General features: G+C 46.4%; 15 protein-coding genes, 2 long non-coding RNA genes and 1 other non-coding gene across 29 annotated transcripts; 8 read left to right on the top strand and 10 right to left on the bottom strand.

The window, feature by feature from the left end:
- The first annotated feature begins 11673 nt into the window (after positions 1-11673).
- LOC115311762 (terminal uridylyltransferase 7) lies at positions 11674-48610 on the top strand. 2 transcript variants are annotated; one of them, XM_029970575.4, is made up of 28 exons: positions 11674-11782; positions 13093-13703; positions 14533-14633; positions 15518-15634; positions 16152-16326; positions 17450-17593; positions 18684-18880; positions 19166-19279; positions 20472-20519; positions 20830-21001; positions 23892-24109; positions 24795-24968; positions 28228-28437; positions 29622-29672; positions 30644-30740; positions 31488-31574; positions 31870-31970; positions 32600-32761; positions 33114-33203; positions 33659-33772; positions 34203-34283; positions 36150-36327; positions 36550-36597; positions 36777-36868; positions 38325-38575; positions 39432-39568; positions 46149-46444; positions 47207-48610. In XM_029970575.4, exons 2-28 carry the CDS (start codon positions 13100-13102, stop codon positions 47564-47566), a joined length of 4419 nt encoding a protein of 1472 aa, XP_029826435.2. In that variant the 5' UTR covers positions 11674-11782; positions 13093-13099; the 3' UTR covers positions 47567-48610. The 2 variants fall into 2 exon arrangements, with proteins under 2 accessions (XP_029826435.2, XP_029826437.2); XM_029970577.4 differs by having other exon boundaries at positions 11695-11782; positions 36153-36327.
- LOC115311763 (mutS protein homolog 5) lies at positions 47789-70957 on the bottom strand. The gene is made up of 28 exons (XM_040501385.2): positions 70860-70957; positions 66191-66317; positions 65282-65362; positions 65112-65192; positions 64288-64409; positions 64025-64131; positions 63732-63767; positions 63538-63620; positions 62529-62574; positions 61813-61951; positions 60565-60627; positions 60391-60471; positions 60255-60311; positions 59766-59838; positions 59587-59696; positions 59344-59412; positions 58987-59032; positions 58876-58917; positions 57912-58008; positions 57196-57285; positions 55967-56093; positions 55094-55243; positions 50628-50702; positions 50238-50375; positions 49342-49479; positions 48957-49030; positions 48784-48885; positions 47789-47907 (listed from the first exon to the last, which is right to left on the bottom strand). The coding sequence occupies exons 1-28, from the start codon at positions 70953-70955 to the stop codon at positions 47826-47828; spliced, it is 2532 nt and encodes an 843-aa protein (XP_040357319.1). The 5' UTR covers positions 70956-70957; the 3' UTR covers positions 47789-47825.
- On the top strand, positions 51821-54153 carry LOC115311764. The gene has a single exon (XM_029970584.3). The coding sequence runs from the start codon at positions 52129-52131 to the stop codon at positions 53509-53511; it is 1383 nt and encodes a 460-aa protein (XP_029826444.2). The 5' UTR covers positions 51821-52128; the 3' UTR covers positions 53512-54153.
- A 150-nt stretch (positions 70958-71107) lies between the features above and the next one.
- LOC115323587 (DNA polymerase epsilon subunit 4) lies at positions 71108-72036 on the bottom strand. The gene is made up of 4 exons (XM_029983970.3): positions 71796-72036; positions 71629-71713; positions 71509-71550; positions 71108-71416 (listed from the first exon to the last, which is right to left on the bottom strand). Exons 1-4 carry the CDS (start codon positions 71943-71945, stop codon positions 71403-71405), a joined length of 291 nt encoding a protein of 96 aa, XP_029839830.1. The 5' UTR covers positions 71946-72036; the 3' UTR covers positions 71108-71402.
- A 169-nt stretch (positions 72037-72205) lies between these two features.
- Positions 72206-74065, top strand: LOC8053165 (SOSS complex subunit C homolog). Its single transcript, XM_029970549.4, has 4 exons — positions 72206-72315; positions 72396-72474; positions 72566-72587; positions 73810-74065. Exons 1-4 carry the CDS (start codon positions 72243-72245, stop codon positions 73963-73965), a joined length of 330 nt encoding a protein of 109 aa, XP_029826409.1. The 5' UTR covers positions 72206-72242; the 3' UTR covers positions 73966-74065.
- On the bottom strand, positions 74016-103295 carry LOC115311758 (protein Hook homolog 3). 2 transcript variants are annotated; one of them, XM_040211585.3, is made up of 22 exons: positions 103097-103295; positions 102739-102824; positions 102587-102659; positions 102432-102482; positions 99315-99447; positions 96539-96606; positions 96191-96334; positions 94163-94257; positions 93377-93456; positions 92954-93018; positions 90953-91036; positions 90469-90511; positions 90318-90403; positions 89578-89742; positions 88244-88313; positions 85818-85905; positions 83746-83886; positions 82214-82404; positions 81190-81290; positions 80362-80538; positions 79384-79508; positions 74016-74940 (listed from the first exon to the last, which is right to left on the bottom strand). In XM_040211585.3, exons 1-22 carry the CDS (start codon positions 103127-103129, stop codon positions 74922-74924), a joined length of 2118 nt encoding a protein of 705 aa, XP_040067519.1. In that variant the 5' UTR covers positions 103130-103295; the 3' UTR covers positions 74016-74921. The 2 variants fall into 2 exon arrangements, with proteins under 2 accessions (XP_040067519.1, XP_040067520.1); XM_040211586.3 differs by lacking the exon at positions 74016-74940 and adding an exon at positions 75607-76929 and having other exon boundaries at positions 103097-103245.
- Positions 103296-107064: 3769 nt separating this feature from the next.
- LOC8053167 (nuclear autoantigenic sperm protein) lies at positions 107065-141961 on the bottom strand. 4 transcript variants are annotated; one of them, XM_040211582.3, is made up of 12 exons: positions 141557-141961; positions 137454-137698; positions 135272-135352; positions 131745-131909; positions 129882-130033; positions 129101-129168; positions 128013-128297; positions 125653-125854; positions 123954-123989; positions 123090-123137; positions 122912-123019; positions 107065-107311 (listed from the first exon to the last, which is right to left on the bottom strand). In XM_040211582.3, the coding sequence occupies exons 1-12, from the start codon at positions 141589-141591 to the stop codon at positions 107252-107254; spliced, it is 1485 nt and encodes a 494-aa protein (XP_040067516.1). In that variant the 5' UTR covers positions 141592-141961; the 3' UTR covers positions 107065-107251. The 4 variants fall into 4 exon arrangements, with proteins under 4 accessions (XP_040067516.1, XP_040067517.1, XP_040067518.1 ...); XM_040211583.2 differs by lacking the exon at positions 122912-123019 and having other exon boundaries at positions 141557-141743; XM_040211584.3 differs by lacking the exon at positions 131745-131909 and having other exon boundaries at positions 141557-141741.
- Positions 141962-142135: 174 nt separating this feature from the next.
- Positions 142136-146153, top strand: LOC8053168 (transcription factor BTF3 homolog 4). The gene is made up of 6 exons (XM_029970591.3): positions 142136-142242; positions 142682-142737; positions 143473-143586; positions 143928-144036; positions 144754-144846; positions 145748-146153. Exons 2-6 carry the CDS (start codon positions 142684-142686, stop codon positions 145861-145863), a joined length of 486 nt encoding a protein of 161 aa, XP_029826451.1. The 5' UTR covers positions 142136-142242; positions 142682-142683; the 3' UTR covers positions 145864-146153.
- A 6287-nt stretch (positions 146154-152440) lies between these two features.
- LOC120840839 lies at positions 152441-159969 on the top strand. Of its 5 annotated transcripts, XM_042289418.1 has the most exons (6): positions 152443-152666; positions 153583-153778; positions 154857-155070; positions 155860-155929; positions 156222-156407; positions 159837-159969. In XM_042289418.1, the coding sequence occupies exons 2-6, from the start codon at positions 153733-153735 to the stop codon at positions 159906-159908; spliced, it is 588 nt and encodes a 195-aa protein (XP_042145352.1). In that variant the 5' UTR covers positions 152443-152666; positions 153583-153732; the 3' UTR covers positions 159909-159969. The 5 variants fall into 5 exon arrangements, 4 of the variants coding, with proteins under 4 accessions (XP_042145349.1, XP_042145352.1, XP_042145351.1 ...); XM_042289415.1 differs by lacking the exon at positions 159837-159969 and having other exon boundaries at positions 152441-152666; positions 156222-156670; XM_042289417.1 differs by lacking the exons at positions 152443-152666; positions 159837-159969 and adding an exon at positions 152710-152972 and having other exon boundaries at positions 156222-156670.
- A 4473-nt stretch (positions 159970-164442) lies between these two features.
- Positions 164443-166296, bottom strand: LOC121046522. Its single transcript, XR_005798208.2, has 2 exons — positions 166250-166296; positions 164443-165044 (listed from the first exon to the last, which is right to left on the bottom strand). It is a non-coding gene; the product is annotated as an uncharacterized LOC121046522 (long non-coding RNA).
- A 750-nt stretch (positions 166297-167046) lies between these two features.
- LOC115329890 lies at positions 167047-175644 on the bottom strand. Of its 2 annotated transcripts, none has more exons than XR_003920181.2 (3): positions 175449-175644; positions 172821-174370; positions 167047-167181 (listed from the first exon to the last, which is right to left on the bottom strand). It is a non-coding gene; the product is annotated as an uncharacterized LOC115329890 (long non-coding RNA). The 2 variants fall into 2 exon arrangements; XR_006077545.1 differs by lacking the exon at positions 175449-175644 and having other exon boundaries at positions 172821-173006; positions 174157-174266.
- A 3012-nt stretch (positions 175645-178656) lies between these two features.
- LOC8053184 (required for excision 1-B domain-containing protein-like) lies at positions 178657-188030 on the bottom strand. The gene is made up of 5 exons (XM_029970599.2): positions 187925-188030; positions 186422-186510; positions 181588-181792; positions 180169-180257; positions 178657-179466 (listed from the first exon to the last, which is right to left on the bottom strand). The coding sequence occupies exons 1-5, from the start codon at positions 187925-187927 to the stop codon at positions 179397-179399; spliced, it is 456 nt and encodes a 151-aa protein (XP_029826459.1). The 5' UTR covers positions 187928-188030; the 3' UTR covers positions 178657-179396.
- A 192-nt stretch (positions 188031-188222) lies between these two features.
- Positions 188223-200153, top strand: LOC8053189 (phosphatidylinositol-glycan biosynthesis class W protein). The gene is made up of 8 exons (XM_042289419.1): positions 188223-188491; positions 189120-189346; positions 191169-191369; positions 194988-195227; positions 196028-196181; positions 196653-196891; positions 197615-197756; positions 199666-200153. The coding sequence occupies exons 2-8, from the start codon at positions 189183-189185 to the stop codon at positions 200020-200022; spliced, it is 1497 nt and encodes a 498-aa protein (XP_042145353.1). The 5' UTR covers positions 188223-188491; positions 189120-189182; the 3' UTR covers positions 200023-200153.
- Positions 200154-201902: 1749 nt separating this feature from the next.
- On the top strand, positions 201903-207502 carry LOC8053190 (zinc finger protein 99). Its single transcript, XM_029970561.4, has 5 exons — positions 201903-203046; positions 203549-203751; positions 203990-204165; positions 205658-205826; positions 207071-207502. The coding sequence occupies exons 1-5, from the start codon at positions 202378-202380 to the stop codon at positions 207321-207323; spliced, it is 1470 nt and encodes a 489-aa protein (XP_029826421.2). The 5' UTR covers positions 201903-202377; the 3' UTR covers positions 207324-207502.
- LOC8053191 (NADH-cytochrome b5 reductase-like) lies at positions 207483-212450 on the bottom strand. 2 transcript variants are annotated; one of them, XM_029970562.4, is made up of 6 exons: positions 212115-212450; positions 211330-211472; positions 210374-210461; positions 209867-209971; positions 209182-209385; positions 207483-208530 (listed from the first exon to the last, which is right to left on the bottom strand). In XM_029970562.4, the coding sequence occupies exons 1-6, from the start codon at positions 212337-212339 to the stop codon at positions 208336-208338; spliced, it is 960 nt and encodes a 319-aa protein (XP_029826422.2). In that variant the 5' UTR covers positions 212340-212450; the 3' UTR covers positions 207483-208335. The 2 variants fall into 2 exon arrangements, with proteins under 2 accessions (XP_029826422.2, XP_040067515.1); XM_040211581.3 differs by having other exon boundaries at positions 208353-208535; positions 209183-209385; positions 212115-212431.
- An 18937-nt stretch (positions 212451-231387) lies between these two features.
- LOC8053192 (coatomer subunit alpha) lies at positions 231388-248037 on the top strand. The gene is made up of 14 exons (XM_029970595.3): positions 231388-231898; positions 233356-233740; positions 234358-234529; positions 234959-235116; positions 237536-237698; positions 238781-238982; positions 240168-240307; positions 240813-241034; positions 241453-241615; positions 242111-242257; positions 242526-242612; positions 243750-243935; positions 245114-245378; positions 246725-248037. Exons 1-14 carry the CDS (start codon positions 231671-231673, stop codon positions 247858-247860), a joined length of 3654 nt encoding a protein of 1217 aa, XP_029826455.1. The 5' UTR covers positions 231388-231670; the 3' UTR covers positions 247861-248037.
- A 1013-nt stretch (positions 248038-249050) lies between these two features.
- Positions 249051-269436, bottom strand: LOC8053196 (tetraspanin-33). Its single transcript, XM_042289322.1, has 4 exons — positions 269169-269436; positions 267389-267702; positions 265424-265567; positions 249051-249649 (listed from the first exon to the last, which is right to left on the bottom strand). The coding sequence occupies exons 1-4, from the start codon at positions 269434-269436 to the stop codon at positions 249371-249373; spliced, it is 1005 nt and encodes a 334-aa protein (XP_042145256.1). The 3' UTR covers positions 249051-249370.
- On the bottom strand, positions 251884-251965 carry Trnas-cga. The gene has a single exon. It is a non-coding gene; the product is annotated as a tRNA-Ser (tRNA).
- Positions 269437-281569: the final 12133 nt, after the last annotated feature.

Raw genomic sequence — 281569 nt, forward strand, 5'->3', positions numbered from 1 at the left:
ACGATCACACGACGTGATGCGTTAAGACATCGACAGCTGTGCCGTTTGTTCGACGATATGATGATGACAATCGATTGAGATTGCGCCGATCGTGCGTCATACTCTGATCTGGGGCCCTAATCTGGACGCTTGCCGGAAAAGTCGGCGAGAAATTCGGCGGCTATGATTGGCCGGCGCCAAGGTCAAGTGTGGCGTTGGCCAATCGCGGCCGCCATATTTCTTACTTTCGTTTTCGCCGAGCGTCCAGCTTAGGGCCCCTGATATTGAAACGGCGTTGCGTTGATTTAGCGTGGATACGTTATTGATTAATAAATAATTTTAAGGTCGTGACGTGTTTTCCCGCCAAATTTAGCGTCGGCGTCAGTGGGACGGGAAAATTTTGATTGGTCGATAGGGTCAATGACGTCACAGCCGCATGACCTTGCGCGGGGATTTCAAACAACCCACAACGCTTACGTGAATCGTGACGTCACGCGTGGAATGAAAGTGATTAAAACATGACATGCTATTTAAAAGTCGCTGCATGCCTCAAATTATTTCAGTTTTATAAAGTAATTAATTTGCCTAAAAGAAAAAAATCGAAGTCTTTTAGTTGGGATTCGAACTCACGAACCTTCGGCTGCAAGCCAGACACGTTTTTTTTTTCTTTTTATTTATTATTGCCGTCTTTTACACGTCAATATATACAATTCTAAGATAAAAAAAAAACAAAAAAAAAACAGCGGAAATGGTGGCTGTGTTAAAAGCTACCAGCCGGCCTTTGGGCTAGTAGTGTAAGGTAAAATATTTTCAAATTCATGAAAAAACGGCGCAGGCGAGCTTGTGTAAGTTTACCATTTTTTAGACCACCTGAGACTGGGTAAAAGAAACACGACGAAACACGACTTCGTCGTGTTTCTTCCACCCAGTCTCAGGTTGTCTAAAAAATGGTCAAATTCATAACAGTTTCCACACGTTGAATCCACCCTGGCACGCAGCTCTGTCTGTGCCTTGTGTACTTCAACAATCAAGGGCCTCGCGCGCGTCAATATCGGCATGGTGCGTAACCATCCGAGACCTCCAAATGCCTAGTAACATAATCATATCAAAGGGCATGCCGTCTTTGTTTTTAACGGGTAGGTATCCAATTCCATGCATGTCTAACAAAAAAAATTTTTTTTTTTAGAGTGCGTTGGAGGACGTATACCAGGAAAAAGACGCCATCCCAGCACTCCAGGAAAACATGTACTCAATTGTCTCGGGCTTTTGACAAAAAAAAACAAAAAAAACTGGTCTCCCCACAGGACGAACAGTCCCTCTTCCTCCTATGTCTTTACAGTTAAGGTGCCGGTGTGTAATTTGAAAAAAGAATGACTTTACACCAGGTGGAACGAGCATTCTATATCATCATGGGACTGCACAATACAAGGTTCTTTACAAAGGTACGGCAAAAACAACGTCACCGAGATCACTATACCACTCTCGGTTTGGCACTTCGCTCAAATATTCAAACGAAAACCTGGCTGCCAAATATTTACGTGAAGTGACAACTTCCTTGAGCGGATATCCGTGGATGCTACCTGGCACACATGCCGAAGAAACAAGAAACTCAGGCAGTGGTCGACACAGTCTCACCTAATAGGCGGTTCGTAGGAACGGGTCACTGACATCCTGAAGATAAATAAAACGATTCAAAACTCGGCGAAAAATAAATGTGACTGTCCTAGGCCTCCATCGCGGACGCGCCGGAAAACTTTCATGCGACTCGTCCGTTCCCATGACGAGTCCCAAATAAAAACGGCAAAAACACGGTGCAAGTTTTGAACGTTAACTCACGAGCAATGCAACACTTGTAGCACGTACCAAAGTTTGCTAACAAGAAACGCATTGCAAACTGTGACACGGGCCAAAATAGACAACTCCCAACCCCTCCAATTTTCCGCTTTCTAGCGTAACTCATTGTCTCGGGAGGTACGCCCGAATAATTTACAGGACCCTACCGAAAAAAAAAAACACACAAAAAAAACAGTATAAATTTTTGTTAACTGGACTATCTAACTAGAAATCTAACTAGATTTCAGCAAGAAATCCAGTTAGGTTTCAAGTTCCATGATCCAGTTAGCGAAAAGTTACACTGTTTTTCGTTTTGTTTTTTTCGGTACGGGGAATGGTTAACCAACTTATATTTTGAAATACACTAGGAGCGGAGCACCAGAGACCATGCCAAAAACCAAGACATTTATCCTAGTTTACAGCGCTTCCAGTGACAACTAGGTCCACAACTTCAACTCTTTTTTTTTATTGGTGCAAAACGCAGCGTTGCATCAGCTTAAGCCGAAGTGCGTACTTCCGATGCAAAACGATTATACCAGCTGACACTATTGTTTCTAATGACCCTTAGACAAAACCATTCTATATAAATGCAAAAGAAAAGTGAAAGCCATTTACAACTCCCTGTAACGCCGAATTAGAGCGCAGCTCTTGAGGAGGAGGAGGGAAGGGTACTGGGGGGGGGGGGGGTGAAGTGACCTTGGGAGGTCACGTGACGATGCCGATGATGTCATCAGTGACGATGACGATGTGGACTCCGATGACGTCATCAGCGATGATGACGATGCGGATGTCGGTGACGTCATCAGTGACGTCACTGATGACGTCGGCCGTGATGATGACGATGACGATGGGGATGCCGGTGACGTCGTCACTAATGACGCCGACGGCGACGCGTAACCTTGGTTACGCCGACGCCGACGGCGACGCCGACGCCGACGCCGCTCAAGCCGGGAACGGGCCCCTAAGAGCTTCGCTCTAAAAAAAAGAAAAAAAAAAAGAAAGAGGGGGTGAAAGAGGACATCCTTGGCGTGCGGAACGCTACATTGTGATGCGCTTTTTAAACGACTTATGCACTATAAGACTGGTCGTGCAACCACTGTTCGCCATCCGCACACCTTCGCGTAAAAATTATACTGACATTTACCTGGTCTAAAACAGATAAAAGAACGTAATGCGGTACACGGTCGAAGATGTTTTCAAGAGGGTGCCTCTAGTGCGCTTCGCATAGAGCGATGCCAACTGCCTGTTTCCCTTTCCCCCACCGCCATTTTGTTCCTCATTGTTTCCCCGTGTGTCTCCCGTGCGCCGGAAAGTGGCCTTTGTGTCCATCGGTCCCCCCATCCGAGGGGGGAAATGCTAATCCTCTCTCCGTGGGTTCCATAACGCTGCTCCGAACTCGTGAGATAAGGTGCTTGTTTCCGGGAGGGTTATAAGCCCTACGGATTATCGCCCAGAACAAAATGGCTGCTGGTTTGTCGGCGAGTGGTATTAAAAAGGGTGGCACCACCCTAGCAAAGCGCACATGAAGGCTCCCTAAGCATACCTACACCCCTAAACAAAACATTGCTACACTCCAGCACGCTCTGTGCTTTTGGAATGTTAATAAATATACCCTTTATTCTGCACGTTTGGTGGGGACCGACTAGTTCTGTTAGTACGGCTTGTAACCGTCTGTCCAATATTTCCATTAGTACTTTATAGTCACGTTGGGGCGATAAGCTGTGACCTGTCCTAGTTTGATTTCGTCCTCCGTTTTTGGGAATAACACAGTGTTCGACGACAAAAACGTTGTGGAAGGACGTTCACTTCAAAAGCTTCGTTGAAAACGTTAGTTAAGATGGGAGCAATCTCATGCTTAATCGACTTATAAAAAGCGGTACTTAGTCTATCAGGACCCGATCGCTATTTTGACATTCTCCACTGTAAAGGGTTGTTCCAACACACTTCCTTCGTATCGTCGTCGAGACGGGGCATACAAGACGAAAATTATCTTTTAAAACGCTTTGTTTGAGCGGAGGTATGAGTGAGCAAACAACGTGTTGTAATAGTCGTAAAAGGCGCGTTCTATCTCTGCTTTTTCCCCGGTAACTACCCCACCATATTCTATTTCTGCTATCTCGTTGCGGCGAGTGTTCCTTTTTTCCAAGTCCTAAAGGACGCGCTGTGGGCGCCTCCACAGCTCAGCCTGCCAGCCCGCGCTCTCAACAATGCTCCACGATAACGGTCTCTGTCGATAAGTTGGAGTTTTGCCTTCAAAGTACAGATGTCATCCTTCTTTTATCAACGTTTACAAATCGTAACGCAGTAACATTTTTTTTTTTTTTTTTGGCTTAAAAGGTTTTTATTTTGCCCCATACTCCGATTTTTGTCCATTCTCTACTTTTTCCATAGAAGCCTGCACTTGGGTTCTCAAAACGTCGCGAGTTGAGATTTCCTTAACTCCCAGCCAAACTTTTTTTTTTTTTTTTTGTGGCTTTTAATGCAAGCAGAAATTAGAGAGGGATCACTGAAAGGCACTCGACTTACACTATAATCGTCACATAAAGAAAGCAGTTCCGAGGAAACATACAATCTCTCCAAGCGGCCGCGACTTGCCCTTTGAAAGCGGGTAAACTGTGCCTCCCGCCCATTTCTGGGGCATTCACCAATATCACTATAAGCACAGAACTGGTTTTGTCGCTCGATGAACTCACACAGTTAAAATCCCCAAGAAAAATGAAAAGCCGCTCGCAATTGCAACAATGCTGAATGTCCTAAAAAACAAAACAAAAAAACGCACGCCTTTTTTTCAACTTTAGTTGTAGCATACGCACAAATAACAGGCCATTCTAAGGAAGAGCTAGAGCCCAGTACGTAGTCATGTACTGGGCTGTAGTTCCTAAACAATGACGAATTAGCAAAATAGCCCGCCGACGTCCCCACTTCATGGCTGATACTGCGAAGTGATTATCCGGAACACGTATACGTACTCATAAAAATTATTGCTAAAATCTTTTTTTTTTTTTTTTTATAAGCAGGACTTTGTAACAATAGAACTACACTTTGATCAGTTCGCGACACATATAGTTCTGCTTCCGTGCCATTTAAAAATCAGGGCGACCGTTGAAATAAAACAAAACCCGGTGCTCTAACAAAAAAAAAAAAAAAAAAAAAGACTTGGATTTTAATGGTTGCTGCTGGTATCGCGAACTTCGTTTCTTTTTTCGCACAAGGAGATCAGGCACTTTTTAGAGTGAGTAGTTTTATTTTCAGAGCACTGGCTTCGCGGAAATGAAATGTACACGCTCTCAAGGGCCGCTATTCAGGACGCAACGCCATTCCGGCTTGTGGTAGATTATTCCGCAACATTATGACGCAATATAATTAAAGAAATCTATGTCATATTTCGTTTCGGTAATGACGATATCATCAATCCACATGCTATTTGGAAATCGTATCGTACGAAACATCTCGGAACACGAAATAGCCGAAGAAAAAAAGTGAAAGCTGCTTACAACTCCCTGTAACGCCGAATTAGAGCGCAGCTCTTGAGGAGGAGGAGGGAAGGGCACTGGGGGGGAAGTTAAACTAACCAGGGGGGGGGGGGGTACGTGACCTTGGGGGGTCACGTGACCCCCAATGCCGATAATGTCATCACTGAGGTCACTGATGACGTCATCATTGACGATGACGATGCGGGTACCGATGACGTCATTAGTGACGTCACTGATGACTTCACCAGTGATGATGACGATGACGATGCGAATGTCGGTGACGTCATCAGTGACGTCGCTGATGACGTCATCAATGATGATGACGATGACGATGGGGATGTCGGTAACGTCATCAGTGATGATGACGATGACGATGCGGATGCCGGTGACGTCATCAGTGACGATGACGATGACGATGTGGATGCCGGTGACGACATCAGTGACGTCACTGATGACGTCATCAGTGATGATGACGATGACGATGGGGATGTCGGTAACGTCATCAGTAATGATGACGATGACGATGCGGATGCCGGTGACGTAATCAGTGATGATGACGATGACGATGTGGATGCCGGTGACGTCATCAGTGATGATGACGATGACGATGTGGATGCCGGTGACGTCATCAGTGATGATGACGTCATCAGTGATGATGACGATGACGATGTGGATGCCAGTGACGTCATCAGTGACGATGACGTCATTGGGGGTCACGCGACATCGGCGGGGGTCACGTGACCTCAGGGGAGTCACGTGACTTCGGGGGGTCACGTGCCCTTACGAGGCCACGTGACCCCGGTGGGGGGCTCGCGCGGTGCATTATGGGACATTTCCGATGATGCACCGGGGTCACGTGACCTCGGGGGGTCACGTGCCCCCCACGATGTCACGTGACCCCGGTGGGGGGCTCGCGCGGTGCATTATGGGACATTTCTCATGATGCACCGCGCGGTTACGCCGACGCCGCTCAAGCCGGAAACGGGCCCCTAAGAGCTGCGCTCTAAAATGGATCCGAAGTAGAACCGGGCAGCGAAATGAGGCGTTCTCTCACCCCGTTTTCCCCCTTCTAATCCGGTAAGAATAGGACAAAGGGCCCCGAAAATAGTCCCTGGAGAAAGGGAACAAAGGACAAACACAAATCTCCAACTGTCCCTCTTGTTCCCCTTCTTCACGTATTATTTTCGTCATTTTTGTCGAGTTCGCTTGCACCGTTGCATTTAATTTCATTATAATCAAGCCCCCCCCCCCCCCCCCCCCCACACACACACACACGCCTCCCCGCTATCCTCTTTTTGTACTACGTAACAAAGGACATAAATATTCCCGCAGCTCGCAGGGCGAAAGAAGGGGGGGGGGGGGGGGGGGGTAGAGGCAAGTTGTTTGCTGATAACCAGAACAAAAAGACGAGGTTTTTCTTTATTTTTAGTTGGAAATAGCCCTATATCGCGTAAGCAGATGAGTGGAAAGGTTCCTCACCAGTGCCATCTGGATTCTGGAAAAGTTTCTATCGGAGATGAAATTCTACTGCGATGTCCTCTACAATAATGTCTATACTCAACCAGCTCGCCTGAAGGCTCTACTCCCTATGATTCTCTACCCCCAGCAAAATGCACCTGGACGTCGGTATTGCTCTCAAGGTCAGAGGAAGAGGACTTCTTCCCTTCCCCCTTCTCCTTGCCATGGCAACACACGCTGCATGCTGGACAAATCAACCTGGAAAAGGTTGACATCTTCTCCTCTTCTCCTTGTACCCTTTCTTCTAGGAATTACTTCCGTCTTCTCTGTTTCCGTTCTTTTCTGCCCCTCCCCCCCCCCCCCCCCCTTTCTTGTTGTCATAACAGTTTAGATTCAGGCTAGTTTGACAATCTGTGAAGACCTCCATCCATAACAATGCGGAAAGCTATATGCCGATAGCAAAATTCACCGACCTTTCACCACCAGCCAATCGTCCTGTTGCACCGCGAGAAGGCAATAGGCCGCTTGACACAGTACAGATGTGTGATTGGCCAAACCGCAGGATTCCATTTTAAGCCTTTACCTTTTCGGGGATCGTCCTGTCTTCTCATTTGAGAGAGTGATATAGCTTTCCAGTTCTTCAGCGTTAGACACCCGCTTCTATTCAATCTTGAAAGTTCGTTTCACAAAGTGGTTCGTCTGCGCGGAGCTTGCGTCTGAGTCTCAACCGGGATGGCGGACATCGCAGTTCTTGACATCTGCAAGGACTCCACATTTTCTCCGTAGGCCCGGTAAGCCTGATACTGTAAACGACTCTATTTTCGCGGGTTCAATATGTCGCGAGTTTTGTGCAAGTTTCGGGAATATACTTTGCGGGTACAACAGTACGCCATTTAGAGTTGTGTTATAGGTAGGATTCCGTGTTTTCGGGGTTTACTTTTCGTAAAATTCAAAAAGCTTTTTTTTTTTTTTAGTTCTTTTGTGTCTTCCATTTTTCAAAATTGAAAATGAAGATAAATATTTCCGAACAAAAACGTACTGTACAATGAAAGTCAGTGCTCCCAATTGACCTTGCGATTAGGTGGGCTAATAAGTGTCCCACGACAAATCCTGCAAACAAGTCTAAAAAACATTTGAAATAGCCAAACTCCTGAACACTATTCGTTCAGAACAGCTTTTATAACTGGAAACCAGCACGGTGGCCTTTGTCCTGCTCTAGAAGTGCATAGACCCGTTGCACTGTCCCTGGGACGACAAACTTTCTTCATAAAATACCGTTCTTTTTTGCTTCTTAATTTGCCACTCTGCCCTCAAAACCGGATATGTCTTTCAGACATGTTCGATCTTACGATAATCTTACCGGCGCGTGTTTTTCGAATTTCTCCCTAGCTATCCGCTTTTTAGCGTGATCGATTTTTCGCGATATTTTCAAGGTCGCGAATTTCGCCAAAAATTAAGTCGTTTGCACAGTTGAAGAGGTTCCATTTCATGAACGCTATCGAATGGACGCGTCTTATGTCGACTTTTTTCACTCGTCTATCACACTTGTAAGCCTGCCGAGATCTGGAATTTCCGTCCTGACTCGACGCAGCTATTGTATTTCCAGCTTGCACGTGACGTTACTCAAAGAGCGCTCCGATGACCATCAGAGAGGAGGGGAAGAGTGAGCTCTCCCCCTTATCAGCATCCTCTTTTGTGCATAGGGATTAAGTACTCTAAAAACGACGGACGAGTAGGAGAGCCACACACCACAGAGCGCTACTTGCAACTGGTTTAAAGGACCCATGAAACGAATTTTGGGCTGGAGTAAATCAATTTTTATTGGGATTTTACTAATAGCACATCGTTCAGTGGGCCAAAAGAAAAAAGGTAGAAAGTCAGAAGCCTGACTTTCGCTACAAAAATTTGCAAAACATAGCGGACTATTTCATATCTCCTTCCCTTCGTAAACTCTCCGCCTTTTCACTGTGATACATCCGCGGACCCCGCAGCGCGTCACAGGGCCCAAGCGCACGTCACACGACACCGGACCTCACTTCCCTTTACCCTAAGCTGACATTGCGGTGGAAGCTACGCGCTTGCCGGACCAATCAGCCGCCTCCTTTTCATCACCTGACCTCATTCTCTGCGGGTCGGTATGCGCGAGAGGGCGTGATCACGTGGAAAATGTGTGGCTGGCCCAACGAGCACGTAGCTTCCACAGCACTGTCAGCTTCGGGGTGAACGGGGTGGGGAAAGCAACTAGTCGGAATTTTGGGCGACGGGCTAATCTTCTAGGGGGACAATGGCTGTGTCCGGGCTACAAAAGCGAGATTCCGAGCAAGAGGGGACTCCCCCCTTTCCGACTTCTTGAACTGTTTGGTACAATGCGTGATTTATGAGTTGAGGAGGAAAGCTAAACAGGAAAAAGTTGAAAAAGCGTTTCATGACTCCTTTAATGTTGGAAAAGCACACGTACCGCGAAACCAGCAACACACACATCCGATTCAGTTCCAACCGCCGCTTATCACATTTCGTATACTCTTATACGTCTCTTATCGTCACACTCGGAAATAAAAAAAAAAAAAAAAAAAAAAAAAAAAAAAAAAAAAACGCTTTTGTTATCTTTTTTGTCTTTCTATTTTTGTTTCGTGCCAAGATCATGGTGTTGTCTAAATAGGATAAACACTCACACCTATTGCAATGCACCGCGAGATTTCCAGAGGGGGCTGACCACAATGACAGGGCATGTTCCCTCAGTCTTTCGTTCACGCATTGCCCCGACTGCCCACAAGACAGAGGAATTCTGTACACAGCCCCCACTTTGCATCCTACGTATTTTGTTGCGTGCTTTTTCTGACAGATATCTACCCGTGTGTCACCCTGTTTCACCCTTCCACATAGCTTGCTAAATTTCTGTGGAGCTGAAAGGAGAACCGAAATGCCATGCTTTTCCCCCGCCTTTTTGATGTTATGGCTAACGTTATGTATATACGGTATCACCACTGGTCTCTTATCTGGCTTGCCCCTCTCTTCTCTCTTCCACGAAACTTCTTTAGCAAGCTCACAAGGAAAACCTTCCTAAAAGTGGAGTCAGAAAAAGGCGGATTATGTGTCAGACATGTTGGAGATTCCCGAGACTATAAGCGCTTAAATTTATAATGCAATTAAATGCAAAGGGGCAAGCGAGCTGGACAAGAATGACGAAAGTAAACACTAAAGTAAACCCTGGAGATTTATATTTGTCCTTTGTCCCTCTTGTTTCCCTTCTCCAGGGATTACTTTCGTCGTCACTATAAGCGCCTCGGGCTTGAGTTTCACAAGTGAGAACCCGGTGGAGGGTGGTTTGCAGTTTTTAGATCTGAAGTTGGCACTTCTCCCGTCGCATGTATGTTGGGCATAGGACAGTCTGCCCAACATACATGCGACAAGGACACTCACACGGTATTCACACGAGGGAGAAATCCCAGGGATTTCTCCCTCGTGTGAATACCTCTTTACGCCGCTGGCCAAGACAATCCCCACCCCTGCCCGTTTCGATCTGGATGAGCATCGTACCGGCGTGCGGTCGGACCCGAGCATTGCGTCGGCAGTCGATTTGGGCTCGTAATATAATTACTAGCTCGAGGAGCATTCGTAAGTAAGTTAAATATAAAGAAGAAAGAATATGCCGAGAAGTGCACGAGGCGTTTGAGATTAGGGCAAAGGGAGACGAACGCGTTAGTGAACCTTCCCTTGCCCTCTCAGGGAAAGAGTTTGATTTTATCAGAGGCATTCTTATCGATTGATGTGATGAATAGGCGTTTCTGACAGCATATTATGTGTTTTTTCATAAATAAACTTTTTGCGAGTGCGCCTCGTCTTGGTTTACTCTCCTCTTTGTCCTGTCGTTTTTGGCGCCTTATATTCTGAACATGAACCAACTGGCACAAATTTCAGCTTCGCGGACCCCAAAAATGGCTTAGCGGAACCCCATTTGAGAATCACTGGTCCAGATATCCTCTCACCAGTAATTAAAAAAAAAAAAAAAAATGGTAGACTCGCTGACGGCGTGCAGCTCTTTTTCGCTGCTTAGTCCGCACGTCATTGATGGTGTTGGGGAAAAGTTAACACCCTGTGGACTCCGCTGACTTCACACAATGTGGAGTCTGAAATTTCGCACTCACAAGAACTTGTGGTAATAAAAACCCGAGACTCAGGATTCAGGAACACAGAAGGGGACGAACACAGCACAAAGTCTCACATTGAGACTTTGTGTTGTGTTCGCCCCCTCCTGTGTTCCTGAGTTGCGGGTTTTTATGACCATGGATTGGGTCCGATTGAAAGGATAGTGGGTAAACCAATGGACTTTTTGTAGAAACATCGGTTCGAGCAAATGGTTCCAGTACCCTCTCTCTCTTCCTTCTGGCCGAGCAGAGAGGGACGATGGTTTCGTTGTGTCGACTTTGCGGGAAAAGATTACGCACGATGGGGACAACGGCAAATTTGGGGGAGCCGTTTCTAGGTCACAGGGTGAACAGGATGTATCTGACGTTTTGGGTCCGAAACGGCTGGGAGAGGCCTCGCGCGCGCGTTATTTTCTCGCCACTTAGCCTCAAACCCAGTCGCGTGCCTAGGTGGCAGCACATATACGGCTCTGATATTCGCCAAGAGGTCCATTAGCAAATAGGAGTTTAGCAATTTGACGTCATCGCAACCCCTGTGTAGGAAGTGGTAGGAGCAAACAAACTTGCGCTCCGCATTCAAAAAAAAAAAGAAAAGAAAAGAAAACGCTGGCGCGTCACGTGACTTTTGTACAAGACCAAGTAACAAGTCATTGCCTCTTTATTTTTAATATAATTTTAATTTACCATTACCTTTATGGCGTGCAGCTTTAAGAAAAAAGAAGAGACCTTTCACGCACAAAAAATAAAATAGGGGTAGGACTTTGGAGCACTTTGTTGTCCCAGTCAATCAACAATGTGCGTGTTGTTGCAACATGGCGGATGTATGACTTTATCGTAAAATTCCTATCGCCAGTTCGGGAATCCGATTCGACACAAAAACTTTACCGCTTACAGGTATGTAGCCATGCCCGGCTGCAGCTCGCTGCAAAGCCGTCGAGCGTTCGCTTCAATGCACGGGCTGCGATCGCCATTTTAAAAGCGTCGATTGTTGCAAAACCGGGAGTTTTGTTTGGCCCCCTTTTTGTTTTCTTTTTCTTCTTTTCGGAACGACGCAGAATAGTTGGCCCTTTATTTACAGTGTAGCAACTCTCGCCGGCTTCCACGTCGCGTTTGAGACGCAATCGGCCCAGCTAACCGTGCACGCTCTAGGCTTACGAAAATGCGCTTGCATCTCCAGCTGGGGTATCTCTATCGGTCGTGTGGCTGATAATCCAACAAAGTAAGCCAATCTCGACGTGGGCGTCACAGATCTCGGTTGCTTAGGACGCTAGCTGTCATCTTGGACTCGCCTCGCGATGTACCGTCGAATGTAATCGCCTCTTGGTTTCCGCGGGATCGCATTGTTCGAAGTTGCGGAAATGTCCTCTTATAACGGAAAGCAGAGAAAAAAAACGTAATTTTTGAATTTTTTGGGGGGGATAACCTGGCACGGTCCGGTTACTGATCTCGAAGTTGTTTAGCTTCGGACATAGGCGGCTGCTACATTACTAGATGCGATCTGGGTTTGGGGTTCACTTTCTTGTTTGGTGCATCCCAAAACCTGGTGATTTAGCTGGTCAGCCTGGTTTTGCTGTGAGCTGGTTAGCTTGTTTTTACTTGACCAAAAAAAAAAACGATTTTTCAGTGTCCTTGCCTAATCTTTTTCACTCCCGAAATGTGTGTAAAAGTTGGTGCCTGCATAATAACCGCAAAGAAGTGTCAAGCACAGAAAGCATGGCAGCAACAAATCTTAACCTAGCTATTTCGCGAGTGCAGAAACTGCCTCTTCATTTTTAGTGCCGCATCATTAAAAGTCATTCTAATTTCGGGTAGTGTGATTTCTCGTTTGTTTTTAAATAATATGCCACCTCCGTCAAGAAAGACTACCCTGAGCTTGGATGTAGGGTGAAATTATTACAAAAGACCCCAAATATACAGATGCTGCATTCATTACTTGTGTCATTGTCTAGCAGTTACGTGTATCATTGCTTGTAGCTGGGGTCATGCATGTTTGAAATGATAAAAGAAAAAGCATCGCAAAACACCAGGACCATCTAATACCTGCTCTTAGGTTCTTTGTGCTGTTTTCCATCATTCGCTGCTAGCAGCATGTCGGCGAACCTAATCCAACGAAGCAATGTTGCACTATTCGTTTTTATGCCTTGTTTCCGCAAGGCCCGAACGTTACCAACACACCCAAAACCATTTCCTCCTCTACCTCGCAGCCACAAGATGGCGGCGCTATCAGAGCGCGAGCGGTGTCTGGAAATCGAGCGGGACCTCAACCGCATCCTGCTCTCGCCCAACAGCCAGTCGTCGTCGACTCCGCTCTCCGACGCCAAGGTCGGCCTCGGCACTCCTTTCACTTTCACGGCGCTCGGCGAAAGCTCCGCTGCGGAATCGGACCACGCGCCCCGTCAGCGGCGGCAACAGCAGAAGCCGCCGGCACGCCGAGACCGTAAACGGAACCCGCCGCCCGCACGGAGGGAACGACGGGAGAACCAAGATGCGGGGGGACCGGAGGGTCCGCTGCTCCCGACCCCAAGTTCCGCGGGACCGCAAGCGGATGTTCCGGCGTCCGCTTCGCCCACGATGCCGAAGCCAGACCGGAAGCCGCGGCAGGACCACCGAATCCTCGTGCCGTCGCACCGCACCCTTAACAACAGCGCCAATGCGGGGAAGGGGACGCAGAGGTTTGCGGGGAACGACGGCGTCCCCATGATGCCGGGGGCGCAGGGTCCCCGCCGAGGCCGGGACGTCATGTTCCTGCAAGACCTGGAAAGGCGTCTGCTGGGGAGACCCGAGGTTCTGCTGGGCGGGTCAGGGGCATTGTTTGGTAAGACGATGAGGGGGGATGCTTCCCGTGTGAAACTGTGTGTAGTGAGGCTAGCTTGAGAGCCTGGTTCATGCACTTGCAACTGCTTTTGACCGGAGACGCTAAAAGACCGGTTTTAACCCTCTTGTGACTGCTTATTAGTGGCTACGCTGCTACGTTTCCGGTTGTACGAGCAGTCACGAGAGGCTTAAGTGCCGGTTTTTGGATTCGCTGGTCGTAATCAGTCGTAATGTGTGAACCAGCCTCCACGATTGTGTGCCTTAATACCCCGTAAAGTCTCATACGTTGCTAATAATGTTTCTTAATGGGCCTTTTCGCACAGACCACTTCAGCATCAACCTTTCTTCTGTGCAGTGCATGGTTTTTGCAGGAGTGATTTGGCCTGCATTTCGAAATCACCCCGTGTATCCCAAGATATGTAACACGTCCACCGTGTGGCTCGTTCATGACATCAATCATGACGCTTGTTCATGACCTGAGTGGCCTGAGTTTCATCATTTTAATCTGAATGATGCTGGAAAGATTGCTGTTTTACTATGTTCTGAAGCGTCCAGCTTCAAATCTTGGAAGGTGGTGTTCACTGCGCTCTTGGGGGGCATACACTGGATGGCATATTTGAGGGCGACGTTTAGAGTGCACGCTCAGAAGGATCCCACATTAATACGTTGAATGCTAAGACCGGCAATCTTAACGGTGCGGAAACTTGCCGTCACATTGCGCTTGGCAACTACGCACACAGATATGACCGCCAGTGAATAGTTCCTATGTAGTTATAAGTCCAAACTATCGAAAGTGTCTGCCAAATATCTTTCTCTGGCTTCCGATGCAGGCAGAAGAAATCTCAAGAACCCGGACCGCCTTGCTGAGGAGGCAACTGAGAGCATATTCCTGAATACTTTCAAAAGCCACTGTGTGCTGCCTCTAAAGAAGGTACAAGTCCTTCCCCCACTTCTATTGCCTTTCATTAGACGGAAGTGACGTCATATAAACGAAGTTCATGTTGTAATGTCACTCGAAAAGGTTACAGTCGTCTCTTCTTTTTTATTATGTATTTTGACTGAACATCACTTCGGAAGGGATGTGCTGCTTGACGCTGAAGCAGCTCAATGCAATATCTTCCCATTGCTTCAAAATTATTGTTGGGAACCCTAAAGAAAAACAGTGGTACAAATAAGTGTGCGACAACCTCTTTAAAGTGTTGAAGGTGCCGAAGCAGGCAGGCACTTAGGCAGAGACGCAACTCAATGGGACTTAGCCTTTTTGCCCGAAGGCTCGTAGCAAACTTGTTTTGCCGGACTCTGAAATGAGTAATATTTGAAAGTTGCGCAAGTTTAATCACGCTGACCAGGGCTGTGGAGCACAGAGAGGGTTGAGAGTCATGTCCCATGAATTTCCCATCTAAATTTAGTGGGAAAAATTGACATAACGTGACTGAACATCACGTTACTTGGGGTCACGTGACGTGGTCATGCTATGTTAGTTACTCTGCCAAAATTCCCTGGGAGATTGAGAGGTCAGTGACATTCGTTTTCTTGCCATATTTAGCATGAAAAATTACATCACGTGACATTGTCACACGACATCAGTTTTCCCGCTAACGGGGAAATTTATTTGGGGAAGTTGACGTGACGTGGCTTAGAGTTGCAGGAAGTGGTCAATTAAAACAATCTTCCAAGTTAAATCTAGCGGGAAAATATAGGTCACGTAACAAAAGCTTTCCCACTAAATGTAAAGGGGCAATCAATGTTACGGTGTTTGCTAAAGCATTTTCTGTGTTAAAACGGCAAATGACGTCTCGCTGCCATCCCGTGCAGAGGTCCAAGCGGTTTCCGAGGGCCATCTTCTACTGCCACTTGTGCCACCGGCACTTCGACGACAACTGGTACGTCGAGAAACACCTGGAGCAAGAGCAGCACCAACTCAGGCTGTCGGTAAGTGCTTCGAAATTCCACGTTTTTGAGCATCACATAGTGTGTCGCTCTTCGTGGCAACGCGTGTGCAAACACTTGATAGCATGTTGCTGCACTTTATAGACAGGTGCGTCAGTAATAGATGGGCGGGGGCCCGTTTAGCTCCAGTTTTTACGAACTGGCGTAAAGACCGGAGCGGAACGCTGCAAATCGCAAGTGCTTACATCGCTCGTCCCGATATCAAGACAGAAGAGCGGAGAAAGAAGAAAGCTAACAAAAGGTTAGGTGGGTTCGTTTGGCTACGACGAGCTGAGGTCGTTCGAGCGGTTAGTTCTATTTGTACAGGGTGTCCCCCCCCAAAGAAATGTATAATGTTTTGTTTTCGCCGCAACAATAAACTGCATCACCAAACGCTCGTCCTCCTCCTGAATGTGGCGCTACCGGTTCAAACCAAATGAGCAAGTTTCGGAAGAAACCATTGTATCATTCAAAAGTTACGAGTGATTTTTTGAGGATTTCGATTGCCACCGTTTTGCAGGTGAGCGAGATGCGGATGGACGTCAAGAACATCCCTCATCCTGTGAAAGTCCAAGTCAAGGCCATCGACTCCCTGCTTCAAAGTGTGAGCGGATTCGGGCTGACCAAGGAGAAGGTGGAGCTGAGAAAAGCATTTGCCGAGAAACTGGAGGCCTCTCTTCGAGAAACCCTGCCCGGTGAGAACCGTAACTACAGTGCACGTAACTCTCCTGGCCGCGCCCACGGGGAGTCGATCACCCGTGATCGATAAACGCGGAGGCCCATTTCAAAACTCCCGTGGAGCTATCGCGTTCCCCGCACCACCTCGTAAGTAGTTTAAAGACTGCAGTTTTAGTTTCTGCGTTTCTCTTTCTGCGATTTTTAAGCAGAGCGTGAAGCCCACGACACGTCGCCGATCGTGACTGCCGTAAGCTCTTCCACAGGTGTGGCACGCGCTCGCAAGCGCGGCAGTTCTTGCGAATCATTTGTCGCTTTGTCAGACTCGGATAGCAGCAGTGTGTCTGACTATGAAGCGCAATCATCATATTTCGGTTTTAATGACCCCTGCTTCACCCTATTGGGAAACTGGTTAGCCCAATGGCATATCAGTGATGAGGATTGACTTGATCTTTGGTTGATCGAAACTGTTTTTGAGGTAAAATTATAGTTTTTGTTTAGTTATTTTGTTGCAAAAATGAGAAACGTTTCATATAATTCAGATTTGTTTTTGCACTTTTTTCCTTCGAACTATCGCCATATCTTCACTTTGTTGGCACCCAATTATTATAAAAACTATTGCATTCGGCGAATTAGTCTGCATGGAAATTTGCATAATCCAAACGCCTTTTATTTAGCTTTATTTTTACGCGTGACATTATCTTGTAAATCAAAGTTTCTTAAACGAATGAATGGAACAAAAACTACACAAAACGCATATTTTCTCCATGGTCAGGAAAGGGTTATCATGTAACTGTTAGCTGTAATCAGTCTCCTGACTTTTGGCTGTTTATTTTATAACAATTGTGAGCCACAGTCTCGATGGGTATTCCATTGAGGTTGTAAACACGCCCATGAGAGAACGTCGTCATTGTTGAGGCACTGATCGTCTCACCCTGGGTGCCAGGATGGAATGCATTTGATGTCAAGATCACGCTGTGCGTGAACATAAAGTATCACGCGGAAGAGAATGTCACCGGAGATTCCAGTCAATCACGACACAGTATGAAATAAATGTTGCACAAGCTCATAATGTCCATTCGCATCGTGTCGTGTGACCGTCGGCACAATTTTTTCGATTGACCATCCGTGTTCATTATGCAGACATCAAGCTGACCCTCCATGGATCCTCGGTCAACGGTTTCGGCCTGTACGATAGCGAAGTGAACCTGGACCTGTCCTCGACCGGCAAAACCGAGGTGGCCGAGCTCCTCGTGGAGCTTTCGGACAAGATCACCCAAGACGAGGGTGAGTTGCATTCTGATCTCCGCATCCCTTCTCTTTCAACACGGAATGTGTTTGAGGGCTGGTGTCCCCGTGGAAAGCGTTATAAAGTGCGCAACGTACACTTCAGAGCACACTCTGTACAGAAAAGTGGTAAATTGTGAAACGTGCCTTTTAAGTTACCGAAGCGTACCAGCACAATCAAAATGCCACGAGTGAAGTTATTTAGATTATCTCGAGACGAGGGATGCCGCCGAGCCTGAGTGATCGCAGGGCGACTGCATTGGCAGACGGTGCTAGCTACTTGGATGTGCTGCCGGCAGATGGATAAATGCGAGAATGCGGCGACACAACCGACCATCTCCGTACAACGATTGGCCATTACGGCGCGTACAAATGCAATCTGCATATGCTCTGGGAGAGAAGCCTGAATAAAAAGCAAGCGAGTCAAAACTCTAGAATTGCTTTTGTGCACTACTGAGACTAAAAGTGAAATAAAAACTTTAGTAAGATTGTCTGCAAAAATCCAAGACTTGGCTCGGCCACCCCTGCGGGAAGGCTCGGCGCATATCTGCGGCACTTGGGGGAGGTGGGTGCCCATCGCCTATGCTTCTCCGTTCCCGAAGTAGTTGGAACGCATTAAGGGATTTTGTGGGTTTTAAGCAGTTTTCAGGTAAAGGAGCGAGGCAAGTCTTATTGGTGTTCCTGAAGATGCGCCCACGATACCTTTGCAAATTTGTCATTTCTTTGAGGCACAAACGCTCTTCCGATCTCCCGAGGGATCGGGAAGGCGTATCGATCTCGTATAAGCAACTTTCGCGAGGTAATGCAGTTAGTCCTCGGTGGCGAGACTTTTTGAAGTATGCGCATAATGCAGGGGGTCGTTGAAAACGACCAAAAACAATAGCCAACCGGAAGTAACATACCCTCCTGGAAAATAATCCCGCGGTAGAAGGCTCTTTGGCCTCTGCAGCCCTTGCGCCATAAAACCCCAATCCAACCCTGCGGTAGAAGACACCAGCAGTTAAAGATGCATTCTAGACACTGCACCCAAGCGGGTAGTGTCCATGTGAGTGCTTCTGAACGGGCTCTCTTTCTGTGTTTTCACATCCAGACAACTTCTCGTCCCCGGAACGCGATTTCCTGGCGAAAGTGCCCAGATTTCGCTTCGTGGACGGTCCGACGGACCTCAAGTGTGAGATCAGCTTGAACAACTCCAACTCCATCAAGACCTCGAGACTGTTGGCAGACTACGCCTCTCTGGATCCCAGGGTGCAGTCGCTCGGCGTCATTTTCCGCTACTGGGGACACGTGAGTGCAATTCCAAACTCGCCGGACGTGCTACAAGTGACGACTGAAGCTTAGGCTTCAATCTTGGGTTTGCTAGCTTTTCTAGCTTTGCGTCTTCCCCCCCCCGATCATTCCAACTGGAGCTCTGCGTTCCGACGTCCACACGCTCTCTCGTGTCCTTCTCTTTCTTCCTGTTTTTACACCCATAGTTGGCCGCGCGTCTTTCGGGCCACTAGGAACGACGTCGTTGCCGACGTCTCCTTCCGCCGCGGTAGGACCGACACGTTCCGTCCTGTGGTTTTCCAGGTGTGCAAGTTGGACAGGCAGGAGAGAGGCACGCTGCCACCCCACGCCTATCCCATCATGGTCATCTACTTCCTGCAACAGTGCAAGCCTCCGGTTGTTCCTGTCCTGCACGAGGTCAGGGATAACAATCTCTCCCTTTTTAACGCGATAAGGAGCTCGTGCCCCAGAAAAGCCGGTGTCCGTGGGATGAGGAAATCCTGATTGGTCGATAGGGTCATGACGTCACAGCCACGTGACCTTGCGCCAAAATTTCGTACGACCCCCAATGCTGTCGTGAAATGTGACGTCACGCGTGGAATGCGAGCGATTAAAACATGACACGTCGTGCGAATTAAAGGTTGCCACATGTCTCAAATGATTTCACTTTATAAAGTAATTTGTTTGCCATGCCGTCTTAGAATCTACCTGTTTGGTCACTTGACAAGCCTCCGAAGCCACGATGACAACAGGTTTGGTCGTGGTCAGTACGACGACACGAAACTGGGTCGCTGGGTCCTGATTTGTAGGCCGCAACGCAACTGTTGTGACGCTGTTTGAGTTTAATTTTGACGAGAACTACAACAAAAGAATTAGGTCAAAAGCAATCCTAAACACTCGTTAAAATTAATGAATAAAACTTTAATTGTGAGTGATACACCTCAACCTACATGCTACCAACGAAGCGCAGAAGCGGTCACATGATCATTAGAGCCGCCAGGTGGCCCCACTCCATCTTAAAGGGGATAATGAGTAGTACATCGTTATATGCTACCTACTTGCCAAGTCTTTCATATTAGACGGGAGGCTCCCAATATTTTACCATTTTGTACGGTTGCGCGAATGACGAGGAAATTTGGAAAATGCAAATTAATCCCCCTTAGTGCGCCGTCACTGCACTTAACTGATAAAGAGTTTTTCTTTTTGAGCCAACACCCTGATAGACGGTATTAATAGTCAATGTTGTTTTCAATAAACCTTCAGTTGTGAGTGCGCTTCGTCTCTGTCCCCTTCTTGGTCCTTGTTTATTCGGCGCTTTCCATTCAATAATCCCCCTTCTGCAGTGTCGCTACAGAGGGCAGCAATGATAGCGTTTTTATTTTTTTAAAAACTCTATTCCCTGGCTTAGAAAACCTCCCGGGTATGGTTTCTCCAAACTTGACGGGTATGATTTTGTGTTTATGTTTTGTGAAACTCTTGCTTTTAAATTAGTAAAGCCTCAATGATCGTTGCTGCTTTGACTTTTTTAGGGTTGGTAGGTGACCTTCTCACATTTGCTGTGCTGGTCTTTATGCTAAATATGTTTTTTCTTGTCGACCCATTCTTGCAGCTGACGGGCGGTAGCGACTCGGAGCCCCACCTGTGCTTGAAGGACTCGGTGAGTTGCCTTCGTTTGTGTTGATGCGGAATTGCTTCCTTATCGAAGCTAGCTGAAATTTCGCCGGTGATCTTATTGAGCACTTCTGCAAAGAGTTGTCACCGATTTCTGTCCGATGCTTCTAAGCCTGCAGAGCTTGCAAGCACTGTATGTGCTCCTTTTAAATAATTAAGCAAAAACCTGCACATGGAATCTTTTTTTATACTACTGCCTTGCAAAGAAAACTCAGTCACTGATAAATATTTTTTGGCGAAAAGAAGTCATTTGTCAAAGTTTCAACCAGTTGCTCCGTTTAATGCTGCATGTGCAGGAGTGGAAGTGGAAGTCCACAAACAACCGGAGCTTGGGCGACCTCTGGTGCGAGCTGCTCCGCTTCTATGCAGCAGAGTTCCGACTCGAGAAGCATGTCGTCTGCATCCGCCGTCTCAAGCCGGTCCTCATCTCCGAGAAGAAGTGGAACAAGCGCTACATTGCCATCGAAGGTGAGGCACCGCATTTGCTGAGTGTGCCAAGACTCGCTGCTTTTGTCGAACTTCGCTGACTTCATTGTCAGCGGAATTGTTGGGGACTGCATTCTGGGGCTTGCTGTTTTTTGTCTAGTGACTCCAGTGGAGTCATGTGGCCTTCGTGCTCTGCAAGACTTTGATGTTTCTTTTTTTTTTTTTCTACTTTTCCTTTCAGTTTGTACAGCTGTACGATTGAGAGAAAAATCTACCGGAAAATGCAAATAACCCCCCTCTCCGCACCTAAACAGGGAGATTTTGCTGTCGCAACAGACTGCTGCAATGAAATTTGTTGTCAATACAGTCGAACCCAGATATATTGAATTCAAAGGGGATCGCAAAATAGTTTGATATATCAATAATTAGATATACAAAAATATGTTAAATTAAGGTAGAGTTGAAATTTCCTGGCGTCTCTGCTAATACCGAAGGTCGCAGCAAATGGGAGCTTACGACATAGAGTATCCAAGAGCCTCTAAGTACAGTAGAGCGTAGTTGGTGGAGACCGGAAACACCGGTGTGCTTACACACGCACCTGGCCAGGACCTCCATACAGCCTAAGCGCCAAAACACGAAAATAATTTGAAAAATACTCAAGGAAAAATGGAAAAGCAAGACACATAAAAGAAATGTCTTGATGCGTAGGAAAAGTTAAGCCAGCAACAAAAAAGAAAGCTCACTAAATTCCGGCAGGAGGCAAAGCAATAACAGCAAAAGAAAAAGGTAAACAAAGATAAAACGTTCAAAGTGCAATTGCACAACCGTTGCTGTCTACTTGCCTACATGCGCATGCATTCCCTTTTCCTTGCTTTTGCCATCCTTAACCTTTTTTTTTTTACGGTTTATTGTCTTTTTTTTTTTCACAACTGCTCTCGTGTTTTCTGGCTTGGCGGTCTGCCAGTCACGCAACGCAAGCAATGTGCTTGCCACCGGGCATTCAGATCACGAGAAAAGCGCGGGGCGGCACGGCTTCCTTCGCTATGCTAGGTGTTTAGCCATGGGAGTTGGATACAAAAAAACAACGCTCCTATACTATGTGGGATGATCGGTACCAACACAGGTACTGATAGAGTAACCAAAGGGTTATCTAAGCAGCGGCGACGATCGCAAAGGAGACGTCAAACCTAGTAGCGCGGTCCCCACATCTCCGCGGTAATATAGACGACGTTTAGGGCGACATTACCGCAGGTCGGTTTGATAAATTACCTCCGTCGGTGCCAATGATCATCTACCTTGTATCACTCTCTCAAATATAGTGGAAGAGAAGACACATACCAAAGTAAGGGCAGAGTCCAAGAGCATTTATTAGAACACTTTTCTAAAAGAACTACAATGTCTAGTCTTGTGCGAATAGTGGATTTTGAGTTCGAATCGAATTCGAAGCGAATAGTGGCTTTGGCCGAATATTTTCGATTCGAATATCGAATAGTTTTTCCACGCCTTTCACTACAATTGCATAATGCTTAGACAAAAACCCAGCTAAACTTGTGAAGGTTGTTCCACTCGTGCATTTATGAGCTAAGTTTCATCTATCTATATTTATGAACTGTGACTTCAGAAGGTCTGGTGTCTTCAGGTGGCAAGTAAACGACGGATTTGACATAAAATGAATCATGTAGAGACGGCCAAGTATACCCAATGGTGTTAATTTACAAATCTTGCTATATAAAATGTTCTTTCATTAATCTCGAGTTAAAAAAGAATTAATCGAGCATGATGAACGCAGGTTGTAAGGGCATCCCTGCCTAACATAGTACACTCTTGCATAACAGTTTTACTGCAATGTAGATGTACACATTCACAAAGTTTTAATTTATTTACACATTCAGTCATTCCGCTTTGAAGGTATGATTTACTTCCAAGCACGCTATTACGATATTCATACTTTTCCAAGTGTTTTTCGCGGCGTGTTACTCCGTTCAGTGCGCTTCTCACCAAGCACCGGTGCGCTGCAGAGAAGCAACACCCGCGGAGCTCGCTTCCGCGAATATTGCTTCTTTGCAGCGCACCGGTGCTTGGCAAGAAGCGCATTCAACGGGGCCAATCCGCCGCAATCAACACTTCGAAAAGCGCGAATAGTGCATTTCTTCTCGAAGCGAATATCGAATAGTGTATTATTCGGAATTATTATTCGAAATTTCGAATATTCGCACAACCCTAACAATGTCCCCATGCAAAATGCCCCCCGTGCCGGCAAGGTAACAAAAGGTCCTTACCTGCCAGACGCGGGCTTCCGGAGAGGCAGGATCGGGGTAGCATGGGACAAGTCGCCAACACACGTTTTATCTCTTTTGCGGTCACCGGACAATTCCCTTTCCCGAAAGCGGGAAAACAAGAGGAAAAACCTCCTTGCCTGTCAGCAGTGATCCGCATCCGAGCGGGGGAACGGAAATCGGTCCCCTTGAAAGAGAGTGAGGGGAGGGCCCCCCCCCCCCCAAGACGGGACTTTCCGCTTCACGAACAGGTCGGAGCTTACGGCGAAGGCGGCCAAGCGTTCCGACCTGCGGCCGTTATCACAGCCATCGGGGAAGGGAGAGACAGGAATCCCCACAACTATTACATGTGATTTTCAAGGGGATGTTTGGACTGTTTGATATAAAAAGTAATTTGAAATACCTGAGTGTGATATAACCGGGCTCGCCTGTATTCCTTCTTGAAAAACACTACCCCCCCCCATGCTTAGAAGTTCTCCCGGATTTGGTTTCTCCGAACTTGGTGTGTATGCATGTGTAATGTTAGAAAGTTAAGTGTGTGTGTGCGTGTTTTTTTGCCATCAGTCTTGTGATACTCCACTGGGAAGGCACGTTGCTATTAGCAGGCCCGGATAAAGGAACATAAAATGCCATTTTTTGTCTTGTCTTGGACACAGACCCTTACTCGAGCAAGCGGAACCTGGCCCGCTCCATCCCAAGTGAAGAGATGAACCTGTTCCTCAAGCGGGCGCTTCGCGAGTCTGCCATCTACTTCCACGAGCCACAGGTCACTGGGGCGATTGACCTGATCCGTCCAAACGTGTATGCGCAGCCCCGGTGCACCGACAACTCAGAGTTTGGGTCGGACTCCGATTCAGACCAGGAAGAGTCCAAGGTAAACCCCTCTCTCCTCTACCACTCTGGGCTTGCCCGCGTTTTCTTCAAGGTTGAGACAAGCTCGGGAGCTGACAGCCTTTTTCGGGGTGCTGTCGGCTCCCAGCCCTGTGCCGACCCTCCAAAAGAGGTGGTCAGCTCCCGTCTTGGCTGCTGGCTGTTCTATGAGTGTGTCTGTTGTTCTCTAACTGTAGTTTTTGCCTTTTGATAGTTGCTGAATAGATGCGGCCCGTGTCACCACTACGTCTTGTGGGCCGTGGTGCCTAGAACACGTCTCTGACTGCCTCTTGCTGAAAAATTCTCCCTCGATTTTTGCCCGATGATGTCAAAGATTTGTCACGGTGTCACAGTGACAGTGGTGGGTGTGGCAGATGCCGGACTTTGCAACGACGGTGATGCTTGTGTTCACTCATACGTTGTGCCAGGACTTGTGGCACCAAACGCCCAGATCGGGACATCCGTCCACTTGGCGTGCCAACTTCCGCACTGTCATTTGTCGCCATTTCGGGAGCACTTTCGAAACACGGGCGGGATGTGGTGGCAGACAGATTCAGTCACGGGCATGTTCCAGGCACCAAAGCGATAATCTCTTGATTCTGTTTCGGTCTCGGTTCTGAGAGCTATAATTGTTCGGAGGTGCGAAAGCCGACGTTGTTGGAGCTGCGCCGACGTTCATTCTGCCGCAGCCCAAGGTGGCCGACAAGGAGCCTGGTGGAACCAAGACCACGGACGACGAGGAAGAAGAGGAGGACGAAGATGTCGACGACGCCAGTTCGTGTTCCTCGGACGCGGCGCCGGACACGGACGAGCACGATCCTGATGTGCCCATCACGGATGCCGTCAAAGTCATCGCCAACATGGTAGCGTCGAGCTCGCATTTCGATTTTATTGATCCTTGCTTGAATTTGTGTCATGATAGCTTGTGGAATACTGCTAAGCAAGCACTTGCATCTGCTCGGCCGTCACCACTGCGCATCTTGCCTGTTGCGGCGATGGTGATGGGTCATCTCTCTGCTTCTTGTCATTATGTCTCTGGCTTTTGATGTAGGTAAGGTGCAGTGCAGAGCTGTAAAAGTTGCTCTTTATAGTAATTAAGTTGCTACTGTTGTTGCCTTTTAGAGCGCAGCTCTTAGGCGCCCGTTTCCGGCTTGAGCGGCGTCGCCGTCGGCGTAATTAGGGGGGTCACGTGACCCCCCTAGGTCACCTCAAGGTCACGTGGCCCCCCTCCCCTAGGTCACGGCCCCCCCCCCCCCCCCCCCCCCCCGAGGTCAGGTGACCCCCCCCCGGAGCATATTAAAGAATGAGGGGAGGAGAAGGAGGGGTCTTCCCTCCCCTCAGTACCCTTCCCTCCACCTCCTCAAGAGCTGCGCTCCGATTCGGCATTACAGGGAGTTGTAAACGGCTTTCACTTTTTTTACAAGCACACTTGGTTACAGTTACTCAAACCTAATTCTAACTTAGCATTTAGTGACTGCTTTTTAACGAAGTACGTTAGGTTGGTACTTGCATAAGTACGTTAGTAGGGTTTGCTCGGGTGCTTGAAAACCCTGAAAACCCTTGAATTTGAAAACTGCATTTTTCCAGACCTTGAAAGCCCTGGAATTTCTAGCGGTGCTTGAAAGCCCTTGAATTTCCGAATGATAGTCAGATTTGTTTTTTCTTTCTGCAATATTTAATTAATTTTTTGGAATAATTAATATATAAATATTTTTACAGCAGAGCTGTTTAGGGCTAGTTGCCCCGGTTTCGTGTCCGTGGACAAATAAATCAACACGCAACTGTGGGCAGCTACCGCCATCTATGAGTGACGGCAGCAACCAGATAACCGGCTTGCCGGTTGTCTGGTTGTTGCTGTCGCTCATAGATGGTGGCAACCTTTCCAGCCTTTCCACTCTGTTTTTCACCAGAGTGGAAAGACAGGATTTCTCTAGGTGTGTCCTAGATGTCGTCCTCAAGGACGATGCCTAGAGGACAATGTCCTCTAGGTGTCATCCTTGAGGTTGTCCTAGAAGTTGCCCTTGAGGTTGTCCTAGACGTCGTTCTTGAGGCCGTCCTAGACATTGTCCTTGAGGTCGTCCGAGAGGTTGTCCTCAAGGTCATCCTAGAAGTCATCCTTGAGGTCGTCTTAGAAGTCGTCCTTGAGGTCGTCCTAGACGTCGTCCCTGAGGTCGTACTTGAGGTCCTTCAAGAGGTTGTCCTTGAGGTCGTCCTGGAGGCTTTCCTCAAGGTCGTCCTAGAAGTCGCCCTTGAGGTTGTCCTTGAGGTCGTATTAGACATCGTCCCTGAGGTCGTCCTAGGCATTGTCCTTGAGGTCGTCCTAGAAGTCGTCCTTGAGGTCGTCCTTTAGGCATTGTCCTTGAGGTCGTCCAAGAAGTCGTCCTTGAAGTTGTTCCACCATAGTGCAGCTCCTCTGGTCTTCCTTCTTCACCAGAGTAGGAAAGCTGAAAGTTTTTGTTCATGTGTATTTTAACATAAATTCTTAAATTTCAACAAGGACATTTTCTTATATGGCACATTTAGACACATTTAGCGGATGCCCGTTAAGCACCTGGCCACAATGGTAGCAGTCCCGGTGGTTCCGGATCCGGTCTTGCCCGTCTATCATATTGCCATCGTGCCCCTCGTTTGCCTTGTTCTCTCGCGTGGTGTTTGCTAGCTACTCCTGGTTTGCTTGTTTTGCTTCTGTTTTATGCTACATATGGTGAGTTGTGCACGATGCCTGGGATGTGCAACTAGTAACTATAGACACCAAGCATGTAGAGGCAACCGGTGCCATCACCTACATTGTCAAGTCAAACAGCCTAAGGAAAACAGCGAAAACGAAAATGTGAGATCTTCTAAAAATCAATCAGGAAATCAAGGAAAAGCTGGAGTAACTCTACTGAACCCTTTACTGCCACCTCTTTGGAAAAAAGTGCCTTTCCTAGGTATCGTGCAATAAAGAATTTTCGCAGCGCATTTAAAAAAGTTGCCCTTAAAAGTCTTTGAAAATCCTTGAATTGTTTTCTTTGAAGTCTGCAAATCCTGGTCAGGTTGGTGCCTAGTAGTTGAGTATGTGAGTTTTCTACTTAGTTCAGTGTTTAGTTGGTAATTGGTTGACTGTGAGGTTAGTACTTTTTTGAGTATGTGAGGTTAACACTTAGCTAAGTATGTTAGTACATTAGGTTGATGCCTAAATATGTTAGCATTTAACAAAGTGTTTTAGATGGGGACTTTGTTGAGTATGTTAAGTTTGTACCTATTTGAGTATGCTAGGTTGGTGTTTAGATAAGTACATTAGGTTGATCCTAATCGTGTTAAAACTTAACCAGGTGTGTTAAGTTGGTAATTACCTAGTTAAGTACATCAGATTAAAAAAAATTGGTACGCCAGAAAATCGGGTCTAACCCCAGCGCCGTTAGCACTTAGTTATGTATGTTAGTACCTGACGGAGTATGTCCGACATGGTAACCCTGGAGTGAAGGGACAAAGATGTAATGTCTAATTAGAGCGCAGCTCTTGAGGTGGAGGAGGGAGGGAACGAAGGGAGAGAATAGGAAATTTTCGTTTAATTTCCTGTTAAATTTAGCAAAAATTTCCCCGCTAAGTTTAGCAGGTGAAATGTTTTCACTAAATTGAGCGGAAAATTTAACAACATTTTCCTGCTAAATGTAGCGAAAATTACTCACTGCATTTAGTGGGGAAACTGAATTTGTTTTGAGGCCACGTGACGTCAGTTTGCTCGCTCGGGGAAATTTTTTCCGCTAACCTTCAAGTGACATCACATTCATTCACGTGTGTTGTCACGATAAATTTCACTAAAACTTTTCGTGCTAAATTTAGCGGAAAAATTTCACGCCAGATTTAGCTGGAAAATTTTACCCTCGCGACATCACACGTAACGTCACGTCTGACGTCATTATGAGAAACGTCCCATAATGCAATGCGCGGTTACGATGACGGCGGCGGCGACACCGCTCAATCCGGAAACGGGCGCCTAAAAGCTGCGCTCTAAAAGAGAATGGAGCTCCAAACTTTTTTTGTCCCCTCAATTCATGGCTACCATGTCCATCCTTAACCAGCTCACCTGTTTACTTGCTTTAACTTGAAGTATGTTTGTTTGGTACTTTGCGCCTGCAGACTTTGGACGACGAGGGCAACTCGGAGCACGGGTCCAAGACCCCCTCCGCAAAGCCCCACAAGCGGAAGGAGGCCTCCACGACGGCCGGAGCCTCAGAGTTTGTCCGGCCCGGCCCCCCGATGACCCAGCAGAACATCGACAAGTTGTCGAGGCTGTCGAAAGAGGACTTTGACTACCAGTTCACCCTCGAGACCCTCTCAAACGGGCGGGTGAGGAAGGTTATAGGTTGGGGAAGGATAAAAGTAAAGACCGTAAGTCATTCGCGGATGACAACCTCCCAGCCAAAATTCCAATTTTTTTTTTTTTTTTTTTAGTTTTGTTTTTAAGTTTTGCATACCTGACTTCTCTTTTCAAGTTGCGAACCTATTTCTGAATTCTGCAACCATAATGCATAGGCCTTCTTTCACATATTTATGTATGTTTTCTATTTAGTTTTTGCATATTGCACACTAAAAGTATGGGTATTCAAATGGTGGACTTTTTAGGTCATCATTCGGCACTATCCAATTCAAATTTGATTTGGGCTGGAATATCATTAATCGCATGCCTCCACTAACTACCTAATACTGAAAGTAAATCCTTCAGGTTCCTAAGGTGCGGAACAGGTACCGGTTTTCGTTGACTCATATTTTGCAGAAAAAGTTCTGAGGATCGTAGTTATTTTTCTTGGACAGCAATTTTTCTGCAGGAACCCTTATGCATTTAGGTGTTAGTCTGTTTGTAGTCTTGAATCTGAAAGCTTGGAAGGTCCGAGTTCAGAACCGATATGGGAGCTTACTTTACTTTGTTACAGGTTTTTGTGCTTTATGCGTCGCAACACCAGCGCATAGGAACTAGAGATGTGAGGTGGGAGCATCAGGTTATTGAGAGTCGACTGTGGTTTGCTGGTTTCATCATTGAAACTCTTGGGCTTAAGGAAAGTCCAATATTATGAAGCTCGTAAGGACTGCTAGTCTTCTCAGGTGAGGACCGTGTTAGATGCGGATTTCCGTGCGTATAATACTGATGCAGAATTTTTAGAGAATACACTGACGCTGAATTTTCAGGGAATGTACCGACGCAGATTTTTCAGGGAGCGTACTGATGCTGTTTTTCGGGGAATGCATTCATTCAGTACTTTCAGAGAATGCCTTCACGCAGTATTTTCAGAAAACATATCGACGCAGAATCGTCAGAGGATATACCGACGCAAAATTTCCAGGGACCGTACCTCCGCAGAATTTTCAGGGAACATACCTCCGCAGAATTTTCAGGGAATGTACAAATGAAAAACTTTCAGGGAATTTACTAAGCACTTTTCTAGGGAGCCTTGCTAGTCCTTCTGGGGGAGAGCTGGGAGAATGTAGGGAATTTAGGGATGCAGTCTCGCTACAGATTCTTTTCATTGTTGCAGGAGCCTCCCATGATCTGCACCTTTTGCATGAAGAAAGGGCATCTGCAAGAGGTGAGTAACATTATCTTCTGGAAGCCCGTATCATTCTCTTATTATCTAAATGAAAACACACAACCTCAGTCAGGGAATGGCATGCATGATACGACGTGATAAAATGTTCAATTTGTGTGCACTGAACAACAGTTTGAACGGAAAATGCATCTGGTACCAGTCGTAGGATCACTTAAGGGGAGACTGCTCTTTGAGGCAAAAATATAATAAGAAAACATTTTTGAAATTGAATTTTTTGATGATTGGCAGGCGTTTATCTTGTCCTGAAGGATCTTTGTTAAATAAGTCTCTCTTGAAATATTGTCTTGGAAACAAAGTAAATGGGTCTGTGGATGTTTGACATATGCAATAAGGGGTACAAATATATTAAATAGGGTATCAGGCTTTTTTTTTAGGGACCTTTTAGGCATCCTGCCATAAATCATTTGAAAACTGGAAAGTTTAAGTGTCCTAAAAGTTTAAAAAGCATCATGGAGCTTTCATTTATGCCTTATTGAATTCCAAATACCTTTTAGTTTATTGATATATGTTTATTTTCTTATTTCAGTTTCTCTTAATCCTTCTAATAATCAAATAAAATTTTTGCCTATGAAATTTTTAATATTAACAAGACTAATTAGATTACATGAAATCCAAGTACATATTTGTGGTCAGATTGTAATGGCAAATATGGTACGTAAATTTAATTCAAACTGAATCACAAGTCATAAAAAGCTCCATACATGATATCTGTCTCTATAGCCAGCAGCTTGTGTCGTTGCATGAAACTAGCTTTTCCACGGTACCATCACATGTCACGGTGCATTATTTAAATCCTTCAAACTTTCTGTCATTGACACGCACAAATCGAGGTCATGTTCTGGAAAGCTCAGGCGTGCTTGTGTATGGTTTATCTTGAGGAATTGGCGCGTGTAACATGCTCGCGTGAGCCCGTGGGGACGACGAGCACATTGCTTGCGTTGCTTTTACAGAACTGTCCAGATCAGATCCTGCCGCAACTGGTGGAGCTTCCCCCCATGACGCGAGGCCACATCATGATCCTCAACGACGTCTGCGTGGATGTGATGCGTGAGTTTTACAGCGATAGCCGTCGTGGTGGGTTTTTCCCACCACTGGAAAGGATGTTCGTTGTTGTAGTTGTCGTTGATGTTGTAGTCGGCATAGTAGGGCGTAGGGTGTCCGTCATCGACGTTGCCAAACCCTCTAACCTGGGTCTGCTGCGTGCCAAGCGGAGGCATTACCGCAAAGCTATGCCGCAGCATTACCAAAAAAAAAAAAAAAAAAAGTTGATAACAAAACAAAAGGGCGAAGGGGCCAGAACACAGATTGCTGCCAAAATGTAACATATGGGAAGTACAATAAGCATTGGTTTGGTGATGACGTAGTCTAGGGCACTTTTAAATGTAATGTGGAGCAGAGATGTTTCCAGTCACAAGCTGTAGACTGTACGAAAGAGTGGTGAAAGACAGTGCAAGCATGTGGAATGCCAACTCTGTTTTGACAGTCAAGTCCAAGTGAAGGAATTATCTTCGTCGAGGTCTGGTGTAATAAATAGGCCCTTGGCACCATAATTACAGTTAAATACATTTCATTAAAAGTCTGTATTTATTGGTGCCTGCTCTTTGTGAAGCTGAAACCACGAGAAATTGCGGAAGCAAATGGTGCAAGCCAGATTGACGCAGCAGACATCAGAAGTCTCATTTTTATGAATACCTCGTACAGTTTTAGCGTTGTTTAAGGCTCCGTGCATGCTTGTGGCTCCGGCTTTGCTGCTCACCATGAAACATGCTCATGACATTGACTCGCTCTTTGCAGGCGAGTGTTTGCCGCGCCCACATGAAGAGAAGGACCGCAACATGCTCCTTCACGAGCTGGAGAGCCTGATCCGAGAGCTGTACTCGGGTGCGTACATTACCTTTGCATCCACAAAGACGTACCGTATTTTGTTCATACACAGCACACCTTTAGAAATGCCTGCTTGCATCAAACACGTATCATATACATAGAGTATGGTAATACCACACTGTTGCTTTGGTACATCTTTTTTATTTGGAACAAAAGGTGAATGGGGTAGAAAAAGGCAGGAAATGTCTCTTAGCATTGTGAAGTGTAGACCTTTAAAGATATTCTCACCCTGCATATTACAGTGAAGTATATTGATGTTACATGTGGCTCGACAATCTGGTCAAATTTGCAGATGCCAGGCTGACACTCTACGGCTCTTCCTGCAATGGCTTTGGCTTGGCGAGGAGCGATCTCGACATATGTCTGACCTTCGATAGCAGCAGGGATGGCAAGGTGGGTGATCACTTTCCCAGTGAACACCTTTCGTCCAGAGTTTCTGTTATCTTCCAAGTCGCAAGGAAGGCTGTTCGTCTTCACAAATTTTGTGATGCCTTTGGCATTTGCGTTTACGTCGCCGTAGCCGTCGCGTGACTTCATCAGCTACGTTGCGGGCTAATGTCCCGCCACATTTAGCAGGATGCTGCTATGGCTCAGACGGCTGGTGCCACGACGAATTGTGTGATGTGCGCTGGGTCGTGCCATGTCACTCATCACCACTGTCACGCGGCTCGCGCTGCGAAGTTGTAGTGCCTCAATCTTGACCGACTTTATTAAATCTTGGGACCAGATTGCGTGACATGACATTATGAGGCACACTGTCACCGTGCCCAAGTATTGCATAGTTGGTGGCGCACGTGGCTCCTTGGCAGAAGTACCAGTCTCGACCCCTGCGAGTCATTTTGCATTTTCGTTTCTCTAGAAAGTTCGAACCTTGTCAGTCGTTTTTCATTTTCATCTTCAGGGAGTCTTGAACCCCGTCAGTGTTGTTTCTCATTTTCGCCCTCCCTTTGAAAGGTTCCAGTCCATTGTGGACAGTTGTTGCATGCTCTGGTTTCGAACGTGGTGCCTCGACGTTTCCGCAGGAACTCTGCCACAGCAAGATGATTCCCGAGCTGGCTAAAAAGCTGCGAGCGCACCCAGACCTGGACAGGATCGTTCCCATCACCACGGCCAAGGTGCCCATTGTCAAGTTCTACCACCGGCCCAGCCGGCTGGAGGGCGACATCAGCCTATACAACACCCTGGTGAGCCAAGCCACGGCGGGGTCACCGTATTTACTCGAATATGAGTTGACCACGAATATACCTAGGTCAATACCTTTATATGGTTACGAATGTAGGTTGAAATTTTCTGGTCACGATTATAGGTCAATCTTTCATGTTTGGCATTTCCGATAAAAAGAAAAGGTTGACTTATATTTGAATAAATATGGTAGTTAAATCTTGCCGGTATCGTAGGCCACACAAGCTTGTGGACCTCGTGGGGGGGAGTTGAGTGCGTTGCAGTGCACTCGATTAAACTCGACTCTGAACCAGCCAACGTGTGGCACATGGCCTTTCACTCTTTTCACACACTCTGTCTTCCGATACGTTACAGGCTCAGCACAACACTAGACTGCTCAAGGTCTACAGCGACATCGACAAGAGGGTGCGTGTGCTGGGCTACACGCTCAAGCACTTTGCAAAGGTGAGCCCGTGCGGCGAGCGAACGTCAGTGGCAACGGGGGGAGGTTCTCGTGACGACTGGTGCGGGAAAGGGCACGTAGTGCTTTTAGTCCAGAATGCACTCTATCGGAACTGGTGTCGGGGTTGTCTGACATGCCGTTAAATTTAGCGAAACACCACTATGAGTGACGTGGTTGCTGCGGTCCTGCAATTGGAACTCTCGGTTACATGCATTCACGTCATTGGTTGCGGCGGCGCGGCCAAAACACGATGTCGCTGTGCCGCACAATGTCACGCTGTTATGGACAACTCGCGCTGCGGATGCTTTGTGGGGGGAACGGAGGCATCCTCGTTAATTTGACGTCGCTGCACGTCGTGGATGCATTTTGTGTACGGGGACGTTTGGGCGGTGGGTGTTTGACGCGTTGGGGTGCCACGTGAAAATGAATATCGAGGGTGTCTCGTTTCCGTCGACAGACGTGCGACATCGGGGATGCGTCGCGGGGCAGCCTGTCCTCGTACGCGTACATCCTGATGGTGCTGTACTACCTGCAGCAGTGCAAGCCACCCGTGATCCCAGTCCTGCAAGAGGTGGGTGATGCTTGTTCCGTCGTCACTACTCCACTCTAGGGCTACTGCGTAGGCTGCACTTCAAAGTACCGATACTCGAACCACCTTGTTGCTCAAAGTAATTGTTGCCAGTGATGTGGAGTTTTATAAGAAATCGCAGGAAACACTTTTACATCCTCCACAGATGTTTAAACAGTTCGTGACAGAGCAAAAACAATGTTTTCCAAGCTTCCAGACACCGTACTGAAAGCTTGGGAAGTTGCATTTGTGAATCGTAACGATTGCAAGTTGCACTCGTGATGTTAACGTGCCGGACATCTAATGCTTGCATATATAATAAAAACAGTGTGTGTGCAATAGATAATCTGGAGTTCATAATAAGGTTAGTTGTGCATGTTCTGCTTTTGCGGAGTCTCCTTTGATGTCTAATTGACGTGACGTCTCTGTGCAGCTCTATCCCGAAGGGGAGAAGAAGCCAGAACTGATCATTGAAGGATGGAACGCCTGGTTCTTTGATGACATCGACCACCTGGTAAGCCCTTGGACCTTCTGTCGTGGTACTATATCACTTAAAAGTATGAGCATCTTTTGTTTGTGGTTTGAATTTCAAATGAAGTTTGAATAGCATATGCACTTTCACCATCCAATCTTGCGAAAGTGTGATTCTCGGGAAACTGCACTCTTGGTCAGATTTGTTGCCTGACTGTGAAGGTTGATTAAAAAAGAGCATATTTGTTATGCAATTACATATTGCAGCTCGAAACGCCACATAAATAAACAGAATAAAATGTTTTTTGTGCCGCAGTCACGAAAATGATGATCAAGCGACCAAATGGTGTTCATCTTGGCACATGCACCAATATAAAAAGCCCCTCAAAAGAAAAAAAAAAAAAAAATTTTATACAATCTGGAAGGAATACGCGTAACAAAAAATTAATTCCATGCGAAAAAGAAAAAAAGATTTAGAGCAATATTGACAGCATGAGATTTATTTGACATTCTGCATGCAAAATCCACGACGTCGCGGGTCATTCCAGAATGACCATCTCGGTTGTGAAGGCAAAGTCGCTCCACCTCTCCTCCATGCGCCCAAAATGCTGAGAGAGGAAACAAGTGGAAAGGAGGTGACTGCCGACTAAATTGCCTCTCGCGTCGTCAGTATTGCTCTGAAATTTTTTTTTCCCCGTTAAATCAATTTAAATGTCCCAACCAAATTGCCTAAAAAAAAAATTTTTTTTTTTGGTATATATTTTGTTAAAACGAAATTGCTCGATTTTGACAAAAGCCCGGCGGTGTCTGTCGGTTTGTCAGTGCTGGAGAGAGAGAGAGAGAGGTTAACGCATGCTGACGTCAGTGCTTCAGATCAATGGGAGGCTTGCACGTGTCACGCTCTCCCTCTCCTTCTTCCACTCTCTTTCGCACCGAAAAAACAAACGACACCGCCGGGCTTTCGTCAAACCTCCGCTTCAGAAAAGAACCGCGATGGCGGCTTTCGGCTAAGTTGAAAGCAAGCGGGAATCGCTCAAAGCCCAGCTCGTTTTTGTGTCTTCAGCGCGATTGAGAAGTTGCCGGGACCTCAAAAATATTTTCTCAGTGAGTTAGCTGTCGAAAATTACGGACAAGGTAGTTTAAAGTGATACTGAACCGAAATTTCTAGCTCACAAAACAAGGCTGGATGGATAGGTGGGACGCTGCAAAACCCAAGAACATCACTTATACAGCGATATCGCTAAAGGTGTGCCATATTTTTGGAAAAGAAGTGCGCAATTGAACACGGCCGATAAGGCCCACGAAACAAGTCACGTCACAAATCTCAATCCCTCTCCTCCTCGCTATATCCCGTCGAGCTGGTGAACCAAAGCGAGGAGGAGAGAAGGGAGACCGCTTTTCGTCATCTGAAATTTTCCAGGAGGACATTGATGTCGTAGCCCTCGCTTGATCGCACCCTCCTTTTCTTCCAGAAGTATGGCCATCCGTTTGAAATGTCGATGAATGAGTGATGTTTCGGAGTTCGTAGCGTCTCGTGCAACGCTTCTACGACCTTACTTTGCGAAATCCGAATTGGGATTCAGTTTCCCTTTAAGGAATATACAATCCAAAAAAGTGGTTTTCCCCAAAGTCAACCTTTTTGCGATTTTTTGGTTTTAAATCCCCGTGTCCCCCCTTAGATCTGTTTATCCGACTCCTGGCATCTTGGTCTCATTTCGAAGCAGCTTTCTTGCTTTCTGTCGCACAACCTTGCAAACCGACGTCGATCCTGCGGCAAAGCCGCTCCGACGCTGCCGCTCCGGTGGAGGTAAACCCGCTGCAACAGTGAGTTCCGGCGGGTTTCCCGCCACCGTGGGGTAACCTTGCGATCGGCTAGATGTCGTGGCGAGTGACGCACGTTCGTCTGCAGCAGTCGGTGTGGAGCGAGTTCGGCCAGAACAACGAGTCGGTCGGGGAGCTCTGGCTGGGGCTGCTCCGCTTCTACACGGAGGTGTTCGACTTCCGGGCGGACGTCGTCTGCATCCGGCAGCGCAAGCGAATCACCCGCCTCCAGAAGTCCTGGACCTCGCGCTGCATCGCCATCGAGGGTGAGTCGTCACCTCGTGACGTGTCGTCTTTCGACACAAACTAGATGCCCCGCTCCACTTCAGAGGGCTTAGTCAATGCCCTCTAGAAAGAGGAAGCGTTTGCCGCTTCGCACCGTCTCTTGTCGAGCTTCAGCTTGTTTGCTGCTTGGGGTGTGTCGGGGATTGACTAGATGATGACCTAATAGTAATTGTTTTGTTGATCGTCGTGCACTTACATTTCAGACCCCTTTGAACTGGACCACAACCTTGGCAGCGGCGTCTCCCGGAAGAGTGAGTTCCTTTTGAGAATCAATCACCCGGGGATACAAATGCTCATATTGTGTAGCGTGTACCTCCTTTCTAACGAACAAGCAGAGAACGAGTGTGAGTTATTACGGATGTGTGCTGCACCGAATGCCTTCATTCTAAGGGCCTGTGCCCTCACTGCCATATTTGTCGTGACTTTTCAGTGAACGCCTTCATCATGAAGGCCTTGATCAAGGGCAGGGCCCTGTTCGGGACCCCGTTCCGCAAGCCGCCCGCCGCCTACGACAGCTACATCGTGAGTCTCCGTCTCCCGTCACATTAAGGATGCTTCTATGGTGGATCCGTTTTGGGAGGGACCTTTGCCACTTCATGTGGGCGATGAGGGTTCTTGAAAGCGATTTTACAGCGAAGCTGTTTATGGCTAGGGTTCCGTGGATTTTTCGTGTGCGTCAACAAAAACTCGAGTCCCAAATTTGATGCAAAATTAATATGCAAACTACTTATACGTCTCGTCACTTAGATATGCATTTTCAGTAGATAAGTGATCAATAGGCACAATTTTAAAGTTCAATATACTCTCAGGTAGATAATTAAGATTTCTCACAAGCTTTCCGACCCGCGTTGGCCATGTTTACCCTTGCACCGCCTTCTCTTTGTCGTCGTTCCAAGTGCTTGCGTGCCTAGTTTCCTTTCCTTCCGCTCTCTTGGGGCGGCGGTCCGGTCGCGTGTGTCTAGTTTCCTCGGGCTCATCATGGTGACCACCGATCGAGACAATAAATGTGTTTGTATCATGGCTCAAAATTTTGTGTCACGTCTGTGTCGTGTGGTAAACAGCTTCGCTGGTCATCCACCTTCAGAGAATGGAATGGCTGATGGTTTTTTTCTTAGTTTTGCCTTTTCTTGTTAAGTCGAGCCTTACAAATGTTCTGGTACTGCTCTTATTAGTAATTAAACTGCATCCTAAACTTTTTTTTTCTTACAATTTCAATAGAAAAAAGGTAATTAGCTGGAACTTGAGGTAATTATTGTCCCATTTATTGGTTTTTCACAATTGTTATTTATAATAATATAATTTATAATTTTATAATACTTATGAGCTTTAGTAGGTATGTATGGTGGACCCTTGGAGATTTTCATATGTAGTCTAAATGCAGCTCTTTACAGAGATCACTTTAGCGGCTTGTTAAGAAATGACCTAATTAGGATTATATAATGCGAATTAGAACTATATAATTTGCACAATCCATTCATAACAATAACAAAAAAAACTCGAAAATTCAATCATTATAACCGATTATCATTGTATCTAACAAGAAACTGGCTGTTTCTAGTCTAGAAACTCTTGAAACTGATCATTAAAAGCAGTATATCGTTAGATGTGGTATCGTTGTAAGCAAATAGCACTGTATTTTCGTTTAAAAAATATATTTGAAATCTAATTGCAGTTTGAGTGTGAGTATTAAGAAATACACTTGCTTACTGAATTTAAGTGAGATGTGCAGAAAAATAAGAAAAAAAATTCGTAACCCTCATCCCGCATTAATGACTAGGGATATAAACCCCGACCCAGTCTTTAATCCACTAATGTTAAAATAGCTAGGGATGAAATTTAGCAATCATGTTTTGTGGGGAGGCTGAAACGATTTCAGGAATGTAATTTGTGGAAAAATCGACCATTCTTTCGTCCCATCCCCCTTTAAAAAAGCTCCGCAAATTATTTTTGGGACACCCTGTACCCTATTTTTGCGCAGGGCTACTTCTTTGACCGACGCCAGCTCGTGGACGGGCAGCCCCCCAACGACCGGGGTTGCCGGCTGTGCTCCAAGATCGGCCACCGGGTCAAGGACTGCCCACGCCGCCGCGGTGCGAACAACAACGGCAGCCAGAACGACCGGGTGCAGGGCGGTGGCTCCCTCTTGGAGAGATCGAGGGACTTCGCCGCTGGGAGGGGTCGTGCCCCGCAGGACAACTGGCGCCAGCCCCAGGATGGTGCCTACCAAAGGTGAGCCAGCTTGCTCTATACATCCGGCGTTTTTGTATGCCGTATTTTCTGGTCTACAAATTCTCAGTGACACTCGGAAAGTTCCTAAGGGAACCATGCGTTTCATTTTACCAGTTAAAATGTTGCTTAAAAAATTGCAGTGAATTATCAGACTTATCCTGACGGAGGGACCATATAACCCCTGTACAATCCACATTACCGTTATGTCCCGAGTCGTCGCACACCCCCTGCCGCCAGAGATTCATAAAAAAAAGTGAGGTATAAAAATAAGGGAAAGGTAGACAGAGTGCCAAACTTTTTGTACATATATTGTGCGGCTGCACAAACTCGAATTAGTTTCATTGTTTTATGCAAGAAATGCTCACAAAAGAATGTTCGACTATAGCAAGGTCCGTTGCTTCCATACGCACGATGAACACCTCCGATCGGCATACAGCGCGAATGCTTGTTCTGTGAAAGTATGTTTCATACTTCGTCACGGCCGTCCTGCAACCGTAAGGTCCGCGGCCGCGTCATTTGGGTAGGTTGAATGTTTGCGGAGTCCGCGTTGGGGTATTTGTAGGGTGGGTGATCACTGTGTTATTTTGGAAATCGATATTCGCCCGAAAAGTGGGGTGGGCAATGTCTTAGGACATTACGGTAGAGTAGCTTTCACATGCGAAATAGCAGGGTCAAGGCTGGGAAGTGCAAGACGTGTACCTTATGGTCCACTTTTCAACAATGCATCACACGTTACCTTTGCCACGAGAGTTTGGGGAAGGAGTAAATTATATTAGTTCATCTTAAAAGCTTGCTAGAGACGTGTTGTGTCTGGTTGCCCCTGCCCTTTTTTAAGACCCCACCTTTTCGGTCGTAGCCGACCCTACCAGAGGCAACCTCCACAGCAGCAGCAGCAACTGCAACAACAGCAGCAGCGGAAGGCACGGCCCTTGCAGTCGCATCAAGGGCGGAACCGGGGCCCCGAAGAGCCTCAACACAGTGCAACCGTGGAAAGTGAGTCTGTTCGACATCGTCCCAAGCAACGAAAGGGAAACCGTTCCCGCAAGGCCGTTGCGCCACCGAGGTTGCAGCTTTCTCCCGAGTTGCGCATCACCTTGAAAGTGCAGGGCTGACTTTCGTCCGAATTATTCAGGTGTCTCCCTGCATGCTTTTCGCTGTGTGTAAATAAAGTAAGTCTAGGGCTTGCGAATGCAGACGAGTAAAGCAGTCGGTTTTGTATAGCGAACCTAGGTGTCGGGAAGTGCATTTGTACGTTGTTAGCCGAAGTTTGTGTGCCCATTGTTTCATTAATGACATGCTGCATTAGGGACTCATTACATCGCGGACTTTATGTATATAAAGCGTTGACTGTTTTCTTACATCTGTGCCTAACCTCTTTCATGGATTGTTATGTGGCATAGTTTGTGTATGCTTGCATTGTTTGTGTGATGTAAGGCATCGTTCATCACCCACATGTATTGAACAGAAGGCAAGACTTTGCAATGTTTGAACCATAAATAGCTTCATTTATCTATCAATCATTGGTGTGTATTGATCTCTCCGCTCCACATTTCAGGAGCTGGCATTCGTCTTCTACGTAGATGTGGCACCTTTGCAGTTAATAAGCAAAGTTTGATTTGCTACCTATTGTTTTGGTTGTATAGTCAACGGTTTGTATAATAGCTTGTACGAACTTGCCACTACACATGTCGGAAGTTTCAGGAAGAGTTTAATACTTAATTTTTAGGAAAAGATGCATACTGAAAGATATGAAGACAAAAGCTTACTTTGGGGCTGGTAACAAGTGCACATTATAGGTTGAATGGATCGTTAGCCCTTCCTTAATGTATTGACCTAATATTTTGAACGGGGTTGGCTGAACTTGGTGCATTTTGTGCATCAAAGTTTTAAGGAATGAACTGCTATGTCTGCCGCCTGCAAATGAGACATGTGGATGACTTTAGAGAGATGGCAGCAGCTGTCGACGGATTCGAATAAGCCCCGACAATAATTTTTTTTTGTTGGTTTATTAGTAACGAAGTAACAATTATGAAGGACATTTAACAAGCGGGTACTACCATGTTCGACATGAAAACATTGTCTGCACCCTTGCTCTTGCTTGACTTCCTCTCTTGGTGGTTGCATCAATCAGACAAATTTTGCTAGCAGACTTGAACTTTGGAAATCTTTATGCAAAATATTAGAAAAAAACTTTCAGCCTTTCCACTCTGGTGCAGAAGGAAAAGCAGCGGAGCTGTAGCTTCTGTTCTCGGCGGTAGCTTTCCAGGCAAGCGATCTGCCCTTTCTCAAGGGAAGCTAAAGCGCTCGACGCAGTGTAACTTTAGGCGATAGCGGCCCTGCGGCGGTTGCGAAAGCATTCGCGCTGCTGCGCACATCGCCGCTCGTTCCGTTCCCGCTCTTCTTCCTCCGAAGAAATGCTGCCGCGGTCTGTGAGCGACAGTTGCAAGCAGACAACCGCAAACACAACACTCTGGACAGCTACCGCCATCTACGAGTGACGGCGGCAACTAGAGTGTTGTGTCGGCCATGGGTGTCGACGTTTGTTTGGTACCGGACACGATCCTGGGGAAACTAACCCTTAACAGCTCCGCTGTAAAAAGCCATGGATGGATGATAACGGCTGTGTCCTTTGTGATGGACAGTAGCTTGCACCACCTAGCCCAAAAACAAAACAGATTTCCCCTCCCAAGCCAATGCGTTTCTGTATCACCAGGTGATGAAGATGATCGCCAGGCAGACCTTTGGATCAGTGCCAGTTCCTAGGGTTAGCAGCGCGGTGCAACAAGTGGCGAATTTTACTTATCTGCAAGCACCTTCATTGCACACTTACATAAGGGAGCCCATCTTTCTCGACAGTGATAACTGGAACCGTCTCTCATAGCCGAGATCATTGAATTTCTACTCGAAATAGCCATCTTTTCCTACGGTTGAGCTGTTCCGGAAATTTCCAATTATGGTTGTTACAGACTGTACTGAACTGTCTAGACTTCAGTGAGTGGTGCTGGCTAGTGGTTAGTGCAGTCACGACATTTTTGGTGAATCTGCAAGTCTGGAGCCTTTTCTCTCAACGAGCCAAAGCCACGTATACATACACGTGCACGAGGAGAAAGGGTGAGAGAAAAAAAAAACATTTTTCTTATTAATTTTTTTTATTTGTATCTCCTTGGAAACAGTGACTTACTACTGAGGCCATCAAGAAAAAAAAAGTAGGAAGACACCTAAGCCCTTCTTATGAGTTGTGAATGCGAAAGCATGAATGTCGGACGATGTGGATGATAAAGGCGGCGCCACGCGTTGAGACGAGCAGAAGCACCGCCGACGATGGAGGCGACGGCATGTTGGTTGGCGGCGAGACAAGCAGAAGCCTCCAAGCGCGTGCCAATGCGTCCGTATTAACCGGTGGGGGCCCGTAGTGGGCATGGAGTTGCGGCGATTAATTTTATCAGCGTGCTGGCGGCACTAAAGCCCCTTGATAAAGGTGTTTTTACAAGTACCGCCAACCATTGTTGTGGAAATGCGCAAGACAGGTGCCACGAGCGTGTGCTTCGCCGCCATTCGCTTCCAAGGGCCACTCATTTCAGTGCTGCGCCGCCATTTGCTTCCAAGGGCCGCTCGAGACCTGGGCCCCGTTCGCTCGCGCATTTGGCGCTACTTGCAAAGACAAACGAAAATATATCGAGGGGCTTTAGGCGGCACGGACACGCAGCGCCATCTGGCGGCGGTCGTTGAAAGTGATGCGTGCAGCGGCCAATCGGAGCCTCATTGCCGCGCGCCAGCCGATGGGACCTTTGGGATCGGGGAAACTAGGTGCCGTTTTCGCACCTCAAGGCCCGTCCACACTCTGGCGACCGAGTAAGACCGAGAGAGAGGAGACTGGTTTTTAAGCCTCTTGCGATCTCTTAGGACCAGCTCCGCTGCAGCGCATCCGGTCCTAATAAGTCGCAAAAGGCTTAAAAACCAGTCTGGTCTCTCTCGGTCGCAAGAGTGTGAACGGCGCTTCAAAGTGATGACGTCGGCTCGCTTCATGGGACGTCGGCTCGCTCCAGCTAATGCTTTCACGTTAAGGGGGGACATGGGCCTGGGAGGGTCAACTTTTAAACCATTGTATCAAATTGATTCAAACTTTCAGGGTGAATTGAACCCCATTAGGATTGGTAACATCTAAAGTTTCAGTCTTATAGGCCAATTCTACAACATACTATGCTTAACAAGCTCCAGAAAAAAGTTACTTTATTAGGAAATGTATTCAAGAAAAATAATAATTACAATCCACAAAATGTTTGGTTTATTGTGAAGTAGAATACCCATAGTGCAAGTTAAGGTAAAAGTAATTGTAGAAAATGCAATTCTAGAGGAAAACAATAACACCCAAAAAGAACAAACGATTTTAACAAATTTCTGAGTTGTAAAATATTGTTTTTTTCATGAAGAATTTAGCTTTTTCAGATTATGAGTACCTTATTTTGTTCCTCAGGAAATTTCAGTCAAGGACACCACTGAATGAAATCTTTACACTTTCAAAATGTCAAACGATACATTTCCTCGTACCACATTTCCTGCTAAAAAGTGAAACTGAGAAAAATGCATTTGAAGTTTCGACTTTAGGTTTCTTTCTTTTCTGCGAGTCCGAGGTAGGCAAAATTCACCTGGCGCATTGTTAGCACCTTCCTCTTCGAGACTTCCCTGTTCCCCTGGCAATAGCTACCAGTTTGTGTCATTTGTTGGCTAGCTAACGTTTGTAGCAGGCATTTCCTGACAGATAAACTGGCAAGAACTAAGAGGCAAATCATACTAAGGAAGAACAGCAAAGCAGGAATATGGCCTGAAGTGGAAGATACTGTGAAAGGGTGTTACGGAAGATGACACAATATCACATCACCGGTTGGGCCACTTGTAAACCCTGTTTCGGGTCTCAACCAATAATATTGCTCATACCAAATTTTCTGAATTTTTTCTATTTGGACGTATCGGGTCCTCCTGGCCATTGATACTTGTAAACTTCGAAAGCTTCTATGGGATAAATCTAGAGTAAATGGCACTTCCAATGAGGCTGAGATGTTTTGGCTAGGTTAAACGAGCATGAAGCAACGCTAAATAAAAAACGCAAAAAACTTGCTCCCAACTGACTCGGAGGGCTGCCGACATGTCGAAAATATTTTATTCTGAGATAAATCCTGCATATTTATAAATGAGTGTCTCTGAAACCATTCTTTGGAAGTTAATAAGCATAAACACATCATTTTTAAAAAAAACAATTTTCTGAAAATTTCTAATTCCGATGCCATGTCCCCCCTTAAAACAAAGCTGTTCTCAAACCTAAGAAGAAAAAAAAAATCACTACTTTAACGGAGTAACGAATCGAAACGTCAAATATACCTGTCATGTTCAGAAATAAGTTAAACATGATCAACTCTATCTGCTAATGACAATTGCATGTTTGTATTTTTTCTGTCCGTCTGTCTTTTTCATTCTAAATGCCATGGGCCTCCCTATGGCCAAGCGTACCATAGTTATGAGGGTTGACGGTGTCAATGCATTACCACCTTGCTTAGAGTGCCCAACATATATCACCAGGAGACTGCGGTGCCAGCGGAGTCGCAAGCGTTACAACACGTAGTGCGTTGTCTGCTCTGCGACTTGGCCGATATGCCGGCATCGGCAACATCGGTTTCGGGCACAAGCTCGCTGCTCCTTGAACGGGGCGACATCGCGAGGTACCTCAGCTATCTCGCACGAGGTGAGATGCTGGTAGATTTCCTACCTCGTGTTGTCTAAGTTTGAGGCAAGATCATGCGTCACCTTGGTAGGACGAGGCAATCGCAGCTTACCCGATTTACAACGACCAAGCTCAGCGAGGGCACCAGCTTCGCAGATAAATAAATATCGCTTTGAAGGGGCATTGTATTAGTTGGTATCCTTCATTTATTAAAGCGAGCAGGGAAGCAGACAAGAGTCCGGCGAGGCGGCACGGTGGTGGCATCACTCAAGTATTTCGTGCAGCATATTGCAACGATAGTGGTGCGACCTGCACTGTTGTGACGCCACTGCGAAGAAATGCATACACTACGACAATTTTCGACATTCCTTGTCACAAGGGCGACGACTAAATGAACAAAGGGAAAGTGTCAACATAGGAATTTCGACGGGACACAATTTTTTAAGCGAAAGCACAGAGCACAGGGACCGTGACTGTAAAATTCTCACATTGTTACACAAAACCTTTTACGAAAAAATGCTCTCATCGCCATGATTTTGGAACGCGACTTGTCTCAATGGCAAACACTAAACAAATAGAAGCGATCGGCACTGCTTTTATCTGTTTCGTCCAATGAGGCTTGCGCGATTTTCCAGGCAGGGGCATATGGACGGCGAGACTATCGCTGAATTCTCACATCGGCGCACAGAAACTACCACGCACAAAAGCGGATACCAACACAGCTCTGCAACGTAAACCTAAGTCACTTCAACAGCATGGCTTCCCTCTGCGAGAAACACGTAAAGCACAGCGTGCGCCATGTGGAATTGATTGGCTGGCAGGGTGAATTCAAGGTGGTCATCAGTGCTCTGGCTTTCTTCACCAAACCTTTGGTAGTACTTTCAAGCCTGGGTAATCTGTACTAGTGAGCATACTTCCCATATAGTGGCGCTGCCATTGGAGGCCGATGCCATACCTACATTTCATTAAAGCTTCATAACCAACCGGGTGGTTTTGGTTGTCATTTAATTCAGTTTAAAATAAGTTTTCCAACGAAATATTGATGTTTCTGAGGTCGTACTGCTACCAACGTCGTGCTGAAGCAAAGAAACAAGCTCCAGAATTTCGTTTTTGTACCCCTTTGAAGGGCATGACAAATTTGGATAATTTGAGAAACGAAAAAATCGTGAGCCATTCCACTCTGCGAAGATGGATGATCAGCGAAGCTGTTCAGCACACGACAAAGACATGACACACAATTTTTAACAAAGGTACGAACTATCGCTGCCACGAGGAGGCGGAGGAAACAAGACAAGCATGAGAGGACCGCCACCCAGCAGAAAGTAGACCGTCACTTCTGCGCTCCCGGGACCGTCGCCCCGGGAAAGCAGAAGGAAGCTGGGCAAGCAAGCGCTTGGAAGAACAAGAAAGGAAGGGCCCGCAAGTTTTGGTTGACACAAATGAAAAATCCACGGAACCCTAGCCATAAACAGCTTTGCTGGAAAACCTCCAAACATCCACTGTTGGCAGCCAGCCAGTACCCATCTTATTGCTGTTGCCAGCCAGTCAGTACCCATCTCATCGCAAAATTAATCAAATCCAATAGTACAACTGTAGCCATGGGTGACAACACAACGAGTTGAGAATAATTATGGGGAACCACAACTTACTTTTTGTATGACCTTTTTGAACATAAATTGTGCGTTTCTTACACAGCGATCGACTGATGTAGATGGGTAAACACTGAGCTCTGTGGAACACAAGCCGAACAAAGCACCCCCTGTAGTTTGATCTCCTCGCCAATCGCTGACCGGTACACGGGTGCTCGGTAGTCGGCGCACCGACGTGCCCAGACAGCCAAACTCTTGCTTTCCGCAGGCCACCTGCCAGGATCGCCTCCCGCGGCTCAGCAACTGCCCTCCCCCGCCGTGGCGCAGGCACAGCTCCAGCGTGCGCTCCAGGACATGATGAGAGGGGGGCCCTACCCCCCTCAGTGGGCCCCCACGGGACCCCCCCCTTTCAGGGGGCAAGCCCCGACCAGGCCCCCCCCGTTCCCGCAGGGGGCCAACGGCCAGCCGCCGCCCCACCCGGACGTCCAGGCGCTCATGTACCGCATGCGGTACGAGCAGCAGCAGCAACAGCAGGAGGTGGCGCGCAACCAGCACGCCCAGTGGGTGAGTGCGCCCCTCTGGCATGCCAATTCTCATGCCTGTCGTCGACTACTTTGTGCCATGTTGTCGAGGAAGCCCCTCGCTCATGCAGCTGGATTTGACTACATCGGAATAGTCTGGAAGCTATGCTAGCCTCGACAGTGTAGCACCAAATAGTTCACTCTTAGTCGAACAAAACCACCTCACTACTTCGCATAAAGCCGATTGACGCAGGATGCGTGGTGTGTTTGTGTCGACCTGTTTCGACCGTCAGACTCGTCTTCTGCCCGTGTTGTCGTGCTTTTGTAACAACCTTGTGGAACACTGTAGACCCTTCGAACCAGCCATCTGAGCATCCTGCTTGAGAAGGGTGCAGTTTTGATGCACGTCACCAAACGACGCTATCATGTGGTCCGTTGTCTAAGGCAGTGGTTCTCAAACATTGATGTTTCGCGGACCCCTTGTGAATCGGCGGAGATGATGGACAACCTCGTTTGTGGTGAGAGGAAGGGTAAGGTATAGGTTAATTATGATAATGGTTTGATAGCGCATGTATATGTATAATGGACACACTCGTGTAATAGCCGCACCCTTAACTTTAAAAAAAAAAAAAAAAAAAAAAAAAGCCGACAAAAATATATTTTAAACTTACCCGTGTATAGGCCGCACCTACGATGTCCGTCAAAGGGAGATAAGGGAAGACGCTGTGAGCTTCAGCTTGGACGGCCGCTTGAACAACTTTTGCCGCCCGGCTGTATAAAGGTGTCATTTTCCGTTCCAACCTAGCGTCACCGTCCCCCCGGCCCTCCAAGGCAGCACATGGAGCCGCACTGGGCCGTGCAGCCCCCTAACCCACCCATGAACCTGGCTTCCGGCCCAGCAGGACCCGGCCCCGGCCCTTGCCTGCCCCCCAGCCCAATGCCCAACCCGGCCGTCGACCCGCCGCAGCAGCCGGTAGGCTTCCTGCTGACGAAGAACGCCCCAGGACCGCAGCTGCCCCCGCAGTTCCACTGCGGCCCACCTCCGAGGGCACCCTTCACGGCTGCCGGCCACCCCATGCCACTGTTTCCGGCCTACGCACCGCAGTGCTTGTCAAACTGGGAATCGACGGAGCAAGACAAGCCGGCCTCGCGAAATGATGTTTGACAGACGCATCGCCCAGACCCGTCGCCCTTGAAAACCCGTCAACTGAACCCATCACCCTAGATCCCGCCAAGAAGACCGCAAGCGAACCGTCGAGTCAAAGAGCTCGTCAAGTGAAACTATTGCCCATGAAGCAGAGTTGGCCACATTTTGCTGGGACTGGCATGTTTGCCTCCGTCAGTGGCACTGCTTTACAAGCGTCGTTGCAGTGTAACAAAAATTGTTGTACGGTGCTGCCCTTCACCTCGACCCCGGAGATGCTTCATGGTCCCGTCGAACAGCCCGAGGTACGTGGATGTGGTCGGAAATCTTGCGGCGACCTCAGGATGGGTCCTTGCAGGTGCCTGTGGTGAAGAGGGAGGGGCAGTAAAAAAAATGGCGGTTATTGCGGACGCTGCTCCAGGTGTTTGGAAACTTGTGGTGTGGGATGCTGTTGTGTCTGGTGGTGGAGTGCGCACACAGATAAGTTTACGTTTGGGTGAGGGGGGTTAGTGCAGCTTCATGCCTCGGGCTTGTTTGAGGGAGGGGTAGCCTTTTTTTGTTTTTATTTCTGACCAGTTCTGTGCAGGCAGGGTTTTAAGCCCTGCTGACAAATTTGAGATCTCCAAGTAATTCTCACGCTGTGTTTTTATTCTTAATCACAGCTGCTTTTCTTATGGGAAAAGCAGGACCTTCCAATGACTATTTTAGAATGTGACGATCATTGAACCAAATTGTGTATTCATGTACAATTATTTTTAGGGAAGATTGTGTTCTGACGAACAACGGCTTCCTGGTGCCGACAAATTTTTTAAAGCCGCGCGACGTCCGTTTTTTTATTGAAAATTGTACGATATATCCACGACATGTATAATTTCACGCGTCATCCCTTGGCACTTGCAGTGCAAGCATGATGTTAAATTGGTACAATATTTGCGAGCTCCTCTTCATGATTTGTACATACGATGAGGTTGGTCACCATAGTGGCATGTCTGAAAGGCATGTTTCTTCCCCCACCATAGAGGAGATTGTAGTGTCAACTGTAATTAAACAGATTCAAAATTTTGCCTCTCAGCTCATTTTTTGCGAAACGTTTCTTTACTGCCTTAACCGCATGTCAGCATTGGAACCTCAACGTAGCTTTTCAACGTGGCAGCTTCTTGCTACAACGACAAAGGAAAGCTGGGGAAGCGGTTCTCTTAGTACACTTCAGACTAGTTCGCACGGGCAACTCACGTTACCAAGTCGGAGTCGTACAAATAAAGAGTCGTTGCAGAAGTCCGTCGCCTGCGTCGGGTGTGGACAGGCGGGTACTCAGCAACATGTCGACTGCCTCTTGTACCCTGGCGACGTGAGGATGCAGGGGAAAGAGGCTGACAAGTCGTAGTATGTGGTCGTGCAGCGATCTACTCACTCCGTCCAGTCGTGTTGCTTTCTCTCCAGACGAAGAACGCCGATGTTGCTGTTGGCACTGCGCGATTTCACGATCTGTGGAAGTCGTGTAGTTTGCTTTGATTACAGGATTGTGGAAATCGTAACCGCACCATGGAGACATTAAAAATTAATTTTCGGCTATGCTCACAACTGCCTGTTATAAGTCCCGTATCGCGGGACCTAATCACGCATTATGTTTGTCTGTTGTGTTCCATCATAAGGTGAAACAGGGTATATTCATGGGTACTCTTTTACCTACTTAAAGCTCAATTCCCTATTTAGCTCCATTTAGAGCTGCAGTCCTAAAGAAGCTGTATTGTGCCTCTCGGGCACATAAGTGCTGGTATGTCGGCAGACTGTGCTACCTGTTGCTGCCTCTGGACGACGTCTCTTGCCACGTTGGCCGACAAAGCGACCAATCCGGCGCAGCTTCCTCTGGCGTGGCCTTCAATCAGCTGGTACAGGTAGACCATCTCCCCCTGGTGGTGAAGGCTGGCAAACGTCTGGGCAGGGTTCAGTGGGAGGGGCACTTTGTCAATCATTGTCGCTATCCTGAAGCTGTCAAATAAAACATGATTTCATGTTTCATATGCATTAATGTTAAACTATAGTCCGTTGCAACTCAAGAAGGCAGGGCAAGAGCAAGACGGGCCGCGGAGGAGGAACCAGATGGAACGCTGGAGAACAGGGGGAACGACGGACTGTAGAAAGGTATGTTTTTCAGTAGAAACGGGAAGCAGCCGAGGATGTATTAATGTCATATTTGAGAACGTGTCGGAAGTTGCAGATTGTAGGTCAAGGTAATTTTAAAGTTCTCACAATTAAAAACTAATGAGGAGAATGGGTGCAACTTCTGCAGGTGGTCAAAGCGAGATCAGACATGGGGATTATGTCATCATAGGTGTTTCTAAAACTTGTTATGATGGAAGAAGCTGTCACGTTTGGAATAACTGCACGGCATACTTTGCCTGATATTTTCCTAAACCTTCGGCTGGGGATCGCGAGTTGGTAAAAGGCAACAAAAGGTATCCTGTGGACTCGTAGGAATAAAATTTTGAGAGAACCACAAACAGATGTTTACTTACTATACCTTAATTTTCTGTCCCCTCACCCATGTGGAAACAAAAGTCATACCTGCACATAGAGGTCTACTGACTATCTTGAACAGCTTATGTTCTGGAGACAAAACATGAGCCACCTAAAGAGGTGGAAAGGGTTGACCACCAAGTGACTAGATAAGTGAACGAATTCTGGGAGATACCTGGTGACTCAGCAGGGGTGACGATGGCAAAATGTCGTGCAGCAGGTGAAAGTGTGTTGCCAGGATCACATGGGGGCACTGGTCGGAGTCTTCGAGGAAGCTCTCGATCGTGGCCACCAAAAGCCCGATACCATTCGCCTGGTAAAGAAAGAACGGCAAACGAAAACAAAGATTACACACGCAATCTTAACCTGCCCTTAATTGGTGTGTGTTGTTGTGAACAGCTTGCTGAAGGAAAATGTGCATGAATCCAGCTTTGCATGCATTTAACTTGGTCCTAATATTTCAGTATGTAGGTAAAAGCACAGCAAACTCGAACAAAGTCTCCTTCTATGGGAATGAGACTATGCTTGGCGCAAAAGGTAGGTTGTGTTAACGCATCGTACTTACCCTTCTGGTTCCCTTCCCAAACTCGTCCAAGACGACGAGTGACCTTTCTCCACGTCCTTGATAAATCTGCGACATCTGCATTAATTGAAAAATTAATATATACAAGGATTAGTGATTTTTCCCCCCCTCCCCTGCTATTGTAGCTTCCATAAACTCCTAGTTCTTTGTAGAAACTGTCCACAGTGTGTATGCAAATTAGCTACTGCTACATAAGGGTGTTTCGAATTTTGCTTAAACTAAAAAAAAAAAAAAAAGACAAATTGAGTGAAAAATTTTTTTGTTGTTTATTTATTTATGTAATGTTATAATTTTGCAATGTTGTAGTGAAGCAGACATCAGCTTTTCTGAATGTTTTGTGGAACAAGTCACTTATTCCTTAAACCTTTTAAAACAAATTTTAATTAAAAAAATTGTTTTTCTTTTGTAACTTGAAGGAGGCGATGTAAAATAATCATTCCTTTAATACTCAGTATGTGGTCATTCCTCGTTCAAATAAATAATTTGTCAATGACGATAATAGTTATATTTTAGCAAACTACTACTGTAATAGGAATAAAGGGAAGACGGGAACATCTTGTCGGTCTCCATAATTTGATGACTGCGGTGGCAAGATCAAAGTAAGCTCCCCTCGCAAAAGTGATTTTCAATCTCATTATTCTTAATCGTGCAGCCACATAAGTATTCGGTCAAAATTAAGGTTTCTAGCTTATTGCAAATCAGACTGTGCAAAGAACGCTCGGTCAAAAGCGCTCCCGCGTGGTTTATAATTCACCTTGAATCATGCACCACTAATCATCATTTCACAATAGGCTAATTGAAACCCTATTGATGACAGTAAGAGAAGAGCAGAAAAGGTAGTCACTGTCAAAACGTGGCATGCCAAGTTTCCGGTGACTCCCCACACATAATTCACGTTAAAACTATAAATTGAAAATTCCCGATTAATGTTTGTCGGTAAACACATCTTCCTCAGGGTTCTATCGTGTTCTCTTCATGTATAATTAAAATACACCCCACAGTGACAGCAGTGAAGCGCCAAAATGATTCAGCTCAACCAACTTTGGTTCTTCGGAACTGCGGCCTGACGTCATTTTGAGGTACGCCAACTATTCTTTCACCTCCTGTTCACCCCAGTTGCTAGGTAGCGCAAGTCGCCGCCCGATTAAAAAAAAATACAACTGCTACAATTTTTTTTTTTTTTTTTTTACCCATTCAGTAGACAGTATCACGGGAAAGGCGGGAAAGTCTGGGAAAGGTGGGAAAGCGAAAGATAGCGAAAGCGGCAAACTTCTCCGTCAAAGTTAGTTTCGGTTCCCCCTCACAGGGTCTGCCGCAATCGATGTTTATGTTTTCAGCACCCTATTTTCAGCTTAGACACTTTTAATAAAATATTTAACATAAATATATATATATATCCCACTGGGAGCGCAGTATTTTAAATTTTCTGGAGGTGCTTCGGTTCAGTTGCTTCGGCGGCTCCGGTCGTTTCGGTCCACTCAAAATGGCAGCTGCCGACACAGCCGAGGCACCAACGCGGTACCGCACCAAGCTTTTACATTATCCCAAAGAGGCCAAGCAAGTCGCTTTGAATGTTTTAGGAGCCCTACTGGAGGAGGGCGGCAAATCAGCGAGCCTGAGGACCGTCGTCAAGAGAGCGTCGACGTTGACGAATGTAAGTGAACGAGCCCTATTCAAGTGGATGGCCGAGTACAACAAAGATGGCACCGTGACGGCTCCACTGACCATGTTACGAGGCGGAAAAAATGGGGAGCGGGAAACGAAGCTAGATGACTTCGACCTCGGCGTGCTTAGAACAATCGTGCACAGCTTCTACCTGAGAAACGAGGCCCCTACTATCGCGAAGCTGCAGAGGTACATCGACCAGACCAGCGACCTTCCCAGCGTATCGCTCGCGACGCTACATCGCATGCTAAAGAGGCTCGGCTTCAGGTACTGCAAACGGTCAAGAAGCGCCCATCTGATCGAGTGTCCCAACATTATTCGGAGGCGTCGAAAGTACCTTCGCCAAATCAAAAAGTACCGCCAACAGAAGAGATCGATATACTACACGGACGAAACCTGGGTCAGCACCGGCCACATGAAATCCCAGGTCTGTGCGCACACGACGACGGGCGCGAGCGAAGCAAATCGTACCGGCCCCAAAAACCTGGCGGCTAAAGGTGAGCGCTTAATCATTACACACTGTGGCAGCGAGAGCGGTTTTGTTGACGGTGCCGCGGAGGTATTCCGAGCCAAAAGACACACCGGGCGCATCACCCGAGAAATGGACGGCCCTCACTACGTGAAGTGGTTCACGGAGCGGCTTCTTCCAAACCTTGCTCCCAACAGCGTCATCGTGATGGACGACGCACCGTACCACTCGCTGGAAACGGAGAAGGTTCCCCAAATGGCCACACGGATGAAGGACGTGCAGGACTGGCTTTCTGCGAAAGGCGTTTCGTGGAGCAAGGGGCTGGTCAAGGCAGAGCTCTTGAAGCTTGTGTCCACGGTGAACGACGAGGACACCCACTACCTCGTCGACCAGATTGCCGCGCAATACGGCCACACGGTCTTGCGCCTGCCGCCCTACCACAGCCACCTGAACCCCATAGAGTTGATTTGGAGCCAGGTGAAAGGGTACGTGGCCTCCGAAAACAAGACCTTCAAGATCGACGAGCTCGAACCGCTGGTGACCAAAGCGTTCACTAAGGTTACGCCGGAGACGTGGGCCCGTTGTTGCAGTCACGTCGTTCTCGAAGAAGACAATATGATGAAAGTGGACCACCTCATTGACGACGTTGTGGACAGCGCTGTCGTCAACGTCGGCGAAAATGATACGTCGAGCGCAGACAGCGATTGCGAGTCGGACGAGGACGTTGACTGAAAACAGATTTAAGGCCACGCAGATCGTACGAGTGCTCCTTTTTCTTTCTTTTTTTTCGCAGTGATTGCATTTTACTTGTTTTCTATCATTTTGTTTGTTTCTCTCATGCAAAACAATTTAGTCGAGAAGAGTGTTTTATTTGAAAGTGTAAATGACCTACTTTTGTAACATTTGTCAAAAAAAAAATTCACATATGTAATGAAAACAACCAAGCATCACGAAATCAAGAATTATGCTTTGGTCTGTTGACATGTGGCAAGCTGGTGTAGAAACTTCTCCAGACAGATTTGAGTGTGAGTCGCCACAACATTCGAGCTTCATGTTGACGGCAACCAGTTCGAACAGTAGCTTGGCACGCTGCATACGAAGCGCGTGTACCACCGTGACCGCCTTTTGAACGGTGTCTTCAGACTTATTTGTACGATGCGTAAGTAATAGAGCCCGAGCTTTATGGTCGCGCGCCTGGCGTGTTCAAGTGAAAATACAGTGCCAACAAGCAGATGATGGACCGTGCAGTACTTAATCGGCTCCCTAAAATAACACGCACCATATCCCAAAGAAGTATTAGGTGTAACAAAACTAGGACCCCTTCACGAGCATCAATGTCAGTTATTAAAATCGACGAAGCAGCGTTTCTAATTACCAGTCGTGGCTAAAATGGAAAAACTTGAAGAAACTGATGGGATGGAACAGAAAGCTAAAGCACATACCGTAAAATACCAAGGAACTGCCCATTCCACTTTCACTGAAAACTCTGTTAATCTAGATATGGACGCTTGTCCAGTCAAATGAGTAAAAACCAAGACGGCTGTCAATAAAGAGCTTTAAAGGCAGGGAAGGTGAACGGAATCGGAGAAAGCACATTAATTTTCAAGTGATGGGGTTACCGTCATCAGTTATCATGTGAAAATAATTAAACTAGTACCTATTCATTGTCAGCGGACCCAGAAAACGCCTCTTCTGAGTCAGTGCAGAATAGACGGTCAATGCTTTCGTCACAAGTAGTTTTTACTTTCGACTACAAGAAAGGAGATGGAGTATAAACATGCTAGGAGAACCACATTTCGTGGTGTGTTGATAAATTTGCTCTAATGATTTTTTATTCTTCTGTTTTTACAGTTGTGATAATAGCGTCCTACTCTTCCTCTCAGTTCTCGTAGTGGCAGTACCATCCTTAAGCTAGCAGCAGTGCCACAAAGGCAAAGGACCAATCAATAGACCCTTTTCGAAACCCTATTGAGCAACGTAGACAGTCGCTCGCCCAACACCGGTGGAAAGCTCGTTCTCGATACGAGCCTAGCCGGGTTTCCACCAAAGGCAGACGTAGCCCCCGTGTCTCACACAGGCGCAAAATGCACGTTCAAAGAACGGCGAACTCGAATAATTAATTTAGCAGCCACCAGATGGCACACCCTTCTGAAAAGGGGCCTATTCGTTGGAGAACGGGGTGCAGCTAAGCTTACCCTTCCATGAGTCGAGAAAAAACTCGTCTTTTTTTAAACAACAAAACAAAAAAGAAGGGGAGGTTGTGTTAAATAAATCTTGTTTCCAATTTTCATTTGGAAGCAAGGAGTACAGTCACCTGTTGAAGGTCCAGTGCAAAGGACGACAGGCCGTGCAGAAGGGATTCGTCGACGGACATGCACGTTCGGATGCTGTCCACCGGGCCGATCAGAGCCGCTTCGGCCGGGACGTAGCTTCCAATGTGCGCCATGTAGACGATCAGTGCAACCTACGGGCACAGCACGTCGCCCTGTTATCGGCGATACGGGCCATACTCCACAGGAGCCGTTGCAAATCTATTGAGATGCTTTGACGACCTTGGGTGAACGTATGCGGTTGATACTTTTGGATGTGCTACGGGATGGTATATGGTACACAAGGCACAGAAAGGGGCGTGTCGCGATCTTTGGTGATGTATCTCTAATGGGGGCAATCAACTGCCCATGAGTGTAATTTGTGGTTTTTATAGCCTGTACATTGAGTTATCACAATGAACAGACTATCTCGGAATCCACTTGAGTAACAAACTAGCGCGCTCTATCGGCTGGCCGTGGAACAGTTCCAGTTGCTGTGTATTCCCCTTTTTTGTCGCCCATCATTCTTTTTTTTCTTTTATCTTGAAAAATGTTTTACTGTTATAAATGACCGTACCTCATAGATAGTACACACATTCAATCTCGCATATACCACAAAACCTTCCCTCTAGTGAAATGCAGTTCTAGTGTCGCCTTATAGATGGCGCCAGCATATGCCAGTTCCTTTTCTCGTCATAAGAGACTGCAAGAACTTGGTTCTAAAAAAAATGCAAGCGTGTGAACGGGCCTTAAAACGGCAATCGACTCTCGATGTGTAAGAAGAAACAATTCGTCGTGAAATGCCGCAACTCTCTATCTGCCCACCATTACGCTTCCTGTAGGAAATCTGGTTTAAAGAGTAGAAAACCACGACGCACCGTTTTCAGGTAGACGCTCTTCCCACAGTTGTTCGGCCCCGTGAGTACTTTGATCTTCGCGTGCGAACCTCCGCTCGAGTAAGAATTGGGAACGCAGCTACTGGTTGTCACCTCGAGCAACGGGTGCCTGCCAGTGCCGAGACAAAAAAATGAAAGCCGTTTACAAATCCCTGTAACGCCGAATTGGAGCGCAGCTCTTGAGGAGGAGTAGGGAACGGTACTGAGGGGGGTCACGTCACCTGCGGGTAGTCACGTGATCTCGGGGGAGGGGGGGGGGGGGTCACGTGACCTCGGGGGATCACGTGGCCTTGGGGGTCACGTGACCTTGAGGTAACCTGGGGGGGGGGGGGGGTCACGTGACCTCGGGGAGTCGCGTGACCTTGAGATGACCTTGTTTACGGCGACGGCGACGCCGCTCGAGCCGGAAACGGGCCCCTAAGAGCTGCGCTCTAAAAAAAAATGAAAGCCGTTTACAACTTCCTGTAACGCAGGATTAGAGCGCAGCATTTGAGGAGGAGGAGGGGAAGGTATATCCTTCCTCCCTCATCCTGTCTGCTACTCCTCCCTCCGAGCGCCGTCGCCTCACGAGGGTCACGTGACGATGACGACGTCATCGGTGATGATGACAGTGACTGCCGATGACGTGATCAGTGACGATGCGGATGCCAATGACGTCATCACTGACATCGCCGATGACGTCACGCGTCCCACAATGTACTGCGTGGTTACGCCGACGCCGCTCAAGCGGGAAACGGGCATCTAAGAGCTGCGCTCTAAAAAAAAGCTGGGTGTTCAATCGTGGTTAAGTCAAAGCAACGTGACTCGAACCAAAACAAGTGTGTGTAGCTCGCCTGTGACCATAGGCAAGCTTGTTCCTCGAAACTAGTGTAGCTTCCCCAATGCTGCATTGCACACCTAGCTAGGTTTGACAGAGTTGGAGCACTGCAGAAACTGTGCCAGCCTTGACAAGGTAGAAGGAAAAAGCCGAGGGCGAGTATGGGTCCATCTTATGCTCGTTACTTTGAGCAAAATGGCTCAAGCAAAACAGATATCAATCTGTTCATACAGACCCATTGACACAGGTTGAGGATCCCACGTGAGTTTGAGACCTGCTACCGCAAACAATTGTGGCTATAATGATGAAGACTTTGAAGCCGGGTGATGAGGCTTATTCGGTGGGCTTACTGCACACTCGAGAAATGGCGAGATTCATCGTAGAAGTTACTAACCTCCCTCCATTAATTTGGATGACGGGATCGGTGCTCAAGCTTGGCCTCACGTAGCCACGCTCATGGGCAACCAAAGCCAAAGACAGCAGCCTGAGAGTTGACCGAAACCAACACTTGATATAAGCCCCATAAACAGAGCTTTCTAGTAAGCAAACTTTTGAGGAACATCAGAACAATGCATGGCACAACGCACCTATTGCACGAGTCAAGACATCTTTGTAGACATCTAAAAATGACAACCTCACTTCCTTTTCTCTTTGAGAAACCTTAATAATGGTGAATACAAAACATTGAGACAAGGTACACTGCCCAACGTCAGTCTACATATGTTCATGCAATGTGCTGAAATAGTGCGCTGAAACAGTGTGCTGAAATGGCACCTCCAAATATGCGGCGTGACAACTACTATCCCAGAAATGCGATCAAAGCTGACCTAGAAAATGCACGTTTAACTGAACATGCAGTTTGTCGCAGGAGGATTTCTCGTACGGTTCTTACTCACTATACGGTGAGTTTGAGCATGGCGCGCGATCCCTCAGTACGAAGACAAACTTCATGCCAGTGACCTTCGAATGTCTCTGAACTATAAGTAGCAATGCTAAGGTGAAGACGGTACTTCAGCTACCCTCATATGTATATATTCAGTGTTTATAGCCATACACTAACATAATGCTTACGGGCTCAAAAAGCAAAGACACAAAAACACAGTTGCTCACGCGTCCAGTTCCCCGCAGACAGCCACCGAGTCAATGAGTGTGCCCGCCACCTCCAAGATTATTTTCTGCACCTTGAACATTATCTCGGTTTCTCTGTCTGATGTGAAGGTAGAGTCACAGTTAGCTTCATCCCTTCCCATTCGCTCGGTAGATGGACAAATATTAGTATGCGGAGTGCAAGTTCGTCTGCTCTTGCGCGGGGGTTGTAGTGATGTCATGATGCCGAGCTCTGATTGGCTCCAATTGAAGGATAGTGGGTAGATTTTAATGCTAGCTGCCTCGAGGTCTACTCCATATCCTTCCAATCAGAGCCAGTCAGAGCTCGGCGCTCTGACGTCACCGCAAGAAGCAGACGAACTTGCGCTCCGCATAGATTTATTTTCTCTGGACTAAACATAAAAAGAAAGAATGTTTATTTAATGAGGCAACTGAGAAAGATGAAGGTCTGTGCTAACTTGCATCGTACGAGTCACAAACAATCACGTCAGTGATGATAAAAACAGTGTAGAAATGATACAGTTTTGTCTACCACAGTCGAACAGTCTTCAAACATTCCGAGTTTAGGAGCTAATATATGAAATGTGTACAAATATAATCCACTCAATTCAAAGAGTAGGAGATACTCAAATTTACAAATTCCTCCCCCATCAAAGTAGCAAACATCCAGACGCAAAGATTGCAAATTTCATTGCGAAATGGAAGAGTATGTATCGCGTTAAAACCAAACTCTGGTTATGCTTCACAAGTTTCCTCAGTTGTTAGTAATCCAATGTTTGCCTTAACATTTCCTAATAAGCCAATAATTCCGAGGGCTGATAATTCATGTTCGAAGGAGCAGAAGTACATTTTGTTAGAGTATGCAAAGCCAAGGCTCGAAACATGCATTTTTTGTTGCCACGCATAGTCCCCAGTTTAGGTGACAAAGCGAAGTCTTTATGAAATGAAGCAGTAGACTGGAGCTCACCGATGATCTCGTACATTGTGTCTCCCAAGATTCCGTCCAAAGCTGCAATGTAAAGTTTGCGAGTGGAAACTCTGAGATGCAGCGAAAGGTGTGGGAAATGATTTCGGTCACTTTTCGTAGTTCCGCTCTTGTAGTAGTTCTTGTCGTCGCACGCAAACTGCAATAAACGACCCAAAGATGCGTGCGCTCAGGACAGGCATCAGGAAAGAGATGAAACATACTTCTACGAATTCACAATCTCAGCAACTTTTAGGTTTTAGATATTGCTTATGTTAAAGCAAATTTTCACCACCTTCTAACTCTGCAACTCTTATTACCTAGCAGAGCATGACAACATTTATATTTATAAGAACGTCGAAGCAATAAAACCTGCAAGGCAAGTTTTATGATTTCTCGATCCTCCTATGCGTGTACTGAAGTAACTAAAAGAATATCGTCTACTCTGCAAATCAGATCATTACATCATACCAGGAACTGCAATGCCGGGAGGTCTACGCTGACGACGTCTTGTTGCGACAGGGTCAGCAAGTACCCAATCTGAAAAGACAAATTTTCGCTTTGTCACGGTTGGTCTGCACAATTAGCTGGACATCCCAGTAATTCATTCTTCTCACGAGGCACGTTTTCATTCTACACAGGACCATAAGCCACACGTCGTTTATTTATTTATTTTTTTTCCCCTCCCGCGGTAGCGATGGGCGGAAGCGTCACCTGCGGCAGGTACACCACTTGGCACTCTGGGATTCTGTCGTCGAGCCGATCCAACTCCTGGTAAGCGATGCGCGTCAACAAGTCCGGAAGTCCGTTGTAGATACGCTTCCCTGAAAGGGCAGACGCGGGCGCAGATCACCGAAAAGCCGCAGTTACGCTCGCCGTAAACAGATTCTCACTTTCGTCCAGGACGCTGTCGATCCCTCGGTTCACAACAAACCGGCCGGCCGCCTGCGAGCCCTCGAAGTCGTGCTTTGCCGAGAAAAACGGTCCGAGCCAATTTACTAAACACCAAGATTGTTTATTTCTTATCTTATTTTCTCTCTCCCTTTCTTTCGGTTGGGCACTGAATGAAAACAAAATAAACTACTTGTTTTCTTTTTGGCGCTGCCCACTGTGAAACGGGAATAAGCCCTTTAACAACTCTGCGAAGGATTGCTTTAACTGCTCATTTTGACACTTACGTTTTTTTGTGTGAACTAACATATTGAGGTGTCGTTCATTGAGTTATCAAACTTATCCAACCCTCTTTACATTTGCCAACGAGAGTTTAATCGATCGGATGACCCGTAGGTGCGAAGGAAAGATTACTGTTCCGATTCGGGCATCCGTCTATAGAGCCGTCGGAGTGTCGTGCGATTGGGAAGCTGGCTTTCGACGGCACTCACAATTTTTTCGACGAGAGAAGCGACCCTCAGAAGGTCGACGACGGAGAGAGAGGCCATCTGCACGGCATTGGAGTATGAATCGTCTCGTCGAACGTTGGATGAAGTAACGAATAATTAGATCGTTACGAGAACTTGCCTTCTTCAGGACGTCGATCCCGTCGCTAGGCGTGAGGCTGGACTGACAGATGCCCCTGATTGCGATCATGCTTTCGCACGCCTGGTTTGTTTTTGGACGGTAGGTCGGGACGCAATGGTGGAACACTTCAGTCGATGTCGACGAGCAACTCGTGCTAGAGCTGGTCCCACTCACCTTGTAGAATGTTTTCCACTGGGTCACAGTGATGGCTGCCACAGACATTCGCATGAGAATGTTCTAGAAGAGTGCGGATGGGACAAAAGTAGGACGAAATTACAGCTATTGAAAATGTGCGACAAGACAACAGCATCACAGTGCGGATCCTAGACGGAACGTTTAGTTTCGTTTCGAACTAGCACAGGCATCTAGCGTAGCGGCCATTCTTAGTTTATTATTATAATGTTGGCTTACAAAAGAATGGCGCTGTACAAAATGTTTGGGGGCCCGGTTGGCTCTAACTTTTGTTTTATGAGAGACTTGGATATTGATAATGGAGATACCCTTCGTGCGCCGTTGAAAAGCACGTAATCATCTTAATCGCAGTACTTCTGCTCGATTCACCGGCGAGCAAGAGCAATCTAATAAGAAGAACGAAAAGTACTTGTAACATTGATCTCATCGATCACTGGTACCGCCGAACGTCGTTCATAGCGATTTCGGAACCTTCGAACACGAAGATGCTTCGTAAAGGCATCTTCTAGCGCCGATACATGAAAATAACGCGGGGGTATGTTGCCGTCGTTGTCACTCGCAACTGCAAAACGCAGGATCGAACCCGAGCTCAGAGCGACTCCTGGGTGTCGAATGGCGCGAAAAAGCATCCAAAGCAACGCCGGACGTCGGTAGGTTTCGAATGTCAAGGTGTTGAACCTTTACTCTGGAGCTAGATCGAGAAACATGGCCACGAGGAGGTGCAGAAGCGGCGAAGACGCTGCGGACGCGTTAAAATAGAACGAAGCAAATGGCGTTTATTTTTGCGGCGTAACGTAATTGCCGTCACTGGTGGCACTGCCAAGTGGCTGCCAATGTGGAGTAGCGTGCACCCCACAGGTGTCACACACTCCCAATGCAGAGCGCCAGTTTGTCCGCTTTTTTTGCGGAGGTTACGGTGACGTCAGAATGCCGAGCTCCGATTGGCTCCAACCAAATTTCAAGAATTACTTTGCGCAGAGCACGAACTAGGTGCTTGCCTTTATCTCGAGGTGACGGCAAGCATATACATAGTTGTTTCAAAGCTCGAAAACACCACATCTTAGCCTTTAGGCCGAAATACAAGTGTCTGCAGCTTCATACTCTGCCTCGGATTCGCCGAGGCCACTTTTCGCCATCAGCCCAGCCACTATCCTTGCAACGACGTCTACAATAATGGAGTGGCGACGATCGCGCGATAGAAACAATGGACGCGAGACAAACGCAACGTACCGTTAGGTCCCGCACGTGTGACAGGCACTGCCGAAGGGACCCCATGACCAGCTGGTTTTGGGGAGTCAAGAAATAGGCAATCGAGTCTTGACGAGAACGTAGTTTGTCCACGTCCTTCGTCGGCCGGCAGAGCAGTTTTCTGCGGAGAGATGGTAACTAAATTAGCCTCGAGTAACCCTCCCTGTACTCTGCGGGGCCTCTCAAACTCCTTCCTCGAAATCATTCTATGTGGGGCTCCCAGTGAGGTAGATTGGTCAGACCGACTGCGTTACAACAACTTGTGACTGTTCATGATGACAATAACGCGTCAGCGTCACCTACCGGGCAGCCCTGGAACACCTTCTATTTGCTTTCCACGTCTATTCAGATAAAAGACGTTTCGAACGCATTGCAACCTGGTTACTAGTGTTTGCAACACAGTCGATCATTCTCACATTGAAATCTGTGAGCCAGCCCTAGAGATACAACTGTGATGCAACGACGAAGCCCGATGCCTTCTCTACCTTTGCACACTTCAAAATTTGGCCGGAGAAATTGTTGGATGCAACGACGAAGCCCGATTTGGCCGGAGAAATTGTTGAAGCAACGCCATTCGCTCTATTCTGCGAGTTGGCCGCAATGAAAAGCTACGGGACGCCTGGCAGGCGAGAACAGCGTGCGACAAGCGTATTGTTTCCAACTCGAAAGTTTGAATTATTTTAAACGACTCCTTGTACCTGAGTTCCTTCTCTCCAACCTTGGACTTGCACTGGTTGAAGAGACCTGCGATCAATTTCAAGTTCGGATACGTGCCAAAGTTTTTATAGCGGCAGTTGCTATACTAGTATACGTAAAACAAATGGCTTCTGCAGAAATAATGTAAACATGAGAGGTGTGCGAATGCAAACTTATTTACTGTGAATTGAATAATAGTTATAAGCTATTTGACCGGAAATCTAATTCTAATATTTCCAAACACAAATATGTTACGTTAAATGTGAATTGAATGCACACACTTCGTAGATGTCTTTTCTAGAAAGCATATCTATGAAGAGGGGCAGTTGGTATTAAGTGAGAAACGTTTCACATACTTCATAAAAAAGTTATAAGTGAATAGACGAGTTGGGCGAAACATAGTGTAACATGACAAGTAAAGCAATATGGCTACCTTATTTATTTGAATATAATTTGAGGCTTTGTTTCCCAGCACTGTACTTTAAAATTACCTTAATTGTCGCCAAAGAAAGCTGACCTAAGGGAGTGCGAAAAACGTCCGAGACAACCGAGCTGACGGAGGGGCTCCGATTCGTCAGCAGTTTCTCCTAGCACGCCACAGCAAAACAGTGAAGCTTGACATCCATACGCCAGTGCGAAGTGGTGAAGCTTCACACCAGGGCACTGGAGTAAAGCAGTAAAGCTTGACGCGAGAAATCGGAGGATTTGAAAATCATTACCTGTAATTTTCGAATAATAAAAAAAAAGTTATGGTAGTTAAACAGTAGAAGTGTGCTCCGATAGAATCAAACAGTAAGCACATTTTGCGACTTATCCGAAGTTCCGAATATCAACTTTGGCATATATTTACAGCAATGTTTTCGTGGCCAATTAAAACAAAAACAAAAAAACATTAAACAACAATGAATATATGTACACAACTGTTACTCTGAATGTCAAATGGCCCAAGCCGCATCAATCAAGGTCGCTGAAGTAACGGTCGTGAACAACAACAAGCAGTGGTGGACGTACCGAACAAAGAGAGACCCTCCTTTTTGGAGATGCCACACTTAAAGACGGAGGGATGCCATTCCTCCTTGAAGATATGGAGGCCCCTGCAAAATTCTATACATGTTGCTATGCCCAGATTGATTCATTGCATCCAATGCACCTGAGTGAGGGCCTAATCTGATACTCGTATGATCAAAGACATCAAACAAAGTTACCCAAAAGCTGTCCGTGTCATTCGAACACGATCTTTCCTGAAACCAAAGTAAAGCAGATCACCAACTGCCCAGCAGTATCCAACAAACGAGCCTAAGAAAAAACCTATCGTTTACAGTAGATGGACGCAGCATGCAGTGCAGGTAGAGCACACGAGACAATGTGCAGTTCATGATTCTTAAATTTATTTGAAAGGTTATTTAAGAATCTGCACATAGCAATTGCTTCACCCAGACTGCTCCACCAGACCAATAAGAAGTGTCAAAATGCCAAAGGATAAAAAATTTCCTCTCACAAGTCACTCAAGACCAGCCCCCGAATCACGTGACAGTCCTGAGAACCGTCCAAGCAGTTGCGCTTGTTCTGGTCGAGAAAGTTGAGCAGACCACCAGCTGCCCTCACCTGCATGAATTGCTACCGTTTAACTGGTTAACAGCTGAGATATTCCATAGGCATGTAATCAACTGGCTCTGGTAATCATAGGCCTTCTTAGAGAAAGGAAATCTCTCGGGTTATACACAAATGAATACTACCGAGAATGACTGAACAGGACGATACCATTAAAACAGCGGTGAAGTCGACAAGAGACGACATGTAGACGAAACGATTTTCGTCTGGAAGTCCCTCTGGGATGTTGGGTAGTGGCAGGTGGATCAAACGGTGCCTGCTGGTTTCGTACGCTGCCAAGAGTTGTTGCAAAGTTTACAGTTTATGAAGCGCCAACTGGAATTAGCAAGCTGCAATTAGCATTGTCAGGCATCAATTTTATTTTCCCGAGGGTTCAAACTGAACTGTGCCTTGAGCAAGGTAATTCTCACTTGAGAATTATTTTCTGGCGTACCGTAAAAGATAGAGCATCCCCGTTTTTTTCATGATTATCTCAAACTTTCGGTAACCACTTGCTCACTATTTTACAGTGGGTTTTATTTCCATTCATAGAAGAAAAAAGAATGTGGTTAAGAACATTAGCACTTTCGGTTTGGATGCCCCTAATGGCATTAATGTACGGATTAAATACAGAAAGCGGCCCGTACAGAGCGACGAGGAAAGTGATAGAGTTCAGTGGTGGTCACTTGTTTGAACAAGGGTGTTATATGTCCTGGCCAATTCTAACACTGCTCTAACACAATTAAGTGCTCAGAATTCAAGGATAGCTATCCAGATGGATAGATACATAGATAGTTGGGTAGCTCGCAGGTTTGTCCGATAAATCGGAGGAAGTAAAAGTCACGAAGAAGCCAAGCCCGTTGACGAAACGTAGGACACATTACTAAGGCTACTGGGATGTCTTTCTTTCAGGTTAGAGCAAGTAGTGACTTCATAATAAATAAAAAAAAAGTATACGACTTGACTTTTTTTTAGCCAGAAGACACTCAGCTTACCAAAGTCCTTATAAGGCAGGATGCGAACAACATCTTTGTTGAGGGTGGAGGCTTCGGACGAGGCATCGTCGGATGGGGATACTGGTACAAAGAGATTCTCTTAGAAAAAACCGGATGTTGCAAGGAACAAATCCGACAATGGCGCGGCTCTCTAGTGAAAACCTGCTTACAGAAGTTCACTATGGCCCGGACAAGTTTGTCATCACATCTGGCACTAAGGAGCACACGGGTAGGCTTGACTTCTTGGAGGACTGTACAAGGAACAAAGCTCTTGAGGGTTTCGTTCTACAGTAGACACGTTTAAAGGACAGATTTTTATTTTTTTTAAAGGCAATATTGAAACTGGCAAAATAGGTTATAAAAGAATTTGTTGCTCGCAAGTTCGTCATACTAGGTATAACATATTTTTCATATACTGCGATATCCCAAGAAATAGTCCACCTAAAATCAATGGCAGATTGAATGAAAATAAAGGGGTGAGCTAACTTTCGGAATGCCATAAAAAAAGTTTAAAAAATGCCAGTTTTCGATTTTACGACCATCGAAACTTGCGATCCCAGGAAGGAGCGATGAACCAAAGATGACTGTCCTTCCCAGTCAGCAATGTCTGTTTATCTCCCGCTGTGATTAAATACCGTTTTTAACCCGGTCACGATTGGCCAGGGCCTTGCAGTTACTAGAAGTGGACTTTCGGTTTTTCAGAAAAAGTAGCAAATCATGCCAAAAATAGGGGGCAAACTATCGCTCGGGGGTGGGGCATCTCGTGGGATATTATGGTCTTAGGCTGGAATTGCATTTCATTTTTACGTAAATAAACTCATCTTTGTCGGTTGAGGTCCAGGTCTGTTTGAGCAGTTCCTTCAAGGCAATTTACAGTACTTACTCCTTTAAATCACTTAATTGTAAAAAAGAACAAAAGTAAGTGTCTCCACACAGCGCTTACAAACCGATTCGAACATTGGGAATACAAAATGCAAGCTAAGAGAGACACTATTCACGAGCTATTTTCGTCAATGCCTGAAGCACTAGTGAGTGCAAGCTGCCTTTTTGAGATGGCATTTTGATTCAGCTTTACCTACCTAAAAATACCAGTGAGTGTTTTGGAGCCGCGTCAAGCTGGTCGGCGATAAGGTGTATTTTCAGCGTACTACTGTCGTAGTAGGCAGCGCCGAAGTGCCCGGTAGACCAAACCAGGCTCAGAATGACCTGAAGAGGAAGAGCTGGTGTCTAAATTTTTTGGGAAAAAGTGCTTGTTTATTCATTGAGGAACAATACGAAGCGCAAGTTTGTCAGCTGCTTGCGCAGGTGTTGTGACGATGTCAGAACACCGAGCTCTTATTGGCTGATCGCAAAAAAGTGTGTGTAGACCTTAATGCATCTAGCTTTGAAGTCTATGCAGTGTCTTTTCAATCCAAAACAACCAAAGCTCCACAGTGTTCTGACGTCACTGAAACTCCTGCAGAAAAAGCAGACGACTTTCTCTCTGCATAGACTTATCTTCAGGGTTTCGTAATATTAATGAATGTTAGTTTTGCTTTTTGGAAAGCCTCCAGAATCTAGGACACCTTGGCAGGAATTTTGAGTTTGAGTACATGCTGTCAAGGATTTCTTTCACAAATCGAAGAATCGAAACAAAAAGATCTAGGTACACCTAAGCACTTCTTATGAGTTGTAAATGTGAAAGCATGTAAATCGTTCTTGCTGTACGTGGACTGGCGCTGACCTGGTGCTGACGGACACGCAGCGCAATGAGGTGGCCAATCGTCAGTTTCAACGACCGACCACTTTATGGTATTGTATGTCTGGCGAATGGGAGCCTGGTCGACGCGCGCTAGCCAATGGGAGTGAAGCAGTGTAAAAGGTGCTGTGGCTAACCGGCGAATGAACCGGAGAAGGAATTAAAAGCTGTTTGGCGTGGTTTCAAAGCTGATGACGTCGGCTCGCTCCATGTGACAGTTAATGCTTTTGCAATAAAACAAAATCAAACCACGGAAGATATCATTTGTAGCCACTGTCGAGTCACACTGCCATAGTTGCCCTACCCTAGAAGCACACTTAGTTCTGTGAATGTCATTAGGATGTCGTAACATTTTGGGGATGTCTTACGAATGTCTACAAAACATCCCCAGAACGTTAGGACGCCCTAAGGACAGTCACAGAACAAAGTGTGCTACTAGGGTACTTGCTAGACCGGTTTGTGACATGCACAGAGCATTCTCAGTATATTTGAAGTATCTACTACAAAATTTCATTAAATGCCCAACTCCAAACCTCGCTTTACGTCTCTTTCAGTGTAGCGGCATGCATGTCTGTTCATTTAGCCTAAGCCAAAATATATGTCTTAACACAACTCGCATCTATAAAACAAAAAAGTAATACCTCAGGAAGAACATAGGACTGCCTCAAATGACACTAGGTAACAGCACCCAAAGACAGACAACAGTACAATTTCCAAATCACAGTAGCCGACTTCGACATTCACATGAAGAGGTGGTAGATATGAATAATCATGCTTCTCTGGTTTTCTGAATTCCTTAAAGCACTTTCAATTAAAAAGAAATTTTGTCTAAAAGTTTTTGAAAAGCAACATAGTAAATTAAGCTTTACCACTGTTTTGGGTGATGAGAAACTTGGTAGGTAAGTTCTAATGCCACTATGTAATAATTTACGACTATGAATACTTTCTGATATACAGTGTCCCCAATAATTTATGTGTTGCCGACCGCTCATCGTTGTCCCATTAAAGGATTATCGCATTAGAGAACTCACCATTATCTCATTAAAAAGTTAGTCATTTTCTGTAAATTTCAATGGGACAATGAAATGAGGCCCATCTTTGCCCGTATTCGGCCACTGCTGCCATTTAGCTCCATGTATACAAGGGCTTTGTTAACCGTCATTTTCCCGTCGAAAATTTAAAAAAAAAAATTGCTTGCAATTTTTGAACAAGATAATGCTTAGTTTTGAAACTTTGGCATATGGCTCAGACTTCTAGGATTATATTGGGGCAGAGAATAAGCATTTGGCAACGCATGGTTCATTCTTGCTGTAAAAACTCGGTTAATTTTCTCTTTTTTTTTTTGTACACTCTGCAATGGTAGTCTAAAAAGCCATTGAGATGAATCCGGACAATTCACCATATTCAGGAGAACACACAGAGGCAAGATAAAATGAACATCGACCCTTTTTTGTGCTTTGCTCGGTCTGCTGCAACGCCTTTCTGGCAGAGACAATCTGAACGTCTTGGCAATGCTCTAAACTTGCGTCTTCTTGTAGCCATACGACGCAATGATTTGCTCAGGTGACTTTCCGGCACAGGGCGATTCAAGTATTGCTGCCCGTCAATCGTATTCCCTGCTCATTTTAGAGCAAGTCGCGAACTGTTTACCATGCGATGGTCCGCTGTCGAATCATGTGGCCGCAGAAGTGCAATACGGCCGGTTAGCTTCACTGTATTGCTAAAAGACAAAATCTAGAAAAAGTTTAGATTTATCTTAACCACCCTGCATTCGTAACTTCAGTGCCCTATAGATGGTGGGGTGGTAGTTCCAAGATAGTGGAAGAGAAGGGGATAGATTTTCCGGGGTTTCCCGTGCGCATGCTCGCCAATGTTGGCCAGTGCGCCAGAAATAATTTTTTGGTATACAGATGCAAAGCTGTCAAGGCAGGAGAATATTACAGGTGACGGAGATGTTGATGTGCATTAGGAAAACGAGCATGTTGATATTTAAAAGTAGCGGAAACCTCAATGTACGAAGCTTTGTGGAAAGCGAGCGCATTTTGGGCACTTGCGACGTCACTGTTTGTGGCAAAATATTTTTGAGGGTGATGAAGAACTTGTGGTGCTTCTGCTTTGCTTGTCCAGTAGTGCCCTCAAAAGTGAACCGTGCACAGTCACCGTCAAGCTTCGGAAGAGCGGCGTTCAGAGTATTGATATCTTTGTGTCGCAGGCTCACAACTCGCTGCTCACCGTCACGGCTTTAGTGTATATAGCAACGCGTGATCAAACTGCGCGCTGTGGTTATTGAGAGGAAGCTTTAGTATAACGTGACCGCAGGCTACCGTATGGTGCAGCATTGCAACCGGAAGATCACGTTGCTCCTGTGAAGCCTCATTTTCAGGTATAAGGTTTAAAAGCGCAAACAAACAGGGACAATAGAAAATAACACAAACGACAGGGCCTTGTCCCTGTCGTTTGTGTTATTTTCTATTGTCCCTGCCTGTTTGCGCTTTTAAACCTTACACCTACCATGGACCAACTAGCCCAAACCAAAGTTTTAATGCCTCATTTTAAGTTTGCGCCAGGACAGTTGTCATGCTCACAGTAGCCTGCGGTAATGCTATGGTAAAATTGCCTATTAATGTCATCAGCGTGTTTAGCGGTCTTATTCTTTGCTCTATCAAAAATAATTATTTTAATATACTTTACATCTGCGTACTGTGTTTTTTGCAATGTTGCGACCCACCTTGCCAAAACTGCCCATTCTAAGCCCTCGTCACGAACAACTGGCTGCTTAAAATGCTTTGAACATTTTTTTTATTTGCCTCTGTAATGACTTTGAAGCAAGTACGCGTATTGTCTTTTGAAAGTGCGTGGGGCAAATGGTCATGTTTCTTAGAGCGGCCTTAAAACGCGAGCCCATTCCCAATGTCTATTGCTCAACATACCGTCGCACGACCAGTTTTCTCCTACTTAGGAAAAAGGATAGTCATTTCGTAGCTCATATGCTAGAGCTCTACACTACTAGTAAGAGCCCTTGCTGTCACTTTGAGCAGATTGAGCTGGTGACCACAAGACCAGAAATATGCAGTGTATGCGATACACGAAAGTCCCTAATGAAATTAGACATCCCCATCCTTTCGTACAATGCTGTTGCGAGAGGGAACACAAAAATTCCTATTTTAACGTGCTTACTTTTTTCATTAAAACTGCTTTACGCACGAACACGTCGACTAGAACCATGCGGCAATAGCAGCACCAAGGCACTAAGGCCGACAGTCCCCGCCAGTCTTTGTGCCACCGCCGCCTTCCCTGCTCCTCTGGTTCTTTGTTTTTCCGCGAGAAGGCAAGCAGTGGCCTGGAGTTGCGAATATATATATATATGTATATATACAGGGTCTTTTTTTTTTTAGGTGCACTAAGTTTTTAAATAAAGAGGGGAAAAATTTTACGAATGCGGTTTTCACTGCACGTTTATATGACTTGGCAGACAATAGACGAGAATATAACCTTTACTGTTACGAGACTAATTAACTAAAATTCTTTAATTAACTTTTTAATTACTGTAATTAGGGCATATGTTTATATTACAAACCTTGAGGCATTCATATGCCAGGACTGTTTCATTTTGTAGAATTCACGTAACCAGCTCGTCTCCCCAGATATCTGTCCACGAATTTTCTACTTATTCCGACTTCTTTTCCACTCAATCAGGCAAACATGTGAAAGTATGCACTATAGCTGAACTTCGCTACATTTGCCGGATAAAGGTGCGAAATTCGGGGATGAATATTCCAGAACACGGGCGGGTTATGCGAATTCTACAAAATGGAAGTCTTGGCATACGACCGCTTCAAATTTTGTGATATAGAGATATATCCTAATTAGAGTAACTAAAAAGTTAATTAGCCTGAAAACAGTGATGGTTATATTCCCATCCAATGTTTGCTGAGCCATATAAACATAGTGTGCAAATCACATTCACACATATATATATATTAGTGTAACGGGAGAGACGAAACAAATACCTCAGGACTGTCTTCCTCAGTGGCACTTGTGGTGGTAGCGGGATGATTAGTTTGTCCGAGTCCACTTGTTGAAGCAGTGGTGCTCTGCACCGCCATACTCATCCTGACAAGCACTGAAGTTTTAAAAAAGTGGGCTGTTCTTCCCGATGATTCAGCGAAAAGCGGCGATTGACTTGGGATTTTTCGGGGACGCGAAAAGCGCCGTCGTTTTACTCAAAATGTCGCCTAGTATCTAGTAGCAGACGAACTTTCGGTTCAGCTTCAGTTTGCTGATGTTTTTATTTCGCAACGGAAACATTTTTAAGCGAATATTAAATGTTCTTTTACGTAAAATAAAAACACCCAGGATATACAAAAAGGTAGTTTCTTCTTTTCTCCAATGTACAAGTTTTGTCCGACCCGCAATGGCGGTTCGCGCGCTCAAAAACTTGTCAACAAAAATTTAAGGGAAAAAAAAAAGAAAAAAAAAGACCATGTTATTTGTTTATAAACATTTCTTCTGGTTTATTTACACTCTAAAAGCACATTCGCAGATCACAAACGTCAGTCCAGCGTACCTGAAAAACGAAAGTTCATAGTTGAATTACAAGTTATCGCGAAAGAGACAAAGTTAGCCTCCGCTCGAATGTTCCAAAATTGCCCTACGAACCTTCAAGGAATGCGAACGCATCAACAGCATCCACCGACGCCTCTATGAACAGCAAGAAAACACCGTTAGATATCGAAACCCCTACAGCTCCTCGCATCAAGTCAGTAAACGTCAGCGTACCAATATCTTTCTTTTGCATGGTCTTCTTTTTGCTGTGCCTGGTGAACGTGTAGGCCTCCTTGGCCAACGTAGCCACGAACAATTCCTTAAATGACAGTCATTAAATCCCCCACAATTAACGAGACTAAGACAACCGAACGGGATCCTAGGGCAGAGGCACAACCCACCGTGGCTTTTGCGACGAGAAAAACAGCTTCCTGGCTCGCCAAGGTAACGTCTGGGTCCAACTTCATTATGTTCTTGACTCGAGCGAGGGGAAACTGGGTCAATTTCTCGCCTTTTTCGGCATTGTTGGGAGCTGATTTTTCTGATTCCATCTCAAAATCCTACGGCAAACTCCCTACGAAAATCCAGTAAATCCCTTGAGTAAATCCCACTTTCGCGCAAATTCCTGTGCGCGTTGCCAGACAGTCGAGACCACAGTGATCGAGACAGTCGCGAAAAAGAATGTCATTAAACTTTTAAAGCAGAAATAATTGCAGCATTATGAAACATACGCCACAAACTAGTTTTTAACTTACTTAAATGTTGTCTTGTTTTTTAAAGAAAAGCAGATGCACTGCACAGAAAATGAGCCCTTTTAGAGAAGGCTAGACGGATGGCTAAAGGCCAACATGAGATCCAATTTCCAAACCAATCGATGGAAAGTTTTAAAAATGGCGTTCCAGCCTCCGACAGCTCGCCAAGGTATTTCTGTTTTTCGTCTCGAAATCGCCTAAAAGATTAATTAAACAATAATTAGTGTGGAATTTTTTTATTTTCTGTAGAACTCCAAAACAGAAAAATCTTGGAAGAACTCCAACAGAAGAAACAGCTCTTGCTCAAGCAGGGACAGGGGAATGCCAGGTTCGATTGGTCATCGCGTTCTGATTTTTGCTATCGTAGTCAGTACCAGTACTAATCATATTACAATTAATCAAATCTTTCAACATTGCAGCCCTGCCGTACTGCCCGCAACGGTAAGTCAAACCTGCCGACAAAGTAATATCATGCTGAATCTAACGCACAGCTCTGAAATTCATCGTCTCTAGTAGTCCTGCTATTCCAGATATCCAGTAACCCACAGGATTATACGCATCATTACTGTTCGGAAACGTGCAATCGCAGCTCCAACATGGAGGCGCATTCATATGACGTCAACTAAAAAAAGGGAACTGAATTGGTTGTCACACAACAGTAATGTTGTTGTAAAGTCAATGTTCACTTATGGAGTAGCCGGTGTCATTTAAAGAATACCAACATCTCCATAATAAAGAACTTATCTCTTTCTCTCTCTCAATATTCACCAACAGTGTTCAGCTCTACGGTAGTTTTCAAAGCAACCATACACTGCTTCGAAGTATCCGGGACTGGTTTTGTAGAGTAAAAAGAGAGGGCAGTACAGTGACGCGCGTGCAACAGTTGAAGGCAGGGACCTTCCTGTGTCGTTATACCAAAGGGCGTCGCTTTGTGAACATTTGGAACTGCGCTACACCAGTTTGACCACATGCACGAGCATAATGGGGATCTCAATAAACTGCAAACCAAAGTGAGAGCAAACGTCAACTTTACCTCAAACACGGCAAATCTGAAACAGAGACCTCTGAAACAATTTTGAAAGCTTATGTCAAAAAGCAGTAAGATGTGCAGTGTTTTCAGTGGCATTTACGCCTCAAAACGTCACTGAAGTCGAGAGGTTGGATAAGGTCGCTCTATTTGTCTTCCAGCGATGTTCTGCCGTTCCTGAAGTGTAAGTGCCACTTAAAACACCTAGCAAAATTCACTGCTTTTTGATACAAGCTTGCTGAATCATTTCAAAGGTCTGTTTTATATTTGCCGAGTTTGACTCGGAAATGATGTTCGCTCTCACTCTGGTGTGCAGTCTCTGGTGAAATTGCATCCATGCCCGTGCACGTGATCACAAGTACTTGTGTAGCACAGCTCGAAATGTTCACAGGGTGATGCCCTTTGGTATAACGAGACACAAAGGTCAATTGCTTTGACTGCTGCGCACGCATCACTGCGCTGCCGTCATTTTTTGCGCTACAAAATCAGTTTCGGAACTTTTTGATCACACCTTATACAAGTCGACGTTGAGAAGTGCTTACATCAGATAGAATGGCAGACACTGCCACATCAATCTAAATTTTCATATAATTGTGCTTTAACACAATTTCCTTACAATTCATTTTTTTTTTCCAGCCAGCACCAAACACTACGGACGCCCACGCCTTGACAACGTCGCAGAGGACGGCGCTTCAACATGCCCACTCCACTTCCGTGGGATTTTTCATTCCGCAGGACTCTTCCTTCGGCAATCTCATATTACCCGTCTTACCTCGGTTTGACAAGACGTGACGGAAGTTCCACAAACGCACACACACACACGGACAGTCCACAACCAAATGTGGTCTGCTGGCAAACGTTTAATAAACAAAGCCAACAGTACAGCATGAAACAGTTGTACAAATGCACACATTGTGTGACTGTCACTATACAGTTTGATGTATGTAATTAATTAAAAGCTTCAGTGATGTGCAGAAATTCCTCCCCGGTTGTTTGGCACAAAGGCTACAACCCATGCATCATAGTGTAAACGGGGGTTCACATTTGCGTTGTACAGCACAGTGCTTCCCCATTGGCTCGTCGTAAGGTTCACCATAGCAACAGCTCAAAGCAAACAGTCTTAACGATGTCAAACGCAACTGTGCGAGCGAGCCTATAGTAGGCGAGATAATGAAAGTGAGAGCGACAGTTCAGCAAGATGGTGTTTAGTGACGTTCTGAGCAAAGACTGTTGCAACCAAATTGCCAATTGTTGCCTGGTTTCTCTAGTGGTGCCATTGATTTGGGAATGTGAAGTCACTTTCTGTATTGATTTGCTTATAGAACAGCTTATTTTTGCTAGAAAAAAAAGAAAGCAAAAACCAATGCAGTGTTAAGCTATAAAGTACAAGATTGCACACCCTAATTCTTTGGCAATGCCATTAATTTTTCAAATAGTTTCATTTCGGCAAGGTTGCCATTATTTTCCGGTAATCAAAGGGGAATTTTCATAAAATACACATCTCATACTAAACCTAATTACTGAATCCTTTTTGCTCCGATTTTTTCCGGTTACCTCTAATGAATTTCATGCATGGTGAGATTACCACTGTGGCCAAGGCAAGACAATGAGAGACTACGTAAGTGTGACTGGTGTGAATGTGTGTTCAATCTTGAAGTGAGTGACTAGAGCAGGTGATACTTCACACACTGCTTGGGACTAGAGTCCAGCGTGGCGCAACGTCTTTGGAACATGCGACGAACAACGCTTCAATGGTGTGTTCGTCCCCTAGAAGAAAAAGGCCATATATTAGAAATGTAGGCGGCTAAGGGCATCTACAGGTAGGATGCAGCAGGATGCATCTCGCGGTTGATATGCCGCACAGGAACAAGCAATGGTTACTCTTAGTTTCACCACCTGATGCAACGGTGTCTGCTGTACACAAACTGCATGGTTGAGGGTGCGTGCGCAGCCAAAGCACAGTGGATGGCAACAAGTGCACGCTGAGGGTTGGGCATTCGAGAGAGATGCCCTGTCGGTCTCGACCTGCAGGGGACTAAAATGACAGCTACCGTATTTACCGTCGTAATTGCTGCAACACTTATAAACCAGGTCTGCACGTATCTATTCCCACAGAGCATATGCATGACTGGATGAAAAAATTAGACTGGGCAAGCTGGTAGTAAGGTAACTGCTGTCACAAGTGCTTCTCTTGTTGTCCTCGTTTGTTTTTTGTAGCTGTCATTTTTTTTATGTTAAACATATGTACGACCAATGCATCCAATTCGGTACCTGTCGTGAATAGTTTTCAATGTTGCCGAGAGAGTGAACATATCCGCTGAATGCTTTTCCATCTGTATTAACCTGAAGTGCTTGTTGCGTTTCCACATTTGAGATGTAGTACCTTTGGTATGCAGTTCTTTTGGATGAACAAACTGGACACAGACAAAAAGGTGATAAGACGGACATATTTATTAAATGTAAAAATAATAAAATATTTTCCAGCAGTCTAAAATATTGCGTACATTCAGGGCACAGCCTCACAAAATGCAGATCTTAGAACCCCTACAGAGCTTCCTTCTCGCCACTTTTCGAACGATACTATAAGCAGACTTTTCTTTTATTGCACCCTTTGAGCATTTGTGCCCAAAACGACATGCCAGCTGACCAACAAACGCGCTCTCCAGACGTTGACATGCAAACTGTACATTGTGTATGCAAACTTTATTTTAAGTCGTTCGATGAAGACTTGGGAGAAACTAAACACCAGGCACCCAATGCAGACTTCAATGTAGTGAAACAAACAACCAACCCATAGCATGAATATATCTACAGCAAGAAACGGCTCTAGCAAAACGGGCCGGTGAAAAACGAGGACAATGAAGGTTGTGCAATTAGTGTAACATAAATTTGTATTTCAGGAAAGAGGAGCATTCCGAATTGCTCCTACCACTCTCACTATAAGTTCACAATAAAAAATAAAAACAATGGTCGTGTTTTTCGCTCGCATTTTGTAAGGTGGGAGGGTTTCATAGCACCGTTCTTAACTTGCGCCAATTTAATAGTCGAGGCACACAATACAAACTGGGTGTCGTGAACAAAAAGTCGACACTTCAAATGGGTCGCCCGTAAAGACGACGACTTGAAGTACCACAGCTCAATAATGTAGTGAACTGGGCGAGTTGGCCCACCTCGTACATGATGAAAACAGCTCAAACGACGAAGCAAAGACGACAGAACAGCTTGGTCCTGTCGTGTTTGTTTCTTCACTTCGTCTTCATCATGTATACCACACCATAATTTTTCTTGAGTTCCGTTGCAGAAACACCCTTAAAACATAAACTGTTGACTCGGCGTGTGTCGGCAGCAAGAAATGAATCCCAGAGTTCCATGATGCGGATAAAAAAAATGAACGGAGCATATCGTCTTTGGTTTCCCAAGTTCGACACCACTATAGCTACAGAATACAGATAGTAAAAACATTAATTTTAATTTTTCACAGACTCCGAGTTGCAACTGAAGATGCTAACAGGGTACTGTGAAAGGTAAAATAGGTCTTCAAGAGAGATGACAGTGTGCTATGCCTAGCCATCGCTTTCAGCAGCACATTTTTAAAGTTTGTAGTTCCTTTACAGACACCCGCCCCGGTACAAGGCAACAATGAATCTTTGGAAGGAGGCGTTTCCGTTCTTCGTTTCGGTGCGACGGTTGTCGGGTGTGGGAGGCAGGCAAGGTTTGTTGCGTGTCATGCTTCCCAAGTATCAGCCAAAGAACTCGCTGCAAGCAGAAAAAAAAAAGGGGGGCGGGTGATGGGGAGATTTTAACGAGCACGAAATGAACGGGCACTGATGCTAAGCATGCTACTTGCAAGTACGCGAATGCAGCTCATGCGGTACTTTTACACACAAGCGTGGAGGCATAGGTGGATGCAAGAACAAACGATAGCATGCTAACAGGACTCTGGTAAAGGTGGCGCAAACTTTGTCTGGGCGTGGATGTGAAAAAATGTTGGGATGCAATACTGGTTGAATTTTGGGCCAAACTTGCGCAGAACTTCTACCACAAAATTGGGATGGGTATTGAAAGAACAGAAAATGCCCCTTTTCGTGCCAAACAACCTAGGAATCGACACTGAAAAACTCCAACCGTACGTGAACCGGTACCACGACAGGTTTGCAGCACCTCTGACCCGCGGCTTTCAAACGGATGTCTAAATGCAAACGCACAATTCAGGAACAGAAAGCAACCAATGTACTGTTGCGGCATTTCTAAGCGACACTGTAGCACAAACCTACACAAATGTAAAAACCAAGGTATACATCTACCAAAAAGAATTTTTCTCTAAGGTTTCACTCCTTCTACATGATGAGAATGACCAGAAAAATATAATCCTTACGCGAGTTTCCTAAAGAAGTCCTCTCTGCGAGAAAACCAAAAGACTGCTGTAAAATAACTCTGCAATGAATCTTGGAGAGGCGGTGCAACAATTTTAGGACTTTGGTCAATTAAGGAATTAATCTGTGTCGCCTATGGAACGAAGAACAGAAAACCATGTTTTTTTACGTGCTCTAGTTTAAAAAAAGTGAGACAAATCGAAGGTAAAAGTGCCTCTCAACTCTCGCGTCGTCCTTTGAGTAACGTACTCTGGGGGATCACGTGGTTTCCCTTTGGGTTTTCTCTTCATGTCCCCCAGCCGCTCACTCCGCGATTGTTGACTTTTAAAGGATAAGCGTCAACGAAGGTTGCAGCGAGCAATCGACACACAAAAGACAATTCGCCACGGGGCTGATGGCGAGTGTAGCGGCAGAGGGGGACAGGTTTTGTTGGCTTCCAAGTGTCCCCCAGAAAACGTTTCAGCGCAGTTCCCGTAAGCATTACACGTGGCTGCAGATCGGCAAAGAATTTGTTTTTTCCTCCGCGATTACGCAGCGAAATAGCAGTCTTTTGCGACAAGGTGGCATGGTTTTTCTCACGTGTGCCTAGAAAAACGATATAAAAAATACAAACCGCACATTCTTTTGACCTGAAAATTGTTGCACTACCTCTTTGAGTAGTATTGTTATTATTTCATTACGAAGGATGAGCTGACTCGTGAATATGCAACTTGCAGAACCCATGTCCGAGATCGTTGCCTCTCGGTGCTCACTCAAATAAAAGCATGAATGCTTACGGATAAAAAAAAATTGCGCTTCTTGTCGACCCGACGGCCGAAATGCAGGTAACCTGAAAGACTTTCAATCACTTTAATAGTGGCATGTTTTACCCTAAATTACTGAACGAGTTGTTGCGGAAACTGGATGTTAGTGCCTTCTACGTTACAGCCAGAAAGAATGGCTGTCAGAAATCGAGTGAAGATTGTTACAAATTGCAACAAGGAGCCCCTTCTCACTGTAAACACGAAATGCTTGAGAAGAGGTGTTCTTCAGTTTCACCCAACTTTCCCATGGCTGACTACCATCGATCTGGTGAGCTCCGCACCCAGAAGGTCAGAGGCCTCCGCAGCATTTCCCAGCCAAAGCCGCTCTCGCTAATTAAATCAGGAACCCAATTCTAATGTCTACGTATAAAGAGATAAAGTGTAGTCTATAACAGAAGCAGCTGTGAAAACTCATACAGTTGTCGACAAGATAAGAACAGCGAGGAGTTCTTTTGGCTGTGCAGACTTTAGCACGAGCTGCCTACTATCGATAACGCCACGGCGTCTTGAGTCTCGAGTGCACACAAGCAATCAAGGCACAAAGGCAGCAATAAGCACGTGCTGAATGTTCGGCATTCGAAAGAAGAGTCCCGCACATCTAGTCCTCTCGGTGACCATAAAAATATGCTGCAAATGGAAACATGCGCATCAATATTGCGCTTCCTCGACATCCGCGATAATGCCCTACGGCAGTGGTTCTCAAATGGGGGTCCCCACAGGCCTTCTTAGGGTCCCAAAGCCCTCAATCGAGCAATAATTTTTTTTTTTTTAATTGACGTTGACTGTTTACATGTGCACCAAATGAGTGGGGTTGATTAGTTTATGTTTCAGAGCTTCAAAGTTGGCTTGCATGCATTTAGTTTTCTTTAGTTGACCTTTTGTTATTGTGATCGTCTGCTATCCCACGTCCTCCCCAATATAAGGGCTCACCCCATCGCTTCCCCCGAACCCCGAAAGGCAGGCGGTTGAGAACCACCGCTTTATGGCAATGCGGCTTCTTTGTAAACGAATAAAATAGTGTGGTTTCTTCTCACTTTGCCTGGACGCCCGGCATGTTGTGACGTTTGGTTGTGGCCAGCCGCTGTCTCGCCAAGAAAGATTGGCCGCCGCTCATCTGCACTATGCGCTCCTCCGCCGACTGCTGCTGCAGCTTGGCGCCCTGCGCCAGACGAAAACAGGCCGCGTCAGCCGACTGGAAATGGCGACGACGTTCTTACGTTTTGTGCAAACAAAGTAGAACCGAGCTTTTGCATAAATGCAAAAGCTCGGTTCCACTTTGCCCACTAAATGCATCTCTTTCTTTGGAAGTTCTCTCCTGCAAAGAGAAATTCCAAAGAAAGAGATGCGACACCTTGGCGACGTCCACAAGACCCACAGGAACGCAAGGTCAGCTTTGCGGACCACATAGAAAATGCTCCCAGAGAAAAGCTGACGCATATTTCGAATTTGAAAAAATCTGTGACAGTTTGGAATATTCTTTGAGTAAAGCCGTCTTTTTGCATTATTTCCATGAGTGATGTAGTTGCTGGATTTGCTAAACAAACCCTGCTCAAAGTGTCGACACTCCCCTGACCGATTGTTTTGTTGGCGCCGCCATCTTGTTGTCTAGTGCAAAGCAGACGCCAATGGCGACAGTTACGATTGGAAAATTAGGCCTCCCAAGCATTGAATTCGGCATCCGGGAAGCTCAGACGACGTTGTTTCACTCCGTCGCAGACTGTTCTAACACTTCTGGGGGGGGGCGCGCTTTTCCTTCAATTTCAGACGAAGCTTTGGATGGCCGATGGCAAGGATTGCAATCGCCAAGATGACCAAGGCGTAGTCAATGCTGAAGAGTAGCTTTAGCATTGACGATGCTTTGGTCATCAAGGTGTCACAAAAGGTACTCACGGCTTGAGGTGTCACGGCTCGAGGTGTCACGGCTCGAGGGTTCACGGCTCAAGGTGTCACGAAAAAGGGTGGCATGCAACGTCGGAAACGGGGATCTCCAGCACTCGACGGAAGGGACTCACGAAGTTGTAGAAGACGGTGCTGACGAGGCGCTCCTCCTTCTCCCACTGTGCCTTGAACATCTCCAGCTCCTGCTGAAGCTGAGAGATCTGCTTGGCCTTGTCCTGAAGCTGGTTCTTCAGGGCCACCACCTCCGCCCCGGAAGGGGACACGTTACGGGTGTCCAGTGTCTTGATGACCTGAAACCCCGGCATCCCCAGTCTTTTGAAAATGGGGTCCACGCACAAAAGACTTACGAAACTCTCTGCGTCGCGTACGTGAACCGTGCAACAAGGGAGGCCAAAAATCCATGCGAAGGCAACGTCAGCGACAGGCAACAATGCTAGCTGAATCTATGGTTATTTGCACTCTTTTCACGAGTGGGGACCGAATGTGTCCTTTCCTGCAGAGGACGCACACTATGACTAATCGCTACTACCTATGGAAAGCCTAGGGAATACCTAAAAAAGCCAAGGTTTTGGGAGTCCGCTAGGAGCTAGGAAATCCTAGGAAGTGTTTGCTCCCAAAAATGAGATCTGCACTGGACCCTGCGGATGTGGGGTACCGTGCTCGGTGTTGCGGGGGAGATAGGCTGCATTTCTGGGATGAGAAGCTTAAAATACCTGCAGATCATTTGCTAGGTTAATGCATAGATTGAAGTAATTGACTACATAAAGACCAGTGTACAAAATCCTAGCCCACCGCGATAAAAATGGGAATGAATAATTTCAAACGCAGGCTTTTCTGAAAAGAGGGGCTGCGCATAAAACAACATTTTTGCTTTTGGCACTCCTGGCATCGGTGTTGTTCTTGGAAACTGTTAATAGTGATAATGTTCCAATCCCACTCACATTCTTGGCTTTCTCAAGGTACTTCTGGTAGCGCTCCTCCATCACTCTCGTCTCCTCTGCCTTCTTTTCCAGCTGCTCCGTGAGCTCGCCCTGCCTCTCGCCTGATGAGCAGAAAACAGCCAGCGTCAAAACAAACCTCAGAACAAAACTACTGGTAGCACAAATAAGAGAAGATATCAACCCTCCTATTCTTGAGGGAATGATAGAACACATAAAACTAAAAAAATACCCCAAATTAACAAGAGAAACACATCATTTAGAGGTTAAGCAGAAGCAAAGAGGTCTGGCTAAACTTCCCAAAGGTACACCCAGGGGCGGATTTAGAAAGGGGGTCCGGATGTTCTGAGCCCCCTCTTGATTTCTGCATGTGTAAAATTTAGGGCGCGAAACGAGGGAGAGGGGGAGGGGGTTCCTAAACATGGGGTACGCTGACCAACAGCTGAACCCCCCCTCAGGAAATTCCTGCATCCGCCCCTGGGTAAACCCACATAATCGCAAATTATGTGGGTGTACCTTTGGGAAGTTGAGGTGGCACAGGCTCTGGCAGGCCCTTTATCTCTGCCCCTTACGCAAATGTTATCCGCAAAACAAATGAAAAAAAGAAAAAAAAACTTTCAGCCTTTCGACTCTGGTGAAGAAGGAAGACCAGCGAAGCTGAACTATGGTGGGAATGAAATAATGGCTGGCCGCAAGTCGGCAAGCCAGAGTGGAAAGGCCGCAAAGGTTGCCGCCATCTATGAGCGAGAACGGCAACCAGACATCCGGCAAGCTGGTTGTCTGGTTGCCGCCGTCGCTCACAGATGGCAGTAGCTGTCTGGAGTGTTGTGTCAACATTCATTGTCCACTGGCACAAAACTGGGGAAACTAGCCCTTAACAGCTCCACTGTAAAGCGTTTCCTCAAAGAAATATGTCTGTCATATTGCTGCACCACCCTAATCAATTAATTAAATAATCAATCAATAATTCAATAAATTAGACTACAGGCTAAAGGTCTAAGTTGGTTTCATGTCAAAGGGAACTCACAGGACTCTGCAAGCCGACCGGCCATGGCTTCGAGGCTTGACTCTCGTTCTCGCAGCTGACTTTCCAGCTCCTTACAGCGCCGTTGAGCCACGAACAGCTGCTGCCTCGCCTCCACCCCTTCACCAGCCGACGCGGCCTCCCGACTGTCCTCCAGCTGACTCTCGAGCTGAAGGTTGCGCTGGTTGAGCAGTCTGCAGCCGCAAACGAGAAAGCAAGGCAGAAATTTTACTTCTTCAGCTCCAGCAATGCCCCAGAAACACTGAAAAATCCCCTCTTAAAAAAAAAGGCTATCTGCTATTGTGAATATATCTTTCAAAACTGAACGTTTTAATGGCTGGTTTGTAGAGGAGTTGTAACGAAAACATAACACGAGCGTGCAACGATCACGTGGCTGGTGCCACTTAGAGTAACTGTATATACTCTGCTTGCAAAGCAGAGTATCGCAATGGTGCTCCCAGGGCGGCCATGTTGGATCCAAAACCGCACTGTGGGAAGTGACTGTGCTTCTGCAGGAGACCCGGAGGCGCAGATGGGGTGGCTGTGAAGCGGCGTGCTGCGGCGTGCGGAGCAGAGAAGATATAGCGCGGTGACATGCCGCGCGTGTGTCGTCTTCCCGTCATATGTCTCCTGTTTCTCTCTAGACCTCGGTAGAACACAGTAGCCGACGAAAGCACTGTCCTTTCGCGAGCTGTAGCTGAGCTTTAACGTCTGGTCTGAGGTAGCCGGATGTGCAGGACGCGTATCACTCCGTGAGCACTGCAGACGCGAGCAACGCGGTCGTCCTCCATGTCGCCTGCTCACGTTACAAAACAATGCGTTCATAATGTGCCAAGTGGCTACACATGATGTTCAGTGGTCAAGGAACCTTCCAGTTCGTTCGATTTTAGTGTGGGTTGTATATTGTGCAAACAAAAAGCGAGAAATATGCTCTGCCCAAAACTCTGCACTTGCAAGGTCGCTTTCCCTCATGAAGGTCAGATCCACCTTGGTGCACATGACCGCTTCTCTGCCAATCGGGAGTTGGCGGCGCAAGGAAAACGAACAAGACACTCTGGCTCTGCAAGCGGACCCTAAATAGTTATTGTACCAAAATGAGTTGCTGGGCGAGTTGGTTAGACGTGTTGACTTATTTCTCTTATTACAGTGTATCTCTCCTATACAGTTACTCTAGTACCACTATGGGTTATGTAGTCACGTGACATTACCTCTTGGTGTCACATGTTCACAGACATGAGGTCTCAGTGTCACGTAGCTAGGTAACGTGAAGTCACAGTGTCGCATGAACGGATTGTGTGACAGCGTCACACACCACAACATAAGTGATGCCGTATGACAATTACGGGGTTGGTATCACCCCAAGACCGCCCTCCGCTACATTTAGGGGGAAGATATTATATGTCGTGCTAGAACAGCCTCTCAACCCCACGTTCTGCATAATTCGGACCATCTGTAGGACCTCTCTGACTCCTTTGTTTTATACATATAAGCCTTCCTGAAGAGCACGATACTGGTGCCCGCCGCAGGAAACTGACCTGACTTCTGTCTCTAGGTCGTTGATATTGGACTGTGCGTATTCCAGCCGCGTCTTCACCAGCGTCAGCTGCTGGCCCTCACTTTTGCTCTGCTGAAGCTTCAGCATCTTGTTCTCGTGCTGAAGCCGGATCAGCTTTTCCCTGAAAATGCAGAAACACAGTCCCTCTTGCAACGAGAAACGTTCATCATCTGAAATTGAAAACCATTTTTTTTTTTTTTGTTGTAAAATGAAACAGTAAGTAATTAACCTAAAACTCTTATATTTTTATTTGGAGCAATGACAAAACAGAGTGAAGAAAATAAAAAAAATAATTGGCTGGCTATCCTGCAGTGTTTTGTCAACTTGGGCCTTATAGCAACATTCCTTCGCTTCGATGTGAAAGAGGTGAAGGTACCCAACTCTTTTGGAAAATACTCCGATTTTGAGTTGTAACCCTTAAAAAAGGTGTTTTTTTTGTTTTTTTCCCACGGGACAAGTTTATTTTTGTGTAGCATTACAATGTCATAACTTGTAATATCAATTACTCTTACCGTAAGTTCAAAGTTAATTCAATTCATGACACACCATCTACTTTTGTTATCTCCCAAAAGCTTTTATAATATCAAGAGCATAATGAAGCTCCAAGGCTGTAGCCACAGTTTGTTTACAATGTTTAACAACCGGAAGTTTGCAACCAGTGTCTCGCAACTAAAGCTACAACTAAAGTTGTACAATTAAAGTTGTACGACTGCTGTCCTACAACAACCATAATATCCCGAACCATCGCCTACCCGCCTGCAGCCTGAAATTCATAAAAAAAAAAAGTGGGGTGGGCCATGTCCCCGTGGGTAAGCACAAAAGGTTTAGAAAAAGCTAAATAAACGCCCAGTTTTCTGCAAGTATCTAGCACGGCTGCGCAAGAGATACATTAGACTCAGAACTCGAATTAGTTTCATTGTTTTATGCAAGAAATGCTCACGAGAGAATGCTTTACTATTGGAAAGTCCGTTGGTTGCATACGCGCGATGAACACCGCCGATCGGCATACAGCATGAACATTTGTTCTACAAAAGCATGTTTCTAACACTGCTATGTTCTCTTGGCTAAAAAGAAAAAAAGGTCTACAAAAAAACAGAAAAACCAACCAGGCGCAACGAGTGAGCGAGCAAGCAGACGAAAGAAGCAATGAAGAGCGACGCTGGGGAAGTGAGAAAGCTGGCAATCGCATTGCCAAACACTTTGGCGTCAGGCCTAAGTCGGGCTCCTTGTCAATCGCAAGAAAGAGGCTCTTGCGCCATTTTCTTGTTTGGTGCATACATGGGTGCGTCCGTTCACGGCGTGCTATCAATGCGGGCTGAGACCCTGTTGCTGTGTGGCGCGGACGGCACCACGGACACAAAGCTCAAAATAAGACGCTCTGCGTCTGTGTGCGGCGTTCCAGCAAATCTTTATTTACCCGTCGGCTTTGTTTCAAACATTGCACAACCTTACCAACCGCGGTCGCGGTGTTCCGGGAGCAGTAGCGGGTTCGCGGTGACCTTACTTCGGTAGAGACGGGCTTTGATTTTACACTCCGCGGTTACATTCCAGGAAATGGGGCGTTCGCTGACCTCGCGATCTCTGAATGGGTTAGCGCTTGTGTTATCTTTCCAACTGTGTTTCTTTTTTGTCTGAACAAACTATTTTGTAAGCAAAACAAAGGTTCATTCTGATATCTCCGTCGCTTTCCTCTCGCAAACATGTACTACGACTTGGGGATCGCGTAAATCGGGGAGGAATCGGGTAAGCAAAGAGAAGTGTCTTTTCCTCCTTTGTTCTAGTTTGTCACAAACGTCCTCTAACTGTAAGGTACATGTCTGCGTCATTCGAGTGGGATGAATGTTCACAAATTGCGGAGTCTGCGTAGAAGTATTTGGGGAGGCCATCAGTGTGTTTTTATGGAAATCGATATTTGCCCAAAATGTGCGGAGGGCGATGACTCGGGGATGGGCGGTGACTCACCTCGTTTTCACGGCCTAACTTGCAACAAAAAAAAAAGTTCCAAAACCAAACGAAAAACAAAATATCAGGACCGATATTCGGTTAGCTTACTTTATTTCTGGTGGAAGGGTCTCCAGCATCTCCGAATCTGAGAGAGTTCCCACGGCTTTTGGGTCGCTTGCCTGGACGTTGGAGCTTTCTGCAACCCGGAACAAACACAGAAAACGAGAAGAGTATTTATCTAATCTATTCACCGAGTGAATATAGGTAACATATGCAATTTAAACGTTCGTTTCCACCTTCAAGAGTTATCGGAGAACCACCATCCAAACATGTTACTATACCACAAATCATACAGTATAGACCACTTACAACGTAACCGCTTATAGTGCAGGACCGGGTATAACGCTACTTTCTTCAACTACCGGTTCGCCTCCCATAGAACTCCATGTAATGTAATACCGCTTAAAATGCAGGCGCGCGAAGGGAAATACCGGTTATAGTGCGGTTTCTGGAACAGCTCGCCGACCGACCGACGGAGCGAGCACGTTTCCCTGTGCAACACTAGATAACGGCGCGAGCCGCAAGCGGCACTCGCGGGGCAAGGAGATTGCTCGAAGAAGCGGGGAGAAGGGAAGAGAGAGGCTTCAGTTGCCATAGGCAACGGAGGGACGCACGCACGGGTCGTTCACGTGCATGCGTCCCTGCTAACCATACCTCACCATACCTCCGTTGCCTCCGCTGCGTTGGAAAATGATCTCTATGGTTGGAAACAACCGCAACGACAGACCAATCGCAGGTCGAAGAGAAGTGTTCGCGCGCGTTGCATGCCAGTCGCGGGCCGGCTCTTTTTCTATCCGCAAACATGGCGTCGTTGGAGATCGTCGCCGTAGACGGCGTGGTGGAAGCTCATCGTTCCGCGTAAAAGCGCTATCCTTGACTGTGAATTTTCATTGTGTGTCGCTATGATAACCCAGCATGTACTAGAAGGGAAGATCCACCTACTTGTGCGGCGATGTCGTGGCGGCACTCTCAAGACAGCAGAAACGCCCGTGTCGTTGTGTTTGTTTACTTCGACTACAGTGGTGCTTTCTAAGCATTTGTGTTTTCGAACATCGCCCGGATTTTTTATTTAGAGCATTTCATGCCTGTGCTAAAGTTGAAGGTATTACTGGCGCGTACCGTATAAGGGATGCGAATTTTCACACGTTTTCATCACCGGAGAAAAGTGATTAAAGTTAGCAATCCTGAACGCTCGCAACGTCCGTCCGCAACCCGCGACGCCGTTAAAAGGCTGTGCCAGGCAAAAGTCACTCATTTCTTTCAAAATGTGTGACACACTTGAGAGAGAAAAGTACTAGTCTGGTGAAATAAAGACTTTCCTCAAACTAAGCTTCATTTTTCATCGGTGTAACATAAAATAAATTGTTTTACAAAGGTAAGTTGTCTCATGGCATGTATTCTGGCCTGAAAAATTGATGTTTTGGTTATAGCGCGGTATCGCTTATAGTGCGGATTTTCGCGACTCCCGCGACATACGTTATATGCGGTCTACACTGTATTAAGAAACAAGTTAATTCCAAATGCTGCAAACATGCGTCCTAAAGGTGCTTGGATAAGCACTAATATTACTACCACCTGTTTAGTGTGGTGTGAAAAATTTTTTTTTTTTTCATGCTTCGGTTTGTTACATAATGTGCATATAAAAACTTGAGGGATATAAAACTTGAGGGCTTTGCCTTTAAAGGGAAGCTACAAAGCTTCTTGAAAAAAATGAGTTACAAGTGAATTCTAGTGCATCTTTACACCGTAAACCCAAATACCCAAACCATTTGCTGCGCAAGTATTGTTAAACGCGAGAAAACGCGAAAGACAGTCGCTGTACGTGACGTCATCTACAGATTTTTTGGCTGCCCAAGGCTAGGGGAGGCGGGGCTTCAGCCCTATTTTGAAATTGGTTTTATGGCTCTCCGGGGCGTCGCATTGAAATATAATTATGATATCTCTTATTCTAAAGGCCAAATGAACGCAATTCAAGTATTTTTTCTTAAATGTATAAGTGCCCCATCTTCCCTTTCAGAGTGGAACGCGGTAGTAAAAAATATAAACATACAAACTCCTGTTCATTACCAAGTTGTGCAAGCATGCCTTGCGTAGCCTAGTCAATAGCATGTCTGCCTCGCAACCTAAGGGCCGTGGGTTTTTATCCCGCCAAAAACTCTTTTATAGAGTTGATATCATTTGAGATATGCAGTGAACTTTAATTAGCATTACATATCATATTTTTTAATCACTTTCATCTCCCGCATAACGTCACATTTCATGTTAGCGTTGAGGGTTGTTTAAAATTGTCGCACGAGGTCAACTGGATATGTTGTCATGACCTTATAGACCAATCAGGATTTTTGTGGCACGACACCGATGCCTGCTTTTTTCGCCACGCCACCGACGCCGGTTTTTCTGCAACACAAGCTCCTTAACTCTATAGTAATAAAATGTATTCAAAACTAAGAATGGAAAGCTAAGTTCCGACTTGCCTTTCTGCAACTGCTGACAGTGCAACTCCTCAAGACCTTCCTTCAAAGAATCTCGCTCTGCCATTAGACGCTGAAATAGAAGATGACGAAACAACTTGACTCATCATGCCTTCCATTTGGTGCACAGAAACTTTTCATGCGTCAACTGCAAAAGAACACTACTCGATAAGGACAATATTTTAGCACCAGTCACCAGTCACAAATGTCTGTTATCGAAAGCCAATTGTTTGGAATGTTTAGATTGAGCTAGTCTGTTAAAGGCTGCACCTGCGGGTAGTCACGTGACCCCGGGGGGGTCACGTGATCTCGGGGGAGGGGGGGGGGGGGGGGGGGGTCACGTGACCTCGGGGGGGTCACGTGACCCCTCCCCCGGTTACGCCGACGCCGCTCAGGCTGGAAACGGGCCCCAAAGAGCTGCGCTCTAATATATCACTGTGTTGCCATATGCTCTGATGGGCTGCCAGTCTCTTTTGCCTCAGCTGAAGACACTTTCTTTGGCCAGAAAAAGCTAATAACCTTTGGCATTTCGACTGGAGACAAGCTTTCCTAGTGGGTCACTAGGCACTTCAAACCACTGCAAATCACCTACTGCTACTCATAGGTCATGCAACAACGAATGCTAGGGCCCTGTACTGAGCATGTCAGTAATGCATGAGCTCACAATGAAATTGGCACATTCCAAGAGACCTAGGAGCTCCCCAGAGCATCCTCACAGGTTATGCAAAACACCCTCATGGGTTCCTTAGAACGCCTCATGGGCTACTCAGAGCATCTCATGGGTTCCCCAGAGCGCCATTATGGGTTCCCCAGAGCACACTTATGGGTTCCCTAGATCACCCTCATGGGATCTTCAGAGAAGCCTCATGGATTCTCCAGAGTGCCCTCACGGGTTCCCAAGATTGCCCTAATGGTTTTTCAACAATCCCTGCCCCCCTAACTAAATCGTTTTTCACAGCTTAAGCATTATTTGATCAGAATCGAGCCATCCGTTGATGCATAACTACAGGCCGAACACTCCCCAGTACAGGTACTCTTGTTTCCAAGATCTGGAGGCCTTTGCACTGCTGCACTACATTGTAAGCAACAAAGTGATGGAGCACTCATGACCTCAAGATGACTTCTGTGGGCGTCCATGGGCACCCACAGAACGGGAAGAAGCAGGAAGAAAAAGACAAGCTTCCAGCGAGCCCGGCAGCATCAATGCCAAGAATGGTAGGGGTTTCTCGGCTATCAGTTAAGTTTGAGGATCCCCTGATCTAGATTGAGAGGACTCCTAAGAGTGTTTCCTGGTCGACCCACACGGCTCACGGGGCACACCGTTCCCTACGGCCTACCTCTTTCTCGGTTTGGAGGGACACAAACTTCTCCTGGAGCCGCTTGGACTCGAATTCTGCCCGGTTGGCCTTCCGTGTCTCGTCACCCAGCTGCAGCCGGAGTTCCTGCGTCTGCTTCTTGTACAGGTCCACCTGGGACTTGAGGGCGGCCATCTTCTTCACGTCCTGCGGCAGCAGAAGCAGACCGCACGTCAGACGGACGCAAACAAACAAGACGTCATAGACTGAACTTAAAACGATGAGGTCAACGATGAGCAAGACTGCTGAACCCTTTGGCAGACGAGACCAACAGGAGGAACTTAGCAAAAGTGACACACAGAACTGAAAGACAAAGCTAAGAGATGGGAGCAACAGTAACATAAAATTATGCAACACAATGAGTGTAACAAAACTGTGCAAGAATCGCAAAATAAAAAACAGAAAGGCAGGTGAGACTAACTGGCAAGACTGGCAGACGCTGCTGAATCGCGAGGCAGAAAGAAAGAATTATTGGACCACACTAACTGGATGCAACAATGCAGGTGAGACAGACGTCGGTAGAGGTTGAAGAAAAATACAAAACGGCAACACCGACAGACACACAACACAAAGCGCAGGTGCAGCTCTATCCGGTCTCCACATCTATCCCCTTGGAACACCCTTGCTACGAGTTTTTCCGAAGAAAGCCCAGCCAATCGGTGCTTCATCGTGAGGAAACGGGAGAGCAACGACTAGCAATGAGAAAACGGTGTGCCACCAACCTCTTCCAGCTCTATGTTGGTCTGCATGTAGGAGGTGTTCTTCTCTTCAAGGAGCTTCACCTGCCGCTTCAGGTCACTCAAATCCTCTGCGAGGAAAAATCAGCGTTCACCCCTTTGCCCCAGCAGCAGGACCGCGAGAAGACAAACTCACCGAGTTTCTTCTTGTAAGTTTCGATGGTCGCTTCGTAATGTTCCTAGGCGGAAGACGTGCAAAACGAGGCATTTACACTGCAGCGTGGGCCGATTTCAGCATTACCAGCAGTGTCTTCTCAATGTCTTTCAAGTGAAAAGAGTGTACGAGATGACCACCAAAAGAAAAAAAGTACTATATAATTCCTCGACTGATCGGAACCTCAAATTTTTTCAGCTCAACAGTTGAACTGGCTGTCAATATGACAGAATTGCCTCCATGTCCCAAAGACATCTACCGCATCTGCTAAATCTATTACTATGCGTCACCCTCTGAGGCACTTAAAGTGAAGACCAAAGGCCTTGTACCAAGTCACTTTGCTCCACATAACTCTTCACAAAGCTCGAATTTATACAAGAGCCTTAACATATCCCCCGCATCAATTTAAAAAAGATTTAGCTTGAAATACTGAAAGAAAACAAACACAAAAAGATGGCCCACTCACAACTTTGTCCGAAGTATGTCGCAAAACATCCAGTTCGTCCTTGAGTGACTGCGCCTCATTCACAGCGCGATGCAATTCCTCGTTCTGAAACCACAAAACAGATCTCCATTGGTTTCAGCATACAAGCTCTTAGTTATAACGAACAGGCTCGATCATGCTGACCAAGACCAAGAAGCACAGAATATGTCCCACACAAGCCACACTTTATATTTTTATCCATTAATTTATCATTTGTTTATTTTCATTTATTGATTTGTCTGATTTTTATTTTTTATTACTTACTCCCAAAACCTGCTGCTCTCACCGGCACGTTTGCACTCAAGTAAGATAATTTACCGCTTCAGACAAGCTGTGCTAGTACCTCAGTGGCTATGGTGTCCAACTGCCCAGCACCAACCCAGGTTCAAGCCCTGCTATGGGTCAAACTTCATTTATAATCTTTGTATATAACCTTAACGTTGGATATGCTCCCAGAGAAATTTTCTCAAAGATAACGACTCATAAAACGTGTTTGAGAATTTGTGTCGTCTAGTTTGTCATTTTATTTTCTTCATGTCTCGAGGTTTGGACTATAATCATAAAATACATTCTGCGTTAAAATAAACCATCACTAGCACTCACTAATATTATCAGGTAAGTTCTGAGAAAAAAAAGGTAGCCAACTGACAACCCCAATTATTGTCAAAACATCCAACCTCCCCCCCCAAATCGCAAAAAAAAACAAAAAAGTTGTAAACATGCCGGCCAGGTGGCACAAGTTTCCACCCAGTTCAAAAGGTATGAATGAACATTTTGAAACCAAAAGGTTTAAATGAACGAAGGAATGGATTCATTCATATCGGCATTCAACATAAACCATGACTGTACAGCAACTACTGGTACAGAATCCTCAAGACAAATGCAAACTAAGGCAAAAAGAAGCCACTTGGAAACTGTTACAGTAAAAAAACATTGGGCAGTTCCGTGCAATTCCATGGTACAGCCACAGCAATAGCTGCAACACGTCACGGCGAAGTCGTCGGGCATTGGCGTCGCGTTCATGCACCGTGGGGCAGTAAGGTGCGTGAACAAAAGCATTTGGAACACTAAACAACTGTTCTGCTCCGAGCACTTTCGTTTTGTTCGATTTAGTTCCGAATGCTTTTGTTCCAAAGCGCGTGAAGGTGCGTCTCCTGGCACAAGCTCTTGGCATTGACAGTGCCACTACAGCATTTTGTTATAAGGTATATTTTTTTTTTTCAGAGAGCACGTGCAGTGGGCAACAGCCGCGTCGGCTCCAACAAAACCGGTTTTTACACCTCTTTTGTTGGAGCTGACGCAGTGGTCGCCATGGCAACCCGTACGTCGCAAGCCGTTGCAGTCGCACTCAGTAGCTTACGCAAGTGTGTCATTACATGATGGCATCACGTGACATCACATGACGCAAATTGGACATCAAGTCGCAAGATATCACGACGTCATATGACACAGACTTGATGTCAGGTAGCAAGACATGACATCACGTGACTCTGATGTCACAGTCACGTGAACTTGTGACGTCGCATGCACGCAGCAGGCTCTTGACCCAACTTTGAAAGCCGCGCAAAAAGCCACGCGAAACGGCAGATAAATTAATTTCTCCAAAAGGAGCGAAGTGATGGATTATGCTCCCATTGACTGGTGCGCGTCACTGAGGAACGAGTCTCTCATTGGCTCTCGTGTGGCGTGGTTTCAAAGACCACCACCAGAGAAGCCCTCTCCATGGTGGCACAGAACAACATTCATGCTGTTGCATGAGCCAACGACATGATGGCACCGTTTCTTTGGCTCTATCGCTTTTATCGAACTACTGCTTTGAATTTTTTTGCCATTCCGTTGACTTCATTATAATGAGCGCTTACTGTATTTAAAATTATTTTAATGTGCTTTAAAACATTATACCAAAAACTACTGTTTCACACACACTGCTTCCATGGGGCTAGCTTTGATGTTCACCTGTCCTTAGCAGAAACATGTGCTAACCTTTTCCTGGAGGTTTAGTATCTCCTTTTCCTGGAATTCCACCTTGATTCGAAGTTCATCCCTTGCTGAAAAATTTTAAAAAAGAAGACAAAAGGTAAAAGAATGATCAACTGACTTGCATTTGTCCATCCCACAGAATTCCAGACTCCCAGAAATTGTTCACTATCACAAAATATTGAGCTAAAGAAAACAACTGACAGTATTTAGAAAAAGACTTTCCTTACCAAAAACACTCTTACCACAGTATAAAAAACTGTTACAGCAGCAATACACAAAAACAACCTTTCTCGAAACATGTCTTGCTATCCCAATGTTTAAAAAATGACCTCTGAATGCACTTGCTCATAGTTTCTTGGAAAGAGTATTTAAAGGTAGATGCTTCACCAGACAAGCGAAGCTACAAAAAGAATCTAAGGACAGTACCTGTTTCCAGCTTAAAAACCTCAGCCTGCAGGTTGTCAATCTTCAGCTGCGACTGCTGGTATCTCCTGCCCGCTGACGTGCTGCAAAGATTTGATACAGCAAATCCAGTCACACGTGGGTCACGCCAAAACTTAGGGCGCTGATGAAAAAAAAAATGTTTAAGCATGTCACTATCATATCTGATAAATTCGGAAACACAAAATGTGTTACAAAAGTGCTGGGGACATGCTGTGTGCGTGCGACGGCACAAGTTCACGTGACTCTGTGACATCAGTCACGTGATGTCATATCATGCTACTTGACATCAAGTCTGTGTCATGTGACATCACATGATGTCATGATATCATGCGACTTGACGTCAAGTCTCCATCATGTGATGTCACATGATGCCATCATATAATGTGACTTAACGTCAAGCTTGGATGTCATGCAGTCATAATATCAGATGATGTCATGGTGTCACATGACATTATGTGCTGTCACAGTGTCACGACATGATATCACGTGACTTGATGTCAAGTTTGCGTGTTGTGTGAAATATTATCACATGACGTGAGAATGTCACGTGCTGTCACTGTGTCACGTGATATCACTGAACTTCACATCAAGTTCGGAAGTCATGTGACGTCATACTACATGTTGTTAGCACCTCCCATGACGTCACAGTGTCATGTGACATAAGGGTGTCACATGACATGAGTGCGTGTGTCGATCAAGCGTAATCTGTCGCATTTCTCACGAAGCCCAGCCCCACAAAAACATTCTGTGCCAAAAAATGACGCGCACCTCGGGTCTTCCAGGTTCTCCATGTGATTCAGCTTGTCGAGCAACTTCTCGTTCTCATGCATCAGGCTAGACTTCTCCTCTTGCAGCATCGTCACCTGCAAGGCAATGGTTGTCAGACGACCCAGACAGCTTTTCACGCACAACGCTTTGCAAGCAGATTCCTCGGCACAGCAAGTATCGTCTGACCGGGGAACTAGGGAAACCGCATTTTTCCCCAGACAGGAATGTGTCTAGAGGGTACAGCTAGGAACGCAAATAAACGACTCCTGTACAATAGGCAATGTACGACTTCTGGCCTTGAGTTGAAATAATGCTTTTGATGTTGTCTTTTTCATTGACTTGGGCTCAATTTTTCTGCACCACAGTCGCGGGTGTTACACTAGTCTCAAGTGTTACATAGAGGCACTTCCCAGAGCTACACGGACCAAAGGGCCTTTTTAGGGCCAAACAAAATTGCATTTGGGGCTTCAAACTATTGCTGGCCCCTCCCGTTGTCTCTTGTTAAATCGGTTCACTGGTTTGCAAAATTTTTACATTGCAGTATGGTAGTTCTTTTTATCTTCCAGATTTCTTTTAAAGGTTCCCATGAATTTCAACCCATTTTATCTCAATTTGTTCAGAAAGAACTACCGTAAAATACCGGACAAGCGCCCACTCAAAATTTAGAGATGATTGCGAAAAAAATCGGGGATGAAGCTTGTCCGGTCATCAATTTTACATATCAATCTACTATACATATTTTCTCAGATCTTAGAAATTTGGGAATGAGTGCTTAATGTGGAATGGCCGGATGCACGGTATTCTACGGTACTCTACATATTGATGAAACTTAATGCCTAGGATCCCTCATACAAGTTTCTGCGATCACTGTCCAAACTTCAACTGCGATTTACTCAGTTTCATGTTTTTTGTCGATATGCTCAGCCTTATAAAAGTTTTCAGAGCTTTTTTTTTTTAATGATTCCTATAAACTTTATAGAACCTAATTCAGAAAGAGGTGAACTGCAAAGCTATGCTATTGTATGACTGAAAGAGCTTGAAAATTTTTATTATATATAACGCAACCTTATTATATTTTATAGATAGGGTACTTGACATAATTAGACTAATTTGATTGAATAATTCTTTTTTACAAAAGTATCTTATTACTACAAAAAATATAAAAATCTTATTACTTATAAAAAAGTTCTTATTAAAAAGGACCTCAAACCCAGTAAGAAATGACCTCAGTAGGCTTCATTTTGTTGTTATGTAACTAAAACAGAAGAGGTGTCTTAAATCTAATTGCATATTTCAAAAGAGGGTGACAAAATGCGTAAACACAACAATTTTCATTACAAACTGTACAATAAAAAAAAAAGTCCATTTTAGAACCAGTGTCTCGCCTTATAACTGGCACATATCAAATACTGGACTTATGTTTCATACCTTAATTCTTATCGAAAACTAACTAAAACAAAAATGTTAAACTGATTACTATAAGCAGGAGCTAAAAGTTTTATGTTTCTATATGTTCTGTTGTGCTGCTAAAGAAACACACAAAAAGACTCCCAAACTTGGTATATAGCTTTCTTTAAAAAGCCCTTTAAAAGAAAAAAAAAAAAGTTTTTTTTTTTTTTTAGTTTAGTTGGGACACGTGTCAAAAAATTAATTTTACACAAAAAAAAAAACACACACACACAAAAAAAAAACATTTTTAGAGCAATATTGATGGCACTAGACACGATTTAGTGGGCAGTCACCTCCTTTCCATTTGTGTTCTCTCTCGGCATTTCGAGCACATGGAGAAGAGGTGGATCAGCTTCACCTTCACGTTGACATCGAAAGAGCAAATGGCCATTCCATGACATTATGATTTTGCACACAGAATGTCAAATAAATCTCTCACCGTCAATAATGCTCTAAAAATGTTTTTTTTTTTTTCAAAATTTATTTTTTGATTTGCGTATCCCAACCAGACTGTTTAAAAAAACTTTTTTCCTTTTCAGGGGTTTTGTAAGGCCTGGATACCACGCCACCAACACTAACCTGCATGTCTAGCTCGTGACATCGTTGCGTGATCTGTTCCTTGGCCTCCTTGGCTGTCTGCAGCTCCTCAGCCGCTCTTTTGAGCTGCTCATTGAGGTCAAAGTTGTCCCCCGTATAGCTGCTCGGAGCTTCCTTGGTGATCAGCTGCGACACCAGCGGCAGAATAAGCACGTTCAGCACTTCATAAAGAATCGAGCTGCAAGTCTACAAGTTTGTGTGGTATTAACAACGTGCAATAAATGGTGTCCCTCCACACAAAAAAAAAAGAAAAAAAAGTGCAGAATAGCGGTGTTTTATCGACACACCATAAAATCCTTCCTGCTGTCAGTATAATTATATCTTACTAACCTCCTGAATGGCCTTCATGACCATATGTTGCAGATCTTCTTCCAATCCCATAATGACTTGAATGTACTCTGAAAAAGAAACGACAACGGCATTGCGGTTTTCATTCAGACACTAAACAATGTCACTCACCAGCTGTTACTTGGAGCCTATAAAGGTCCGTTCACACTCTTGCGACCTCTTAAAACTGGGTTCCTTCAAACCTCTTACAACGCGAGGACATGCTGGCGCCATCTATGGGGCAGCGGTGTAAACTTGGCGGTCCGGCATAATTTCTATTTCTCTCGCGCATTATCCTTTCTTTCTTGGCTCGAAAAACTTTTGTCAACATTATAAACGAGCCTTTCTTGACCTCGGAAGTGCACTTCCAGGGTCACCGCATAGATGGCGCCAGCGTGTTCTCTCGTCCTAAGAAATTTCAAGAGGTTTTAACAAGTCTCGTCTCTCTCGGTCGTACTCGGTCGCAAGTGTGTGAATGGGCCTTAAAGGGACACTGACAGGGTATTTATGCTCGCCGAGGTTGTTAGTTGTACGTGACATATGAGGGCTCAACTACCCAGAACAGAATTTGCGGCTCGAAATTCGGTTTCTTTCCGCCCGAAAACCGCCGATCAAGAACTGGCCGGTTCGAGTCTCGCTCACTATCTTTTCCGCGGTCACGGGCCATTTTCTAAGGTATCGATGCGACCACCAAATTTAATCAAAGTCGTGGGTCACTGAAAGCACACACTCAATATTAAAAATAGAAAAAAATATGAAACCCATTTTTTGTGGCTTCTAAAAAGCTGCAAATACGTTGATTGAAAAAAAAAGTTCCACAGACAACCGGAAGCATTCTGTGCGTTCGTCGTTTCGCGTATCGTGGGACTCGCGGGGACGGCGATGGCAGCGGACGACGGGCGTGGGACCTCTATTTCAGAACTGTCGTTCGCGGTACCGGCGAATTCTGTCTACCGTTAAAAGAGAAATTTGGGACTGATCAAAAGAATTGGTATTCATCCCGTAAAACACGCCCGGCCACCAAGCCGATTTGCACGAAGACGTCGCCGAGCCGTCGCTCCCTTCTCGTGGCTGAAGACAGCGCTCGCGCAAACGTCAAGCACGACGTGTCTACTTCGAGTTGAATATGCACGCGTACGATTTCTTTACTAGGTGCGAATGTCCCCAAAGCGTGGTGCTTCCCGACTTCGACCCGGGAGTGCTTTTGCTAAAGAAAAATCGACAGCAAACTTTCAAACTTACAGTTTACCGGCTGAATTATTACTAAGGAAAGAGATCCACCAGAAACGAGATGCCCCAGTAGCTCAGTGGGAAAGGCGTCCGCTTCACACACCGAAGGTCCGAGTTCGATCCCCCGTGATTTTTTTTTTTTTTGCAAACAATTTCTGATGTTTACATATCTTTTTCTTTTTTTTACAATCATCACTGAAGAAACAAACAAAAAAAATAACAAACAAATGTTGTGGACGATACTTCGCTGAATTAAACGGTATGGGATTTCCGTTTTGACACCTGCGAACTCAATGTAATCACTTTCCACAAAGTGCAAGGAGCATATAAATCAGGTAGCGTCCGCTTTCCGAGGTGCCCGTAAATGTTCTACAGGAATTGCAGCCAGCCATTGGTCCCGATCCCGTTGATCTTTCGACAATGCCACTTTTTTTCGGATGCAGGACATGTGAGCCAGCTCTTCACGCAACATCTTGGGTTTATTCTTTTCGGAGCCGATCATGGAAATTCACCACGGGCACTCGCTACTCATCTCTAACTCCTCAATGTACAAAGCAACTCATCTTGGAGTACATAACAACGAGCGGAACAAACATAACTGTAAAAGAATGGCACGGCAAGCAGTTCCCGCACGCCGCATGTCGTGTCGTCTGCTACCGGAGAGGAGAAAAACAAAAAAAAAAAAAAGCACGGTCGGGTGTAGCCACGTGACTTCCGCCAGTCACTCTCTTCTCTCCACTTCTCCGACCTCCGTCGGGTTTCGGTTTCGGTTTCGAGCAGTTGCGTCTTTTGGCTTTATTAAAGAAATACGCTACTCTGTTGCAAAATATTAATTGGGTAGTCCTCCGACACCATATTGAACCGCCTGGCAAAAAAATAAAAAAATTTTTTTGGGGGGTGTCAGTGTCCCTTTAAGACACAAAAATGTGCGCTGCAGATTTATGCATGGTATAGACAGTTACACAAAAAGTGTTATAACTATTATTCTCGCGGTATATTCTTAGAGTTCTCCGTGGAGCATGCAATCTCGTTGAAATCAGGAATGACTAAGCTGTGGTCACCGACAGGAACAAGAAGTGTGGGGCGTCTCTTTCGGACGGCCTCCAGCATGATGCTCTGGCTGCGCACGCCTGCTCACAGCTCACGAGATGCCAAAGGGTTACAGGAGATAGGAAACTCGTGTCGGAGGCGAAAAAATTGAAAGACATCCACGTCATTTTCATCCCCTAAATAACTGTGCAAAGCTTCCCTGTTCACAAAAAGTAACCGTCGAGCATCGTGAGATTACCACTGCATCAAGCAGGAAAAGAACGCACAGAATGCACCAACATACAAAATGGCAGCCGCCAGGATCCCTTTAGGTAGAATGATGCGTGGAGTGAACTTCTACCCCTTGTGAATCGAAATGCAACGCATAACACTGATACAGGCGGCCAGAAGAGCAATCCTACGAGGCATCGAGCAACACTGCAGCAAGACCCACACTGTCACGGCCAGCATGCAGGCGAGTGCAAAGTGTCAGGTGAGATGTCGTGTAATGCCTCCTCACCCTGTTTCCGTGAGCAGTTGACCGCGCATCCCAGGATCAGCTGAAGGAGACGGCCCATCTCCTCCCGACTTCCGCGCTCCGCAATTGCTCCGACGTCAGGAAAGCGGAATTCTGTAATCTGCTGGAACAACACCTGGAAGCAACCAGCCAAGAACCGATCCAAAGCTCACGCAGCTGTCTATGCAATGAGCTAGTAAAGAAACGTGATCAACTTCCACAATGGTGCAAGGTCCAACTGGTGTAAGCTTGCACCACTGGATGGCATTGGCTATACTTGATACAAAGGCTACAGCCAATACCATCTATCCATCTAACTAGGCTAGGCGGCGCAAACCACCACCAAATACAAAGAGTTTAGCCACTGCCATCCATCCATACATTAGTCATGATGTTCTTCCGTAACCAGAGTGGATTGCCAACATTCTTTCAGAGTGGAAGGAAGAAAAAAAAGTTTGCAGAAAAGGTTTTTTTTTTACTCTCTTTTGTAATATGAAATAGTATTTGATAAACATTAAAATGCTGAAAAGAGACTACCGAGAGAATTTATGAACAGATGCCTCGTTGAGAAATCAAATTTGGGGGTTTTACGTGCCAAACCTACGAAGGGCATCTGGCACGCCCCAGCGGAGGACTGAGGATTAATTTCGACCACCTGGGGATGTTTTGACGTGCAACCGAAAGCTCGGTTACACGGCGCCTTCTCCGCAATAAGCCTCCGTCATATTGCGGGCACCTCGGTCGGGATTCGAACCCGCCACCTGGGGATCCGTAGGCCGGCGCTCTCGCCTCGGAGCCACCGAGGATGCCTCGTTGAGAGTTTTCTTTCAACCAAAGCATTCCTCCTTTTGAGAAAGTGAAAATCTGTTCCAATACAAAAACAAAATGCCAGAAGCTGAAGTCCAAGCCCCTAACATACAACAGGGTTACCATAAATAAGATGCGTTACCATTACAATTGTAAGTTGGCCGAAGTTGGGCGACAAAAATTTAACATGTGATGAAGAAAAGGCAAAATGGAGATTACTACTGGAGTAAAATTACCAACAAGTATGCTACTATTCAAATCAAAATTGTATGTTAACATCAAGTTTGCACACAATCTGCAGATCAGGTTATATGAATATTTGTGACTGTGCGTATGTGTATGTGTTCTTTTTTTGTTTATTTTGAAGCCACTAATCTGATTAATTGAAAGCAAGCTTCTTTCAGTACATTAATTAGTTCGATAATTCATTACAAGGATGCTATATGTACAAAGGGGTGCACCTCAAACGGGAATGGCTGTACGCACAATGCAGAAAGCTCGGGCCTTTTGAGTCACCCTTTTCGGTGGTGCATTAGAGGGGCCCACCCAGTCCCCACGTTTACACCACACCTTCGGCAATCTGTTTTGACAATTAATTTTATACAAGACCCAAAAAGTTTTGCGTTGTGCGTATAGCTATTCCCGGTCAAGATGCACGACGTCGTGCGTATTAGTGGTGTGTGCAAACTACAGGGGGCGCTTCTCCAGCTATCATCATCATTGTTTGTGACATCACGGGTTGGACAGACTGGGACAGACCGCGCAGATCTCGAATCCCTAAGCTCGTCAGCTCGCTTCACGCACTGTGTGGGTAACGCGTGGCAAAGCCTGTTTAACACGTGTTTATTTGCTGAAGTGATATTTGTAGTAGGGCATTTTACCAAGGTTTTAAACTGCACATGGCAAGCACAGCCGTGCCAACAAACACTTTTGGTGCTGAGGTATCAAAGCGCTCGGATGGTGGTGTGCCGTTCTCTACCCCAGCACGAAAAGCTGGACGATGAAAATAGAATGTCCAACGCTTTATACCACTACAACATCTCCCACGGTGAATAGGGTGTATTTTATTCTTATGATTCAAACAAAATAAAGCTAAGAAAGGAATGTCTCATTAAATTGAAAATAGGAAAGTGAAATTCGAGAACCTTTCACGTGTGTGGTAAACACTTCAATGAAAGCGACTTCGTGTATCCTGTTGGTTCCGATGTGCTGGTGCTGGTCTCTTAATAGTTCCGAGTAAACCAGTAAACAAGCATTTCCTCAAAATAACTGACAGGAAGAAGCGATGGCTGGCTTTCGGAGTCGTTTCAACTAAATCCCTGCTAATTCATCCGATCGACGCGAAACCTGCGAGACACCCAGCATCCCAAAATATGAGGAATACACCTGCTATAAATTACTGCCGTTCGTACGTTCAATTTTTGCGGACGCAAATGCACACAGCGTGACACACTTTTGTAAATCATTCTAAGTAAACATAGGATAGAACAATTACTCAATTGCCTGAATTTGCTGGGCCATAGCCAATAATTTAGGAGTTTATGAAAATTTCTCCTTTTCTTTGAGCGGAAATTGTGATGTGACAAACTTGTTTGCCACATATTCGATTGGGGAGGACTTAAGCGTCAGTAGCTGACGAGCCTTTGCTCGGCAGCAAACTGTTGAGTCACACTTGGCTAGAAGCGTCAGTATCGGCGAACTCAATGTAGCTAAAACAAATGTGCGGAACTTTGCAACACAACTGTGCACGCATACAGAGCTAAGAAGACAGCACGTCATTTACTCTGGTGGATGCAAAACGGTTTTCTAGAGCAGCCTCCATAGATCCGAAAAGACAAGTATCAGAAAGGCTGCGAATAGCCCTGACGCACGTCGCGCAAACTGTAATGTGAAGCTCGAGGCTTGTTTTTGAACATTTTTAAGTTTTTCTAATACAAAAAGCAACTTCAAGGAACCGTTTTTTTATTAGAAAGATCACTCACAAAAACGTTTTAAGTGTTTCTTGAATAAATAAAGCGTTTTTAATCGGCATAGATGCGAAGTAGCCACTCCGTGCTTTGACATAGCGCGTCAACTGCTCGCATCCTACCAGCTGCGCCACAAGAGGGCGCCGGCGAGGTGGCGCCTCCAAACCATCTTGTCGCAAATAATTCATTATTTGTTATAGATTTTAAGTTTAACGGGTGTTAGAAAAACACACACAATTCTTCTATGGCAGCTGCATATGATATGATGTACACAAATAAAATATAAAAGCTGTTCGTGAAAAATCAAAAGGTTAAGCTCGGAAGAGGTCATAACAGTCAACATTACCTCGTTGTAATAATCCATGATGCCCTTCAGGATCTTTTTCAGGTTGCTGAACTGCAATCCAAAATCACAACACATTCAGTGACATCCAATATCGCCACAAAAAGAAAACAGAACACAATAGCCAAGAAAAACAAGACAAAAAAAAAAGAACTCACCTTTAATCGCCAGTTGCTCCCAACATCCGTCTTAACTTTGGACAACCAGGAAGCGTCGAAAAAATCGGGGTCGCTGCGTCGGTAAACAATCCAATTAACAAGGTGACAAGCCAGCACTGATTCAGTAATCGTGTAGTGGTGGAGTTACTCACATGTGGTGAAGAACTTGCGCCAACGCCACTCCATCGGATAGCTGATCGACGCTCCTGTGCGGAGCTGTGACATTGAAAGTCTGTAGCTGCGAACGAGAAACGAACAAGCAACGGACTCACGCTTAGATCACCCGGTCACGATTAAAGACCCCACGTTAGTCACGCATAAACTAGGTCGCGTTCACAGCGGAGCGGCGTGGAGAGGTCCCATTTTGGTGGGCAACACGCTAAGTGGGTTATGTCGTTTTGCATTTTCCATTCAACGTCACTACGGAAAAGGGCCATGCATAGAGAAGGTCGCATTTAAAAATAGAATGAAAAAGAAATATAAGAGGTTGAAGTTGAATGTCAACCATACCCAGCTGATGAGGCTCTCCGTGACGGAATCCATGGTTAACTTAAATTTAAAAATAATAGTCCTGCAAAGATCGTCTCCGAGCGACGGCCCTTCAGGACTTTGTCGACGCCATTCCTCACAATGTTTTGGTCGAAGGTTGAAGTCGGCCGTTCAGTTCAGCGCTTCAGCCAGCCGCAGTTGACATCCGTAAGTGACAAATAAATTAGATAATTTCAGAAAAAAAATAACTCTAGCAAATAAGATAAAGTTTCTTTTCCTAATATTATTTTAAGTATTATGCCAATGTAGTGTAATATTTTGGGATCACGGGCAAAATGGCAAACAAAACCACTCGGCGCGAGTGAAGCGGTGAAGCCAGTGAAGCCACCGGACGGCCATCTTGCATGTAGCGAAATCGCGTTTTTCTAGTGTTGCAGAGGCCGGCGGCAGCACGCTGAAGCTAAGTTTTCTACTGGTTCGTCGTCATTCGCCAAAGAAGCTTTTTAAAATCCTGTGTAAGCCGTGAGACTTGCCGTTGAGAACACGTGAAAATATTTGCGGAATCGCAGTGCCGCACGAAAACGGCGCAACTCGCAGAGGTTTCCCTGGTATCGCGGCATGCTCGAAGTTTCCTTATCACGCCGAGTGCTGCGTATCTGTGCCTTCGCACGCTTGAATAATGAGTACCAATTAAGAATCGACATTGCGTGGATGTGTTTTGCGAGTGCAATGTGCGTCAAGCCGTATGTGCCTCTGCATCACGTCTTACTTTACTCTGATGACTGTATTTGTATCTTGATAACTGCATTTGTAAGCTCGATCCAGCGTCCAGTGGCTATGGAAGATAGTAGGAGGGTATGCCTTCTTTTCGTCGTTAGACGGTTTACAGAATACCGTGCACAAAAGCTCCGCACCACCGATCAGCGTTGGCTCATTATCAATGAGCATTATTGCTCTGGATGTTTGAATGCGGCTTGCCTAATTATCATTGGTCAACAGATTGCACTCGACCGTATGGGTCCCGCTTCAAAATTTTTTATTCTCGCTGTCTTGTAGTTTTGCCTTTAAAAACACTCCTTGCTCTACAGCGTTGCTCTATTTGTGCTGCCATGTGATCCGTTGTGGTAGATTTGGAACATAGCTCTGGTTAATAGTGCACGAGAGCATGTACAGATTTCCCCTCCCTTTACTGATAGCAACCCTCCGGAAGAGCTGGATGATCCAGAATCCCGTGGCCGATATATTGTGCAAGGACATCTACAACATACCTTCGAAACTAGTGCCGCAGCGCCGTTCTTGATCGGTATCCAAACGTGCAAAGGCAGAGACTCAGCGCTTCGGCGTACCAAGGAAGCTTTGATCACGCCGCGAGACCGGCGACACTTCCTTTCAAAGAGTTGTTACTTTACATACGGCTTTACGCACATTTGACTTGCAAAACACATCCGCACGGCGTCAATTCTTGCTCGTTATCCAAGCGTGCGAAGGCAGAGACACAGCACTTCAGGGGTCCAAGGAAGCTTTGAACATGCTGCGAGACCGGCGAAACTTGCTTTCGATGAGCTGTGCCTTTTTCCTCCGACACTGCGCTTTCGTAAAAAAACTGAGCTGCCGGTCCAGGGGGCCTTAAACGCGTCTTGTATTGGCGTTTACTGCGTCCGAAAAAATGGTCCCTCGATTTTCGCCTGGCGATGCCACCAAAGTGTCCTATTGCCAGTCACGATCCTGTATGCCTGTTCTGCTGCAGATCGCTCTCCAGCATGGAGGTAGGAATAAGAGGAGGCGACATACCAGCTTAAACCAGCCAAATGAGAAAAATCCCAAGTGAGGTCGGAAATAAAGGAAATACCCCCCAGAAGTGCCCAAGTCCGTCTAATGCAAAGCGCAAGTTTGTCGGCTTCTTTTCCAGGAGTTGTGGCAAATTCAGAATGCCGAGCTCCGACTGAAGGGTACTGGGTACCTCAAGCAAGCTGCCTTGAGGTCTGCCCGCTATCTTTCAATCGGAGCCAACTGGAGGTACGTCTTTTGGTTTTGGCCAGAGTTGGGGGGGGCGCCCCTCCAAGCTGCGAGCTTCACCTCTGGTGGCATCATGCCAGTTCCAGAAGCTTCGTACCTCCACGTGCAAGTCCACAAAATCTCCAGCAGCCAGAAGTTGGGATGCCATGACAACAGCGCTACTCAGGTTCGCTTGAGAGTTTCGTCAACATTTCCACGACCAACCGCCAGAATTGCAACATCAGACAGCACGACCATGACACTCCGGCGTCTGAGACGCAATCTGTTGCCACTTTGGTACCAACATTATCGGGGCCCACTTTTGATGTACGAGCTGCATAGGACGCTAAACACTCCAGTGGAAAATGCTTCACCGTGCTCTGCTGTCGGTTGCTATGCAGCTACACTGGTGGCAGGCCATTTTGTTCAAATATCTGTCGGGATTTTAAAGTTGGCGATATCGCCAGGCAGCGTCCCTGTTGTAGGCATAACCGTAAAGATCCTGGAAATGGGAAAGAAACGCTATTCCCTCTTCATGTCTCTCTCTCTGGCTGCACGACGCTAATGTTTTGAGCGAAGGCGCCAGTCAATGCGGAGTGCAAGTTCGTCTGCTTCTTTTGCAGGGGTTGCGACGACGTCAGAACGCCGAGCTCCGATTGGCTCCGATTGAAGGGCAGTGGGTAGACCTCAAGGCGGCTTGCTTGGAGATCTACCCACTATCCTTCAGTCGAGGTCCAGCGTTCCGACGTCACCACAACCCCTGCAAAAGAAGCAGACAAACTTTCACTCCGCACAAAGTCATGTGTGCTCACCTGATGCCGTGATTGGCTGGTGCTTCCTTCTTTCAGCTTCCCTGGCTGCCCGTCGCCATTTCTTGAGCAAACCACCGACGAAGAGGAACATTTTGAACAATGAATTGTCTTTACATAATCGAAAAGAATATTGCAAGCATCTGGATGTCCCTTTTGCTTGCCACAAAGCAGTCTTTTTACCACGCCATTGACGTGGCGAGGCGACTAAAACAAACTTCAGCCGGGTAAAGAAAACTGAAGCACAATAACCACCTTCTTTGCCTACTGTAACATCATTTGAGGCAAGTGGGATTAGACTGAGGGCAGAAAAGAAATAGGCAAATGCCAAGTAAGCTTGGAGTCCCTGCAACGTCCTGAAACTTTTCACCCGCATCAAATAAAAAGTAGGGGCACAAGCAAGTTGGTGTAGGTTGAACATAACTAAGAACACCAGGACTGTGCTGTCCCCCTCGCCTGAGTCTCGGCATTCTTTGTGATCGTGCATCAGACACTTATTTTGTTGTGTGCAGGTCGGTAGAGCATCGCTAGAGCACAATATCTTGGGCAGCAACACAAGATCCACAATTCAGCATTTTCAGAATGCCATTGAAGAGTTTTTTGGTAGGAAGCGGCACGAATGTGGCATGAGCAAGCGTAAACTTTTCTTCCAGCAACAAAGCTAGATTTTTTTTGGCTCCATAGACCTATGCTGATCAACTCATCCCCTTCAGCTCGTACAAAGAAGCATCTTCGTTCTCTTTTTTAACAATGCCCATTGTTTTTTCGAGTTTCCCACCAAGACATCCTCGAACCGAGTCTCCGACAGGGTGCACCAGTTCTTCCAAAAATGGTGAATTTCCGTCGGACCGTCGCATTTGCGGCACGATTCGGCGACGGCCCTTCGAGTGATGTGCAAGGAGGGTGGTTGGCACCTGTGCCTTCGACAGTGTGCAAAAATTCTAATCAGTTCCCTTCAAGGTCTGCATGGCTTCGCAGATGTTCGTTCGACACCCAGATGACAAGTTCGTGATTCAGCATTTTCACGGAGAAAACCCACCTAGCCTCCGTTTTCAAGGTGCAGCACATCTCGAATAACAGACCTCTGCAATCCACTCTACAGTCCGAAAAATCCACCAGACCCAGGCTGGATCGTCCCACGGTCAGATGAGCGTGGTGGAGACGATGGCCCCCCATTTCCGAAACTGAAGTAGGGCAAGGTTTATTATGTAAGTACAAGACAATGACATTTATACAGTGCAAAAGAGACTACTATTATGTTAGCATGCATACAAAACAACGCTCTCTTGACCGTGCGTTTTTGTACATGACCCTCTCCCCCGGCCAAGTTCAATCCAAGCGGTGCCAGCCGTCGTAGTACTTCAATGGCCCGTTACGAAGCAGCGGCCGACTTGAGTGGCGAGGCGGTCGTCTTTTCCGTTGCGGACGTTTCCTGCGAAAGGAAATGGGTGGTTGTGAGCAAGAAAATAAAAAGCAGGCAGGCTAGCAAAAACACCGCCGTCGTTTGGACACTTGCACAGGGTTGCCTGCTCGCAGATGAAGTAGCATTCCTATATACCGAGCAAGTGTACAGATGCTAAATCTTTACTGTATCGATACCGTATGTGCGTGTGCAGGCGTGGAATTATTATTGCAACTTTGCTTTGTTCTTATTTTTACTATAAAACGGGAATGCCAAGGCGAGCCTGTTTGGTTTTGAGATAAATCTGCCATATCAGTATCATTACCATACACTTGATCTGAACTTTAGCTGCTCCTGCGGTCCTTGCAAGCGCTGTCATCTCATTATTTTTCAGAGTTAAGATTGGTTGGATTGATAATTGGGTTACTTGCAGGGAAGTTGCATGATTTGATAACTTTTTAATCTTTAGTGATTGAGAGCCGAGTAGTACAAGTTCCCGGTACCGGCACTGTTGTAATAAAACAGCACAGAAGTCCAAAGCCCTCGTACACAATAATGCAAAGCTTGAAGAGGCCCTAGCTCCCATACACACTTTGGCGGGAAAGCAGCTTAAAATAAACACAATAAAACAAAAAAACACAATCAAACTACCTACTCTCATCAATATATTGTATACTTAGAATATTGACTAAAAAGACGTTTGCCACCCGGAAAAACTATTTTACAACACATGCGTTATACTACAAAGTATCACATAGAAAATGAGACTGTAATAGTACAGGGTGTCGCAAAAGAAAATTTACACGGTCTTTTTTACCGCAAAAAATAAACTAGGCATCGTTGAACCCTGATTCTCCACCCAAAAGTAGCATTAGAGGTCACAACCAGATGCCAAGGTTTCAGCCCTATCCAATAACTTAATCAAAAGTTACATGGGATTTTCTGAAAATTTCAATGGGAAAATGGCGGCCGACGGAGTTTTCAAACACATGGGGCTCTATAGGGCTGTGCGGCTGAAGTTTCGCCGCGCATATGCAGCGCCACTCCTCCCCCTGGCGAGGCGCGCCGATACTTGTTAGAAGTACGAGGAGCAGACGACGCGGGAGGCTGGTACGCTTGTCGTGCTGGCCTCGCGCTTCGCAAAGTAATGTACCGAATGCAAAAGATACCCAAATGTCACAGCATCATATTAAGAGGGGGCGCACCTCAGAGCCCCATAGAGAATACATGAGGTTTTTCACCAAATTAAAAAAATTCTCACATAATAACGGCTGTGCGGATCTTCTTGAAAATTTCGGCTTTAAAGACATTGAGTCATTATCGAGACACTAAACGCAACAGATGTTTCGTCATAAATTTAATTATATTCTTTAAAAAATCATGAAAATGGTCAAAATCGGCTAATTCGGCACTCTTGCGTTCGGAGCGAATTTACAAAATTATCTAAATTCAAACATAAGAAGAATTGCGCTTAATGTCTTCTAAATTTATTACGGAATCGAATAATATTCAAATTATTCATGTAAGTCGATTTGTTCCGTAACTACAGCAAATATAAAGAACCAAGGTGTCGGTGCTTGTTTTCGTCGTTTTTAAGGTACCTCTCTCTCCCGTGCGGTGGCGCTCGCTGTCCACGAAATGCGAAATCGTCCGTTCGGAGATCGGCCGGATCGGCACTGTGCGAGGTGTTCTTCCGCGGCCGTATTCCGCGCCCGTATCCTGTTTCATTCTGCACGCCGAGGCGTCAGTGTGCGTGTCTTGCTTTCCTAGTTCTCGCTGGGTAGGTCTCCGTGTTTTCGCAAGTGGCAAATTCACCTTGGAGCTATGGGTCGAAGACAACCGTCCTGTGGCAAGCGGACCGCGAGGTGTTCCACAACCTCGCGGTCCGTCAACGCGTTGTGCTTGTTTCTACTTTTTTTTTTCTTTTAAAAACGGGCTTTTTTTTTTGACGCAAAGTTTTATTTTATCGTTATCCTTCACACAAACGTCCTTCGGCCTTGGGGTCGTGGAAATTGGGGATGAAGCGTGCACAGAGTAGATCGTTGTTTGCCTCCTTTTTATTTTTCACGGACGTCCTGTGACCTCCGTACGGTTCGTGGTCACCACAATCTAACGCGGGGAAAAACGGGTCGCCTGCTCTGTAGTCAGGGTATTCCCAGTCATGGGTAAGTTACTTTTAAAAAGTAATTCGTTACAGTTACAGTTACTTTCAGAAAAAAGTAGCGAAGTTACCGTTACAGTTACCGCAACAAAAGAGTAACTCGTTACAGTTACAGTTACTTTTAAGAAGTAACGACGTTACTTTTCAGTTACTTTTCTATAGCACAAAAAATTTTTTAGCAAAAACTAGAAAACGCCCCTCACAATGTTTTATTGCATAAAATTAAAAAAGGACGCTTTTTACCTCATATTGTAACTTAGCAGCAGTTGCTTCTCCAAGTTAGTGTTTGAAAGTTTCCACGCCAGAGTAGTGGCGCAAATCAAAATACGAAACATGCGCAGTGCGGAGTAGTGACGCTAATCAAACTACGAGACATGCGCAGTGCCCTTCACGTGTATTATTGTTTTACGGTTGATTCACCCGATTAAAAAGCGTTTGCACAGAAAAAAGAAAAAACACAGCGTAGGTAGTGCTTCAAGACACTAAGATGTAAGTGTTTAGGCACGAAGTACAAGCGTGTGCGTAAAGATAACTAGATATTTTTTCGTAAAATCTACACGTGGCTATATTCGGGTCGTGACTCGCGAGAGAGAACGTATTCAAAACTTTGTTCAAGGCCAACTTGACACTCGAAATTTCGGAATAGACGATTTGGAGAGTGCAAGGAATGGCTTAATTGCACCCTCGTTCAGTGATATATTATTCATAAAACACTGGAAAGTAACGACAAAAGTAACGTCGTTACTTTCATCGTTACCTCAGAAAAAGTAATAGAACTACAGTTACAAGTTACATTTTTAAAAAGTAACTCGTTACAGTTACAAGTTACCAAAAAAGTAACGAAGTTACAGTAACGCGTTACTAGTAACGCGTTACTACCCAAGACTGGGTATTCCTAGGGGAGGGTGATAACTCGCTGTTCTTCTGGAAATTCACATATCACCCAAAAAGGTGACATGGGTAATGATTACGGTATGTTTTTTTCCGGTTTTTATTTCTGAGCGAAAATCGGTGCATGTTTTTCGGTGCTTATTTTTTAATCACCAGTGTATTATGGGTTGAACGTCTTGTGATGACGCTAAAAAGCGTTGATAACCAAAGAAAAATGCGATTGGACAAGAACATTTCAAATTTCCAATTCTATTCACATATCCATTACGCTCTTCTCGTGGGAGCATCTATCCTGACGAAAAATGCCAAAGTCATTGAGCTGTGAACTCATACTCAGTGTACAATCTTTCGGCCTAGAGAGGTATTGCGCACGCTCGAACGCGCTTCACAGCCCAGTAGACGAAGTTGGTGGCACCCAGAAGGCGAGTTCTTGAATGGTCTGTAGTAGGCAAAAGAAACAAATAACAATCAACGCATATCAGCTCTTCAAGCGAAGAAGCGCGTTTCTAAGGTCAATGGTTCCGGACGGCACTAATGTTGTTGGCGTTGTCGTAAGATGACGTCAGTTCATACGAACTGACGTCATCTTACGTGATGACGTGACACAAACATGTCATCTTACATGATCTCGTTACACGAAATGACGTCATCTTACGTGATCACGCTGCACGAAATGACGCCATCTTACGTGACCACGTAACACGTCATCTTGTAAGTCAACCTCTCCCCACCGCAGCGCTTTCCGGGCCCGTGCAGTGCTGTAGTCGAAAGCAAGCTCCCTATGGCAAGCGAAAGCTTCTGAAGTCTCACATTGAGAATACTCGCTAGCGACCGTCTGTGGAAGCTTCGCACGTTGAGGTTTTTGTCGAGATCGAGCCATCGTGTTCCATTAACTATAGTTGAAGTTATCGTTCAATAAAGCCCTAAAAAATATGAATGTAGTTGGTGTAGACATCAAGATCTAATCAAAAATGCGGTTTGACGTCAATTAACGTGCATATACAAGTGTAGAAAAAAATGAGTTATTTGTGCATAGATGTTTAAAAAAGTGTTTATTATTCGACATAGGACTTTGGGAGAAGGGTGTGTTCAGATTTTTCTTCATGAGCGCAAATATACCTGACGCAATAAATAGTGACGATTTCATCGTCCCAGTGGTGAGCAGGTGATTTCTTGCTCGAAACAATGATGCCATTTCATAAACCAAGTTCTGTGACATATGCTTTTCCAATGTCTGGTCACTATTTTGTAAACCTTTCAGTCCAAACGAGTATACTTCTGTTTGTTTTTGTAAGCTTAGGACGGGGTCACAGAGCCTATCTCTTTGTCTTCCTCTAGGACAGACGTACAGAGTTATACCGCAACACGCATCTGTGGAACACACAGAGCTATCGCTCTCCTGTTGGCGGTACAGTAGCAGGCGACACAACGCAGCTCCGTAGTCTATCGAGGGCACGGCTAGCCGCGGCCCGTAGCGCGACCGTTCAGACTTGGGAAATGGTTTTGAAGAACCGAGAAATGGTATCTTGTGTACAATAATCACATGTCGTTAGTATACTAGTATTCTACTTGCTAAGCCAAATAAATATTTGCAGCTTGTGAGAATATGTTTGCGTGACGATTTACCGTTCACACTCCTGACGGATGTAAGCGAGTCCTTCATGTTCGTGGCTCGCAGTTATCGGTACCCCCTCGGAGTGACTTCACCATATATATTTTTTTCTTGCTTGCAGGACATCATAAAAATCACAAACACGCGAGAAAAAAAAAATCTTATGAGTACGCGCGATTTTGAGCTTCGCAGCTCTAAAGATGCCCGGTAAATGTCGTCCAGTCTGTTTTGTCTATACTCCGTTTCACCGTAATTTGGCAACCCTCAGTCGCGGAGCAAAGCACGTGACAGCTACTTTTACGAGCAGTACTATGGCACCTGCAGCGCGTCTCCGACTGGTGTGGTTAGCGTCTTATGCTGGCCATACATCAAAAGTCGTCCCGAAGTGCAACAAATGACGTCACAGAAGACGGAGTGTCACGCTGTTGCATCTCGCGATCCTGGCAATTCATCGTAGAAATGCTGGCGAAAACCACGAGGGAACACGAGTGTCGCTGTCGTCATGGCGTCCCAACGAAAAGCAATTATACAATTTCGCCTTTTTTGTAATTCGGTAATTTAAATTACTGTATATAATTTTTAAGAAAGTAAAGACATCATAACCAAATAGGAACTTCCGTGCCAAAACATGCAGTGCGAAGTGAAGACAACTACTATTTTTTTTTTTTTCTTGATGTCCACAAAAAAAAAAAAGGCTATGCAGCATCGATCCTACCGTTTTTTTGTTGTTTTTTTCGCACATTATGTGATGTCCTCTAACACGAAAGTACCGACGTAAAAGCGCTGTAGAGACGATATAAAAACAAAAATTTAAGGGAATCGAGCTTTGTAGTAAACGGAAAAAAATTAATAATTAACGACTTTTTACGGTAAACACTTCACCTCTAAGTAGAACTTCAAAAAAGTGACGGTTACGCGCTTTCATGCCCATTTCAACAAAGTTGGGAGAACGATGTACTGCATCTTGTGAATAGACATGTGGAGCAGCATGTTTATGTTAGAGGCGTTGTGGGTAATCGCTGCGCAGTACCTGCCAAAAGAAGATATTATTTGGGCTGGGACCGGACATTTCATCGAACGCCGTTTCGTCGAACGCCGTTTTATCGAAGCCGTTTCAACGAATGCCGTTTCATCTAACGCCGTTTCATCGAACACCGTTTCATCGAAGCCGTTTCATCGAACGCCATTTTATCGAACGTCGTCTTATCGAACGCCAGGGTTGCATTCCCGCTTCCTAAAGCTGGTCGGAGGTGCCCATCCCGAGTTCTGGAAGTTTTTGACTTGCACCGCCGCAGAACATCAACTGACGGAAGACAAGCTGGAGGCGATGCTTTGTTCCCAAGCGCCTCCGCGCCAGAAGAAGGCCATAGCGGCAAGAAATGAAAAGGCCCGCCTTTTTTATGAGAACCGACGGAGCGTGGCTGTGGGGACTTTTTGAGAGCAATTGCTCATTATTACAAACGATGAATAGCTGTCGCACGAACACATGAACCCCCGAAAGTTTTCAAATAAAATTTGAAGTGACGTACTTACTTTTGACTTCATTGAGTCTTAGAACTAAAAATACAATGTTTCGTTGTAGTTCCATAAATAGCACTTCAGCTTTAGCTACTGCAAGCTTCGGGCAGTAAAAAAAGTATCAATAGAAAGACATGAGAGGCTATAGGAGGCTCACATGGCTAAAGTTGTTGCGCCTGCGCAAAACCTAAGTCGCCTTCTGGCCTCCATTAGTTGGAGTGCGCTATTACCGGGAGTGCGACTTTTTATTTATTTGTTACAATAGCCTCAAGGCCCATCGGGTAATACAGAGGGGGTGAACAGATAAGCACAATGTTCAAAACAAACATAAAGATCGGTACAAATATCCTCATGGGTTACTTGCATCAAAATAAATTGTAACAGCTACAAGTTTGGACATTAAAAAACCTGACGATGAAATGGGGGAATGACACGAAAATGCACTCGATCCATGCATAAAAGAGCATCTTTCACACTTTTTTTTTATATAAAAGACATTCGATGAAACGGCCGTCAGCGACTCGATGAAACGGCGTTCGACGAAACGGCGTTCGATGAAGCGTCCATTTTTTCGATGAAACGGTGTTCGACGAAACGGCGTTCGATGAAATGTCCAGGAACCTATTTGGGCAGTCTCAACCGTTTCCGTCTGTGTGTGCTACGAATACAGCAACTCTTTTCGTAGAAGAAGTGATGAGGAAATGGCGTGCCCTTGATGATACGATTGTGATTATGAAATAAAATTTTTAATCAGCCAATAATTGCGACCTGTCCGGTCGCCTGGAACCCCGACAACAACTATCGTTCTCTGGAAAGTTCATTCTAATATTTACACGTTTTGTGGAGTTCATCGAGCGAATAAGAATGTTCCAACGATGAGCTAAACCTACACGAGTTCCCCAATCCAACTCGGCGCTTTTGAATTTTAGCGCCGTAGATAGTTCTGCGAACAGAGTATACTTCTGTGCAAATATTCGTCTAACAGTTTTGCAATGTTGGAAAGCATCGGAATGACTCAGAATCACTGCGGAGTTGATACTCGGGAAGATAAGACGGGCACTTGGGAGAAACGGACCGTGGCATTTGAGACAGGGGCACAACCGGGGGACAAACGTGCTACAATCGCATACCCTTCCAAGGTCATCGCTTGCGCGACCGCGCGCGCGCCCAAGAAACCTTTCTTTTCTTCTTTTTAGGGGTGGTGGTGGGGGGGGGGGGGGGGGGGGGGGGGGAGTGGAGGGGAGTGGTGTAGGCGCTGATTGTCTTCCTCCTTTGTGGCTTTTGACAGACGCACAACGAGACTGGCAGAACAAGCGCATGATTCATTTCTTTCGATGGAGGCGTTCTGTCTGTATATGCGAACATGATTTTTTTTCCCCTTTTAGTAGTTAGTTGTTCTTGCCTTGACTCGGGTCCCAGTGGGTGCGTTGTCGTTGTATGCCCACTATTTTTTTTTTTTTAGTTTATGGTAGTTTTTGCGCTGATGGGGTATCAAGATAGACAAAAAGTAAAAAAAATAAAATAGCGCCTCGACAAAAAAAAAAAAAAAGTTTTTGCGATTAGGAACGTTTTTATAAAGCCATTTTAGGAGCCTGCGGTGTTACCACAGGTGCAGGATTGAGAGCGTAACCCACGCACTTGAAGAGAAGGGGAAGCTCTCGTCTTATTGGAACTCTCTTTTATGGGTTTCCACGTCGCGATTGTCCTTCAAAATCAACTGTCATTTATTTCTCGCTCGTGGCTTTCAAGTACTGGAAGCCACGACTCGAGCCACAATAGTTTTGCGATATCAAGGTTTCGCTGAAATGGATAACTCTCACGTACAGTTCGACGCGCAATACCTTTGCCGTATTGACTCGCGAGAGATGTCCCCCAACACGGCTCAGTATGGCGGTGCTCCAGACCTAACATCTAAATTTTGTTGCCTTACCTGTTACTATTTCGCGCCCATTTTGAGCCATATCAAAATGAAAGCGCATGATGAAATAAAAGTCACACTGGTTTTCCGCTCGATGGAAATTTCACGCCAGCTCGCTGTCTTTGCTGGTACCTTGAGCGTTTCCCAGCAATGCGGAGAGTTAAAAAGAACAAAAAAGAAAAAAAAAACACGTACGATGGCATCCTTTGCGGGATGAGGACGATTCGTCACATGCGCATTCGTCACAGGACGATTGGTCACAGGATGATTCGTCACATAGGAACATTTGTCACAGGATGACTCGTCATGCGGGCAACTGGTCTCATTGATCGAGCAGGGGACGATAGTAAATTGTAAATTTCAACATCTGCCCACATACCCTGATGAGGAGTTTCACAATTTTCCACTGTCACGTAAACCAATGGTTATATAAACTAATATTACAATACTCATCCGCTTTTCCTTTCATTATATTACGGGTCTTCAGCAGGTTGATCTCAGTTGCAGGCTTGAACGAGCAATAATCCGACTGGCAGCCAAATTAGTTTTAGTTTTGCCTTGCATACACCTATTCGACAAAACCAACAGGTATCGGAATTCCTTCTGCCGAATGTGTACGAGTACCCCTCGTGCAGCATCATGGCTCTCTCTGTTGCGATCACCTCCATCCTTTTGAATGTAGTTCAAAAATAGTCGCTCTTCTATGGCCTCCGCATTCACCGTTCAGGACGGACCCAGATAGCTAGAACGTCTGTTACAAATTCTTTGACCTCGAGAAGCGAAAGACATGCTAAGATAAGAGGTGACCGACTTCCTGAGGCCCAACCAACATTCAATGTTCGGGACCGAATCAGAAGCTAAAACGTTCCTTACAAATTCTTCGCCTTTGTCCGCCCGAACCAAATTGAACAATACATTTTTGGGGGGACGAACTATTGTGAGACCGGTTGGCCGCGTGACGAGTCATCCTATGACGAATGTTCCTGTGTGACGAATCGTCCTGTGACCAATCGTCCTGTGACGAGTGTGCATGTGACGAATGGACCGTATCCCATCCTTTGCACACTCATTACTTCTATAACACTGAGCCACCTCGTATCCTTTTGTTTTTCTTTCATGGTACTAATTTCTTTCTGCGCATTACGGCTGTTACGACGCTAAGTCTGTCTGCCCTTCGAATTTGAACTTAGGCTCAGGTCAGGGACGAACCAGTTTAAATCAGGAAAATATCATTAACGCTGTAGCAAAGTAAATCTATCATATCGATCGGAAATACGATTTGGCACATTCCATCTGAACACATATCGTGCAAAACGCCGCCACACTGAGCTACCATAACATCTCAGCGATTTTTGCATAGCACCGAGCACGGAAAAGAGAAAACAGTTATTCATTCACATAAACGAAGCAAATTTATTTAAAGCCCGGACACTCCGTACGTCCAATCTAGCTAAGGTTATCAATAGACTCGACCATGTCATTTGTCGAAACAGATAAAAGACGTTGGCAAAAATGATTAGACTGAATAAGTGAATCTAACGCACGTATTTTACCAACCGGCGGTCGCGCGCCTTCAATACCCTTTCCAATTGTCATTGCGCACCTTGGACACACTTTGGGAAGCAATGCATATTTACATCGCCGCCCGAGGTCTCCATTAAACGTGTAGTGCTGACCCAAATAAAATGCTAACCTGACTCTCAATCGCTCACCGCAAAGGACGATTTCGAACAGGCGGTACTGTAGGTCACTTGAGATAAAAAAAAGAAAAGAAAAACAAGCTATAGAAACGAGCGTCGTAAAAAAGGGGACCGGCATTTTTATTCCTACCTCCAAACAGAAACGAGCGCCATCCACTGCATCACACAGCGCAGAGGCCGGACTCGGTCACCGCGCGTACATACCAAGCGCGCGCGAGGGATGCAGAAACTTCCTCCGCCGGGAGAACACGGCAGATTTCGGGATCTATTTCACGCAGCGGATAACGCGGGCCTTTTCACACCTCGATACTGGCGCCATCTAGAAGTTGCGCGTTCAACCACGTTTCGAGCCGCGCGCCATCTGGTGGCTGAAACGGACGAATAAATAGAGGTACCGCGCCCTCTTAAACAGAAAGGTACCGCCTCCCGAAAAGTTTTGTTTAGTTCCTGGGAGGTGATTCAAGAAAGATCGCCAGAAGCATGAATCGCCAGCTGCGCGGAAAAGAGGTTTAATTATTGTTTCTCTCTCTTGTCGCGTGATTCAGTAATGCAGCTACGCTTCCTCGTCACATTTAGGGACTTTTCGTAGGTCACACGCGAGAGCATGCAGGAGTATTGAGTTGATTGGGGGCGGTATATATCTGGCGCTCGTGGGGCCCGCAATCCGACACTGACGTTCTACGATAAGTCCCTAATGTAATATTTCGATGGTTCCATGCATGGCTGTCTACAAACGAAACTCGAATATGCAGTTACCATTTTTTCTTTTTTTATAAAGGCTTTAAATTTGATAACCGAGCTCACTTTGCTTACCCGCCCATTTCGTTCCTTGATGTTAAAATGAAAGCGGGTAAGCGGCAAGAGACTTGGGGAAAAATTAGGCAGATAATCGTAGCCCCTATTGCGTACTGCCTTGAACGCATAATTGAAAAGAAATTGACGGTTGTATTCCAGTTTTTCTATGTATTATTAAAATGATGTAGTTAGCCCACAGCAGGTATAATTACTTCCTAAGCGCTTCACAAAATTATACAGTAGAATATCCCTGGGCCGACCAATTTGTGCGTGTTGGCAATGTTAGATATGTACCTAATGCAATAGCTAGAATGGTTCCCCGTGGGTGTCGAAAAAATTAACCCGATTATGCAGTTACTATTTTTTAAACAAGTTTAAATTTGAGAACCCAGCTCACTTTGCTTACTTGCCAATTTTTCATTTTGATAAATTAGTGGAGACTGGGTCGGAGAAAACTAGAAACATCAACCGTGGACAGAAAGGTTATCTCTCATACACGGTTGATATTTTTAATTTTTTCGCCACAGTTTCGGGCAATGCATCCAACTTGTTAATATACACACCAGCTCGCCTGCGCTTTACAGTAATTTTTATTAATTTTGTTCCCTGATGCTTATAAGAGAAGGCGAGTAAGCAGCGAAAGACATGAGGGCAAATCATCGCAGGCAGTTATAACCCGTATTGCGCACTGACTTGAGCGCATAGTTGAAAAGAGATTTGTACTCTAGTTCTTTTCTTATATTTTTAAAATGATGTAGTTAACTTACAACAGGCATAATTACTTTCCAAGGAACTCTAAAACATCAAACCCGGACATTCCTCGGTCAACCAATAAGAGTGTGCTGGCAATGTTAGATGTATAAATTGAAAGCACCATTAAGAAGACGAGGACAGGGCACGTAACACAGGCCAATAACTAAACATTCATGACTGAAATTCAAAATTAAATAATCTTTTCTTACAGAGAGAGAGTGAAGGAATATTGACGATTCTCTCCTAGCACACAGACTCAACATATATCAAGTTTAATTGTACCTAGACAGCAAACAAAACAAATAGTGACGCAAATTTTTGTATTAGTTGTGAACCGGTACAGTGTTCAAAATTATCATTTTGCGGTCACATAAAAAGAAGTTTAAAAAAGGGGACGCTTTACAACGCAAATGCAAGTCGATTCGAGATCCCTTTCTTCACTAATAAAATTAAAAGTGGGTTATTGACGCACGTACATGAATTACGATTCTACCGCTTTGACGGCAGCGACAGATGCGCGCAAATACAGCAAGGATTTTTTTTTTTTTTTTTGACTCGGTCAAAATAAAAGCGGCAGCCTTATTTTTTTTTTTTTTTCTTTATTTGTGTTTTACAACGTACCGTTTCGGATTTTTATTAGAACTTGACCCAGTGTTGCGATCAAGCTGTACGTGGCCTTGTCATTAACTTCATTCGGATGAATTAGAACAGGCGCGGTATGCTTCCATCAGCCGTTAACTCTGAGAACTGACCTGAGTTCAAGGAGTGTATGCGACAGCGCAGCTGTGCGCGAAAAAACAATTTAAACAATATTACATCCTCATCTTTGTCCGAATAACCCTGACTTTGAAGCGCTAGCGAAACCATAAAGAAAAAGAGTACTTATTTATATCGAGGCGGATGTTACAGTCGACGCGGTCTTGCACTTGCGAGACACACTTCGCAAACGACAAATATTCCTATGCCTGGATTATTTGCTCCACCCCGGAGACCTGACAGACAGGCAACCTTTCTTTGCGGAAGTTCGCCTCCCTGAAAAAATTATCATAGTTTTTTAACGGAGAGAAAGCTTCAACGCGGTGTCTATTTCACTGCCACTCAAGCAACCAAGGACGTCATGAAGGAGGTTATTTTTTGCTTGTTTTTGTAATTTTAGTTAGCCTAAACTAAAGCGAAATTGGAGAAAAGAAAAGTTTCATGAAGTTTTTACACTCAGTGCGCTCAGTTTAGGTGCAAGTTAAAAACCAGTAAAAAAGTCCTTGCAGGGCCCCTTTAAGCCCTTCCTAGAACAAACATGACTAATATAATAAAAAAAAAACTGTTTAGGAAAACACGGTGAGGTCGAAGACGAGCTGGTGGAAGTTTAAAGAAATACAGAACTGAAATTTGGATTTTGCAAAACAAGGTCACAGAAGCATAGAACGGGACAATGCAAACTCCAAAACATCACTCATACATCGCTATCTCAGACGGAAGGCCGTATTTCGGGGAAAAGGAGGGCGCGATCGAGCAAGGACTACGACGTCACAACCTTCCTGGAACAGTTGAGGATGAGGGAAAGCGGCCTCGCTTCTCTCCCCCTTCGCTTCGGTTCACCAGCTCGACGGGACATAGCGAGGAGAGGGAACGAGAACCGTGATGACGTCACATGCCCCGTCGGCCTTGTTCAATCGCGCATTTCTATTCCAAAAATGCGGCCATCTGTTAGAGCGGTGGTTCTCAACCATTGAGGTCTCGCAGACCGCTTGTCAGTCGGCGGAGATGATGGAGGACCCCGTTTGTGATAAGGGGAAGGGAAAAATATAGGTTAATTATGATAATGATTTAATAAATGGATATAACTAAGGGCTAGTGTGAAAAAGACTTCCCTTATTGACATACACACGAGAAAACTCGCCAGATAATTGGAACATTTCTTCTCAACCTGAAAAAATACAATCTTTATTGCCGGGTTTCGCTGATGAGGCAGGGCTTTGTGGACCCCTAAAATACCTTCGCGGACCCTTTGGCGTCCGCGAACCCCCATTTGAGAACCACTGCATTAGCGATATCGCTGTACGATTAATGTTTTTGGGTTCCGCAGTGTCCCGCCTATCGCTCCAGACTTGTTTTGTGAGCTCCAAATTTCGGTTCAGGATTGTTATGACTTTTGGTTGTCTAAAGATTTGCCCACCCAGTCTCAGGTGTATTAACAAAACTATTTAGAAGCTTGATAAAGAAAGAAAAAAAGTGACTGACAAAATTAGCAAGTAAGACTGCAAAACGGAAGGTCTTCCCCAAAAGCCAATTGCTTGGATGCGTTCCAGGGGCGGATGCAGGAATTTCCTGAGGGGGAGGTCAGGTGTTGGTCAGAGTGCCATATGTTTAGGAACCCCCTCCCCCTCTCCCTCGTTTCACGCCCTAAATTGTACCCAAGCAGAAATCAAGAGGGGGGTCAGGACATCCGGACCCCCCCCTCTGAATCCGCCCCTGTGTTCTAGCACAACGGTTTAAAGACTGCGTCGCTCGGTAGGACATTCCCGCTGCCCTCCTCGTCCTCCCGCCGGCCTGCTGCTTGTGTGCCAGCGAGTGTATTTGCCACGTTTGTCATTTACAAGGACGTTCACAGTTGAGGCGACCAATTATCGCTTTTATCGTTACATTTACGAAAACACCCTAAAACAGAAAAAAAAAAGAAGCCAAATGTTTATTTCAATTTGTTGAGTAGTTATTGCTTTCTCCCGAGATTAGATGATATAGGTGAACACATGCCAGCAAGCTCCTATAGGTACGTTTATATACCAGAAAACACCCACACAAAATGAAAAGATAAATGGTGAAAAACATGGGTTAAGCCATGTTCCGAGACACAATAGCGAAATCACATATAAGAAAATTGGTGATAGATACCTGGGGAGGGGGGGGGGGGGGCCACTACAATTTACGTGAAGCAGGAACTCTTCAACTTCTAAGTCTCCTATTTGTTTTTCACCTCTACGCAGTCTCGGGTTTTAAACATTGTGATTAACTATTACCAGCTTGCCTGCGCACTCTCTATTTTCATTAATAATACCACAAATTGCACACGCAGCGAATTCGCATTTCAAGGAGCGATAATTAAGCGTGAATTCGCTATGAACTCCCCTGACACGGGTACGGCAGCAGAATGCGGAAGCAGCGCATTCGCACTTCACAGTGCGATATACACACAAGAACCCATTACTTACTTCAGTGTCACGGGAACTGATATTGCGTGGGCAAAGTACAAAACCCCTTGCCCCACCCCAAAAAGAAAAACACAAAATAAACAATGCGGGAATGAGTTAGGAGTTTGCATATCACGGGAACGGATATCACAGATTCGCGTGTCACAACGCAATAGGCGGATGAGCACGAGGGAACCCGCAGCGAACAGGGTTGTCGCACATGCCGATATCGCAGATCGCAAGGTTGATTTGATTCCTGTCAAACATTGCGCGACCGATATCCAGAGGGAATCGGGGAAGGGGGGGTCTATGTTTCGTAATTTTTATGTTATGGATATTCAGCCCGAAACAACGAGATGGGTGATTTCTCGGAGGTGGGCGTTCATTTGAGAGTTCACGATTTAATGCGTGCGGTATTTCGAATTCATGTGGCTCTGTGCCACAAATATTAATAAGTGAACGATGAACTGATGTCTCATACTTCTGACAAAGCCCAACAATGCATGTCCCACTTTCGGTGATCAGACACGTCGTTGGCTGAGCTGTGGCACTAACGGCACAAAGCAACGCGCCCAAACAAGTGCTCCGAAGGCACTGGTACGGGGAGCGGAGATAAACGGAACTATTATGGCGTGTTGTTTATATTTGTCCAAACACGGTATATTTTTAAACAACAATAAAAGCATTTACTTTTCCTCGCGTTCGAAACGGAGGACTTAAACAACTTAAACAACTTGCGAGGCTCGTTAGATGAAAATAACCACTTGGTGCCTGTTTTCACCAAACAAAAGTCACCTGCTTTGACAAAACTTAAAAAAAAAAAAACTGTTTTGGTTAGTTTTGGCGCAACATTTGCGCTGCAGAGCAAGAACCCCCCCCCCCCCCTTCCAAAAAAAAACAATAAGAAAATCTTGCTTTGGGGTGGGAGCGGCAAAGGAAATTCTTGAAGTTGGGGAAAACTCCTGGGTTTCCCGAGAATTCGGTTTGAGAACCCGTGCCATAGACAATGCCCCTAGAACATGCAACCTCAATGCTCAACCACACAAGGAGGGTCATTAACACAAACGGTCGTAAGGGAGGGGGAGCCCAACTTTTACCATAGGCGATGACCTTAGGTTGTCTCCATTCGTTTCGGTCACTTCCGGCTTCGGTTTTTTCGTCGCGGCGCTCGAGCTCTCGCCGGCCGGTGCCTCGTCACTCGTCCGCTGCAATGCAGACGGCGGCTTTGCAGCCACCGGCCGTGCGTACCGCGACGGCAGACGACGTCGGACTCACCTTGCGCTTGATCAGATGGGTGATCACGTTCACGGGACGGCTCGCTTCCTGAAGGGCGAAACGAAGGCGCACCGGTTTGTGACGTGCACCGACACATTGTATGGCAAAGAGCAGCGAGAAAAACTGCGCAAAGGTCGAACGTGCTGGGAAATGGTGCGCACGAAAGCGGAGCCGAAGAAAACGAGCGCGCAACACGGAAGCGTTGACTCGCAGCTGAGATGCTTTGTGGGTGGAAAAAGAGCTCGAGGAGTTTCTTTCTTCCCATATTTGTTTTGCTTGCAGTTCGGCACCAGTTTTGACGTTCACCGACTTGCCCAACTTGTCGCTCGTGTGTGAAAGCCGGCGGTTCGGCACAACCAATGCTGAACTTTGCACAAAGGTGGGATACAGCTCGCAGGAATTCAGTAGTCGCAATTCCTGAGATCACGAGTAGCATGATAGTATAGAAATTGTTTCTACGCCGATTAAAAAAGAAAACGGTAAAAGATTACTTGGAATTTTGAGTGTGAAGCGCTCGCTTGACACTTTAGCACGATAAATAAGTTATTTGGCATACCTTCATAAGGAGGTATGCACCTCTTCATTAAATTGTTTGTTAAGAGACTAATTTCTAAATTTCGATCGATTGGTATGTTATTTTCCCTTGTTCAATAGTTTTGAGCACCATTTCATCTAAGATTTTCATCCCGGCAAAACCGAGCAAAAATTTTGATGCGAAAATCACCACACTGCCCCGAACGGGCCCATTTGTAAGCTTACACACTTGTACGTTAAACAAATGCTTTACAGGATCTGCATTGCACATGCACCACTCCCAACCCTTTCTCGAAAAGTAAGGTAAAAAATAGACAAAGCTGTACTCACAGATCCCGAAGCAGCATTCTTTACTGGCGACGCAGGCTTTGAAGAAGAAAGAAAGGACAAAATCACAAGCTGCGGACAGTCCATCTTTCTCGCATCAATCCCACCCGGAGCAGCTACCGTAAAGTCCCGAGAGATTGCCCATCTCGTTTTTGTGGCAAAATATCTGTAACTTAAAAATTCCGAAACACCGCCCACCCCTCCGATTCTCATCGGACGTCCCGCGATGTCCGACGTGAATCGCATCCGCCGCATGATCCGCTGTAACGGTACGTCTGATAAGCGAGTTCATAGCAGGTTCTCGCGTTTTTGTTCGTGACCTCCGTGCGCAATATCGGCTCCAGTAACACGCGAGTTGTTCCCGCGTGTATTTTGCATCGTGAAATATGATTCTGCTGCATTCGCGATCTGCAGTACTCGTTTCCGTGACATACGAATTTTTAGTAGATTCCCGCGTCCGCGACCTGCACGTCGCCGCGACCTGCACGTGCAATTTTCGGTTCCTATAACAGGAAAGTTTGTAGCGGGTCCCGCTGTTTATCCCACCGTGAAACGCGAATTTGCGGTGTCCGCGATTTAGAGTATCAGTTCCCCCGTCACGTGCTTTGTAGCAGGTGCCCCAGTGTTTATCATTCATTTTTGACAAAGTTTTGCTGTGGCATCACCCAAGATAGCCCGTCGCATGTTTTTCACCATTTATTTCTTCATTTTAAGTGGGCGTTCTTTCAAAACTTTAGATTAAATGCTAAATTTCACCTCAATAAAAGAAGAAGTTTTGCGCATTGTTCCTACGCCAAGCGAAGTAGTTCTTAGAAGATTTGGTTGTTAAAGGAAGAAGCAATGCTTTTGGCATTTGAAGTGGGTAAGTCTGGATAAGATAACATATCTAATATAAAAAGCACCTACATGTCTCTTAATAATCTACATAAACAGGGAAGATAGTAATGCTCTGCGAGGAGCCAGACTTCTTTTACTACGGTTCTTGAGGTAAAAACGAGCAAGGCAATATATTGGCGACTCCAACGAAATCAACGCCGTCTAGCGGCTGGAACAGAGAGCTGCGACGGGGCATGTTCACTCGTCAGCCTTCTTGAGCGAATCGGACAGCGCCTGGCAGTCTAAAGACGAAGCCGTTGAAGTAGGTATGAAAACACGTAATTAAAATCGTCAAGCGGGTGTCAGAAATCCCAAGGCTGCTCTGAAATGGGGCTTGTGGTGCCATCTGTCGATAGGGGCAGTAAACAGTCAACCGGGTCGTCCGCTGCCAAACAAGTGTGTCGTCTGTTTGCTGGCGCCTTTCAGGAGATGGCGCCACAAACCCAATTCTTGCTTGACCCGTTGTCTGCATCAACGTCCGCCGTTGACCCGAGGGGGTTTGTTGGTCAAATTTTTCGCACAAAGAAATCTACCCCACGAAATTTTGCGAGGTAAAATGCGCCACTAAAATAAACCTTCAATTAAAATTTGAGATTGTTACGAGCAGACGCCAATATTTCCAGACAATTTTGGAGCCAGCCACTAGATTTCTGACACTCCGCATCTACAACTCCCAACCGGTGAATGTCAGTCAGTCAGTTGAAGACAAGTTCCTTCGCTTATGACGCACACAAAGGAAAGCGAGCAGGGAACTTTTTTCTGCAAACTTTCCCCGACACTCGCAAGGTCTGGTGGACGTCCCGAAGAAATGCCGCGGAGTGCTTACGGGTACGCGGTCCATCATCTTCTGGATGGTGGCGTCCTTGAGGGCCTTGCAGTCTTGCCGCAACATGTCCTGTGTGTCCTCCATCTTGGCCCTCACTTCAGGCAAGAGGCCCTTGAGGTCTTCTACTTCCCGCTCCGCCCTCCAGATGGGGTCGTCGTCCAGGCTCCCTGTCCTCTCCTTCCCCTTGCCTTCTTCTATCAGCCTGCATAGGGGTGTGAAACAGGGATTGAATTGGTGGCGCCATCTTATAAGACTAATTCACACACTTGAAACCGCTTAGGACCATGTGCCTTTAAACTTCATACATGGAACACTTGCAGTTTACATACATTTCTTATTTATTGTGCGTATCATTCTTTCATTCTCGGCTCAAAATACTTCTGAGAACGTCATAAACGACAATTCCTCATAGATAATACATTTGATCTCGAAAATATTTGCAAAACCTTCGCTCTAGTGAAATGTACTTCCAGGGTCAGCTCATATATAGCAGCAGCGTGTCCTGCCATTGTAAGAGATCGCAAGAACTCGGCCCTAAGCGAACGGAAGTGTGCGAATAAGTCAAACCAAGATAAATGACTGACATTGATTTACGGAAACTAAATACGAGCACTGCCAAAATCTTACGCGAACGGGAAGCCGCAATTTGCCTTGGGGTGGCCTCGTACCCCGCACCTTTTTTCTTTCGACCTCCCCCCAAAGCCTCTCCTGCACACAACTCCGTAAAATGCCTCCAGGTAACCTGTAGGCCAACAAATCCCTGATCTGCAGGCTCGAAATTTAAATAGGGCAATTCGCTGAGAGCATCTTCTGTAGCATTAGTTGCTCTTGAACGCAGGTCCCTCGATTTCCTCACGTCAAGGAAAGGCGCGCGGAGAGCGACACCGATGCGCCACAGCGAACGCTGAATCGGCGCTTACTTCATTATCATTAGTAACCAGCTGCATTTCAGAGCGGCCAATACCTCCATTCGTCGAAGAAGAAAAGTTCCAGGCAGCGACAACACGGTTAGCCCGATAACAACCGGTCGTGACCTGATCAGTCGTATTAGGCCGAGTGGTTCCCTAATTTAGTCGGGTAGCATTCTCCTCAACACTGACTTGTGTCGGGTGCTGTGCCTGTGTTCAGTGTTTCTCCATCCCACGGGTCATCTTGCCGAAAATGAATGCCCGGAGCAACTAAAAAATTTCGAGAAGCCTGGATGTCTTTATGTGACTGGATTGTACCGCATATTTAGTTGTCTTATGCCAGCACCGCATTTAGGTGACGTCTGATTGGATTGCTGCTAGTTCGCAAATAAGTAGGAAGTATGTTCACCCGACCGCTTCGGGGCTTTTCGATGAACCGTTCAATCAGTTCAACACTTGTTTCATAAGTCATGACAATTAATGAGTAATACAGGTAGTACCGTTAGAACCACAGTACTGAGAAAGAAGGAGTGGAGTGTTAACGAACACAATGTGAGGGCGCTAGTGAGCTCGTGTATTTTCAGAATAGTCTGGACAAACTTTTTAGTAAAATTTATAGCACATTTCACTATCTCTCTAGATAAATAAATAAAAACTTAGTGTGAAACTGCAGAATTTGATTTTCATTCGTGAAATTCAGTTTTGGAACTTAATATCGAACCTTTCGAACTTGTACCTCGAAAAAAAATTGGAAATGTTAGAATATTTTGAACCATCTGTAAAATCATTCAATATCTTTAAACTCGGACTTTGGGAAACCTTAAAATTTTCTAATTGTTTGAATTCGAACCTCAGTGGGGTTCTCAAGATGCAAACTTCTAAAATTCAAACCTTAGCGAGGTTCGAACATTTCAACATTTCGAACTCGAACTTTGGGAAGTTCGCAGCATCCCTAGTAGTTATAAGCACCTGCAGACGTCGCAGTTAAAGTCACGCTACAGTGGCTTCAAGGGGGTAGTGTAGTTATCGCATAGCCTCCACCATGCATCGGGAACGGCAGCTCCTTGGAAGACGATGTCGGTGGCGCTTCGATCCGCAGCTCCGATGGGTGCCTCAATCGGCCGGCAGATAGAGGCACCCTAACACGCTTCGTAACTAATATAAATACATCAAAAACAATTATTTGTTTCCGTGAACCTCCAACGACATGATTTGTGTTTGAAGGTGAATAAAAAATGTGAAACTAGCAGACCACAGTGTAGTCGACAGCTGCGAGTCGGCCGGAGCTGGCTGGAGCCAAGCTGACCAAGCGGCCAAGCCGGAGCCATAGCCGGAACGACGGTGCTGCAAGCGCCAGCGCCACCCGTGGCCGTCTTCCAAAGCCGTGCCGCTTCTCCGGTTTCGTTCGTTACACTACCCCCTTTAAGCCGCTGTAGGCACGCTCTCGCTCACTTGGTGAGGTTGTCCACGCGGAGCTCCAGTGCGCCGAGAGCCGCGCGGAAGTCGTCTGCGGCCTCGTGGTAGTGCCCCGCAAAGGAGTGTGCCAGGCCCCGCTGGTAGTGGGTCTCGGCCAGCTGGCGACTGTCGGCGTCCAGCAGCTCCTGCTGGATGCACAGGCACTTGCCCAGGTCCTCCACTGCCTGCCCGCAGTTGTCCGATTCCAGACTGATCTCGCCCAGCTTGAGCAGCACGTCGGCAACCTTGAGCTGTGCCTCCCGGCTCCCCTTCTTTGCCTGCCTGCGCCGCCACGCCCGCCGTTACGTCGCTTCCTTTCTCGGACAAACAGGAGCGGGGCAAGGGGTGAAGTGCCAGTTAGCCGGCACCCTGGTAATCTTATAAGCCTTTAAAAGGACATCCAACTCGCAAGAAACATATTTTACTAGGCACCTGGACGGGCAACATACATCGCAACAAACTCTCCCCGAAACAAAGAAAATTCTTAGTACAATATTTATGTCACGAGACACATTTTGAATCGGGAGCATTTTCTAAACGTGCTTCTATTTCGAGATGTTGACTCCAAATAAAACCACAATTCATGATCAGAGTTTTTTTTTTTTTTTGTTTTTTTTTTCTTTTTAGAGGGGGAGGGGGGGTGCATTAGTGTACATGAAGACATATCTGTCCTGTTCTGATATCTCAAAATATTTCCGAGTTTGGTGTCTTTTTTAGACAAAGACGAGCCTGGCCCTTCTGGTATCAAACAGTCTTGCGACAGATTCAGAGAAGGCTACAAGCTCAAGGTCAGAGCTTCCTAATCTCTGTTCCGCCTTGTGGTTGTAGCGGAGCATTAGCATGTCGCTCTAGAAAGCTACTTGGTTGCGTGAACGAGAAAACTTGACAGGGGTTATGGGCGCGTGCCTGCAGCTACGTATGTATAAACCAGCTATTCGTCGCTTCAACTGCCAGATTAAAGTGATGAATGAAGGACAACGCACAAAAGGGCGTCTCAAGAGGCCTCGTCTGCATCAGTTCTGGTTTAAGTGGTTGCCTACGGTGATGTCTGGGCATGCCAGTAAAAGTTACAAAAATGCCAGTACCCTTCGAAGATGATCTTTGCCAGTTCCAGCACTTCCCAGGCCAGCTGGAGATTCGAGACTTCCTCCTCCTGTCAAACACGGCAACAAAAGCAAGAGTTAGTCACTCAGACGTTGTCTTTCTACTTCACGATTCAGAAAATCATGAAGTAGAAAGAAAAGGGACAGACAACGTTTGAGACGTTGTCTGTCCCTTTTTCTTTCTACTTCACGATTTTCTGTTTTTCAAACCACAGTCTCAGGTTTTCAATCATCATGTATAACTTACACCAGCTCGCCTCCACTTTAACCATTTTTTCACTAAATTTAGTGCTTGCGTTAGCACACGCTATGCTATAGGTTTTCCCGTAGGAGCGCAATGTCATCCTGTGTTGAAAACCACAGTCGCGAGGATGCCGCTGACGACGCCAGCAAAGTGGCCGCAGTTGCTATCATGGGAGTTGCCATTTTTTAACTGTGCTCGTCTTGGCTTTAGCCAATTTCTCATCACAAATCCTCCTTGGAGGAGCGCAAAAACTCTTTGCGTACGCGTGCAATTTCCAAAAAATAACATACGCTAAAATAGCGCACGCAAAGTGCAAACCACAGTTAGCATTCGGCGCATGCGCAGTGGCGATGCTATTCTTTGTGTAAGTAAGAAAAGCCTCTGCCTAATCTATTTTGAAACTCCTGGTTCTTATCTATTTTGTTTATCTTATATCTTCTTTTATATTGCTCTGCCTTACATCTTAGGTGTGTTAACTCGTTTATCTTATCTTACACCTTTTTTACATTAAGGTCCTACCTCCTCCTTGGGTGCAGGTGCAGATGTGCCAGAAGATGTCCCTGGCTGGCAGGGCTCGCTTGGTTCAATGTCCTCCTTCAGCGCTGGCTCCGGCTTCTCAAGGTCCTCTTCAGCATCTTCCTCCTTCTCGGCTTCAGCGGGACCCTCCCCCTCTGATGAAGAAAATGCACGAGCACACCATTGCAAAAGCCACACCCTGCTAGTCCGAAACACTGTCCTCGCTTTGTGCCAAAGACACCTCATTTCTCACTGCTCGTACATAAATACCTAAGAAGGATCTTCCAAGAGGCGTAGCTGATCGCCGATAAAATGCTAAAGACTTCGTCTCTCGAGGTTAGTTGCGACCGTGTAGAACGTCGCGCATGCAAAGTCAGTTTGCAAGCAACAGGTTACGTGCAAAAACCGAAAAGATTCGACGGTAGATTGACAAGAAAATTCCAAAGACTTCTGAAGCGGTTAGGACGAAAAAGAGAAGACACCAGGGAAGGACAACGGTGTAAAGGACAGAGCACACGACTGAGAGATGCAGCCAGTTTCCTTGCTGAGCTGGTCGCAATTAAGGCCAAGTTTACATGGATGCGACAGTAGCGCATCGAACTGAGAGGGAACCAATCGAACGCACCCAGTACCCTGCGTCTTCCTCTTCTCCGTAATCACAATCGTTATATATCAATTCGATGCACTACAATCGCATCCATGTATCCGAGGCTTAAGTTTGAGACCTTCTTGTGTTTCATCGCTGCTACGACTTCTTAAAGGGGCTGTGCAACGATATTCGCTTGAAATGTTTTTCACTTTACTCGAGTTTAGTGACACTAGTGGGACCCAAGTACACTCGCACGCAACGCCACTGACCATGAAACTCCTTTGTTACGGTGCCATTTCAAGGACAAAAGCGAGCGTTTTCTTTCGATCTCTCCTGCGCAAAACTAGATGATGGAGCTGGGGGATCGCAGTATCTCCCAGTAACGATATCTGAATGCGGTTCATAGATTGCACCCGAGCATTGTGTGTGCACTCTATTTGGGCTCTCGATGATCAACGGCTTGACAAGCGTTCAGGTAGTGGCTCGTGTCCAATCGCTGCAATGATGACAAGAGCCGAACCATAACGATGTCTAAAACTCAGCGTGTGCCATGTGCTTTGCCTACACCAGCGCGTAGCTATGATTAACATGTCGACATGTAACCGGCTCCAGATCCCGTTGCTTCTGTTCTGGCTGCAAGTTAAGGGGGTGAACGCTGTTTTTCTTTTTTTCTTCTTCAACTTCTTCTGCTTGATGTGAAAAACGATTGCGTGTATCATAGGTCCAACAACATTGGGGATTCGTTTTAAGTGGTATTTGCGCGAAGTACAAAATTGTTGCATCGCCCCTAAATAGTGGCAGCGTTCCACGATACCCTAAAAAGAATTTCCTGCTCTATCTAATCAGAATGCTCCAAATTTTACTACAGGTTGCTTTTGCACAGCCCACCGATGAAATACTTATATGAAAAACGAGGATAAATACAGACGATCTCTCTTTCAGCTTGAAACATATAGTTTTGGACGCAGAGTTCCTTATTAGGGTTGCCGCGTGCACTTTCTATGTTCAAAGTTACTTCCAGCCGACGAAATCCACCGTTCAGAGCACGATTCCTGACCGGAGTGTCGAGAGAACACCCCGCCGATCCAAAGAGCAACATAATAAAGACAAAATATCGGTTACAAACGACAGACGTCGCTGCTTGCAACTTTCGACCTTCCAAGGGCTTGCATTTCGCGTTGCTCGTTTATTCGAAACGGAGGTGGAAAGGAGCCACAAGAGAGAGAGAGAGAAGTGGAGAAGAAGATGAGACAGGTGCATGAGACTTTGTTCCTCACCTCCCTTCACCTCCCTAGTTTCCATCACCTCTGCCACCGAGGAGCTACCCTCGCCCCCAGAGCCCTCGACACTAGAAGAAACCTCAGCCGTCTTTTCCTTCTCTTTCGTGGCTGCGTCGGACTTGGGGACCTCCGCTTTGTTCTCGCTACCTTCGGAGCCGCCTCCTGTGGGGAGGCACGTGCCGGCCAATGGGAAGCAAGAAGCAAACTTGTCACGTGGCCGAGTGCAGCCAATAGCAGACAGCCGCAGTGTCATCTGCCAATCACATAGCTCCGCTCGCGTAAAAACGCCATGTGACTGCGACTATACACCTTTCAAAAAAAAAGAAAACTCGAGGTATGCCTAGGCACTTTTTACGAGTTGTGAATGCAAGAGCATGCAAAGCCGCTCGTCCGCTGCATACTTTTCCTCGCTAGTCAGCGCGTGTGCTCCCCTGGGCACGCTGACCTTGGACGTTCCGTGTTAACGGCGCGCTGATGGGCATGCAGCGCCATGGGGTGAGCAGTCGTCGAAACTGATGAGCACAGCGGCCAATAAGAGCCCCGTTGACGCACGCCAGTCAATGAAACCGAAGGCGAAATCCGTCAGCTCTACTCCTATTGGGATCGGGGAAACTAGGTGCCGTTTTCGCGCTTCAAACTGATGACGTCAGCTCGTTCCACAGGACAGTTGATGCTTTCGCATTAAAACACTCAGCCCCAGGGTCAAGAGAACCTTTTTCAAGCACACTCACTGGGTTTGGGGCTGCCTTGGCAACGGCGTCCCTGCTAACCTTACCCGAGTGGACTGTTGATTTCGACAGGCGTAGCGTACGTAGGCACACTTTCAGTCACAGCTGGCAGGTAAATGCTCGCATTGTCCTGTTGTTTTTGCGTTTCATGGAGTATATACTCTCTCGATGACACTTAGAATGCACTGTACCATATTTGAAATTAAAAAGACAAAGAGCTTTAAGCTATTTTTGTTCAGTGTGTGTGCAACAAAAGGACTGCGATTAGAATGTTTGTTTTATTTTATTTTACGAGGCGCCGCCCGCTCAGTCGTATCAAATGACAAAGCACTTAGCCGTTGAAAATCATTTACGATAGCCCAACGGCAAAGGGTTCATTTTAGAAATGTCTCGAAAACCACAACAATAGTCAACCGTGTTGACACAATCACTTCCTGATGATCGGACAAGAACCGAAAGGACGTCGTTTTGGGGCACGCTTGGGGGAGAGCTTCCTTTTTTCGCAGTACCGTCACCAAGGCAAAGAAACAGACATGACTGATATGTCCTCAACTCCAACCAGAAAGGCTATCTTTCGCAAAGATACACTCTCTGGGATTATTTCGGGGCAGAACAGCTGTCATTGTTCGCAAAATCGCATCAAGGGTTGTTTGACGTTCTTTTCTTCCTTCGTCTGCTGTGATTGCTGAGCAGAAACGCAAAAAGGGTGCGCGGAAACTTCCAAGAACAGTCGAAAAACTCCAAATGCAAAACCGCAAAACACAGGTGGAGAATCGAGCTGAGCAGGTTTCTAACGTCCAAAAGAGTGGCAGACAATTTCTAGCCACTGGGGGCTGCAAGAGTCACACCAGTAGCATCATCATCATTAGCAACACAGTGGAGGCCTAAACTCCATTCACCCTTAAGCTGAGACCAGAAGCTTTGCCTTTGGCGCAAACTTGCTGGCTTCCGCAGTGCTTTGGTTGCGCATGCCTGCACGTTCACACTTGTGTTAGTAAGGGCAGAACGTTCGTGCTGAAGGCTGAGCGTCTAGTATCAACTTAAGGAAGAACGGAGTATAGGGAATGTTTTTTTTTAAACAAGTATATTCGCTGACAAGGTGAGAACAGCAGGGCAGATCTTTCGAATGCTCGGCTGGATGGATGCTAACAGCTGTGCCCTTCACAACGGGCGGTAGCTTGTGCCACCTAGACTAGAAACTAAAGACCAAAAGTATGGTTCCTCCCTTCGCCCTTCTAAGTCGATTTTCCCCTCTGCAATTTCGTAACTATCACAGGGCGGTGTCAGATATCACCAGGAAGACCTTCAACATCACTCCCCGTCTCCCCCGGCAAGGGAGTCGCCAATTCTCCTCTGTCCCCAGTTAAGCTAGGTAGATGTGCGTCATATAATTCTCCCTAGATAAATCCCACCTGTCTTGTAATCTCCTTTCTGTTATTGTAATCTCGTCCTGGAGGTGGGAAAACCGAAACTCCTCCCTAATCTTCTCATCAGGTCAGTGACTATAGATTGCAATTGGAAACGGGAATGGAAGACTTTCCAGTTAGGTTGGCCTCGAAAGGTACACTGATAGAGCGAGACATTGATGGTTGAAACTAAAGGCCCGTTCACACTCTTGCGACCGAGTACGACTGAGAGAGACGAGATTTCTTACAACTTCTTAAATGTTTCTAGAATGAGGGAACACACTGACATTGTGGCGCCATCTATGCGGTGACCCTAGAACTGCATTTCACAAAAGCGAAAGTTTTGCGGGATTTCCGAGGTCAAATGTGCGTAATACCCATAGAAAGGCTCGTTTATAACATTGACAAAAGCTTTTCGAGCCAAAAAAGAAAGGATATTGCGCGAGAAATAAAAAAAAAAATATGCCGGACCGCCGAGTTTATACTGTTTCCCAATAGATGGGGCCAGTGTGTTCTCTGGTTTAAGAAGTTTTAAGGAACCCAGGTTTAAGAGGTCGCAAGCAGTCGCAAGAGTGTGAACGGGCCATTAAGCAAGAGTGCAATCAAGCTGGTTCAATACTCACATGGTAACCCAAGACAGGCAAGAGAGAATGGGACGGACAACAGAAAGCTCCAAACACAGCTGCGTTTGGGGTTTTGTGCTGTCAGTCCCGTTTTCCCCCGCCAACATTAACAATAGTTTTTCTTTGCCAAAGGATACTGATTCTCGAGACACGACCCAACAATGTTTTTACTGCAGAGTCACATTTGCTACGAAAAAAGTACAAAATTAAACCGAAAACCGGCACGGAGAATTGTCATGACGGACGTCTCGGGAAATTGCTTGAACTACTACGATTCCCACGACTGTGCGTGTAGGGTTTCATTCTATCAACGCGTTTTCGGGGTTTTGGTGTTCGTACAGATTTGTCTTATAGATTATATTATTTTTGCTAATAAAGATGTGCCCAACACAGCATGTCGCTTCTCAAACATTCCAAGTTCCGTGCCGTTGCCACACGACATGACAGAGTAAAAGATCAAGGGAAGCGCCAAGGGGTTAGAACTTGAGCGGCCATCTTCTTGCGGAAAATAGCCGGTCGTATCTCGAACGGCTATTTTCTTCCGGGAAATGGCCGGATTTCAAGCCGCAGCGACATTTTTATTACTGGGCCCTTACGAGTTGCAGCTTCATTAAACTTCAGATACACAAAAATGCCTCGTCATTGTCCTTTTAACGGCTTGTGCTGGCAAATCGTCGGAGACATGCGCTCCCTTTCTAATAACAGGATGGGCTTCGATCGATCAAATGCAGTGAGGGCTCGTTAGTGTACAAAAATGTCCGTCTCACCTGCTGCCTCCCCTCCACTTCCTTCTCCCTCCCCCTCTTCTGCTTCCTCGTCGTCCTCTTCTTCCTCTTCCTCCTCCGAATCTTGGGAGAAGAGCAGAGAAATACCGGCATGAGGCGCGTGGCAATAAACCATGCACAGCCTCGGCGGAGATGCCGTCCAAAGCCTTGCAAAAATCTTTCGATTCTGACCGAGGCTGCGGACGACCTCCATACCCAACGCCATAGAATGCACACTTGTGTTCCCATACATCCAGATGTCCGAGTTGCACTTTGCAGGAGTGCCACATCCGCAGACACTGGGAACTCTCCCTTTGGGAAGCGTTTCTGCCCACATTGGCGCTTCTTCCACTCGGCTCTTGTTGCCAGTGCCAGGAGCTCCGTGGTGCTTGAAGCGTGTCTCGGACCACGTCCTCGAAAGTGGTCCCTTAATTTCAGCCCAATGACGTTGTAAGAGTGCCACGAAAGCAGCAGACGCATATACTGCTGCAGGTCGCTCTCCAGCCCGACACTTCGCGGAAGCTGCGGCAGCCGTGAGTTGGGACACTGAGGAGACAATGACACTCGCCTTCGCTCGTACACAGTGTCGGACCTTCTACGACCAAACGCCGCAATCATGACATCCGACGGCGTACCACGCCAGCTTCCACGTTGTCGTTCGTAGCCGCTTCGAGACCACTCGGACCACTTTGACGCAAAGGCGGCATAAAGCGCAAAACAACTGCACGTCAAAACTGTCCGATCTGACCTGCGAACAGCAGGAACGACGTTCGGGGGCGAGGGTTTTCGTAGCACCGGAGAGCATCGAGAACCCTCGCCTCCGAACGTCGTACCGGCAGTTCGCACATCGGATCGGACAGTTTCGACGCGCATGTGTTTCGCGCTTAAAGAACACATGCAAACGAAAAAAAACAATTTTTTTTTAAACAGGCTAGATGGAAAAATATTAAAAAACGAATTTACAACGAAGAAAAAAAAAATTTACAGCTATATTTACGACACAAAACGAATTTGTAGTTTGCACCCACGGAAGCCGCCGCTGGTCACGTGGTAGGCCCGCACGCCGCCACGCTGCCTCGTCGACGCCGCAAAGTCACGCCGCCGCCGCATGCCAAGCGTTGTGCAACGCCGCTTCAATGTGTTTCTCCACGCCGCCGTCGCTCAAGTTCGTCTGCTTCGGAGTGCCGCCACCGTCATCTGACCGGCGCACAGGTCTATCACATCTGCTTACGCTTTTTCAGGAGTTTCCTTTGGGCTCTAAAAGTTACTTATTCATCTTAGTTTTTTGTTATACTTCAAACAAAGATCAATAAGTTACTTTTAGAGGCCATAGGAAGCTTCCGAAAGAGCGCAAGCACCACGTGATAAATAAGGGCCAGTCACGTGATAAAAAAGGGCCACTTTTCCGCGGCGCCCGTGGGCGCCAACTACAAATTCGTATAGCGCTGTAAATATAGCTCTAAAATTTTTTTTTCTTCGTTGTAAAATTGATTTATGACATTTGTTTTTCCATCTAAGCTGTTTAAAAAACATATTTCTTTCTTTGCATGTGACCTTTAAGACGCTAAATGCGTCGATCCGAAATGTGAAGTAGGCATCGCATCGTTACCCCATTACCGGCGTTGCCCGCATCTTCCCAAGAAGAGCGCAGGAGACGATGTTTTGCTACTGTGTCCAACCAAAACGGAGGAACGACAGGCTGTTTGATGCTTCCCGCGCAATTATGTTCACATATCTTTTTTCTATTACGTGCACCCCCCTACAATAAAGATTCAAAAGGTATTGAATAAAGAAATATATGAATAAAACTTATGCAAGATGATTATGCTCACAAAGACCAAGGTTGCACACATGTGTCCCGCACAGACCGCACACACTTTTTAAATTTTATTTTGCAGATTTAGAAGGGGAAAATAAAGGTATGCAGGTTGCGTGACATTCATTTCCCTACCAAATTTAGTTGGGAAACTGAAGGTTGTGTGAAGTAAATTTCTCTGCTAAATTTCGCGGAAAACTGGCAGTATACGGGTCACGTGACGTCAATTTTCATTCCAAATTTAGGTGAAAACTGACTCAGCATACCACTGGTCTCGTGACGTCACACGTAACGCTAGTTCGCGACAATTTTCTCGCAGAAAACACAAATAACGCGCCTTCGGCTTTAATGAATAAACAATCTCCTCACCCAGGGCATTCCCCAGCACTCCGGTCTCCTGCCTGGCAAGCTCAAGCAGGGCCTTGCCGTAACAGAGGTAGGCTTCCCCGCACTGCGGCGCCGTCTCGCCGTACAGCACTCCCAGGAGCTGGCATGCCTCCTGCAGGCTGGCCACGGCGCTCGGGAAGTCCTGCACCAGCAGGTGCCGCTTCCCTTGGAGAAGCAACATGGCCGCGTCCACGGGGGCCTCCTTGCCTCCTTCTGGGGCGGCATCGCTGCCAAGCATATGCCCGTCGGGCAATGAAGTTTCTCGTCGAACGGGTGGCGCCATCTTAAGACTAATTAATACACTAGCAACTGCTTAAGACCGTGTGCCTTTGAACCATCTCAAAATCTCTTACGATGCGAGAATACACCGGCGGCGTCTCACAGGTGGCCGTGGAACACTCACAGTTGCCTTATATTTTCCAGTTTCTTTTGCTCTAAAATCAAAATCTTTTGACAATGTTAAACAACTGTTTCTTATCATATGTAGTAGAAACATTTGATCTCGCTCATACCACAAAACCTTCCCTCTAGTGAAATGACGTTCCAAGGTGACCTCGTAGATGGTGCCAGCATGTTTTCTCGTCTAGCACCACTGTATAATGCTCCTGCACGGAGCAGAGTAGTACCATTGCTTGATGTGTCGAGTTCGCCAACAATCCACGCTCACTACCAGCTCACGGCAATCGTGTGGGCAAAATCTGTCTGCGCTTTTGCAAAATGTTTTAGTCTCTGCGGCGGGAGCATTGGCATGGTATCGGAGGTCGTTGTTTTCGTGATATTTCGAGCATTTGAAAGGGACCCAGATGCCAGGGCGTTGCACTTTCAAATGTAATAATTGGCACGAGGCTGGAGAAAAGCTTTTTCTTAACCTGGAGGGCGAGGAAAACCGCAAATGACGACATTTGTCGCTGTCGCGAATCAGTAAAAAGGTCTTCACTCCCATCTTTTGTACTCGGCAGTGTATATTATTGCGATAATTAATGCAACAGTTTGAAGAACCGAATGAACACAAACTGTAATATTCGTGGGGTCATTTTGCCGAAGATCAGTTCTCTGGATGCCGGAACGACGGCAGCAGACACAAGCTAGCGCGAAATGTTGTGCCTTCGGTATGTTTTGTACAGTCCATCTTGTCGATATTCAGCGAGGGCAGGACGGTCATTACTGTCATGACCAATGTCAACGATGTTAGGACATTACCTTCACCAACTTCTCACTTTGAATTGCAAGTAAAAAATAATTTGGTGTCCCGTAGGAAATAAAGCACTAAGAGCACTAGGAAGGTACTCTGACAATTTGTGCCATTATTACCAAATAACCTAATCCACTCGCCAGCACCTAACGATTCTATAAGAAATGAAGAGTAAAAAACATGCGCTAATAAAAAGAATCGCCGCCATTGCGAATGAACCTCCCTTGGTACTTCCGCCACGGTTTCCTTTGGTTAATCTCAACAGTAGAGACTCCACGAAAAGTTGGCGGCACAGCTGGTAGAACCGCAGAAATGCCCCCCACTCGCCACAGATCCCACTGCGTTGTCTGCTACCGTAAAGTAATTTGGGCTCAAAACAAGACTTCTTCGCTCGCTCAGGCTATAAGAAGTGAATGAAATTCTTTTAGAGTGCTTGCCTACGACATAGAAAACAGTTTTCACACGATGAAGGGCATAGATAGTATGAAACCCCCCCTTCCTTCTATACATGATACATCCACCGTGCAAGAGTTGGAACCTTTTTGGCATTCGTCGCTAGTCGCCGAGTGGGGGCGCTACGCTTGGCATCACTCCGCTCTCTACAGGAGCACTGTAAGGTGGCTCTTCTGTCGTCGTAAGAGCTCGGTCCTAAGCAAACGAAAGTGCGAAACGGGCCCTTGCATGGAATTCTCGCAACTCTCGGACGACCTGCGGCCGTAATCATTGGACCTGATTCGAAACTTGAACGTCTGAACGTCCCGCCAAACTTCAACACGGCGCTTGTGTCCAATTGTTCTGCGGCAAGGCCTTTCCAAACTTGAACTTGTCGGCCATGGGCCGCGCCAACTATAGTGACAGAATGAGAATGACGAGGAAGAGCTTCCATTGTTCCGCGCCTCCAGTGCGAGCCTCCCACGTTCAACGACGCTTTGGCATCTGGTGCACAGCCAAAACACAACGAAAGACATGGAGCGTGTGCTGAGGGCCGGGCATTCAAGACACACCCTGCCTTTCTCGCTCTGCCAGTGACTATAGCAGATGGTCAAGGTGCCTCCTGTTCACTGCCCTAAAACTATAAAGCAGTTTTTTTTGTTTTTTTTTTAATTTTGTTGCTGATTTTTGTAATATTTTCACCATGGATTAAATATCCACCCCTGATTATGTCTACAAGATATCTAATTAAAACATGTATTTTTTTTAGAGACAATAAAGTTTGATGCTTACGCGCACACCTCCGAATTGCTTGCTGCCACTATACTGGCAACAATGAGCAGGGGCATTTGCAACAGTCATCCTGGTGATATCCCACATCACCTGGTGATAATTGCAAAATTGCAGAGGGGTAGCAAATTGGCTCAGAAGGGCAAAGGGAGGGGTCATACTTTTGGTTCTTAGTTTCTAGGCTAGGTGGCACATGCTATCGCCCGATATAGAGGTTATTGCATCTAGCACTCATCCATCCACGACGTCAAATGTTGTATCGGAGAGCAGACGACGCTCCCTCCTCCAGGTCGTTCTGCAGCGAGCGTTTATGGTTCTGCGGACTGCGTCTGGTTCGGGCTGTTTGAAGCAGGTGATGTGCTGTGGGGTGCAATAACACCACAAAGAAATGCAGCAGGGTGACATTTATCGGTTTCTAACTGAGCTGTTGCTGCGACGAAAGCGGGTTCGAGTAGCCTGACACGAACGCTGGCTCAATAGTGTTCACGTCGTGCTAGAAAATAGTTCACGCCATGTTAGCGAACGAAACCTGCCATACCATTTTGCTTCTGATGAGGCATCTAGGTTCGCATGTCGACAGATCGCAAATGCGGCCGCCACGGGTGGTTCCCTCGGAGGTGATGCCGGCAGATTGAATGGGAACGGCCAATATAGAGGCGAATCGTCCGAAATCTCATGCTGAAAATCTTAAAACGTTTGCTGGTCGGCCTTCAGACTGCTTCAGACGCTGGGCAAAAACAGGCTCAAGCCGCACATGTGCTGATGTTTACACGACATATGACGTCACGACGAGATTGGCGGACCAGTAAAGTTGGAGGTTAGCCTCGGTTTCAACGTGTTTCTAAGGTTAAAAGTTATTTAAAAGTTTTAGAGAAATTTACTCCATGTTCCAGACTCAGTTTCTTGGGCTCGTTGAGAAAACATGTTTAGCTGAAAAAGTTCAAATTGACACCACCACTTTAAAAAAATACTTTACCTACCCTTTTCTCCTCACCGAGGAGAAGAAAAAAATTGCGTACAAACTTGCAGCATCAATTTTAAAAAATTCTGTTTTAGGGAGAGGAAAAAAACAAAACAAACAATGGTGCTAAAGAAGTTGCATGCCTTGAATAGATTGTTCTTTGCTTGCCTCGAATGTCAGCATCACCTATCTTCCCTCTAAACGAAGGCACATTCATGTGTAGTCACCGGCAGGATTAGAACGGCGGGACTGCGTGTCTCTCGGATGCCCGGCCTCTACGCTCGTGGTTTGGCTGCACTTGCATGCTCGAAGTTAACGAGACGCCCAAGTGTTCTCGAAAGGCAAGAATCGTGCGCCGGAGGCGGGTCAGCTGAGAGACCTTCCTGTCGTTCTCACCCTGCCAGTGACCACAGCTTTCTCCACACGAACGAGTTCGTTGGCCGAGGCACGCTGACGAGTTGCAACAAAGCGCACCGCGAGATTTCGCCTTCAAAGGCTGAGAACGCCAGACACTCCTCAAGTAAAGAGACTTCATAGAATTCTCAAATGACAGAAGGGGGAGATTTAAGGTGTTCGAAACACAGGCAGAACCGACAGAAAATGTGCGTAAGCGTCATGAGCCGGAGCGACCGGTTGGCTGTCGTTGTCTGTGTATGTAGCGTGGGAAACTGACAGAGAATCAAAAAGGCAGCTCGGTCGATGTTTGCGTACCTGGTAGGTTTCGGTGGTGAAGCGGGTTCGGCCATTCTTCGCCTACGATGTGAGGGAACAGGATTCGCGGCACTAAAAACAGTGAAATCAGTAAAGCTACACTGGCTACACCAAGCTACACACGGGTTCAGTGGGTCTGTCTGTTATTTCGCGCCCTGCTGCTGGGAGTTGATAGGCGTGACGTCATTCCTTTAAAACGTTTAAAACCCCTTAAAACGGTCAAACAAGACTAAAATAAAAGTGCTGGGTGACCACGGGTTTTGAAATAATAAAAAACATTTCTAAGACACTTTAGTAAAAACGAACCATGTTTGTGTGTCAATTTTTTTTTTAGGAAAGCGTTAATTTAGGTTTTTACCTCTCAATGAACAAATATGGGCGCCCGTTTTGTGGGTTGTTCGCAGTGGTTGTTCGTGCTTTCCACCAGCTAAACAAGAGTTACCTGAAGTCACTCTTTATGACCTGTATAAGACTGGTTTTAAAATTATTAATCAGTGACAAAAATAATGGCACATTAAACTTCCATAAAAAGTATCCAGTTTTTAATTTTACAAAAGCATATCTTTGGGCACAGATTTCGCGAAATGTTTGAACCTCTCACACCCCCGTGTGCGAGAGTAGGTTCCTCTTTCTACGGTGCTGAGGCCATTTTCACCGACACAGCCCGGCTTTTGCTGCAAAAAGTGGTGAGTTGGACAACTTTTCGCCTAGCCGCGATAACGGCAGCCCCCAAATTTCACCGCGTTCATCGAGTCGATGCGAACACTGGACAGTCTACTCCGCGATGGCGAGCGAATCGCTGACGAACGGAGTCTACCCCGTCACTAAACAAGTGCGTGTCTAACCCTAACCACGCTGCTCGCCTCTTTGCATATTGGTGCAATCGATCTGAGGACAGCTGGCTTTGAATTCTCAAAGATCGTAGACCGACCAACGCTGTCCAACAATTTCTTAAACCTTAAACTTCGAGCGTTTGAGACCAACCGTTGGCGTGCTCGTCATCCTGCCTACTGCGTTTGCCGACCCGTCGGACTCGGCGAACTCCACAAAGGAGTTTTTACATTTTTCGTATTTTACGGCGCACGAACTGACTCAAGCGCCCGTCCGCTCTTCTCCATATTTCAGGAATGAATGCCGACAAGTTAAACAAGCTCCAGGCGCAAGTTCGCATTGGCGGCAAGGTGCGTTCTCTCCTTGAAATTCTTGGGATGCTTTTGCTCGCCTTCACGTGTCTGCGGGTGGCCGGCGTGCGATGAATCATGATGCTGATCCAAGTTTTCCAGAGTCTCCCTTCATTTTTAACGAAAGTCTGAGCTTCGCCGTAGCAACGTTGTGTTATTTCCCTTCTTAAGGTAGCTTTTGGAGATCTTTTGCGTTCATATTTTTTTGAGGCCGCACTAAATGTACGCTGTCGGAGGTGTCAGGTGACCTCTCTGGTTTTACCCTTTTAAGGATCAGCACTTCCCTGTCATCCATCTGTAGCCTCTGATTAATACCTTTATCCCTAATTAATGACCCGATTAATTCTGAAATAGTCGCCGAGAATTTGAACGCGGAGAACTTCGAGTTCTTTCACCATTACGATGTCGGTTTTAATTAAAATTTCTTTCCTTTACACCACGGCGTCAATTTTTCATTATTTTTTCGCTTGCCTAAATATTTTTTTAATGAGGTTCAGTGTTGGACTGGTAAAGGCGAGCGAATTGAAAATAATGCATAAAATCGAAGGAATGAACCACGGAGGACAACCACATTCTTTCATGAAAGAATGTTGTTGTCCTGTGCTTGTCCTCCGTGTTTTATTCTTTCGATTTTAAGTAGTTAAGTTTTTTTATTGGAAATTTGTGATGACTGGAATTAAGTACGATCTCGAGGCATTTTTTCTTAAGAGTTGCTTTCATGTCCGGCTTTCGCAGGGTACAGCTCGCCGAAAGAAAAAGGTGGTGCACCGGACAGCCACAACAGACGACAAGAAACTTCAGAGCTCCCTCAAGAAGCTCACTGTAAATAACATCCCAGGGATCGAAGAGGCAAGTAGTCGCTCCATCTCCTTGCACCTTGCCGAATATTTACTCCTGTAAAACACGAGGGTTTACGATGCAAATGATTCCGCTTTTGCAAGCTCAACATTCGAAAAGTATTACCGAGTTCGGATGTCGCAAATGTTTTGCCAGCACAAAATTTAGCGGTTTGGAGTGCTGCGCTATGTGTCCGTCACCATCAAATGATGCGATTGTTTAGAGTATTGAGATATTAAATGTGTCGAGAAAAGGTTGGCACTGCATGTTCTTTAGGAGAGGGTGCTTTCTTCTTTTTTTAAGCTTTTCTTTACAGGATGACTAATATGAGGTTGTTAACATTCTATCTGCAGGTAAACATGATTAAAGAGGACGGCTCTGTGATCCACTTCAACAACCCCAAGGTGCAGGCATCGTTGGCGGCCAACACTTTTGCAGTCACGGGACACGCCGAAACGAAACGTACGTTGGCTCTCCAATCATGATTGTGTCTTCGAAGGGCTATCCAGCGAGTCTTTGTGACAAAATATCAGACCAATCTTGACACTGTTTCTCGAATATTCTTCACCTTGAGAGCATGGCATGCAAAAAGTTAATTGTTAGTATATTTAGAATGACTTTTTATTTCTACCTTTGGTAGAGTGGAGCCACGGTAGACACTTTCTGGTGCTGGCATGAATTTTTCTCTCATAAAAGTTGGATTTTGGAAGCTTTACATTTCAAAGACCGACCTGGAAAATCGTTTTCCCCAAGGTAGAAAAATCCTTGCCAGCCTTCTCATTTCCCCCTCTCCCTCACTTGACTGCAGGGGGACTAGGAGTTGTCTCCCTCCTTCAAGACAGCAGGGGGAGAGGGGCAAATGGGAGAGGTGGTGAGGAAGATTTTCTCACCTTGGTGGAGAAACTTTTTGTAGGGCGGGCTTTAAGCATCCTTAACACTGCTCCACAAAGTTTTCGATTCTGCTCTGAGCTGTCCGAGTGGCGAGAGCTTCTTGCTAGAGGTAGTTGAAAGGACTTGGTGCCTAAAAGCAGACATTCACTGATACAGAAAACCTGAGAATCGCCAGTAAACTATGTGTCACGGGACGAGCTGGTGTTAAACTTCCCTGTGAATGAAAGACCAAAATCCTTTGTGGAAAAACAGCCAGAGGGTTTCTCATTTGTATGCCTGTCTCTTCAGAAATCACGGAGATGCTTCCCGGAATCCTGAACCAGCTGGGTGCTGAAAGCTTGACCCACCTCAAGAGGCTGGCCAGTGTACAGAGTGCCGTCGGTGGGTACAGCTTCGATTGACTGTCCGTCCTCGGATTACTTCCAGGCATCCTTGCGCCGACCTGTTTCAGTGGGCCACAGGGACCCACGTGCTTAATAGGGAATGGCAGGTCAAAATCATATTATTTTGCATTATCTGAAACTGAAAATGATGCCTGGTCACTACCCTCAAAGTTTTAAACTTTTTGGAACTCGGTATTTGTGAAGTAAAAGATCAATTTACAAAAGCCGAATTTTTAGTTCCTTAGCGATCCGCACCAGTGCAGTGACGTCAAAGACAGTCCTGCCACTCCAGTTTCTTCCGCACCTCCGTCCCGACCCAAAGTCCAGTGTTCACCTGTGTCCTGCGAACAACTGCGCTCTGTTAGCGTGCCGTGCCGCGTATTGCTGCGAGCAGACTCTTCACTTTTGAGTTCGAAGTTCTTTTAGGGCCCTCTCAGTGAACCTGATGCAGAGACTGCGTGAAGACATCTTTGGTCCTCCATGAGAGCCAGTGATCATTCGTATCAGCGTACGGTATTAAAACCAAAGCTGGGGTTGGTGGAAATTTATTTATGTGGGTTTGGGTGGTATTTACTTGGAAGTATTGACAGTGCTTGTAGTGCTGAGTGGATGGATACCTTATATCTAGCATTGTTAGTTGCTTGTAGAATTCTTGTAGGCTGTCAAATTTTGACAAGTCCAACAGGCAACACTGGTAGCGATCATACTTTGGGCATTGCTTCCTGCATGAAGTCTGTGATAGAATCAGACTTCACACCAAGTGCTCAGGACTTTTGAAAAGGGTGTATTGACAGAAGGAAGACTTGCTTGGTCTTCCGATCTACTTTGATGCAATTATTCCACAAAAATTTTTAATTGCCAAGTACAAATCAGCATTTGTTTTCGTGTGTTCGACGCAGTGAGCCACTCGGAACAGAGCGGTGGAGCCGGAACCGGAGCGGGAGACGACGACGATGACGAAGTCCCGGACCTCGTGGAGAACTTTGACGAGCCCTCGAAGGCAGAAGGCGTCTAGCCCATCTCCTGCGTCGTCTGTCGAGGGGGGGGGCCGGACAGAACCTAAGAACTCTGGGGAAAGGGGGGGGGGGGGGGGGGAAACGCGCCCGCTAGAGGGGTCTCGCTCTGCGCTGTTGTCACGAGCATTTTCGGCCCGCTTTCGGCGGACTCCTGTTCTTTGTTCTGTTGTTTTAGTTTTGGTCAAGTCTTGGGAACAGTGTTCCTTTTCTTGGGGAGGGAGGGCGTCTCCATGAACGTCTGCTGCTTTGAACTGAAGGTTCCGAGAATAAAACGACACGTGAAATGGTCGATGTTGCCTGCGAGTGGACTCTACGCGCCTTCATGTTGAGCGTGTATTTGCGCTACCCACCGCAGACAGCGTGCAGGCAGACATCTATTACGAACAAGGGTACGGTTGTGCAAATGGTTCGCTGCTCCACCTGTATGGCGACTCGTTTTCCGAGCCGAGCCATCGACAGGCTGTTGGCGCATCATGCCTTTCGTGCAGTACTGAGCCCTTGGAACCAAAAATGTCTCCCTTGAAGTGCAGCTAGTTACTGTGCATGGGAATACAGTACCATAGCCTCCTTTATATTGATAATGCCTGCCCAGTGGTTGGCTTCCCCATGCTTCGTCGTCGTTGCGTCTGCTTCACATATTTGCAACTAAAGGCGCCAAAACCCCATACAAAAATGCAGACTCTTCTTCGCTTCCCGCTGCCAGTCCACTGTGATGCCATTTGTGAATTGAATACCTTCGTAACCCGTGCTACATAGCAGGCGCAGCGCACCGTCAATATAAATTTCATATATAAAAGAAGTCTTATACCTCTCTTTTAGCTTTCACGTCTTGGTTTTGTTTCTATGCTGAAATGTTACCAGACCTCTGGTGCTTGTCATATCGACAACAGAAATAGTCAAAGCCAATTAAGAAGGAGACAGACAGGCTGGCGGACTTCCAAAACGTTGATACAGCGACCACTTAGCGTTTTTATTGCTACTGGAGTAGAGCCGCAAAACACACGGCCCGCGGACCACATGCGGCAGTCAAGTGGTTTTTCTCAGGACAGCGAACGCGTCCCCGCTGACCGAAAACTTGCGCACCCGTCGGCAGCACTCTGACCGGGGATCTTGATATACATTTTCAATTTGTTTTTTAAGCGCACAGCCCCTTGATGTTTTTGACCGGTCTCTTGTGGTCCGCACTGTTTTTCACGTATGCAGTTCTAGAGTTTTAACGACTTCGTAGATAGTGGGTTGCTGGCGAAGATCTTCTTGGGGTTATGCTTGTCAGTCGGGGATGCCGAGTAGTTTGTAAAAATTGGTCTGAAATACCTAATACCTAGTTGCAGGAAATCTTCGTAATGGTTGACATCTTTCTCTACCTTTGCGTATTTTAGAGCGCCATGGTGTATAAGTGTATCCACCGCAGTATCACCAGCTGCATGCATATTTCAGCATATTTCGTTTTTTCTGTAAAATCTCTACGAAGTTCTTCCAGCGCACACAACACCCTCACTAGCTTCTCTGATGGATAGTATAGTCCTCCCCAGTCCTGGTGCCCAAGGAGGGAATTACAAGGAGCCATAAAAGCCTGCTTAATGACCAATAGGAAGTGCAACTCGCGAGTCCGAGTTGCACATAGGCACACAACAGTAAGGTATCATGCGAGTTAGAATGCAGCACAAGGTGTCGGGACTAAGTACAAGGTGCTGCTGTGCCCACGATCAATAAATGAAAGGAAATGACCACGCGTGTATGTGTGGCGTCGCGGTGTGCGTGCCACGAGCCGCAGACAGCCTCGTGCTTTTGAGCTATGCCGGCAATCGCTAAGCGCTCTATCTGCCGGCCGAACGACGACCGAAAGCAGTTACTCGTGTCGCAAAAAAAATTACGTGATCAAGTGACCTATTTGATCACGCAAGGTCACGTTATAGCGTAACTTAGCATAGGAAACTTACATTAAAACGTAGCTTAACGGATAACGTAGCTTACGCTAGCTTCAGTGAACTGTAGCCGCAGGCAGCGGACAAGCGTCGTCTGCATTTCTGTATGGGGTTTTGGTGCCCCTAGTAGCAAATCTGTGAAGTAAGCAGGACGACGACAAAGACACCATTGGGCAGGCGTTTTCAGTATAAAGGAGGCTATGACAGTACACGTCAAATAACCGGGTTCTGGGGGACCCTAATTTGACCAAAATGCTTTAACTGGAAAATATGTAGGATCTCCAGTCATTGGCTGCTCTTGCTAAGCTATTGTTATGTGGAGCAGCACGCAACGAGTGCAGTCGAAATACGATATAGCATATATACTATATACAACTCTGTACAAATATATTTATAGAGGCGTAAAAAATCAAGTGCAGTCGAGCAGCCTAAATGCCGCACAATAGACCCTGTTCAAATGTCCATCGAGTAACATTAATGGCCATCATTGCTGTTTCATTTAAGGCTAGGTGGCGCAAGCTACCGCCCGGTGTAAAGGGAACAGCCAATATCCATCCATCCATTGCTCGTGAAGTGTGCAATTTAGTCCTCGCCGAATGCTGATGCCGCGCTTGTTTTCAATACGAGCTGAGCAGAGATCAGGCTGAACATTTAACTCTATGCAAGCACCATTGTTCTTTATTCATCATCATGAACAGAACTGACAAGGGCTTTTTTGAGCGCTGTTCTAAAGCCTGGTTCAGGCAGTTACGTTTGACTGCGTTGTGGCTTCGAGAAACCAGAACATCCCTGCTGCTTATATCGCGTGCCAAGATGATTCCTTGAATTGGATTCTAGGCTTCATACAAAGTACAGATGTGCCGGTGACTCGCTTTCGGTTTTCGACGGAACGCAGTCAAACATAAGTGTCTGAACCGGGCTTTAGGCACTCGTTCCAGTTTGTTGCAGCGTCGCTGTAACCGGAGGGAGGGTCCTCCATACCCTCCCCTCCTATTATATATATGGTATATATGTACAATTTATGTTATCTACGCAGGAGCGCAAGAGTATGAGGTTTATATTTGTACATATAGACATTTCTTCCTTTAAATTCTTTAGCACAGTATACCGCAAAATCAAAATACCTCGAGAGCTGCACTCTAATTTCGCATTGGAGATTTGTAAACACATCTAAATTTTTTTTTTATTTTTAGAAGAAAACTAAATTTAAAGCTAACTCAACGATCTCTCAATGTGCACCTGGTGGATGCATGGGAAGTACTAGTTAATACGTAATCTAGCCATAGAGTTATTATAATGTACGCTAGAGGTTCAACTGGCGCTAGTGTCTATGCGACTTCCGGGAGGCAAATTGAAGCAGACAGCAACCAGTCTACTTTTGCGGTGCTCCTGTGCATTCCTATGGGAAAACGCGCGTGAAATTTGTCTCCTCGCCGGAAAATAACATGAATAACTTTTATCATTTCGGTTGTACCGGATAGTATGTACCTTTATTAATATTGTAAAAAGAGTAATTGCTTTAATTACAGCATTTTTCTTTATCACTGAACGATGTTAAGCTTCGCTATATTTCAGGCCCAAACCTATGTTCCATGGCAGGTATGTAAAAACGAGCGACGATTCTAAGCAAACTAACGATCGAAAAGAATGTAGAGTGTATTCAAGGTTCGCTAGCATTGCGGGGGCGCTTATATATTGCTAATATGCCCGTCCTGTCACTCTATGAAAATGACTCCATCGTGCTTCTTTAAGACGGTTAAAAAACATTTGAATGTAAGAAATAAAGTACGTGGACTACGAAAGGTGTGCTTTTTTATTATTTCCTATGTCGGGCAGTTTTTATCGGGCACCTATTCTCTGACTGCTCCCTATTTGCAAAGATTTGGAGCGTGCGGCTGATGATTTGAACCCAGAACAAGCATCTTCGCACATATTCACGAGCAGAAAGAATAAAGCAGTACTTATTTATTGCATATCTGACTACTAGTATATTACGTGGCTTTCAATTTATTTTGATCGTCTGCATGCATAAGGAGTTATTTATCCAGTGTTACTGCGTAGTTCTTGCCGTCTCTCTTGGTTTTTCACATGTAATTCGTTCGTTTGGGCACGTATATCCCCCATGGCGTAAAGCGCCGACGCCGTGTTCGCGCTAACAGTGTCCGACAGTGCACATAAATACACGTACGAAGCGGTTTTAACACCGTTTTTCATTCCACGAATTTCAAATAAAAATGCTGAGCTGACCAGTTATTTCGTCTGCGTGACTGAGAAATGTTCCAATGTGCCTTGTACGTACAAAATATTCGTGATATCTGCTCTTATAATCGAGCGCAGAGAGAAAATGCACTCGCTTTTTCCCATAGAAATGCATGACCGGAAGTCAATTTCGGACTGGTTGCTGTCTGCTTCAATTTGCAGCAGCACACTAGCGCCAGTTGAACCTCTAGCGTACATTATAATAACTCTATGAATCTAGCAACGTTGGGGATCTTGCTATGTAGCTCATTACGTAGCAAGTGTCGCACTGATCAGTGGTCGCACTAAACATCCAAGCAGCGCCGCCTTTCGGAAGTACGCTCACTGTTTAAACCGGTCATGAAACAATCTTTCAACTTTTTCTTCTTGGCTTTCCTCAACTCGTGCATTGTACCAAACAGTCCAAGAAGACTGAAAGGAGGGACTCCCCTCTTTCTCGGACCCTCGTTTGTGCACCCGGATACATACAGCCGTTCTCCCCCTAGAAGATTAGCCTGCTTTCCCCACCACATCCACCCCCCAACCTGACGGTGTTGTGGAAGATCAGTGCTTGTTGGACCAGCCACACACTCGCCACCGACAGCACTGCACAAATGCAGAAAACTTTTTTTTCATTATTTCATGTTGCATCCTTCTTGCTTGAGCACATCGTTTGGAACGAAAAATATAGCCAATCATTCAAAATACAAACGTCCGATTATCATTTACGGTTACTATCCGTTATGCTTGACTCATTACCGAACAAAATTTGTATATTTCAATTTTCGTTTCTGCACCCCTTTAATAAAAGTCATCTTTCAAGCAAAAAATTGTGGAGCGGAAATTGTGGACCAGCGACAAAAATTGTCGCTGGTCCTCCCTCCACTTCACGTGAAATTGGAGGACCAGCGAAGCTGTCATTTTTATGATGTCTTGGACAATGCCTAGAGGACGCCTCTAAAGGACATCTAAGATGACCTCAAGGACGACGCCTAGGACGACCTTGGGGACGATGCCATGAGGTGATAACAAGGGATCAGGACCTCACTATCTAATAATGCCGCCAAGGAAGGCTGACTCACGCTATTTGCCCCCTTTTATTTTTATTTATTCATACTTGCCACCTTAAAGGGGCACTGACACCCCAAAGGTCGTATTTATTTTTATTGTCTAAAACGATGCAAGTTGCAGTCATAGACACGCAAAAAAAACCGCATCGCGAAAAAAAATTTTCCCGCGCGCGCGCGCGCCTTTTTGTTTTTGGCGTTTGATTTTCCCGCCTCTCGCCTCCTCGCTTCTTTTGATCGGTGACGTCAAGAATCATGAAATTTAGAAGCTTTGTAGGCGACATCTCTATAACATTTAATTACGGCAATCCTAAAACATGTTTTTTAACGCAATTGCGAACGCACTACGGCCCTTCTTTTTGAAATACCAAAAATCGGGAGTTCGTTGTGGTGCCGTCTCCTGGATTTGTATCCTCCAACGGGAAACAGGCGAGACCACTGATCTCAATGACAATTGCTGGATCGCGTTTGCCCGCTCTGCGAATGCGGTCACTGGCGGCCATCTTTAGGTAGAGTTATATTACCTCTAGCCAAGGTACAGCTCCTGCAGCCACTGTAATCCATCCATGGCAGACAGCGTTTTGGCAGGTCTGGTGGCAGGCTGCCGTCAAAATAGGGTGGATGATATTTCGTGCTTGATTGAAATTGTTTGACAAAACATGTTTTTGGAACCCAGCGTGACGGTAGCGCGATCTTTGAGGACCCAGTGAAAGTTTCGCGAAATCGCAGCACCGGGGGAAAAGCACCACAGCTCGCATCGAAAGTCGCATCAAGATTAGCATCAAAAGCAGACGCCGTTACGGAGTCTGCTTTCGATGCGAGCTGCGCTTCTTTCCCCCGGTGCTGCGCTTTCGTAGAACTTTCTCCGGGTCCTCAAAGATGAGGCTACCGTTCACGCCGGGTTTCAAGAATCTGCGTCGTCGAACAACTTGAATCAAGCACGAATTATCTCCCACGGTACAGTGTACTAGATCCACGGCTATTTTATGGCACCCGGCCGCCATTGCGCTATCCGCCATATTACTATAATGGCTAGAGATGATATAACTCTACCTAAAGATGGCCGCCAGTGACCGCATTTCGGTCCATAGGCGGAGCTGGTCAAACGCGATCCAGCAAATAAACATAGAGATCAGTGGGCGAGACCGCTCAAAACACGAGCGATTCGGAGGAGGAATAATGGCAGGTCACGTGACTCGACGTCACCGGAAGTGACGTCACAAATATAACGTCACGTGACAAAAAAATTTTGTTTTGCTTGTTTTTGTTTGTTTTGTTTTCTGTGACGTCACGGTTTTTAGCGAGGAAACTTTTTCTTATTTTTACTTTGTTGACGTATTATTTTTTTTTTTTTTTGTTTATTTTCTTGCTTTTTGCAACCGTGGGACCGCGTTTCTGCGCTTCAGATTGCGTTTTTCCGACTCCTTTGTTTGATATCGTGTCGTATCGTCGTATTTATGTAGTTATTAGGAACGGCAAGGCCTACGTTGTTGCGTCCTTTACCTGAATATCGTGACCGAATCGAGTGTCGTCGATTTGAATCGTGTCTTGCGAACCATCGTCGAACAAAAGGTGAGTGATTTGCGTTTTCCTGTGATGTGATTTCGATGTGTTCGTTCCACGTGTCCGAGCTGCTTCTTCGTTTCAAATACATTTGGCGCCGCTGCCTATTGTTTGAGCCTGTGCTCACGATGAAAACACGCATCGCAGAAACCTGAAAGCCCGCCAAAAGAGCTCTAAAAACCGCATCCCAGACCTGCCGGCAGACTTCCGAGCTAAGCCTGATTAAACAAAAACGTTTGATCCGGCGGAATAATGTGTTTGATATTACATCCCATGTCAACAAGGAACTGCGCTGTCTGTCTTCGCCCCCAACAGGTTTTATTCTTCCGGGTTTTTCAAATCTTTATCAACCCGCGTCCGATCGTAATACCCCGATCACAACAAATAGTTGATCGTGCTCCGATGGCTCCAAACATCAGCCGGCAAGGAAGTTACGTTTTTCGCTTCTATATTTTGACCCAAGTAAACTCATGTTCTCAAACTATGTCATTCTGTCACCACCTCCAGTTGCACATTCTGGCGCACTTGCAGCCTCGTGCACCCTTGCGAGGTTTCCTGCTATCGTACCCTGGGTATCATGGATTTCTCGCCGTACGCGAGTGCTCACGGAGGCGTGCTATACACTCTGTATCATAAGTTGTGTGCAGCAGAGGCGCAGGCCCGAGCACATGACAGTAAAAAGCGCCTTTTTTGCACGAGTACCCGCGCAAAAGGACATTCTGCAGAGCTGTGCCCTCGCACCCGTGCCTTTGCTGCACACAACTTACGAGGCAGTATAATAACCGAGCCGTTTTTGTTTCTTTTGCACATTACTGTGAAAGAAGTGTCATTGCTGTTTTCTTCTCAAAGAAAACTCGGAGACGTTAGACAAAAGCAAACAGATAGGAGACTGCACATTCATATGTTTTTCCCCCTTGTGCTACAGGTGATGGCTGGTCGTGGTTCATCAGCGTTTGTTTTGAAACTGATGGGTACCACAAGGCATGAAGGAGGTGACTTGCAGCAGCAAGGCACTGCAAGCCTTCGCAGCAACTGGCTAGCCAGTGCTGCTCTGTTCTGAACTGCACTGCGTGTCATGCGGAGGTTTTGTGCAAGCTCTCTGGGCGGCGACGCTAGCCACGGTAAGTGCATTCTATGCAGCTTCCTTTTAGGGATATATGTGGCTCGCAGGCCATGTCGTGCCAGCGAAATATGTGCCACCCGAGTGACAGCAGTGCTAGTGGCAAGGCTGCGCTGACAGTAATCAACACTGCACTGTGTTTTCATTCAATAACTAGTGACAAGGAACCAAATACTCCCGAGAGAGTCTCGGTTGTGCTTTGATAAACTCCAGCTCGCTTATGAACAGGTGGATGGCACAGATGGCTTTTCCTGGTGGACTTGGTGTCCGTGTTAACATTGCAACCAGACTTTCTTTCAGTTTGTGGCGTTTTTTCGTTGCGGGTGACCAGCATTGCAGTAGAAAAAGATGCAAAATAGTATAATGTTTGCATTCGTTACCTAAATTAATGGCAAGAACAACTGACATACATTTCCACCGACTGCATTTCTCGGAGGAATAGCCTGGACTAAAAAGCTCGCTACACTATGTCGTTCCCTCTTCGCCTGTACAACTCTGCGTCTTCCCTCGATCGTCTTATGTGGCTGCTTCTGTGTCTGCCTAGGCACTCGGTTGAAATGGGGAAAGCTGTCTGCGTTGCACATAACCGCCATTAGAGCCAGCGTGGGTGTAGCTGGGGTAGCCCCCACTATGGCTTCTCCAGCTCGACACAAGTAACATTCCTACCGCTGTTGTGTTAGCAGAAAACAGACCTGCTTAAAACGTACAGTGCACATAGCACACAATGGAGAGGTTGCTCGCCAATCATTTTCTTGGAAGTGTGAGTTGAGCCCTTTCTAGGCAGTTTGCTTCCGCACCGTGCACTATAATCCGCCCGAGAAGAGAAAACAAGATGAATAACCAGTAGGATTTCTTTGTTCCAAGGCTTCTTGACGCAGAAAAAGACTAGGGAGCCAATATTGTTGCTTTTTTGCTACCCCGTGCGAGACTCAAACCCGACATGCAAGGAAGTGGAAAGGCCTCTTCCTTTCTGCTTTCTTGTGCCTTGGGTTTTAGCTGTGTTCAGAATTTACAGCTCGCCTGCATGCCTACTCTTTTGTTCACTGTGTTACTGAAGTTTTCTGTCGTTGCTGTCCCAGATTGGCTTCGTGGATGCACAGAAATACTCGAGGCGCTTGACGTCTGTGGCTCATCTGTATTGTTTTTCCCGGTACCACGGCATGAAGGAGCTGGCCTCCCTCCCTTCCATCAGCTGCGAGATACTACAAGCACTGGGCTACAGCTGCAGCTAGCCCATGGGTACCGTTCTGCGTCCTGTACTGCATCTAGTTCGAAAGGCCATGTGAAAGGCAGGTGTGGTCTTTATGGGCTCTGTCACTGTGTGCATTTTCTGCAGCTTTTTCGGGGCAACTTCATATTAAGATTCAATACGGACTCGAGTGAGAGGGGGGCATTCTGAGAAAGCCAGCCTCTTTGTTAAACCATTGGGAGTGGTATTATATCTACAGAGTTTATTTACACCTTTTGTTATGTACTTTTTTATTTATTTTTATTTTTTTTAGTTACTTATACTTCAATCTGACACGACAGCCACCAAAAATGGGGAAAGGACAAAAATGTTGACATATTGGCCTTTTTGTTTTCTGGCAGTTTGTTTGAAGAGCCAATGTTGGGGGCCGTCATTCGTGTTATTTTTCCCACACGCACGTCCAGCCTATGTTTACGTAAAGCCCCAATTGCCCCTTAGCAACAAAAATAATTTATGCGACAGACTAGGCGGCAGCATTGTGGACGAAAACAGGCCAGATTATATCTGCCATGTTTAAAAACTACATTCGGTGACAGGTTATGAATTCAGTGGCAAGAATGCACACCGCCTGCCAATCACTGCTGTCAGTTGTCGTGACGTCACGTCCTGCTAAGAAACTAGTATATATTTTTTTTAAATGGCAGGTTTTGGTTGCTGATGCCTCGTAGCACGTCAGCACTCTAAGCAATTCTTCTGCTCTTGGCCTCTCCGGTTTTACTTTGCAAAGTCATGACGGCGTCTGCTTTTGTTTGCGGTATTTCCCGTTTGTCGACGTGAGAAGGCAGCGATTGTATCGCCAAGGAAGTAGCGATCAATCTGCGCATTTATTCCAGCGGCACAGCGTTTACAAACCGGACTTTGCCCTTCACCGAGGGGAAAGTCTACCGACTGGCCCTACAGTTGGCGAGCATTGTGCAGCCGTGAGCGCGTAACTTGTCCGAATGCTTTCGTCTGTATACAGTGACAAAATGACTCGCTGAAATGCGAAGTACCATACAGTACCATGCCGTACAGCAAACCATCGATCACTTGCTGCAGCAACTTTGCGTTTTAAGTCGTAATAATAAAGTGATTTTTAGGCTAAAATCATTTTTTCATACTGCTCAATTATTCGGAATTCTGCACGATCCCCATCGGGTCTGCAATATCGGTCGGTGGCTGTATAACCTTTAAACACAATGGTTACACACCACAGGTACCGGGGACCATGACATCAGTGAGCTGGCTTTCACCTTGTCCAAGGCAGCAGCGGAACACTACGGGCGGGACCCTGGATCACTGCACCATGGATGCCGTCCTGTACCCTGCACGGCACTGCGTGTGGCTTAAGTGGCCAAGCAGAGGGTCATTGCATGACTTTTATGAGGCGCCGCTAGCCATTGTAAGTACATTTTGGACACTCATGTCTGGTGATGTACTTTTGTGCTCTACCGCAGAGCACATTTGGTGGCGGTTCAGTCTTGCCAATTACACCATTTTGAAACGGAACACATTTAGTGGTGGCTCGGTTTAGGTTTCCTGGCTCGGTGATCTTGCAACAGTGTCTAGACTTGGCGTAAACCTTTTTGTACTTCATTGTCAAGGCTAGTGTAATTTCTGCAATGCCGTTGAAGCCACTTCTGCACGCAAACAAGATAAAAGTCGAAGCTACATGCTCGTGCACAGTGTATGACTACATGTATGCATGGGCACTCGTGCCCATGCGTACCCACTCGCAACATGGAGCATGTTTGTTTCGGCCGACACTCCACGCGTTCATTTCGGCGTCGCCACTCCACACGTCTATGCACTCGCTGCACCTTGAGAATCAAGTGTGCACCAGAATGCACTCCCGTCATGCATCACTCGGGAGAGGAACAAGAGCAGACGACTGGGGTTTTTCTGCCATAAGGAACGAGAACCGAAAAAAAGGGGATTTTCTGCTAAGAAACTGCGTCCCACGGGCAGCAAAATCGGACGCGAGCTGGGCTATTTATTCTGTGAAGCAAGCAATCGACAACCTGTGCTTCATTTTCAAGTTTTCTTTCAGCTTGTTGCCACACAGACATTGAAATACATCAATGGGATAAAGTAAGGTTCAGAACCAACATCAGCTACCGTGAGATCTCTCACCATCCTTGCGGGGTTGAAAAATTGGGACTTCAATTGACAAACCTCGCCCGCCCTCCTGTCCATCATCACCTGACCCCATTCTGCATATGTGGGGCGCAAGGGAGCGTGATCATGTGGCTGAAGATACAAGTGTGACCGGCCCAACGAGCACATAGTTTCCACAGCACTGTCGGCTTAGGGGTGCACGGAAGATACTGTATAAACTGGAATATAGGTCGACCCCTTAATTTACAAGTTGCAAGATGCAAAAGAAGTTTTTATGGCAAGAAAACGCAACCTTACCTTGGTGACAAAATTGTCCAAGTATATGAAAGGACGAGAAAACACGGCAGATTTATTTAATTGTTTTGCAGTCAATAAAACAGGAAGTATGCGAGTGTTACTACTCAGATTCCTCAGAGCCTTCGTCCGACGACGAGTTCACTAACACAATTTAAAGGGACGATGCCGTCCCTTTGAATTGCGCCCTCGAAAGCTCGGAGGCACGAGCAACCTTAACGCCTTTTATATGGATGCTCTCCGACATCACAGGTATCGATGTGGCGCACAGATCCCGAATAAAGTTTGCCGCCTTTGTTTCCAATTCGGGGTACACTGCAGTCCTTCCACGAAATTAAGTTTTCCTCGCCTTGCTGCACGCCGCCGGTTTTTGTCTCTGGTTTTGCCAGTAGCATATGCTTTTCTCCGATACACTGAACTCTCGCTGCGCTGCAAGATTCCGGTGGATCTCTGCATAGGCGATTGCCTTGTTCTAAAAGGTTACTGTGAACTGTCTTCTACTTCCGCTCATTATTGCTGCGGTAGATGTAACAAACCAAGGAGCACAAGTAAAAGTTAATCGTGACAAGTGGACGAGTGCTAGGCCATTGCAATATAAAACAAAATGGCGTCTTCAGGCACTGAGTGTTGCGAGATTATTTTTGTTTTTCCGCTAATGACCGTCATATAAGACGAGGGTCGACTTTTTCAGGTCCAATTTCAAGAATAAATTCGACCTATATTCCGGTTTATATGCTAGTTGTGCATAGTACTGTGGAAGCCACAGGCTGGGGAGGGGGGGATTAGCAACTTTTGTCTGAACGTTGAGCGACGAGCATCAAGGGCCAATTTCCTAGGGGGAGAATGGTGACGTGCGAGTACAAAAATGAGGATCCAAGCGCCATGAGCAAGAGGGGAGTTCCTCCTTTTCCTCCTCTTGAACTGCTAGAGGTATACTTATGCCCCTGTACCTTTGGTAACACTGCACAATTTGTAAGTTGAGGAAAGCTAAGAAGGAAGTTGAAGAATCGATTCATGACCCCTTTAACATTTACCTACACTAGTTACCTTGCACCATTATATTTTGTTTGAGAAAGCTCTCATCCTCACCCCTCCCATAAGGGATAAAATCAGAAGTGTATACAACGATCGGAATCTAAAGTGCCACGAAACCTATTGCTGGACATTCTTACGGGTTAGTGATCATTTTTTGTATGAATGAGGCCTTACCAGTGCCTTTGCCTCAATAGTGTGGTAAAAGGGCAATTTTCTTGTTTGTGCGCACAAATTTGTTTTGAAACATAACTTGCTGGACTACCAATGCATGTTTCAAGATCTCTGTTGTGGTGAATGTTTTGCTGCCTGTTATATTCTTCAATAGCCAGTATCGTTTAAGTTCTAGAACTCTATACAGTAAACTCCCACTTGAGCAAACTTCTAGGGACTCAAAGAAATAGTTCCCTTAACTAGGAGTCCACTCAACTGAATATATTCACTGGATTATGGAACAGCATAGGGCACAGCATACATTGAGTCAAAAGGGTGAAATGCAATTTATGGAGTCATGTACATTGATATATACAAAGTGTATTGCAGTTACGCTGCTGCCTTTCTCATTTTGAAAATAGTCAATAATTTTCATTTGCACCGGCGCTCTGAAAGCGCATGAAGTAACAAAGTTGCCCAGAGAGTATCTTTTTTTTTTTTGCATATCCTCTGGCACAGCTAGTTGCTGTGAGGAAGTCATACCGCAACGGCACTGTCCACTGGCTTGAAATATTCAGTGCAGAGCCGTTCCCTGTTGGGATTGAACGCAGTTTCTCTTTCAAGCTTCGACTTTTGCTTCACTAACGTTGACAACGTCGACGGTAGCATCCGATAGTCCTTCGCAACATTCACTTGCCTTTGACCGTTGCCCAGACGCTGAAAGTATTTCAATTTGTCTGAGAGACAACCGCTTCCATTTCGTTATACTTATTACGTAAGTGGGCGCACAAACTGCCGTTGTTACCCAAAACTAAGATGGCCGAAAGGAACCAATAATAAAGAAAAGAAAATATGCACCGCATGGTTCGTTTTTGTCTACCGCACCGCTGCTGCAAAGGCGGCGGCGGCCATCAGCTACGCCAGCACTGCAGAGCACAAAACTTTGTTGAACTGATCACAACAGTAATCCTGGGTCCACCGATCAAGTTCGTTGAACTGAAATATTCGCTATTCCGAAATTCGTTTTTCGTAGAGCAAACTTTTTTGCATAGAATGCAAAGGAAAACCGCCATAGATTTTTGAAAGTTTGTTATTCTGAAATACTTGTTAAACCGACATTTGCTCAAGTGCGAGTTTATTGCACCCGACTACTGTGCGTTGCCCTACATGTTCGGGTAAGGTACTGTTTCTGTTTACCTAATAGGCACTTTTGTTCTCTGCATATACACCATAGGTTTCAAACCACCCTGAATCGTGGATCAAGCCTTGCAAGATGGAAGTTCTCTTTAGGCCCAGCGCCTCTTGATGGATCAAGTCTTGTACCCCATTCCCTCGTGTCTTTCATATAAGTAAATTGTTGGTATTTCTTTTATGACAGTGCACGTTACCTGCGGACCACGTTTTACAGTCGAAACGCAGTGTACCGAAACTTCTTTTATATAGACCCCTTTCTTTGCAAGCGCCACCAGGCGGTGCTTCAGTTTGTTTGATGTCTCAGCAAACTTCTGATTCATAACAAGAATGAACAAAACCCACTTTGACACTGCTGCCTAAAATGTCGATAAAACGTGTAACCACCAATTCTCCAGGTGAGCGCCAAAAGAATGAAGAAACGGCAGATATGTTAAAATGTTTCAAATATTTTGTACACCAACTTGCCTCCTCCAAGACATTAAATTGTACAGGCAAATGCCCTCATTAAATCTCCAACTTTGATGTATGTTGGAGATTATGTTTTCTAGCACTGGTGACATGAACAAGCTCAACAGGCTTGCAAAGACTGAGCGACCGGAAGTCACTTGGGACACAAGCGGCAGTTCATGTTTGTAAACAGCAAAAGGGTCTAGATAAACGGCTGTACGTTGCCACGGCAGCTTACGCAACCGAAATTTTTACCGAGACGCATGCGGGGAGCTATGTACTTCACATTGTTTGTGCATGGCTTGTCATCTATCTTGTGGTTTTGACACTTGTGGTTTTCTTGTTGAAAACTACAAGTGTCAAAACTATGCGATAGAAGACAAGGTGCGCCGCACAATGCTTTTCTGTCCACTACTGTTCTGTTAACAGACGGAAAAAAAACCTGACCAACGGAGTCATATACAGCTTCACTGTAAAATTGCAGTAAAATGCGACGAAAAAACGAATAGAACGCAAAGGGGAGAAACGAGTGACAATTTGAAGCCACCTAATGACCGCTGTGTCACGTGATTTCAAGATCGCAGCACCCATGCGACGGAGGGCGAAAAGGTCTATAGAATTTTAGAAATAAATTGAAGGGATAACATAAAGCCATATGCAGGGGGGACTGCCTAACTCGAGCCCAAGCTACTGTTGCATTGGTAGGAATTTGGCATTAGGAAGATGATGTGGCTGTAGCTGGCTTCAGTTGCTGCATTGGCATATGCATCTATTGACATTTGGTGACCATAGCATGCAGAATTTATTGTACAGGAGGAGAGACAGTTGTGACGAGATCAGGAGCATGATTGTACTTGTTTGCAGTGCTTTTCAATGTGGCTGCAGGACATGAAAAGGACTGAATGTGTATGGCCAATATTTTCCAGCACCTAATATTTTGACAAGCCTTGCATGAAAGGAGTTTCTTACAGCAGAGCTGTTAAGGGCTAGTTTCCCCAGAATCATGTCCGGTACCAAACAAATGTCAACACCTGTGGTCGACACAACACTGTTTGCCGCCGTCGCTCATAGATCGCGGCAGGCAGCCTTTCCAGCCTTGGCATCCAGAGAACTGGTTGCTGCCATCGCTGATAGATGGCGGCAACATTTCTTGGGAGGAAGAAGAGCGGGAACGGAACGAGCAGCGATGTGCGCAGCAGCGCGAATGGTTCTGCTATTACCTAAAGTTCCACTGCGTCAAGCGCTTCAGATTCCTTTACGAAAGAAGAGCAGATCGCTCGCCTGAAAAGCCACCACCGAAAACAGAAGCTACAGCTCCGCTGCTCTTCCTTCTTCACCAAAGTGGAAAGGCTAAACATTTTCTTTTTTTTCTTTTTATCTGGAACATGGTGCTGAAGTTTCAAACTGCCTCTGATGTTGCGAGCAAAAAAAGATGCCACCAGAACATCTCGGTGCTAATTGTCGCCGACAAGGTGGGAAACGCAGGGCATCTCTTAATGCCCGGCCTCCAGCAAGCACTTGTTGCCTTTTCTCATGCTTTGTCTGCGCATGCATTGTTGAGGCTTGCAAGACGCCAAAGCATTGCCAAATGTAGGAGGCTCCTCCCTGCAATTCTTGTTGTCCTACATTTGATCCTCAAGGCACACCCCAGGTTGGTAGAAAAACATGTGATAGTCTATTCAACACCTGTACACGATTCGGGCAATATGCTAGATATAGTCCCTAACGGAATGAGAACGTATGGGCGTGTCTTGCAAATGCTCGGGCTCAAAGCATTGCCGAAGGTAGGAAATTCGTGCTAAAGTGAGGGCAACTAAAGCTTCACCCTGCCGTCCTCATCTTGCAAGTTGCTAGTTATTAATCCATTTTAAATGTGGCAATGCTACACCATACAATAACGGTTTTTACAAAAGTAATTTGTGGTTCATCTTATCAAAAGCTCGTTATAAATCAAAATGAATAATATTAACTTGCTTCCAAGAGAGAACAAATGGCACTGTGTATTCAAGCTTACAAAATCCAATTTTTACTGAGCAACTTTCTAAAAAAAATTGCGTTCAATGGTGCTCTGTTCAAAACTGGAGTAAAAAGACCCATGTCTGTGTATAACTATCTCAAACACTTTCAAACGAACATACAGAAAGGAAATGGGGCAGTGATTGTCTACCCTAGACATGTCACCCACCTCCTACACACCAACTCATGTTTAAAAACAAACCAGAGTGCCCCTAACGGACGCCGCGCGGTGGTTGGTAGGCAAGAAGCTCGCCGTCGCCCATAATCAAACCATTGAATTGCGCTGTTGTCGGCGTCGGTGTGAGACCCCGTGCTCTTTTTCCATTGGAATTGTTTATTCTACGTCCTCCTAACGATGTCGACTACTTGAGCGGCTTCAGCAAAATTAATGAGGCTCGTTGCACCGCAAAACTGCATAAATAATGCGACGTGCGGCGATTCATTTCACGTGGACGCCGCAGAATGAGCGCAAAAGCCCGACTCCCACGATGAGTCATCTCGCTATTTTCAGTCGCGACGTCGCTTGGGCTGTAAAAGCGTGGACCGTAGCTGAGATGGTGGACGTCAATATTGAAAACGGCAAGTAGAATCGGGCATTACAAGTCGGTGACGGCCGCTGGTAGCAATGATCAATATCTTCTATCTACTTACACTTGGCCTACTTACCCCAACCAACCCTCAAAAGTGTTTTGAGGCCTGCACTTACTTCTTATCACAATTACCAGGTCAAAACTTGGTTTACGGGCAGCTGTCGTTTGAAAGAGCCGACGACAGTTCGAACGGATGCGCAATGGAGTGCAGGCAAGAAGCACCGCGTCCCGTGTCAACAAACCATTGGAATGTCGCGTCAGCTTCTGTGTGAGTTTGCATACTCTTTTTCGTGTTGGAATTGTCAATTCTACGTCCTCATAACAATGCCTTACCACTTTAATCGCCTGAGCGAAATTATCAAGGTTTGTTACGACGCTGAACTTTGCGTAAATAATTTGACGTGCAGAGATTCATTCGCATGAACGCCGTAGAATGGACGCCGAAACCATGATGAGATTCTTCTAGCTATTTTTGGTCGCAACGTTCGTGCTGCAAACGTGTAAAAGGTAGCGGCGATGATCGACGTCAATACTGAAAATAGGAAGCTGGAACACAGCAAGCGTAACAAGTCGGCGATGGCCACTGGTACCAATGATCAACATCTTTTATCTACTGTTTTCACCGAGCCAACTTAAATCTTTTGAGGCTTGCAATTACTTCTTATTACAATCACCGGGTCAAAGTTTGGTCTGCGGGCCGCTTTTGTTTGAACGAGCAGACGACAAAAAAGTGAAAGCCGTTTACAACTAACTCTTTGTAACGCCGAATTAGAGCGCAGCTCTTGAGGAGGAGGGAAGGGTACTGGGGGCGGGGGGGGTGATGATGACGATGCCGGTGACGTCATCACTGATGATGGCGTCATCACATCGTCATCAGCGATGACGACGATGCGGATGCCGGTGACGTCATTGGGGGGGTCACGTGACCCTGGGGGAGGGGTCATGTGACCTTAGAATGACCTTGGGGGGCCACGTGACCTTGGTTACGCCGACGCCGCTCAAGCCGGGAACGGGCCCCTAAGAGCTGCGCTCTAAAAGCAGACAAGTTTGAACGATCAGGTGGCCGTGTGAATTTGAAGACTCGCTGAACCCCCGGGTGGTCCGGACAACTTGGCGGTTTTCTCTCGTTCATGTTGGAACACAACTACATCTGTAGCACAAAGTGTTGCCAGCATAAGCAATCGTAGTTCGACAGCGTCTGGTTAGCCCTTGTCACGAATACTATCCACGTTTTTGGACAAATGGAGGGGCAGAAACACATGAAAACTGATCTTCAAACCTTTCCAGAGTCTCTTGGTACAGTTCCGTCGCAGCATTTTGACGAGAAGGCAGGTTTTTTGTCTGGTTTCTCCCAAAAGAACGCAGGAATGCATGTCTCGCACCGCGACTTCTGCCCACCACCCCAGACCCGAAGTGTGCCCGACGCGCCACCACCGTGGCGTGACGTAGGAGAGCTGAGTTCATGTATACCGGTACTACAGTAGACTTTCTCCACAACGATGGAAGAGCATGATTCCTTAGGTGATATGCATGCTTCAATAATGGGGCAAACAAATCAGTGCTGCCCTTAACAATAAAACAAGATATAAAATCTGCACCCAAGAACAGCCTCGCTTTAATTTCTTTATTGCTTTTAACATTTCGGTGTCAACTTCCTTGATTGCTGAAATGTTCCTCAATATTACTGAAAAAAAGATGTGCTTGCATTGATGAAAGTGTGAATGTTGTGAACACATTCCTCAGCAAACAGCAGATCTCCAACAATATCTGGACCTGCTTGGCAATGGTAGCAATGTGTGTACAAATGTTCTTAGATCTAGGTCAGTTCACACACTTGGAAAATGCCCGACACCCTTTTGCGGCACATCCGCTCAATGGCATCTGCTACACTATCAGCTCGTCCTATGGACAGATCCGGTAGAACGTTGGATGCACATTACCTGCGGTGGAAAGTGGTTTTATTGTGGTTCTTATAGTAAACATAAGGTCTGCACAATACTTAACGCAAAAAGAGCATTCAAAAAATGTGTTTTTGCTGACCGTGGAGGCATTGACGCTGTGGCGCTAAGAACATTATCCACCCTTACCTGCTTGCATGCCGGCAACAGAAAACTGTTTTTGAATGCTGCTTTTCCGTGGAGCTTGTCAACTGATAGATCCAAGAACGTTGGCATGTATGGCCCAAGGGGAGGCATCTATTTTCCAAAGCACCGGTTTAGAAACCCCCATTTTATTGAATCCTTTCAAAAAGACGCCCAGTTTAGAGAAAACGGCAACGAACCTCCTTTCAGCAAATTTATTTTTAAGAAAACAATTCACCGAACTCCACTGCTTGCTCCAGCATTCGCTTGTTCTGTCTTCGCTGACGGTGAAGCTGAGCCAGTCAGCGAGTCGCTCGCTTGGGCGGCCAGCATATTCAGAGTATGATGGACACGTTTTCGTGCATGTCACTACCCTGCTGTTTTCGAAAATAGTACTTTTACGTTCTGTTTGTTTCACAACTTAAATCATGCCTCAGTGAATCATGCGCTAGCCTTTAGGTGCTTCCAGATTTGCTTATCTTAATTCAATCGAAGGGATTCACTAAACTGCGACCCTTTTTCAATAAATGCTGCTGTAAACTGAGCTTCGATAAAATGTGCCAGTCCTCGAAAACACGCTTCTATGATATGGTGTTCGGTCAACTGCCATAGACCCCTGCACGAGTGCAACTGAGCAGCAGTTGTAGGTACAGCACATTCTATTAGCATAAAATAAAGGCACACAGTCAAACAAAGCACCTCAGTGATGCCTAGGAGATCAGCGAACACAGAAATATTTTACACTGAGTACTATTCAGTTTCATATCTCTTAACATTACCGTCCCGCTTCGGCTAGTCCCTAGATTGTTGACAGCTGCCCCGGCGAGGATGCTTTCCGGACATTCGAAAATAAAACATCTCAGCACAGGTGCTATCCACCGTTTAACCACGTGTTCTTTACGAACATAACTCGGCTTCCAAACGATATTATAGAACGCCGTAAGTTAATATTTTCAAAACAGTAAAAGCGTATCTTGCAATTGCGCAGCATAAAAAGAAGTGCAGGTAGAGCGGATCCGTATCACATGAGCGAATTGCATTTTAGCGAACAGCGACATTGGTCACTTCCTACGTATCCGGATTCATACATAACCAGACTGTCGTTAGCAAAATTGTAGGTACTGAAAACAGGGAAATGAACGAGTGTGTGATGGGTTGGTAAGGGAAAGAAACGTGGACAAAAGGCAAACAAGCAATTTTGGAGACGACGACCCACCGAGCTAATGCTCTGTACGAATCTAAACCTCAAATACTACTTTCAGTACAAATACAAGATACCCACAATATTACGCGATAAATAGCCACCAAAATTAACGTACCAATTGGGCAGTGCTGTTCGTAAATCACGTAAATCGCCGAAATCACAGGACGTTCACGAAAGACGAAACGGAACGGCCATCTTGAAAAAATAAAAACAGTGATGGTGATAGCGATGTGTATTCTGTAAAAACTCTGAGGACAAATGCACTCAATGTTTTTTTTTTCCCTGATTTTTCTTCAGATTTATGTATGGCAATTGCAAAAACTTTGGAAAACTTACTTCCCCTAGCAAGACCTCGTGAAAATAATGGTAAATAATGGTAATAGACGTTTTGAAATACACTTGGCAATGTCCACGTGGAGCGAGTTTTTCTTTTGCATGGGTTGTGGCAATGCAAGAATGCCAACCTCCGATTTAAGGATAGACCTCAAAGCAGCTAAACCTGTGATTAAGGATAGTGGATGGACCTTTAAGCAGCTAGCATCGTTTACCCACCATCTTTCAATCAGAGCTCCACATTTCGACGTAACCACAAGCAGACGAACCTGCGCTCCACATGAACCTTTTCTCAGTAATTAATTGCAAAAAAAACACAGACTTGGGAACTTTTCTTGCTAAAAGCCTTTCCTTAAAAGTGTGAATGGTCAAAAGCCAATGCTACGAAAGGCTGAAATACTTCGGATATAGCATGTTAAGGTGGCAAGAAAAATTAAACAGGGATATCCATCTTCTTTCCATCAAACTTTTCGGAGCTTCATCTTTTTAATAATTACCTCCTCACATGTTTCACAGTAATCTGTGGCATGGATTTACCACACTCCTTTTGTGAAGTGTAGCAAGAGGTATACACCGTCATCAGAAAAATATACAATTTATTTATGACAGGGAGCCACGAGAGGGGAAGATGGCAAGACCCGATCCACCAAAAAGGAGAGGGCATAAGAGTGAGGTCTTGCAAGGCTTGGTCCGTGATTCAGGACGGTTTGAAACCTATGATGAATGAAGAGAACAAGGGAGTCCATCAGGTCAACAGCAACAATATCTGACCCAAACATGCAAGGCAATGAACAGCAGGGGCGAATTTGTCAGGCTGGTTGGAGTGGGGGTCGGTGGGAGGGGGGGGGCGGTTTGCAAGATGATATCACGGGCAAAATGTTGCCCAGGTGTGTTTTGTTGACCTAATATTTGTTATGTCACCAAAAACTAATAATTTCTTCCTAAGAAAAGCTGGAGTATGTTGATTTTTCATTAAGAAGTTAACCTCAAGGGGGGGGGGGGGGAATGTGACTCCCCCCCACAAAAAAAAATCTGCACATGATGCAGAGCACTTGAGTATACACCAAGAAACTGAGGGAGAGGAGGAGACGAGAGCATGTGGGGACGTCAGAATACAGAGCTCTGGTTGGAATGATTAGAGGGTCGACCTAGCTGCCTTTGTATCCACTGCAGTCATCAAAGGCGTTTGAATGTGAAAGCCATACCCTGGACACCAGCGTTCCGCGTTCTAACGTGTTCGAATGAGAGAACAAAACGCTGGATGCCGGCGTTCCATCTTCAAATGTGTTCGACGAGTGCAGCAGAGACAGAAGCTATCTTTGTCTCCACTGCACTCGTCGAACGCATTCAAATGCAAAAACCAAAAGCCAGACACCGTCGTTCCGCATGTGCAGAACAGACAAAGGCAGCTAGCTTTAGGTCTACCCACTAATCGTTCCAATCAGAGCTCTGCGTTCTGACGTCCCCGCACTCTTGTCTCCTTCTCTCCCTCAGTTTTTCGGCACAGAGTTCTGGGAGTTTAACAATGGCTAGCGAAAAATCCAACAGACAGCACCACATCCACAAAAAAATAGCTTTCTTTGGCATTTCCCAAAGGTGTTCTAAATTGCATAGCATTCATAGGATCTCTTCGCACCCTACCCGTCGCCCGGAGTCCACTTCAGGACTCCGGGCAACGTCCACTCGAAGGAGGGACCGTCCCGTGTGATCTGGCTGGTCCCTTGAAAACGGGAAACGTGTAGGGAAGTGTGAGAGTAGGCCAGAAGGGTGGCATACTCTCCCCGACATGATACAGAACGAGCAGGCTCGAAGCCAGGCGACTCCGGCCGGAATGTCTGCAGCTTACACCTTCTCAGGGGAGGGAAACCAGTGGCTCCCGCAAGTCACTCGGTTTTTCTCTAATGATCTTGTCAAGACTTCTTCAATACCCGTATCAAATAAAAGCGGTCATGACCGAAAACGTTACCCGAGAGATGTCCTTTGTAATGGAAGCACCCGACGAAATCGGTGACGAAATGGCGTGTTTTGATGTACGGACCCGAGAGAACGGGTCAAGCGGAGGGCTGAACATGGACGCTGAAGTTCAGGCTCACGAGGTTCAAGAACTGGACGAGTTGATTCGGTCCTACGGTGATGTCTTCGACGATAGGCCAGGTAGAACCACGAGATCCCAAAGAGCGCCGACCCGATTGCGTCGAAAGCGTACAGGGTTCTGTACAGTATCAAGGTGGGGGTACAGGAACAACTGATGGAAATGCTGGAAATGGTGCATCATACGGACATCGACAAGTCCGTGGGCATCCCCGATAGTATGCGTGAAGAAAGACAACAGCATGAGGATCTGTGTCGACTTCAGGAAGCTGAACGCGACAACACAGGATGCCTACCCCATGCCTTCACTCCCTGAGATGATTGAGACTGTGGGGAGAGCCAAAATAATCGGCACCCTTGACATGTCCCAAGGCCACTGGCAAATCGGTTTATCAGAGGAAGCTTTTTTTAAGACAGCATTCCGTACGGACACCGGCTTGTACGAATTTACGGTGATGCCGTTCGGACTGAAAGGAGCACTGGCGACATTCCAAAGGTTGGTGGACGACCTCCTGAAAGAGCACCGAGACTTCGCTCGGGCATACTTAGATGACATAGCGGTGTTCAGCAACACGTGGCAGGTGTTCAGCAACACCTGCTTCATTTGTGCACCATCCTAAAGAAGTTGCGTCAGGAAGGCCTGGCTCTAAAAAATAAACAAGTGCCAGTTTGGGAGGTGGGAAGTGCACTACCTGGGGCACGTGATTAGGGATGGGCAAGCACAACCTGACCCTGAAAAGATTGAGACCATCCAGGCGATCGAGAGGCCCCACACGAAGACAGAAGTCCGTTCCTTCTTGGACCTAGTTAACTTCTACCAAAATTTCATTGAAAACTTCGTGGAGCTGGCCGCACCGCTGACCGACCTCCCACATAAGGCTGAACCTAAGCAAGTAGTGTGGACGCTGTCATGCGAGAGCGCATTCAGCGCACTGAAGGAGAGAATATGCAGCAGTCCAGTGCTGCGGAGCCCAGACCCGAGTCGACCCTATATACTCCAAGTAGACGCTAGCAACAGGGTGATCGGGGCCATTCTAGCTCAAACTAGCGAGGGCGTCAAGCACCCCGTTGCGTACGCCAGCCGTAAGCTACTTCTTTGTGAGAAGAAGTATGCAACAATTGAGAAGTGTCTGGCAATTGTGTGGGCCATGAAACATTTTCATGTGTATGTTGATGGACAAAATGTCACAGTCCAGTCGGACCACAACGCGCTCCGATGGCTAAACAACAGCAGGCAGAACAATGACCGTCTACAAAGTTGGAGCCTGTTGCTGCAGGCCTACCAGATTAAGATAGACTACAAACGGGGTTGCTTGCATTCGAATGCGGACGCCTTGTCGCGTATCTATGGGCACTATGATCAGAATGTAGTGCCCTGCCAAGGCTTGCGATCTGCTTCTCCACTGAACATGTAGTCGCAAAGATTTTTCTTTTATTTTTACAAACCTAAACATTGAGAATGTGAAAAAAAAAAAAAAAAGAAAGTTTATTGTATTCAGAGCATTTCACTTGTGCGTGTCTGCTTCGGATGCTTAGTTTTATAAAGCAGTATTACAGGAGGAGTTGCACTGTGCAATGAAAACAATGGGCGTTTCGTGAGCAGAGGCTCGCAAATCTTGTATTTTTATGTTATCATTTCGGTTAAAGGGGCGTGTTGCGTAATTTTGTATCTTTTTGCCTTCATCGGGGGTTCGAGCATCTTTACTACACCTTGCGTGCCCCCTCCCGGGGTCGATGGGCCCCAAGTGGAGGCGCCAACGTGAACATTATAACCTTACACCTGTTTATATAGAACTCCGCATATAACTTCTTTGCCTACAAAGCTACTTTGTATTATTTTAGCTGCCCTTGACGCACATTGTGCCGCATTATGCCGTTGATGGCATGTCCCATCCCGTGTTGTCGACCTTTCGAGGTTGTACGGGGAATCGGCTATTGTAAACATGAGAGGTATATTAAGGACTTGTAAATGCGTTTGTAGGGGTCTATGATTGGAATGTTTACAGAGTCGGCGGCGGAGGGCCGTTTTGTTTTGGATAGCGCCAACTGAACTCATTTATTATTTTGCTTGTCGGGATATGTGTAGCCCTACCACAGGGACGAGAATGCATGTTAGAGGGAGAGAGTGAAAGAGAGAGACGAGGGTAGCTATGTTGGGAGCGGGAGAGTTGAGAAGGGGGAGTTGACTGAGAGACTTGAGAGGAGACACATCGAGAGCGATGCAGCAGGAGTTGAGATAAAAGGCCCATCAAGAGTGATGCGGAAAAAAATCAAGTGGATAAAGTGCAGGGGTGTCACTTAGAGAGTTAGACGGCAGAGGCCATTGAGTTTTGAGAACTAGCGAACTCTAACTATGCTGTAATTTTTGTGTATAACACCTGTATATTAAGCCAAGTTATTCAACCCTAAGTCTATGATCCCGACATCACTAAAACCCTTGACTGGCAATCGGCAACAACGCCGTCAGCACAGACCCGAAGACGAGCGACTTCATGTCACGAGACGAGACGAGATGAATATAAACTTTACAGACCAGATAAAAGTGAGTGACGCATTGGCTAACATTGCGTCTTGGTGTCATGAAAATAACATGAAGATATTAATATTAGCAAAACTCAGTACATGCATATTACAACAAAAAGAACTATCTTAAATTTTAGCTATGAGGTTGCTGGCATAGGATTGACTGAAGTAGACAGTTACAAATATTTGGGAGTGATTTTGTCTTGTGACCTTGGGTGGAAAAGGCATGTACAGTATGTTAAGAAGCGGGCAACTAACAAATTGTGGTACGTGAGGGGAACGCTGGGTAAATCTCCCCCTTCCGTTGAAATTCTTGCTTATAAGACAATTATTAGACCTGTGTTAGAATATGTGTCTGGAGTGTGGAGCCCATGGCAGAGCTCTCTGGTCAGTGAACTCGAAGATATTCAATTGCTAGCAGTGCATATAGTTTTTTCAGATTTCAGACAAACTATGTCTGTGACCGAACGTAAAAGGAGAGCCAATATAAGCCCGCTGTCAAACAGAAGAGAGAGCCAACGTTTGAAGCTGTTCTTTCAGATTTTCAAGAGTAGTATAAAAATTGATAGCGTGATTTACCTAAAAACAAAAAGTTTTTACTCGGACCGCTTGCATCACTCACAGACCGTAGCCCCTATTAAAGCTCGAATAAATAGCTATAAACAATCTTTTTTTTGTGCATACAATTGATTTTTGGAACAGCCTTCCCGGTGATGTTATCGATATTGATTCACTTTCTTCTTTCGGAAGAGCCGTAGATATTATTTTTCAGTGCTAAGATTGCATTTATTGCTGTTATGACATTATTTTTACTGTCTTTATTTTATTAGTTATTACTGCTGTTACATTTACTGCTACTGTTATTACTAGCCTTACATTTGGTTACTGTATTACTGTTGATATTGATTGATTTTCTTCTTTCGATTAAGTCGTAGATATTTTTCAGTGCTAAGATTGCTTTTTGTTTAGAACTGTTGTGTTTATAATTTGCAGGTATGACACTGTATCACCCCACTCCTGCCTTGGCCCAATATTGGGCCGGCAGTATTGATAAATAAATAAATAAAATAAAAAAGTGTGTGGCAACAAACTGAAAGAAAACTTGAAAATGAAGCACAGGTTGTCGATTGCTTGCTTCACAGAATAAATAGCCCAGCTCGCGTCCGATTTTGCTGCCCGTGGGACGCAGTTTCTTAGCAGAAAATCCCCTTTTTTTTCGGTTCTCGTTCCTTATGGCGGAAAAACCCCAGTCGTCTGCTCTTGTTCCTCTCCCGAGTGATGCATGACGGGAGTGCATTCTGGTGCACACTTGATTCTCAAGGTGCAGCGAGTGCATAGACGTGTGGAGTGGCGACGCCGAAATGAACGCGTGGAGTGTCGGCCGAAACAAACATGCTCCATGTTGCGAGTGGGTACGCATGGGCACGAGTGCCCATGCATACATGTAGTCATACACTGTGCACGAGCATGTGGCTTCGACTTTTATCTTGTTTGCGTGCAGAAGTGGCTTCAACGGCATTGCAGAAATTACACTAGCCTTGACAATGAAGTACAAAAAGGTTTACGCCAAGTCTAGACACTGTTGCAAGATCACCGAGCCAGGAAACCTAAACCGAGCCACCACTAAATGTGTTCCGTTTCAAAATGGTGTAATTGGCAAGACTGAACCGCCACCAAATGTGCTCTGCAGTAGAGCACAAAAGTACATCACCAGACATGAGTGTCCAAAATGTACTTACAATGGCTAGCGGCGCCTCATAAAAGTCATGCAATGACCCTCTGCTTGGCCACTTAAGCCACACGCAGTGCCGTGCAGGGTACAGGACGGCATCCATGGTGCAGTGATCCAGGGTCCCGCCCGTAGTGTTCCGCTGCTGCCTTGGACAAGGTGAAAGCCAGCTCACTGATGTCATGGTCCCCGGTACCTGTGGTGTGTAACCATTGTGTTTAAAGGTTATACAGCCACCGACCGATATTGCAGACCCGATGAGGATCGTGCAGAATTCCGAATAATTGAGCAGTATGAAAAAATGATTTTAGCCTAAAAATCACTTTATTATTACGACTTAAAACGCAAAGTTGCTGCAGCAAGTGATCGATGGTTTGCTGTACGGCATGGTACTGTATGGTACTTCGCATTTCAGCGAGTCATTTTGTCACTGTATACAGACGAAAGCATTCGGACAAGTTACGCGCTCACGGCTGCACAATGCTCGCCAACTGTAGGGCCAGTCGGTAGACTTTCCCCTCGGTGAAGGGCAAAGTCCGGTTTGTAAACGCTGTGCCGCTGGAATAAATGCGCAGATTGATCGCTACTTCCTTGGCGATACAATCGCTGCCTTCTCACGTCGACAAACGGGAAATACCGCAAACAAAAGCAGACGCCGTCATGACTTTGCAAAGTAAAACCGGAGAGGCCAAGAGCAGAAGAATTGCTTAGAGTGCTGACGTGCTACGAGGCATCAGCAACCAAAACCTGCCATTTAAAAAAAATATATACTAGTTTCTTAGCAGCACGTGACGTCACGACAACTGACAGCAGTGATTGGCAGGCGGTGTGCATTCTTGCCACTGAATTCATAACCTGTCACCGAATGTAGTTTTTAAACATGGCAGATATAATCTGGCCTGTTTTCGTCCACAATGCTGCCGCCTAGTCTGTCGCATAAATTATTTTTGTTGCTAAGGGGCAATTGGGGCTTTACGTAAACATAGGCTGGACGTGCGTGTGGGAAAAATAACACGAATGACGGCCCCCAACATTGGCTCTTCAAACAAACTGCCAGAAAACAAAAAGGCCAATATGTCAACATTTTTGTCCTTTCCCCATTTTTGGTGGCTGTCGTGTCAGATTGAAGTATAAGTAACTAGTAAAATAAAAATAAATAAAAAAGTACATAACAAAAGGTGTAAATAAACTCTGTAGATATAATACCAGTCCCAATGGTTTAACAAAGAGGCTGGCTTTCTCAGAATGCCCCCCTCTCACTCGAGTCCGTATTGAATCTTGATATGAAGTTGCCCCGAAAAAGCTGCAGAAAATGCACACAGTGACAGAGCCCATAAAGACCACACCTGCCTTTCACATGGCCTTTCGAACTAGATGCAGTACAGGACGCAGAACGGTACCCATGGGCTAGCTGCAGCTGTAGCCCAGTGCTTGTAGTATCTCGCAGCTGATGGAAGGGAGGAAGGCCAGCTCCTTCATGCCGTGGTACCGGGAAAAACAATACAGATGAGCCACAGACGTCAAGCGCCTCGAGTATTTCTGTGCATCCACGAAGCCAATCTGGGACAGCAACGACAGAAAACTTCAGTAACACAGTGAACAAAAGAGTAGGCATGCAGGCGAGCTGTAAATTCTGAACACAGCTAAAACCCAAGGCACAAGAAAGCAGAAAGCAAGAGGCCTTTCCACTTCCTTGCATGTCGGGTTTGAGTCTCGCACGGGGTAGCAAAAAAGCAACAATACTGGCTCCCTAGTCTTTTTCTGCATCAAGAAGCCTTGGAACAAAGAAATCCTACTGGTTATTCATCTTGTTTTCTCTTCTCGGGCGGATTATAGTGCACGGTGCGGAAGCAAACTGCCTAGAAAGGGCTCAACTCACACTTCCAAGAAAATGATTGGCGAGCAACCTCTCCATTGTGTGCTATGTGCACTGTACGTTTTAAGCAGGTCTGTTTTCTGCTAACACAACAGCGGTAGGAATGTTACTTGTGTCGAGCTGGAGAAGCCATAGTGGGGGCTACCCCAGCTACGCCCACGCTGGCTCTAATGGCGGTTATGTGCAACGCAGACAGCTTTCCCCATTTCAACCGAGTGCCTAGGCAGACACAGAAGCAGCCACATAAGACGATCGAGGGAAGACGCAGAGTTGTACAGGCGAAGAGGGAACGACATAGTGTAGCGAGCTTTTTAGTCCAGGCTATTCCTCCGAGAAATGCAGTCGGTGGAAATGTATGTCAGTTGTTCTTGCCATTAATTTAGGTAACGAATGCAAACATTATACTATTTTGCATCTTTTTCTACTGCAATGCTGGTCACCCGCAACGAAAAAACGCCACAAACTGAAAGAAAGTCTGGTTGCAATGTTAACACGGACACCAAGTCCACCAGGAAAAGCCATCTGTGCCATCCACCTGTTCATAAGCGAGCTGGAGTTTATCAAAGCACAACCGAGACTCTCTCGGGAGTATTTGGTTCCTTGTCACTAGTTATTGAATGAAAACACAGTGCAGTGTTGATTACTGTCAGCGCAGTCTTGCCACTAGCACTGCTGTCACTCGGGTGGCACATATTTCGCTGGCACGACATGGCCTGCGAGCCACATATATCCCTAAAAGGAAGCTGCATAGAATGCACTTACCGTGGCTAGCGTCGCCGCCCAGAGAGCTTGCACAAAACCTCCGCATGACACGCAGTGCAGTTCAGAACAGAGCAGCACTGGCTAGCCAGTTGCTGCGAAGGCTTGCAGTGCCTTGCTGCTGCAAGTCACCTCCTTCATGCCTTGTGGTACCCATCAGTTTCAAAACAAACGCTGATGAACCACGACCAGGCATCACCTGTAGCACAAGGGGGAAAAACATATGAATGTGCAGTCTCCTATCTGTTTGCTTTTGTCTAACGTCTCTGAGTTTTCTTTGAGAAGAAAACAGCAATGACACTTCTTTCACAGTAATGTGCAAAAGAAACAAAAACGGCTCGGTTATTATACTGCCTCGTAAGTTGTGTGCAGCAAAGGCACGGGTGCGAGGGCACAGCTCTGCAGAATGTCCTTTTGCGCGGGTACTCGTGCAAAAGAGGCGCTTTTTACTGTCATGTGCTCGGGCCTGCGCCTCTGCTGCACACAACTTATGATACAGAGTGTATAGCACGCCTCCGTGAGCACTCGCGTACGGCGAGAAATCCATGATACCCAGGGTACGATAGCAGGAAACCTCGCAAGGGTGCACGAGGCTGCAAGTGCGCCAGAATGTGCAACTGGAGGTGGTGACAGAATGACATAGTTTGAGAACATGAGTTTACTTGGGTCAAAATATAGAAGCGAAAAACGTAACTTCCTTGCCGGCTGATGTTTGGAGCCATCGGAGCACGATCAACTATTTGTTGTGATCGGGGTATTACGATCGGACGCGGGTTGATAAAGATTTGAAAAACCCGGAAGAATAAAACCTGTTGGGGGCGAAGACAGACAGCGCAGTTCCGTGTTGACATGGGATGTAATATCAAACACATTATTCCGCCGGATCAAACGTTTTTGTTTAATCAGGCTTAGCTCGGAAGTCTGCCGGCAGGTCTGGGATGCGGTTTTTAGAGCTCTTTTGGCGGGCTTTCAGGTTTCTGCGATGCGTGTTTTCATCGTGAGCACAGGCTCAAACAATAGGCAGCGGCGCCAAATGTATTTGAAACGAAGAAGCAGCTCGGACACGTGGAACGAACACATCGAAATCACATCACAGGAAAACGCAAATCACTCACCTTTTGTTCGACGATGGTTCGCAAGACACGATTCAAATCGACGACACTCGATTCGGTCACGATATTCAGGTAAAGGACGCAACAACGTAGGCCTTGCCGTTCCTAATAACTACATAAATACGACGATACGACACGATATAAACAAAGGAGTCGGAAAAACGCAATCTGAATTCTGAAGCGCAGAAACGCGGTCCCACGGTTGCAAAAAGCAAGGAAATAAACAAAATAAAAAAAAAAATAATACGTCAACAAAGTAAAAATAAGAAAAAGTTTCCTCGCTAAAAACCGTGACGTCACAGAAAACAAAACAAACAAAAACAAGCAAAACAAAATTTCTTTGTCACGTGACGTTATATTTGTGACGTCACTTCCGGTGACGTCGAGTCACGTGACCTGCCATTATTCCTCCTCCGAATCGCTCGTCTCAAAACCGGTCCGCCGGAACGCCGGCGCTGGCTCCTTTCCCCCTCGCTTTGGGTCGCCATGGCAACAGCAGGGAGGGGTGAAAGGAAGGGGACTCTCAGGTCTCCGCAATTTTTGACGTCAAGGCACCGGCGCCGATCGCGCGGGAACTTCGAATTCGGCATTTGGAAATTGTTTTTTTACTTCACGAATACTGAATTCCCAAATTTCAAATTTTGAGGGTAATGTCCCGGCATCGTTTTCAATCGTTTCGGATAATAAAAAAAAATATGATTTTGATGTGTCAGTGCCCCTTTAATGGCGAGTTTTCTTTACACAGCCACGGACAAATTTTTTCCCAGGTCCTAGCGCATAACAGCTTCGCTGTAAACTCCGTTCACCCATAATCCGAGACTGTGGCCAAAGCTACAATCGCGAGCGAGTGCGCGCTCGGCTTCGAGAAGCGCATATCTAGTGCAAGTGCTCCGTCTGTGGGAGAACGTTTCAAAGCAGTGACCTCGTGCTCGCTCATTGCATCGACTGCAGTCTGCTTAAAGGTACCCTGAAAAGAAAAAAATGTATTTTTAAACATTCTGATTGGGACAAGCATGTGAAAAACTATGGGGGGAAAAAAATTGATTTTTTTCAGCAATATTGACGTTATTTGGTTGGTAGTCACCACGTAGTCACCCTCTTTTCCACTTGTTTTCTCTCTGCATTTCGGGTGCATGGAGAAGGGGTGTATCGTGTGTATCGACGTTGGCCATCAAGTCGAGGTGGAGAGTGTTTTGGACCATCTTGTTGAGGAGAAAGAGGGCATGACCATTCCGTGACGTCGTGGACTTTGTGAGCAGAATTTAAAATAAATCTTGTGCCGTCTGTAGCTTCTTATTAATAAGAGGCTACAGACAATTATTAAAATCTTTTGGAGCAAGTCAAGAGTCTTGCTCCAAAAGATTTTTCAAGCATTGATAGTGTAAAATTAATTTCAACGCACGTCTCAACCAGACTGTTTAAAAAAGAACTTTTTTTTTCTTTTTTCAGGGTGAACAAAGCTGCCCATGCTGCCGCTCATGGGCAGTGGTGGCTATTTTAGAGTCATTTTGCAACAAGCGAGCGGAATGAAAGATAATTTTAGAAGACTGTTTCAATAAAGAAGTTCTGTACACAGTCAGATACCTGCGCTGACGAGAAACACTGCGTGACCACAATCATTGTGAAGCCGATTCGTGGTGGCTCCAGAATTTCAGTGACACTTCCTGGTTGCCAGACCCCCAACGATGGAAAGCACTGCTGTGCTTTGCAGACAAGTTTTGTTATAGAGACTGGTACTGCACATGGGGTATACAATGCTTGATCCAACTTTTCACTGCACCTACGACCCCTTTGACCTTTATATTCTCTGCATTTGTCAGAATGAGCCCCGAACATGTTTCAACCCTAGCTTAAACCAAACTTATTTCAGAAACTGGTAGATGCACGAAAAAAGTAGAGAAAGTTGTAGCCCATAATGTTTACGATGGTAAGTGCAACATGTCAACTGCTTCATTGCCATTGATGGGCCAAGGCTCAATTACGCAAGTCGTAGTTATTTGCGTTTATTAGAAGCAGCTTCAGCTTCTATATTTCCAAACATCCGTGCTAAGTATTTCTGGCAATTCTGCTCAAACAACCGCATGAAGTAGGAACACCCACACCATTGCAGACATTCTTTATTTGGCTCGGAAGCATCGTAAAGTGTCTCGGTTTCAGAAATAAAAAAAAAATGTGACACCTGCACATTGGAGCATCTGACACGCGTCTATGAAACGTAACGAGAAAAAAACGCCGAGTTGGCAGTTGTTTTTTTTTTTAGTCCAAGTAGGACATTGTTCCCGGACACGAAAGCGTCAGCGAACGAAGAAAAACTTTCAGCGTCGGTTCGGCACAAACTAAAAACTAATCTCCGGGCAGGGCTGTATCACTCACGTCGGTCCCTTTCGCAAGGAAAGATTTTATCACAAATCGCTTCGGCAGAGATGAACGATGCACGCCGAAAGAATCTGCAGAATTGCCTACTCGTCCGTAGTTTCGGACCGCATGCAACTTCATCCAACCCCACCATAAGCCAAGGAATTGCCACCTTCCTCTTACAACCAGTCAAAACATAAAAAAAAGAAAAAAATGGAGACTGTTTAAAAAAAACACTTAGGTTTCAGGTCGTTGCTCCCTTGATTGTCCGGCACTGAAGAGGCGCAGACAAGAGAAAACTTTCCCGGCACATACAAACAAAGACAAACTAGTTACACACAATCTGAGATTCAGCAGTGGGTATCAACGGGGGGGGGGAGTAGAAAATGACGAGGCCTCAAGAGTAGTTGTTTTGATGTCCTTGAGGAATGTGGTAAAGGGAGACCAATCACGACGGGGCAGTTGTAGAGCCCAAGCCTCCGGCTTACAAGTCGTTCATCTCGTACTTGAGTTCGACGAGGTTTTCGTTGATCCGTTCTATTGCTTCGTTTAACCTGGAATCCAACGACAGAAGTAAGAACGGGCACGCATCATTATGCTAATTCATTCGTTTCGTACACCTCAAAGGGCAACTCCGCTCAATTCCGAAGATTTCGAGATCACGAGCGATTTCGCATTAGAAAGCCCTAGTAAGTTGCCGATTTCGGCAACTTGGCGAGTTGCAAAATTAGCCGGGCCGTCTAAGAAACATTTAGACAGAACTAGGTCGTCATATTTGACGTGTGGTCTTCTTAGGCGATACTGAAGAGGGCTGCATTGTTTTTTCAAAAACAAAAACGAAGCAGAGTTGCCGACAGGGAGGAGTTTCGGTGAACCCGCCTCTACCGCAAACTTCCCACCTTTGGCAATGCACCGGTGCCTCGTAAGCCTCGAGCGTGCAACGGCAGCCAAAGCATGGTGGAAGGCAACCGGCATGTGCTGAAGGCAGAGCGTTGGGAAAAAGGCAAGTCTGTTTTGCATTGCTCGTAGGAGGGGTTTCTTCTGCAGTTCTTGTGTTTAAAAATTTTCCAAGGTCCTGCAGGAACTTAAAAGGACAGAGGACCTCCCTTGTTCCTGTGCACAGACGCACCCCACAATCTAGGCGAGCAAACAAAGGGTGGGCTGGCGACGAACGAGGGTTCTTGGCATGCCGCCATTGTGGTAGAGAGGATTTTCGATGCTTGGCAAAAAAAGGTGCAGAGGTAAGGAGTCCTCACCTGCGTTTCATGGACACTACGTCCGTCTGGTTGTTCTGCTCTTCCGGATTTTCAAGCAAGTTCTGTTTTGCCAGCTGCAGCTTGGCTGTCTGCGGGCAGACACAAAGGCTCTCATTACTTAGTCGCAAAAGGCGTACACTAGGATTGCACGAACACGGAACGTTCCATCGTTTCCATCTCGAGAAGCGTAATAAAAAAAGATTAGCTCATTGTGGAGCACTAAGCGTTTCTTGTTTCGTTCGTGTTTCAGTTCGCTCTTTCGACCTTTTCAATAATTCTTCCCTTAACATAGAGAATTAAGATATATGTGGGTGCATATTAGATTAGATATATGTTATCTTATCAAGACCTACACATTGCAAATGCCAAAAGCATAGCTTCTTCCTTTGACAACCAAATCTTGGGAGAACTACTTCACGCACTGTACGAGCAATGCGTAAAACTTCATTTTTTCTTGAGATGAAAATGATAGTCAAAAAGAAGCTGAAGCATACATTTAATATAGGGCTAAGGCAAATTTGTAAAAATACATTTAGAAATTTCAACTGGAGGCTTTGTAACCCGTCGATATAAATAGAGAAAACAAATTGAGTAGTCACGTGACAAATCTGGAATTTTCCACGCAAGAACTCGGAGTTTAAAAAGAAAAAAATCTATCGACTCATTTGGCCTATATTAATGATGGGTTAAAATACTCCAGTTGAAATATGCCAGCTAGAAAAAATATCTAAAAAGTATTAGGAAATTTTAGTTAATTAAGCCACCAATTGTTTCCTTCCACTTGAGCCCAAGCATCCGGCTCGTGCGATAACCCTATTCTGCAGAAACCATTTGTTTCGATTTCAGTGCCCTTTTTGTTTACGTTGCCTGCCTTGGAGAAAAAATAAAAAAAACCTGTACATGCACCTATTCAACTCTATAGTTAAATAGCGTAAGAAAATTTATGCGTGGATGCATGGACGGACAAATATATGGGAATAGGGGTCGGAGGTGCATTCCAGGCCACCGCTACTGGAGGTTTCTCAAAGTCAGTTGACAAGCTTCCTCGAAAGCCTAACACCTTTTCACGGCGCCAGTAGAACATTGCATGCACAATGCTTGCGGTGGAAAGTGATTCTATTGTGGTTTTCACAGAGAACACAAAGTCTGCGCAAAAAGGGCATCATTCAAAACGGTCCTTCTCTGTTGCTTGAGGCACCCTCACCAGCACCCGTACCTGCTTGCGTGCAGGCAACGGAGAAGGACCATTCTTGAACGACGCCGTCCGTGGAGCTTGCTAACCGACAGATACAAGAATGCTGTTCCAGGCACCATAGTAGGGGCTTCCATTAAAAACATGCTGTTCCAAAAAAGAAAAAAAAAAAAAAAAAACATTTTGCGGCCATGCAGCGGTGTCACTCTACGGGCTACGGCACCCACCAGTTCGAGCTTGACCTTCTCCTCTTCCTGCAGGGCCACCACAAAGTCTGCCAGGTGAGGGGCGGCACAGTCCATGCGCAGGCGGCGCTCGATGTCCATCACCCCCTCCGAGATGCGCTTGAACTCCTGGGTCACCTCCCGCACCAGCTCCCGGAACGTGGGGAAGTCGTAGTTGGGCGCCGTGCTCAGGTAGATCTTGTGGCCCCTAAGGTCGGGAAAGGAAAGACGCGCGCACGTCACGACACTTTGATCGACTTCATACTCCACCGAGCCCCGAAAAAACCCAGCTATATTCCGTTTCACATCAAGTCCATGCGCAGCTAGTGCTACGACCCGATGGAGACAATCAGGCAGCGCCTAAAGCGTTGTGCGTTCACTGCCACCGGCAGCAGGCGCGCAAAGACGACGAGTGCCCTGACCGTGCATTTTTTTTAGCTGCTTGACTGGCTCCGTCGGACCGCAACTTCAAGTGAAATGGAGTATTGCACGTTCAGAAGGTGACCATAGATCAAACAAATAGTCCTGCGTCTGCCTATCGCCGGTTGACAACGGTCCCGCCTGCACGTCCCGTGTGCAGACAGCAGGATGAATGGCAGGCAGCCGACTGAGAGGACTTAGCTCCCACAACCTGGTCAGCTTAGGGGTGAAAGCAGAACAGTCTATGGTTTTAATATCCCACTACAAAACATTGAGGAAGCTCTTCAAAAATGAATTAGTTATCCCATTTGGGGACAACGGGCCCCCTTTTGCCATTAAAATGCTGGAGAAAAATAATTCCAGAGTTTATTGCGGGCCCAATTTCCACCAGGAGCACCCTCGTGAAATGGGATTCGCGAAAAGCCAAGGTACCATCCCAATTTCGAGTTAGCCACAGTAGTAAGCACGACACACTGCGCTTGAAGCAACTTTTCAAGGCTTCATGCATTATGAGCGCGTGAACATGCGCCTAGAATAGACTGGCTCGTGTGAGCAGGAAGCGTTCATGTGGTATGGGCCAACATTAAATTGTTTTCCGGCTGGCTAACCAATAAGGAATTATACCTGCCGTCAAAACCATTTGGCACACTCATAAAAAAAAAAACAAGCTTCCAAGGCCAGAGATGACCTTGGCAATGAACATAGTAGCCTCCAATTGAAGTGTAGCTGCAAAGACATGCACAAAAATTTAGGAAAAAAAAAAGACTTTTTTTTTTTTTTAATTACTTTCTGTCCTTGTACAAAAAAAAAAGTTACTGAAACAAATTTACTAAAGAAAGTTATTTTCTCTCATATTCAGGAACCTTCCTCCAATAAAGCTACACAAAAAAAAAAGAAAAATAATTATTGTTATCACCCTACCTTTACCCCCCACACAAAAACACACGTACACGCACGCACGCACACGCACACACTTGTCTGGAAGAACAAAACTTCCTTATTGCTTCATCGCAAAAAAAAAAAAAAATTTCTCTCTGGGGCTCTTTGCATCTTCTTAATGGTAACGCCGGACCCGAGACTACTCTTCCTTACAAAACACCAACAGTTTCCAGGAAAAACAGAATTATAAACTGTATTGACTAGATACAAAATTGTCAGAAAGATCTAAAACTTTTAACCGAGGCTGGTATGTGCAAGCTCCTTGCAAAATTGCCACCATTAGAATGACCTAAATAGGCCAGCCAACTGAAGAAATGCCTAATAATCATGTTGTTCCCATCCTACAACCAGTGGCGTAGCCAGGAATTACTTTTTGAAGAGGGGGACTTAGCTGGCTAGTTGTCCATGACTTGAGAAGTTCTCTCCTGGCTACGCCACTGCCTACAACACTAAAATAGTGAAATGGGGATGCAAAAACATGCCAAAACCGACAACCATATGAATATTTGTCTGGCTCTGCACATCCAAGGTAAAAAACAAAAACGGACAAGATGGATTCCACACGTTGCTTCTTTTCAAGCAGCTGCAAAATCCGGAATGCTCCAGGCCTCGAAAAAATAAAATGAAACAATAACACGACAAGTACGCAACTACAGCTTTGCACTTTCTCCTGCACTGTTGCTACAGGCACCCCAGCCCCATTGTGAGTGCGTGGCGGAACAATCTCCTCCTTGCACAGTTGTTTTTCACAAGACTGCCAAATGCACCCCGCAGGCTCCCGCAGCTGTGCACTTGTAGCTTAGAACTCCTACGTTGTGGATGCAGAATGCTACAGCGAACCAAATCGGAGTTTAGCATATTCAAAAAATAAAAAGAGTGCCTAAAAAAACAATTAAAAAAACGACCGCATCTCCACGTGGTGAATGATGTTGATTGCGGCGAAGCTTCGGTGGTGCCGGAGCAGCTTGCTGTCTGCGTAGACGCCGAGCCGCAGCATGCCGAGCTTTTCGTTCGTTTTCATCCACGTCGGGAAGAGAATGTGTGGTATGGAACATGGTTATAAACGCATTTGAGCACTTGACCGCAGCGCCCTCTCGTCTATAAACGTTGAGCCAATGCATGCCAAGTTTAACGCGATTATATACGCATTTGACTGCAGCGCCCTTTCCTGTATAGACGTTGAGCGGCTACATGCAACGTTTCATCCATGACATCCCCAGCTCTTCATCTCCCTCCCAACATGCTGTTTCAAGCTCAAGGACTTCCCACCAACCTTTTGTATAGATTAGACAAGGAGGGTACCTGTAATCTGTATACAACTCGAAGAACATAATGGAGTTGGAAATAAGTATAACAAAAAGGAATATGCCAGACGATGCCACAAGCCTCGGCAGTGTCTTCAGACACATGTCTTATTGCCACCACCAAAAGCAAGCAAACCCAATCGACAAAAAGGGTGCTCATTTTTAGTCGAAAGACCACATGAAGAAATCAATGCAAATAGAGTTTGCCATAACGCTCCACCAAACGAAAGTCTTGGGCTTCAAAGCTTAGGATCACGTGTAAGACCAACATTAAGCCAGTCACATCTACTAAGATTATGTGATGCTGTCATTCAAAATCACCAGATGGTTAAAAAGAAAGAATAAACAGCTATGCAAAAATGTTCCTTAACACCTGTATCTACTAAGTAATAACCCATTTACTCTCAAGTCCGGTCCTGGGCATCCCATACTGCCGGCCATGTCGCCGTCATGATATGCTAAGAAAATAACTAGAAAAAAATAAAAACTAAGCGTAATGCTTAGCTGGAGTTGAGTTGCTCTTAAGTTGCACATCATTTTAAAGCAGAAGAGCACCAGTGGTGGAAAGTAGACTGTACTTAAAGTACTACTACCTCAAGCAAGTTTAGAGAACTTTTACTTTACTTGCAGTACATTCCCAGAGTATGTACTGGTACTTTACTTAAAGGTATATTTTTTCGGTATCTTCTGAATAAAGTACAACTCCCGACTTCAAACTACATTCCCCACATTTGGTCTTGTTGAGGTTGTATCACAAAATGATGCTTTGTGAACTCCAAAAAAAATACTGAGAGGGATATTCTATTCTGACCAGAAAGGCGAGCGGACGACGCATCACTCCGTTTGTACTAGAAGCGGTTTTTTCGCAGCCCCCCCCGTTTCGAACTCTCGCTACTTCTCGCTCAACCAGCACGAGTGAGGAGGTTACAAATATTAAAAGAGGAAGAGGATTGTTTGCAGAAGCTACGGGGCTGACGTCATTCTCTCTCTCCTAACCAGTGCAAGCGGTGCCAAATCCAGAACTCCGAGGGACTTGAGAATCGGGCACCATTTCCAAAATTTACTAGCTTGTGGCCAGTTGACTTTATTCAATACTCTCCGCCATTTATGAAAACGACTAAAAAAAAAACTGTACAGGGGAATGAAAGGGCACCCTGAAAGATTCTGATTAAAAATACTTTTACTTCACTTTGAAAGTACATTTTATTTATAGCACTTTACTTCAAGTATAAAGTGCCTGGTGTACTACTTTACTTGAAGTACATAGCCTCTCATTTACTTTGTACTTTACTCAAGTGCTTTTTAAATGTACCTTACCAAGCACTGAAAAACTCACAAGACAGGCTTCCAAGTCGACACTTTTTTCTGCTTGCATACTGCAACTAACACAACGGACCGTACGTCGCTATCTCTCAAATCTTCTGGGAGACTGGCCTTTGCAGCAGCATCAAAATGCAACGAGCAAACCAGACACTTTTCACACTCAGTCTATTGCTGTTTGAAGGTTAGAGATTTCTAACCCCAACTGAACCCGTTGGCAAGAGCTTCAAAAGATGCCCATAACAAGCATCACCTTGTGTTTAGAACTCTTTCTGGTAATTTGCAATTTAAAAGTAAAGATTGCCTCTATATATATATATATATATATATATATATATATATATATATATATATATATATGTTTATGGTTATATTAAAGCTTACTGTAAAAGAGACTGGACTCCAGACACAACTAGACTGATCGGTCAAAATAACCTTTTTTTTTTTTTTTTCAGTACAATGATTGTTGTGATGAAGCGCTCGCTACAGTGATTTGATGACATGCTCCGAGATCACAACTGGGGGTATTTTGAGAGGCGAGATTCCAGAGGGGTGGTAAGAACGGCCCGAGGTCTAAAGGCTGACCTGCAAATTCTTTTAGTGGGACTATGAAACCCTGCACACAGGTCCCAGGGGATGGCAGAGAACACTCAGAAAAGAGCCTGCTGGAAGCCTTGCAACCGCAGACTATGCTTTTCTACTCCCCTAGACTACTTCCTTGGGGGAAGAAGACTCCTCTGGAGAAACTTCTGGGGGTTCAAAATAATCCAGGACGGACAAGGGAGTGTCCGTTCTTCCACCTTTCCAACAGCCTCGAAGGAAACAAATGAAAATAGAACAAAGAAGACACTTACTCTTCGAACATTCTGTATGTATATGCCCTTTCTTCCTGCAGGGTGCAGATCTTCTTGAGAAGGCTAAAAACATCACTGCTATTGTCAACCTGGGAATGGAAGGAAAAGAATGAGCCAACCATTAAATGTGTGAAATATTCAGATCCATCTACTGCTAAGCGACGACAAAACTATTCTAACGAGAGCTACTTTTGTTGTCTTTCTTGTTCTCAGAAATTTAGAAATTACGATTACCCAGTCAAATCTCGTTAATATTGATACCCCCGTTTCCCCCTAAAACTCGTCCATATCTAATGCGAGTTTCCCCATCAGACAAAAACGTATGCATTAACCCAATTTGTCCTCAAAACGCTTGTCTATCTAACGGTATAATAACCAGCCATCACTACGATCTCATTTTGATTTGCAGCAAGCGAGACAAAAACGTTTTTGTTTGACGGACTGCACGTCAAACAAAAACGCGTAGCGCAATATGAACACCGCACTAGTAACCTCCCGGAATACTAGGAACTGCCCAACGTCAAAAGTCGTTACTAAATATGTGTATTTTTATTTTTCTACTACGAAGGTTTGTTTTAATGGCTGTCAAGACTTCGCCCTGCTGGCTGTTCGACCAGCTCCACTGTTACTCAAAAAGCGCGAACGGCCGCGTCACGTCGCAAACGCGTTCTTTGCATACTAAAAAGCAGTGAATATCTCCTTACGGTTGTGGCGTTTTTTTCTTTTCGCGTAGAAACTACAAAACAAAGCGACGGAACCCAAACTCTAATGGGTTACGCAACACAGCGGCACACAGTACCGCAAGACACCTCCGCAAACCGGTGGACTAGGTGCGACTCAAGGAAGATAAACCGGACTTTTTTTTTATACATATATCTATTTTATTTTTTGTTAGGCAAACCGGGCAGAAATCTGGCCGACGCTTAAAATACTACACCACGACCTCAATACCCGACTAATTTATGTCGGTTTTTCGGGCCTTTTTAGCGCAAGCTTGCAATTCGAATAGAGCGGCTTTGAAAAATACATTTCCGGATAAAAGACGTTTTAACCAAGTTTGACGGCTGCCCAATAACGAACAAAAAGAGCCTCTGACAGAACGGCTTTTGACAGCTTTCACACAATGAGTCGCGGATTCGCGCGGGGCACGTTTTTCGAGCCCGTCCAACTTGAATTCGGCCCGTGTTCCGAACACAATTACGCGTCGCTTCGATCGTGCCTCAAGGCATTAGAAACTAGGTGACGGAGATTGGCCGAGTTGGTCGATGAGAGACGTTTGCGGAAGTGGTGCTGGGGACTTCAACCGGCGCGGCGGCATGGGGACCTCCGAAAGCCATGCGGACGTTCGACATTTTAGGCAGTGTCAGAACGCGGTCGTACGTTTTCCTCCCTTGCCTGTTTTGTGCGTCGCGGGAACGGCATCTGTCGTTGGATCAGTAATATTCGGAGACCAAACGGGATACAGGAAATGGTGGGGAAAAAAAAGACTTCAAAGGAAATTACCATTTTAAACGCCGGCCTGTCGAAATCTATCAGCTGCTCCAATGCAACAGGTGCTGAGAAGGGAGATCCTCAGTTGCCAGCATCGCTTTTTGAACGTTGGTTTGCGACGGCAGCGCCCTCAAACTTTTCTTCTTGAAATGTACTATAAAAGGCGAAAAATATTTATTATATTTATATTAATTGAAATTATCTTGCGTTTTATTTGATTTGTGTTACCACATGAACGTTATAATGAGTTAAAAAAAACTTAAATAGGCAAGCTAAAAAGTTTTAAAGCCAAAGTAGCCAAAGCCTCCAAAGCTTTCAAGAATCCAAGCCATCCGAGCGCCGACTTGGCCGACTTTCCGATTCGCGAAGTGCGAAGTGGAACAAAATATGCACCTGTTTAAATCTCACTCCCTAGCATATTTTTGTCGTGACCCGGTACCTTTATGTATTCAGTTATCACCGCATTAGCGATGACTCTTTAATCTGTACTGTTTTGCTCGTGTTACGCGTAGCCGGCCGTACTGCATCACGTTACCGTGAGGACCGCGGATCTGCTGCAACATTCGAAGACGGCCTCTGGTAACGTCGCGCTATTTGACATTACAGAAATAATTGTACGGATTCATTCTTGAGCCATGGACCAGTCACGGCTCGATGAAACTCGGTGAAAAGAAGAGGGTCGCGAGCAGTGCTGTCGCTCAGGAAGCTGGGGGCAATGTACTGACGTTTATCGTTTATGTACCAGACCTCGAAATAAACTTGCACTGTTTAGTTAAATAAATTTTTTATTGACTTCCTATTAGAAAAGAAGCCACACAACGTATATAGTTTTTACAGGTCCCTGCCCTCCAGAAAGATCACACATAGCACTATGGACAAGGACAAGTAAGAGATGTGAACAGGAAGTAATGTTTTTACTATGTCTACCCAACTATCCCAGCAGTTCATTTTGTTCTTCCTTTTTTCTTGGGTGTCACTCTTGTTGTTGAGAGCTGTTTTGATTTGCTGCAAAGTTGAACATCTTCGATGTCAAGAATGCAGATGGCAGTGAGGCACAGTTTCTTCTTTACCCAACTATTCCAGCAGCTCATTCTGTTCCTTAGCTTTCTACACCATCAATTTTGTTGTTGCGAGGCGTTCCGGTTCACGTAGTTGACCGTCTTAGATGCTGGTATGATGACTGATTTGAGGCACGGTTCCTTTTCAGTGAGACTTGGCATCCCAAGAAAAAGACTTTCGGGCAGCAAAGTCTGTTGCGTCCATCGTCGTCATGGGTAGAGAAGAAAGACTGGCGCACGAGTCCTTTGTCACCAACAAGGAGGGCGGCTTTCCGGAGGAAATCGTCATGATATCCTGCATTCCCATGCTATCCGCTTGCCTGCACGGCTTCCTATGCCGAACATCCGTCGTCGCGTCTCTCCGAAGGAACCTGTGGCGAGTTGTTTTCGTTGTCCGATTCTTTTACTTGCTTCGTACCAGAGTCTTGGGGGCCTGCAAATGGCCACCACATAATGTATACTTCCCTCTCGCTGTTGCAGATTGTTTCGTGCCTATTTGTGCCATCTATTGACTGTTTGTGCTCTCTGAAATGCTGCACATATCGGAGAGCACAAACTCGCCCCGAATATGATGCGAGCAGTTGAGATAATGTGCCAAAATTTTCATGATTTATTGTTACCTGATTTATGAGTAAGGAGCGATTACAGGCATTTTTCAGCCTGAAAAACATTTCCGGCAATAAACGGCAAGTGGCTCATATCAGGGTGTCCACAAGACTGTGTCCGCGAGGGACGATGGCAGTGATGACTGCAACAGTAGATGCATTACAAACTACTGAACATTGCCATGTACAGGGTGTTTCATAGTGCTCTTCGGGGATAAAAACAAATTGGGACAAATAAACCAATGAACAGAGTGCATTGAAACTTTTCCCAAAGGTGTGTTTAGAGGGTGTGTTTTATGAGAAAAAAATTAACCCCTTGCTTACTAATAATGAGTGTCACTCGTGCCGCCATTTACGGACCATAAAACCCGACCACGAGTGTGACTCGTGTTTCGGTTTCAGAGCTTGTTTTGTGAGCTCTGCGGCAGATGGCAGCACTACCCCTGTTGCTCCTGTTTACCTTGGGTTCTTTTCTTGTTTGCTTTGCCTTTTGACAGAGAGAGGGCGCTTCATTGACAAAAAATAAGCGCACTATTGTAAGCAAGCGCGCCAAAAACATGTCTTCGGCGCGGAGGTCTGCTTTGGCGGACGAAGATATACAAAGACTTCTTTTTGAAAGTGATGAATGCGCCACTATTTCTGACGACGAATCCTGCTGCCTTTCCGATTACTCGGAATCCGATGAGAGTTCAACGGACTGTGAGAAAAGTGTTGAAAACGATGCGAATCCTGGAAGCATTTCATCGACTTCGGCGTCTGCACGTCAGTGGAACTGGGAGAAGAGGGACAACCAGCCTGCTCAGTTCACCTTTGTAGAAACCCCAGGTGTGTCAGCAAGGGTTCAACGCAGTCTTGGTGAGAAGACAAGCGCCTTGTCGACCTTTTCCGAGCTTGCAAGTCATGATTTTTGGGCGTCTGCCTCTGCTGAGACAAATCGCTACGCCGAACAAGAGATGGGCGATGAGGATCGTCCCAAGAAATGCTATGAGGAGCAATGGTTTGACACCATTCCGGATGAGATAAAGGCATACTTTGCCTTGTGCATCATTATGACGCAAGTGAAAAAACACACAGTCAAAAGGAACTGGTCCAAGAGGTCCATAGTGGAGACACCAATTTTTGGCAAAACGATGTCCTATGTGAGGTTTCTGCTAATCTCTCGATTTCTATCATACTGTGAAGAACTACTGAAGAAGAGGAGACGACCAGAGGTCCTGGTATAGAGCACGAGACTACGCCTGAAAGCCAAGGAAACGTTTTTCTTTATTTTGACGCAAATTGCTTGATTTAAATAAAGCTCTCTGTACGATCTTTAAAGAAAAAAAAAAATGAGTAGGCAAGGGGTTAAGCCTTTTTTTTTGCACAGGTAGAAAACCGGCAAACACCGTCTTGGAGGCTGCCACTCACAGGTGGTACTGCACACGCTCCGATCTACTGGATCGGCTTTCGAGTATTCATCAAATTTGAGTGTGATAGATGCATCACCTTAGTGAAAAGTTTCAATGCACTCAGTTCATTGAATTAGTTGTATGAATTTTGTTGCACCTGAATAACACTCGGAAACGCTCCGTATGTCTCCCTGAACTTTTTCAGGAGTGCCACGGCGCTGGACATCCTGCTTCAGTGTGTACCCTTGATCCTGGCCGTCACGGTGCTGTCGAGCTACGTGGCGTGCATCACCTTTTCGATGCTGGCCGCGTCCCTGGGAGTGAGGGTCGTGCACCATCTTCTTCAGCAGAGGCCACCGAAGACACAGAAGGTGCAGAGAAACAGGAAGGCTCCTGGCAAAAAAGGGTAACCACTCCACAAAATTCAGGTTGTCCAAGTAAAAAATTGTCAGCTCAAAAATAAAAAGAACTCGTAAAAAGTATATATATTTTTTTAGGTGGTCTAGCTGAACAGACCAGGTATTATCAGGCTGGCACAGCCATGGCCTTGGCTATTGTAATGCACTAACGGTTGAGTGAAAGGATTTTACGTTCCTCACCCCCCCCGGCGAGGCCGTGCTGCAACTACGGCACCCTTACGGGAACGTTCGCCAACACCATCGCTAGGCAGAGACCCTCTCGAGACTTTTGTACATCTGGCAAAGTAACCAACGTCAACAAGTTTTTGTCTCCCTCTTCCTCTAACATTCAGAAAAGCTGCTGGTGTAAAGCCATAAACCTCTGGGTCAATGACAGGGGCTGTTGGATTTCATTTTCGTCGATGCCGACAGCCACCTCCAATCACGCCGGCATCCTGCTGGTGACGCAGTATCATCATGTCGGCGCCGGTATGCAAGGGGGACTCGCAGACACGGGCAGCGGAGGCAGAATGGGACTTACCATCCAGCGCTACCATCAAATCGTGTCTCATTAAAACATCATCACCATATCGCTTAAACCCGGTCTTTACCCTGTGGGTCCCCCAGCCTGTTCGTCCCTTTCCAAGGAGTGAAGAAAATGAGCGAACGAAGAGGAGAAAAATGCGAAGAGGGAGAGGGTGGGAACAGAGTTTGCACACTATTTTTCAGTTTTCATATCTACCGCTAGGGGCGCAGCTGACCAAAATAGTGCCGGCCCGCCCTTTTTTTTTACTGTTACCCAGGCTTGCCAGGCTGTTGTTTGAATGGTCGTATTTACCCACCGGAGTGAAATGTGTTCCACGCGCAGCAGCGATAGTCGGCCATGAAGAACGACTTTTTCCTTGTGTCGGCATACAAATATTCGTGATGAGTGAACACTTCTTTTGCCGCTTGAGCCACCCGAGCGACCAAGTTTGCAAGCTCTTCTTAAGATGAGCTTGCAAACAACAAAACTATTTGCAATCTTTTGGGGCATTCATATAAAACGTCCACCTTTTATAACAAAAACCATAGCACTTCGGGACTATCGAAATCCATGCTGATGGATCTAACCACCAAGTCAAGCAACAAAAAAAACAACGAAAGGGCCTACCTGTCGATTACCGAAAACGAAAACAAAACCATGCCCAGTTGTAGTGATCATGTTTAGGGACGTCTTTCATTCAGAGATGGCACCACCTACATTGCGCCGATTACACGTGTCACGTGTTGTACAAAACCACGGGCCGCGTGGCGGCAAGACATGATTCGGTCACCAAAAATATGATAAATAAATCTGCTCGAGGCGCTCGCCTCAGATCTGCCCTCGTCATTGTTGGGATCAGTTGCATGTCCTGTCATTCTCATCGGCAGGTCCCGGCCCGGAGCCGGCCGGCACCTTTCATGTAAGCGCGCATCTCTGTTATAGTTCCCGTTCACAGTGAGGTCCAAGGCGTGCAAGGCTTGTTTGACCCCACACATATCTTTTTGAAATATAGCACGGGGGAACTACAAAACCAATGCCGATCACCTTGACGAATTTCGTGCTTAACTCTGACAGGACCAGTGTCGTCCGTAAGCTCTATGCTTACAGTTCAATCATACCAATAAAGTACAACTTTGCCATACACGCAATAGAGCAGGCGTGTCTCGTGATTAACGTTGTAGTGGATTATTGTGCAGCACCTATTCATCCTCAACCAGACTGTGGCGATTTTAGCGCCGCGTTATAAGGCGATGGAAACGAGAACCCTTTGCTTGGGCGCAGAAAGAGTGCCCCGTTGAAACGGTCGTTAATGGCTGTAGCTTTCGTAACATGCATAGATGTTACGAAGGACAGGGTTATTAACATAGTGATAAGATCTTGATGTCGTTGTGGTATTACCACGACCTCTGGCACTTTCTGGTGAGGTTTTCTTGAACGCAGCTAGCTTGGTTACCCTGGTTTTATGTTACAAAATAAATTCCCCTCCAAAATTTTCTTTTTAACTAGTGCAATTTTTTTAATTTAATTCAATTCAAGCTTCTTTTTTTTTTTCTCAGGTATACATTGGAAGGACCTCCAGACAAAAAGCTGTTATATAAGTAACTTGACGGGCTCTGGGCTCATTTTGAGCATCCAACGTGCTCCTATTTGGTGCTTTCTATTTAGGAATGTCATGCTTAAATAAAAGCACATTCCAAAATCACTTCTCAGTCAAAATGAGTCTTGGTATGTAAATAATAAAATAGAAAGCTTTTTTTTTTTAACTGGAAAGTGGGAGGGGGAGTTTTTCTTTTTTTTTTTTTTTTTCAGAAGTTCAGTTTTTCAAGAAAAAATTGAGAAACATGGTTGTATTGGAAGTTGATGTGCAAAATATCAGAGTCTGTCCCATCTCCGAATGTCTTGTGCTATTAAAAAAGAAGTTGCATGAGCTAAACTTCAGTCACTCTTCATAGCAGCAAGATAGTCTTTCCGAATACGTAGAGATTGGCTACGACTGAATTCATTGTTGTTTGCTGGTATGTTTGTCATTAAATATCCAGTAGACCGATGTCACCGGGCGTTCGGCACACGCATGACGCCGCCATAACTTTAGTCCAAGGGAGGAAGGCGGCAGTTCACGAGACTGCTTGTACCGTCGCATGCTCTGGACGCGCAGAGCTGTAGCACAGTTGCCGCTCGTGCCGAAAGACTAAAGATCTCTCAACGTGGCAACATTAGTAGGGAGCCTGGAGCGCGTCTTCAACTGGTGCGTTCACCGTATTCTAAAATGTGGTCCCTCAATATTCGACTACCGTAATGTCTTGGTAGATAGCCTACCTAAAATAGAAAGCAAAAAGGGTTAAAGAAAAAGAAGTAGGTTAACGTCTGGTGTGTGATAGAAAAAATTGAAAAAGTGTTTGCTTTAGATTTTGTGATCTGTGAAAGTCGTGATCGCAGGGAGGAGCAATGAACCGAAGACGTCTGCCCTTCCCAGTCAGCGATGTTTACTTATCTCCCGCTTTAATTAAGTGACATCATTTCTGTTGAGGTCACCATTGGCCAGGGACCTGTACTAGCACAAGTAGACCATCTTTTAAAGATTCTGGGAAAAAAAGAAAAAAGCAAATCGTGTTAAAAATAGGGGGCGGGTTATCTCTCGGGATCTTACGGTAATGACATTGTAGAGGAGTTGTGTTGTCGCCGGCCATGATCTTGGCGGTGTCGCAGAAACGGCGGCGAATGTGGCAGACGCTTGTCTGCTGCAAAGCGTCTGCTGCAGGTTGCTCTCCAGTTTGACAATCCACGTAAGTTCAGCGGCCAGAAGTCGGGACGGCGCGACGGTGGCGACGCTTGCCTTCTCTCGTGGTTTTTTTGATGTTCGGACTTTTGCAATGTCGTTTGTTGCCACTTTGGAACAACTTTCAATGCTCGGGCTGAATTGGATGGCAAACACCAATCGGAGACACGTTCCCAGCAGCGCAGCAGCACCCTAGCCAAACCGACCGACAAGATTGATCTGTTGAGAGTCTGTGCTTGTTCCATTTAGTTCCTATCGTCCGTCTTCATTACCTTCGTGCCGTCTTTCCTTTACAACCTTTTTATTCTTACGCCACGATCGCAGGCCCCCGTCGACCGGTGCAAGTGTCCGTCCGGCGTGGTCGAGCGTGGTGACGGCGGCACGCTCGCAAGTGCTGCTTGGGGCCGCGGTGTTCATCCTGGCAGTGGACTTCCCCGCATTTGCGCGTCGCCTGGCCAAGACGAAGCGGTCGGGGTTCAGCCTGATGGACACCGGTGTCGGCCTCTTCGTAGCCTTGGCGGCCGCGAGTTCCCCCGAGGCCAAGGGTGCCCCGTCCCCCGGGGGGTGAGTTTCTTCCCCGTGCTGTCGTGGACGGTACGTGCCGAAACAATCCTTCGCGCTCCTCTTCGGCTTTCCCGTCGGTTTTTGAGAGAGTTGCGGTCAGAACTATACTTCGCTCGCACCTAAATGCTCGTTAGTACTCTCACATTTGCAAACAAGTGAGCTCTTTCAATCTCTTATAACTAGAGAACGGATGGATGGATGGATAGATGAATATGGCTGAGCCCTTTGGATCGGGCGGTAGCTTACGCCACCTAGCCATTGGCATGCCGGCGCCATCTATGATTTGACCTTGGAACTGCATTTCACTAGAGCGAAGGTTTGTGGCATTTGGAAGATGAAATCCACGTGCTACCTGCGAGAAATGGCCTTTTATGACGTCGTCGAGAGATTTCGAGCAAAGAAAGAAAGAATGAAAAAATAGTCGGAGTGCAGACAAGCTGATGTAAGTTGTACTTGATGGTAAACCTGAGACTGGGGTAGGAAAAGGAAGACAGAAAAAGAACGGGCAACATCTCAGTTGAGACGTTGCCCTTCTTTTTCTGTCCTTGCGTTTTCCTTTTTCTACCCTAAACTTAAAATTACCACCGTGTTAAAAAAAAAAAAATGCGCAAACGAAATGGGAAAACGTTGACAGAGCAAGAATGACGGAGCGTGCGTTTAGAACGTCCGGCCTCAAGTACGTGCTCTGTGCCTTCCGCCGTGCTTTGGTCACATGCATGCCTTCGAAGTGCACGAGACGCAGAAGCGTCGTCGGAGGCGGGACGGCCGAAGCTCCTCCCCTGTCGTTCTCCTTCCGACAGCGTGCAGAACGTGGTGAGAGCGGTGAAGGGCAGCGTGCCCTTGGTCCTCATAGGGCTGTCGAGAGTCGTCGCCGTCAAGAACCTGGAGTACCAGAGCCCCATCTCGGAGTATGGAGTCCACTGGAACTTCTTCTTCACCCTCGCCTTCACAAAGGTAGGAACTTTGGATGCTAATCCCGCCAGGGTGGGGCGATCGATGGTCAAGTGCGTCGCACGCGGCCGTCGTTCAACCATCACCAACCGGCCCGACTTCCCACCTCGCTGCATTGACTCGCTGCAGCTCGAAGCACGAGGAAACGAAAGCTCACATTGCAAAACTTGTAGGTCCTGGGTTCGATCCCCACCCCAGCCCGTTTTCGATCTGGGCGCGCGTCATACCGACGTGCAGTCACGTATCGCCATCGGTTTCCCCCGCCCCGGCACGTTGCAGTGCCCCTTCCGAAGGTTGCGCGACACTGGCACGGAGTTGCATTGGCCCCGGTGGTTTGTAGCACCCCCCGCAGTTCGTCTGAAGACGATACGGAGTATATTCGGTAGTTTCGCATTCCTTCGCTCATAACGGCACCTCGCATAGCATTCGCTTTTCTTACGTTTCTAATCCGCGAGTGTGACCATCTCTTTGCAGGTCGCGGCATCGGTCGTCTATGCCGTCCTCCCGGCTCACCTGGACTGGCTCGTCGGCTCCATCTTGGCAGTCGGCTACGAAGCCGTCCTCCAGTTGACACAACTCAGCGCGTTCTTGGACAACAGCAACCGCGACGGCCTCGTCGCCGCCAACAAAGAAGGGCTGGCTTCACTGGCCGGGTTCTTGGCGCTCTACTTGATTGTCGTGGCACTTTCACGTCGCCTGCTGTACGGCGCAAGGTGAGGTAACCCGCGTCGCTGGCTCGGGTTAGCCTATTAGCGACTTCCGCGAAATCGACGGCAACTGGCGGCTAGAACAGAAAGCCGTCGCAGCAAGTTCGCTCTCCAGCTTCCTTTTTAAAACTGAAGCTACAAAACTTGCTTCGGAAACATGCATTGGAAATTGCCAATACTAGTCTACTAGAAAAAGCTTTGCCAGGAAAATATGTAAATTTTAATGGTTGCGGGGAGAGTTTGGGGGGAAAGAAAATAAGAGTCACACTTTTACAGCGTGGCTTCTTACAGGTTTTACAAAAAAGACATTGGCATTGGGTATCGAAGTATCTCAGAAGTAAAAATCTACTTTTCCTCCACGTAACAAAAAGAAAAAAAAAAAAAAAAAAATTAGTGGAGTATTTACACTGATAGATTCATTTTGATTGAGATGCGATTTTGAAACATGCTTTTACTTCAGCACATTTTGGCCAAAAAAAAAAAAAAAAAAAAAAAACTAAATAGAGGCCTTTTGCTAGGCTCAATGACAGTGAATATTGCAGTAGTTTATTTTTCAGGAGGAGGGAGGGTTTCAAGTGACATGCGTTCACTTGAAAAAGAAACGTAATTGACTGCAGATCAGTGTTTTCTCAAGGATGACTTGTAGTTTGTACAGGACTGGCCATTCGAGAAATGTAACATATGCATTGTGTTTTTGTTCTTTTTCTTTCTTTCTTGTTTTATTTAAAGGAGCTGCATCCGTGACTGGGTGGCCATGGTCTTCGAGATCAGCGCTGTTGCGCTAGTCGGACTTGCACTGACCTACGTGATGCACTCGGATCTGGCGCCCGTTTCGAGGAGGCTGGCAAACTTGCCCTACTGCCTTTGGACGGTAAGAACTCGAGCTTGGGACTGTGTTCATTTTGCAAACATTTAGGTAATACATGCGTAAGCCATTTCATACCGTTTCTCAAACTGCTTGTCCTGCAGACATGCATTCGCTCGTTTCTCCGAAAAGTTATTACGGGATTAGAACAGCAGCGAGATTGTTCAGCTGTCCCCACTCCAGCGTGAGCTTTGTACCTTCGATAATCCTTTGGCGTCTGTAGTAGATTTTTTGCAGAGCTGGGCAGTATCGCAATACCAATGTACCGCAATACTATCTCGGAGATACTTCTGAGTATCTAGCTGTATCTCTGTATCGAAACACATTTCAAAAATGTATTCGTATCTCGGTAGTGGAATACACTTGCTATGTATCAGTTGTAACACAATACTCGGCCAGGCAGAGGTATCTCGTTGCATTCGGGGGGGGGGGGGGGGGGGCAGCGTTTTAAAGACATCACCAAAAGATAGATGAGGTGAAAAGGGCCCAAACAAAAAACCCTATTTTTTGGAGAATGTCAAACTCGCCTTTGCTGTCCGCTTTATTTTACAGGGGACAGCGGTCTATTGTCCTAACGGCAATCGTTAGGTTTCCTTCATAGAGAGGATGCAGTGAGACGTCTAGGGTTCACTCCTTTTGTGAAATGATCGTCCTCCTTTGTACTCTATGGGGTTCAGTGGGGAACATTATGGTTTCTTATCTGTATCAGGAAAAGCTACTATGGAGGAAGAGGAGTTTGAGATGAAGAGAAGTAGGAGAACCATCTGACACAAAAGGAAACAACCATCACCTTTTGTATTCACCAGGAACTGCACCCTTGTCGTCCTATACCGAAAGAAAAAACCCAGCGTTCGTGAACAGTACAAGATTGCCCCGACTGACTGAACATAGACCCCTTTCCAAAGTCACGTGCCGATTATTATTATTAGAAGGTCTCGGAACAACTGCATGGAGGAACGTGCAAGTCATTCCTTAAAATGCCGAACGCGCTGCCAACACTGGCCAACACTACGAGCCAGCCGACGAGACAGCTTCGAAAGTGCGACGTCGTTGCGCTGATGAACTTTTTTTGTTATTGTTTTTTACACTGCGCCGCGACGTTGAGGTTTTAGCCCGCCATTATGTAGGGTTTTCACAGCTGCCAACAGGAACAGGAATTCCCAGCCATGAAGGCAGTATTTATTTGTTTTAATACAAACTTATGCTCCTCTGGAGTGGTGGAGAGACTGTTCTCGTTTGCAAGTCTTGGACTAAAACCGAACCGTCGCTGTCTTGACGATTGACTGTTTGAGAAGCTTCTCCTACTCAAGTGCAAAGTGCAATTAATTTCATTTTTCCGTGTTTGCGAGAACCTTTCAAGAATAAAGAGAGATGTATTTTTTGCTTTAGAATTCAGGTTTGTTTGTTTCTTGCGCTATATTTGGGACTTGCGTTTCATGGGTCATTGCGTAGGTTATAGTGCATTCTTAAATATTTTTACGGGACATGACATCGTTCAAGGAATAAAAGTATTTCAGTATCGGTATTTCATTATCTGTCTTCTGGGATACATTTTTCCTCTTTTTGCAGAGTATCTCCGAAATATCCCCATACAGCAAAAAGAAATGTATCTCAGTATTTTTATTCCAGAATATTTTGTTAATATATCTCAGTATTTCTATCCCGGAATACTTTTCTAAGTATCCCTGCCCAGGCCTGATTTTTTGTAATATCCGTGTTTCAAGACATTACCTTTTTTAATTACCCCAATTGGGACATGCACTGACAAAACCTTTTCTCAGCCTCTGCCCTAAAGTTAGGTTGAGTTGCATTTTGAACTCGAAATTTGAGCATGCATGGTTTTCTCTGGCAACGTGCTGTTTAAATATATTTCTCTAAAATTTGTCCTGTTTTTTTGTTGTTTTTTTCTTTCCAGATGTGTCTTTTTTTAGTTACCATAGTCTGCTTCGTCCTACTTCAAATCGCCGACGTGCTGTTGTGCCAAGAGGGGATGCAAGTGGATTTCAGCCAGCTTCAAGTTTTACACAAAGCCAAAGACGCTGCTGGCGAGTCACAGGAGCCAAATCTTCTCTGGTACAGCATCAACTTCAACGCCATGCCCATGTTCCTGTTGGTCAATCTGTTGACCGGACTTGTGAACATTTTTCTCCGCCCAAGGACCATGGGGACATTGTCTGCGGTGTTGGTGTTAGTCGTGTACATTTCCGTTGCTGCTTTTACAACTGTCTTTTTGTACTCCAGGAAGATGAAATTAAAACTTCCATTCAGTTAGGAACTGCAAGAGAACTAGCTGCACAAATAGTGAAATAGTCATAAGTGTGTGTAGCTCTGTGTGTGCATTATTTCTGTTTGTATCAAATAGACTGGCAGCTGCTTTATTTAATAAATACAAATTGCACGCAACCTCAAGTACTTTTCTCGTATTTTTATGAACTACCGCTAAAGCTATCTAACATTTAAGGGATACTACAAAGAAATTTCAGCACTCATTTTTTGGTCTATATGTGTTCAAAGGAGCAGTATCACATCGAACATACCAATATCTTGTTAAAAAAGTCTCGAAAAGGAATTTTAAAACAAATTAAACGATTAGCAAAGAGCACCCGGTGGATGTCGCTAACGCCTCGCTCTGGCCACGACGAGAGAAGGGGGAAGGAGGAACTCCCCTCTTTTCAAGAATCCCTTTTGTGTGTCGCAGAAGTCGCTATTGTCCCCCTACAAGGTTATAAAATATTAACGCGTCACTCAAAATTCGTACAAAAGCAGCCGCTTCGGTGGCTGGAATGACTAGGCCATCCTCTCGACGTCAGCCTCGCCATCAAGGCTCGCCATAGCTTTACTCGTCCCGAGACGAACTACGTCACGATTGCGTTGGATGTCACGTGGTCTCCGCTGGGCCTTCTCTGAGCGCTTGCCAGAGTAGGCCGTTTATAACAAAAATAGGTGGTATTCACTGAGCCTGCAGGTTCGATTTTGCCAGGGAGCGCCACCGTCGATCCGCCATCTTCGAGGTCTCGGTTTGACTGGCTTAGGTACGCTACGCGATCGTCCGCTGCTAGTGTGTACTAATTTCCTATCGTTGAAGCTTCGTTGAACAGAAGAGAGATGAAAAGTTGGTCTCGGGGGCGGGCCGTTTTCCTTGTTGCCGCCAAGTACCGTGTGTAAAGGCTGAACCGCATGTAAGCAATTTGGCGAGCGACGGGACGAGACGAGCGACAGCGACGAGACAAGCGACGACGACCCGCTTCGCTGTCGCTCGGTCGGCTCGGTCACTCGCGCGACGTGGCAAACCGCATGAAAGCGACGGGAGCATGCGACCAAGGCGATAAGCGACCCTTTCTAGAAATCCAAAAGCCAAGCGACGCGACGACCGACCGCGAGAAATCTCCGTCGCTCGTCGCCGACTCCCGTCGCTGTCGCCATCGCTCGCTAAATCGCTTACATGTGGTTCACCCTTCACTGTCACTCGTCGCGTAGCTCGGTTTTGGGATTTCTAGAAAACTTAGCGCTCCTCGCCTTGGTCGTGTCCTCCCGTCGCTTTCATGCGGTTTGCCTCGTCGCGCGAGTGACCGAGCGGCAGCGAAGCGGGTCGCCGTCGCTTGTCTTCCCGCTCGCCAAATCGCTTGCATGCGGTTTTTAAATCGCTTGGGCTAATGAAAATGCGCCGCATTTTTTATAAGCTGCGCATCCTGTGAGCCGCACGGTATGTTTCTGCACAGGAACGCACACCGAAGGCACGACGTATGTACGACACAGCGGCGATGGAGCCACACGGTTACAGGGCCGTAGTACAGAAAATCAGCTAGAGAAAAACAATAATGAAACTAGCAAAACAAAGAGTAATCACACCGTGCTGCAAAAGCACCAAAGTAGAAAAATTAGTTCTTGCAAGAGCTACCGCCGTCGGCACGGCGGGCGACACTGAGCGCTTCATCGCTTCATTGGCTTCATGGAGCCGAGGGAGCAACGCGGCCGCGGTAAACGAGTCCGATTGCGACAAAAACAAACTAAAACAGACAAAAAATACTCCCACAACGCTTCAGAAGTACCAAAGTATAAAAATAACCCCTAATTTCGATCAAAAAGACTCTTTAAAGTTGTAAAATACTGCTAAACCACGCTCAAAGGGTCCGGCCAGATGGCATTCGCGATAGCAAGTCGACCTCGAAGATGGCGAGCGCGGTGGGCGATGGCAGCGAACCTCAAAATACAAACGTGCGATTGTCATTTACGGATATTGTGGATCATATTCAACCTATTTTTCAATATAGATGGCGCGAGCCACCGTCCAATCCGAGAAGGAAACACTGAAATATCTATACGACTTTTTATATTGATGGCGCCGCCCACGGTTTTAAAAGAATGCCCCGTTGCTTTGCTAAAAGCGTTGCATTTTAAACTTTATATGCTGTAGCAGAACTAACCGTCTAATTCATAAGTCGCGGAACATGATGGTGCGTAGGCTGCCGCCGTAGGAATAAGTCAACGAGGTAGAGGGGCTTTCGCAAATGTGTCTGTCCGGTCTGTCCCTCGTGTATTTTCTGTTTTTTATTTTTCCCGTGTGAACTGGACTCAACCCAGCCGCAAACTTGGTGAACTCTGTAGACGAGCCGAATCAAAGCTGAAAATGTCGTCTCCTAAACCTCAAGACGAAGAAGGCGCCCGTCCGAGTGGTGTTAGGACCAGACGTCAACCTCGCAAAAACTACGCGGTAATGAACGGCGACTCTGACGACGACGACTCAGACGTCGACGAACCCGACGATCTCGGCTCGACCAACTACGAAGTGAAGGCACCACCTTGCAACGGCACCCAAAAGAAGGACACCCGCGTCTTCAGGTGCGTGCTGTGCCTTTCGGACGCAGACGACACGCGCTCCCACCTGGCGCACATGCGGACTGCCCACCCGAACCACCGAACCCACTGCCTGATCTGCGAGACGGAGTACGACACCTACGGCGCGTACAAACGCCACCTCCGCGACGACCACCCAGACATGCTGCGGAGGCTGGAGGAACGCAGCAGCTCGGAGAGCGGCCTGTACTGCCTCGAGTGCGGCAAGCCGTTCGCGTCCGCGTCCTTCCTGCACCGCCACCGGTCGCAGCACTTCATGCTGAACCGGGAAGAGTGCAAGGAGTGCGGCAAGTCCTTTCTGGAAGGTCCGGCCATGGAGCGGCACTTGATGACGCACAGGACGGTCGAGCTGTCTTGCGGCCGCTGCGACGTCACGTTTCAGGACTCCCGGAGCCTGAAGAACCACGCCAGGAAGCATCGGCAGTACAAGTATCACTGTCGGGTATGGGCTGGCTAGCTCCTCTGCAGCTTGCTGCTTTGTTGAGTCTAGTCTTCTGTCTACCTTAGAGGCTCTTGGTGGTGCCCCACCACTGATGCCCGAGTGTTTATTCTTAGAAAAATGAGTATGAAGCAATCTAACGTTTTGATAAGGCTACACGCTTGGAGTAGGACAAGACGCCCTGGCTTCACGAGTGACAATTACATTTTGCAGATGTAGTCCTATCCTGCTAAACGTTTATTATTTATATATATAAAGTGTGAATATGCTCCTTGTCCATCAAGAACTGTCTTTACAAAAAGAGGCAAGATCATCTCAGGGAAGAACCTCGGGATGTTCAGTATGATCCAGAGTATGGCCATCCCGGAAAATTTTTTTGGAAACCTAAGGATTAGTGTCTCTGGCACGGGTCATTTGTGTACTGGCAGGCACAAGTTGAGAACGCGTTCCACAGATCTCTCTCCTACCAAACGTAACATTCTGCTTTCCGACCGCACTACCCCAGGTGTGCGGTCGGCCCTGCCGCACCGCCATGGGGGTGGAGACCCACATGTGCAGGAGGCATCCTCAACCGGGCAACAGTTACCGCTGTTCCCTGTGCCAGAAACACTGCAACAGCACAAACCACCTGTGCAAGCACATAGCTGCCAAGCACAGAGACAACGGGGAACGCCTCTTCACCTGCGACATCTGCAAACGCAGCTTCAGGTGAGGCGTCTGCTAATCTGTGTGCCTTCTGCAGTAGTGCCTAGATCCCAAATTGTCTGCTGCAACACATTTCCAGTGCTGTACATGTTTCCAATGATGTACACGATCGGCTACATGAAAACCAAAACCTTACGGGGAAAAAGTATCGCAATAAGGTGCAAATTCGGATGGCATGGCCGGCACCTCCGCTCGACCGGGTGCCCGACTGCCCTTTGACCGGCGCGTAATCGTTTTGCAGGTGGAAGCACACTCTCAAGGCTCACACAATACTGCACCACCCCACCGTGAACGGCGAGGGGACGCCCACTCTGCACAAGTGCCCCCACTGCGACGTGGCGTTCCCGTACCGGTTTGCGCTCCAGTCGCACCTCATCAAGCACAGCGAGCGGAGGGACTTCCATTGCAAGCTCTGCGGTAAGCCCGGTCGCAGCTCCGATGGGCATTATCGTGCCACCCGCAACGCGTCTCCCGACTGGTTTATTTAAGGTGCTCTCAAAGGTGGTCCCTCAATTTCTGAACGACTACGTCATAAAAGTGTCATGTCGTTGCCAGCCACGATTCGGGAATTGTACGTACCGTTGCGGTACGTGCAATTCCCCAAGCGGCTACTGTGGCACAAACGCTGGCGCCGCGATCTCGTCAAGCTCGGCCCCAAACCAAGTGTCGGACGCAGTTCTTCGAAGCAGGTTCCCTTGACAGTTTCCCAACCGAGTTTTCTTAGTAATGTTGTCTCTGACTGACCGATCTCTTCGAGAATATCTCGGGAATGCCGGGAAAAAGTGCTTCGGAGTTGTGGAAGAGCACTAGCCTGCGCTTGGACTTGTGCCCGACCGGACCAGGCCGAACTCGATACTAAAACGTCCACTCGTCACGATGCATAAAGTCAAGAAATGGAAACCAGGTGCAAAAACAAAACATAAAACGTTTTGATACTTGCCCAGTCCTTACTGCGAAGCATATTTTGCGTCCCGTAACAACTGCAAGAATCCAGTCAATTTTAAAACGTGGAACGCTTTATAGCTGAACCCCACACTCCCAGAAATGTGTCCGTCTGTTTGTGCATACCCGTAGCAATGTACGTCAGCACGTTCGGGTTGCTTGTCGTCGGGTGTCAAGTCGTGTAATGCATTGGCAGGCCACGCAACACCAGAACTCGACGAAACAATGTCGCGCAATATTTAATGCCTTATAAACAAAAGTAAAGATTGTTTTATCTAGACCCACTAGAGAAGGTTTCAGAGTAAGGACATTTCAGCCACCTCAGTGCTTAAAATTGTGATCTTCAGTTATCTGAAGCTTTGTCCGAAATCACAGGAAATGCTTTTCTGTCCTTGAGAAATATCGAAACAGTTTGCAACAGAGTGAAATGATACTGCCAAGCCTCTCTCTCTCTCCCCCTCCCCTCCCTCCCTCCCTCCCTCCCTCCCTCCCTCCCTCCCTCCCTCCCTCCCTCCCCCCCCCCGCCCCAATAAAGTCGCTTTTTCGAATTGTAGTGTTCGCCAATTACGCCAATACTCTTAAGCAGCGATTTTCAACCATTGATGTTTAGCGGACCCCCTGTGGATCGGCAGAGATGATGGAGAACCCTGTTGGTGACGAGGGGAATAATAAGGCAAAAATAAATTATGATAATGATTTAATGAATGGATATAACGAAGGACTAGCTTGAGGTAGACTTCTCTCAATGACGTGCACACAAAAGAACTCACCCGAAAATTGGAATGTTTCTTCTCAATCTGAAAAAAGACATGTTTTGCCGGGCTTGACTGAATGAAGGCTTTGCAGACCCCTAAAATGTCTTTGCGTACCCCCCATTTGAGAACCACTGCTCTTCAGCGTAGCATATTTAGCGGCTCTAGTCCCGACTAATCAAACTGTTTGAGACCCCGGAAATTTTTCATGGCAGGAATGGCCTTCAAGAGGAAGCAGCCCCTGACAGACCACATGAAAGCGGTGCACTGCTCTGAAAAGAAGTTTCACTGCACAACCTGTGGCCAGATGTTTGCGGTGAAGCGCTACCTGGATGCGCACTGCAGGCTGGCACATCCGACGCATGTTGAGGTTTTCCCTTGCAGGTGAGTCCAATGTCCGTGCGGGTTGCACGGTGATAGAATCGATGGTACGAGTGAACAGATTATCGGTAAGAGCATGGGTGCTTGAAAGTTGAGCCGTCACAAAGACTCGCAGCTATTGATCTGAAGAAACAAAGGCTGTACTTTAGTAACAATTAAGACTAGACAATCTCGTGTTCCCTTGGCAGGTTGGCCTCATGTACAGGGCAAGACACGATTGCCTCAAAGTACCAGTTGTACCCTGTCCCGTTCCTTATACTATGTTCTTGCCTGAAGCCCCGATAATTAGTTTTACAAACCTGCTCCCTCCGTTACCGATTTTTCAGATTAGGGGAGGTCTAAAAATTATGCGGAAACATTGTAGCCACAATAAAGCTTGAGAAATAGCTCAGAGGGCTGAAATAGAAAAGCACGAAAGGAAGAAAAGCATTTCGGGGACGTGCACGTTCCGATTCAAAGCCCGTTTCTCGCACAAGTCGAACGTGCACTTGCGTGAAAGTGTAGCCCCCGAAACACTTGTCGCTCCACGTTGCACTGCTGGTTTCACTGCATCTCGAAGTGGAGCAAGGAATGGGAGATCCCTCTGAAAGTGGTCAGCCTTACAGTCAGTTGCAATGTAAGGAGGTGAAGAGAAGCCCCTTCCCTCCTCTCAAGTCTTCGCTCTGCTAAAGTGGGCGGAGGGCTTTGTGGGAGAAGCTTATATCCTGCTGCGCTTAACCCGACTGTGCAGCTCGACCTAAAAACTTACAAAACCTTGTGCAAAGAGGCTGCAGGATCTGGTCTAGATTAGGGCCACCGAAAAAGCTACGCTTAGAGTTTGGGCACTCCGTTTCTCGTGGGTGCTGCCATTTTGGCGCTTGATGCAAAGCGGGTGCGATTGGCGATCGGCAACTTCCCGAGTTTTAGATACCGGGACAGAAACCTCGGGCAAGATTGTTTTCCTACGTCGCGGGCCGTTTTGCCGTTTCCGGAGGGCAGAAAACCGTCTCGTGCGATTTCAGATACAGTTCCGGATAAATGGCAACATAAACTTCAAAGACCAAAAAAAGTTTAGTTGTTAGGCTAGGTGACACAAGCTACCACCAATTGTAAAGGGTACGGCCATCAGTCTCCATCCATTCATCCATCCATCCGACAGCCAAATTGTTGTTACCCTAAGGCGTAGCTCATTCTGTGGCTCTATTTTAGCCAACAGACTGGACGCGCTGCGATGCTAGGCTTCAAGGCTCCTTGTTTCTTCTGCCCAGTGACTGTTCGAAGGAGTTCAAGACACAGAAGGCGATGAGGAGCCACTGGAAGACCTGCCACGGGAACGCGCCGCGGAAGCACGTCTGCGAAGTGTGCGGCAAGGCGTTTGCCTTCTTCAAGGACCTGAAGCGGCACGGGCTCTCACACGGGGCGCCCAAGACGCACGAGTGCCAGCAGTGCGGGAAGCTGTTCTCGAGGCCCGACAACCTGCGCAAGCACGAGCGCACCACATGCAAGTTGAGGGACGAGTAGCCAGACGGTTAGTCGGACCACTGTTGGCCGGCTTTCGGCGTTTGAGACATTTGTGTCCGGAATGCTGCGACTGATGCTTCTGGAAAAATGTGCGAGGGATGTTGGCTATACGTTTCAATCAATTTGATGAAGTATGTGCAAACGAAAGGAAAAGAACAATAAACGTTCAGATATTGTTATTTCGTGCTTTTCTTTTTCTGTCACATTCTAGATTATTTTAGATGTGCTGGTACCATTCTCAGAGTTTGAGCGTAAAGTATGTGGTTTGCTCGCTTTTGAGAAGTTACGAACATGCACATCCTATGCTGTCAATTCGGAATTGTTAGAATGGTCTACAAGGCGTCCGAGATTTCGCACTATGGAAAAGTGGGACCACGAGCTTATCTTTATACTGGATGGAAGTGGTCTATTTTGGGGAAAGTTGGCCTTGAATTTCAGCTGAAATTGAGGTGACCATAGACCTCCCTGATGCCTCACATGACAGAGTAAAAATCAGAACACTAAAAATAGTACAAACACAAGGGCACCAAGTAAAAGAAAACATGCGCAACCCTGCTCACTGGGCTCGTCATGTTGCTTTATGATGTTGGCTTATTCACAATCTTATGTACCAATCATCCAATGCTAAACGTTTAAGATTGTTGTCTCAAGTTGGTCTTTACTTGGATAAGATTGGTCATAAAAACTATACCTACCCCAACTATCTTCCCGCTAAAGGTCTGTTCGCTCATACTCCACAGCACTAATCGAGCGCTATAGATATGGCACTGACTTTGCACCATACCAGCGCTGTACATCAGCGCTCCGCTGCATATGACCACCACCTTTTCCAGCATTCATACGCAGTGTGGTGCCAACTCAGCACCGAGTCGGTGCCGACAGGAGCGCTGATGCGGTGCCGACTTCGGGCTCAAGTTGCAGCAGAACACCCCAAGGTGTGGAGTCCGGCGATCCCTTTCAGGTCGTGCCCCACACTGCGATTGATTGTAACGGTATGGGACAATCACGAGTATCAGAAAAGAAACCAGGTGGTGGAGGTCAGCTCTGTTCTGAGGCACTCGAGGAAGCGGGCGTTGAAGGAGTTTGGTCCGCAGACGAGCACGTGCGGTGCAAAGCGGCACTTTCTTACTTCCCTTCGGAGCAGTTCTTCGTCTATCCTTCCGTAGTGAACCTCATCTCCGTACTTCACCTTGGCAACTTCCGTCTCCTGCCAAAATAAACATGCACAAAACATTCCTTCACGAACCAACTGCTTTGCAATTTTTTTTTCTTTTTTATGGTAAATTCTTTTGGTGGTTTTGGTGCAGTTTTAGAGTGCTTCTTTGTTAATATCTTGTGCATGCTAGCACGCACTACCATTTACTGCTCCAAAAACGCGGGCATGGAGCGCTTTTGGATCGCTGCACATCCACTGAGGAAATTCCCCATTAGAAACGTTTCTCATGAATCGTTTTTATAAGGGTGCAGTTATGCGACGATGACAACACGATACTGACATACGTCAGTTTAGCATCAATATAGCTTTCTTTAATTCTATACTGTTGTATACGCTAGGCATGATGATATGGCTGTGTAAATATCTAGTAGAAATAGAGCACCATCGTTGTTGTAAATATCTGCCCTTCAAAAGCTTTACCATATTTTGTGCACGGATTGCAAAGTGCTGCTGTATTATGTGCGTCGGCATGATCCTCTAGCTTTAGATATTTTACTAAAATAGAGAACTATTCTTGGCATAGCTACATGTTCTTTGCTTCTTTCTAGAGTTATTCAACAACCTTACATTCACAGTCATACAGTCCTCATTAAGCAGTTGGGCCCCTCAACTTCAGGCTTTTTAATGCCTTTGCATACCTACTTGGCTGAGGCAGTAGAGTATGGACACATTCCAGAAGTTTCTGAGGTCGTCGAGCTCTTTCTTGAGGTAGATCTCGTCATATCTGGCGACTCCAAACAGCAGTCTGACGAGCGTCTCGTCGTCTTCGTTATCCGTGATGTGACGCAGAATCTGGATCATCGGAGCGATTCCAGTTCCGGCAGCCAGCAGTATGAGCTGTTTATGCTAAAGGAAAACGCAACTTCTGTACCGTATTTTCTGGACTATAGCCCGCTAACTATACACGTCTCAAAGTTGAAATTTTACAAGGTGCAGACTTTACGAGGGTTTTTTCGTGCGCAGACTATATACTGGGCACTGGCTATCTAAGGACAAACTTCTTTTTATGGCACTTGAAGACAACTCTGAAAGAGTTCCGCTACAGAGTGATGAAGGAAGTGGCAGTTCATGCAATTGGGTATTACATACCGTTTTAACAACTACACCTTTTAAGAATGGGCCAACAAATGGAATTTGAATCCACAATTCGTTCCGACAAGTTTTCATAAATTTAGTTAACGCTCGTGAAAATAAATCATCATCAGGCGACGTGACATCAGTGTGTCTCCACACAAACTCTAGATTGCGCGACATAAAAATAAGTTTCAACCACTGTGCCAGCAGCAGATATAGCGAACTTGATTTCTGGCTACTGTGCTTTGCCCACCGAGTTTGGCTTGTAGTTGAGTTCGCCAAAGGGACCCCTCCATTCGACCAGGCTGCCTTCTGTGAGGGAATCAATGTACTTCGACATCTTGCCATTAGGGTAGATCTGGAATAGGAAACAAACCTTGAAGACAGGGTCAACTTAATAACTGCAGCATATGTAATGTTGCATATAAACGAGGAGGACCATTTTTTTGTCTGTAGTCATCACTAAATTGATCATGACATAGTTTGAATATTGAATGAATTCTTTTTCAGCTGTATGAATTTACGAATGACAAGCTCTAGCAGACTGTTTCTATGCTTGTTTACCCGTATGTGAATCCCATTTTCTATCTCTGCATCGTGTGGTGAAGTGTTACGAGCACTACTTGAAGTTCGAGCCTGGCGCTGTTTGTGAATTTTAATTTTCCATTCTTACGGTACTTTATACTCACACTGGCCATCGATACTTTAAACAGCATTAGTATGAGGAACCAAGTGAAAGGGCTGCTGCAGTACCACATACCTTGATTAGAACTTCAAAAGTTCCTCTCTGCGAACTTGGAGATATGGGAGTATATTGACGGGTGATGCATTCTCCGTTGTACGAAGCCCTGAAAGCAATTTATTCATTGCCTATCACAACCTTCGTTACATTATTTTTTTAAAAAAAACCATGAGGCCCCTTTTATGTTGAATAGATTCAGGAAAGTTTTACGGTCATGAAATTTTGGAAGTTTGGGGACTGTGGCTAAACTTCAAACTATTTTGCTGGGTAGACACAAGCAATTGTGTTACCTCAGATTCCAATGGCCTCGGTATTACTATGGCTGCTACTATCAACTATTTTGTGCTACGTAGTCGAGGCTATAGTATCTTCTACTGTTACAGTCCCACACTGTTGCAAGAGAATGTGGCTTGATCTTGCGCGGGGGATCGGTGGCCAAGTGTGTTAGCACACTGCAGCTCGGAGGACGAGGAGCGAAAGCTCTTGCTGCAGAACCCAGGGATCCTGGGTTCAATCACCGCTCCTGCCCCTTTTTCATCTGGACGAGCATCGTACCAACATGCGGTTGTGTATCACTACCACATCGTTAACGTTAAAGACACCAGGCAAGCAGAGGTATTGTACTGGCTAAATTCTTGTCTACAGCATAGACCAGGGTTGTCGCACCTCAAAGGCAGACCAATCTTGCAGCTGCATAAACACAAACAAAAAATTCATTGTTTTCTGTCGTCTGCATCTCGTTCGTACATGCTCGTGCAAGTGTCTTTCGCAGCATTGCGAAAGCTTCCCCTTGACAACGTCACACAAATTAGTTGACGCCAAGCATAAGTTTACTTGTGTCAGAAGTACAAATGTTTCTTTTTTTTTTTTCCGTTTGCCTCCAGTCCAGGTATGTTTGAGGATGCAATACTGATGGCACACTCAAAATGATTTGGAACTTTTGCATTCCAGTGACGCATCCCGAGTCAGCTTACCTCATGATAAGATGGTCACCAACATTCATCTGAAGGCTGCGGCGATGCGGAATGGCAAACGTATACTGGCAACACTTGTCCGTTATTGCAGTTATGCCCACGAGTTCGAACGCTGTGTAGATGTCCCTACTGAGGACTTGGCCCTGTTAGCAACATACACGGGAAAACAATTTCAGCAGACAGGATCCATTGGATGCACGCAACACAACTTGCAGTTGCACGACCGCTTAATTTCGAGTTTCTAGTTTTGTGCAGGTGCTCTTTCACTATGAAGGCTATGCATTTGTGGGGTCTAGGCATATTCCAAGCATTGGTTGCGCGCACAACGACGTGAACAGCCAGTAAGAGACATTGTGACTTCGCTGATTTTAGACAAGCTTGGAGCCCATAACAGTATACAACGCGGGAGTACCTTCAGCTCCGGTGCGAGCTACATACCTTCGATAACGCTTTAGCGCCTCGTGGACCTTGAGCGTGCCCGCGGAGCCAAAGCATGACGGAAGCCAAGCAGCGGGGCGGGCGTTCGAAAGATGCGCCCTGGGGTGCTATGTTGCGCGACAGAGCAAACGCAGATTGGGTGTTGATTTCGTTTTCTTCTGTCAACATCCAATCTGCGTTTGCTGTATCGTTGACGTCACTTCCCCCTTCCTAGTCTCCTGGGAGTCCAAAAGGCGCAACATAGCACCCCTGCTCCTCTCATCTTGTCTCCAGAATGTGACAAGACGGGCGCTAAGCTTGATATCGGTCCTCCCACGCCAACATTATCGGGCCCACGAACAACTCACCTTTTCGCCGTCTGTAGAACCTTGAGAACCGTGTCCGAGAAGTTCCTTTTTCCATATCTTCAACTCTTGTTCGTATATGTCGTGGACACAGAGCGCGCAGCCGTTGCCGCAGCAATCGCTAGCTTCCGGGGGCTTGGGTTTCCGGAGTAAGTGTTCAACCGAAACGTCCGTGTTTGGAAACACATCGTGACAGACTTTGTCGTGTTCCACTTTGTTCGCAGTCATACAGGTGGCATGGGCAGCATGGGTTTCTCACAATTACGAGTTACGATACGAAGTGAAGAGCAGACGGGCCACGAGCAGACAGCAACGCGAAATAGTTCTCTATCCGAAACTAGGAACGGCCGTGCGAAAATATTTTATGGATCTAGGTTTGCGTAGGGGGCGCAACTAAAGAGGTGATAAAAAAACTTTTTTTTTTGCAGTTTATTTAAAGAGGCGCGAAAAACAAACAACGCCAAGCTGGCCAAGCTTAGAGCCATTAATGATAAAACAGATGCGCCACATGAGCGGTGGCAATCAGTTCATGGAAAGACGTTGGATCATCGACACGCGATGTTTCATCTCAGCTCAGATTAATCTTTTCCGCGAAGCGGCGTGTACGGGCAGTACGGGTCGGTCAGGTCAGAGCCGGTCAGGTGGGTTTGCATTTTTGTACCGTGATACACGCACCGTGATAACGCGCACTGTGATACACGCGTGTCTAAATTTCCCCACAGCGTGAAATTCGTGTAACGAGTGTCGACAAAAGTTGTGGCTATGAAAAGTTGTCCACGAAACGTCCACCAAACGAGTTTCAATGAAACGATAGGGACCCCCAGACGAGTTGTGTGTTCAGCAGAGAAGGGCAGAAAATGAATCCATGTTGAAATAACCCGAGACTGGGGTATTGAGACGTCGTCCTGTCTATTTTCTGTCCCTTCTACGCTTTGTTGCTTCTTCTCTACCCCAGTCTCAGGTTATTTCAACATGGTTAATATTCACCAGCTCGCCTGCACCCTTACGATTTTTTCTAAGAAAATGAATGTTTATTCAAGTCGAAATATACAGCCCCTTCGAACAGAGCAACTTACAAATCACTCGCACAATTTTTCTTGCCAACTTGTAAAACATGACTATCATGACACAGTAACTTTGTTTTAGCTTTGATGGCTACCTTTAAAACGGACTGCCATGCCAAAAGGTATACAGAAACAATATAAAATGTTTAGATAGGAGCAAATCCCAAGCCTCAGAAAATAAAGCAATAGTTAATAACTGCAATAACAAATATCATGACAAGGAAGAAAGATACAAGGATTTCAATCCCATCCTCTTCAAGCCTGTTTGACTGACTTTCATCACAGATCAGTACATCACCAGGAATCGAATTAGCAAGAGTGCCAGTAGGCTTTTGGGTAATGACAGTTCCAAAGTGCCATTCCATTATCGGCAGCTCTGTGGTCTGGACAACCTCGTCCACAGAACTGCCGCTGACATTCACAGAAATATTTGGAGTGTTGACTACCAAGCTTTCCAAAGCCATCACTGCCCTGGGCGACTTGGCAGCACTCAGCATTTGAGGTCCAGGGACAACATGGGTCAGTGGCAATGCATTGTCCGTGTTTAGAAGAGGCACCCTAAGTCCCAAGGACACAGCAGTGAACATCCCATAGGGCTTTACCATTGCAGTCTTCGTCGTCAGCGGTTTGCACCGAAGTGTAGAAGCCCTACTCAGATCAGAAATTCCACCAACAGCCATGGCTGATATCATGGTGTTTGGTGCCACCTCACCGAGGTGCAACGGAAAGCATTCCTTCGTGTGAGGTGATTTGAATGGTTCACACGTGATCACACTTGGACTAGTTGTAGTCATCAGTGGAGATTCCATGGCACAAGATGTTTCAGGAACAGCCTTGTCCAAATCAGGTATCTTCAGTACCATCCCCTCACCTTCTGTTTGTGGAAATTCTGGTGTGCGAGCAGCTGTTTCAGGGATCTCAAGGAGATGAACAACCTCACTAGGTTCAGCAGTCTTTGCCATTTGGTGAAGTTGTGGCACTGAATTTGTTGTTCTAGTAGCCTCAGATGAATCGGAGGACAAACCAGGCTCTGCAACCTTTGGCTGCTTGTGGTCACTTTGTGGCAGTAGAAATTCTGTAGTCTTAGATGGTCTGGGCGCCTCGGACATATCAACCCTCAATATGACCTTTGAGGTTTTTGGCACCAGTAGGTCGTTCTGTGAAAATTCTGGTTCCGAGCTGTGGAGTGCATTGGAGAGGTCAATGGCAATACTGGGCTCCACAGTCCTTGTCTTGGTCTGGTCACTTTGTGGCAATGGCGATTGCGGGGTGTTGAATCTTCCAGCTGCTTCAAACAAATTCACACTGGATTTGATGATGTTGGGCATCATCTCGTTGCATTGTAGCACAGTGTCTGTAGTGCAAGGCATCTTCTGTACATCTATAATGTTTATCATCACATTTCTTTGTAACTGTAAAGGCTCCGTAGTGCAGGGAGTCGCAGGCGTTTTGGACATATCCATCTTCAGATCGTTTTCCATGGTATTTGGAGCTATATGGTCAGCCTCTAGCAGTTGAGATTCAGTGGTGCAGGGTCCCTTGGAAGTCTGAAACATACCAGCAGTCATAGTTGGCTTTGCCATGCCTGGTGCCGTTCGGTTGATTTCTGGCAAGGGGGGCAATACAGTGCAAGCTGTGATGGGGGTCTTGGGCACATGCATGCTGGGTTTCCAGGTTTTGGGCGTGACCTTGGTGACGTCTTTCATGAAACCCTGCGTACTGAGAGGCACCCTTGGTGGCTTCAACACAATGGGTGTGATGATGTCAGGCTTCATTATATTTGCCATCAATGATGTGCATGCACTGGAAGGAACTGTTGCTGTGTCAGGAACAGCATCACCAATCACACAAGGCTTTAAGATCAGTGGTGATGTCTCCTCAGCAGTCAGTGCTTCTGGTTTATGCAAGGTGAGGAGTGCCTCGAGTTGCTGAGGTGTTCCATCAATGGCAAGAGCGGGCTTCATGGTAGCGCGAGTCTCGTGAGCACACTGCAAGAGTGGAGGCTGCACGCCAGAGGAGGTCCTGGGTACCTCTGGCAGCATTTCACGGGCATCTAGGGTAGTGCCAAGTTTCATTAACTTTGGAACAGTGTGTATCTGAGGAAATTCCAAGTGGAAACGTTCCTTGGAGACTTTGGGTGCCTCTAGTGCTTTGGCTTGCACTCGAGCAGCCAGAGGTGGCACGGCTTCTGAGAGGGTCGCCGAGGACGCTCCCAGGAGCGACATTGTGACCAGCTGTGTTCCCCGTTCAACACCTGGCACAGCGGACACAAAGTCGAGTTCTTTCTTCCCGCTGCTTTCAGAAACTAGCTTGAAGGTGCAAAACGGCCAGATGAGCACTTCCTGGTGATGAGTGAAAAACGAGTAGTTACTTATGTCCCTCACCAGTTCTGACGGGATGCCATTTAGAGTTAGGAGCAATTTTCGATGGCCGAACCTGGAGGCCCAATATTGCGACACACTCGCAGAGATGAACTGGGAAAAAGTAACCGAGTCATCCGGGTTTTGGTTGAATACGTCGACCCCACGAAACAAGGTTTTCTGTGAACACGGCGGCAGTTTTTCAAACGCTCTGATGAGAAAAAACCAGAGGCTCTTGTAGGGGAAGGCGTCCCAACTGCTCCGGTTAGCCTCCGCTCGACGACAGCAAGCATTCAAGCTTCGACACACGTTTGGCTTCTTTGCGGTGTAGGAGATGATTGCCAGGTAGCACTCTTTTTCCATCACGTCGCACAAACCAGTCCACGAACACCGTAGGCCGTAGAGCTGTTCTGCCCCTTGCCATGCTTGTCGGTATGACGAATCACTCACGAATTCCACCGCGCGAATGCTGTTGGCCTCGTCAAAACTGAGTTCTCTTGCTCGTTGCAGGTAGTAGCGGATCCCGTCGTGAGCACTGTTCCCGGAGCTGCTATAATTCATCTTCGACCGCCGTCTTTGCAATACTTCACTTCAGCATACGTAACCTAAAGCTGCGGCTAACGAAAACAACGCCGCCCATAGTTTCGCTTTGGAAACGGTGAGCGGAGTCGACTGTCAGCGACGGGCCAAAGAGCACCGGAAGGACCGGAAGGTTCTCTTGTTGATGGAGTTGTCAGAGTTGTGGCGAGCGGGGTTGTAGAGGCGAAGGGGAGAGCCGGGAATCTCTGCGTTGGTAAATTGCGAAACCTACAGCCCGCGAGAGCGAATGAGAGCGACGAAGCCAGAGCACGTGACAACTCGAGGAGCACTGTTACGCTTTTTCACTTGGACGCTCTGATGGGCTCATTTGGGCCTTAGAATCGAGTTGTTTTTTTTTATGTTTAGTAGGGCCGTTACGGTAACATCCCTCACAGAACACATAGCCCTGCGAATATCCTCAGGAGATCGCAATGTCCCATGCACGTCCTACTAGCGTCTATGGGACCATAATGTCTCTCCTCTGGGATGGGGAAACATAACAACTAGGTTTTCGCCGTGGAACTGGAAATGTCAGGCGTCCCAATGAAGCATTCCATGTGCATTAAATCTGGGTAAATGAGCAGCATCGCACTCTTTTACGGATTGCGCCGATACCGTTCAGTTATATAGCAGACGACACCGGGAGCACGGCGCAAGGCCGTGCCGACAGTCGGACGGCGGGCGCTTTGCGTTGCGTAAAGCGAGATTGCGCAGGGGCAGATTTAGAGGGGGGGGGGGGGGGGGGGGGGGTCCGGATGTCCTGACCCCCTCTTGATTTCTGCATGCGTAAAATTTAGGGCGTAAAACGAAGGAGAGTGGGAGGGGGTTCCTAAACATAAGGTACGCTAGACCAAAACCTGACCTCCCAAACCCCTCAAAAAAATCCTGTATCCGCCCCTGAGATTGCGTGAAGCGAGATGATTCGTTAGAATAGCCGCAGTAGAGAGTATTCACTGGACGCCATATTTGAGTGCGATGTTTAGAGCGCATGCTCAGAACGAGCTCACATTGAAATGCTGTTAAAGGGATATATACTTCAACGAAATTTGAAATATTCCCGTCGTGTTCAAAAATAGGTTGAATATGATCCACAATATCCGTAAATGACAATCGCACGTTTGTGTTTTGAGCCTGGTGGCTGTATGTTTCGCTATAAACGGCCCACTCTGGCAAGCGCTCAGAGAAGGCCCAGCGGACACCACGTGACATCCAACGCAGTCGTGACGTAGGTCGTCTCGGGACGAGCAAAGCTACGGCGACGCTGACGTCGAGGAGATGGCCTAGTCGTTCCAGCCACCGAAGCGGCTGCTTTTGTGCGAATTTCGAGTAACGGGTTAATCCTCTATAATCTTGTAGGCGGACAATAGCGACTCCTGCGACACACAAAAGGCATTCTCGGGAAGAGGGGAGTTCCTCATTCCCCTCTTCTCTCGTCGTGGCCGGAGGCGAGACACTCACCGTCACTAGCTGTCAAGGTTCCCAGACGGGCATTACAAGCGAGGCGTTAGCGACATCCACCAGGTGCTCTTTCCTAATCGTTTAATTCGTTTTAAAATTCCTTTTCGAGACTTTTTTTAACAAGATATTGGTATGTTCGATGTGATACTGCTCCATTGAACACATGTAGACCAAAACATAAGCGCCGAAATTTCGTTGAAGTATCCCTGTCTTGATGGTGCGTATGCAGTGTTGCAAAATAACTGTGGAAGCCCGCCGCCAGCACGCGCTAAGCAGTCGAGCACACAGCTATGGCCACCAGTGAATGCCAGGGCCGGTTTGCTCATCTTGCGGACGCGGCCGCGGCTGCGGCCAAGAAGGATTTTTCTGTCACGTGACTAGCTCCATGGGGACAAGGAAGTACCTAGCGTCCCTGCCTAATGGCGGAGAAATCTGTATCGCTTCAAGCACAAAAGCCTAATTTCGCCCGCAGAAACTGACTGCAGGGACTTTCAACTGGAGCCCAACTGACCGCCCCCTTATACTGTAGGAGCGGCAGGTAAAAGTACGGCCAGGGAGGGTAAATACGAGCCAAAATAAAGAAACAACCACGCGAGATAAAAGCGGTGGCATATAGGTTGTCTGCAAATGACGTCAATTCGCCATTTTGTTGTTAGTTTGTTTTTTCAAACAAATTTACTACATTGAAGGATTACATCGCAACCGGTTGAGATGATGTCAGCGGTGCTGTACGCATTTGAGGGGGCATGTAAATCCTTGGAATGCTCGAGTTTGGCACACGCCAGACAGCTCACAACAACAAAATGGTGGACGAAATTACGTCAGTGAGAACACCCTATATTTATCTACCTCCACCAGCGCCGGCGGCTCGCGCCTTCTGTTGAGGTCGAGAGGTTAAGCGCCGGTACTTGACGTCTCTAACTTTCTTTACCAACTCTCGCCGCACCTCCCGCATCTGCTGTACACTCCGCGGAAAGTTGACAATATCTTCCCATGCCCGTCTCTTCGTTCGCCAGGTAACTGCGCTGCTGAATTCCTCTAGAATTTGTTGTTTCCGTTTTCCAACTGCTCTGATTAATTCCATTTGTTAATCCAAAGTCATTTTAGGTGTTTGCGTTAGAGAGATGGTTTGCGACGTCGACGCCCGATTCATTTTTGCATTCGGTTGTGATTGTCTGCTATTCTAACTAAAATTCAACAAGTAATGTGTTAATATTACAAAACGATTGCCAAAGCAAAATGTAAAAAGTAAAATATATATATATATATATATATACCTTTTATTACATTCCATGCAAGTAAAAGTATGATCTCTTCGATTTCGGTTTTACTACTTTCTCAGACGTTTGACTTGCTGCCTTGCCTGTAGGATTTCGCTCAATCAATGCTTCCACAGCTGGGTCATTCCACGCCAAACCGCACGACGAGGTGGCTTGACCTCCTCCGATCTTCACCAAAAAATCCACAGTGGTAGTCAGTTGCCCCATAAGTAATCGGACAAAATATTTCTTCTAAATATTTGTTTGTTTTGTGGCGGCCATTTTTTAAACTTTGAGAAAAGTGCCTTGATTGTAGAAAATTTCAACATTTGTGTAATTAAGTCGAAATACGACAAAATTATTATGACATCGGAAGAAGACTTACAATATAATGCTTCTTATGTACTTTTATTATCATAATAAAATAAAATATTTTCAAATAGTTTTAGGCCTAAGAAAGCTAACACAGATCATGCCATATTCATTGAAATATTAAATCAACCTAAATCCTAGACACTGATTTGAAGCTTTTTTTTTCTGAACAACAGCTTCCATTTTGATTTGTTAAAAAATTACTACATCTTAGAACCTAATACTTTTTATTAAAAAAAATATGTGAATTACGTCAGTTTTCGTGATTGGCAATGTTTGGAGCAATAAAAAAAATGTTAGCCCTCAGTCTCGAACAAAACATATATATCAATATATAGCTCCAAACTTCTACAATGAAATATCAAAAATTTAGAAAGGAACTTTTTTTTAAATTTAAGAAATATATTTTTTTTTTTCTTTCGGACAATAAGACAATCTGGCGTTACGCTCTTGAGCAGGCTAGTTGCATCCAGGGATGGGCAAAATACATGCAAATATGTATCGAAATACAAATACAGAATACTTCGTCAAAAATGTATTTAATTACAAAGCTAATTACATTCCCAAAAAAGCATATAAGTACAAGATACAAATACAACCAAATGTATTTGGTCTCTTCCAAATACTTTTCCAAATACATTCCTCAAAATTTGCGTCAGCGACTTCAGGGCACCTGCAACGGGTTTCTGGGTATCTCATTTTTATTTTGCATCGCACATTCGGGAGTTAGTGTGCGAGGCTCTAGTAACGTAATAGAAATATAATCACAAAAAATGCAATCAGCTTGGACGTGAAAAAAGTACAGAGCTTCAAGCAGCTTTTTTTTTTTTGTCGATTACATTTTGGTGTAGGCCAACGAATGAACCGAGACGACCAAGACGCGCAGCACTAGCTAGAGAATGTTTTATTGTCGCAACTCGCACCAGTTACGAAAATCTGGACGACCCGCGCGTTCAGAATGTTCCAGACAAAAATATAGAAAGAAATCAGGCTGGAAAGCATCACAAGTTGTCACATGCAGTTATTTAGCCAGTCTGCCTGTGAACGTCGATTTCGTCACTATTCTTGCCTTGGACTAGCACCGTAATCACAAAGTCACTAAACGCTTGTGCTTGACTGAGAGACACTGAATTCGGTGCAGAACGTAGTTTTTTTTCCTGTTCTGAACAGTGACAATAAATTTGAGGGATGTATTTTCGGCCGCAAAATTGTATTTAATTACAATTGTACTTGAAATACCCACATTTTAGTATTTAAATACACACGTCAAATACATTACCCAATTTGTAATTAAGTACAAATGCAAAATACACAAAGTATTTGAAATACTGCCCGTCCCTGGTTGCATGGTAGAACAAAAAAATGCGCGAGCGCATTTCAAGTGGTGAAGACGATAATACTACGGATCGTTCCGAGCACCCTTTACAAGTTATTCTATTGATCTTTGGAACACTAACAGTGATGCGTTACAATAATAAAACCTTTACGGCTCATTTTCAATGGGCGCTCGGTAAAGCAGACGAAGGATCCGATGGGAGCGCCAGCTGGTATGCCGCAATCACATTAATGAGTGAAAGGAAACCGAAACTAAACTTGTGAAATTTCTTAGAATGACATAATTGGTCTTAACAGTCCCAAAGCTAATAGAATATAAAGAAAAATGTTCCCAGGCATTTATCTAAATTGATGCACGCCACGCATAACAAAGACTTGCAGGCGGAGGAATTTGTTCACGGAAGGGCGAGCTAAACTTTTAGCAGACGACATTAGTTTTTGAACGACTGATACAAATGTGAGCGAGGAAACACGCATCTTTCAGAAGCAGTGTAAAGTGAAATGAGAGCAAGAAAACACGCATCATTCAGAAGCACTGTGAAGTGAAAGAAAACTGATCCTGATTTTAGCAAGATGCCACGGTCCAAGAGGTGTGCGGATCCGTTTCGTTTACACAAGAACTTTTGTTGTGGAACGAAGGTGATCACCTCAAAAGTTGCATCCGCAGTTCACTACTTGAAGCTAATAGTTGGAAACTACCTATGCGTAAAATGCAACACGTGTGCACGACGAAATCAAGAACATTCAGGCTGCAAGTGCACAGCTGTCACCAGGTCAGTTGAGTGAACACGAGGGGAACTTTACTACAGATGGAACGTCACCTAGCCCTATGCGAACTTCGAATCCTTGAATGCTTCGTTGTCTGCCGTAAGGGAAGCCAAAGTTACCCTGAAGAGGTCCTACAAACAACGGCAAGGCTACGCTAAGAGAAAGCTAAAAAGCCTGCAAAACACTTTTTCTGCAAAGCTGCACAGAAGTTTAAACCTTCGTGTCCCGACTCCCAAGTACAACTTGCGCTGAGACCCTTGCGGACGACTACCTAGGTCTTCTCTGTGAGTTGAAACAAAAATTCAGGAATGAAACCTCAAGGACTAATAAAATGTCTATTTTGACGTTAGCACCGGCATCATAGATTATGTTGCAAGTGGCCGATTTTTCTGGTGCAACAAAATGGATGGTGCGCAAAGCTAGGAAGCTCCGAAAGAATGGCGGAGTACTTTCTGAACCGGACGCTAAAAACGTACCGCGTCTTCTGGAGAGCGTCAAGACCTCCATTAGAAAGTTTTATGAGGACGACGCAGTAAGCTACTGCATGCCAGGAAAAAAAGACGTCATTTGCGGAAAACAAAAACGGTTAATGCTAATTAATCTGAAGGAAGGAGGCTTTTCTTCGATGGAAAAGCCAATGCCCAGACGCACAGTGCGGATTTTCCAGTTTCGCCTCGTTGCGATCACGGTTGTGTGTGTTAGCAGGAGTACCCGGCACGCACACAGTTTGCGTCTGCTCCTATCACCAGAACATAAAGCTCCTGCTACACGCTGCAGGAGTGAACGTAAACTACAAGGAGCTACTACGTTCTGCTGTGTGCAGTATAGAGAATGAAGACCGCATGTTTGGCAGATGCCTTTCCTGTCCAGGTCTGGAAGGACTTAGAACTTCATTGGGTGACAACCTTCGTAGTTTGCAAGCCGCTGCAAGCTGCAAGCTACAGCTCTTGTTTCCGCAAGCGGAATGCATATTAACAGAAACACTTGTACAATGAACACATCAAGAGTTCGTATTGCATAAATGGATAAGAGCGTTATGGTAACGCAGTCTTCTCGCGACTTCTGGAAATTGGTGCCGATCCATCAACCAAATTTTCCCGAGTGGCCGTTTTAGTACTGTGTATGGTCACCGCCCCTGCAAAGTACTTCTGCAGTGTAGCAGCGGCAATGAAGTGGACTGTATACCAGAAGGGAGCATAGTTTTATTTTTGAGTAAAATAATAAAAACGAAGCTTAGCGTCCGCATGCTGCAAAGAGGAGTTCATTTCAAAAGACACTCGGAAACAACATAAAGTAAATATTCATTATCCATAAGACTTGGTAAAAATGGTAAAAATATTCATTGTTATCTAGCCCTTAGGCGCGTCTGCGATGCAAAATATAACGAGGAAGGAATCTTCCTCGACGAAGTCCCGTTCAAACACGGTTCTGTCAGTGACGCCGACTTCCATCCACCTAGACGTCACGCCGTCAGGACAGGCCAGGGGGAAAGACGACCCTTGGAAGACTTCTTTAAGGAGGTACGCCTTAAGGATGTTGTCTTTGCGACGATTGTTGTTCACCATTCTAAAGACGCACATCTTGGCTCCATCCAAGAGTTCAATGTCGCCGCCGGCTTTGCTTGGGCCGGCAATCGTCCAGATGGTCACCTTTACCTTGAGCTCCACCGTGGAGATTCCGTCAACGCAGCCCTTCAGCTGAACCTTGTAGCCGGGCCCGATCATGAAGATGTCGCTTGAGATGTAGTGAATACCCACACGGATTTTCGAGAAGGGAGAGACAGTCCAGTCGTACATCGTGTAGTACGCCGCTTTTTCAGACTTGCTGTCCTCGAATTCAGCGAATCTGGTAGAACAGTCTAAAGGCCGTCTCAAGGCGTCGATTCTACTCAAAAGCTGGGACAAGTTGAGTTTCTGCGTCCTCTTGATTTCATCCGTGCTTCGGGAGATCAACTCACCGATGGTCTTGAGAAGATCTTGCGATGGCAGGGACGGTTGCGCCCCCAAAGACGCTACGCCAAGCGCTGCTGTCACAGGAGAAGACGCAGAAGCTACCACCGTCGCAGAGGCTTCCACCGTGGCAGGAGAGGTTGACCTTGGAACCACGTTCCTCTTCTGTGGTTTTGCGTGTGCAGTCTTCACGTGCGAGACAAGATTTGACCGTAACACGGGGGCTCGACACAGCTGGCAAGTTAGGTCCCAGTGGACACAGCCGCCAAAGTGCTCCAACATGGCCTCGACAGTTCCGAAGAACGAGCATCCATTAGTTTTGTTGAAGCAAAACACGATGAGCCGAAGGACGTAATCCTTTGCCTTGGAACTCGGCTGTAGTGCTTTCTTGGGGCGGAATGATTTGTCGTCCACCGGGCAGTGAAGGGAACTCTTCGTCTTCTGCACGACTCCAGCGAAGCAAGCCGGGCAGAAGATGTGCGTGCAGGTCAGCGTATAGGTTTCCGCAGGGACCAGGCCACACAGGGCGCAGATGGGCGGTGCTGGGGCGGTGTCCTGGAACTCTAGTGGCCTGCCGTTCACCTCCCTGGAAAATCCCGTCAGCCTAAACGTTGTGTTTGACTCCATCGTGTGTGCGAGTCGGTCGCCTGAAATCAACTGGAATCGTACACGGCTAAACGGAGCAGTTTTAATAACCCCGTGGTGGCGCTGTGGTGGCGTTGACAGTGACTGGCAGCCCCGAACACGCCCACATGTGAAATAAACTCGAAGGAGCCGATAAGGGAGCGATTACTTATCATTATTCAGTCTGCATATTTCACGCGAGTTGAATGCGTCTGCTGAATGCTTCAAACGACTACGTCAGGTTTTCGCAGCCGCGACTGGCGAAAGAGCAAAAATGCAGCTCTTGCTGATACATCATGATAATCATAAAGCCTTTATTTGTGCCAAGAAACAAACAATATTGGTTTGCAATGTGGCGCAGTGAAAACGTTATGCAGCTGTAAAACGTGCTCAGCTATGCTTATTTAAAAATGCAAATAACAATAAAGCTAGCATGCAACAAAACACGACAGTGCATTGCTAACGACGGAAAAATATTTCACCTAATTCCCTTTTGAGATTTACGTAGCTCTCAAAAAATGTCAAGATTTGCATGCCTAAGATTGTTTACCCATATCTGCAATCCTGTTGTTGGTGATACCATGTTTTGACTGTGGGTGGGGACACAAAATGAGACCTCCCCCATTTGAGCTTTTATGTACAGTGAATCACTGTGCATAGAAGTGTCGAGTCACTGCCCCGCGAGCTATTCTATGTAAAAAGGCAATATCACGCGATAATCTTCCGAGGGGTAGACACTGTCGGCCAAATGTATCAAGCGGGAGTTCATAGTCGTAAAAATGCCTTCGGCCAAGGAATTTGTCATAGATTGAACGTACGTACTAGGCGTCTTAGAACTGACTCTATTTCGACTGCATCATGTAGAGTAAGCGAATTCCACACTACCATGCCAAAATCTAGCCTAGATCTGATAATAATAATAAAAAAAAAGAACAAACGACGGAAACAAGCATAGTTTGCAGGATTTCTTGTTATTCGAGTAATCATTTCAGAACTGAAAACGGGATTTTGAGCACCGGCTCAGTAAAAATGTGTAATGTGGTAACGTGAATTTTTGTGTTTTTGTGTTTCACGCAATTGCATCTGAAAGTTGCGACTGTGAACTTCGGTTCTCCAGCTGCGATAACCTCCCAGAAAAAAAGGATCTGGAGTGCCGGGGCGCACTCCAGATCGTAAGTATAAATATTTTATTTTACGGTACCGCATCTGTGTATAGAGTAGTTTTTTTTTTTTTGTATGCCTAAAAGTAGACGCTAGAGCCGTCAAAGAGCCAGGGCCCACTGCAGATCGTAAGTATATATATATTTTATTTTACGGTACCGCATCCGTTTATTGGGTAGCTTTTTTTATTTATTTTTTATTATTATTTTATTTTGTTATGGAGATCGTAGAAAGTTCGGTCGCAAACCTGCAACGGGACCAATTTTGCGTATTGTGGCACCCTCTTGCACCATGTGGTTGCAGTCACACTTGGGTAGCTCGCCTCCTCACCTATCCAAACGCAGTAAAACGTACATTTTAGCACAAAGCTACGCGCTGGAGCTGAGTGACACCAGATTGCGCGCGCTTCAAAATGCATAAAAAAATGATTGGGCGGAAAAATGGCTGAGATGTCACCACTCAAGCAAAAGCGCGCATCACCCGTTCACGCCGCGTCGCGGCGACAGGCTGCGGCGGCTCATTACAAAAAAGTAATAAACAAACAAAAGGACGACCCCGAAATGAACATTTCTCACCTTGTCTCAAGGTAATGTCCTGTTTTCGTCCCTTTGTTATTTTTCTTTCCAACACTGTCCCTAGTCTAAACACAAATAAAAATTGAGGTCAAAAGACAAGAAACCACGAACTTTTACCTCAGACCGTCATTCAACCTACTCGACGAATCACCGTTCGACAGTTTGTCCCTTTCGAGTCTCGACGAGTTGCCCTTCGACGAATTGCCCGTGGACAAGTTGGCCGTCGACGAGTTTGTTTTCGACGAGTTGGCCGGATCGCCTGGATAAACCGCGAAATTATTCAACTAAAACGAAAAATAAAACGAAAGCGAAAAAAATTGGACAAGAAATCAGAGTGAGGTTAACAGTCTTTCACGAACCTTGAATGATAAGTTAGCACAAGCAAAGGAAATATACTACCCTAAATACAATTCGTAAAAACTTCGCCGCTAAAGTTTTGGGCGTCACCACCATATATATATATATATATATATATATATATGTGTGTGTTTTTTGAGTTGCATTGTGATGCACAGTATCTGGGAAGCGTGCTTGTGGAGGCGTGTCGAGCTGACTTTGATATCTGTATATCACAACAGGGTTTTCTTTTTTTTTTCTTTTTTTTTTTTCTCTTTTGCTGAACGTTTGATAATGTCCCTAACAAATTCTTGAAACGATATGCGGAATGGGTGTCTGAATTATCTAACAGTCATATTCCGCGCATCCTTAGCCCAAGACGTTCTTCCTACTGACTGGCTAACGGCAAAATTTCAACTTCCCTCACCTGCGTCTGTCATCTTTGAGCACTTTGAGAGTTTAAACGCTTTTAACCCAAACGGATTCCGGCGGAGGCTGTCGAGTCACACAACTGCCAGAAACGATATGCGGACCGCAAGTTCGTCTGCTTCTTTTTCAGGGGTGCCGTAAGAATGCGGAGCTTTGATTCCCTTTCACTGAAGGATAGTGACTATCCTTCCAGTCAGAGCCAATCAGAGCTCGGCGTTTTTCTGACGTCAGCGCAACCCCCTGCAAAAGAAGCAGACGACTTTCTCTCCGCGTACCCGTGTGGGGAAAGGGTGTTGTGTATTCAAGTTCTCCCCCCCCCCCCTCCCCCTTTCCCCACACGCACACACACACTTCCCCCAAAAGAGAAATAGAACACGTTTTAAATCGAAAGACAGATTGCGGTTCGGTAGTCTTATGCTACTGCTACCTTACGTACAATTGGAATGCTTTTGACTCGGATAGATTGAAAGTAGTTCGAGTTTCGTTTATTGCTCTCAACAAAAGTGTGCCTGCACCCCCCCCCCCCCCCCCCCCCCCCCGCGGCTCTTGCAAGTTTCGTGGCTTTGTTTGCGGCTCTTAGGCCGGGTCAGCCTGGGGTGCTATGCTGCGCTTTTTTGACTCCCAGGAGACCAGGGAGAAGGAAGTGAAGTCAACGACACAGCAAACGCAGATTGGGTGTTGATTTTGTTTTCTTCTGTCAACATCCAATCTGCGTTTGCTGTGTCGTTGACGTCACTTCCCATTTCCTAGTCTCCTGGGAGTCCAAAAAGCGCAACATAGCACCCCTGGCCACCCCTGTACTAGATGCACGTAAAATAAACGCCACTGCTGACTCTGCCCACGCTTAACTGCAACACTCAAATTGGTAATCCCCAAATGCAGTGGCGTACCAACTTGTTTCTGAGTGGGGGGCAAACCAGAACCTCCCCCCTCCCCCCCCCCCCCCCCCCAGGACCGGGGCGGTGCCCTTTGTAACCCTGTGGCGCCGACGGGTAGTGTTTGCCGTGCCCAATGACGACTTTTTCTGGGGGGGGGGGGGGGGGGGGGGGCAAAACACATGCCTTGCCCCCCCACCCTGAGAATTGGGGGGGCCAGCGCCAACTTGCCCCCCCCCCCCCCCCCCCCCCCGGTTGGTACGCCCATGCCCAAATGTCACATCCCTGAAAGCAAGCTATTTTATTGCAATACATAATTTTGACTTCACTAAGGCTGGGGGGAGGAGGGTCTCAGTCCATTTGTTAACCCCCCCCCTTCCCACTTTAAACCCTGCGTTAGAAACTATGAATGAGTGGTGCAAGCGGTCAAAAATGCAAATTAATCCCCCCCCCCCCAAAAAAAAAGAAAGAAAGAAAGAAACCCTTTATTTTCAAGAATCACAAATAAGATTAAAGGGCCCATGAAACGAATTTTGCGCTGGAATAAATTACTTTATACTGGGATTTTACTAATAGCACATCGTTCAGTGGGCCAAAAGAAAAAAAGTAGAAATTCAAAAGCCAGACTTTCGGTACGAAAACTTGAAAACACAGCAGACTATTTCGTACCTCCTTCCCTTCGTAAGCTCTCTGCCTTTTCACTGGGATACATCCGCAGACCCCGCAGCGCGTCACCGGGCCCAAACGCACGTCACACGGCACCGGAGCTCACTTAATCCCTTCACCCCTAAGCTGACATTGTGGTAGAACCTACGCGATTGCCGGGCCAATCAGCCGCCTCCCTTTCATCACCTGACCTCATTCTCTGCGCGTGGGTATGCGCGAGAGAGCGGTATCACGTGGCAAAAGAGTTGCTGGCCCAACGAGCACGTAGCTTCCACAGCACTGTCAGCTTCGGGGTGAACGGGGTGGGGAAAGCAACTTTTGTCCGAATTTCGAGCGACGGGCTAATCTTCTAGGGGGAGAATGGCTGTGCCCGGGTACATAAACGAGATTCCGAGCAAAAGGGGACTCCCCCATTTTTGTCTTCTTGAACTGTTTGGTAAAATGCGCGATTTCTGAGTTGAGGAGGAAAGCTAAAGAGGAAAAAGTTGGAAAAGCGTTTCATGACTCCTTTAGCGTGTTGGTTTTTGATTATAAACTTGACGGTCCCCTCCCCCCTCCCCTCCCCCCCCCCCCCTACTTTAAACCCTGCGTTAGAAACTATAAATGAGTGGTGCAAGCAATCAAAATGCAAATTGACCCCCCCCCCCCCCCCCAAAAAAAAAAAAAACGAAGCTATTTTTAAGAATTACAAATAAGATTAACGTGTTTCTTTTTTATTATAAACTTGACGATAGTCCACTATAGCGCTCGCCAGCAATTTTAAATACCTATACTCCGCGTCACTAGTTGCGTGCAGTACAGGCGAAGGCAACGCCAGGCGAGGGGAGAAAAGGCAAGCCCTAGGAAGGCTGGGGAGGAGGAGAGACATCTCCTTTCCTCTCTAACGTTCTTAGAGGGGCACTGACACATCAAAATCATTTTTTTTATTATCCGAAACGATTGAAAACGATGCCGGGACATTAACCTCAAAATTTGAAATTTGGAAATTCAGTATTTGTGAAGTAAAAAAACAATTTCCAAATGCCGAATTCGAAGTTCCCGCGCGATCGGCGCCGGTGCCTTGACGTCAAATATTGCGGAGCCCTGAGAGTCCACTTTCTTTCACCACTCCCTGCTGTTGCCATGGCGACCCAAAGCGAAGAGGAAAAGGAGCGAGCGCCGGCGTTGCGGCGGACCGGTTTTGAGCGGTGTCGCCTGTTTTCCTTTGGAGGATACAAATCCAGGAGACAGCACTCACTTTAACGGCACCACAACGAACTCCCGATTTTTGGTATTTCAAAAAGAAGGACCGTAGTGCGTTCGCAATTGCGTTAAAAAACATGTTTTAGAATTGCCGTTATAAAATGTTATAAAGATGTCGCCTGCAAAGCTTCTAAATTTCATGATTCTTGACGTCACGAATCAAAAGAAGCGAGGAGGCGAAGGCGGGAGAATCAAACGCCAAAAATAAAAAAGGCGCGCGCGCGCGCGGGAAAACATTTTTTTTTTCGCGATGCGTTTTTTTTTTTGCGTGTCTATGACTGCAATTTGCATCGTTTTAGACAATAAAAATAAATACGGCCTTTGGGGTGTCAGTGCCCCTTTAGTGCTCTCCCTTTGTCTCTTCGCCTGGCGTTGCCTTCGCCTGCACCCCCTGCTCTCGCGAAACACGTCCACTCGGCGTCGAATCTTGATGAGTATCCAAGCGTGCGAAGGCACAGAGACGCAGCACTTCGGCGTGCCAAGGAAGCTCTGAACACGCCGCGAGACCGGCGAAACTTGCTTTCGACGAGTTGTGCTTCATTCCTGAGGCACCGCGATTTCGCAAAAATTACCACGTGGTCTCAACGGCAAGTCTCACAGCTTACGCAAAATTAAAAGAAAAAAAAAAGAACTTTTTTTTTTGGCGAATGACGACGAACGAGTAGAAAACGTGTCTTTAGCACGGCTGCCACCGGCCTCTGCAACGCTAGCAAAACGAAACTTTTCGACATGCGAGATGGCCGCCCGGTGGCTTCACTCGCGCCGCAGCAACCAAGCGGGGATGCGCGATCCAGCAATTGTCATAGAGATCAATGTTTGAGACCACCTTTTTTTCTTAGAGTGCTATAGTTGTTCCCCGACCTCTTCCCACTTTAACATGTTTCTGCCCCCTTGCATATTGCTTCTTTTTCTGCTCCTGCTAAGCTTTTCCCCAGACCCCCTGAGTCCACGAGGCCTCGTTACTGTTGGCCAGTGACTGCACGCGTTCGCTTCTTAACGAATACATGTTCCAGAGCGAATGCTTCACGCGTTCTCCCTCTTTCCACTTTAGCAAAGCGAGCGCTGGAGAGGAAGTCGATCGCCTTCTTTCCAGCGTCTGCACATCAAAACAGACAAGGGCGGGGATCGAGCCCAGGAATCATATCACTTCTGTTGCGCATGATGTCGCTCCACGCGCCCTGAACTGAGTTGCCCTCGCAGTTGTCACGCCAACCGATCAGTCATAAAAGTATTGTGCAAATAAACCAATGAACCATTGAATAGCTTTGAGACACCTTGTAGTGTTCTGCGCATGTATTGGAAGCCTGAGCCGGTCTTCATAAACAACGACGACTGTGCAGCGAAACTGCGTGTCAACGCCGAGACTGCATGTCTGGCAGTTTCATTTGAAAGATGGGAGAAATCTGCTCAGATGTTAGCACTACGGCCGGTGCCTCCTCTCGCAGCAGTGAAGGTCGGCGGCTGACACCGGGATCGTAAAAAGGACGGCGAGGCGGAGTGACTTTGCACCGGAAAGACCTTTGGCCTCGTCATGCTCCTTGGACAAGCCTGTCTGCGCGTACGTAGTGTATAGGTATATATATTTTTAATTTCTCTTTGGTGCGTTGTTTTGGACTGCATCTGCATGGAAGCTAACTTTGTCACCGTACAGTGGCCGTTAAGCTAACAGCGCGGTGGCAGCTAGTGATCGTTAAATCAGTCATGCGTCTCTTTCGCCACGTGATCAGGCTCTCCCGCCCATTTGCAAAGAGCGGGAGGCGGCTGATTGGTCAGTGGGCGAAAGGGAGGCGGCTGATTGGTCCGGACTCCGGCGAGCGCGTAGCTCCCACCGCACTACCAGTTTAGGAATGAACTAGTGTCAAACCTAGGTGTTACACTAGTTCATCGCAAGAGAACTCGTTCGGGTTTTCTTGCCCGAAATGGAATATTTTATTTTTTTCTGGTGGTCACGCAAGCATGTCATAAGTTTGGGCTTTAATAAGCTTCTCTGGTGACGCCTGTGCGGCCTTTACTGTTACATCGTACAGAGTTTTACAACTGACGGATATTAAATTGTGATATCACACCCAAACCGCCGTATTTATTTCGTTCTAATACCGCTCGCTCTAGAGCGCTTTTGTAGCTGTTCGAAAATTGCGCGCTGCAAGCAGCAGCTGTCCATCTGGCTTGCTTCCAAGCGCCGGCTATTCGGTTGGCTTGACTTGTGGCTTCGTTTTTATGACAAACCGTTAAAAACACGTCTTTCTTGTTAAAACGTAATCGAAGTAGTAGAAATAACACGCCAGTTTATTTTGAAAAGATTGTTACCCACGCTAAGGTATTATGGGGTTGTTTTAAGGACAAAGTATTTTTTCCAGTTGGCGCGTCGGTCGCCCGAAACCGGAAGTGACAGCGAGTAGCGGCGCTCGCCATCCTCAAGTGCCACGAAGTCGAGGTTGATGTGGTTGATGTTTTGAAAATAATTCTTGAATCGAGCTGAATTTTTGTCGAACGGGGACGGCGACAGAATGCTGACCAAGTTCGAGACCAAGTCTGCCCGCGTGAAGGGCCTGAGTTTCCACCCCAAGAGGCCGTGGATCCTGGCCAGCCTTCACAACGGCGTCATCCAGCTATGGGACTACCGAATGTGCACCCTACTCGACAAATTCGACGAGCACGACGGACCTGTGCGAGGTATTTGCTTCCACAACCAGCAGCCCCTGTTCGTCTCCGGCGGCGACGACTATCAGATCAAGGTACGCGGGACTTAACTTGCGGAGCCACCGCGGGCGTTTCCCGTTGACGGCTGTTTAACCGGCGTCAAAAACGAGATTGCATGGGTGCCCTGTTTACTGAGCCGTCGAATCCACCCAATAATGAACCCCTAAAAGATGCGATTTATTATTTTATTTTTTAACTGATTTAGGTTTGCTCGGCGCGTTGACGGCGAGCTTCCTCAGTGATTTTGCAACGTGCACTCCACACCATCACGATCGCTGGTCTTGGTAGCCCAGAAGTGCGAACTCGTTCACAGCGTGCCAAGTGATGAGTGCACTCAGATATGATATCCAGTGAATACCCTCTATAGGCCACCGTCGAGGTGCTTCGAACCTGCAGTGAACCTAGAAAACCAAGACTGAATTACTGTCTAAAGGTTTGGGGTTGCATGTAAGTGCTGAATGGCATTACATATGTTATAATTGTAAGTAGTGCCCTCGCGGATTAGGAATACCCCAGTAAGTGAGTAATATCAATGCTAGTAAAGCCATTTTGTTCCTGTAACACTAGCTAATTACACAACATTGTAAATCATAGCAACTCAAGCAAGCCGGTAGAATGTTACATCTCTTTTGTCATATATCAGTTCTAATCAGCTGGATTGCAAGCTGCAGATTCTGGTGACTAGTCTCCAATGACGTGAAATAGCTTTCCTCAAAAGTACCAGACGTGAGCGCATGCCTTTCCAACGGCTGGTGCATTGCACGAGCATGCGCTCAGCAGTACCTTCTTTGAGAGCTCGCTTGCAGATTTTGTAGATTGCTGAATGAAACAGTCATTGTGCTACTTTTTATGGCACAGGAAATAATAATAATAATTATAATAATCTTTGTTCAACCTTGAGGGTTGAACGAAGAGGACCTTGAGAGGTTGGAACACCATAGAAAGGTAATTAGCCCATACATGAGGCCATCACATCCAGCAAAAAAGGCAGAATGATTGGTTGGAGCTAGATGTCGAAAGACAGAGGCAGCGAGAAGGTACAGCCACGGATGACAAACTTGTCGTACAGTGCACACGTTCATACATTTAAGTCGTCGCAGTCACGAATAGATCCTTACTCCTCAAACTGGGCTGCTAAGAACCCAGGGGTTTTCTGATTACCCTCAGGGGATCCCCGAGCTCTCTGATTTCCTCGGTCGTACAAACTGTTGAGTAAAGAAATCGCTAGTTGAAGCACTATTCCAGAAGATCTAAGCCACCCACTGAGGCATAACTTATGTGACAAACATCCCCTAGCACGAGCTTTACCATTCACAAGATCCGCAGGTTTCTGTACCGCTTTACTGCATCAATGCCGAAACCTGGAGGGTTTCTTCGGCTATCGAGCAATAGAGACCGACGTTCCTTGAGATGAAAAGGTTCACCTCGGCTCAGATAATGTGTCTTGTTATCTCCTTTCTCGACTTAACGGTAGCGCTGTTGTATCCGCCAGGTCTGGAACTACAAGCAGCGGAGGTGCATGTTCACGCTGTTGGGCCACCTGGACTACATCCGGACCACTAGCTTCCACCACGAGTACCCGTGGATTCTGAGCGCGTCCGACGACCAGACAATTCGCATCTGGAACTGGCAGTCGCGAACCTGCATCTGCGTGCTGACGGGCCACACGCATTACGTCATGTGCGCTCAGTTCCATGCGTCGGAAGACCTCATGGTCTCCGCGTCCCTAGACCAGACCATCAGGGTCTGGGACCTAGCCGGTCTGCGCAAGAAGAACGTGGCACCCGGACCGGGAGGGCTGGACGACCACCTCAAGAACCCGGGGCACACCGACCTCTTCGGCACATCCGACGCGGTCGTCAGACATTTCCTCGACGGTGAGTTTCATCAGCGTGCTACAGTTAGCATGGACATGTGACAACCGGTTTTCGTAATTTTTTCTTACAAATGAAAGGCTTCCAGTGTTCTGCATCATGCTCATTCAGGGCACCCACTCAGATGGTAGAATTTCGAGTGTTGTCACAGCCTTGGATGAGTATCATGTAAAATGAGTACCGATGTTATATTTGTGCTAACTTGGACGCGGATTCGGTTTTGTGTCTATGCTTTATTACTAAAGCATGGAATGCTTTATGTCGGGAGCACCCATTCCCAGAAATTTGTCCATCTGTGCGTCGTGGTGCAACATCACATAACACTTTGACATCACAATAGCTTGTGATGTTAAAGTGGTTTAAACACTAATGCCTTTTAAACAAATTTAGACGGTCTCTCCTTTATTACTGCATTCCATGCATTATAAAACTTTAGAGGTAAAGGTCACTGCAAATTCTTTTTTATTCTCTTATTTGCTTCGTTTTAACCAGCCCCGTTCCTACTTTTGTACACTGTGTAGGTTAAAAAAGAAAATTTAAATCATACATAACATTTAATTAGTTTATCTCGGGGCCCTGGCATGCGTAACGAGCTCGATGTCTGTCTGTCCGCCGACCAGGTCACGAGCGCGGGGTGAACTGGGCCTGCTTCCATCCGACCATGCCCCTGGTGGTGTCTGGGGCGGACGACCGCCAGATCAAGCTGTGGCGCATGAACGACTCCAAGGCCTGGGAGGTGGACACTTGCCGCGGCCATTACAACAACGTCTCTTGCGTCACCTTCCACCCGAGGTGCGTACCTCGCGGCTCCTTTCGTCATTGCAGGCGCCGGTTGTCTGTGTCCGTTGTTGGCAGCGCTTGGCTTTTTGCGCTTTTACTATTGACAATGGGAAAAGCACCAAACACCATTACTTCATTTCCCCATTACCTCATTGAAGCAGTAGGGTAAGGTGTTTCCTCGGGTCTTTCGCGAGGAGTTTCGTGGACGGTCATTGGGATACTGTAAGCTACGGTTTCAAGCTGTCGCGTCATGTGCCAGCTGTCGCATCACCCGACTTGGTAACATGACATGACATGTGACGTGACAGTTTTTTTGTTATGGGTCATAGTTCGTTTATTGGTTTGGTCTCCTTTTACGTCCCCTCTAACCCCTGTCTTGAGACCTCAGCAGCGAATGCTGTCTGCGGCAGTGTGCCTCAGGTGGTGTCTTGTGCGACGCAGGCAGGAGCTGATCCTCAGCAACTCGGAGGACAAGAGCATCCGTGTGTGGGACATGACCAAGCGCACGTGCCTCTACACGCACCGTCGAGAGCACGACCGTTTTTGGATCCTTGCGAGCCATCCGAGCCTCAACCTCTTTGCAGCGGGACACGACTCGGGTAAAGCTGGCTTTGTTTCCTTTTGCGTGCAAGATGACGGAACTTTTTGCAGGTTCGATGTAGAGAACTGTAAAGACGGTGCAACCGACTGTGAGCTTAGGTGCAAACGTGCCGTATATTTTCTCGTGCCGTCGTCGTCTTTGGTGGCAACGTTGGACCCGACTACCTAAGTTAAAGTAAGATTTGGGATGTAAATTAGCGTGTGATCAAGCATACAACGTAACTTGCAACTTAAGGCCCGTTCACACTCTTGCGACTGCTTGCGACCTCTTAAACCTGGGTTCCTTAAAACTTCTTAAACCAGAAAACACACTGGCACCATCTATTGGGAAGCAGTGTAAACTCGGCGATCCGGCATATTTTTTTTTATTTCTCGCGCAATATCTTTTCTTTTTTGGCTCGAAAAGCTTTTGTCAATGTTATAAACGAGCCTTTCTATGGGTATTACGCACATTTGACCTCGGAAATCCCGCAAAACCTTAGCTTTTGTGAAATGCAGTTCTAGGGTCACCGCATAGATGGCGCCACAATGTCAGTGTGTTCCCTCATTCTAGAAACATTTAAGAAGTTGTAAGAGATCTCGCCTCTCTCAGTCGTACTCGGTCGCAAGAGTGTGAACGGGCCTTTAGAGTAGAATTTCAGCTTCTATATTGTTCTGCCGTCTGCAAGACGGACAGACATGCCAGTGGCAACAACCAAGGAACAAAGGTTCATTTCGTATCAGCTCTGGCTTTTATTGGCGAAGTGCTCTGTGCGAACAGCTGCGTCATGCATGAGTACAGATATAGTTGCACACGTGATTAATATGCGATATATACAACTTGTCACATTATGTAGCGTGTTGCCAACGGGCAATTTAGCATGAGTCAGCATATGTCTTGTGATGTAGTTAGTGTTTTGTGTTTTAGCATGCAACCTGACATCGGAATTTTGCATGGAACTTCAATTGGGTATATCTTATTACATGAGTTAATATGTTACTTGACTATTAAGTAACAAGCAGCTTGGTATGTGAAATAAAACAGTGCGCCCCTCCCTCCCCCCAAAAGAAAAAAAAAAAGTTTAGTATTTTTTTTTTATTGCAAGATTGAACTAAGAATTGCCAAACACTTATTCTCTGCCCAAATGTGGTGAAAGCGGTCCAAACTAGCGGCCAAAGTTTCGGAACCAACCATTATCTTATTTCGAAAGTTGTAACTGATTTTCTGAAATTTTCAAGCGGAAAATGGGGCCCGTTTCCACCCTTTTTTGGTAGCTGGTGCCATAGAGCTCCATGTATTTTAGAGCCCTGTCGGCCGTCATCCTCCCATTGAAAATTTCAGAAAATCACTGATAACATTTGAATAAGGTAATGGTTAATGCTGAAACTTTTGGATGGAGAATGAGCATTTAGCAATGCGTAGTTTATTTTTGTGGTGAAAAAAACAAACAAAACTCTGTAAACATTTTTTGGGGGACATCTTGTGAATGAGAGCATGTAACTTTGGCTTAGCACTTAAAGGGGTGCTGCAACACTATTCAATTGGGATGTTTTTCACTTTACACGAGCTTACTGGCACTAGTGGGACTCAAGGATACTCGCAAGCAATGCTACTGGCTAAGAAACTCCTTTGTTGCTGTGTAATTTCGAGGACAAAAGCGTGCGTTTTCATTCAAACTTTTCTTCGCAAAACTCGATGACGTAACTGGGCAGTCGCAGTACCGCCCAGTGACGATAATTGAATGCGGCTCATAGTTTGGACCCGAGCATTGCATTGACATTCAATTTGGGATTGTGGTAATCAACATCCCGAGAAGCATTCGGGTAGTGGCCTGTGTCCAATTGCTGCAATGACGAGAATAGCCGAACCCTAACAATGTCTGGTACTCAGCACGTGTCCTGTGCCTTGCCAACCCTAGCGCGGGGCTATGATCAACATTGGCGGCATATAATCGGCTCCATATCTAGTGGCCGCTTGTTCTGGCTGGAAATGGGGGGGCGGGGGGCGGGGGGTTGAGTGCTGAATGCTGCTCGTTTTTTTTAAATTTTTTCTGCCACTGATTGCTTATGGTGAAAAAGGAACAGGTGTTTCACAGGTGTTTGTGCAAAGTGCAAAATTCATTGTATCGCCCCATTAATGTATAACTTCGTTTATAAGTAAACAAGACTGTAGTCTGCAGGGCTCACTTTTGCATGCGTAGGCCTACGAGTGACATAAACCCAAACACTCGGTTTGCTTTCGGATGCTGTTGATATTCTTTAAAATTGATGATAGGTGGCAGTTTGTTGTACTATTTGTTAACTTAATTTTTGGCAAACTGTCCTTCCTTTATTTTATGTTTCACTGTTGGAACGTGTTGCATATTAGGCAGCGGCGTTCTCGGTCAGGGATTGCCACTCGTGGCTACGACAGCGGCACTTTGCTCCCTCTCCCCCAAGGGATGATCCTGTTCAAGCTGGAGCGCGAACGACCTGCTTTTGCTCTGCACGGGAACCTGCTGTACTACTGCAAGGACCGCTACCTGCGGAGGCTGGACTTCACCACCTCCAAGGACGTGGTGTTGCTCCAGTTCCGTGGCGGCAGCCGCAGCCCCGTCTTCAGGTAAGCAATGCTCTTGTTCCCCGCCTCCGAGGTGCTGCATGCGCCACAGCCAAACCTGCAGTTCCGTGCTGCCGACGCCAGGGCGGAAAGCTTCTTCTTTATACCAAGCATTGAAAGTTTGCTTGATATTCCTGATGTTTCGCATTTCGTAGCATTCAGATCGGAAAAGAAATTCAGCAGGGAGACAGCTCAGAGAGGTTACTAAACATTGTTTGTAGAAGCTCTTTATAGCAAAGTCAGTTGTTCTGGAAGAATGTTCACTATATACTACCAGTACCGCAAATTCCAATATCGGAGTTCCTAGCAGGCTTTAATGCTACTTCACTATATACATATCTTTGCCCTTATTATGAAGTGGTTCCACTGGTTGGTCAAGTGTGAACTGCTTTGCAAGACTGCGGTTGGTCATTTCTCTATTTATTTGTCTGGTGAGTATTGATTTCATAATTGTTGGAAACAGGAACAAGGTGCCTCGATGGAATTGGGCTCAGAACAGTCATACATCATGATGTATGCAATACTATGCGCCGAGAAACTAAGAGGAGGAGACGGAAGCACGCGGGGACGGAAGGACACCGAGCTCCGGTTGGAATCATTAACGGCTAGACCTAAAGCTAGCTGCATTTGTCCCCATTGCACTTGTCGAACGCATTAGAGTGTGGAACGCCGACGTCTGGCATTTGGCTTTTGCATTCGAATGCATTTGACGAGTGCAGTGGAGAGGAAGACAGCTAGCTTTAGGTCTACTCACTAATCATTCGTACCAGAGCTCGGCGTTGTGACGTTCCCGCACACTCCCGTCCCCTCCTCTCCCTCAGTTTTAAGGCACATAATGAGAACAAGTGCACTTTATTCATGAAACATGTAGATGAACCTGACCATATAGTAGTGTCTTCTTAAAGACAGATAGGAACACAATGATGTGTAACATATCTGTAGTTCTGAAAAATAAAAAAAATCCGTTGTCATTGATGATCATGCAATACTGCAAGAGGATGTAACCCCGTCTCGTCAGTTAGGGCGAGAAACCTCGGGCTTCCACTTTGGAGTGACCGCGAGTTTCCCGCGCATCTCTTCGACAGCATGTCGTACAACCCTGCCGAGAATGCGGTGCTGCTGAACACCCGCACCCCGAACCCGGATAACAGCACGTACGACTTGTGCGCCGTGCCAAGGGACTCAGACTCCCAGAACCCGGATCTGGTGGAGGGCAAGAGGTCGTCGGGGCTCACGGCCGTCTGGGTGGCGCGCAACCGGTTCGCGGTCCTCGACCGGAGCCACAACGTGGGTCACCTCTTTCGTTCATTCCTTCTTTTTTTAAACATATAGGATGTGTTCAAAGGCTGGGATCGCCCAGGAAAATGGGACGAAATGCCGCGAAAACCTGTTATGAAAAACACCTCACAAAATGTCTAACGCAAAGTTTAAAGAAACACCTGTTACCATATTTTCCGGTCTATAAGTTGTGCCGTTTTATGTAGTCTGCAATGGTGTTTTCACAAAAAAGTTGGTGTATGAGTTGCATCTTTGTATCAGCTGCACTTGTATATTTGTCAGGTCTGTCTGGTGTAACTGCACTGATAAGCTTGCATATGTGTATTGTTATCGTGATACCTGTGCAAGCGAGAGCCAGTTTTAATGCTATAGTTGATGAATCGAATGAGAAATAAAAATCCTGTGGCAAATTCACACAGGTAAAATCCATACTTAAAAAAAAAAAAAGAAATGCATATAAGTTGCAACTTTGTATAAGATGCACCGACGGAAATCTATACGAACACCTTGACTTGTACACTGGGAAAATACGGTAATTTGAAAGAAAGAATTAAATTTTGAACATTTCCCAACAAGAGTCGAACCCAGGACCCTAAGATTTGGAGCCTGATGCTCCACAGCTGAGTTAAGGGGGAAGCTGGTGAAGCAATGTTTACTTAGCTATACCAAGGCTGTGGGTACCTGCGTGACCACAATCATGACCATGTCACATGATTTAACGTCGTGGAATAGATTTAAAAGGGCCACTGGAGAAAATGGGTAAGCGTAAAGGCAACCTTAAAACCAGGTCATGAGTTGTAATGTTGCAGAAAGATTTAAAAGAGCCAGAAAGGGTGAGAGGTGCTCAGTGCAATGTTGTGGCGCATACAAGGGAGAGACTGGTGCGGAACGTAGGCACGGATGTCGCCGACACAAGAAGCAGAACTTGGTGGATTCTAAGCAGACTTAGCAAAAACCAACACCTTCTGTGTATACCGAATTTATCGTACGGTTGACATAAATATCTATGTTTTGGTGGCAATTAGTTTGGCCCCTTCTGAGAGATTTTCCTTGCAAGCTCCGCTTCTGCATTTTATGACGAATTGAGAGGCGAGGGGAGACTGGCAAAAAGGCCCATGATTTCTTTAAATAATGCGCAACTCACTGTACAAACATTTTCAGTCACCAGGGGGTTTGTATCTTTCGACGCCATAGGTGGTGATCAAGAACATGAAAAACGAGGTGAACAAGAAAGTACAGACTCCAAGCTGCGACGAAATCTTCTATGCCGGCACGGGCATGTTGTTGCTCCGCGACTCGGATGGCCTCGTTCTCTTCGACGTCACTCAGGGCAGGTACGTCCACTGCATTTGACATGTTCATGTTGCTAACTAATGGGACCTGTAGGAGGCTACCAACTTGGGTTAGTTATTTTTGAATTACCGAGAAAGATGCTGGTGTCGAGGGATAGCAGATAAGTGAAACGAAGAGACTGAGTGCTGACTTACAACTGAAAAATGACTGGAAACATGCACAGAAACCACAAACGCACAAGAAAAATTGCATCATCACTCCTCATAGGAATGCTCATACATTTTAATGTTGGGTCTGTTTGGCAGAACTTAGCTAATCTAGGAGTTTGTTAATAAGGATGAATAATCTCACATTATTTCGTAACCCGTGCTCATTGGCAATTGACACATCATGGTATGTACTGCTGAAGCTGTTTATAAATCTATCTGCTGCTAAGTTACTGAATTAGCCGATACATTTTTTATGGGAGTGGAATCTTCGAAAGATTTGGGTCGTAGCTTTGTTGGAAGTTGTGGCGGTGACCAAGTCTGGCGCCTCGTGATGCAGGCAACTGGCGTCTGTGAAGGCCAAGGTGAAGTATGTGGTGTGGAGCAACGACCTCAGCCACGTGGCCCTGCTGTCGAAGCACACGCTGACCATCTGCAACCGGAGGCTGGACGTGCTGTGCAGCGTCCAGGAGAGCACCCGCGTCAAGAGCGGGGCCTGGGACGACTCGGGCGTCTTCGTCTACACCACGTCCAACCACATCAAGTACTCCCTGACCAACGGGTAGGTCGCAGGGTCCCCCCCCGCCAAACGCACATGGGCTTGTCCATTCGCACGCTAGTGCAAACTGGAGTTACAAACCTGACGGCTCGCACGACACTGCGATCCCGGCATCTCGAGCTTGACACGTCTAGCACTCCCACACCCTAACCAGAAGCTTTAACCCGGCACCTAGAACGTGGCATTTCTAACCGGACACCTCAAACCGGACGCGTCGAACCCGACACCTTCAGTCGGACACCTCAAACCCAGCACTCGAATCGGACGCCTCCAATTAGACACTGAACTCGAAACCTCGAACCGTCTGGGTTCACGGTGTTGCAGTGCGCATGGTTGGTTCTGTACTCTGTTTTCCGCTCTACGAAAAGGTGAGAGTGCAAGCTGATGGCTTTCTCTTCGTGCTCTCGCTCCCACCTGGCAGCGACCACGGGATCATCCGCACCCTGGACCTGCCGATCTACATCACTCGGGTGAAGGACTCGAGCGTGTTCTGCCTGGACCGGGAGTGCAGACCCCGGGTGCTGGGCATCGACCCCACCGAGTACCGCTTCAAGCTGGCCCTGGTCAACCGCAAGTACGACGAGGTCAGTTTTCTGCGCATCCTCCTCCGCTGCAGTGTGTACGATGTGTCTGACTGATCCGTTTAGGGTCGCATACAGCCCACACATCTGAAGCGGTCTTGAAGTGGCAATATATTGCATTGCAGGAACTGGCGTGTCATGCTGCCAGATGTCGCGATCCTGGCAATTAATCTTAAAAGTTCTAACAAGAAAAGAAAAGAGCAAATATTAAAATTTAAGGCTGAGCTGTGTGGCTGGAGACGAATTTTGACCACCAATAGCAAGCGGGCGTGGATGGCCGGCACATTTATTGAGTGTTTTTGAGAAGTGTGATTTTGTCGCCTGCTAATCTTTTAAATACTTTCTTCAAACTTTTTGAGGTGCTGGGTTTCTTTAGGTAGTTTGGTGTTGAGAACTTCAGAACTGCGTTCGAGCCGCTTCCTTCAGCTTGATGTGCTGTTCCTGTTACTCGCAAGCGTGTTGTCTGGTTGTTCTGAGTACATACTGCGTTGCCTGCAGGTGCTGCACATGGTGCGCAATGCCAAGCTGGTGGGCCAGTCCATCATTGCCTACCTTCAGAAGAAAGGCTACCCCGAGGTGGCCCTGCACTTCGTCAAGGATGAGAAAACTCGCTTTGCTCTGGCCCTGGAGTGCGGGAACATAGAGGCGAGTGTTTCGAGGAACGGGGCGTCTGCTCCAACGACGGTCGTTTCAACTATAGTCGACGACAAGTTAAGAATGCAGTGGATGTTCTTCCTTCAGTGCCAACTTTTTGCCTTAGATAGCAACTTGTTGCACGCTTGGGCAAGGACTGCCAGAAGGCAATGAGCTTCTACAGCGCTCTTAAACTATCGCCGACCATAGAGCCACCAAATCTGAGGCTGGTTTTTCGGGGTTTTGTTTGATGCAGTTCCTTTTTCGTCGCTTGTTGTAGGTCGCTCTCGAAGCGGCCAGGACCCTGGACGACAAGAATTGCTGGGAGAAGCTTGGGGAGGCTGCTCTGATGCAAGGCAACCATCAGGTGACTCTGTGATGGTTCCTGGAGTTGGGATCTAGATAGTGCCATTCATCTCTGTCGCTCTCTTCTGTGTTGTCAACAGTGCTTCTATTTTAAGCTTGTTATACCCATGGCATTTATAGTTTAGTTTCTTCTGTTAGATTAAAAAAAACAAAACAAAAAACCTATATTTATGTGTTTTTTTTTATTCTTTGCAAGTTTAAACTTGCTCAGAAAAAAAAAAAAATTCTGCCTAAAAGGTTTATTTTGAAAAATGCCATATTTACATCCACAAACATCTAGAGAGTATTTACAGAAAGTTTTATTCGTTTACACTGCATAGTTAATTTTTTATAAATTATTTTCGGTCCACTGGTTTTAAAGAAAAGGTAGGAGCTGGAGCACATTGAACACATTTTTCTCCGTTTCACTTTTTGGTATAAATTTCACTTTAGGTAAACTATTGTTGATGGGACAAAAAAAACTTGTTTTTTCTTAACTGGAATTTTATGGGCAATGCATCTGTGGAATTGCTTTTTGATGTTAAATGTTAAATTTTTTCGACAATATAAAAGACAAAAAATGTATTGGATTTTTCACTGCCATGTAGGCACTAAATAAATTACTTTTAGGAAATTTTCTATTTGCAGTTGCGCTTTCCAGGCATTCTCCTGCAGATCTAGTGAAAACAAACCACAAAGACGTTGGGTATTACATTATTTTTCAAGCGATAGTTTTCCAGAGTTGTGTGTTCATGATAAAAACAATTAATTTATTTTGCAGTTCATGTACACAGATGTGACTTTGCACAGCATTCTGCCTCACAACTGCCAGTACATACTGTACATTTAATTCATAGCAAGCCAAAGGTTCAAAAGTTGTCCCTTTTGGGTACTGGCTCCCTTAATATAAACTTATCAAGGCATCGACCTATACCTGTGGTTGGCTTATGCTCGAGTTAATACGGTAATGGTTGATCTGCAAAAAGCAAAAATCCTTGTATTGTCTGCACCTGTGGATACCCAGTTCAGCACCACGTGAAATTTCGGCTTTTATACATGTATAGTCTGCGGATTACGCATTAGAAATTATGGTACTTGATGGCGTGTCGGTGGGAGTTCGATAGGCCTGCCTGACCGGCGGGTGGCGCATCCCTCATAGGTGGTGGAGATGGCGTACCAGCGCACCAAGAACTTCGACAAGCTGTCCTTTCTCTACCTGATCACGGGCAACCTGGAAAAGCTGCGCAAGATGCTCAAGATCGCCGAGATCCGCAAGGACACGAGCGGCCAGTTTACCAACGCCCTCTACCTGGGAGACGTGGCAGAGCGCATCAAGATCCTCAAGGTACGCTGCGGGTCTTTGACCGAGGAGGCGCCGCTACTCTCAGGTGCTGGAGTTGACGTGCGATTGTCTGTCTAGATGTGCATCCAACTGCTAACGCACGGGGGGCCAGCATATTAATCACTACTATCTTTTACTCCAGTGGAGTTCTTGGGGATGCTTGTTAAAAGGGCGATGGATTGATATTAGGTGGCAATGTTTTTCACCTTACACGAGCTTACTGGCACTAGCGGGGACCCAAAATATACTCGAATGCAACGCCATTGACCAAAAAACCTCTATGTTGCGGCGTAATTTCATGAATGAAGGCGAGTGTTTTCTTTCAATCCTTCCTTCACAAAACTTGATGACATAGTTTGAAGATCGCTGTGTGCCCCAGGGACGACATTTGAATGCGGCTCATGGATTGGGCTCGAGCATTGCGATAATCAATAGCTTGACTAGCATTCGGGTAATGGCTCAAGGCCAATCGCTGCAATGACGACAATAGCCGATCCCTAACAATGTCTTGAACTTGGCGCGTCTCCTGTGCTATGTCAATTTCAGCGCGCGGCTATGATAAACATTTACAGCATATAATCCGCTCCAGATCATGTGGCTGCTTGTTCTGGCTACGAGTTGAAAAAGAAAAATGCTGCTGATTCTTATAAATTTTTTTTTTGTGACTATTATTGCATGAGGAGAAAAAGTGATGTGCGTTTCATAGCTCGTAAACTTTGGGGATTCATTCTAAGTAGTATTTACTCAAAGTACAAAAACCATTGCTCCGCCCCTCTAATTTTGTACCCTGGTGTGCTGGTTGTTTGGCTTTCTTCAGTCTTGCAATGTCTTTTTAACGGAAGACAACCAAGTTTTTTTTTAAAGAACAAATAGTCTTTTTACATGCTTGGAATTTTTCAGTCGTTTTTAACATAGCTCAAGTCTCGATCGAAAACTTAAATTTGGTGCAGCTTTTATGTTTCGTGGGTTAAGGCGAGATGGAGTATTTTCTAGAGCTGCTCAAATTAACTTATATTATTTAACTAACTGGTTAAGACGTTGGTTAAAGATCAAAGACCTTGAAATTTCGTGAAAGAGATAGCACGGAGGACAAAGCTTCGTGCGGCAGTTTCGGTGCCGAGCTCCGCACTCTGTCCACAAAGTCCCAACTCTTGCCTGTCTTACCACCGTGCCCGACGCAGAACTGTGGCCAGATGTCGCTGGCCTACCTGTGCGCCAAGACCCACGGCCTGGCGGAGGAGGCCGAGGCCCTGGAGTCGCAAGTGGCAAACCCCGAGGCCCTGGGGGCCCCGGACCCCAACGCCACGCTGCTGATGCCGCCGCCACCCATCATGCCGTGCGACGAGAACTGGCCCCTGCTCAGCGTGACGCGAGGATTCTTCGACACCGCCGCGTCGGGCAAGAAGACCGCCATAGCCGCCGAGGTCACGGAGGTGGACGCCGAAGGTGGGTGGCATTGGGACCAGGGATGCCACTCTGGCAATAAACCGCTTGTAGGGGGCCACCTATACCTCATTTGATACCCTGCGTACAGTGTTGTCAAAGTTGCTGGCACGAACGCATGCAGTTTACCTAGTGATGCGCAATTGAACTGCTCGATGAAGCCACAAGCTTGCGCCAGCAACTTTGAAAGTTTTGTGCACTAACTATGAAGCAGAGTGCAGTGGCGTTTGGGGAAGGAAAAGAAAAAGGTAGTGGCAGTACCAGGGTGTAAGATAAACAGGTGGGGAAACAAGAGCCAAATGAGCGACCGGATTGTGTCCCCCTCGGTTTTCTCTTTTTCTGTGGTGCCATCTATGTGGAGCACCGCAAACTCTCTCTGGGTGGGCGACCGGTGGCGACCGGCTAAACTGACGGAGATGATTTCTCATGGATTTACAATGGAGGACTGTCGTGCTCTCGGTTTATTTTGCGCACTTTCCCATAAAGTTCCATGCAAATTCGATTCCAATTTTTTTCCTCTCGCCGCAGCGCCATCTGTCGCAAATCGGGGGTACCCGCAAGCAGACAAGTACACAATCCGGTCACGGCGCTGCGGTAGGCTTCTATGGGCCGTTTCCCCACCTGTCTATCTTACACCCTGGGCAGTACTTTGTTCATACCAGACAGTATTGCCACTCGCAGGGGCGGATCCAGAACTCCATTTGGGGGGTGGGGGGGGCAGAAAATTTGCAAGGATACTATTCTCTCTTTCTTCCGTGTGCACCGGGGGGTCCACCCACGTCAAATTGCCCTCCAAGAAGGGGGAAGGGGGGGGCCAACTTTGTTTGGGGGGGGGGGCAACCCCCCCCCCCCCCCTTTTCCCTTCCTGAATCCGCCCCTGGCCACACATAAAATGCATTTTTGGGTTGGCAATAATTGGTGCAGCTGTTCATGTACTCAAACTCGTGCTGCGACTTTCAACGTGAATGCCATTGGTTGTTGATATGATCACATTATTACTCACACCAGCCAATTGGAGTGATGCGCTACCTGGGTGGGACCACTTAGGCCATTGATTTGAATAAGCACCTGCCGGTGAACTAGTAAATTTTATAAAAGCTATTCTATTTCAGGAGGAAAAAGGCAGCTCTTGCCTTTTTGTGTTAATTGTGTCACGCTCTTTACTTCCTGTGAAAACAAAGTCAAATTACAACTTCAGTTTGGCAGACTACAGTAAAATTTAGCTAAAGAAAGGTATACAGGTACTAAGTTTTCTTTTTCTATTTGATTTATTGTCTCTCTGCGTTATTGATAGCATTGTGTCATGTAACAGCAACTGAAGATCCATTCTACTCTTTTTGCATTCAAAGGCTGGGGCGACGACACCGAACTCGCCTTGGACGAAGACGGCATCGGCGCTGAGAAAGAGGTGCCTGAAGCGGCCGAGGCTGGCGAGGGCGGTTGGGACGTCGACGAAGACATCGAGCTCCCGCCCGAACTCGCGGAGGCCGTCGGACCGTCTCCGGGCGGAGGAGACGAAGGCTACTTCGTTGCGCCGACCAGGGGCACATCACCGGGCCAGCAGTGGACCAACAACTCCAAGCTCGCAGTGGACCACGTCCTCGCGGGATCGTTCGAGTCAGCGTTCCGACTCCTGCACGACCAAGTTGGAGCCGTCGTCTTTGAGCCGTTGCGTCCGCTCTTCATGTCGACGTTTGCGCGCTCCCGGACAGCCTTCCAGGGCCTCCCAGAACTTCCGTGCCTCTACGGACACCCCCTTCGGAACTGGAGGGACGCCACTCCGGCAAAGGGAGGTCTTCCGGCCGTCGGCTGCAAGCTGTCGGATCTCCTGGACCGGCTGCAAGTCTGCTACCAGCTCACGACCTCCGGCAAGTTTTCCGAGGCGGTGACAAAGTTCAGGGCCCTGCTGTTGTCGGTGCTGCTTCTTGCAGTGGACACGCGACAGGAGATGGCGGAGGCGCAGCAGCTCCTCGAGGTCTGCCGGGAGTACGTTCTTGGGCTCTCCCTGGAGACGGAGCGCAAGGCGCTTCCGAAGGAGACGCTGGAGGAGCAGAAGCGGGCTTGTGAGATGGCGGCCTACTTCACCCACTGCAACTTGCAGCCGGTCCACCAGATCCTGACGCTCCGCACGGCGCTGAACCTCTTCTTCAAGCTGAAGAACTACAAGACGGCCGCTTCGTTGGGCCGCCGTCTGCTGGAGCTGGGGCCGCGCCCGGACGTGGCGGCGCAGACGAGGAAGATCCTGCAGGCGTGCGACAAGACGCCGACGGACCAGCACGACCTGAGATACGACGAGCACAATCCGTTTGCCCTGTGCGCGAAAAGCTACGTTCCGATTTACAGAGGCAAGCCGGAGGTCAAGTGTCCGCTGTGTTCGGCCAGCTACCTGCCGGAGTTCAAGGGATCCGTCTGCACCGTCTGCTCCATTGCGGAAGTCGGGAAGGACACCATCGGTCTCCGCATCAGCCCCATCCAGTTCCGTTAGGCCTCGTCGGCTATTCCGTTTTCTTTTGGCATCACTTTTGTGTGGTCCTGCTTTGGCAACACTGTATATGAATTGGCTGCCATGGTGGGCTTGCATTCTCAGACTAAACTGAGACCGGTTTGGATGTCGTTGGGCTTGTCTCCTCCATTCCAGCTAATAAATGGAAGTTAGATCATGCTTGGATCTGTGTGAATGTTAATGTTAGGTAGAGGGGAATCTACTTGCTCCTCCCCACCTCTCTTCCCTTCTCTTTTTTTTTGCTAATGGGAAATAGTTCTAATGCATAAACATCAGGATGACCAACTTTGTCTAACCAGAAAGCTCACTTGGCTGAATCCACTTGCAACCACAATGTGGTATGCTTAAAAAAGGTGCATTTCTCAGCAATTCATTTTATGTGAACATCATAATCCTTAACTAGAACCTGGCGGGAGAGCTTCCGAAGAAGTCAGACTCAAGCTTTTCTACACTTTAGCAGCAGTCATGCATGCAGGCTTGCAGTAATGTCAGTTTCTGAGGTATTCGTAAGCCCGATTTCGTAAACACCTTACCCAAAGACTGGAAAGGTGGTTGTCCCCCCACTGGAGTATGGAACATACCAAAACTGATACTTGTTCCTGTGAGAGGTCGCCCCATTTTTTTTTAACAGCACCACACCGAGTTTCTTTAGGGAACTCGGGTGAAGCTCCTCCCACAAAGCAGAGTTCTCTCCATTTTAGCAGAGCAAATGCTAGAGAGGACGACATCACCAATTGTGGCGAGCAGAGTGCTCTGTGAGCTTCCTGAGCACATTGTCGATGCAAGGTTTTGAGAGGGTAGTATATCTTGGTCATATTTGTACATTCTTTATTGCTTTTCATATGAAACGAGACGTCATTGAAGAGGAAAATGAAGAACAAAAAAATAGAATTGTTCAGAAATTGGTTGCTGCCTCTGAGAACGCTGTCCACCTGATACTGGTGCTACGGTATGGGCTTAGAACTTCAAAGCAAAAGCACAACCGCTGAACGCAAGCAATACCCCCTAAAAGACGAGGCTTGCGCAGGAATGTTAGCTGTTCCTCTCCTCCTCCCCAGCCTTCCTAGTGCTTGCCCTTTCTCCCCTTGCCCGGCGTTGCCTTCACCTGTACTGCATGCAAGTGGTGACACGGAGTATGGGCGGCACTGTGTAGATTTACTAGCGATGACGTATGGGGGAGAGAGAAAAGACCTTGCCTTCTATATGGCATTTGTTGTGTGCACCATTGCAACGGGAGGGCGCCACCAGGTGAACTCTAGCGAGAGCGGCCGACCTTTTGGGTCATTGCTCGAGTGAGCAAGATGTGCATATTATGTAACCACGTAAAGACCCTAAATAAACAGTGTTACGTGCCTTAACTCGAGTCGAACCCGACAGTACTGATACACACGCTTTGTCCCGAGCGGCTGCAGTGGCGGATTCAGAGGGACATGTTCTGGGAAAAGAGGGGTAGAATCTGGAAGCACCTGCATCTGCCCTTGAGTGGCCGTCACTACTCGGTGATTCGCTCTGCCTCCCGCATGTCGTAGACTCGTTCGTAGAACCTATTGTAGATGTTACGTATGACATTGATTTCGTCCACCAGGGCTTGCGTGACCATCTGCACGAAGGCGAGCAGGATGACAAATACGAGGCACATGCCCGTGATGAGGGTCACGTTCTCGCGCAGGTACCGATGTGTGGCGTCGATGCAGTTACCCATGTACACCGACTCCCACGCGTCATAGTCAGTCTGGTTCAGCACGCCCCGGCCACAGAACAGGCTCACCACCTGCATCAGGCGTGGAGCAGACTCAATACCCAATACCCCTCATCGCCTCCACAGTGTCTCGTAACGAGTGCGACACTAGCACGCGGCTATGCCAAGAAGGAGGCGTCTGCGACTTTGCGGCGACTACTTCTAACTGTCGGGCAGAAATGTCTTTTGTCCCTACCTCCCCGTACGAAGATGTCGGATCAAAATCAGAATGAAAGTTTTCAGATCCGGTCTGGATCTGAAAATGGGAGTGAACAAATGCAGAGGCATGCCATTTAGAGAAGCTCGTTTTAGCGAATGCCATTTTACTGACCTCAGTTTATTGAATTCCTTTATAGAGATACTCAGTCTAAAGAAAATGGCGATGAGCTTCCTATTAGTGAATTTGGCCACCGCGAAGCGGCATGTGTGGATGGGTCGGATCAGAGCTGTTTGTACTGAGAGAGTTTGGCCAATGGGCAGAGCTTGTTGCCCGCAAGAACCAGCGGATTTCGTGATAACACAAAATGGCGTTATTTCTTTGTCTTTATTCCTGAGAAATTGCAGAAAGTTCCTACGAGTCGGAGCCACAAAAAGGCAGACGGGAGTAGTCATCCTCCGGTTGTCAAACTATGCTGCTGTGGTTGCCAGGCTGTCAAGGCCAAAATCTGGGTCGGATTAAAGCCCCTTCATGTTTTAAAAGTAGCGCAATGTGCGTCGATGCGGGGGGCACGTGCAAGGTGAAGCCCTTGGGAAGATCATGACGGCACAGCGCAGCACTGAGCTAGATTTTAGAAGCCATGTTGTTCTCAGACGTGGCGCGTGGCACATGTCTCGAGCATTTCCACAATAATGAATGGCGCCACTTTTCCCAGGATAGAGGGGCTTTAGGTATGGTCTGTTAACATTTTTGTAATGAGCCGCCGCAGACTATTGCTGGAAAGCAGCATAAACGCGGGGCCCCGGGGGGGTTAACACGTTACACGAGCGAAGTAGGGGAGCCTTTTTTTAAACCGCATTCCTTTTTCATAAACGGCATTTCTCTAAACTGATAGCCACCACTTTCTCTAAACCGAGCTACGATAAAAGGAACTAATTCTCTAAATTGTGCTATCATGAAATGGCGTTCGATCTACCGTAGTTAACTCAAACAAATGTCAGGTTTTAAACCAGATGGAACTTTTAGGTGCAAGCGAGCTGGATAAGAATGACAATAATAATCCCTATTTGCTGACTGGAACTTAGGAAATTTCTTCGAGCCCTATTTTTGATCCACTTTCAATCTGGTTTGAAAATCCCGGAGGCATGCAGTTTAGAGAAGCTCGTTTTAGCGAACACCGTTTTACCGACCCCGGTTTATCGAATGCCTTCATAGAGTAACCCAGTTTAAAGAAAATGGCGATGAGCCTACTTTTAGCGAATTCGGCCGCCGCGAAGCGGCGTTGCGAGTAGATCAGGTGAGTTCACATTTAAAAAAAAGCGTCCCCTTTTCAATAAACGGCGTTTCTCTAACCTGAGGCTCTGCTTTCTCTAAACCGTGCTTCGATAAAACGTGCCCATTCTCTAAAATGTGCTTCGATGAAATGGCATTCGATCAACCGTAGTAAACTCGCCGGTTTCTACTCCTAAAATCCGCAGCAAGGTGCAAGTTTTCGGCGCGCAAGTCAAGCAAACGAGAGGTGCGCAGCATGCACAGATGGAAGAGATCCTCCTGGCATGGTTTAAAGAAGAACTAGCAGCAGCAGGGCAGGTGTGAACGTCGACGGTAAAGTTCGCGAGAAGGCCGATGAGAGCGCGAGCTGGCCGAGCCAGCAAACCAACCGATATTGAAAAGAAGAAAACCCAAATGAAAGTGGCCGACTATTTCAAGGCTGCGGAGTTCCTCACCGGGTATGCATATTTTAAATTTTTTAGCTCATTTTGGATAATACGATATTCGGATAATACGTTTTATTTTTCGGTTCCCGTGAGAAGCGTATCAACGGAATTCCACGCGTATATAAGGAGGTGGACTAAATAAACGAGTTAGCTAAGTTTGAAATGTCGTCCTGTCTATTTTCTGCCCTTTCTAGGTTTTGATGTTTCTTCTCTACCCCGGCCTCAGCTTAACTCAACGTGGTTAATATTCACCAGCTTGCCTGCACCCTTATGATATTTTCGAAGAACAAGGAAGGAATGAATGAAAGCTTGCCCTGTTTTCAAAGCTAAAGTAAGAGAAAAAAAAAAAAAAAAGAAGAGGAAAAAAACAAAAAGAATCTTAACAAAAGTAACGCAGCCGACAGGATTCGAACCTGTGCGGGGAGACCCCAATGGATTTCGAGTCCATCGCCTTAACCACTCGGCCACGACTGCAGACATCATGACATCACTCACAACCAAACACAAGAAACAAAAACGCTAGTTTTCTCACTTTTTCCTGTTTTATTTGGGCTCTTTTTTCTATTTCCCTTTTATTTTTCCGCTCGATATCAATCATAGAGAATATCGCAGTGTAGATTAACCGTACCACATTTCACTGTTTATGACTTACTTTTTTTTTTTTTTTTTCTGCAAAGAAGGACTTACGGGGAAAACCACGAGTTGATACCGTAATAATCATTTTCACCTAAAAAAAAAAAAAAGTTTTGCGCATTGTGCAGATTGAGATTGGATAGAAAGGGGGTTAGCCTAGTTCGCGTGCCAGGTCTACGCGCAGGGACAGCGGCTTGCGTTCACGATGGTTAACGATACCACGAGAGCTGTGAATAGGGAGCACCGGAGAACAGACAGACAAAGCGAGACAGCGCACTCGGAATCGAAAGATAATGCACAGATCAAGGAGGTACAAAAATTGCGCAAGAGGCGGCCATGGCGGCTAATGGCGGCCCTGGCGGCCATTACCGCCAACGCTTCCTACCGGGCGCAACGCACGGTGAAACCGGGGTAAAGTGAATTTTAACGCGGGCCGTGTTGGCCGTTCCAAATGTTACTTGCGTTCAGCGCTTTTCAAATCTGTATTGTCGCGTGACACGACCCGCCGGAGAAACTCAGATCCATTTGGGTAGTATTTGGAACACAACACAAGGTGCGCTACTTTTCGCTTCATGGATGGCGAACGAGGACGCCCGACTGGGCGGCCATGTTGGAACACCCAGCGTTAATTAACTGTGGCTGTCCCAGAGCCGTATATGTAGAGAGTTTGGTCAATGGGAGGCGCGGGCAGAGCCAGGGCGTGCGGCAGACTCGGAAGGAGGGCTTGGCATGCTCTCTTGACCAACCAGAAGCCGAAAAGAATCCCCTAGCGGTGGTAGCGAGAAACAGTTCTGAGCCGATCGATCATCGAAGGTCTCTGTTCGTATATGGTTTTAATAAGTGCGTAAGAGTGAAGTGTAGTAACTCTTTGTGGTTGAAAATAGGGTGCACGTGTTGTTTCATTATGATCATGCAGAAAGATGTAAGAAACGAATGCGCCGCTCAACTCTGTTTTGCGCGGACAGAGTGTGACCGCTCTGACGGCAGATTCCCGGCGCTCGGCGTTTGGCGTAAGGATTATGTCGATCTTTCCGCTAGTCGCACTCTTCCACCATCATTTTAGATGAGTGTGATTGAAACATCACGTCTACCATATTTTCAGCCATCGAGAGTAACTCAAATGCAGTTATCAGGTTTGTTTCTCGCGACCACCGCCAGGGTATTATTTCCGGCTTCTGGTTGGTCACATTCGAATTTCTGAAGACGCCCTGGAACACGCCCAGCCCGCTTTCGGCCAATGGCGGCGCTTCATTTGTCTCCTATACTTCCCAACGAATGGCCAAACTCTCTACATATACGGCTCTGGGCTGTCCTGCTGTGGCCACGCAACCGGCCGTTCGTGGCTCGAATGGGATTCGAGCTTGCATAATTGTTTTTTTTATATGCCCGTGAGTACCCGCTTTCGGATTCGTATTATTCGATTTCAAGCAAAAATATGATAGTATTGTCCGTATCAAAATATATTGAAAACGTATTATACCGAAAAACGTACTATGCCGAATCGTATCAACGAGATTCCACAGTCTCAATCTCAAGGTCATCATCATCATCTTCTTCTCCTCCTTCTTTCCTTTCTCTTTTCCTTCTTTCTTTCTTTCGTTCGCTCGTTCTTTCTTTCTTTCTTTTATTTATTCATTTTCAAGGGGGCAGAGACTAAAGGGCGTGATACCTGACGAGGTTTCTACCCCCTTACAGTTCTTGAGCAGCATTGCACAACTTTTAGAGCGCCTGCGCCCGTTTTCCTGGTTCCGCGGAGTGAAAATTGACGTCACGTGACCTCAATGCCAATTCAATTTGCCGCTAAATTTAGCGGGGAAAATAACGCCATATTACTTAATGTCACGTCACCTATGAACAAGTTCAGTTTTTCCGCTAGATTTAGCGGAACAATTTACGTCACGTGACCTCAGCAGGAATTCAATCCCCGCTAAATTTAGCGGGAAAATTTACGTCATGTCCTCAACATCAACTCAGTGACGTCACAGGGCTTGGTGTCACGTCACCTACGAACAAGTTCAGTTTCTCCGCCTTAGCGGGAAAATTGACGTCACATGACCTCAGCAGCAATTCCATTGGGTTTAGCGGCAAAATTGACGTCACGTGACCTCAACATCAACTCAGTAATGACGTCATATGACTTGGTGTCACGTCACCTATGAACAAATTCAGTTTCTCCGCTAGATTTAGCGGGAAAATTGACCTTACGTGACCTCAGCAGCGATTCCATTCCCCACTAAATTTAGCGGGAAAATTGACAGTAAACAGTAAAACAGAGAGCTGTTCAAAGATTCAGTCCGCCGAAACCAGCGGCCGGGATGGTTTAATCGGTCAAAGCGTCGCCCCAGAGAGGCGAAGGTTGCGGGGCGACCTTCGCCTATCCGGTATCCCCGGTCCCCGGTCATGGCCCAATTCTTTGCCAGCTTTCTTTCTCTTTCCCTAACTTCGATGTAATAAAAATTTAATAATGTTCGTTTACAATATTACTACGGCTGTACTTGTCAATAATCCCTTCCTGCTAGTGAATCGCGGGACACGTGGGAGGGTGAGGGGGAAGGAGTTTTATGAACACGCACACCACGAACCGAGGCTGTGTTAAAATATTTAATATCCTGCGCTGTCTGTACACCTGCAAATTGTACTGCAGCAATGAGGCCAAAATAGTTTGCGCTCCCAGTGCTATTCTTTTATGTTAAATATGTTATTAAATGTGTTGAAGTTGAAAGCAGAAAAATCAACTGCAGCAGAACTCAATGCACAAAATGAAATTAAGAAACAGTAAATCTTTCTTGCGTTATTGTTTTCTGTCCATGCTTTCTTTTATCAACGTGGTCATATACAAACATTTAACATTATGTTATTTTTCGACCGTTCTGAGTTGCAGGCTTTTTGCCTTGTCTGACTGTCTTCACTAAAAAAAAAAAAAAATCGCAGCAATTCTTACGATTGATACAGCGATTTGAAAATAATTACAATGTTTTGTATTTAAACTTTTGGCGAGCCATCTTTCTTACAATATTTTGCTACCAAGGTGAGAAGTACAACGGAACATGCGCGTCATGTCTCCTGCAAGAACGACAGTCACTTCCCGCAATGCTTGAATAAAAAGTGGCGTCCCACTGGGATTCACACGATTACCAGCGAACTCCGCGCTTCCCCGTGCCCCGTTGTTCGGCAGCACCGTGGCTTGCAGAGTGAGTTTTACGACAGCGTGAAATGCGGGACATTTTAAAGATTTGGGAATTTCTTGCGGGACGCGAGACACGAGCCCTCAGTGCGGGAGAGTCCCGCGAGTCACGGGGCGGGTGGTCACCCTACTCCCAATATATATACGGTGAAGTAAAAGAAAAGAAAACAGAGCGCTACTTTCAACTAAAGTTTATTCTCGGAAAACATGTATATATATATATATATATATATATACACACCGTGAAATCGTGACATGTACGACAGAAATGCGACATCATCGAATCAGTTCTTGTCTTTCTGCTGTCTACTTTACGAAAGATTGAAAAACTGGCCCACTTTCCCGAAAACAAGGTCAGCTACTCATGCGGGAAGGGTCCACTTCGAAGAAAAGATCGGGGGCATCCCCTTCTAAGTCAGAAAGGCACGCCTAGCTGGGCTTTGCTTGGAATCGCAGGCGGGTTTTGCCATGCCTCTTTTTTCATCGCCTGAATCCGTAATCGAGCATCTCGAAGAAAAATCTTCGAGATGTTCGATCTTTGGATCGTGAATTAAAGTGATTTCTCGGTTGTAAAACAGGGTCACGCGTGATCGCAAACAAAAGATCACGCGTGATCGCTGAGAAACCGCCAACCTAGATATGCTCCCCCGAAGGGGGAGCAGAGTTGCGCATTTGTTTTCCCCACGCCGCCACGCCGCTATTCGCCGAAATCCATCACGTGAGGAGCAAAGCATCCAGCGCCGTGCAAGATAGCCACCTTTACGGTCGTTCCGCCGGCGTTGCTCGCGCCCCGGCGTATGTTCCCCCGCTTTCGCCTTCTTCTCCTCTTTTCCTGTTTTCCATGCGCGGCGGCGCCGCTATTTGGCAAATTTAGTCACGTGACGAGCAGAGCATCCAGGGCGTGCAGGAAAGCCGGCGCTACGGCCACCCGCCGAGGCTGAATGCTCAACTCTGCTACCGTAGGAACTCAGGAACTCTACGCCAACCACCTCTCGCCAACCGCCTCTGGGTGTGTCTGAACGGGGTCGCTCGCGAACAGCCTCTGGCAGAGCCGTATATTGGGAGAGTTTGGCCAGGGGGTGTGGCGATGAAGGAGCCGGGGAGGAGAAAAGTAAATGAAAGGGAGGTGAGCGCCGAAGGAGCGAGAGAGAAAGAAGGGAGCAGGGAGGAGACGACCGCCGTTTTTGAGAAACGCTGTCGGAGACCGGTCGGGGAAGAGCACTGCTGAGGCTACGCGTCGTCTGCTACGGGCCGACTTCTTTTTTGCCTGAATAAAAGTTTGTGGCCATACGTCGAGAAAATTTCATTTTAGCTTTTCAACCCACCGAGGAACAACAGTGTATCGTTTTCTTGCCAGAGCCAGCGATATAAAAGGAAATAATCGAGATTTAGATGCCGATCTCATGCATTCCGCCGGGAGAATGAACAAAAATGGCGGTCCTCCCCGCTCAGCTGGGAGCAGCAGGGAGTTCACGCGCATGCGCTCATGCCTCTCGCTCTGCGCCGCGTGCTGATTGGCTCACTCGGGAGGAGAGCGTTACGGCGGCGATATCATTAGACTGACCAAACTCTCCCCATATACGGCTCTGGCCTCTGGGTGTGTCCGAACGGGACCGCTCGCGAACCGCGTCCTCGGTCCACCAGTGCTTCGCGAACGCGGATCCGCTTCCAGTGTGAATGTCGCCATTAGTCAGGTCATATCAAACAAGTTGTTTGTTTACTTACACGTTTGTGACCAACTTCTGAGCATGAACGTTCATACGAAAACGCCTATCCTTCTGCTGGAACAATTTCGTCCATCCTCACTGATCGTTTGGCACCTGCACGCTGTGGGGGCACACGGTTGCCCGGTACCCAAAATACCGCGGCCATCATTCGGCCGCAAGGTGGCGGCAAGCAGTCGGCCACGCGCGCCTCGTGCCGCTCGCCTAGATAAGGCGAGACAGGAGCGGCGCGAGGGCAGTTGGCCGATTTCCGCCGAGCTGAAGTAACCATGTTAGTATTGTGATTGTCTTTATCTTATTAAATGTAGTTTCTTGTTGTTGAAACCGTTGGCTTCGTGTTATTCCTCCGGGTCGGGTATGCAGCAAGGCAAACCGACCACAACACATCCACGAAAGTGCCGCCAACAATGCATAGTAAACAGCCGAGCAACCTTTTTGGCTTCTTGTGCCTGTGACTTTCAATTGGACTCTGAAGATGCCGCAGAAGTGTCAAAGGTCGTTGAGCTCCTTTTTTCTGGCAAGTTCCACCTACTCCGGAAGATGCCACAAAAGCTTTTAGAGCGCAGCTTTTAGGCGCCCGTTTCCGGCTTGAGCGGCGTAACCGTCGGCGTCGGCGTAACCGCGCAGTGCATTATGGGAACATTTCCCTGCTAAATAGATCAAAAAATTTCCCTGCTAAATTTAGCGGAAAATTTTTCCCGCTAAATTTAGCGGAAAAATTTCCCCGCTTAGTTTAGCGGAAAAATTTCCCCTCTAAATTTAGCGGAAAAATCACCCGCTGAATTTAGCGGAAAAAGTTCCCCGCTAAATTTAGCAGAAACAATTCCCCTCTAAATTTAGCGGAAAAATTTCCCCAAACTTACCGGAAAAAATTACCCGCTATATTTAGCAAAACAATTTCCCACTAAATTTAGCGAAAAAAATTCTTGCTATATTTAGCAGAAAAATTTTGGCGCTAAATTTAGAGGAAAAATTTCCCTGCTAAATTTAACGGAAAAAGTCCCTGCTAAATTTAGCAGAAAAATTTTCTCGCTAAATTTAGCGGAAAAATTTCCCCCTAAATTTAGGGAAAAATTTTCCGCAATATTTAGCGGGAAAATTCCCTGCTATATTTAGCGGAAAAATCCACGCTGAATTTAGCAGAAAAATTTCCCACTAAATTTAGGGGAAAAAGTTCCCCGCTAAATTTAGCGGAAAAAATTCCCCGCTAATTAACGGAAAAATTTTCCCGCTACATTTAGCGGAAAAATTTTCCCGCTAAATTTAGCGGAAAAACTTCCCCGCTAAAGTTAGCAGAAAAATATCCTTACTGACTTTGGCAGAAAAATTTCCGCGCTAAATTTAGCGGAAAAAATGTCCCGCTATATTTGGCAGAAAAATTTTCCCTAAATGGGAGTCGAGCAGGAGAGAATGAGGAGCATAGCCTCCTTTCCGTACCTTCCCCTCCTCCTCAAGAGCTGCGCTCTAATTCGGCGTTACAGGAGATTGTAAACGTCTTTTATTTTTTATGTAATTTATCAGTGATTAAGGTCTGTTTCGAGTGACACCGGTGCAACACGCAGGGTTTTTACATTAAAAAAGAGGAGTGACAGTTCAGTGGATGCCTCCTTCACTTTATGTTTCTTAATAGCTGCAAGCCCAATCGGCTTGCATTTGATAGGTGAATAACCACTACAAAATTATGAAAAGCTAACATAAATCTGCAAACTGACTTCTTAAACAATGGTTTTGTGGGTTACGTTGCAATTTCAGGTTCAACGGGAACCCACTTTACAGGTGCTACTCACATGACGTCACATCGCAAGGGGCGCTAGCATCGGCCGCTGCGGGAGCCATGTTTGCTGTTTCACTTCCACCCGCGTAGCGTGTTGCCTACTGTCTGCCCGCAATTCTAAGCTTGGTTTGCATAGGCGTGCGCAGGATTTTTCATTAGGGGGGGGGGGGGGGGGGCGAAGTTTCCCCTGAGCGCCTCTCCCCCCCCCCCCCCCCCCCTTTCTATCAACGCACTCCCACTGATGTCCTTCCGCTCATATTGTAGTGTTGAGACGAGATATGGTTATGAAACGTCTATTTCAACAATATTGAATTGTAACATATACAAAATATTATTAAGCAGTTGATTTCACTTTCTTGTGAATCGTCCGCGAAGAAAGTCAGTCCCTGCGCAGCTGAGACGTCAGTGACACAACGCGCGCACAAATAATTTTTATTCTTTCTAAACCAGAGAAAGATACGACACATATGGCAAATGCATGGGTGCACCTACACATGGCGAAAGCTGTCATATGGCGTCTGCAACGTTCATGCAGAGAACGAAAAATGTGGTGTTAAAATATTTTATGACTAGATTACTAAAAACGTGTTGCACGTAGGAGATATAGTACTTTTCACCAATCGTGAAAATTCTAAAGCAAAATTCTACGCGAATTTGTCGCGAACTGTTTGATGAATGACTCAGAACTTGTTGACAATGCAATCTGTTGCTCAACGAACGGTAAAAGCAGCCACCGAAGCCGGTCATGACTCATAGTTGATCTCAGCTTTGTTCTCACAATGGCGAGCTTTGAAAACGTCCGCTCGGCTGAGCAACTAGTGACAGGGACAACTGCAAAGCCTTTAAGGATTAAAAAAAAAGTCCTTATAAACTAACGCTCCTAGGCCGTTTTGTTGCAACCAGTCTAGCCAAGTCACCGAGCTTTGTGTGCTCTGTGCTAACCTGTGCCTTCAGTAAGTGGAGCTCAGCCCGCAAGCTGTCAGTCTCCACGTCATAATACTTAGTGGCGTCTATCTCCTCGCATTGGCAGTGAGGTGCAGAATGTTCATTATCGCAGATATGAGAACGACGGTCTCCTGCGTGAATCTTGCCTCAATTCCTTCAACGAAAGCATCAAGCATGGGGTAAAAACTGCTGACGCGGAGTTCTTCCTCCTTTGTTTCGTGGAAAAAAAAAAAAAAAAAACTGACTGGCGAAGTTCACGTTTGCGCGTCTAGACACTTTCCTCTGTCTCACAGCAGGAATACTGATCCCGCGAGTCTGGCATATCTCTGTGGCGCCTTGAAACGCCTTTGTAAATGCACTCTAGTCCAGCCTCATTTTCTTGAGAGCTTCTTGGAGATTTTTCACTCCCTGGAGTGAAAGAAAATCATCACATGACGCCCTGGAGTGACAATCACTCCAGGGCGTCACGTGATGATTTTCTTTTGCGATAATTCGATAGTTTTCTAGAAGCCCGACGCGGCGGCCGTGTCCAGGGGCGAGGAGGGTTTTTCGCCGACGGCTGGCCATAGACGGGTTGGCGCCTGGCGCTGCTTCGCGGCGTCTTTTTATGTTTTTTTTTTTTTTTTGCGCGCACTAGAGGGAGGGTACTTTGGCGTTGGTGTTTTATGCCGTCGAAAAAGAAACCACACCGCCGGCGCAGTCGCGCCCCGAGTCAGGCCAACTTTGCGCCCCCCCCCCCCCCCCTTCTAGATGATTAGAGGGGCCGGACGCCCCCCCTGCCCCCCCTCCCCCCTTCTTCTGAAATCGCGACGATCTGGCTTGTAAGGGAATCGCACGAAATACTTTTGTAGAGTCCAGTAGTGAGCGCAGCGGGAATTCCGGCGGCGCAACACCTGGGTCTGAAATTGGGGCACCGGTTGGTACTAGTGGTTCTGCAGAACCACTGGAACCAGCTGGTTCCGCCTGGATCCAAAATTGGGGCACTAGATCTGTATCCCGTCTGGAACTGCGCGATTCCAGGCTGGATACAAACTGGTGCCCCAATTTTGGGTCTAGCAGGAACCGGTATTTTTCATTCCGGCCTGTATCTGACATTTTCGTACGGGAACGCTATCGTCTGCAACAGGTTTAGAAAGTGCCCTTTCACGTTCTGAAATTTAGTGACAGGGGACGCCAGTACGTAGGCTGGCCGCTGGCGTCTGTGTCCGAGCTTTCCACCTGTTCGGTCCGGCGTAGTTTAGAGATGAAAGTACACATGGAAAGGTGCCCGATGACCCGGCCGTTGATGTTCCTTGTATTGTCTGGATATACCAGGGCTCGAGGCGCAGTCCTTTCCACCAGATTCTCGGCGATCAATGTCATCGGCAGGTAAAGGGGTGACCTGATTTCGCCGCGCATCAGTGAATTGTAGTGGCAAGGACATTTTTCTTGTTTATAACGCACTCGCGGTACGACGCGGTCAGAGCCTCCTGCCAAATTTGAATGTAGACATTTATCACGACCTCTCGCGCCTGACGCCCAAACATGCCTTTGCGAAAGGACGTTTTGAAGCGATTCGGTGAGAAAAGCAGCGAAGCACATGATTCGGCCATTACAGGAACGGAATCACACAGAAAAACCGAGCGCTGCAGCCATGTTGCCAGCGGATGTACGTGTTTTCACCAAACCACATGCGTTTGCATATATTTATAAAAACATAAACTTCATATACTTAATTCCTTTAGTTCCAAATCATTCTCAGCAGTACACATCTGGATTATTGTGCAATGTTTACGCACGAAATAGTTATAAAAAAAAAAATTACTTTTGCGGACTACTTTGTGGTGCGAAGGAATGCTCTTCTCGAAGTTGCGAACCGTCCCTCAGCCTTTCGCTGCGCTCGGATGGAAGCTGAAACGAAGGATAGACTCTTCGTAAATACTTTCTAATTGTTAGTTTGTGACAGCATGCGGTTTCCGAACGAGTATACACCAACTCATGTTTACAAACAAACCGGAACGCCCGGAGCGCCCCTAGCGGGCGCCACCGGCCCCGCGCATGCGCGATGGGTGTGTGGGCAAGAAGCTCGCCGTCGCCCATAAACAAACCATTGAAATGCGATGTTGTCGGCGTCGGTGTGAGTCCCCGCGCTCTTTTTGGCGTTGAAATTGTTGATTCTACGTCCTCCTAACGATGTCTGACTACTTGAGCGGCGTCAGCGAAATTACCGAGGCTCGTTACACCGCAAAACTTCACATGCGGCGATTCATTCCGCGTGGACGCCGCAGAATGTACGCTAAAGCCTGATTCACATGATGAGATTTCGCTCGCAATTTTCAGTAACGACGTCGCTCGGACTGCAAAAGCGTGAACCGTAGCTGAGATGTCGACGTCGATACTGAAAATTGCAAGCGGAATCTAACCAAGAGAATCAGGCATAACAAGTCGGTGATGGCCACTGGAAACAATGATCAACATCTCCTTGCATCTACTGTTTACAACCAGCCTGCTTACCAGCCTTCAAACTTAAAGGGACCATGAAATGATTTTAAAATCTAATTTCATCCACCGCACGTCGTAAAAGGTGTGAAAAGAAACACAAAAGCACAAAACTAGGGAGCCAAAAAAAATTATTTGCTATAGAACTTTTAAAAGAAAACTGGACTCTTTTGCGACTTCTTTCCTTCAAAAGCTCTGCCTTTTCACTACGATGCATCCGCAGAAATGGAGCACGTCAGCCGAATCCACGTCGCCTATTGGGTAAGAGCCTACCTCACCAGCACCGCGATCGTAAACAATAAATAGCCGGCGAATGTTTCCTAAAAGTTTTGTTAAATAATATTCAGACCCACATTTTGTAGCATAATTAGAGATGTGTGGCGAAAATTGCCAAATTTGATAATGCTGAGAGCCACGCGCCATCTATCGTGTGCTAAACGAAGCAACTACTGCGCGTGCGCAGTAGGGCAGGGCTGGCAAGGCCGACTGCCGGCTGGCAGGGCCTTCCTCTCAAAACTCTGACTGACTGAACGTTTATTTTTCTACGTGTTCATCTCGCGCGTGCCGACTTCAAGCAGCAAGAAAAAAAATGTACTTAAAACAGACCACGACGAACAAGAACGCTGGATCCACAAACACCCGAAATGAGCGACAACAGCCGCGAATCGCGCTCCGACGATGCTCTCAGAATATAGGCCTAGCAGGCACTCCGACTCGGCGCAGCGTTGCTTCGTCGCAAGACCGTCTGTCTGCCTGCGACCGGCTGGCGTGCTGAATGGAATATGCCCGCGCTACCCTTGTGGGGTACCCTTGTGGACCCTTCCCGTATAATAGTTTGATCGCTGACCTCAATTTTACGTTAAGAGGTGAGGTCAATCTCTTCCCCTTGTTTTCCGAGGCAGTGTTGACGAACACTCGTCGAAAAGGGACCCTCGTCGATTCTCTCTTCTTGTTTTGTGTGATATAGAGCTGAAATAAACGCTGTATGGATTACCCTCGTAACACGGTATGTACACTTTGTTATTGGTATGCCATTTTTATCCTGACAGACTGCACGTCACTGTCGAGCTGTAACAGTTCGTGAGAGGTATACGTGCAATACCGGTCCAACCTTTCTGTGCCGAGTGTCGCGTCAGTATCGAGTTGCAATCGTAAAAGATCGGTCCCGAAGCGCTTACCAACAGCGCGAATACAGTAAAACCTACCGGCGCACCCCAACTCGTCGCCGCTAATGCTCCCATCTCCTACTGCCGAGAGAAGTTCCGGTTCCGGAAATAGCGTACGTCACGGCTTGTTTTGCGGTCAAGAAAAAGTCGATATTTCATTAATTTTTTGTGGTTAATAAACCGAGACGAAAACGGATGCCTGTTCGGCATTCAGTGAACATTGACGGTTTAATGTAAAAGTTATCTGGAAAAAGTAAAAAAGTCATTTCATGGTCCCTTTAAGACTTTTGAGGCCTGCACTTACTTCTTATCGCAAGTACCAGGCCCACGTTTGGTCTACGGGCCGGTGTCCTCTAAAGCAGCAGACGACAAGCAGAAACGTTTGAAAGAGCAGACGACAGTTCGAACGATCAGGCGGCCGTTTGAACTTGAAGACGCACTGAACGTAGTCCGCACGTGGTCCGTACAACCAGCGTACAACTTGACGATTTTCCGGCGCTCATTTTAAAACAAAAAAATAAATTTGATGACCAGAAGTATCCGTGAATTCAACCCAAAATACTTCCCGCCCAAGCAATCGTGGTCCGACGGCGTCTGGTTTTCCCTTTTCACGGCACACATCCGCGTTCTCGGACGAACCGAGCGCATGAAAACTGACCTTCAAATCTTTTTCGACACTTCTGGTACAGCCCCAGTCGCAGCATTTTGACGAGAAGGCAGGTTTTTGTCTGGTTCCTTTCAAAACAACGCAGGAATACACGTCTCACATGGGCACTTCCGCCCACAGCCCCGGACCGGAAGTGCGTCCGACGCGCCACCACCGCGGTGTGACGTAACAGAAATGAGTTCGTGTATACACGTTTGTAAGTCCGGTCTCAGGGCGCCGCCATCTTCCTCAGTGAAGTGCGCTCTTGGGCGCGGTCATAATCCGATTACGACGCCTTAGCAAGGCTTCGTAATCGGATTATGACTCGTCCAAGCGCACCCCAGTCGAGCAAGATGGCAGTGCCCTGAAGCCGAACTTATAACGCGTCTACTCTTTCGGAACCGCTTGCTGTCATGAACTAACAATTATAAAATATTTACGGTTTCCGAACGAGTTTATTGACATTAAAAAGTACCTTGTTCGCTTAGCAGGCTAAAGCGTACAAGTACCTCGAAGCGCACAACTTGTTGACAACTCCACTGCTCCCGTGTTCGTGCGGCACTGGTGCAGGGAGGTCCTGGGTCCTCTTCAGACTTGTACATTACCCATTACAAGTAATCAAAATACTTGTAATCGATTACTTTTTGAAGTAATTATGTAATCAGTTCATTACTTTTGTTAGGCAGTTCACAAGAGTAATCTGACAACTTTTTCAAGTAATAAAAATACTTCAAGTCGTTACTATTCTTCCACAAGTTCCCCCCCCCCCCCTTTCCCTCCGGCACGCTTTTTTTTTTTCTTCTTCTAAGATGACCAATTAAAATTTGCATCTTAAAAAAATGCGGAGTTGTAGGAACTGAGGTCAACCCGTTTGTATGTACAGTCTCTGGTGAATGTCCGTTCTCGAGCTAGAACTGATATTGGGAAGCCCCAGGAAAGCCCCAGTGCACAAGAAAGACCATTCAGGGCGAAGTATCAGGGAGGAGAATGTAGATGTGCATAAAATACTGAGTTTACTGCGCGCGCGCGCAGTAAACAGTAAAACACCAGCAGGCAGCGGATCGCTGGACCCAAGGCGGTGGTGTTGAAAAAACGCGATGATGATGATAGCGACTCACATGACTGCCGCTGTCCAATGATGCCGCAGTGAACCAGAATATTGTCGAATAGAGCGACTGTATTGTCGGCAAAATGCCAAAGAAAAGGAATGCGGTACTCTGAAAGTGTAGCGTATTTAGCCACCACCACGTTACCCACCACGTGATGCAATGACGTCACATGATGTCGTGGTATCACGTGACACATGACACCAAGACGTCTGTTCACCTGCTAAATTTCACGGGGAAATGCGCGGACGAACTGATTTCTGTGGGGAGTCTTACTTGATGGGAGTCGTTGCGCTTGCAACAGGAGTGAGGCACCGAGCAGCGTTCGTAGCTCGGGTTGGAACGGGAGCAGTTGAAATACATGTTGTCGTTCCAGTCGCGGAAGCTCTTGTCCGACAGGCCGCAGCACTTGAGGTCTTCCTGCGAGCCATAAGGACACACCGCTAGAAGGTCCCGCGAATCTTTAAGCCCATCGGTGAGGAGATTCAATTGTCGCGCCCCTAGCGGCTAAGTTCACAACTAAACCCGCGGTGTGACACGTGTGCCTGGCAGCGATACCAGCTGAGGCGCTCACTACGCTGTTGTTGGCTCGACACTTCCCGACTGGTGTCGGATGTGGGATATGCCATGCGCATCGGCGGTAGTTCGAAGCAAGGACCACGTCTCATCGTATAATTGGAAGAAACGATGGATCCGCCGAAACCACCGGAACCGCAACTTCTGTCCGGGAACGTCGCCAATTGAACTGACACTCGTTCAAAGACAAATTTGGGCTGTAACTGACTCTTCTTCCCGTCAGGTACTCAACCACAACATAAAATATTTGTTTGTGTTCCTGAGGCGGAGCTTGGCTGACTTAGCCGAACGCTACGTCGGCGTTCGCCTGGAGAGAGTCCCATCCACCACGTCATTTATCTATAATTCTCCTCTAACACTACGAGTAAAGAGTTTAGACAGGAGTAGAGTAACTGCAAGCGTAACATATACAGTTAGTCTGACTTATCTAAGTATACCACCATCGTTTGATTGTGCCGCGGGTGCTTCTAGTGGATGTCGACAACGCGTCGCCAGTTTTTTCTTATGGCGCATTCCACCTCCAGACGCGAACGCTCTTATGAGTCGGCTGTGGCTGCCGGTGACGCGCCGCTGTTTGAGAGCACGCTCCCATTGGTCTATTGTGGACGCCGGCGCCGCGCCGCCGCCAAAACTAGATTGGCGGTGACGCTCCGCCATTTTTGGCTCAAGTGCGTCCCAGCGTGCACCAGCTTGGCGGTACTTGGTCATAAAATTCAAATTCATACAGTGCTTTAGACAGGAGAACACACTGGCATCATCTACCGATTGCCGTGGAATTACACTTTCCTTCTGCGTATATACAGGTTTTTTTTTTTTATAGGTTTTGCAGGTCGTTTAAACACAATAAAAAATACGTTAAAGCTACACAAATGCGGTTATACACAGATATAAACTGTTCCATGGTTACATGATAGATGACTCCAGTGTGCCAGTGTGTTCTAGATTGCAGATAGGGTACATCTGAAACCATGGGGAGCGTTTGCAATTCAATGGCGGACGCCTGCCAGTATCCAAAATCCTAGCCCCAAGCGATCAAAACGTAAAATAATAACTTCAAACGCAAGCTCTTCTGATGAGAGAGAGACTGCGCATAAAACAAGATTTTCGCTACTCAGTACAGCAGTCTTGTCATCGGTGTTGTTCTTGGAGCTTCGTGGCTATCAAGTTGTTGACTATACATTTCAGACGCTCTTGATATGTGCGAATGTTTCTAACAAAACGGAGTCTCGCAAAAAGCGCAATTCCCCCCCCCCCCCCCCCCCTCACCCCTGTGTCATGGCGTCAGCATAAACAAACATGGCGGCGTCCATGGAACATAGCAGACACTGCAGGCGGAAAGTCGGTTTTGCACCACGTGACGATATAAAAGTCCCACTCTTCTCGGAACATTACTAATTTCCCCTTTTTTGTAGAGAATTAACATATATGTAGGCGCATTTTAGATTATATGTTCATTTTCTTACGAAGACATATGTTTCAAAGGCCAGAAACATCGCTTCTTCCTCCGACAACCACATATCGTAAGAACTATTTCGCGCGGCGTTTGAACAATGCGCAAAAAGTTCCCTCTTCGTGAGCGCGGTTACCAGCGCGTGCGACGCATTCGGTCGCATCCAAAGACAAATGTGCGGAGCAGCGTTTCGCCTCCCAAGAGCTGCCCTTCACCTGGATGCTGTCGATGATCCACTGCAGGTCCGGGTTGTCCCTGTAGTGGAGCACGAGGTTGCTGCTGAGCGTGGAGCGGAGCGTGCGCTTCACCTGCGATGGCAGGAAGAACACCAGCAGGCCCAGGATGAGGTTCAGCAGCAGCAGGGCCGTCACCACGTGCGAGTAGGTGCTCAGCAGGCAGGTGTTCTCGCGCAGGGCGCCCACGCAGCCGCAAAAGGACACCGACACCAGGACCACGCCGACCACCGTCACCGTCGTCTCGATGTTCACCAGCATCACGCTGCGTCGCCCGTAGTTCATCAACTCGTTGACTATCGGCCGAGAAAACCGTAGGTAAGCGGTTACGACGCGCAGATTGAAGCGAAAGGCGAAGGAGCGTCGTGTCACATAAAACGTGTTGACATGCGACGCGTGCGAAGACGCCCAGTTTTTTCACGGTGCAGGCGTTTGGTAGCTGACCAAAGTACAATCTCCTGTTCGCCCATTTTAATGCTTAGGAACCCACAGCCCAGCGCAGGCATGTTCGTCGCTTCCCCCAGCGAGGAAATCGCTGAAAATTGCATCGTCCAGAAGCACTGACAAGATGAGGACGGCGGGGAGGAATTTCAGCTGTATCGCCTTCGATGTTACATCGGCGTCTCGTGAGCTTCGAGCGTGCACGCGCAGCCAAAGCACCACGGAAGGCAACGAGCGCGTGCTCAAAAAACGGCCGTTCGAAAAAAAAAAAAAAAAAAAAAAAAACCGCTCTGCTGTTTTTGCTTTGTTAGTGACTCGACGAGACGTTTCGGTGGCTCCCTCTTGTGTTTCCCACCTGTAACGTCGCTAGAAGGATTATCAGTTGCAAGCGACACTTTGGACGGTGTGTGAAAAAAGCACGGTGGAAGCTTGAGATCATCGTGTCCTAAAACCAACACCGTCAAAGTGGACAGTCTGACATTCCTCTTGTCTCTATTAATAAAAATAGAGTTCATCAAACTCAAGACATCTTTATATATAGCAAGTATTCACTGGCGGCCATAGCTGTGTGCGCGAATGCTGAGCGCGTGCTGATGGCGAGCTTCCACAGTTCTTTTGCAACGTGCATTCCGCACCATCAAGAGTGCTTGTCTTAGCAGCCTATTGATATGAGCTCGTTCTTAGCATGCGCTCTAAACAGCACCCACAAATATGGCGTCCAGTGAATACTTTGGTTGCGCACGTCACCAATGCGGAGAGCAAGTCGTCTGCTTTTTTGCGCAAGAGGTGCGGTGACGTCAAAAAAACGCCGAGCTCTGATTGGTTCTAACTGAAGGATAGTGGGTAGACCTCGAGGCAGCTTGTCCTTTGAGGTCTACCCACTATCCTTCAATCCGAGCCAATCAGAGCTTGACAGTGTGACGTCACCAAAAACCTTGCAAAAGAAGCAGACGAACTTGCGGTCCGCATAGCTTCCACTTTGCCAGGTCGTACCTATTGGCGACGAGCGCGACCGAAAGCGTCGCTGTGGTCGGCCTTCCACAATTGGCCGAACGCTGACTTATGACGTCGGAAAGGGTATACCATCGACGGAAATAAGAGGAATGAAAGAACTTTAATGTTGACGGTGTTGGCAGTGTTCCTTTGAGAGCGCAATGATTTCAAGCTTCCACCACGCTATTTACAAACACCGTCGAACTTGTTGTTTGCAAGGTAATGACGTCACAAGGGGGAACCGTAGGAGGGCGCCACCATAACTTCTCGCCGCTAATACGCACGACGGTTGCTAATGTAGCTTTGGTAAGGATGCATTTTGCAGTACCGGATAAAGGCGCCGATGAAGCGCAGGACTCTACGTGCCTGTAGATGTTGTAGTCCAGCTTGAACCTGCCGGACGCGGGAGGATTGGTCCAGGCGTCGAAGTAGGCGTAGACGCCCGTGAAGATGAAGCCGAGACCCAGCAGCCAGAAGAGGATGTTGAAGCTGACCAGCGGGTAGCGCACGTACGGGTTCACGTCCAGCACCAGCGTCATCTCGCTCAGGCCGACGTCCGGAGTGTTGCCGCCGGAACGCCACCCCAGACTCGCCATGCCGGGAGACACTGCAACAGGGCGCTGACATCTTTGTATACGCGGTCGTCGGCAGCTTTAAACGGCGGTACCTTCCGTATGCGGGAAGGCTTCGTTTTGCGCCAATCCGGCTTACGGGTTCCGGAAACCGCAGCCTTTGCGACTCCCGCCGCTACCCGTTGCGGGCCTCGCCAAGCATGTCCAGTCGATGCGGGTTTCCGAAAGTTTAAACAGATTCAACTCCGAATGCAGCTGGCGGAAGCAGCAACACGTCACCCGGTGACATAACAGAACTATCGCAAGTCTTTTGCGGTGTCCAAGAGTCGCAACCCGCAATCCGGTTTGGATTGAACCGGGAACCGGATTCTCCGTCGAGGGAGGAAATTTAGCGGTTCAGTCGGGATCCTGGTTTGGGTTAGCCAGCAGCCAGCCGCATATGAGGGCTGTGCTTTCGATCAAGTTACCTTGATTGCGCAGTTGGAGCACGAGCAATATACCATCTATGCCCGTTTTCACCTCAACAACCGTAGTTAAAAAGATCGGCTCCTCGAGGAGTATTATTAATTTCCCCCTTTACGTCGATAATTAAGATATATGCAGGTGAATTTGAGATTAGATATATGCTACCTTACCAAGAAGTGCACGTTCCAGACGCGAAAAGTATTTTTTTCCCCCTTCGAAAATCATATCTTGCAAGAACTATACTATGCGCAAAGTATAAACAATGCGCTAAAACTTTTTTTCTGTTGTTTTTTCCCTTGAGGTGAAAACGCGTATAAGAGTGATCGGAAAATAATGTCCCGCGAAAAAAACATAAAAAAACAGCCTTAACTTTTCATTCAGCTAACCAAAGAGTCTGTTTCATGCACCATTGAAAAGAGCAGAAAATTCAGAAAATACGTAATTCCATGAGCTCCCGGTAAGTTTCGCCATTAATTTTCGCTCCTTTGGGGACAAAGACCAGTTTGGTAGTTTTGCCCAATCCGAATATCCCAGCCAAGACCATAACTGGCTTCGGAAAATAGACGTTTTCCGCGTTGACAACCCGCGGAGCTCCTATGGGGAGCAGTTCGCGTTATTCTGTGAATTTCGGTGCAGTTCGACGGTAAATATCTTCTCGTCTGTGAGGAGAATCCGTCTCTCCGGCGGACGCGCCGCGTTCAACTATTGAAGTTAAAATGCACCTAGGGCGGGACGCGCTACCTGAAAGGCCCGCTGATGCATGGTTGTATGAAAACAATACTAATTGTTCCGCAAAACCCTGCGAACTAAAGATGATAAAAACATCACGCGCCCATCATTTGGTACTAAACTCCAATAAATTTCATACAAAAAAAGTCTTTTCCGTTTGTTTTTACGCAAAAAACAGGCTTTCAAAAAGCTCGAGGTGACCATAGTACAGACAAACGAAAAAGAGTGGCGCTGTTGTCGCATTTAGTTCGGCCTCGGTGGACGCCAGCGGCCCAGGTTTCGACGGCGAGTTTTCCAACTGAGTGTTTTAGTAACGTTGGGGCGGGTCAATCGGTGGTCCACAAACAATGACGTATTTGCGTAGACCTTAACTGTCTTCTAGGTGACATGGGCACGAGCAGCAGGAGGCACAAAACGACAACGTAGAAAGGAGGAAAAAGAAAGAAAATGGTTTTTTTTTTGGGGGAGGGGGGGGGGGGGGGAGAGGGGGGGGATCTACTGAAAGAAATGTTAAAAGCTTAATTTTCTCTATTTATTGTTTTCTATGGACGTGACATGCGCTCTGGAGTGGAAATCCCTACCTGTCCCTATGGCCTTGGAAACCATCATCACCGGTCGGGGCTTGCTAGAACTCTGCGTGGGCGAGCCGACTTTGGAGGAAGACAAGATGCCTTGGATTTTCTGTTTTTGTGGTTCGGGAGACGGGAAGGGCAGCATCGATTAGTATGAGTTCATCTGCTCTGTATTCTCGAATAAATAAAAATAGCCTACGAACCCTCGATCGCTGGTATATATGTATACCACGCATTTGTACAATTCGGATTTGTTTGCAACCGAGATTTTTAAAGGGATACTTCATTGAAATTTGATATATAACTATAGTGTTCAGAAATAGGCTGAATATAATCCATAATATCCGTAAATGACAATCGCACATTTGTATTTTGAGCCTGATGGCTGTATTTTTCGTTATAAACGGCCCACTCTGGCAAGCTCTTGGAGAGCAGCCAGCGGAGAGCACGTCACATCCGGCGCAATCGTGACGTAGTTTATCTCGGGATGAGCAAAGCTGCAGCAAGGCTGACATCGAGAGGATGTCCTAGCCGTTCCAGCCACCGAAGCGGTTGAACCACACCCCAGATCGGGCCGCCGCAACTAACCGCAAAGCTCATTTCGTGTGAATATTGAGTGACGGGTTACTCTTCTATAATCTTGCAGAGGGAGAATATCGCCGTCTGGGACACACAAAAGAGTCCCGTGAGGTGAGGAGTTCCTCCCTCCCCTTTTTTCTTGTGCTGACCGTAAAGCTGTCGGGATGATGTCGGGTTCAAAGCATGCATAATTAGTTATAGGTGAGACAGTTATCGCCCCTACCTGTCAAGGTTCCTAGACAGACATTACAAACGAGGCTTTAGCGACATCCACCAGGTGCTTTTTGTTAATCGTTTCATTTGTTTTAATATTCCTTTTCGCGTATTTTTTTTTAAAATAAGATATTGGTGTGTCCGATGTGATACTGCTCCTTTGTACACGTATAGACCAAAAAATAAGCGCCGAAATCTCTTTGTAGTATCCCTTTAAGCTGTCTGTATTTCCCATTTCCGATGATCGCCTGTTGATTTTTGCAGCTTTTTTTTTATAAGTCGTAACTGTTGGGTTGCTGCGAAAGAGGCAGTGTATGTTCCAGGATCCTGCCTGCGTTTTAGCGTGCCGGTGGTTATTGCCTGTACAACTATACTGCAGTATATTCATCGTACTTGAGAGCTTGCAGGACCCCGGTCTTAGCTACAACACTGGACTGTTAAGAATATCATTGTCGGTGCATTAAAAGTAAAAAAAATTCGAATTTCGGTTCACCGGAAGTGGGAATAAGAAAAAAAGTTTCATCGTCGAACGGCCAAGAGTAACGACACCATAACTCCGTGAAAGACGCGAAGATTTTCCTTCGAAAATAAACTCCGAACACGCAGAAACCCAATTCCACTATACGTCTGACATAAAATGTGGGAGGCGAAATCGCGCTAATATTATCAATTTCTGATTGCGGCCACTCGATAACTTTAGTTTCGTTTCATATTTTTTCTAGCGACCTAACCCTCATTCAGCTCCGAGTTTTTGGTAGATTCTTATTGCGTGTGTTACAGCGATAACAGAGAGCGAGAGAGAGAGAGAGAGAGAGAAGAAAGAGAGAGAGAGATGTAGAAACCTGTTTAATTCCCTGCTTCTGCGTCAATGTAAGTGCAACAGCTGCGCAGAACGAACAACACAAGTTCACGTTGCCTACTTAAGACAGTAATTATTCCTCCTCTATCTAGCCTTCGACAAGCACGTGTGTGTTGTCGAGGGCTAGAGACTAGACTAGGCTAGGCTAGCACATGTGTGTTGTCGAAGGCTAGAGACTAGACTAGGCTAGTCGAAAGCAACATTACTATCTAATGGTACGTTCTTTATGAGATATAATTGGCAGGACGTATAGCTCATGCACAAACAAGGCGAAGTAAGAAACCCTTGGAGTGTACCGTTAAAAACAATCCAAGTTCGCAAGCGTGCCACACCTGCCAAGTCCACCTTTTTTGAAGCCATATGGTCCCGGATGTTCTGGTATGAAACCCATGTTCGCGTTGCATGGGTTCACGAGCGACCATGACCTGTTTCAAGCGAGAGGCTCGAGACAGCGGTCGCGGTGAGCACGGGCGCTCTCTGCCCAAACCACTGGCCGAAATCCCCTCGATGTGTTTGTCTTTGTCTTGCAAGTATACGTCAAATGCGCCAGCACACGAGGGCCGTGTCTCGAGCGGTCCTTGGAAGCGAATGACGGCGTAACACTGAAATGAGCGGCCCTTAAAAGCGAATGGCGGCGGGACACCCGCTCGTGGCACGTGTCTTGCGCGTTTCCAAAACAATGGTTGGCGGAGCGTGAATTTTATCGAGAGACTTTAGCATAAACACATAAGACCTGCAGTTTCTAAAAAAAAGTAAATACAGATAAAGCGAATAACCTTTTTACGGTAAGGCAAAAAAAAAAAGTTAGTAGGAAAAATGAATAATCGAGGGGTGTATTCACTGTCTTAATTTCGTTCATCATTTTGTTTTAATGAGCTGTCTGCCGCGGTGCCAAACGCAAGCATTCCAGGAGTTCACATGACATCCTCAAGTGCAGAGTGCACAGAAGCTTACACTTTCATCATGCTGGCATCGGACTACAAAATGACCGATTAATGTCATCTGATACCCTCTAAACAATCACGAGAAAGTTGAGATCCCGTGAGTCTTCCAAAAACCGAATCCATCGGTTTGATTCAGTATTTTTTATCGCTCCCGATTTTACGATTTCGCGATGCGCACTGCGTATACCTTGTGCGGTAGATTACTGTTGTCGGGACGTTCGATGCGCTGAGTGCCGCCATGTCTTGGAGGTCCTGGTACCCGCGTTCCCGGTTGTGCCATCTGCACAGCGTCAGTCGGCGTGGCCATGACTTCGGTACTGTGGTCTGATGAACTCACTGACCCATTCTCTGAGTGGATGTCCTGCCGTATAAGGATTATGAAAATGATGACGATGTGCTTAAAGACTGGTTTACACGTTTGGGTCGGTTGGGTTCACAGCGACCGAAATGACAGCAACGACCCGAACACCGCGACAGCGATAACTCATGATTGCTTCACAAAGCTACCTTTAGATTGTTTGCCATGTCCGGTGACTTGTTCGTTGCTGTCGTTTCGGTTGCTTTGAACGCAACCAACGCAACTGTCTGAACCATACTTCGGTTGAGTCGTCCGGCGTTTCGTTTGGTTACAGTGCTATTCAAAGGGCCGTAATCTTTTAAAACATGTTTTTACACTTGCGGAGTGTCCGGGAGAGACAGCATGGACAGTTTCAGCACGACTACCGGTACCTTCTTCCTCACATCAGTATTTATCGAAATGCCAGTATTGCGCAATGGATACTGCGGTCAACTATGGCGGCCAGTAAATACGCGCGGCTGGCACGCGACGGCATCGCATCGTACACTCTCAAGAAAAAAGAGCGTTAAAGGGTGTACCGTTACAGCCTTCGTCCCATATAATACACCCCAAAACTTCAATTCGACGTACAGCGAACAGACGGCCCGAAAGTTTACGGGGGGCTTGATAGCCATGTGGTACAACTTATTAAGATAGCTTGTACGTTTTACTCACTAAAAAAATGTAAAAAAATAATCGGGGTTTTCTTGGCCCTATTGTAAAAACTCGGCGTTCCCTTTATGTGGTCTTTGATACGTACTTCAGCTATTGAATAAGTTATATCACACCGTTATCAAGCCCCTAGTAAAATGTGGGCCGTCTGTTCGACTATAGGGCTCAGTACGGTCGAATTGAAGTTTTTGGGTGTATTATATGGGACAAAGGGTGTAAACGATACACCCTCTTACACCCTTTTTTCTTGAGAGTGTACCGGCAGTTATCTCTATACTTGTTCCTGCCGAGAAAAAAACGAAGTCGGCGGTCTGCACTGCAATGAGTACTGCAGAAGGCACGCGCGCGGCAGTAAGGTCATTCACGATGGCCGCTGATGTCACGTCAGTGCTAGCCGTGTATACTTTTTGTCTCGTCCGAAGCGCCGAGGTTTATGGCGAGGCCAGCATCAAGGACGCCGCCAAGGAATGAAATTGCGACGATTGCTAACCGTATTGTCAATTTGTCGGTCGCTCCCTCTTTTGACTGGCGTACGATTTGCAAGTTATTGACTATATATTTCAACGCCCATTTCAAAGGACATAAAAACAACAACAACAACAATTGTTGTCTCCTGAAAATTGAAGAGAAATCTATTCAAGTTATAATATCGACATTCTCCGAGCATCTGCAGATAAGGTTTTTCAACTCTATTCGCATGACTCCATCAGGTCCATCTGACCGTACGTAGAAAGTACAGCGGCCTAGAGAGTTGGCTCACGGGACTGCTCGGCCTGATGCGTTTGATGTCGACGCGGTGGTGGCGCTGTAAGCGTTTCCTCCTGAAACTTTCCATCGCGCATTGGCCAGACCAGGGGCCCTAAGCTCGACACTTGGCGGAAACGTCGGTGAGAAATCTGGCGGCCGCGATTGGCCAACGCCACACTTGAACTTGGCGCCGGCCAATCATAACCGCCGAATTTCTCGGCCACTTTTTTCGCCAAATGTCCAGATTAGGGCCCCAGGTCGGCTAGACGCTCTTATCAATCGCGGGCAGCGGGCGGACCAATCGCGGGCAGCGGGCGTGAGAAGTTTCAGGAGGAATCTACTGCTGCGATTTCGGCGTTTTCGACATCGGCCGCTTCAGCGCAATACACGGGGAGGGGCGGTGAGCCCACTACCCAACTTCTAGGGTACTGTAGTGGAAAGCAAGTCGTCTGCTTTTTGCGCAGGGATTGTGAGTTTGTGTTGACGTCAGGAAGACGGCGAGTTCTGACTGGATTTGATTGTAGGATAGTGGGTAGACCTCAAAGCAAGCTGCCTCGGGGTCTACCCAGTATACTTCAATCAGAACCCGGCGTTCTGACGGCACCACAATCCCTGCAAAAGAAACAGACGAACTTGTGCTTCCCGTAGCGTCGGTGGCGGCTGACGTTCTGGTGGAGCCAGTCAAGTAAGCACTAACGAGTGCGTCGTCACGGCGCTCGTTGTGTGATTGCTAACACCGTTTTAACCAATCACACACAAAGATAAGCGCAAGATAGCGGTGCATTCACTGTGTGGGACTGGCTTAGATGGCGATAGTAAGCGCGCAAGGACGACGAGAGCTGCAAGGATACACTTTTGGCGGTCGGACGTAAAATGAAACGGTATGTACAGAGTCAGCAAATTCGCAACTTTCACGACCTATAGGGGGCGCACTGGCGCCTATCGAAATGGCTGTCATCTGGAGGATCGTCCTAGAATAGCAGTACGAGGCTGGGTCTGCGACGGGTAAGTAATTCTAGTTTTGTTACGTACGGGCAGTCTTAGAGCCCTACTTAATTTTTTTTTCACGTCAGGAAGGTGTAGGCAAGCAACTTTATTCTAAAGCCTATCATCCAGGAGCTATAGGGAGCACAACTCTCCCACCGCGGTACCACCATCGCTGAAAGTTGCGAATAGGCCTAGTAATTCAAGATAAAAACCCTGAGTTGGCTTTCGATCACCTCGTGGTTGGACTGCTTTGCAGGAGAGACAATCCTAGAACGTTCTTCTTAATCCTCTTCAAGAACACCTGCGGTTGTACAGAGCTGGCCGTTTCTGCCGTGGTCCTCGAATTGTTCACACACATATGCAAGGAAAAGACGGTTCCAAAGCCAAGTGATGCTTCGTCTTCTTCGATCCACCTTTCTGAATATCACGGTTCCAGAGGTTCTGGTATCCGTGTTCGCATTTCATGAATTCACGAGCGATTATGGCGAAGTTGCAAGTGAGAGGCTCGTGCCAGTGCTCGTGGTGTGCACGCGCGTTATTTTCGTGGCAGTTGCGAAGAAAGATAAAGACTGTCTTTGCGTATAGACATAGCCTCTTCTATACTCACAAAGCCTGGCGGTTCGATGACAGTGCCATAGAGTGCCCGGTCGAAGATTTGGAGCGCGAGGATGCGGTAGCACAGAGCATATCTCGGGGAGCCTAGGGTAGTCTAGGGTGCCTTCATGTGCAAGCGGACATGAAGGCTCCCTAGGGGAGTCTAAAGTATTTTCGTGTTTTAGAAGTAGCGCAAGGTGCGTCAATGCACGAGGCACGTGCAACACGCAGCCCTTGAGATGATCATGGGGGCATAGCCAAGGCATAGCGCAGCGCTGAGTGGCGCTGACCTAGAATCCAGACGCCATGTTCTTCCCAGAATTGGCGCGTGGCACGTGTCTCGAGCATTTCCACAACAATGAATAGCGCCACTTTTCCCAATATAGAAGGGCTTTAGTGGAGTCTGGTATTCAGTGTTTTCTTCCTGTGGTCTTTGATACGTACTTTAGCTATTTGATAAGTTATATAGCACTATTATCAAGCCCATCGTAAAATTTGGGTCGCCTGTTCGACTATAGTGCGCTGTACGTCAAACTGAAGTTTTGGGGTGGATTATATGGCTCGAAAGGGTGTAAAATAACACTTTTCTTTTAGAGTTTGGCTACGATCCAGCAGGGTTTAAGGCCTACTTCACCGCATGCCTGAGACTGCGCGGACCCCTCCTCTCCCAAAGCGACCTCTGGCGATCGCTGGTCGAGTACCTCCAGGATCCTGCAGCTCACCCTGTCGACACGCGGCTTCAAGTGGCTCACCTCTCCACCACCGAGCCCAGACACAAGACGAAGCCTGAACCTACCGCACATCTATCCTCTGACGCTGTCGCACCTACCGGGCCAATAAATAAGAAGAGAAGCCTCCCTGTCTCCCGCTCCCCTTCCCTAAAACCTTTCACAGCAGCATTTTGTAATGCAAAAAAAAAAAAAAAAAGTGAAATGAACGTTCCTATTACTACTACTTATAAAGAGGTGGCTCAGTCAATACGTCTGCTCCAAAGCCTATTTTCATGGGATTGTCTGCTCAAAGCAAACGGAATACTGTTGTATTGGGCTGCAATGTCAGTACTAATTCCTACTTTGCTCTACACATCTCCGACGAGCCGGTCACCTGACAACGACGTATTCCAAGTGGAAAGCATTTCGCCCGCAACGAAGGGCTTCCCTCTTCGTTCTGGGCGAGGAAACTAACAAAGTACAATTAAAAAAGAAAAAAAAAAAAAGATTTGAGTCGAGGTTTTAGGTGACAAAAAGAAAAGCTTCGAGCATCTAAAGAATGCAAGGCCCTGTGTTTTGTAAATGCAGCTGACACTGTGATTCCGGTAAAACTTAACCTTACAAAAAAAAAAAAAGTTTATATTTGAAGTTTTCGCATTTGTCCTCTACGAATGAAAACAAAAATTTAACGAATTGTAATCATTCCCTTACGTAAAATAAAATAAAAAAAAAAAAAAAAAAACTTTACAGTTACTTTTTGATATATGTAATCATTCCTTTACAAAATTACTGATAAATGTAAGGAATCACACCTAATTTCGTTACTTGTAATGGATTACGTACAAGTCTGGTATACACCAACTCCGTGCACTTTAAAGGGATTGTCCGGGAGCCTTATGATTTAACATAGGCCAATTTAGTGTAATCCATGACCGATGACTATACAAAACTCCATGCCAAATATCGCAAACATCAATAGCTGCGCTCTCATGCATAATGTGACGTCACACCAGACTTGCAATTGTCATATCCCATGATTCATTCCTCCGTGGGAACACAGTAATCCCGACGCACCGCAGCGTTCGATTTTACTCGCCAGTGTAAATCTCGAGGAGAAGTGTGAAGCATGAGGACCGCACAATGAGAGTCCCCTTTCATTCAGAAAACACTTTTCTAGTGCAGCAACGAGTGTGAACCACGTCGTAGCGCTCACGCGGAGGACACACTTCGAAGGACGCATCAGTTCGGCGCCATCTTTACCTTGTGTTGTTACGCCAGAGCCTGTTCTGCTCCGAAGGTGGAAAGAGAAAACGCCGTTTATGCACGCTTGGTTTGAAATAAAGTAACTCGTCCGGGGCAAGCGCACAATATTCAAATTTGTCGTGGAAGATGCTCGTACAGCCATCGACAACGAGGTCTCAATGCTTCTTTTAAATACAAAATTTGACCGGACAATCCTTTTAATAAACCTGGAGTGTCTACCTTCCCGTAAAGCTCTTGTGAGAGCCAGTCGCTGCAGTCTATACGAAGGTAGCCCGGCAAATGACAAAACTAATATTATGCTAAAACTTAAAAAAAAAAAAAAAAATTGCGAATAGACTTACTTTTTTTTGTTTAAACGTGTTTAAGCTGCTTTGCGAGGACGTAGACGCGCCATATGTTTTAGAGTGTGCATGCGAGACTCATATTACTTGTACGTTTGTTTTTTCTGTTGTTGAAGGAAACGAAATATTTTGACAAAGTGTAGTTGAAGCGTTGTCGCAGCGCGCGAAGCTTCCGCGAGTATTGACATTCACGGGGGTTGAGTGCAGAAAAGTATGTGGGCAGAATCGATCCGTGGTCTGAAGAAGCCTGCATCCCTTTTTTCATCAGTTGTTCCCTCAACGAATCTCAAGCAAAGGAATTGCCTTTAGATCTCCAAATGCAGTTACTTTTTTTTTTTTTTTTAATCTGAATGATATTAGTAAAGAGGCACGAATTAATAAAGATCTTCGACGACACGGTAATGCCGCCTTCGCACGGCAGTGTTCGAATCGCAGCCGGGGAGCAAATCCGCTTTGAGGAATGCGGTTCAGCCGCCAATGTGAATAAGAGAGGGCGATTTTTAAACGGGCAAATAACGACTCTGCTACTCGGTGATTAGCGTTGAAGGTCAGGTCTGTAGAGAACAGCAAGGTAAAGCCGCTGTCGCGTTGCTAATACAGCATACGAAACACAGTCCGCAGACACTTTTTTAGGCCTTCCTCGTACGACGACCCTGTTATATGGATCGTATAAGAACTGTCGGCAGACATATTCAAAGCCTAGACAAGTAGGAAGTAAATATGAAGCATGCTTGAGGCCGATCTCCGCAGACACTTCTGATATCGTGTATGCAGGGAACAGTATTATGTACGGGGAGAGCTACTGGGGCTTTAGTGAGTGGAATTATTAAACGGGTAAGGAATGGCTCCGCTACTTGTGCGTTAATGTTGAAGGTGAAGATTGTAGAGTTCAATAAACTCGAGATAGTGGCACACTGACGTAGCCTGTTCGAAGCTAGTGGTGGTACTAACGTCACCCAAGCACCGCTAGATGGCGCCACCAGGCGACACGCTTGCGAGCGCGCGCGCCTGAACATAAACTTCGCAAGGAGGCCGCAAGTGCGGCGCGATTCCGCAATCACGCGCTCGGGCTCAGCGACGGCAGCGGTTTGAGCCGTGCGTCAGCACGACGTGCGTTAAAGAGAGAAAAAAGAAGAAAAAAAGAACGCGAAACACAACGGAACGGCGAGGAAACAAAATGTGTGTCAGGTGCAGTCGAACAGAGAGCGAGCGCGGAGAAAAGCACACCTGGGTTCGAGGCTATTCCGAATAACCAACGGCTCCCGCGCGTCGCTCAGTATACCCTCCAACCCGGGAGTCGATCACCTCTCTGTGCGCGAGGAACGGTTCCCGCGGCTTGCGTACGCAGCTGCCACGGAGAAAAAGCCTTATTCCACATCGAATCGTCAAGGTCTGTCGCATTTCCTTCTTTCATTCTATACCCTCGTTTCGCTAACGTACAAACACGGACGACTCACCTTTGCCGCAATGAAGCGCACTGACAACACCAAAAAAACAAGTATAAAAAACTCCGGTGGCTCATCGCTGTGTGTTTGAGTGTTAGCCAAGCTAGGAACGTCGGTATAGTCCAAGACCGGAAGGGACGACATCTTCAGACAAAGTCTGAAAGTTCTTGTCGTGCATGGGCCTACGGAGCGGATACTTAATGGACACGTTGTTGTTCAAGCGTTCCCAGCTGTTGCGTCGCAAGGACCGTAGATTACTTTGAGCCTTTGCGTCGTTTATTTTGTGCGACGGGGGAACCTCGCTTTATCGGCAAACCGTGTGTTGTGAACCCTTGCACCTGCCTTCGAATGAACCGTGCGAGAGTTGCTCCCGAGTCCGCTTCCGACGTCGCTGTAACTGCTGCGAAGTGTCCGACGGTGCGTACGGACCTTTGGTCCATCAAAAGAAGGTGCGTGTCGCGTGCTGCTGGCTGACTACTCTGTAACAACCACGTCAGTGCTTAACGCTTCGTGTCGTATTTTACGCGCACAGTCTATCATAGAAATAATGTTATATATTTAAATTTTACATTTCGTGTAAACATACCTTAGTTGCGATAAGTAAGTTTGGAACTATTTACCTTTAGATCCTACCAATCTTGTACACGTTACTGAAAATATATTCAATTGCTATTGTTTAAAAAGTTTTTAATGAGATTAC

Source organism: Ixodes scapularis, unplaced genomic scaffold, assembly GCF_016920785.2.
Source record: "Ixodes scapularis isolate PalLabHiFi unplaced genomic scaffold, ASM1692078v2 PGA_scaffold12__126_contigs__length_90152505, whole genome shotgun sequence".
In the NCBI taxonomy this organism is placed as follows: Eukaryota; Metazoa; Arthropoda; class Arachnida; order Ixodida; family Ixodidae; genus Ixodes; species Ixodes scapularis.

Bases quoted from the DNA above. Each gene is read 5' to 3' on its own strand.
- LOC8053192 (XM_029970595.3), top strand. From the start codon at position 231,671: ATGCTGACCAAGTTCGAGACCAAGTCTGCCCGCGTGAAGGGCCTGAGT. The intron at 237,699-238,780 runs GTAAGCAATGCT...TCTCTTCGACAG, and splicing joins AGCCGCAGCCCCGTCTTCAG to CATGTCGTACAACCCTGCCG. The intron at 242,258-242,525 runs GCGAGTGTTTCG...CGCTTGTTGTAG, and splicing joins TGGAGTGCGGGAACATAGAG to GTCGCTCTCGAAGCGGCCAG.
- LOC8053196 (XM_042289322.1), bottom strand. From the start codon at position 269,436: ATGGCGAGTCTGGGGTGGCGTTCCGGCGGCAACACTCCGGACGTCGGC. The intron at 265,568-267,388 runs GTGAAGGGCAGC...TATGGCTCGCAG, and splicing joins GGATCATCGACAGCATCCAG to GAAGACCTCAAGTGCTGCGG. The intron at 249,650-265,423 runs GTAAGACTCCCC...CGCCTGATGCAG, and splicing joins AGCGCAACGACTCCCATCAA to GTGGTGAGCCTGTTCTGTGG.
- LOC8053167 (XM_040211582.3), bottom strand. From the start codon at position 141,591: ATGGCCGAACCCGCTTCACCACCGAAACCTACCAG. The intron at 123,990-125,652 runs GTAAGCACTCCG...TCTTCTTCAAAG, and splicing joins AGATGATGGACCGCGTACCC to CCTGCGTCGCCAGTAAAGAA. The intron at 123,138-123,953 runs GTGAGTACAGCT...TTCGCCCTTCAG, and splicing joins AGAATGCTGCTTCGGGATCT to GAAGCGAGCCGTCCCGTGAA.
- LOC115311758 (XM_040211585.3), bottom strand. From the start codon at position 103,129: ATGGATTCCGTCACGGAGAGCCTCATCAGCTGG. The intron at 90,404-90,468 runs GTGAGTTTGTCT...TTTTCCTCGCAG, and splicing joins AACTTACAAGAAGAAACTCG to AGGATTTGAGTGACCTGAAG. The intron at 81,291-82,213 runs GTGAGTTCCCTT...TCTGCTCATCAG, and splicing joins CGGTCGGCTTGCAGAGTCCT to GCGAGAGGCAGGGCGAGCTC.
- LOC115311764 (XM_029970584.3), top strand. From the start codon at position 52,129: ATGGCAGCTGCCGACACAGCCGAGGCACCAACGCGGTACCGCACCAAG.
- LOC120840839 (XM_042289415.1), top strand. From the start codon at position 153,733: ATGCGGAGGTTTTGTGCAAGCTCTCTGGGCGGCGACGCTAGCCACG. The intron at 155,071-155,859 runs GTGTGGTCTTTA...CATTTATTCCAG, and splicing joins AAAGGCCATGTGAAAGGCAG to CGGCACAGCGTTTACAAACC. The intron at 155,930-156,221 runs GCGAGCATTGTG...TACACACCACAG, and splicing joins ACCGACTGGCCCTACAGTTG to GTACCGGGGACCATGACATC.
- LOC8053168 (XM_029970591.3), top strand. From the start codon at position 142,684: ATGAATGCCGACAAGTTAAACAAGCTCCAGGCGCAAGTTCGCATTGGC. The intron at 142,738-143,472 runs GTGCGTTCTCTC...CGGCTTTCGCAG, and splicing joins AAGTTCGCATTGGCGGCAAG to GGTACAGCTCGCCGAAAGAA. The intron at 144,037-144,753 runs GTACGTTGGCTC...CTGTCTCTTCAG, and splicing joins GGGACACGCCGAAACGAAAC to AAATCACGGAGATGCTTCCC.
- LOC115311762 (XM_029970575.4), top strand. From the start codon at position 13,100: ATGGCGGCGCTATCAGAGCGCGAGCGGTGTCTGGAAATCGAGCGGGAC. The intron at 31,971-32,599 runs GTGGGTGATCAC...ACGTTTCCGCAG, and splicing joins ATAGCAGCAGGGATGGCAAG to GAACTCTGCCACAGCAAGAT. The intron at 33,204-33,658 runs GTGAGCCCGTGC...TTCCGTCGACAG, and splicing joins CGCTCAAGCACTTTGCAAAG to ACGTGCGACATCGGGGATGC.
- LOC8053165 (XM_029970549.4), top strand. From the start codon at position 72,243: ATGAGATCCAATTTCCAAACCAATCGATGGAAAGTTTTAAAAATGGCG. The intron at 72,316-72,395 runs GTATTTCTGTTT...TATTTTCTGTAG, and splicing joins GCCTCCGACAGCTCGCCAAG to AACTCCAAAACAGAAAAATC. The intron at 72,475-72,565 runs GTTCGATTGGTC...TCAACATTGCAG, and splicing joins CAGGGACAGGGGAATGCCAG to CCCTGCCGTACTGCCCGCAA.
- LOC115323587 (XM_029983970.3), bottom strand. From the start codon at position 71,945: ATGGAATCAGAAAAATCAGCTCCCAACAATGCCGAAAAAGGCGAGAAA. The intron at 71,714-71,795 runs GTGGGTTGTGCC...CTGTCATTTAAG, and splicing joins TTCTCGTCGCAAAAGCCACG to GAATTGTTCGTGGCTACGTT. The intron at 71,551-71,628 runs GTACGCTGACGT...TGCTGTTCATAG, and splicing joins CATGCAAAAGAAAGATATTG to AGGCGTCGGTGGATGCTGTT.
- LOC8053189 (XM_042289419.1), top strand. From the start codon at position 189,183: ATGGGTAGAGAAGAAAGACTGGCGCACGAGTCCTTTGTCACCAACAAG. The intron at 196,182-196,652 runs GTAGGAACTTTG...ATCTCTTTGCAG, and splicing joins TCACCCTCGCCTTCACAAAG to GTCGCGGCATCGGTCGTCTA. The intron at 196,892-197,614 runs GTGAGGTAACCC...TTTTATTTAAAG, and splicing joins CGCCTGCTGTACGGCGCAAG to GAGCTGCATCCGTGACTGGG.
- LOC8053190 (XM_029970561.4), top strand. From the start codon at position 202,378: ATGTCGTCTCCTAAACCTCAAGACGAAGAAGGCGCCCGTCCGAGTGGT. The intron at 204,166-205,657 runs GTAAGCCCGGTC...TTTTCATGGCAG, and splicing joins CTTCCATTGCAAGCTCTGCG to GAATGGCCTTCAAGAGGAAG. The intron at 205,827-207,070 runs GTGAGTCCAATG...TCTTCTGCCCAG, and splicing joins GTTGAGGTTTTCCCTTGCAG to TGACTGTTCGAAGGAGTTCA.
- LOC8053191 (XM_029970562.4), bottom strand. From the start codon at position 212,339: ATGACTGCGAACAAAGTGGAACACGACAAAGTCTGTCACGATGTGTTT. The intron at 210,462-211,329 runs GTAAGCTGACTC...AATTGCTTTCAG, and splicing joins GGTGACCATCTTATCATGAG to GGCTTCGTACAACGGAGAAT. The intron at 208,531-209,181 runs GTAGGTATGCAA...TTATTTTGGCAG, and splicing joins TACTCTACTGCCTCAGCCAA to GAGACGGAAGTTGCCAAGGT.
- LOC115311763 (XM_040501385.2), bottom strand. From the start codon at position 70,955: ATGGCGGTGCAGAGCACCACTGCTTCAACAAGTGGACTCGGACAAACT. The intron at 60,472-60,564 runs GTGAGTGGGACC...AAAACAAACCAG, and splicing joins AGTGGAAAACATTCTACAAG to GCGTGCGAAAGCATGATCGC. The intron at 47,908-48,783 runs GTAACGTGAGTT...TCTTCACCACAG, and splicing joins ATTTGTACGACTCCGACTTG to GCACCTGCAAGGACCCATCC.
- LOC8053184 (XM_029970599.2), bottom strand. The intron at 181,793-186,421 runs GTAAGTGTCTTC...TCCCGACCTTAG, and splicing joins ACATACAGAATGTTCGAAGA to GGGCCACAAGATCTACCTGA. The intron at 179,467-180,168 runs GTGAGGACTCCT...GTTGGATTCCAG, and splicing joins GTAGTGTCCATGAAACGCAG to GTTAAACGAAGCAATAGAAC.